Below are 262,155 nucleotides of genomic sequence, written 5' to 3' on the forward strand. Positions count from 1 at the left end.
GCCATGTAGGCCTGGATTTTGGGGCAGGGAGATTGCAGTTTTGAGGAGTCTGGCTTTGTTGCACTCAGGGAAACATGACTTCCTACCACCTACAGTTAATAGTTGGCTAACACTTGCAAAACAGCCCAACAGAAACCTGCTGCCTAAAGACCCCACCAAAATGGGCAACGATACAGTCTTTTGGTGTTTCTTGCATTCCCTGGGGACCCACCTAATCGTCCTTGTTGTCCGCCAGTTTTGCCTTGTCCTTGGGAATTTCATGTATAGGAAAGGCTACAGTTTCCAGAGGCAGTTCGGAGCACCTGCCCCAACCCAGCTGGTGGCTCTCAGGGTTTGCTGCAGTGCTGTGGGTGGCACGGGGGCACAGGAGCAGTTGCAGCCCTGCTCTGGGGCATGGAACACAGAAAAGGCAAATTCTCACCCCAGCAAATCTGGCAGAGTCCTGCCCCTCCTCGCCCTCTCGCCAGATGTTGCACGGATGTGTGCTGCCTCTTTGGGAGGTGATGAGAAGAGGGTGATGCACCGAAGTGACATGCTCAATTTCCCTCCAAGATGGTGCAGCCACAATAACATTTTTCCTGCTGATGGCGTCCATGTGTCTCTCCCCTTTCACTGGAGCTCTGTTACACGCCAGGATGTGGGATGAGTGTGTGTGCACCTTCTGTTCCCTGAGCCATCCCTGCCTTTCTGGGGAAGATGAGATGCCTGGCCTGCCGTGGTTAGTTTAAGAAAAACACTCTCCCAGTGATCAGTGCTGGTATGAAGTAGAAGTATGGTTTCAATTCTGTCCTTCAGCCATGGATCATTTAATGTTGTCAACACATATACATCCTTCTCAACCATCCCACTGAGAATTTCTGGGGACTGCAGACAGTTTAAAGCTAGCGTTACAGCAGCAGCTTCAGATTTGCTTTCAGATCCACGTGCATTTTTTAATACTAAAGCTTGCATAATTGCTGCTGAATTTCTAAGCAACTCCTTCAAAGGGGCAGAAGCACATTAGCTGTAGGAGCACTGGTGGTAGAGCAGGGACAAGGCTTGCTGTTGGCTCATGGTTTCCCAGCAGCGGCTCAGAGGTGGTTTTTGAGGAGCCCTGAAGAAGGGGCTGGGTTGGGACCTCCCAGCTCGGTATGTGTTTGAGCACATTTTCTTCCTGGTGTCTGCATGGAAAGCGTTTTAGCACTGCATGCATCTTGCCAGGGAAGCTTGCATTGACATCTCGACATCCTGCTTTGAAAAGTGGGATAGGGCACTGGTTTTTTTTGTTGTAGATGTTGGTATTGTTGTTGTTGTGAGGTCTGGATGTGCCTAGAAGTACAATGAGATGCTATGTGCAGTGAAGATGACCTGGCAGGTGAAATGTCCATCAGAGGGCTGATTGAGGGGAGATAAGGTGGTTCCTCGGTGTAAGAGCAGGATCTCCTGATCTTTTCCAGCTGGTGGAAATGGCGTTGCAGGTAGGTGGGGTGCTAGTACCTCTGGTTCTCAGTGTTACAGTCTCTCTGCAACCTTCCTCTGAGATGTAAGGTGTGCTGCAGTTCCATGGCAGTAGCACCAAGCTCTGGTTGGTGTGCCAGTCCCCACAGGGGTCAGTTTCCCCTGAATAAAGGGCAGTGACCTCACCAGGTAGAGGGTCACCCTTGTCTTTTTTAGCTGCCAGATGCTCTCTTGGGTGCTGGGAGAAGAGATTGCTGTGAGGTGGTGATGTGTGCTGGCTGGAGAGTGAGAACAGGAGGCTGTGAGTTTGCTGGAGAACCTGCAGCAGCTAATGGCTGCTGAGAGGCATGGATGAAGCTGGGCACCCAAAGGCTTCCTGTGCCTGTGGAAATGTAGAAGAGACATGATGGCTCCTTGGCTGTGAATTCATCAGCATGGCTCTGCTGCAGGCATAGGGGGCAGCTCCTTCCCTCCTGAGGAGGGGCATTTCTGGGGTGACACCAACCTGAGGCATCCCCCTGTCCTCAGGGAGTTGTCCCCTCTCCATCCCCCTGGCTGTCTCAGGGCCCTGTGCAGCGTCCCATCAAAATCACCTGGTCAGCCAAACTCCATTTACAGAGTCTGTGTATTTATTATATTGGAGCCCAGGGTAATTACTTTACAACTCTGAACATTAAATATAATTTGTCTTATTCCAGTAGGTCCAAATCTTTATTAATTTTATCTGATGCTTGCTCCCTTCAATTATCTACCATCAGAAAAAGTTTACAGTTGCTGCAAAAATATCAATTTGCCAGAGGATGCAATACATTTACTCTCCACCTCTGTAATTTACAAACTCACATTCTATGATTAGAAAGAAAAATGGCTAATGGGAGAAATATTCATGCAAAATCGATACTGAATAAGATGCTGCCACCTTTTGGCTTAACCTAATTCTACATCCAGGGCCAAATTCATCCCGGGTGTAACTGCTCTGCTGGAAGAGGAGCTGCAGCTGCCCTGGGGATGGAGTGAAAAGGGGAGATGAAACATGATCTGGGGGCCTCACCCCATGACCATAAACTGGACAGGGACAGCTGATGCTGTGGGGTTTGCAGGCTCTAGTAAGAGGAAATTTTCCATAGCTGAGCTTGTGCAACAGAAGTTTCTTCCTTCTTGCCCATCGAGAGCTGAAGTGGATGTTCCCAGCAGGTTTGTCTTCTCCTTCAACTGCTCCTGGAGGGAAGCTGCTCCTGGACACAGAGACCAGCACTGGGCTGTGGGCTTGTGTTTCTGCATGAAAGATGGGATCTGATGAGACTCAGCATGTGGCTGAAGATACATAACTGAGCTTTGAACCAGTTAGTTTATGTAAGCTTGTAGGCAACCTCCAACCAGCCTGTCTACAGTACAGTTAGACAATAAGGATCACAGTGGGACTTGCAACACTGTCATTCTTGGTAGCTACTGAATGTACTTATTCTTCAACTGCATGTTACTGCCATGGGCCATGGAGCCCAAATACTGCTGTGCTTTCAAAAGAAAACAAAAAAGCATTTAATTTTCCTAGTAAAGATATTCCAAAGTGCTAAGTGCTACAGCAGAGCAATCACAGTGCTGCTCTGTCTCCTTGCCCAATGACACAGGGTGTTTTTTTCCAGCTGAATACCAGCAAGCATGTGATTAAAAGCTCTTAGGAGTCTGCAGTTGTGGGATTTCCAGCAGAACTTGCTATTTTGCTGGTATCTTGCCCCTTTGTTTCCCTGAGTCCAGGGCAGAGTCTGAAATCGGTAATTGCCACCTTTACTGCCTTCCCAAGGAGCTTGTTTGAATAAATTGAATTGGCAAATGTATTGTTCAGCTGCAAAACGTTGTGTCAGGAATAATGTCAGTATTAGCAGGCTCTCTATTCCAGCACTGAGCACATTGCCAGGGACAGAGAGCCCAGGCAGCAGAGCTCCCTTTGAGCAGCTCCCTCTGTTTCCTCTTCAGAAAGAAATGCACCTTTTTTTTTTCTGGGCTGGTTGCTCCATGTTCTAAAGCAAAAGCAGAACGAGCTACTTGATGTGTGTGGAAACGCTGTTGGGGAATTTCCTGCTAATAGGTTCCTGTAGCTTGTACTTGTGTTTCCTTTGCCAGGTGAGACTTGGGTGCAGCAGGTACTTTGTTTTCCATGGTGGAGCATCTGAGCAGACAGTCAGTCCCACTGATGCCAATGTTAGGTCTGTGTTAGCAGAGCTCAGAGCAGGGTGGTAGGGACAGGCAGGTCCTGGGGTTGTACCCCCTGAGCAGAACAGGACATTCAACTGGAGGGTTTTGTTGAAGGACCTCGAGGACTGGGTTAGGCAGTGGAAACTCAGCAATCAGGAGCTCAGGAGCTTCACCAAGATACTAACTGGGTGTTGGGCAAGGTTTTTTTGGGGTTGGGGAATGTCACCCACTGCAATTTTCCCCTGCACTGTGGGGTCCAGGTAAGGTTATCCTCGAGGTCCTTTCTGTTGTTAGGGCTGCTATTGCAGGGTCCAAACTCCAAATGCTGGGTTGTAGGACAAGAGTTTTATTACAGAAAGACCATTTTGATCAAAACTCTTTCAAGCCCTTGCTGCTCATCTCTCAGGCTTTCTCAGTGTATTTGGGTGTTATCTCCATCTTTCTCACTTGGCATTCTTTACATCCACTGGTAACTTCCAGGTTTACTAGCCTGGTAGGTGAGTGCTGATCTGCCCAACTCCTGCCCCAAGCACAAACTGGCTGCTCTGAGCTGCCAGGCTGCAAGGATCTGTCTCTTTTGGCAGACAAGAGGCAGCTCCTCCATGTCCCCATCATCCTCACCAGATGGAGAAGAAGATCCTATCTCTTCCAACATGCTTTCAACAGTGTCTTACCCTGAGGTAGGATGCAAAGGTGAGAAAAAATTTAATATCCACTCCCATCTCCTGGTGAAAAGAAGGTGAGTGAGTGACAAGCATGGTACTGAGAAGGAGTTTGGGCTAATGAGCTGCTAGCTCAGTTCCTTCATGTGTTTGAAGGGACAGCCCTGAGTTGGGGCTGAAATCAGCCTGAAATCAGGACTTACAGGACATGTCCAAAAGTGGATCTGAGAATCATGCTCTGGAAAACTGCTCAGTTGCTCTTTCCTCCAGGATGCACTCAATGTCCCAAGATGGAGATGATCTGAATGTGCCAAGACATGAAGTTTAAAGTTCTCCAGGGATATAGGCTGACTTGAATCCTCCCTACCTTGACAGGATCAAGGTCTACAGGAGAAACCAGCTCTCCTCAGTGTAGATCCCTGGAGAGTGGGGCACAGTCACCACATGCCAGCAGGTCAGCACACACCAGCCAGGCACAGCCACCACCGTGATGCTGACACCTCTCCCAGTCCCAACAAACGATGGTGACAGCAGGGACAGGAGCTAAGGAGACCCTCAGGAGAGCTGTAACCAGTGGGAGATGTCACTGTGGCTCTGCAGACCTTGTGCCCTTGGCTGTGGGGTGACCAGGTTTCTGCAGGAGATGCAGAAGGCTCTCGTGGGTGAGTGGTCCCACTGGGCAAACCGTCCTCCTTCGGCTGGGTCTGCAGCTGCCCGGTTATGAAAAAAATCTCAGCGGGTGGATTTTAACGATAGGGCTTCTCGGAGGCCCGAGACCTGCCAGGTGGGCAGGGTCCTGCAGAAGCTCCTTGGCCGCAAGGTGACCCCGCTCTGCAGGTTAGCAGTGACATGGTGCCACCTCGTGGCACGCGGCTCCGAGTGTCACGCGTCCTTGTGGGATGGACATTCTCCCACGGGCAGCATCACCCTGTGGGTGGGTGCTCCACCACCTCCCAGGGTTGCCCGGTGCCTCCAAGGACATGACTGCACTGTGGGCTGGTAAAGACCACCGGTAAACGGGTGGTTGGGACCGGCGGGTGAGGGACTACTCCCTGGAAACAACAGGGAGTATTAGCTGAAACTGTTGTCCTAACCCAAGTCTGAGTAGCAGCTGCAAAGCAGGGTATGACCCAAACTCCTGCTGTCCAGCTCAGAGCCATCCCTTTTGGAGATGATTTCTTTAGGTCCATCTGCACATGATGGGATCTGTGCTTAAAGGGTCCTGCTCAGCTATTCCCTGCCCTGATCTATCCTCCTCTCCCTGGCTCCTAAGCTCTGCCAGGACTCCCCTGACCACCCTCCCTTGCTAACCTGCAGGAGACCTACTCATCTGCACCAGAAATAGGCTTGGTCTCATTCTGTACCTACAGCATAAACCAAACCTCACTTATGAGGGTGTAGATTTATTTCTTTGTACTGCAAAAGAAGATAGAGAGATAGCTCCATTTATCTACATTAAAAAAATTATGTATCTATATAAAAAGGCAATGCTGAGGTTTGGCACTGCTGTTAAATCACCAGCTGAAATACTTAAGCATAGATTCTCAGTTTTCAGTGAAATGCTTTAATTCAGAACCACCAATGCCATAAATAAAGAGAATTTGGGCTCTGACTTCCTTTGCTGATTGATGGCCTCATGGCCGTGCCCAGGAAATCTGGGGCTCAGTAGTTGTGGGTCCTGTTGTGCCATTTGCACTATGGTCAGTTGTTGTCCCAGGGCAGTCTGCCATGGAGACTCCCAGTCTGGTATTAGCAGCTGACAATATGAGACATCAGTGGTTGATGTGTGACCAGAAATCACCTGATAAAGGGTTTATTTTTACAGTACTACTAGAAAGGCTGTTGCAATGTTTCCCACCCTCTGAGACAGCCTCTTTGGAGCTACGTGCCCTCTGTACCTGTTCCCCTGCCAGCCTGGCTGCCATCTGTGCTCCTTCCTTTTGGGTTGGGGCATCCTTAAACAGCAAAGCAAATGGGTTGATTCTGCTGATTTGTTTTTTTTTTTTGTTCCTCCTGTACAATACACTGTGATATTGAAGGAGGAAAAGGCTCTTCTTTCTAAAAGAGTGATCCTTTTAGAGCATTCTGCCTGGATGCTCTACAAGGAGGTTGGAAATATAGTGGATATCAGAGGCGTGATGGGTTTTACCTCCAAAACACCAAACTTGAGGTTTCCCCTGAAGGGCTGAGAGGTGGGGATTAGGAGCACTTGGTCTCTTTAATTGAAGAAGTTCAATCAACAAAGCAAAGCTTGTTTTCTGGTGTTTTGCTTTTTTTTTTTAATAGGTATAACCCAAGGAAATAATTTAACATTCTTGTACAGGTACGTATCACCAAAAATCAACAGTCAGAGGAGGCTCTTCCCAGTTTACCTCATAATATAGGAAGGGGATTTGAAACAAGAGACTCTTCCACTGAAGCAGTGAGCTCCTGCTGGTCTAGCAGTGTCTGTGTAAATCCAGCAGCATAAGAGTGGCTGTGGTGATGAGCCCTTAGGCTCCTTGGCAAATCCTTGCTAAGTGCCTGAGGGCTGATACACCCTTGAAACTCAATGGGATTTAGGTGCCTAAATGCATTTGGCTGCTTGGAAAATCCCGGCCTTTGAAGTTAAAGTAGGCACTAACAAAAATGCCTAAAATTATTAAAAATCATAAAAGTCAGGCTAGTGCATCAGTCAGAGGGTGCATTGAGTTTTGTATCCCAAAGAATGCAGCAGGAGGTGGCTACTGAGGGCAACCAAGAGCCTCCACTAGCATGAGGGCTCCATCCCTGACATCTGCTGCTCCATCAGGAATTGCAGGATGGTCCCTCCAAACCATTTCCACTTCCAACAGGTATCTGCTTGTGTGGGAAGGATCCAGGGCATTTGGCTGGGGACATCTGTGTTGTGAGATCATATGAGGAAAGCAGTGAAAATGTCTTTTTGAGAAGAATCTTGAGACATTAAAAGTTGGAGAGCTCATCTTCATTATTTCTCTTTAAAGTTACTCATGAATTGAGAATGGCTCTGCTCATATTTCTCTTTTATTCTCCATCTCCCCAGGCTAAAGTGTTGTCTATTTATCTTACAGATTAGGTTACTTTTTATGGGGTTTCTGCTATTATATTTCACCTCTAACTTTGTTAGTTTGTGTTTGATATTAAATTATGTTGAATAAAATGGGCAGCTCAAGGACATTTTTCAGCTCCATCCTGAAACGAGGTTCTTAACCCTGTTTCTGGGTCTGCCCCTTTAGTCCAGGCCCTGGGAACAGGATGGGGTAGTAAGAAGGGCAGAAGAGGGATGTTTGTACCAACCATGGGCTTTGCAGGGTGAAGCTGCAGAAGAATTGTGCCTGTAAAACCAGTTGGTTCCTGTAAAGTGATTTTGGAGGCCTCTCTTTAGAAATGGGTTCTCCTAATACTGACATCATCACAAGATAAGATCCAGGACTAGTTAAATCACAACCTCACAACTCAGTGCTCCTTTGGGGATTAGAAGTCACTGGGCTGTCACTCTAAAGCTGATCATGGGCTCGTTTAACTATGTCATCCCATAAGACAGACCTTTCAATTATGTCAACCTGTCTGCTCTCCCTAGACTCTAATTTTAGAGCAGCAGTAGCTAATATTCCTGGAAAACTGATCTGCCTCCACAGATCTCTCCTCTCTGTCTGCTGCTGTTAACAGAGTATCCTGTGGGGAGATGGGACTGCTTGACTTTCCCTCCTGTAATAAACCTAATAAAAATAGGTACCGTTAGGTTCCTTTGTGTGTGGTCTCTTTAAGACACTTCTCTGAGCTCTGTAATGGAGATGTCATGTCTCCTCCACAAAGGGATCTGGCAGCACCACGGGGTCATTGTCATAAAAATAAAATTCAGTTTTAAAAGCCTGATACGAAATTATGAGCTGAACAGCAGGATGATGGGATTGGAGTTCAGAGACCTGGAAGAGGCCAATGGAGCTGGAGTCACCCAAATGTTAATGCTGCAGTGGTGGATCTGCAGCTGGAGCAGCAAGACCTTGCCCTGAGAGACAGGATGGAGGCAGCCACATCCCTGGTTCCCCATCCATGCCATCTCTATAGCTGGCAGTGATGCAGGACAGTTGTCCCCCTGCCATCCCATGAATATTCCCCTGCCCTCACAGGCTAGCAGCACAGAGTCCTTCTAGCTTTCTCAGAATAACAACTCTGTGAACAACTGTGAAGCTGAGGAAGGCTGTGATCCTCTTCAGAGGTGTTTTATTCCCACTTCAGGATGCAGTGTGTGGCCTAAGGCAGACCATGCTGGTGAGGTGGGGTGGATGGTGGCATTTAACCCCCTTCAGAGGCACCAAGAGGCAATCCCAGGTCCCATGGGAAAGGAAGGGAAGGACAAAGATTAGAACCACAGGACAAAGGAAAAAGCAATAGCCCTCTACCCTGAAAAACAAACAAACCACAACCAAAATGAAATGAAAACAAAAACAACCCAAAAAATAGAAAAGGAGTAGAAGGGATGAAGGGAAAAAAAGGAGGCAGAGAGACTGTGCAGAGACAAGGGAGGGAGGTGACTCCCACCCATGACAAGGGCCAGGCCTTCCCTTTGCAGAGCAGGTTGCACAAACCCTACATGCCAGGAAAGGTCACCTCCCCCATCCTCCAGCAAGTTAGTTACACGTGGCTTTCTTTCACAAATCCACGTTGGCTGCCCCTAATCAAATTCTGCTTCTGAAGCAATTTCCCTTGCTAATTCCTCCCGAATCAGTTCTAACCCACCTATCCCCCTTGTCGCTAAGCTAGCCAGCCTCTAATCACACACCACACTGTGTGATCCTTTCCCCAGTAAGACGGGGTTTGGCACTTTCCTCTGGTTCTCAGCAGCCTAACCTGTCAGGAGCAACCTTCTAAAAATACCACAAAAGACTTCAGCTAATTTCTAATCCTCATTTCTATGAAGACGGCTGCCTGTACTGTGCGGGTTTCTAGACTTGGGATTTACAGCCTTCCTTAAGAGTGTCTAATCTGTGCAGAGCCATTTCTGTTGTTATCCACAGGCAAACTCCTCCCTTCCCCACCATAAAACATGATCCTTTTGGCAGCAGGTCTCCAGTCTGCAGGGCAGCATCAACCGGCCTGTGAAGTCACCAGCTTCTTCTCCACCTAACTCACCCCGCTGGTTTTTGGCAAGCCTTGCTGGGGAGATCCCAGGGGTCCCAGTCCTGTCGAATGCTGGTGGGTGCTTTGTATGAGAAAAATCACCCTGTGGGCTCAGCGGGGTAAGTGATTTTCTTGGTACTTCCCAAAATCTTGAGTGTTGTGTAAACAGTATAAGGATCTGTAGATGCATAATGGAGCTGTGGGTTTGAATCATGGAATCATGGAATTGTCAGAGTTGGAAGAGACCTCTAGAGATCATTCTGTCCACCTCCCCTGCTAAAGCAGGACTGCCCAGAGCACATTACTCAGGCCTGCATCCAGCTGGGTCTCGAATGTCTCCAGAGAAGGGACTCTGCAGCCTCCCTGAGAACCGTTTGTATTTGGATTTTCTTTTGCTGTTTCCTCCTCCTTTTTAACCTTCCCTTATCCCTAATTGTCAACACCAACCAGGTCAGAAGAACAAAGTGGAGGGGAGTGCCATGTTCTGGTTGCCCCCCACTGCTCTGGTAGACACCAGTTACCTGGCTCAGCTCAGGCAAGGGAAATAATTTTAGTCATGTTGGTCAAATGAACCTGGTGGAAGATGCTGCATGACTATTGTCAACTGTCAGCACCTCTGTGTGAAAAAGAGCACTGACTACAAAGGCTCTCCCTGGGTTTGAGACCACCAGGGTTTGCATTGAATGTGACTCAAGAGGCAGGGTCTGCTGGTAGGGAGAAGGGCAGCCAAGGATGTGACCATCAGCAGAACAGCATGTGACATCTGGAAACATCTACCACCACTGCAGAATGCTCTTCTAGGACACAGCTGGACGATGATGGCTTCTGTGTTTAACAGAAGCTTGAACTGAAGGACCCAGAAGGTCTCTTCACAGGACTGTGCTGTTGGTGAGACTGTATCACTGGCATGACCAGCTGGAAGCTGGCATGCACAGCAGGAGTCCCAGGAATGCCATGTGGCTGGGTGACGTGGAAGATACGTGGCACATGCCATTCCCAGAGTTCGGCACCACAAACTGACCTTTGCAGCCAGTCACCCCTTGCCTTCCTGAAGCTCCTCCTCCATCTCCTAACTCCACTTTGCATCTGAGTCATGCACTACAGGAGGAAGTCAGGTGTTTTCTGGGGAGAGCAGAGGTAGAAAAACATGTTGTCATTTCTCAGTCCTGTAATAAATGCCATTAAATCAATAGCCCTCACCTCCTCCGTGCAGAGCCAACATTATTACACACTTTCAAAGATCAACATTTCTAAACTACATCTTGACATTGAAGTGTCTTGTTCAAGTGAGGTAAGCATTTAAAACCAGACCAACTGGGAAACTTTTTATACCCAACTGACTTGTGCAAGCCCACAGCTGCAGCTCATCCACCCAAACCAGTCAGCACAATCCACTCAAACCAGTTGTGGTCCACTGAGGCTGGTCCAACCCCAGCAGTTAGCCATGCTGAAGTCCTGAAGTGGGGCCCTGAGCATCAGCCTGCTGTGACCAGGACACCCTCTGTCACTGAGCTCTCTGGGTTTACTTAAAAGTTTGGAAGTGACATGAGTTAAGCATCACAATCCAGAGGGACAGTGCAACAGCCTGAGCCCTGATGAAAAAAATGAAATTAAAATGGAAGAGTCAAAGGGCTGAGACACTCCATTGTGCTCTGGAGCAAACCAATCTGACAAGGGCTTTTGAGGGACACTCTTCCACATGTCCCTACTTGAGGTCCCATAGCCAGGAGAGCCCTGCACTCTCATCCCTTTGAGTGCCTGTACAGCAGGGTGCTCACAGCAGCGGGACTGCATGTGGACATGATCCCCTGGGGAAGCTGGAGAGGCCCTTGTCGTCATCATCACCCCCTCTTTCACACCCACCCTGAACTCATCTCCACTCCCTTCCCCATGCCCTGTTGCCTTCCCATCCTGTTAACCCCTCCCAATGCCCATCCCCATCCCCATCCCTACCTCTATGTCCCTGCCCATTTCTATCTCCTCATCCATCCCCATCTCTATGTCCCTCGTCATCCCCATCCCATCCCAATCCCATCCCATCCCCATTCCCATCCCCATCCCATCCCCATCCCATCCCCATTCCCATCCCCATCCCATCCCCATCCCACCCTATCCCATCCCCATCCGAATCCCATCCCATCCCCATTCCCATCCCCATCCCATCCCCATTCCCATCCCCATCCCATCCCCATCCCCATCCCCATCCCCATCCCCATCCCCATCCCCATCCCCATCCCACCCTATTCCATCCCCATCCGAATCCCATCCCCATTCCCATCCCCATCCCCATCCCCATCCCCATCCCCATTCCCATCCCATCCCCATCCCCATCCCCATCCCCATTCCCATTCCCATCCCCATCCCCATCCCCATCCCCATCCCCATCCCCGCCCCACGCCGCTCCCCACCCCGCCCTGGCCCCGCCCCCTGCATTGACTCACGCCCCCCCCCTCCCTCCGATTGGCCGATCGCCTGGATTTCGCAGCACAGGGCGCGGCGGGGCGGGGTTCCCATTGGCTGGGCGCCCGTGACGTCATCGGCGGTGGCCGGGGCGGGAGCGTGACTCAGCACGTGGGCGTGCGCGGCGGGGGCGGCGGCGGCGCTGAAAGGGCGGCGGCTCCGGGGCCCGGTGTTCTGGGGGTCCGGTGTTCCGGCCGGCATGGAGCTCCCGGGGCTGGGCGAGCACTGCTCGGAGCGCACCTGCAAGCAGCTGGGTAAGGAGCGGCTGCGGTTCCCGGGGCGCGGCGGGGGGCTCGGTGCCGCCCGGAGAGAGCTGGGGAAGGGGTGGCCTCCCCCGGCCCCCCGAGCGGTTTGTGTCCTGGGGGCAGAGCCTGCACCCCGGGCTCCCGGGGGTGAGTCAGGCTCGGCACAGGGGGGCTCTGGGTGGCAGCAGGTGCCGCTGCGGCTTTGGTTGCTCCTGAGGTCAGTCTAGCGCAAGAGCAATAATTGAGCCCGGTGTGTTTTGGGATGTTTCTGAAGGAAGAAAACCACTGTGGAATCTGGGGTTTGCGTTTGTGTTTCCACTCCCAGCTCCTGATTAATTCCTTGCTAAATGTTCTGCATTCAGGGAGCTTCTGAGGTATTTATGGCTTGTGTTATCTAAGGCTGTGGCTGAGAAGAGGGAGAACTTAACACTCTTACTTTTAAAATTTTAATATTAATGAAGAATTACACACTTTCTCTAGAGAGACTTGAATTGTGAGTAGACAAACATTTGCTTTAGAATGTTTTTAGTCTTCTGCAAGTACTCTTAGAACTGTTAGCTCTGCTCCATGAGAGGCTGTTTTCTTTCTTTCTTCTTCTCCCAGACTTCCTTCCTCTGAGATGTGATGCGTGTGGGGAGGTCTTCTGTAAAGATCACATCCGTTATGATGACCACAGATGTAGCTCTGCCTACAAAAAGGTAAGTTCTTATGCCTGAGTCAGTACTTCATGCTGTAAAATTGCTTAGTCATGTGTAAAGGCTGCTCTGAAACTTGACCTGTGGTTTCAGTGAAAGCAGACAGAACCACAAGATGTAGGTTAATGGTACAGCTGAACTTCACGTTTATAGAAGTGTAACATTTCTGAGGTCAGTACTGAGAGGTTCTGGTTTATTTCGCTTACACCAGAGGGGGTATGTTATCTTTTAAGTTATGTATCGTGGCCTAAAACTTTGTGAAGCCCCAATTCTTTAAGTTGAAGGATGGCAAATGTGAAACTACAGAGGGAATAAATACAATAAGTGGGTCCAGACTTTGCACTCTGGCTTATTTGGCCTTTGAGGTGTTCAAAGGTTGTAATTCCAGAAAGCTTAGAAGCACATTGAAAGTCAACTAAACAAATATGGTGCTACAAATTGGTTTGGCAAAGTGTGCCTGACTGTTTTTCAGACAATGATTTGCAGTTACCTTTGTGGAGTGTATCTTTAAAAGCATTGGTAAACGAGTAGCACGTCAAAACTTTGGGAATACAGTTTCATCACCCGTGGGTAAGAGAAGAGGAAAGACAGAAAAATAATTGGGTGGCACCTGTGATCTGTGTTGTGTGTTCCCAGAATGTGCAGGTTCCAGTGTGTCCACTCTGTAATGCACCTATCCCAGTCCAGAAGGGGGAAATACCAGATATTGTGGTTGGAGCTCACATGGATAAGGACTGTAAATACAATCCAGCACAGCAAAAGCAGAGGGTAAGGAAGCTGCTGTTGGAATCTGAACTACCTGCCTGAATGCTTGTCTTCTGACAGAAGAATGTGTGGAGTGTGCTCTGCTGCATCCTCATGCTAAGAGCACCTAAGCATTCCTGCTTCAGCTTGGCTGTTACTTGGGAAGCTGATCACAGCAAGCAAGCATGGCCAGCTTTGTTTTCTGTTCTTTAGATCTTCACAAACAAATGCTTAAAGCCAGGCTGCAAGAGGAAAGAGATGATGAAGGTTGTGTGTGAACAGTGTGGAGGCAACTTCTGCATAAGGCACCGGCACCCCCTGGATCACGCCTGCGCAGGGAGCAGCCGCCCCACCTCCAAGGCAGGGTAAGCTCTAGTTATGGAATTTGAGCTCAAGCTGAAACTCGGAGCTACCACTGAGGATTGGTGTGGAGCTCAGACAAGTAGGGAATTATACAAACTACTGGTCATTTCAATAAATAGCTGCTATTTTTGTGTTCTGGGACTAATTTTTGGAAACCCGTGAGCCGAGGTAAAAGCTTCTTGTCTGTCTTCTTCCTAAAATTCTTCTAAACTCACCTATCTTGATAGCATGATTCCCAGTGTCCCCTAACTGTGAGGAAACACTGGCCATCTCAAGTATTCTTTGGGGTCTGGATCTAAATGCTAGAGTTCTAAAGTGTTTCTCAGCACTTTGAAGTTACAAAGAACAAAATCGATACCTTGCCAAGCAAAGTTTAACTTAGTTTTAATAAAAATGCCTGTTGCAGGCAGGTGTGCTTTTCTTATTCTGTGCAGTAGGACTGTGAAACTTGTGTGGCAGATCCAGGTAATTGAACTGGATGGAAGAATGAAACTACTGCCACTGTGTGTAAGAGATGCTGAGCCTGGTTGTGTATTTTGTAGCTATGCAGCTCTGATGAGAGCCTCTCAAACCGCCTTCAAGTCAACGGGAGCAATCGGAGTGCCATCTAATGGGAGTTTGCAGCACAGCAGGTATTGTCGGCTGTAGAGTTAGACAAATAACGTTGTTTCAAAGTAGTGGTGTGTCAACACGGTGAAGTGCCACCTCTGGCTGCTCTAGAGGTGGTAGTTGCCCTTTGGTTGGCATTGGGAATGTGGTAGAGGGGCTCTGACAGCACAAAAGTGGATCTTCTCTGTGCTGTGGTGATTAAAGCAGCTATATGGACACAAGCATTGTGTCAAGTTGTTGAAGCAGCAGGTTGGTCTGTCACCTGCTCAGCGTGAGGCTTGGTCAAGTTCTGGGACAATGGTGTCACCAGAATGCTGAGGGAAGTGTAGCAAACACCTGAATGACAGCAAATGGCCCAAGCCCTTCCCTGCCATGGTCCATCTCCTTGTGACTGAAAGCTGTGTAACTCTTACAGTACATTCTTGTGTCTTTCAGATGCAGATAGCAGAGGCTCATCGCATCTGGATCAAACCTCTGGCTACTTTAAAGTTAATCTTGTCTATAGCTCTCAACATTTTCTTTGCAGTTAACTTCTTTTTGTAGCAAATTTTTTTGTGCATTCAATAAACTGTCACCCTTTCCAAGCCAATTTTATTTGTTCCTGTATTTGGAATAAGAGCTGTAGTACTATGAAAAATAGTTGATGGAGGAATCTGGGGGATGGTGGTAGGAGGAAGACTAAAATGAGATTGAAACAGCCAGTTTTGCTTAGATAATGTAAGTCTCTGAGTTTCCTAAGATGAAAGTCTGAAATACAAGCTACTGTCATCTGTCTCAGTCCTTTTGGGAATTGTCTGGCACAGAGTGCAGCACTATGCTTGGCAAACAGCATCTATCAACATGAAGCCAGTTTTCTATAAGATGCCTCTTGGTTTCTGAATGTCACTGGAAGTACTTGATTTATAAAGCCATACCTAGTTTTTCTAGTCCCTTCCTAAGCACTTCCCTGAGGGCCAGTGCTCAGAGAGGCATGCACAGTGTAGTTCTCCACAATTTATTACCCCTTAGATAGAAACCTAGATTTGCATGGGTATTTTTTGCAACTGGGGTAAAAAAGAAGCCAGAGAAAGTAGCATGAACTGTTTGTGTCCCATGTGATGAAAATGAGGCCAAAATCCAGCAGTGTCCAGGGAGGCTACTCTTGCTGTTTCCCTGAAAAGCTAAAACAAGTGAAAATGTAACAGAGATGCTCCATCTATTATCTTGATCAGCTGTCTGGGCTCTTTAAAACTGTATCAATATCCAGCTGCTAAGCTTGGGGCCTGAAATATTGTAGGTTGATGGAATGGAAATGTGCTGTTAATGAACAATGCTAATTCCCCAGCTGGGCTCTAAGTAGACTTCTCATCCAACTAATTGTGAGACAAATGCCAAGGCTTACTGATGATGTCAGGGGGTCAAGACCTCAATTTCATGTGTCATTGGAGCTATTACTCTGCAGACTGTGGCTGGTGGGCTGGAGTGGTGGCTTAGGACTAACTGAAGGGTAATTGCAGTCCCCTGAATCACCTGCAGCTACGAGTGCCCAAAGCTGTTTTGCTGAGGTGGGAGGATGAGCAGCTTGCATAGCAGGGACTGTTGTGTTCTTTGACCTGAGAAAAATCATCTTTGATACTGTAAGAGATGAGATCATAAGTGCAGTTGATGCATATGCTTTATATAACCTTGAGGTGTACTGCAGTTGTGCAAAGACTTGGGTGCTTTGTGTTTTTCTTGGTGAGGCTTAATTCTTTGAGTACAAAAAAGAGGAAAAGTGGATTTATGATCCTGCACAGGGATGGCATGTAAGCAATCAACAACTCTGACTTGTAAGCCTTTTATGAGAAAGGGCAGAGATAATGTAATTTCTGATAAATGCACATACCAAAAAATGTGTGCCACCCCATATTCATGTTTGGCTCAGTATGATTTCTTGTTACCCAGGAGAAGGTTTTGGAGAATGATGAAAGGTATTTGGAAGGCTGTAGTTGGCCAAACTGAACGTCTGAAGCTGGGAGGCATGAGGTAGCACTGTTCATTCCATATGGATTAATTTTATGCTGTTGTGTGGTCAGAATTGTGATTTGACAGTCACTGTAATACTGTGTTTAACCACAGGATGTCACAATAGGATATGTAATAAACCAATTATTTTTAGGAAGTCTAAACATAGAAAACATGCTTTCCCTAGTCATGTTGGAACAAAAGTTTGAATTACAGCTCTAACTTCAGACACCACTACCTGCTGCTGGTCATCCTGGGTGCTCTAATGCCACGACTCAGCCCTGGTGTGTTGCTACAGCACGAGGACTTCTGTGATCTTGTACAATATGGGACCAGCCACAGGTTCCCACACAATGCTGTGCACCCCACTGGGGGCGTGGGAAGGATTTTCCAGTGGGGAGAGCAGAAGCAGGTGCTGACCATGGGGTAGGAGCACAGACCAGAACTGAGAGGCTCTGCCAGCCCAGCAGCAATGGGCGGGGGGCATGATGGGCACCCCACAGTGTGGGGAGGAGGTGGGAGGAGAGGAGCAGCAGAAGGTGTGACCCTGGTTTGGGCAGGAGAAGGAAGCAGAGGTGTGAAGGTTTTCCTGTTCCCGTCGGTGTATGTGACAGGGAGCTGTTGCCACCAGTGCCTGCTACGACAGCCGGCACCTCAGCTCTTCTCGGGCACCTCAGCTCTTCTCGGGCACCTCAGCTCTTCTCGGGCACCTCAGCTCTTACTGGGATCGAAGCAAAAGGAAATAAAACCTCCCGTTTCAGGTTGTCATGAAAAAAACGCTCCACCGACTGCTTGTTTTCAGTAAACGTTCTTGCCCTGAGATTGCCAAGGGGAAAGGAAATGCTTGTGCACAGGGTATCTGTGGAAAATGAAAACACGGAAACCAGTTTGTCCCCTGGAAACCTTCTCCCCGGAGCTGCTTTCCCGCCTCTCCCCCGCGCGCTCCCTCAGCCCCCAGCGCTGCAGCGGGTAACGACGCCCCGGGCGCGGAGCCTGGAGGATCCGCCGGCTACGAACGCTCCAGGGCCACGTTCTCGGGTGCGGGTCCGGGTCCCGGGCAGGGTGGGTGCGGGTTCCGGTCCCGGTCCCGTCCCGCAGCGCGGGAGGCGGGGCCTGAAGCCGCGGCGGGTCTCGGCGCGGAAAGGTGACGTCACTCGCGCGTGGAAGCCGCCACCCGCACCTCTCAGCACGCGTCTCCCAGGTGGGCCCTTTAAACCCCAGCTCGGCTTCCTATTGGTCACCCGAGAAGATTGGCATGTCATCAGCCAATCAGACGCCTGCCTTCTCTCCTTTTAGCCAGTGAGAGCGAAGGGGCGGGGCCGCGGCGCCCGCGTGGGGCTCAGTTCAAGCGCGGAGGAGGCGGGGCCGAGAGGTGCGTGCGGGGAGGGGGCGGGCGCGCGCCTGGCGCCCCCATCCCGCGGGATCCCCGGGGTCTCCCGGGGTCTCCGGGAGCTCCTGGGATCTCCCTTCCTCGCCGGGCCCGGCTGGGGCTGCGGGAGGGTGGGCGCGGGGGTGGGTTCCCCCCGCAGCGCAGCTCCCGCTGCCGGCCCTGGCCCCGCAGAGGGCGGGAGCTCGGGGTGCGCTGCCCGGCAGCTGGCGGGGGCCCCTGCAGGCGGGGCGGGGAGGCAGCTCTTCCCGGGGGGGGCCGTTCTGCTCCGGAGAGAGCCCCGCGCTCACGGTTGAACGCGGTTGGGTCGCGAGGCGTTGGCTCAGCCCCCAGTAAAGGAGAAAAAGCAGCCCCGGGGGGCCGGGGTGAGGCCAGGAGGGGCCTCCCCAGCGCTGCCCGCCCAGGTTGGTGCCTTCCTGGGCCCGTCCTGGCAGGGCTGTCCCTGCGGGGCCCGGCCCCGCTCCCGCCGCTCCGCGCGGTGCCGCGGGGGGTTCGTGTCCCTCGGGTTCAGCTGAGCCGGTGCCTGCCGAGCTGGGGCTGTGGGTTGTTTGTGCTTTGCTAGGATGTTTCCAGCTAAATATTTGTGCTTGAGTTCAACTGTTGCGTTTGTGTCGTGAAAGTGACGGTGTCGGGGCAGCTGCCGAAAGCCGCGAAGCCCGGGGGTTCTCTCTGAGAAATAACGTGCAGTTGCAATTAGAGCTGCTTGCAGAGCCAGGTTTCCTGCTGCCCCTGGTCGCTGTTGCCCTTCCCTCGGTGTAAAACGCAAGATAAGGCTTGTGAGATGTGATTCTTCGAGTATAGTTTTGCCACGTTCATCTCTGTGCAAACAAAGAAACCCCCGTGCAGTCTAAACAGAAGTGAGGGTTTGGAACTATCTGTGTAGTGATCAGCTGGGCTGGCTTTTTCTTGTGGGAATGCACGTGTGCACGGATGGGGCCGTTCGGAGGTGACTAACAGGCACATTCATGAGTTTTGAGAAGAAAGAGGTATAATTGGTGTTGTCTGAGGGAGGCAATTGATCAGTGTGGGGTGTTACGACCTGCAGAAAGCACAAGCATCAGCTGTGGGGAATTGCTGCCAGGTGGGTCAGTGAAGTATCTCCCACAACGGGGCCTGGGAGGACAGTAAACTTAGCTGTAATCATTCCTAAAGGGAACACGGTGAAAATTCTGCAAGATGGATCCAAGTTCTGTGCAGCCATATGTTTCATAGTGAAGTAGTCACACACAGTTCTGGTACCAATGTAATTATAGTTTCACTTTGGCCATATACAAACCTGACATTTAATATTCAAAGTTCTATTTAATATATATATATATTAAAAAAAAAGGTTCTAATTGCAGTTTGGTGGTTTCTATTACAGAATAGTTCTAATTGAGAATGCCGAAAATGAATGTGGAAAAAAAAGAAAAGAAGGCAGAAAAAAGGAAAAAGCTGAAGCCCCACGTGGCCCAGAAGGGAGAGCTGGAATCAGAAACTGAACCAAAGAAAAAAAAAGAAAATCTGCAGGTAGGTCCTCCAAGTTCTGACTTTAATTCAATAAAATGAAGATACATTATTACACGTGATGTGAGAGTTTTAGAGATTCAATACTGCATTGGAATGGGAGCCAGGAGGATGCTGAAGGGTCTGGATGATTTATGAGGAGCAGCTGAGGTCACTTGGATTATTCAGTTTGGAGAAGAGGAGGCTGAGGGATGACCTCATTGCAGTCTATGGCTTCCTCAGGAGGGGAAGAGATGGGGCAGGTCCTGATCTCTTCACTCCTGTGACCAATGACAGGACCTGGGGAAATGGCAGGAAGCTGAATCAGGGGAGGTTTAGGTTGGATATCAGGAGAAGGGGGGTTGAGCACTGGAACAAGCTCCCCAGGGCAGTGGTCACAACACCAAGCCTGTCTGAGTTCAGAAAGCATTTTGATGATGCTCTCAGGCACATGGTGTGATTCTTGTGGTGCCCTTCACGGGGACAGGAGTTGGACTTGTTGATCCTCATCAGTCCCTTCTAACTCAGCATATTCTATGTACAATTTGATTCAGTTGCAGTGATTCCTTGGATTTCATATAATTAGAGTGAAAGTTCAAAGGAGAAGATAAATTAAGCCAAATCTGGATATAATTGTGGCCGTTGGAGTACATCATGATCTCTGTGTGTTTTGGGTGCTTCTGTGAAAGACAGGGACTGAGTGAGAGAATGTGGGGGAAAGGCAAACCAAGTGGCTTTAGGCAACTGTCATATGGCAAAAGTAGGCATAGCTGAAGTCTTCATGTGATCCTGAGTGGCTGGAAAAACATGAGAGATGTTTTCTTAGAAATCCTCTTGATTTTTGAACAGAATGTCAAGTGGCCAGAAGGTGTCAGCAGCCTCTTTGTATTACTGAACATTTCATGAATTAATTTTATGAGAATGAGCAAGAAATGAGCCACATCAAGATGTTGTTTCAGTGGAAGTTTCGAGTTGTGAGTTTTTTGTGATGGATGTGATACATAAGCAGGGAAATTAAATTCTGCTGTTCTGAGGGGTTACTGTAGAACATGGATTAAAGAAATATGGAGAGGTTTGAAACTGTCGAGATATAGAGAAGGAAATGCAAAGATTTTATTTCCTCAGGAACTCTCAAGGTGATGTTAAGCCATGGTCTTAAAAACTCTTGTATGTTTCCTGGTTTAACATAAAATAGATGTGAAATCTGCTTGCTACTGAATTTCTAATGAGATTTGTAGCTAAAGGGAGATCATATAACTAAAAAGCAGTACTTCTTATTTTGTTATTGGACTTTAAGGTCATTGGCAAAAGCATTTTGGAGAGCTTTTGCATGCATAAGGATTTCTAGCTATTTCATTTAGAGTTTGTGAAACATGATGTAAGAAAACCCAACATATTGGCAGTAATTATGCAGAGATATGTAAATTCTTGCAGTTTTGAACTCAGGAGAAATATTCCTAAATAGGGAGAGTGTGCATCTTTCTCTATATCAAAGTAAAAATAGAAAATCTGATATTTATAGCTTAATTAGAGGGAATGTTTCTCCTTTCCTTTGTTGGTGTGTGTTACAGACTTGTAGATTCATGGTGCTTTAATTCAATTTGAGCAAAAATAATTTTCCAGGATAAAACTGTGAAATTGAAAAGTAAAAATTAAGTTTTTGTTGCCTGTGACATTCTGTGTAGTTTCATGTAAAAATGGAAAAAAACAGTCCCAAGTGGGCTTCAAACCCGCCTAACAAGCAGGGCCTTTTTGGATCATCTAATGTCAAGTCATAAGCTCTTTGAGCCCTGTAGTTCCTTTTTGCTGCCTGTGCAGACTGTGGGACTGTGAAAGAAAGAGCAAATATTAAATGGAAAGAGGAATCCATAAAACTTTTGGGGAACACCACTAGGCACAACGGTTCTTAAGGTTATAAAAGCTGGTGTCAGTGGGTGGCTTAACCATCTATGTAGTGTTAGTTTTGGGAGATACTCTCTAAGGTCTATGACAAGCCACCTTTGGCATCAGTTTTATAAACTATAACTGCTGATAGTTAGAAAGTGTAAGTTGCTAGATGATGTTTTTGATTGAAATGGCTGCTGAGGATGAAAAATGCTAAGCAGATCTTAAGCAATTGTACTTCAGAAATGCTGAGTGAAAGTGAAGCTGTTTGGCAGCTCGGGGTTGTTACTCAGCATGTGTGCTCCCAGCTTTGTGTGAAACACCAAGTCACAGTAGCAGCTGTGCTTCGAAATGCTTGTGCTCATCAAACCTTGTCAGCACGGAAGATGTAGTAGAAAACAAGGTGTGTACAGGAGGATGAGAAGAAAACTCCGAGGCTGCAGTGATGTACTCAGTTCAGCTGGATGATTCCAAACAAGACATTTCGATCAAAAATTAAGGCAACTCTTGAGAGTGTTTATTTTGCAGCCTTACTTTAATTTTATTTCTGTGACTTTAAAATTAACTAGAGGCCTTGATTGACCTGCAGAATTACCTGAAGTGTGACAGCTGGATTCTGATGAGCTGTGATTGACTTTTACAGCAGTAACTGAATCAAAGAATTTTTTAATTTTTGCATTTTTAAACTAAGGATAGGTAGACTCCAGTTTCTCCTAAGGAGTCTCCTATGTGATGGGAAGAAGCCAAAACACAGCTCTAGAACACATTGCTTGTGGTGGGAGAAAGTTTTGACTGGTTTATTAAATCACTTTACTCTCCTGTGACTTTTTTTTTTTTTTTATTCCATTCTAGTACAGCAATTTTAGTCTCCAAAGTGGAAAATGTAAATCTCTAATTGATTTTGCTGTAGAGCTGCAGGCAGGTTGAAATGTGTCTTAAATGAGTGGGTTTAGTACATGTTGATCATTCCTTCGTGACATTTGTTTCAAAAAATCTTGCCAACCTAAGACTAAAGCATTTTTCCTTGGAATAACTTGACCTTTCAGAGGAATATGGGTGTTTTATTGATTTTAATCTACTCAATTTCTTCTGTTTACATGAAATAGCAATAAGCAATTCAAGACCAATATAAGTGTTTTCATGAATGATCTTAGAACCACACAGCTCTAAGTGACACATCTGTAGTGGAGCTGAGCAATGCAAGTGTTTAAACTTAATTCAGCCTCGTGTATTTCCCAATAGATTTTCATGTTACTGTTTTATTTTACTACTTGGCAATAAAGCTGACATTTTTAACATTGATTATTTAATTTTTTTTAATGCCTGGACGTTGGTTTAACTTGTTTTTTAGTGATTTTTTGAGGTTTACTAACACGCTTGTGTGTTAAACCTTCCTGTAGTTGAAGGTTATTCCTTTAAGTTGTCACATAACATGAACATAAATAAACAGAGTTAAAATGTGGCATCTAGGCTGGTGGTCTGAAGTTAAAGGCTGGTTTTGTAAATAGAAATGTTCTAATGGCCCTTGTCCGGGAAAAAAGTAATTTTGTTTCAATTCTCTGAAAAAAAAATACAAATGAATTACAGTGTTGTTACTGTGTCATCTTGAAATACCAAACATTGGAAGCGCTTGTTTGCAGTCGCCCGTGTCTTGCTTCTGTTTGCAGATTTCTTCACCCTTCACAATTTCAGCTGCTTTAGTTGTCAGGAAGCTGATTGAAGCAGCAGTGCTGACACTTCCAGCACTTGTAGGTAGGGCACAACACGTTGTGGTTGCCTTGTTTATGAAGGCTGTTTGAGTTCCACCCAGAATGACCTTAAAGTATAAATGGAGCTTTTAACCTCGTCATTTAGGGTAGATCTTGTTTCTCCAGTGCTGCTTTCAGAGCTGCAGGTTTTCTGCAGAACAGTAAGAAATTCTTCCAGTGTTGAACCATCTATTAGATGATGACTCGAAATTCATAATCCATAGAAACCAATATTAATTTCATGTTCCTTCCCAATTTAGTCTAGCAAACATTGTAACTTGAAGGAAGGTTACAGTGACTAAGAGGCAATCAATATTATAAATCAAATCCTGTTGTTCATGGCTGAAGGGTATTTTAGGTAATTAATGCTCGTACAGTCAGTGGGTGTTTTCTTGTATGTTCCTTGTTATCTTCAGCATTGCAAATGGTTGAAGGAGGAGGAACCAACATTTTCCCTAGAAAAAGGCAAAATCAGTGGGAAAGGAATTTAATTTTTGAGATTCCATACAGATAGTACAAACAATGGCAAATAAACAAGTAGCTCTTGGTGTTTCTTCAATCAGAGGGCTTAGTGTGCAGGTGCCCAAACAGTAAGATCTGTTTACTAAATGGAAAATGGCAAAATTAGTAGGGAAAAGGGTTTTTCTGTTCATCTTTTTGGAGCTTATCATAAAGGCCAATATGGAGTTGTTAAGGTTTGCTTCAACACAGCAAACCACACACAAAAAAGAAAAGGATTCTTTAAAATAATTGTTTGCTTGTAGTAGTGAGAACACCATAAAATTATGTTTAAGGTGTGGAGAGAAACATTTTGGCATAAGCTTGGTAGAGTAGCTGGGAATGCTCCTTTCATATGATCTCTAATGCTATTGTGATCAGGTAATAGGAGCAGCAATTTGAGTTGTTTAGTGAATGCAAACCAGATATTTATTGTACAAAACCTATCAAGCAGATACTGTAAAGCTGTCATCAGAAAGTGTATTTTTTTAATGTGACAGCCCACTAATTCATACCAAAGCCTGTTGTGGAAATGGTGAGTTGTGGATGATGTGTAAACAAGCTCAATAATCCTTTATTGTTCCATTAATTTATTTAAAGTAATGGGATGTTTATCTTGTAACCATCAATGTAATTTGTTTTGTATTTTCCCATCCTCAAAAAAGCCATGAAGTTCCACCTTAGTGTGATGTTGCAGGACTTTCTTATGACTGCCAGGCTACCTGTTATAGCTGTATCTAATATACATTAAAAATATATATTTTGGAAAGTGCTAGCATTACAATTCCTTTACCAACTCTTCCTGTGTTTGTTTAGTTTTGCTTTATTGCCTTAATCCTCTGTTGTATGCATTAGTGTTAATTTTTGTTTAAGAAACACGAAGAAAACCAGTGTAAAATATTGAAGAAAGAAAAAAATAAAAAGGAAATTCCAAACCATTCACTTTTAGTGCAGCCTCCTAAAATATAAATCTTGTACTGGTTGGGTTGTTGGGTTTTTTTGGTAATTTAAAAAGTATCTGTAACATGCAAATAGACTTCTGCCCATGTTATGAAGATGACATAAGCTTTCACCCTGTCCCCACTCCTTCATCTCTCCCTACATCTTGATGTGTGGGTACATCAGCAGTTGGCAGTTTTCTGGTGACCAAGGGGGGGTGACACCTATTTCTCAAAATGCCCAAGTTAAATGTCAGTGTGGATATTAGTGCACCCTTGTTGGTCTGCTGCTTTTGGTCAGTTTGCAATTGAAATGTTTGGCCTGTTTCACTTTTCTTTGGGCTGCCTTTCAGGTGAATGTTTATTCTTGCATTATTTGTATTTTCTTTCATACTTGCATAAAAAGAGAAGCTTGCTGGCCCATTGGCTTCTGATTGCCTCTCTGTGGGATGGCATCCTGATAGGTGAGAAAAACTTACAAGTTATAAGCCCATTTGGCATTTATGACTTGGCCTGTGAAGTACTCCTTGGTTTGTCAGCTTTTTTTATCATCTATGCAGCACTTCTCACGTTAGGAAAAATAAAAGAATTAAAAATGCCCAAAATGTAAGGGCAGCTGCTTGTGCAACTGAAAGATTTGCTTCTTACTAACACTTTTGCATCAGAATATTGATACTGTTGCTTTAAATATTGAATTTTCTATACATTTATTTGGGTTTTTTTGAAAGAGGTAAATTTGATTGTCACACCATTTAGTATTTATAGAGAATTGTAGGCCTTTTGTAAAAAGACATCTCTAAGAAGGTACAAAATAGTGTCTGAAATACGGATATGCATAGATTAGGCTGAATAATTTTACATTCCTTTGAAAATTATTTTTGTAATGGTAGGAATAGATTTCCCAGGAAAGAGTATTCACAGCTGGGAAAACAGTTGCTACTTTGAAGATGGTTTTCCCAGGCGAAAGGCTCATATCCCCAACTGTGTTTGGTATAAACAAGATGTGGTGCATTTCTTACTTTTGTTTAAAGGAATTGTGTATTCTTCACTACGTATTAACCAGTGAGAGTTTCATGCTAATTCTGGGTATTTGCCTTAGTCTGTAGACATACAAAGCTAATTCCATACTTTTGTTAATGTAGGCATAGTATTAAATTGGTGGTGAGTTTGGTGGTAAAATACAACTGTTCCTTTCTTGGTATTAAGAGGGGAAATTCTTCTATCTCTTCTTGGAGTAGCACGTACTTGATGTTTCCTCTCGGTTCCCATTCTTAACTCAAGGGTGAGACCTTCCTTGACAGTTCTTGTTAGGTTTCCGGTATAAATCCTTGCTTTCATGACTTAGCTGCAAATATCTTCACAAAATTGAAATTCAGCACAGGATTTCCACTTGTGGGTTGAATTTGTTGAGTAACAATCTTGTAAAGAGCAGAGGTTAGGTTTGCTTGACTACATGTCAGCCAGCTCCAGTCCAGTGAGAATGCTGGTCTCTGTCCTTTGTCAAGTATGATTTTTTTTCTGGTTCTACATTAATGACTTCTCACTCATCATAGAGAGAAGCATCAGAAATGGAAATTGCTGGAAAGGGCCCAAATTTCTGAATAGACAAAAAAATTGGCACAAAACCTGAGAGTATGTACAACTTCAGTGAAAAAAAAAAAGTCGGAGTACACGTTTAAATTCACAAAACACATTCCACTTGGCAAGAAATTGTTGTAGACTTGAAAGGATAAATGTTTCCTACATTCTGATATAGGATAGAGAACAGAGAAATGGGCATTCAAAGGCAATAGTTCTTTTCATGGCTTGAAGCTTGAAAATGTGTACAGTGTAACATACTAATGCAAGCCTGGGTCTTGCGGGGTTATTACTTCCTGTTTATTGCTATTGATACTGTTTTGTTAATGTTAATTTGTTCAAAAAAACTAAAATGGCACAGGTTTGGGTATTATAATGTGTTTATTCTTAAAAGCAGCAGTTTTCTTTCTCCTTGACAGAATGCTGCTGCTTTTTTTAAACAACAAGGGAGTCTGGTATAAAGATTTTTATGAAGTACAATTCATTGTGTGTTGATGGATTAGATTTAAATATTGAAAAACAAGCAACAAAACCAACAAAACCCCCCAAACAAAACCACAATCAAAACAAAACCCCTAAAACAAAAAACCCACAATGTTTTGAAGCAGAGGAAAGGGGGAAGATGATTGCTTCCACAGTATGAGTAAGAAACTAGAATTATTTCACCAGAAGTTTCCTCCTCTAAAATACCTGCTGTGCTTAGATGAGATATTGTGAACCACATGAAAGATTAGTGTATATTTATGTATGTTAATTAATAAATTACAGCACAGATAACATGGCTCTTGGGTATTAGATCAAAGCCACACAGATTAACAAATACTTGTAAAGTGCTCGTCTGTTACATCCAACAGGTAATTAGAGCAGAAAATTAATCTTTTGACTGTTAGAAGCTGCTTGATACAACAAGGATACAAGCATGAAGGTATTTGACAGGGGAACCTCTTGCTTAAGCAGCCAGACTCCATCTTTGAATGCATTTACCTATTTCTAATTGAATCCCACAAGAGTTCTGTAGGACATCAAACAGAAGATCATCAACCAACGTTTTATTAAATTTCTCAGCATTATCTTAATAATTTGCATCTGTAAACCAGGCTTTTGCAAGCAGCATTTATACACAAGGGAAGACAAGCTCTGCTCCTGCCATCTTACACTTTGAAACATGTCAAAACTGCTCAGAGAATGTACCAAAGACTTGGAGCTGCATTGCTTAAAAAAGATCAGAGAGCTTGTATAAAAGAGAATAGCAAACCTTAAATATGTGGGGAAAAGACATGCTTTTAGTAACTGTCATTCTGTCATACCTTTACATTAAGTACTGAATCATAAATGGGAGTTACCTGTGTTTACTCACTTGTAAAATAACTAGGTGGTTACAGAACTGTTACACTGAACTGTAGTACAAAGCTCACTGAAACAGGTCATGGCCTTTCTGTGGACTCAGTAGAGTTTGGAACCTTCTTCTGCCTCATTGGATGGTTCTTATTTTTCTAGTTACTGTTAGAATAGACAAATTTTTCCTATTTTATTAAGAAAGTCCCATATTTCATGGCTGTTCTTATGTCAAAGTCTGTAGCTTTGTCATTTCCTAAAGGCATTTTAAATGAATTTGTGGGGTTTTTCTTTTTGTTTCCTAGTGAAAGTTTACCATGCTTTGTTAAAAACATGCTGTTGTCTTTACAAAGATCTGTCTAGATTAAGTCATGGTCTCCTTAGGGCTTAGGGTACGAGTGGCTGGCTTTTCTGATCCTGTATCTTTTTAATTTTAATTAAATTTTAATATTATTTAGAGTAGGTATATTTAAAAACGTAGGGTTTACTTTTTAGTAATGAACAGTTCAGTAAATTTAGTTCAGTTAATTTAGAAATTAAAAACTTCTGTATTTACCCATAGAAGACTGAACCATTTGAGAAAATAGGTTAGAAATATGTTTTTATCACCAGGGTTGGACAACTTCAAAAGCCTTTCTAAACACACAGGTTCCTTTGTGAGACTCGGACAATAATCTTGAAATTTTTTTAGTGGAATTCACTGAGTGTATGTCAAATAACTGAAGAAGCACGTAAAAGATTGAGTTGAAAGTAATGAGCTGCTCCTGCACTGCCTGAAGTCCTGAGGGGGCATTGCTTTTTTGTTGTCCTCTTGGGTGGCTGGCTCAGTGTGCAGCTGCTTTGTCTTAGCTCCTGCCTGTCTTGCTGACATGTGATGGAATGGAAGTCTAAAAGGAAGCCAAAAGCCAAGGGCTAAAAATTTGGTTTGTCATATGTCAATGTAGAATAAATAATTTGGACAATCCTGTTAAAGGAAAAACACCTAAATTATAAATCTGAAGAGAGGGGGCCCAGATTTTCAAGTCCAGAGTGTCTCTTTGAAACCTGGCTCAGGGCTTGTGCCACAACACACCACCCTGACAGAGCTGAAGAGCTGACAGAAAAGATGGACCTTGTGCATGTTTTAAAAATTACTTGTTTCCTGTCATCTCTTGCTGCAGATTGAACATTTAAAAAAATTTTAAAAAGGCAGTTCCAAGGTGGAAATGTTTTTTGGTGACATTTATTAATTAGAATGTAAAACCAGTAACAATTTCTTAACCTAAGCTGTCTCTGAAGGAGGAATGGCTACATCTAACTGTGCTGATGGCTGCTCTAGATGGAATTGGTAACCTAGGTGTAAACTTATGTTGTAAAGATATAATTCAGCCAATTGAATTAAAGATTAATTTGGCCCTATCCTCTTCTATGATGAAAGTTTTAAATATTTGCCTGATGGTCTGAATGGTTAAGGTAGGACTTCTGGAGTGAAAGGGAAGGATATTGTCCCGTAAGTTAAAATCAAACCCTTATCTTTGTTCATTTCAATCAGAAGAAAATTAATTCATTGCTTCACCTTCATGAGTAGCTATTAAAATTCAAACCTGCCTTCTTCAGACACTCGCTTGTTTTTCCTACTTATGCAGAAACAAGTTCAAAAGGAATTAAATGTTAATCAGTGTTGAACTTGACATGCTTTTACTTACTGTAAACCACGTTTTAACACATTTCTGATGTGACAATCCTAACCATTCAAAATTGTCCAGACATTCTTTTCCTTCTCCCAATCTTAATAAACAGCTGAGAGAATGCAGCAAAATCCTTACATGGGAAGAAATTCAGTTAGCTTTTAACATAACTTGATGGCTGGAAAAAGATTAGAGCCTACACTGTACAGCCAGTGAATTTTGTTTAAAACACAGATACTTAGCCTGAAATTCTAAAAGCATTTTCATGTTAAAACTTTGTGCTCAATTTCTTTTTTAAAAGCTTGCCTATTTGCAAGTTTAGGAGAGAGGATTTTATATGCCAGGTAGCTCGTTTGAAATTAATAATATAAATGTCAGATTACATTGGGGAAATATAAGATGAACTTGTATCTTTTTGCCTTGACAGAAACAATATTGAAGAAAGTAATTTTTTTACGACTTCTGAATTTTGCTTTACAAAAAATATTTTACAGTGTATGCTGTCTTTTAGGATAGGTGGGTTGACTATTCTTCATGCTAGTCTTCTGCTCTTCTGTGGGGAACAGGGGCTGGTGACTTTTCTTGCATCTTGCCTGCATGAAGTCAGTTTTCCACAGATTCTGGGATCGCCTGACTCATTCATTCAAATTCCCTGTCACATGTCCTCACATCATGGAATGCTTTTCATAAATCATTAAGCTTCATCTTGAGACTAACTGATCTTGGTTTTTTCTAAATGTGGGCTGCCTGCCCAGTGGGTATTCAGTGTATCTCCCAAAACTGTTAAAAGGATGCAAAGTTACAGCATCTCCTTAACATGTTTAAATGGGCTCAGACAACAATCTTTCTCATCTCTTTCTACACAGCTGAGGGAAGATTGTTGCTTTCAGTCACATCCAGTTCAGACTGGTGTTAGTTTGTGCTCTTTGGGTTAATTACTTTTGTAGACACTTAATAATACTCTGTGCATTCAAGACATTTTTGTGTTAAGGTATTCTTTCAAAAGCAGTGAACCACTTCAGGGATTCTTTGATTATTTTTTTATTGTATTTTCTTTTTTTCTTCTCCCTCTCCCCTCCCCCCCTTTATTTTTTTCTGTGTGCTTTGCCTAATACTAGACTTGTCTGGGGATTTGATACAGAATATTATAGCAAAGACTGTAAGCATCTGTGATAAACAGGTTTTTAAATCTTGTTATTGTCATCAGTCCAGCATTTTAGAAAGGCATACAGAATCATTTCCTTACATGAAACAATTTGTGAGAGACTAGAAAGAAAAGTTCAGTAGTTATATCAAAATTCTTACTTTGATTTACCATTTATCCTATACTTTAGAAAATGTTTTGTTTACTGATGATAATGCTCCTTAATTTGAAAGAAAACTACATACAGCACAGGAATTTTTGTTCATGGATAAGACATGGCAACAAGTTACTGCAAAAGGATGGGCTGCACAAAGCATGTGGTATATATAAATACATGAAAGTTGCATGGCTTTTCTGTAAATAATACTTGGCACACATTTAAAAAAAAAAAGTTTTGGGCTGAAGTGAGCTATTTTTTCACCTGGGAGAGGACTTTTCATTTATTTAAAGTAAGGTTCATGTTTAAATTTAGTAATTTCAGGCACCATTGAGAAACCTGTGCCAAATTGTCAACAGTAGGAAAGTCATCAGGTAGTTTAGACATATAATTTGTTTAAAATGTACAATTGACTGAATGCAATAATATAGAAACAAACTATTTTGTAGTGTGTATGAGCAGACAGTGGCTGCTATTGTCTGTTTATTACTCTAAGCTTCTGAGCAAAGGCACTTTCTAGATTTCTTATATCCAGTGGGGGTGGAAGGGCTTCTACCATAGCCTTGATCAAAAACCAGATTCTTATGTTTCTATAAAGCCAAACAAGCAGCCACTACAATAGGGAAAGTGTACTCCTGTAACCCAAAAAGATATTTATTCATGTAAAGTGTCAAGATGACACAAACCTAGTAGATCTGAAACTCAGAGGTGTCTTCCTTCATGGAATGGCACTGCCAAGAGAATTACCTGTTCCTTCAGTTCTGTGTGCTCTGAAATAGCCACCTTTCAAGGTACGATTCATGTGTATTGGCAGGCAACAGGACACGGGTCACAGGGCTAATTCCAAAAGTGAAAATCATGAGGAAAAAGGGCTATGTGTGATGTAGCACAAGGGTGGGAGATTTCGTGCTAACTATTGTTTAGCAACTCTTTTATGCACAGGAGGCAAGGCAGCACTTGCCTGTTTCTTGAGAGAAGATATATTTGGTGTTCTTCAGGGAAGATGTAACTAAATGACATTTTGCCTCAGACTGTGGTTAGCAGCTCCCTGCAAATAATCAGCAGTTGCCATAAACTCCACCCTGCAGTTCCTGTTTCTGTTGCAGGAATATCAAGCTATCTATTTCAAATTCAGCCATCATCTTGTGGCCTTTCTGTTTATAGGTCAGGTCTTTTGTGGCCAAAGCTTCCACTAGGAAACTCAAGTATTTCGTGAGAAATATGAGCAGAATCGTGTTCACTGTTTTCTTTATTGCTTAGTAATTTTAGTCATTGTTTTAAGTGTCTATGTTAAAAAATCCTTTAAAATCCATTCATGTACTGATTAATTCGTATATGACATTTGAAAATAGGACAAAGTAGCTTAGTCTGCAGAGTTCTGGTGCTGAAGTCAATGAGCACAGAGGTGAAATGAGTTTGTTCGCTTCTGAGATGCAGCAAGAGATGTTTTAATGATCTTGCACACTAATCTCTAGGAGTTTTATAGTTTCCTCTGAACAAGTTCAGCAGTAACGTGTGCTAAAACATCACTTAGTTAAAAAACCCAATTACATTCTAGCATAAATTAAAAACTATTGTTTTCAAGTATGTGGTGTCAAAGTTTGTTTTCTTAGTATAATTAATGTTCCACTGAACAAAGAAATCTTGAAAGGCCTGTGATTTCTGGAGGTGGGATGGATGGTGCACAAAGTGCAAATCCAATTATAGCAAATCGCCCTTCCCTTAAGTTTTTCCTTCCTAAAAACTGAGGCTTCTGTCATTTGCATAAGCAATTCTTAACTCCTTTGCAGAAAATGGCTTTTTTTTTTTTTTTTTTAAGGCCACAGCGTTTTGTCCTGGCTGTCAAAATAGGCCTGCTAAGTGTAAAGAGGTGTCATGCAACTGGCATTTAAACGTGAAGGCAGATGTGGATGCACACATGCAGACACTGGCATCTTTGACAAAAGGCCCAGTTATGTGTGTCCTGGGAAAGACTGTCTTGGACAATCCTTGACAGAACACAGCATTATGTTTTGCTTCTGTGAGGTTGTTTGAGATGAGCAATATAGTTAGAGATTATTTCAGTTTTGATGAAGTACTGGTGTAAACACTAGATTACATCTATGAGACGAAAACACCACTGGGCTAGATTATATCAAGATTTAAAAAAGCTACTCATGGAAGACATGCTAGAATACAGTGACGATAGTAGGATGTAGTTCTTCTAAACAAAGTCATTTATCTTAACATATTTGGATGAAAAAATCAATGCTTCTGCATCTCCACATCAATATGTTGTAATGATTTTTTCCCCCCTCTTATGGCAGCTTCATTATTTCAGTGGAAGTACCTCATATACACCAGCAAAGTAGCATCTCTGATAATCAGGTTACATGCAGAGTCTTCCGAACTTGATAACATTTCCTTCTATATTGTCATTCGTATAAGTATAATACAAAATAAAGCTCCTTCAGTGCTCGGCTTTTAATAATCCTGTTCTTAATTAAATATAAATCTGACTAGAACGTATTCTTCTACATTAAAGTCTTGTCATAAAAACATTTTGAATATAAACCTGCAGTGCTCAGTAGAGCGATACAATACATATACACACACAAAGACACTTTATTCTCTTAGTAGCAAGCGTTTTGTTCACTTCTTGCACAACTTCACAGTCATGTGTTTCATACAACCACTACTAAATCAGACCTCTGATTGCTCGTTGCTGTCAGGAATGACAGATGTTAAGGCAGCCTGACAGAAGCGATGTAACGTTGACATTTTTGTTTTCTGCTCAATGTACAGTCGCAGTTTGTCTCTGAAGGTTTCCCCTAGAAAACTGTAAATTAAGGGGTTCAAGCAGCTATTTGAGAAAGCTGCCAGATTCACGATGTGTCCTGTTAAAGGATAGTCATGTCTGAAGGATGGGCTGCTTGAAGAGACTGGCTCGCTCTTCTTTTGAAGAAGTTGAACACTAATGAAGACATTTTCAGGTAGCCAGCAGATAAAGAAGACCAAGACAACAACAAAAATCATTCGAAGAGCCTTTTGGCGCCGCAGACGGAGACTCCTGTGCTTATGTGCTCTTATAAGAACTCGAACAATTAACGAGTAACAAAGCCCAATGATCACAAAGGGGATAATAAACCCCAGGGTGATTTCTAGCCACTGGATTTCTTTTACATCTGCAAAACAAAAATAGACCTCTCCGGTGTGTTGTAAATGCACAGCTGTAAATGGAACTAGTGCTGCAGAAATAGATGCCATCCATATGAGCCCACAGCTTAATCTAGCGTGTTGCATAGTGCGAAATATGTTGGACCTCATTACTTTTGCAAGTGCCATGTATCTGTCAAAACTCATCCATGTCAGAAAGAAAATGCTGCTATACATGTTGATCTGAAGGAACAAAGACATAAAGGTACAAATAATAGTGATATCATAATACTTTTCATCAAGATTAAAAACCTCAATAAGAGAATCAGCAACTAAAATGAGATCAGCTACTGCAAGATTTATGAAGTAAAGATCTGGAATGGTCATTTTTTCACGAAAGCTTATGTTGACTACCAGGATCAGGATGTTTCCAACAAAGCCAATAGGAAAGAGAAATATTGTGTAAAGACATGATAAGAAAAGCCCAATAACATATTGTTGGTGTTCTGATTTATCAGCTAATCTGGAAGATAGGCTTTCATTACACAAATGTGATCCATTTAAATTAAAACTTGTGCTGTTACATATAACAGGTGATATTGAGGCAGAATAAGTTTCCATCGTTAAAATATCTGCAGAGAAATTAGTCCTCACAGTTTGGTGGCAATGCCAAAAAAATCAGGTTTCTTGTTGTTTTAAACTAAGTTCACAGTAAGCATTTTGATTGGCATGGAAAAAGATGTCCACGTTTGTAGAGGACATTAAAATTCTTTAGAAGTCAAATTAATTAGACTTGAAGCATAACAGTACAAATAGTAAATGTCTCAATTTTTTTTTTACAGGACACTAGATACATTGTAAATAAGAGAATTTGCAGTTCCCATGTGCCTTAAGCTTGTGTAGGAATCTTTTTACCATTATAGTACTTGCATCTCTATTAAAAGCTTTTCATCAACAGTGTTTCTTCTTGCAGGTTGGAAGGTAGTAGTATTTTAACTTCATTTGCTTTCTTTTAGTAATCGATGAGCATCCTTGGACCTGCAGTTTGCAAATGAAACATAATTAATCTGATACTTCAGCATTATACCATATGCTTCTGCTAATTTAACGTAGACAGATGAAGAGGAGGTAGATAAGTAGGAAACATGTTTTAATACATACACAAAGGTTCAGCTAAAACAATCTTAAATTTGTTCTAGATGATAATATGTTGTGAGGGCAGATCTGTTAAAATGCTGTGTACCCTTCAGGGATTCAATAACAGAAAATGTAGAAATATAGAAAATTAGTATTTCAGCTTGCTGACAGAGTTTGTTGTGGATTTGTTTTTTTTTTTACTATATAGATATATATTTAAAAAGAAATATCTCATCAGGAGCTTGTAAAGCTATTAAGTAGCAGAGTCTGTGACTGAGAAGGCAACGTAGATGAAAAGCAGTTGGTTTCTTCTACTTTCAGGGGGAAGGAAAGGCACATTTTAGAAATGGAGGTAACCACACAAGCAGCAGATTGATTCACACCAACATTATTATACTCAATCTGCTTTTCTTTGTGATTATTTATGTTACACTGACTTCCGGATAGGAATGGAAAATATCACTTAGCTGCTTTGTTTACTTACAAATGTTGAATGCTATGGACTTGAAGCATTGCTGGAAGTTTATTTAGAACAAAAAAAATAAACACAAACAAGCAAAGGACACCCCAACAAATAAAGCAGCAAGAAAATTATAAGCCAGGGTGTTTCATGTTTAATTTTAAATATTTTTAATGGTTTTAATTTTCATCTTAGTACCAAATCCTCAATTTTAATTACATTAAAACATGTAAAAAAAGTGAAATTGTGTACTAGTAAAATTAATGCGTATTTCCGTATTTGAATGACTTAAATCTTGCTGCTGTACAGTCTGGGAGAGAAAAAGGAGCAGACCACTAATGGAGTCAGAGTGGCAGAATATTTTCAGTCAGAAATACAGCTCTCAGTTTGCTTAAATATATTCAAGTTATCAGAAGTAGTTAACAGATACTTAAAGATACCGTTCCAAAGCTTTTGTTGCTTAGTGAAATAGGTGTAAGGACACAGCAGCTGTTGCTGTGTTTTGAATCATTTTCATAATGTAAATCTCTGCTAAAATGCCCAAATGAAATGACATTTCACAGAAGAAGGTTTGATGTTTGTTTCAAGCAGCTATGGAAGTCAGACATGAACTGTTGTCTTTTATGTAGCATCCTTTTATTGCTGAATAAGGCAGTAAAACTGCTTTAAATACAATAAAAGATAAGTTAACAGTCTAAGCAATTGATTTGAAAAGGTCAGTCTGTGGTCAGATTTTAATGACATCAGAAAGGCCACCAAAAGCCAAGCCATTACAAGCATTACAGGTAACCAGGTACTGGAAAACACTTTATTTTACCTTAATTCCATTTCTTTAGAGCTGATTTTCCTCCAGACAACAGAAGGCTGGTTCTTGCTCGGGTACACGCTTCATGGATGCATCAACTTCAGCTGCCCTGTCAGTAAAAACTTGTATTGAGGTGTGCAGAGCTGCAGTGAATGCCACTTGTTGATGATTCAGCAGTAAAACAAATCATATAAAAGTCAATTCTGTTTTAAAAGGTCCAAAATAATGGATAGTTTACAACAGCAAAATACAGATCTTGCTGCATGTCCTTGGCAATAAAACAAGCTTTATAGATTCCCAGGGTTGCTCTAATTTGTGTGCAGTTGAAGTGCTGCTGAACAGCCTTATAAGGCTAGAATTAACCCTGTTTCTGCTGGTTTCTTTTTTACTAGAGCTAGCCAAGCATATTTTCTTTCATAGCTGTCAGTTTTATTTTGCCTAATGTTCATTTCACCTTCTGTTCTGCCTCTAGCAATTTTTCAAATCATATAGTCCATCCCCAACCTACAGCTCAGCTGATCAGTAGTTAAGAGATTGCAAACTGTAACTGAGCATGTTTAACAGAGATGTATAGCAATAATTACTGTTAGATGTGATATTTTTTTAAAAGCCTCTGGACAATCTAAAGAGAAATGTTCTGTTGAGAGAAATCTGGCAGCTGAGAAAGGGTCATTTACTAAACTGACAATATACATTTAAGTTTTCCTACCTTCAAGTCGATCCCATTTTGCATGCTTGTATTTAAATGCTCAGGCATACATCATCATCCTCACAATTCTTAGAACTGTTGAGCTAAAAATCACAAGGATAAAACACACGTATTTTGCAGTGAATGTGGAGCCCTGGTCTTGCATAAAAGCACAAGTATTGCAGGTGGAGTTTTGCATTTCATCTGTAGAGGGGGAAAAACTACTTGACATTTCCAGAAACACTGCCTGCTGGTGGCTAGAATTCTTAGAACAAAAATAATATTAAACCTTTCTCTCTCATGAAAGAGATTTTACTTCTGTAAATAGCTTTTTATGATTGTATTGATCTGATAGCTGAGTGCTCAGTGCCATTAGTGGATGTGCTGTACACTAAGGCAACATTCTATTGCTACTGGAGTAAGATGAACTGGATCTCAGCATTTAGGATTTCAAGCAGACAATGATACAGTTTCAGAAGTAAGGAGCAAGCAAATAATATGTCGTGATAATGGATGTAGTACATCTATTACAGTGGTCAAATATTTTTAGATTACAAAAGAACTCATCTGTAGAAAAGTGAAGCAAAAGTTCTTCACACAAGTGGCTTTGGGAGTAGAAGCCACTTTGCCTTCTAGTGCAAATACATTACTTGCTGATTTTTCGTGACAAGTTGTGCATAGAACAGAGTATCTTGGCAGTGTTATTAATTTTAAGATGTTATTTCATGACTTGTTCTGCACACATAGTTTTGGATTAAGTTATTATTTGTTTGTGCAAATTAGTGGTGGTAAAGATTTTCTGAAGACTTACACTGTGTGTGAACTGGCTCTCTGGAGTGTCTTTCTGTGGGGTTATGAGGGCAGTGAGCCTGAAGTGTTTTGCTTTGAAAAGCGTACAAACATGATTGTTTTACAGGACTGGAATAACTGTCAAGTTAGAAAAATCTTGTGATACGAGCTTTGGAAGGTCTTAATTTTTTGCTGTCCTAAAGAACAGGATTATAAAGAGTCTGTATTGTGGTTTGTTGATCATATGGTTTTGCAGCACTTTGTTCTGTCCTTCAGAGCTTTCACTGATCTTGGAAGGGCAAGAAGGATTTTTTACTTTCCTTTATGCATGATGTTAGCTTCTGGGTGTTAGTTGTTTGTAATTATGTGGGCCTGGATTTGATAAACAGCTTGTCTGCCTGTCCTTGTTTTTCTAGCTGTGAATATCAGCTGATTTGCTATCAAAATGTAGAACTCTGAGTGCCAATTTTCTTATTTGAATTCATGATAAGAAATATGTTACTTTGTCATACTTCCAGAATCACTGGGAAATTCCCTTTTGAAAGACTCACAAACTACCTCTTTTTCCTGCTGGTAGAAGTATGAAGTGTAAGAGGCCAAATTTAGTATTTTTATATTGTGTCGTTATATTGTAATTAGTGAGTTTTGTCTTTCACTAAATATTTTATGAGATGATCATATGAATTCTCTGAATCCTGTCTCCCAAAACAGAGTACAACATCTTCAGGTTTTTGTTTAGGCAGTCAGATCATTGTTATTTATTAATCTATCTTAATCTCACTGTTAATCACCTTCATGTTCCATAAAATGCTTAAAACTAATTTTAGCAGCTGCTGAACACACTACCCTTTCTCTTTCCCTACCAGTTGATGATATTCCATGGGACTTTAAGGGGGTGCCTTCATGATCCATACTTAGTCACAGTTGTGACAGGACCAGGTATTACAGTTCTGCCTGTTGTAGTTTATCTTGATTGTTTCTGGGATTGTGTGTGAAAGCCACTGGTGCAGTGGCTTTCATATAAAGTCAGACCTCAATAATCCAGCATTTAAAGTTTTCCTAGTACTTTATGTTTAGATCTGAGGTAGTCAGCTTCTAAAGCACAGTACATATCTCAATAAACGTGTCTAACACTATTGAGTCTTTAAGGAATACTAGTGTAATTGTCTGTGACATACTTAGGTGCACCAAGAGGCTTAAAGTGAGATATGATAGAAGATACTCTGTGATTTAGCAGACTCCAACATCTGTGCCTGTTTACAGTGTTGCAATAGGGTGACAGCTGAAGAGGAAGAAAGGGGGAGGTGTGAGTATAGGAGAGACCAACTGTAAGAGCTCTGGTGTATCACAGCTCCTGAGGCAGCGCCCTGCAGCAGCCTCTCCAGCCGGATGATAAGCAGCAAAAGCCCTGTAGGATGTAAGAGCTGTTGGATTCTGTCAGAAGTGTGGAAGTCACAGCATCACAGAACCATTGGAGTTGGAGGTGCTTTGGGTGTGAAGCTGTTGAGTCCTGGCAAATTTAGATCAGGCTCAGGCTGTATGAATCTGAAATAAAGCAAAGTACTGATTAGTGGGGAAGGAAGATAAATTTAAAAAGGGTTGGAGTGCTTACTGTGTCATATAACCATATGCAGAAGAAGTAAGATTTGTAGAAGAATCTCTGCTGAAATAATCTCCAGAGGAAATACAGTTGCTGTTGAAATGTTCATGAAGTTTTGCAAATAGATAGATCTCCTCCTCCAAATTCTCTCTCAACTTTCTCTTGGAGTGGATGCTGACTCTGATCCTGTTCCAGAGCACCTGCAGACTTTAGCCTCAGTAACTTTCCCTTTCTTGCAAAGAATCAGACTTAGTTTGAGTTGGAATTGTGTTGTGTGCCTGTAGAAAACTTTGTATAGAGAGCGTGTCTTGTGTGTTTAGGCTTTTCTAAGTTGCCAGTAATTCTGAGAGTCTAGTTTTTTTACTATAAATAATTTTTTAAAGTTCAGCCTTTTTGTTTGCAGGGGCAACACCTGTACCATTCAAGTTAGTCTGTCCAAAACTTCTTTTTCCTTAAGTGTATTTTGTAAAATTCCTGGAGGATACTTAGACAATTTTTACAAAATCAGACCACAAAAAGTTCTCTACTGAAAAATGATTCACCACAGGACTTTAGGTTCTATCCAAATGTTCTTAAAAATGAGATTTACAAAGATTCAGTCGTTTTTACTTCAGTCTTTGAATCTGGCAGTCCTTTGTTGGACCCTTGTCCTGTGGAAATGAAACACATTCTTTCATTCTAGCAAATTAGTGAATCGATTTGTCATGCAACATACGTGGTGTAAACACTATATAGAGTACCTATATTGGCTCAATTGCTGGAGCTTTCACCCTACCCCAAATCTTCTGCAACTTCCTCAAAATCAAGATAAATAATGCTGTGGCCCTTTCAGGGTCTGCAAGTTTGAAATTAGAATGTAACTAAGGCCAGGCTTAGTAATACATGTAGGGGTGTAGCAGCTCAAGTTATGTGCAAATCCAGTCTCTCTTTAGCTCAGATATTTTAAAATAGGATCAAATCAAATTTGAGCCAGCTGGTTCAGCAAGGATGAGACCTTAGTCTCTTCATGGTCTTTTCCAAAACATGTTACAAACTGAGAAATTCATGCTTAAACTTCAGCAGCCTACACATTTCTACTGAGTGGAAGGCTTTTTCAAAAGCACATTAAAATTCTTAGAAAGGCAGAAATATTACCCGTAGAGAAGTAAAATATTCTTCTTTAATTTTTCCAGTATTTCCCTTTAGTTAATTTTGACAGCATGCCTATAAAAATATAAGCTCTATTTCTTCTGGAACATACTGTTCAGAACTAGGTGAAGCCTGGAACTAAGTGTTCAACAAAGCTGTTGCTGGTGTAGGGGAAAAAATACCTCTGAGCAGGAAAATTTTATTCAGTTCTTAAAAATACACTTAACATTATTAATAATGTCAAAATTATTATTTTTAATCTTAGCCAAAGCTTCTCTTTTCTCCCTCATAATAGACTATTTTAGAATACCTTTTGGGGACACTTTCTGTCCTTGCCCTGTGGCACGTCTGGGGGTTTGCCCTCATATTCTAGCTGGATCCAAGTAGATTTTCTCTAGGACTGCACGTTCATTGTCCTGAATTATAAAGTAAGCTTCCAGTAATTTTGTAAAGAATGATTTAACAAAACTTTTCTGCAGGGCTGTAAGTTATGTTCATCACCATCTGAATTATTGTTCAGCATTTTTCAACCTCTTCTTTCCTGTTTACCTTTCGTTTTGCCTGCCCAGTTACAAAGTCTTTTCATTGTACATAGAGATTTTTTTAATGATAACATCACCAGCCATCCAGAAGAGGGTCTTTTCCCACAACAGCAGCTGTGGACAAGGAAGAGACCACTTGAACCTCCCAGATGACAGCCAGAAGCTATACCCAGGAGTACTCACTGCTTTAGACATTGTAGTTAATCCTTGACAAGACATAGTGACTCCCAAATCCCAGTACTGAGAGTAGCTCCCTACAGGTTCTGTTTCTGTGAGACATTTGGTTATGGTTCTGCTTTGGCTGTGTACCTTGCTTAGGGGTTTGTGAACCATCCTTCCTCCCATGGTGAACCCTCAGGCTCCTTACTGGTGCATTGTTGTGATTCCCTCACCATTGGACCAGTTTCTAGGTCCCAGCCAATGTTAGGTAGACCCAACATTTTCTGACGAGGTTTTCTTTTAAGCATCTTTAACAGTAACTCAGGACTCTGAAACAATACAATATTTATTCTTTCACCCTCAAGTATAAAATATATGGAAGCAGTGAATAAAGTAGAATCCTTTATGCATAATTCCCATACTAGAAAATAACCTACTTATCCATGGCACAGCTGAAACTCTGATATTCTGTCTGAATTGGGACCAATAGCTTGCATCTTCTCACATACTCTTCCACTCTGTCAGTTTTTTTCACTAACAATACAGGTCTTACAACTCAGCTCTTCAAACTTATTTTTGCAGGCTTGTCTTCAGTCCATGTTGTTTAATGTCCCTCTTCTCAGGTGCAAAACAAAACCTCTGATGTCACCTGAGAAATCCTTTCACAAGTATGAAGCTGGCTTTTGTATTCAAAGAGATGATTCTTTCCTACATACGTCCTTCTGACCAGGTTCTAGAATGGTCTGTTTATATGTAGTGTTCTTTAATTATCCATCTGTTCATGCTGGCAGCAGAACAAAATTGAAGAGGATAACAAGTTGACACGATTCAATGCTGACATCTTACCAGCTGATTTTGACATCTTGCAGAAATGATGGTCCTTATGGTCTTAGTCAGTGAGACTAGGTATTGCTCTTTATTTGCATGTGGTACAGTCATGGTCCATACATTTCTGGACTTGGATGTCTAAGATTAGATCCATGTTTCTAGATACTAGATCCATATATACCGTATTATTGTTGCATAAATGTTCTTTATTATTCCATTTATGCACTTGGCTGTTGTTTTGCAGAAGATACTCCTCTTGATTGATCAGTGCTCACTTTTCTCGGTCTTAGGCAGCCCATGCTGATTTGCACCAGCTCTCCAGGCCTATCTGGACCTGTCAGGAAGACTTTCCAAAGCATACAACAGCAAACACATCTGTCAGTTCCTTTAGCATCTGGGTGTTATATAAAGGCACATATTTAAACATCAAAGTGGCTTTTTCCAGAACCCTTTGGGTCGCTTGAGCCTTCCTCATCACATCATTGTATTTTGTAGCTCTGCAAGCTAAGTCTACCTTAAGTCTAAGACCTAGTACCATTTTTTGCCTTCACTGTTTCCATTCTCTCCACCTCTATGAAATGAGAAGCTGAATCTGAAGCCAAATGTGTAAGGTGGCTCTTGACCAAAGTCAGTTACAGTAACAATGTGCTCAAAGCAAGTGTTTAGAACTTTGCACTTAAATCTCAGCCTGCACTGGCTGCTGATTCTGAACCCTTATACCTCAGCTGTTTTAGTCTCTGTTTCAGATTTTTTCGCTATTTTGCACCATATACCCATGAATTATCATTTAAATGTATATAATGCTCCTATTTTGTCTCCAGCAGAGCCCTGATTTCAGTTTGGAACCTGGGCTCTGCTTTTGTTTGCCTTTTAAAAAACACTCCTCAATTATACTGGGCTGGGCTGGCTTTTTTCTTTCTCTTTTTTTTTCATTTGTTTTGCTATTTTCTTTTTTTAAATGTATTATTGAACATAACTTTTCCAAAGAATGAGACTTCATCCTTCTGAATGAACAAATCAAGAATGGCTTAAATCAATAACTGCTGTAAGTCTTAAAGCCAAGTTGAAGCTGAGTATACATTAACAAAAAGCTTTCATTCTAGCACAAAGTTTTAATTAGCCATCCCGATCTTTCCAACTCAGTGTCTCACAAAGGACCCAAAGCTTTCCTTTATGGACCAGCATTTCCCTGAATTTTAATTTTTTTTTATTTTTTTGGCACAAGAATTCAGACAAAAACCTTAAGGAATGCAACAAAATACAGGAGAAGAAATGCTCAGTCTGTGTGTGTATAATATAAGCAAGTGTTAGAGTAGATTTATAATACCATAAACTATTTCAGGATCATTAGGCATCCTTAAGCCACACTTCAGTGCTGCTGGAATTTACCCAAATTATAAAAATAAGTAGCTTGTAGGGTAAGAAGTAAAAAGAAAATGCTGAGAAAATGCTTTGGCTGCAGATTATCTTTGTTCAAAATTGCTTTTTGCTGTATCTTTGCATCTTTGCTAGGGCATGGATATTATTACAAAAGGACACTTCCATGGCAACAGTACTTTTCTTTCTCCTTGGCTTTGAAGAAACACTTGCAGAAAATAGGCAATTTTTATATTTATATTTATATTTTTATATATATATGTAACCCCAAACCCTGCATATTTTCTTGCAGATCACTGCAAATACTAGAATTAAATATCTTTTTTCTTCCAGTACTGCTAGTTCTAAGATAGTCTGAGTTTGGGTTCCAAAGAAGGAACAATTATCCTGTCTTGAAGAAGCAAAAAACCCCAAACCAAAACCCAAACCAAAGCCCACAAACTAAAAAGTGAAATGAATTGACAGATCTTCAGGACAACAAATATTACTGAGACCCATTTTCTTGGGCTGTAGTTGTTCCTGGTATTTCAAGGTGATTGTTGGCAGCGTTTTCCCTTCGGCAGCTCCGTATGACTCGGAGTATTTCATCCTTGCATGGTTTGTGAAAACCAAGTACAAATACCAGGCTAGCACAGCTCTCACAGAACAACACTATTTCTGCAATATTCATCACAAGTTCATTCTTTGGAGTTCCAATGTTCTTCTGTAATTTCAGTGTTGTCCTGAAGAGAATCATAACATTATAAAACAGGCGGCATATAAATATTGTTGTGTTTATAATGTACACAGCAGGGTAAGCACGAAGGTGTTGTTGTAAGGCTGGAGCTTCAGCAGGTGCTTCTTTAGCAAAGAGAAGAGTAAAACAGAGTATCTGAAGAAATGAAGCGATTCCAAATCCAAAGGTGAATTTAATGATCTCATATTCAGGCCATGCAAATAACGGATCTAATTGGCAATCTGCTTCCAAGTGATAGTTATCTGTGCCAACCAGCACTGCCTCAGCCAGTGACAAGCAGAAGGCCCAGAGAAGTACAAATCCAATACACAATATGGGTCTCTGAGTTGCTTTGCTAAGAGCAGTCCTTGGTGGAAATCTCTTGAGTAATAGTATGAGAAGCATAAAAATCAAAATGTACTGAGAATTGAAATAACTGAAGTTGAAGAAAAATGACAGCACGTTACATACAAGGTGAGTTGCGTTTAAATAGTCTGGTCTGGTAATGACAGTAAATGACAAAAAAATTATTAAAATATTGCTGATGGTGAAGTGTAGAAGAAGTAGGTCTAAGTTTTCTATGACTTTGTACTTCAAATAATTCTTTATGAAAATGATCAAAATACATATGCCAGCTATTAATCCTGTTGGGACAAAAAAGGCCATGTAACAGTGCATGAGTCTGGAGATGATGTTTTGGGAAGCTATGAAGGCTTCAATTTCTTCTGGGGAGCTGAAAGCCAAGTTCTTGCTTGGGTAGCTGATCCATGTCATGTTGTGAGAAGTCATCTTTCAAGCTGAAATGGAAAAGGAAAGTGAAACAGATCTTAAAGTACAGTTTGCAATGTCTCTAAATTTTGTGTTAACTGTTACGTGTGGTCAGGAGTAGGAACCGTTTGTTCCAAGTAAATGCAGTGATTTTTTTTTGGGTGAAGATGATATTCTTATGTTAATTTCAAGCAAATTTGCATAACATCTTTAGCCAGAGAGATGGGCTCTCACCCCTACCCTCTCCCTTTTCCTCACTGGATGTAGATGGGACTTAGTTGAAAGTTGCTCAGCTTTGTAGGTGGCAGCCAGGAGGCAGCACACTCATGGTGCCTGGAGAGCCAGGGGTAGAGTCAGCCTTTTTGGGGTGAGGAGGTAGTTGGCTCTAGGGTGAGGTGGAGCTGCTTTTCCTCACCATCCTGCCAAAAAAGGCTAAGGTGCAGTACACAGGGCAACTCCAAGTGTGGGTTGCAGCTATAGCACAAAACAGCTTCACTGTTCTGTGGGGTGGGAATGTTGCATAATTTGAACCCAGTTGACAGTCTTGGAGCTCACATTGCATGCTGAGGGAAATGCAAAGATAATCACAGTGTGAGGCAAGAGTCACATTCCTTCCTTTGTTTTAATTCTGCTTCCTTTCTGTTATGAAAAAAGCCTTTTATAACTGCTGTCTGTACTGAGGAGCCCAAATAACATTAATGTGAATGTTATGAGCAAACTGCTTTGATACTAACACATCTTTATGCATTAATAATGCTGTCATTTTTTAGATGTAGCTGTTGCATAAAACTGCAAAAAATGCTGCTTTTTTGTGTGCTTGAATTTGATAAAATGATTGTTGGTGCATTGCAGACCTATTGATAAAGTTTTAGCAAGGAATATTTTGCAGAGCTGCCTTATAAATTCCTGAAAATGGAATTTTGAAGGTAACGTGGACAGGCTCTTAACTGTAATGACTGATATGGTGATGTTATAGCTCTGCTACCATAAAAATATGTGGAAGATCCTTTTTTAAGGCAGAAGGCTTTGTTAGGTGAACATAATATGTACTCAATAAAAACTGAGTGTAATAGAATATGGATATATACCTCCTTTAGACCACCTAAAAGCATAATTAACCCACTTTCTAAAAGAAAATTTCCATGCACGTTTTACTGGTTGATTCAGAAAATAAAATATTTTTTCTTTTAGTTACAAGTGATAAATATTTTTAAATTTATGGTAATGAACTAATTATTCTTAATGAGCTTTCAATGTCTGATTAAGCATGGCCCCTACTACTGAAAAAACTTGCAGGCATTTTTACGGTGTAAAATGTTGTTTTTGTAAAAAAAAAATCCCATCTTTATTCAGAAGGATCTAAGTTTTTATTCAGGTTAGCATTTAGTGTTTTGACTTTGTTGCACACAAAGCTGGTCTGTACAAGCAGTGCATGTAGACAATTCATCAGGCCAAGAGAGAACACTGGAATTCTGACAGAAGGTTCCATACAGTCATACTACAAGAGGGATAAACTAATTTGTACATAATGCTTTTTCCATAAAGGAATTCTACTGTTGTTAACTCTTAAAGTGAAAGTAACTTTAAATTGGTAAAAGTTCACAAAGATACATTAATGTTTTTAAGCAGTGCTCATTATAGATAAGTCAGTGTCTTAATACTGTTTGACAGTTCATTTATGGTTGTTACCTCTGACACTACTTTGTATTTCTAATATTTCTAATCTCCTCAAAATTGGAATTCTAATGCTGCTTTTAATTAGAAAAGTTGACTTATCAAAGTGGCTTTGATTAAGTGTCTATATAATCTTACAGAATTATAATTTCATTTATATAAAACTGTGGAGTAATGTTTTGATTCAGCAGTGTTCTTTGTCTCTTTTAAAATGCAGTTTCTTCCTTTCTAGAAAAGGTTCTTTTTGATGAGGTTTCTCTACAGGAAGGACTGACATACCCAGGCAAGTTTTGTGTTACAGGTTCACTTGCAGGAGAGGAGAAGTTGGCTGGTCACACTGGTTGTCTTCTAAGCTCTGAGCTGGAGTAAATCATGTAGGAAAGCACTGATGGGCAAAACTAGTCAAAGTGTCTGAAGCAACTTTAAGAGTCAAAGTGATTTTGAAGATTAAAAATAGATTGTTAAAATTAGAAAACTGAGTGAGAATCTTTACAAAGATAAGTGTTGGGAGGAGATGTTGTCTCATTAAATGAGGGAAGCTATCTTAAATGCTTGCAGTAGAGCTTTTGTTTCTGTTCAGCTGATTTTTAGTATGAACCACTAAAAGGGCTCAGGTTTGTAGTGAAGTGCTCAAACTGAAGAGCAAGAATAAGTAAAAAGAAAAACCTCAAACCACACACACAAACCCTCACAACTGCAGTCAACTGGTAGACCTTTTTTTCTTCTTCATGCCAGTAGTTTCCACCTTCTAGGTTTTAATTTCAATGTATTTCTCCTGAAATAGAGCTCGTCAGTCTGATTTCTAAATTATGTTCCATGCTGAACACTGAAGCATTGGGGGAGTGGAAAAATCCAGAAAATGTCTCATTAGTCATGTAGGGGCAAGGATCTCTGCTTCCCTTTGGCTCTATGGCTGAAAGTGATCTACTGTGCTGTTGAGCCAGCTGCAGCCATGGAGCTGCTTCTGACTTCCCTCAGCTGCTTTCATTTCTCTTTATTTCCTGCAAATCTAAAGACCATGAACTTCTAACTTTTACATTTAATCTCTTCTTAAATACTCAAGAGAATCTCAACAATTAAGGAAACAGCAAAAGTAAATTTTTGACCTTCTATTAGGAGAGATATTTGAAGCTTTATCTGGTGAAGGATCAGCATTTTTTGATGGTTAGAGAAAGAGAAGGGGAACTACTTGAGCATCTGCAGAAAGCTTGTTGTTATCATCCCATGCAGTAGGTTCAGGAGGTTAAGAAATATTTACATTTTGAGCTCTTCACCCAGTCTCCAGTGTTTCCTTCTAGTCCCATCAGGCCTTTTGCAGGGCTGAACTTTTGAATTTATTTCTGGCACTTTGATTATCTTACGGCTTTTACGCTATGGACCAAATAACTGTGCTTGCTGTCCTTGCAGAGAAGCTCAGAATAGCTGAGCAACATTCAGCTTTTATGGCAGCATAATTGCAAAGGAAATGGAAGACATATTTTGGGTTTCACAGGAAATCATACAGCCTTATAGCAAGTCACAGGAAAAACAAGAGGCCAAAACTTGGTTTAATTTGCCCAGGATCTGGCCTTGGTACTGACACAGAGTTCATTTTAGGCTACATCATGGTATTTTTATTTTATAGCTACTCTTTGGGGGTTGAAGACAAAGAGAGGAGCATTAGGCTTAATGCACCATATTCCAGTAATTGCAATTTATTGTGTAAGAAAGTGCATCAACTTGGTTTCCCTTTCTGTACCCACCAGTTTGCACATTGTGGTATTTTAATGATGGACCAGCACGGTATTATGGAGAGACCATCAATCTGTTCAAGCCTCATTTGTCAGAGGTGTCAAGATGAATGCCTGAAATAGGTTCAGCTGGGTTCCAACTCTCACAGCCACACACCTTTATTTATTATTGTTAAATACTAACAATTATGTCAATATTGCTCTTACTGTCCACCTAGACGTTGTTATTCTAACATAAGTGTGTGTCTTTTCACTCACCTCATCTGGGGAGGGATTTAAACTACATTTTAAAAATTAAACTAAACTTTAAACTAAACTTTAAACTAAAATATAAACTAAACCAGTGCAGCCTGGTCTAGTGTGAGGTGTCCCTGCTCATAGCAGGGAGGTTGGAACCAGATAACCTTTAAGGTCCCTTCCAACCTTGACCATTCTATTTTTCTAATCTATTCCACCTAGAATTAAAATACTTGAAGGGAAATAACAGCGCAACTGCATGTGTATAATTATAATCAGTGTAAGTATTAAAACTCTGACTTGAGGAAAAATTCTAGGTGTGCTGTTTCAAAGGGAACCAGGAAATCAGCTTAGAATTACCCGTGTAAACAAAATGTTACCGGAACAAGCTGGTTGCAGCTTTGCTGTGGTTAGTCAGGATGAGCATAATTCTTGCCTGAGTTCAAGAAAGTGTTCATCATGGAATAAAACCAGTATCTGCTAACAGTTTGTAGCTTATTCTGAAATGTTTTTCGTTTGGCAAATAAGGTTAAAGTTAACACTGTAGACATACATTTTTCCCCCTTAAATGATTGCTAGATGTTCTTATTCTGCTTTAAATAAATAAATCAGAATGATAATGTCAGACTATTTTCTTATTTGGCCCTGGTGTCTCACAAAGTATTTTAAAGAGAGAAAATGGCAATTTTTTGTTCATTGTGACAGGAAAAGGTGTGTGCAGGTGGCTGCAATCAAATATGCCTAATACTTTGTACAAGCTAATATGTGTACATCCTGGTCACACCTAGATATATATTTCTGACTTTACCTTATTCTACCCTTTTTTTTTTTTTCTTTTCAGTGTTTTGTCTCTTCATAACTATTTCACTGAAATCTGAGGGTATCTAGCACGTTAGAGCATGTATGGTTCATCACCTCTTGAAGTTGCTGCCTTATGGTTTTCTAGCGGAGATTATAAATTGGGCCCCATCAGAAAAGTCTGACTCCTCTGCAGCTGATTGATTGAATACAGGCACAGATGGCATAACCTCTATACATTTGTTTACATCAGAATGGAAACTTTAGGGAGCCTTATGACTGTAAAGTGCGCGTCTATCATCTAAAGCAACTATTAGAAAACGTAAGCCTTTGCAGTTTCATTATTTACCTAAAGTGTTCACTCCTTGCACCAAAGCAAACATATGCTTTGAATAATAACAGGCTGAAGGAGCTCACAAGTTTTGCTGCAGTCAGAGGAAGGTATTAGCAAATTTTTGTAGACTTTTGTAACACTAATTTAAAGTAAAAAGATAAGTTCCCTGGCAGCAGCAGAGCACTGGAGGGTGGTTTATTTCTCACATCTTTTATTTCAGAATCTCCATGCCAGCTACATTTTTTTTTTGGTCAAAGTGTTTTTGAATTTCCATACTAAAAAAGAAAAATAGGAGGAATTTATTATGTCATTTTCCTCAGCTGTGAGGAAAATCTGGTATTTCCTCACCTTGTGTCTGGTTCTTGGATTTATTGCAGGGACATATATTTTCTTTCAAAATGCTTGTAAAGTTTACACTCTGCTTGATGGGGGGCCTGAGTCCTTTACTCTTTCAGGGCAGTCTGTCAGCTTAGAGTGCAAACACCTCAAGACTTGAATGTTTTTTGGCTTGTTTTATTCCCTGTAACATACAAGTACATAAACTGACTTTGTTGTTTCTCTTTATTCGCTGGTAAAGGAGAGTAATATATAGTGTGGCAAAGCTCACTTGTACTCAAACTCTGGCAGAAGCTAGACCTGTTCCTGTTTCTCCTAAGATTAATTAATGAGGGAAATTTGCAGTATGCTGCTAGGATTATCTTTCCCTGTATTGTCACGCTCCAATATTTTGTCCCTTTACCTCTGCTCCTCCTCACTTTATTTTAATTCATCATCATTTGCACGTTGTAAATCTTCCCTTAGCTTCACGTGGCTTCACTGTTGTTGTTTTTTTTCCTGGCCCTGTTTCCCCACTATCACCCACTCTGCCCTTGGTGTCAGCAGTTAAAGCAAATATGTTTGATTCTTACTTTTGGAAGCACAGCAAATACCTTCTCCTTCGCTTCCAACAGATGGAGCTGGGCAAATGAGCAGAGTGTTCAGAAGGCAGTTTAAAAATAGCAAGTTGTGAAAAGACTACTTTCAGTACCAAGTGTGCTAGTCTCTAAGATGTCATTGTTTTTTGTCCCCTATCCCCACTTTGATGTTTAACTGTTCCAAACTGAGAGCTTCTTTTCAAGGAAACTCCTGTTTATTTAAAGTCTAGAAAGAAGAGTTCTTAAAACAGGGAGTTTCTCCCTGGCAGCCTCTTCCTCTATAAAAGGTTTGGCAGGACAGTCTTTCTGCATTCTGTCACCAGCCTTTGGAAGGAAAATATTTTTTCATCCAGTCATAAAGCAACATGCATAATATACCTTGTGAGACTTTGCTTTTGGTGGGTATGTCCTGCATCGATCCATGAAAACACGGCACATAATGTGGGGGTTAATGTATACATGAATTTGTCCTTCTGTCCTTACAAGGTCTGCCAAGTTAAAAGATGGGGCCAGGCTTCAGTATATTAATTTTTCTTCTAATGCCAAAATTCCTACACTTGGGCTAGTATGGGGTCATAGAGATTTAAGAAATCCTACCCTTAAATTGTGAAAAATTACCAGCTCTGAGCAACCAAAGCTTTTCTTTTTACTTTTCCAGCATATAAATGAATCAGCAGTAATTGAACATAATCTCCAAACAGTATTGCTGACGTGTTTCCTGGCCTAAACAATTCTTGCAGTGTGGTCAGGATTCTCAAACAATGTCCATCCTTTAAAAGACTGTTCTTAAGCAATGGTTGGAGTGTTCTGCCCAGACCACTGAACAGTATTTCATCATCTAGCTACCATCCGTTCAGCGATGAAGGTCTTACTGGAAAACAGTCTTCACATTTACTTTATTTAATGCTTAGTTTTATTATAAATTTCAGGCTTTTGAGAATGTTTTCCAGAGACAGCATTTTACCTTGTGTAGCTCAAACGTTGTTAAAGGAGGGAAAACTAAGAAGGTTAAATCGTACCTTTAGCTTAACAATTTGAGCCTCTTGTGATGACTAAAACATCGCATAGTGAAAATAATAGAAAGCACTTACCTTTTTAAGAAAATGCTTCACAGATAAAAAAGGCTGAGACTTTCACTGGGAACAGCCAGATGAAACAGAATTATTGTTTGGAGCTCATAGCCCTTGTTATTTATGCAGAAATCGGGGTGTATATATTACAGTAACTTCTTTAGCTGCCGTGCATCACCATGAAAAATCCAGACGCTTTCTGCCTACAAAAACATACAGTTCTGTAAAGGAAACAGGAACTTGGTTTAAGTCATTCAAACCATACACGTTGCATGTTTAGCAAACTTATGGTTTCATCATGTGACTTTAAAGTTCAAATTCTCCTCTGCAGTGAGATATTTTAGAACAGAAAAGTAGTGTTTGTCCCAGCCATTTCTAAGTGTGTGAGGCCATCCAGTGGATTTTGTTTTCCTGTTCATGAAGTAATCCTATGCTTATTGGCTGGCCTTTACATTTTTTTCTAGTGTGCTGTTTTAAGTGCTAGAGGTCTAGAAAAGGAAAAGCCTGTTGAATAAATACCAAGTAAGGCCCCTTGCTTAACAAGACAAAAACTTGACACAGAAGTAGCGCATGACAAAAATATTAAGAGCCCTGCTTAAAGTAGGGTGTATTTCTATTTTTCCATGGGTCCTGGCTCTTGGAACACTCCCAGTATTGTACACTTGCAATAAATTATTTTTCCAGATGCTTTGCAACGACCGTGAGGTGTTAAAAGACAGGATTTTCAGGCTGCAGTATGCTTTGGATCTGGTTCAACATCAGTCTTCTTAGTGACTATGTTAAACAGTGTTTTTAAAACCTCAGATAGAAATAAACAAGAAAGGGTTGGCTCATGGTTTTTTGTTGGTTTTTTATTGGTTTCTTTTAGTGCATGCAGTCTTTCTGTCTGGAATGCAGGGGTAGCATCATGTTTTCTCACACCAGCACATGGAGAAGAACATTTTTATTATATTTAGTAATCTGCAGTGGCTTTCGTAGATTGAGAAGCTAATTCAGGACCAGTGTTTGATCAGCACTCTGTTTTCATGGCATCTTGTTGCTCTTTAACAAGCTTTATTGAAAAACATACAGAAGGAGCCAAAACACTTTGAAGAAATTAAATAGAACAAATTTGTACAAGTCTAGATCTCAAAACTGGAGTTGTGGGATATCTAGAGAAAATATTTCAGCACTAGGTCTACATTGCACCTGACTGTCCACACTACGGCTCCAAATCCTTATTTGAAATCAGATGTGTGTGTTTGGGGTCTTAGGATGCTGCAGTGGTCCAGAGACATTGCAGCTCTCAGGTTGAATGTTCATGTTCTTTGTGAAATAGCTGTGCTCATAAACAGCTCTACAGTAGTTCAGTGGCTTTGTGAAAAGTGGTTCCCAATGAAATTACATGTTATTCAGAATATTCTAATTCCCATACTGACTGTGATTATCTTAGCATAGTAATTTGTTGGACTGGGTAGATTGTTCCCCTTTAATTTACAGTAGCTCCTCCAAATTGCTACTGAAAAACTTGGATAAAGCTGGTGGGATAATGTAGGTGGTTTATATAGAATGTATCTAGCATTTGCTTTTGAGGTGTAACCAAATCCAGGTTTATTTTGTCAGTATTCATTTCTCATAGTTAAGAATGGTAAGGAAAAATAAAGCGTTGTCATTGTGTGCTGAGCAGGAAACTTTATTTATTTATTTGTGTTGATTTTCCATGAAAGGTGCAAATTTGAAGGGTCACATTATTCTTTCTAGGACCTGGAGTCGTGCAGAGAGCACACCACACTGCAGAAGCATAGTCAAGACATTGTTTGAAATTGCAGTACAATCTCAGAAACTATTTGGTCCTCACCTGGTAGATACCAGCTTGACTTTTTAGCTTCTAGGTGGATCTCATGTGCACGTGAGGCAATGCCAAACAGCTATGGCATCAGTTTGTTGCTGTACTTCCCACTGGAGGGGTCTGAATAGGCACTGGATTGATAAGCACAGCTTTGCTGGGGGACAGGGAGGGAGAGAAATACTGGTTTTGGCTGAGGGCCACCAGCAGATGGCTGGGATTTGTATTTTTTTTTTCAAGTTGCATTAGGTGGATGTACACAAGGATATCTGACTGTGCAGTTTGTGATTATTGGTAAAATAAAGGCAGATGAATGGCTGCACCAAAAGTTTAAGGAATATTCAAACCATTCTTTGTAACAGGTTTAAACTGTTCTGAGTTAATTAGCGACCAGTGAGCAAGGAGTAACTCAAGTGAAGATAAGCTCTAACCCAGCAGTGTTAAGACTGCATTTCCTGTTATTTAGTAACTGCAAGGTGTAGTAAGGCAGAGCTCCAAGGGAGCTTGTCCTCTAATATGAAAAATTATGTAAATAGAACCAGAAAAGCAAAAAGAGAAAAGCAATTTCTTATGCCTCCCCTCTTTAAAAAGAAAAAATAATCTAAGAGAAAGCTCCCATCTTCAAAATTATGTTCAAATTTTAAAACAGTATTTCATACTTTGACTGAAGCCTGTGTTAAGTCTTACTATTCAGTGGTATTTGGAGGACAGGAACATTTATGATACTTTCAATCAGGAGCAGGTAGCACATTCCAGGTTCGGAATGTGTACATAGATTCAGAGAATCACATCAGAAGGCATCCCCATTTTACAGGATGACAAACTTGGCTGCTGTGAAATTTATTCCTCCAAGTTGATAGAATAAAGAGAAAGCCAGAAGAGACAGAGGTTGGACAGTCGAGGTTTCCCAGCTTTGTGTTCTTCGTTCTGCTTAGACCATGATGATTCTGATCTTTAAAGCTACAATTCTGGTTTGTCTCTGGAAATGGAAAAACCTTCATCTGAGGTATCTGAACAGCTCTATGGTGTGGTTTTGGCAGCAGGTCACTGTGCTGTTATTGTCACAGTTAATGCATTACTAAAAGAAAAGCAAACTATTGCTGTTGTGTGACCAGCTGTGTCTTTCCTTACACGATAAAACAGTTTATTTAATTTGCTTAAAGGATCACAGGGTGCAAGTCATGTGAGAACAGTGGCAGACAGATTTGTGTTTGGTTGTATAAATGTTTCATAAAACTGCAAAAAATGGTGGTTAACTGACTGTTTGGAATGATGCATGATCCAACTTTTATTATTGATTAGGAATTTCTTGTTGATTAGTATGTATTGATATACATGGTCTCAAAAGAAACAGTTGATGTATGATAATGATGTTCTAGATAGGGTGGAGGCAGGAAGGGTAGAGTGCAGAAGTAAAACAATTGTGAGATGCTGTGAAAATATTTAAGGACTGTCTGATAACACCTCCCATACCACAAGCCACCTACAGTGTGCTGCCACCAGCAAAACTCTTTATTTTTTTAACACATCTTCTTGTTCCAATGGCAAAATAAAGATATGCAGTACAGAGCGATAGAGGTTATTATGAAGAAAGCAGATGTGAGCCACTTTTCTTTCAACCAAATCCAACAGTTTCTCTTAATTGACCCATATTACTGATGTGTGTGGCAGAGTGCAGATCCAGGACAGTAGGTTTAATTTAAAGTGAGGTCCCTTTCTCTCATACACGTGTGCCAGATGAGAGAAGCTTCTCTGTCTTTCCTAGCAAATGGTGTTCAATGCTTGTGGCTTGTGAGAGGCTGAAACCATGGAGATTTCAGTCTTTTTATTCTCTGGCTTAATGCAGATCCATCCTGTAAAGTATTACGGAGATGGTGATGCCCTCTTGCTCACCTTCCTTAGGAATCATGGTGATCGGTTGCTCAGCAGAGTGGCAATAGTCAGTTGAGCAGTGGAGCTCTTGTTTGCTTGGTGCAGCATCAAATAGCCACAGTCATCAAGGACAGAGAGCAAAGGCTGCTGTGAGCTCCAGTTCACCTAAGGATTGGACTGGATTGCTTCAGGGTAATGGTTATTGTTAGGGAGCTAATCCTGCAAGGGAAGCCTGAAGACTGTTTTTAGACTAACCTGTTGTCTTCTGCTCTTGATTAATACATCTTTTCTTGCCCTTTTGAGGTCATCTTATTAAGAAAACTGTCCCTGTGTAGTATGATAGTATTGTTTTGGAATATTAAATGGCTGTTACTACCTATTCTCCAGTGTATTATGATGAAAAACAATTGCTGTAATACTGAAATTTTGAATTGTGAAATAATCTACAATGATTTTTTTTTCAAATATATTTTTCATAAGCTACCACATGTTTCCATTTTAATTTTTCCTCTGCTGTTGTTATGTAACAAAATAAAAATAAAAATAACTTGAGTGTAGGTTATTAGTCAAAGACTGCTTTTACTCTAACCAAGGGCTGACCTCATATATTAGAAGGTTTTTTGGTGTATTTTAGCACCTTAAGGCTACTTGTATTAATGCAATAACTCAAGATTCCTGGAAAAAAATAAAATTGAGGAGAGCATCTATTCTTTGTTTTTTCTTATACCGATGCACAGTTGCCAGTCACTCTAAAATTGTTCTTGTGAAAGGCCTTGCTTTTAATTTTATGCATGTAAAGTCTTTTTTTACCTGATAGCAAGTAAAAGCCAAAACAGAACAGGGAAGTTGTACACAAAATCAAAAGCTGCAAGCTTGAAGAATGTTAAAAGAATTTTGGTTACGGATAAAATTTAGAATAAAAACTTTTCATGTCTTTATTGTGTTATATTCCCTGCATGTTTGATTTGGGGATTATTTTTTTTTTAACTTTTAAATTGAATTCAGATGCTTGTGCTGTTTTCTAAGATACATGGAGCCACTTGAATTTGTAAAAATGGATAATTTTACTGCCTCTGCTTGGAACTTTCTTCTTGGATAGGGTTAAAAAGAGTTTGAGGTGTGTATACATCAGCACTGGTATTCATAATTACCTGTGCCTGGAAGGCTGCTTGTAAATCAACATTTCTTCCTTTTGTTCTAGAAGAGCCCTGCTTGTGTGATTGCTGCCTTCACATCTCAGAGTTGTTTGCCCATGATTCAGTGTTAGTGGTTCTGTATTGGCTTATTTGGGCATTCTTTGTAATGTAAGTTGTTTTATAAACAGTATTTTATTATTATGACTGTGCAGTAATGTTTCTATCAATCACAAAATAAATTCCTCACTATGAGTAGATCATCTATGTAACTCAGCTGTGAGAGCTCAAAAATTGCTTGTATTTCCAGATAATAATCTGCTTCTATTAAAGGGTGAAAAAAAGCTTTTTCTAATGGCAGGTTTTACGAGAGAGCTGGTCTCTGCCTAGCACTGCAGGTGCTAGAATGGTTATTTAATGGAACATAGTCTGATCTGAAAAATGTCCCAAACTTCTATGTTAATTATCTATGAAATCGATTTCATTGTGAACTGGTGAAACCATAACTTAATTAGAAGGAATTACAATGCTCTGGAGCTGAATGGGAATGACACTTCCTTTGATCTTTGAGCATCTTGTCAACCACAATGACTAGTACCAGATGTTTCAGAAAACAATAAAAGAAACAAATGCTTTTTTTTATAAATATTTCCTGTGAATAATCAGACCTACTAGCCCAGTTAAATATCCTTCTGTTAGGTTCAAGCCCAAAGTTATTGGTGAGATTTGCTTCTTGCAACAGGATTTTCTCTTACCTGCCTCATCCTCACAGCAGCAGTTTGTTGTAGAAGTTATGGTTGTGTTTCTTCTTAGAAATACTTGGAGCAATCCCCTTGGAACTTGCAGCAAGGGCCAGCTAGTACAGACCTGTGTTTAACCAGAAACTGGGACTTCTTCCTAATTATTAACTTAAACCCTTTAACTAATTTTACTGATCTTACTGCTTTTGGGAATTGTGAGAGAGTTTTGCTAGTGACCACCAGATGGAGTTTCTAAAACGGTTTTGATTAAGCTAATACCAGAATTAATTTGAAATTTTTTTTAAAGGTTTTGGAGATTAATTAAGAAACAGTTGTGGAAATTCAACCAGCTTCAAGATAAAATTTAGCTTAAATTTGCAAACACTTGCTAAAATGAGACACTTCATTTTGCAATTGGTAATGCATAGAAAAACAAGTGTTGTGCTCAACAGCTTCCTATCAGTAAAAACACTTTAGGAGATTAATTCTGTGGTTTGAGGGTTAACTTTACCCAGAGTTGAGCACTTTCTCTACATTTTTATAGCAGAAGTATTCCTCCTGTTGGGCAGTAAATTTCCAGGTACAGTTCCTGAAAGATGTCTCTAATTGTTGCTCTGTTTCTCTTATTAGTCCTCTCTCCTGGTCTCTGAGTTGGGAACATCTATGCTGCTGCTTATTTATCTTTCCATATAATGTATCATCAAGTACTTTTAATGAGATGAGCTGGATTATCTTCCTTTCAAAATGTTTTAAAGCACTTTAGGTAGGAAGTGGCTTTTTAAAAATGTATTTGTATGTTTCATTCAGAAATCCTCTAATAAGAATCTGGTGTTTTAAAAACCTTTTACTGTCGTGATTTGTAGTAATATAAGAATCTTGCCTGCTGTAGATGGGATAATTTTTTTATTATTCTTGTGAATGTAATGAAAGGTGCCAGTTCTTTAGATGTAAGGAATATAAGGAAATCACATGGACTTGCAAAGCAAGGAAAGGACTTAGTGGGAAGAAAGTGGAATGACAAGGTAGATAATAAATCCTCTTGTTGTGATGGGAAAAGAATGTATTCATCCTACCTCAAAGTGTTTAGATATATAATGAAAGGCTAAAGGAAATACAACAGAGGAAACATTTCACACTTCACATTTGTTGCCATGGCAATCTGCACAGCTGGTTTTGTACATTTCGATTGCTTTCACTTGTAAGAAGTATTGCATGAGGTTAGTTAAGAGATACACAAGGTTTCACTTACTAAGAAACTGCAAAAAATAATCTTGGAGCACATGTTTCAGATTCATCAGGGGGTTGAGCACTTTACAACTGCAGAATCTTAGGCAAAACTCAGTACTTGTTGAAGCCCTCAGCTAACAGCAGAACTGAGAGCAGCACTTGGCAGCTTCTGCTTTTGTTTTCTCTTACCAGTTCTGTGCTGCTGCTGTGAAGCTCATGAGAAGGTCTCCAGCCTGAGCATTGCACTGCTTTCCTCTTTAATAAGCAATGATAAATAGGGTTCTAGCTGTGTGCTTACAGAGCACAAAACTGATTCAATTGGAAAAAGAAGTGTTACTTCCCCTTGAGTTTTCTGGTAGAGGTGTCATAGCAACCTGGTTGTTCTTGGCAATTTGGGGCCTGTTTTCCTATTATGTGATAGTTCAATGCGTATTGTCTGCAACTGCTCCAAAACATGGTTGTTTTCAGTGACATATCTATCTATTGACAGACAAGGGCAGATTCTGATGCCACATTGGCCTGGTTTGTACTAGTGTAAACCTGCTGATTTGGTCCTACCTGATCAACGCTTTGTACTGGCATTTCTGTAGAAGTTCACCCTTCACACCCTGTAGGCTTGTTAGCTTGTTTCTTATTAACTAGCTCTGTTCTCATTTAAGCTCCTTCAAGTCTGTGTTGTATGAAAGAAGTTTCACTAATCCAGATGAGAACCACAGCCTTTTAGGTATAGAGGTTATTATATTTTAACACTCTGAGGAACAAAGCATCAGAAAGTCACTACTCTGTGTTTGTTTAGAGATGCTGGCTTTCCAGTTAGAGTAACAGAAAATGCTCCTAACCATTGTAAGGGCATCTTGTCAGATACCAGGCTTTGGCTAACCTATGTAATCTTACAACTTCCATTTTCATGGTTGCCATTTTCATTTATTTCTCGCTGAGATTCTAACACTCAGAAGTGCCTTGGAATAAGTTTTGTTTTTCTTCCTCTAAGTAATTTCCCCATAGCCATTTGAAATAGTTTGCTTGTAGTTGCTGTCTTCCTACACTTCACAGAAAATTTAAAGGGTACAAGATAATAATTTTGAAAGTATAGCCAGGAAAATCTTTTCATAGATTAGGGGTAAACTAACCGTTCCATAGTGATTGATCTTCTGGTTATACGCAGCGATTACTGCAATCAATGTATTACAAGGTATTTTACATTCCTAAAGCTCAATTTTGAGATGCCAAGTGTATGGATATTTATGTTATGTTGTTCTGAAAATCAAGAGAATTTCTGCAGGGAGCTGATTTCCAAGATCTCATTTGTGGCAGCACAAAGGAGAGCAAGTGACAAGGACATGGCTGGTGCATGCGTTAATCACCAGCTTTGTATTTCTGTGGTGCAATGTTACTCTGTCCCATTAGTTGCAGAATCCTTTCTGCTGAAAAGAGCTGGGGGTGTGTTCCTTTTTGTTTCCATTTCCAGTGAACTCCAAGCTGATGAATGAGTTTTTAATGATGTTGAAATTATGGTCTGGAAAATCTGATAACGTGTCTGATTCGACATCCAAGTCATGCAAGTTGTTAGGTTTTGATTTGGTGAAGCAACATGGGTTTAACCTTGTCTATAACAGGTGTTTATCAAGAAGGCAAAATAAAAAATCACACAACTTACTGACCAGATACACTTTCAACACTTTTTATTGAGAATTTATTTTGAGTCAATAGTTCCTTTGTGAGACTTTGCAGAATAATATTGAAGGCCACATCTCTTCATTTTAATAGAACCAAAAATTTTCTAGGGGATGATCAATTTCTTTCATTAACTGAAGTTATATCTTCAGAGACCAACTCAGTTTGAACTCAAATGAAACCTTCTGAAACTGGAACCTCTACCAGGCTAGTCAACAAGGACCTGTCTGGAGCTAGCTATGTTAATAATTGAAGCAGAGAGCAACATTTTTTTGTTAGTTCATTGATTTGACTTAATTGACAGTTCAGCAAGAGGGCTCTAAACCATAGACCAACTCAAATATTTAATTTTGTGAGATAATAACACTGTTAATAATGGCACTTAACTAGTGCTTACTTTCTAGTATACAGTATATACATACAGAAACATACACTGCATCTTCCTGTTGGGAGATTTGCATTTAAATGAAACACTTCAAGAAATAATTTAATAAATTCTTTGCACATTCTTTTTTACATCAGTAGGCTGATTTTTATCTTGCATATATACAGTATTTTACTAATATTTAAAGGTGAAATAGATAAGCCCCTATTTACAGTCATTAGAAACCTTCAGGTATGTGAAATGGAAAGGCCCCATTCTTGAGAACTTTGTATATGAAACATTTGTCCATAAAACTTCTTCCATATCTATTATACCATGTATTTTCTTAAGTATTTTACTGCACTTTCTCATCTACTGTTTATTTAATAAATATTGCAAAGTTCTTGCATTTTGGGATACTGCTTTTTAAAAGATACCATGTGAGGGTGCTGCAGTTAAGTTCAGAACTTCCTTAAGAGAAAAGCAGTCAGGCATCTCCATGGCAGTTTCTTTGAGGCAAATAATATATCAAATTAGCTCTTAAAAAAAAATAATTGAGCACGTATCAGTCTTGTTCATTAAATTATGAAAGCTGTTTCTATGATTGCCATCACCTTTAGTATATTATCAAGGATATACACAAACATACTTAACTCTGTTGCAATAAAAAAAGATTAGGAAAAAAAACCCCAATCAAAATCGACCTTTCAAGGGTAAATGATATAAAAAAAAGTCTCAATATCTTAAATAGCAGCTTCCATTTACTACATAAATCAACTTGTAATGTCAAATAATTTGAGTAAGATTTGGGTGATTGCAAAGGGGTCAATCTAAGGAAGTGTGAGTTAGCACCAAGAGTACAAGACCAAGCATGGATGGAAACAGAGCAGCAAATTGAAAGCTATGTAAGTAACACAGAAGTGAAAAAGGCAAGAGAAAAAGATAAAGAGAAGTTATAAGAGACATGATCTGAAACTGAGAATTTAACACAGAAAGGAACAGAAATAAATGCAACATTCTTGTTAGTGACAGTACAAAATGTTTTAGGAGAAGGGGGAAACAGAAGTAAGGAAGCAGCATGGAAGTTAAAATTGTACTTAGTGCTGGCTGCTCAGCCACACAGCCCTGGCTGTGTCCCAGTTCTGGAAGCCTCCATTCACACCAGATAAGCCAGTTCCTCCCTGCTGAGATTTTTCCTGCCTAATGGCACAGAATTTCTTTAACAGGTTTTACATAAGAAATTTAATGTGGTGTATGAGGAAACCTCATTTTCCTTGGATGGGAAGAAGAGGAGACTATTTGCTTGACAGTTGGAGGGAAAGATTTCTTTCTTAAGCACTTTTCTGTGGAAGCGAGCTTGAATGTTCAAGATATGTAGAAAACCTCTCAAGTGAAGGGAGGAAAATTCCAATCAATTAAATGGTTTACCAAAGCAGCCAGTATCATGTCAGCACAGAGGCACTATAAATCAGCCCATGAATCAGACACAATGATAAAGAAAAGCTTCATTCCTTGACACGGTTTTGATTAAGAGGCTAAAACTATGAGTGAATTGATGTAGTTTTGCTGGATAATTTTTGAGTGGGGAAAATACCATCGAAATAGATTATTTACTGAGTGAGGTTTTAGGGTTAAAAAAAATTAATAAAACATGAAAATCTATTTTTAAAAAGTAAAGATTAGTGGAGTTTTCTACCAGGTTTTTGATAACTTAGAGATCCTTGTATTTGAGGAAGATAAGCAAAGATGGCTATAACAAGAAATGACTTGAATAATGATGAAGAGAATGGAGAAGATAGGAAAAGGCTGCTTCTCACCTGCTTCCCACTTAGAATTTGTGTCTCTAGGCTGACAAATCAGGACCAAGTAGCAGCTAAGTTTGTGCTATAAACAATGGAAGAAGTTAAATTCTGGGTTTGCTCCATGTTTTTTCTATACCAGAGGCTTGAAAAGCCACATTTTTTTGAATGAAGTCATGTGGAATTTCAGTTGTGGCAGATGAAGCAACAAAATGATTCTGCTGTGTTGTAGGGTGAGCGACAAAGATGTCCCAAAATCAGTGAGAGAATAAGTTTAACATCTCCCCCTTCTCTGTCATTAATGCAACAGCAGTAGAGGAACATGTAGTTCTTGGGTCAACATTTCAGTTTGTTGCTGTGGTTAATGCTGAATTTGCTTCCGGCACCATGTTTGTGTTTCTTAGGTATTTCATATACTCAGTAAAATCTGGCAATCTGGATTGGATTTCCTCATCCCCACTGTGAAATACAGAAATTATACTTTTACTGTGTATTCAAGAATCACATTGGGAGGCACTCCATTTCTGAGAGGTCTGGAAAAAGCTGATGCTGCCTGGGATCCCTATATCTTACTCCCATTTGAAAATCTTGCATCTACTGAGGGATTTTATATGGTTTTCAAACCTCCAGTGATGCCCTAGATTTAAAAGATTTTAATTTATTTGTTGCAAATATATCCCTTAAAAATACAAAATGTTAATCATTAACATATTTATTTTTAAGATAATTATTCTTGTTACATGAACATATGTGGACCATAACACTTAGCCAGACATTCTTTACTAGTTAAATTTTGATTTAACTTTGTAAACCAGTGTGTCCTTCATTTTAATATGTGGAACAAACATCTCTCAGTTCCCTTAGAATTAGTCAATAAATATTTCAGAATTATTGAAATGTTTTAGGATGCAAACAAAGCACTGGAAAAATAAAACACATTTTTGTTAATTGTTATATCTAGAAAAAAAAAATCAATTTACCATAAGTGTTAAAAAACTTTAGTTTGTGTGAGAAAATAATTTCTGAAGATGGTAAATTAAGATTCTTTTAGAGGGAATTCAGTGACAGAGAAAGACATTAAATAATTTAATTTATAATTAACATTTACTACTTGGACATGTGTAATTGGATATGATCTTTAGGAAAGATCATCTATATCATCTTCATTGAAAAATGCTATTTACTTCATCAAGGATAGCACTGTTACTTCTTTGTACAGAAAAAAAGGTAATACCTCTTTCTGTACAAGATACAAGGTGCTGTGTCTTCAGTCAAGACTTCAGTAAACTGCCTAGGGATTTCTTCAAACAGGAATATTCAAATGATGAAGACAGAGTTTATGCCTTGTAACCAATTCAGTGCACTGGAAGTATCAGCTCTCACAGGTATTACAGCACACAGGCCGGAGTCTTACAAGCTGTCAGCAAACAATTAGCTATTTGAAAATGAACACAGTTTCATTTAACTGTAAGGGAGAGCTCCTTCTAACCTCTTGGTTTGGACTCTCTCTTTAAAGACTCCAAGTGCCAACGCAGCAGTATCACAGTCCCAGTACTGGCAGGCCAAGTACTGCAGGGACACAGAGCACCAGAGGGTTTTGTCACACCTACGTCATCACTTGCTGTACTACTGTGCGCTCGTGAGAACACCCCTGATTCCCACAGTGTATCTTCTTAAGCAAACGTCGTAATTTGTTGGGGAAGTTTTTGTTAATGTATCTGTAGAGCAGAGGCATCACAAAACTGCTTGAGAAAGCCAGGAACTTTGCTACAATCTTGGTAAAATGTAGTATTCGGCTGTAATTTTCATCTGCGATTCTTCCTTGAGCGTTAGTAAATGTGTTTACCAAGAGAGTAACATAATAGGGGGTCCACAATGTGAACTGTGTGCAGACTGTGGCGATCAGAAGCCTGTGCACTGATGGATCTAATCGCCCAGTGTCTTGATCCAGTGGTGTTGTCTCTTTGCGTATTCGCAAGATCAGTATCAGTGCATAGAGTACAGCGACAGCTGGGACAACATACCCAATGAAGACCATGATGGCATCTGCTGCTTCTTTGTTCTGCATCTTGGAACATTCAATGATTTTAGTTGAGACGTGATTGCAGACGTAGAACAGGAGAGATGAAAAACTTGTAAGCATGGCACCCCCCCATATGAATCCACAAACGTGTTTGGTGTTGTACACGCTGGACATGTAAGTTCTAGGTAGAGCACGTTCAATGTAGTAGTCCAGACTGAGCAATGTAGTAGAGTACATGGTAACTAAAGACGAGACGTTGAATAAAATAAGTAAGGTGATATAAACTTCATTGTTAGAACTCCAGATGGCCCATTTTGTGTTGGCAAGACCTAGAAGGTACATTGGTGCCAGAGCGTTGATGATGAGACCAGCAATGGCGATGTTGACAAAGTAAACATCTGGCATAGTCATAGTAGCTTTGTTGTACAGATTGACTAGGACCAGCAAGCCATTGTAACAAAGGCCAATTGGGAAACATATGATGAGGTAGAGTAGGGAAAAGATGGAAAGCACAAGGTGGAAGTAATGGCAGAGATGCTGGTCCTCACTGTTTTCAGTACTGTTGTTTAAGGTTTCACAGCTCCACATAGTGATTTTAACTTTGGAGTCTTCTCTGCTGGTTACCAGCTTTTCTGTAGAGAGAGAAACAGTTGGAAGTATTGTTGAAATATTGTATTATAGATTAAATGCAAGGTAGGATTGAGAAACATTGTAGAGATTATGTGCTTCACAAACTGATCAGCTTCAGGTCAGTGACTGAAATGCCTTTTGATCTCATTAGTCTAGAAGAAAGTAATATGTGATTCAAAATTTGATGAGAGGAGTAAATGTTCTGAAGTTTTAATTTACATGAAAGGAGTGGCAAATGAGTTGATACGGGACGCTCAAAAAAAGTAAATCATAAACTGTGTATCTTTAAAATAAGTACCCATGTAATATACATGAAGATTAGTACAATGTTGTGGAGAACGGCCCATGTTTTGTTTTGGTTTTTGTTGTTGTTGTTTTTTTTTTTAATAATGAAATACTACTACCCTTTATATAGCTAAAAATACATAAGGGTGGTTGCTGAAGCATTGAAAGATACAAGCTGAAGCATAAATCTTAGCAATAAGATGGAGAATAGAGTTCTCTAAGGTGTTATATCAGCTTTCTCTTGAGAAGATAGTTTCTTAGGAGGCATATCCAAGGCAGTATGGTGGATTTATACTGGACCTCTGATAAAACTGACAAAGACTAGAGGAAACTGGGAAATGAGGTGAATGTTTGGGTTTCTTTAATAGGTCAATTTGTATTCAGACTTCCAACCTATAACCATGTAGTTCTGAAAAAAACAATGGGCCTCTGTAGTCTAGGGAACCTAATATCAGGGCAGCCTGACTTTCCAAAAAGGCAAGAATTAGCTATCATTTCCTCTCAAAATAGCTTGAATTCTTTAAAAAGTATGCTGGTATCAGCTGTTGTTGCCCAGCTATCTTTGCTTTATTGTCAATGAAGAGATACATTTTAACTTTTATGGGAACTTCAAAGCAGTCATGAAAAATCTCTTTCCGAAATGCAGAAATAAGAAATCTAAAAAGTCTTAAGTACAACTCAAAACACCCACAGTCTTAAAATCGTGGCTATTACTCCTGTCAGCCCCTTTCGGGGACAGCGTAGAATTTGTGCAGCAGGTGGTTTCCCATGCTCAGATACTGTCAGAGACTCCGCGCTCTGATACACTTCCCGTTTAGCACGTGTACGAAAGTCTAAGTACACATATCTGCATTCTTTCCAGAGAACAAGATTTAATCAGGTCCACAAGAAACATTGCACAATTCAAATGAATGTTACCAGCCAACATGCTACACTCCATGAACGCTAAATTATAGGGCAAGGCTTTTACGAGCATATGAGGATACGTTGTTGCATCTCTCCCGTGCTAATCCTTTGACCCTTCAGCCACACTACCTGATCTCTACCAGAATCCTGCCAACTTCCACTTTTTATTTCCCACTGTAGTTGTTTTGTGTGCCTTTTTTTTTTTTTTTTTTTTTTTTTTTTTTCCCTTTCTGAAATAGGCAGTGCCAGATATCAGGTTAAAAATACAGCAATTTTAGCTGGGCAAACAACTTTTTATCCCACTGTTGTATGTTTCCTCAGACAAGTGACTGCTGTGACTGTAACACAGATGCTATTCTGTTGTTTTCAAAGCTTTCTTTCGCCTTTGTGTAACAACTTCTTGTTTGTTTTCTCAGATCAGTTCTTTAGCAGTAATGTTGCAAATCAGCAGAAAGTATATATTTAAGTTGTCTTTCAATCCTTACAATGTTGCGAGCACTGAAACCAACCCAGTTTATTTTCAAGAAGCATCTGTTGTTTTGAGTTTTTAGGATAGTTGTTTTGTTTGGGTATTTGGTGTTTATTTTGTTTTGCTTTTTTCCAAAAGAAAAGCTGTTTTGCTCAGTTGAAGGCAACCAGAATCACATCTCACTGAACTGTTTTGACTTGATTCAACCAAAGCAGCAGACTGAAACTAGATATTGCAAATATATGCATTACAGTGAGTGCAAGGGTGACTAAGCACAGGCATGGATACAATCATGTAATTCCATTAGGTAGGTTTATCCTTAAGCATGTAGCTTTGATTACTCCAGACTGAATTACATCAGCCACAGAATACTGGCCTGGATATTGTTTCGGAATATTTACATTTTATAGAGCGGGGGGATGTCTGATTTCACAAGTGCTTTCAGTAATCACCCCTTTTTTCTTTAAGTCCTCTAACTGCGGTTAAATAAGACAATTGTATTTTAATGACATAAATGACAGGCAATTCATCGTGTTAGTTACCGTATGAACCTACAAAACTTACTTCCAAAACGAGCAAAAATAAAATCCAAAAATAAAAACATTTTCTGGAGATATTTTGTTGATAGCTTCTAAAAGCCCAGATGAGGGATTTTTGCCACTCATGTAGAAATCGCCCCTTTGTAATTGTCACTTACCTGGGAAGGCGCTGAACCTGTTTGCTGTGCTGTACAGGCCCAGCTCAGCATTTCTCACCCAGCCGTGTCTTTTGTCATTTTAAAGGCACTTTTGTCCTCTCGCACCGCGGCTGGGCACGTCCTGCCGATGCCTGGGATGCAGCAGTTTCTACTCGCTCAATCTAAACTAACCCCTTCGCCAGCCCCAAGTAGTTTTGCAGTCCCAGGTGGGCTCTGTTGCATAAGTGCCTGCTGCAGTCCTCCTGTCAGCCTTCCCGCTGCCTCCCCGGCTCCGGCTGCTGCTGCCCTTCTCTCGCACTCAGCAGTAAGGTCAGAGCCGAGCAGAGGGGAGGCAGGAGCGCCCTGCCCGCCGCTGCTCCCCGGCCGGCCCTTCCCGCAGCCTCTTACCTTCCCTTCGCTTCCTACATCCCCCCGCACCGCCGGACCCGCGCTCCGGGGGCCCGCAGCGCTGCGGCGGCGGGAGGGCGGCTGCGGAGCCCCGGCTCCTTCCCCTTGGCAAACATGGTGCTGGCCTCCCGGCAGCGTGCTCCGCTGCCTGCGCTGCACTTGTTTTTCCTCTCGAAGTTCCTCGCAAGTTTCTGCTTGGCTTGGCAGGCGGCAGGCCCCTCCCTTTCCCTGTTTACAGCCAGTTTCAAGAAGTGAGAGGCTGCGCTCGGAGGGGAGCGGGCTGTGAGAGGCAGCTCCGTGTTAGTCTCTGGGTTTCAGATTTGCTCCTTAAAATATACGGGCTGCTGGAGCGCGCAGGTTTGGTATGGTATTGTCATCTGCGCTGGGGTTCTCCGGGGACACTGGAGAGGCTGTTCCATTCCCTGCAAGTGCAATCAGCAGCTCTGGTTCGAGAGCGTGGGTTTTATTTTTAACCTGGGATGAGAGGATGTGACTTTGAGGCTTCGTTTCTACAGGCCATACATCCTGAACAATCGGTATTTAACAATTGCTGTATTAGGAAGCCCACAGGTGCTTGTGCTGCTGGGGAAGGTGAGCTGGCTTGGAGTGCAGGCTCGGAAAACAAGTTTCTGAGCATTGATTTTTGAGTTGGTGGTTGTTTTGGTGGAGTGAAAAGGCACTGCGACCTGAGCCTCATTTTGTGATGGTCTTACGGTGCCAGGCAGCTTCCTGCTTGGAAAAGTTGGGAGGACAGTTGTTCCCAACGCTATTTGCGTGTCACTTGCAATTAGCAGATGTGTGTATATTCTCTGCACCTTTAAAAGGGAACATTTCTTGAAAGAGTTTTTGAACTGTGGGTTGGTAATTTATCATGCTGAATTTCTGTTGGTTATAGGGAAAACTCCTCAGACTAATGAACTACATTTATTACCTTTGAAGTATGTTTTTAACTGATGTTGTCAGCCAAAACCAGAAGCTGTGTTACTTTTTAGAAAGAATTTGTTTTACATTTAGAGATTCTTAGGGTTTATTCTATAACAAATTAACACCGATTAAAAAGAATCCCTTAATTAAATATTGAGCGGGTGTTCATGGAATAAGTACCAGAGAAATGGTAAAAATGGTTACTCAGTTTGGGTTGAGTTACTCTATCTGACTGCAACTTGCTTTTTTTTTAAAGCAAAGTCTGTGCTTCTTGGTTTGTATTTAACAGTTCATTATGAATATTGTAAAACCACTGCAACTCCCAAATGGCAGAAAATTCCTATGTTCCTATTTGTTATATAGTCCACGGATGGAATTGTGTATGTGCTGTGGATAACTGTGTTGGAAACTGTGGCATCAAGTGTTTACTGGCTCAAAACTTTAGAAGGACTTTAGTCACCAGAAGTCCACTGGGGAAACAGCAGATGAGGAAAGGTATCAGTGCAGAAGTACTTCCAGAGTTCTGATACTTGGCCAAAGCCTGTTTTCTTACATGTCATAAAAATGGAATGTATTTTTATTTAGATAAAAATGTTCATGAGGTATTTACAAAAAAAAACCTTCTTACAACGCTTCACAAAAAGTGAGGAGCACTTGGTGGCAAGCATTAGTTTAGCAAAGATGCATTAAATGAGTTTTAATTAATGAGAAAAAGTGCAGTGCTACTTAGTTGTACTACAGAGTCCATAGCAGCAATCAGGTTTTTTTTTCTGACATTTTCATTCATAACGCAGCACAAAGTTGCAGAGCAGGTTGGTTAACTGTTTCAAGCATGACCATTCCACGCTCCACTTATTTTGACTTAAAAAACCCCAAACCTTTTCAGCTTTGGCACTCTCTCTTGCTCTGCAGATTTTTTTGTTTAGACAATAAATTATTTGTCTACTTGCTCTTTTATCATCTGTGTGTGAAATAGCTCTTATCTAGATTATCTTAACTTCTGAGCAAGTGTTTTCACAAGCTGTAATATCATTACAAACCATACATTGCTAGTAAAGCTGTTGCCAAGAAGCTAAGTCTCTAAATAGGTGTAAGACTCCTACCTTCATCAGGTCTTCTAGAGTTCCTGCAGGATTTCTTAATTCCTACAGGGACTGAATCCCCAAGGGTGCTGCAGAGGGGAGGGCTGTGCAGAGCTTTGCTGGATGGCACATTCTTTGCTTCAGACCAAGAATGAGAAAATAGAAAAGCTTGGCCAGAAGTGTTGCATATATGCATGAACCATGACTTAGATTATCAGCTACTCATCAGTTTGTAAGGTGTTTTTTGAAAGTGAAATGCTCGTTATTATTTATGGATGAATTCTTAACATTTTAAGTAGAGGATGATGGGTATTTCTTGGAAGATAGCATATCTGCAATTAGTTGTACCTCAAGGGGGACACACTCTGAACTCTCAAGTGTGAGAGAATGAAGTGTCACACTGTTGCTACTTCTCAGTCTGGGTAACATGACAATTTTTAATCTTACTAGCTTATATACATACCATAGGGATTAACAAAAGGATTGTTGGCTGGATACACAGAAAAGTAAAACTAGATTGTCCAGCTTAGATGTGAGGGTAAAAAAAATGCAGCAGTGCAGGCAAGTAGGTTTCAGAATATACTTTCCTTGTACAGTTGCTGAGTTGCTTTGTTTATAATATAATGATACAGCTCGGATAAAATGCTTTTACTATTAGTGGAGAAGAAAATCTTGCTTGCTACTGGGTGCAGGGCTGAAGAACAGGCCCCTTCCAACCCTATCATTTACGTCTTTGTGGTGCAATCATTGACCAGTTTGGCAGGTGGGATGTTTATAATTTATATTGATTGCATTTTATAATGCGGTTAATTCAGTGCAGTGTCATGTGAAAGAAGCCGTGACTAAGTAAGAAGTATTATTGATATGAATTAGTACCATTGAATATCACCCTGTCTTGGATGTTGAAAAAAGTATAAATTAAAAAGCAAGAGCAGGTCAGCTGGGAGAGGGGTGGTTTCCCTTTCTACAGTAGCACTGTCTGTCCCTGGTCTGGCCAGAGGAGCACAGGGTGAGGAGTTTGCCACCCTGGCAAGTGAAGAAGAGCATGGGAAGAACAGGCACCCAGCCTCTTGGTCATACTCATTTCACCCTTGTCATTAGGCTGTGTTTTTTGTTTTCTAAATCCATTCCTTTTGCAGTATGAATTTGATTGAGTAGCAGCATAACAATAATTAAAAAAAAAAAAAGATTTACATCTTTGACTCCTACTGTCCAACTGTTGCCTACTCCTGCTTAATTCTGCACAATCTGAGTGCTGTGTGCCCATTACCAGCTTTCTAGCTTATTGCCAGCCCTTGGTCTAGTGTTACTCCTTAAGCCTTCCTTCTGTCCAGACACAAATGTTTATGCATATTTCCCCGTTTTTTTAAAACTTGTTTTTCACATTTGCTTGGCCTGGGCTTTCCTCTTTATCTCTCCCTCACAAATCAGTAATCATCAACAAATGAGTTCAGATGCTCCTTAGATTTGGAAGAAAGAGGGGAAAACTTTGGTTTAGATTGTGGCAACTGTTTTCAAGATGCTTGTCTTCAGTATATTAAATGAGACATGAAGAACTTTTTTTTTTTTTACTTCAGAGTTCATAGAAGATTGCTTAAACTAATGTGTGTATCTATCTGAAACAGGTATTTGCTTTCTTTTTCCCCCCTCCTTTTTTTTTAGAGCAACATAAAGCTTATGAGATCAGATAATAGACAAAAAAATCAACTCCTCAGGAAGCCATAATAAAAACTGCCAAAGAGTGTTTTTAAGAGACCATTCTATTTTAGAGAGTGGCAGTGTGGTAGTGGTCTGGAAGGTTTCAATAACAAAGTACTACAGGGTAGAAGAGACAAAAAAGGTGGAGGCTTAAGTTCTGTGGAGAGGAGATAGTCCAACATGAAGGCCCCTAAAGATTTGTCTGGAAGGAGTCCCATGCTCAGGCACAGATGCTATCTGCCAGACACATCTGTCACTCCAGATAAATCCTACTTTTCTGTGCTGTTTATTTCTTTGTAATCGAGCCTCTGCAGGAGTGAGGTTGCCGAGGGCTGTGCCCTCCTTGCAGCTGCTCAGGAACAGCTGCACTGGGGGCTCTGCAGGGGTTAACTCTATAAACTCAATCCTGTTTTGTTAACTTCTCTCAGTGTCAGATGAGTGTGACTGGTCTCCTGCTCCACCTCTTCCTGACTTAACTTTATCACTGAATTCCGAAAGAGCCTCTATATGGAAAACCTGACATATCTTTTCTTTTTTTGTTCAACATAGAGTGAACAGTGCAGCTTTAAATACATCACAGAGGTGTGGTGACTTCAGATTTCATTACTACAAAAAGTGAAATATCTTATTTCTGTGCAGTTCTAAAGATAGGATATTCCATGAGGCAGAATTAATTTACGCAGGGGTTACCTGTATTCATCAACAAGCCTTTGCTGCCTGGGCTTCTGAAATGAGATACAATTTTGGGATGCCCAAATATCCACTAGGTAATACTTTTCTTAAAAACCGAGTTATATGCAAACCAAAACTCCTGTAATCTTCCTAGCAGTCATATTCACTTCCAGTAACTTATGGTGCATTAAATAACAGTAATAACTAGAATGAGTGTAGTATTAGAAAATAGGCATCATACGATATTTTGAGCTCTGGATTTTATAAAGTTGACTCATTGGAATAGAAGTGACAGCTTTTAAGTGACATCAGCAGAGCAGACAGTGCCATTCAGGGTATTGAATACAAACAGCCAGTCAGCACTACTGCAGTCCTTGGCCCATGATCCCAGAGCACGTGGAATATGATTTGGATGCAGCTCTCCTACTTTAAAAGTGACAACAAACTGAAATACACTTCAGTATCAAGATGATTGAAAGCTGCTATATATATTCAGTTTCTTGACTGGTTCGTGAAAAACTATTTTAAAAAATTTAACCTGTGGCAGAATTTCTACTGTGCTTATAACTGGTGAGCCACAGAAACCAAAAGTCTTAATTAAAACATACAATTTCCATTTCTTGGAGAGCACACAAGCCCATTAACTGCAGCAAATATTTTCATTCAATTTAAAAATGGATGTAAGTTGCAGTTTCTTTGCATGTGAAGTACTTCAACTCAATGGACTTAACAAGGATTACATGCACCTTCAGGAAGCATTTTTACCATCACAATGTTAATGTTCAGAGTAGCTGGGATTTAGTAGATTTACATAGTAGATAAATTTAGTCCCACTGTTTTTACTTAAAGCATTTTAGTTCATTTTTTCTGACTTAAGGAATGGAATACATTAATTGTGTGATTTCATTAAAGGATCTTTCTTACATGGTAATCATCTATGTTTGACTATAGGGGTTTCCCCTCGACCCCAGTATCTACAGACACTTAAGCTGTAGAACAAAAAGTCAGTTAAGACAGTTTGGGGGAAAAATATTTCTGAAACATGTTCCTTTTTCTTTGTTAAGATCATCAGATCAGGCAGATCTGAGGAGTTACATTTTTCTGCTTTTTTACTATTAGAGAAATATGAAATTGCAAAATTACAAGACAATTTTATGGTGTCTTTGTTTAGCTAATTTCTGAGTTTAGGTTATAGGTGCAAACAGATCATTTGCACCTCTTACAAGATAGCATGTGGCTGGATCTCTGCATTTCCATCATTTTGGAGTTGCTCAGGTTCCAGGTAAGGAATGTAAATGACCTGAAATTTGTGCTTCTGGTCCACATGAACCAGCATCACCCCAGTAAAGATGACCCATTTTTGCCAGTCAAAATTATCCCCCTTCTAGATGTTGCAGACTGAATTTATGCAAGGACGGAGCGTTGCAGGCGCACCAGCTCGGCTGGAATTACTCTGGCAACGAGTTGGCTGGTCGGGCTGGCAGGGTGGAAACAGCAGCTCTTATCTTAACCCCCTGTTTGCTTCATCCATGCCTGGCTTGTGACAGGGAGCACTGCTGAAATTTGGCAGTGTGAAAACATTCCCCACTGATATTTTGCTGCCAGTTGCAAAGACTGACAGGCGGCACAGATGGTGGTTTTCCTGGAAACCAGAACAGAATGCCATTTCCTAATAGAAGCATCAGTGAAAGCTGACCCGGTGACTTATCAACAAGACATCACTTTGGCCCTGTAGGAAACTCTTGTGAAACAGACTCAAGACTGCAGGGACCAGGTTTCCAGTAAATGCAAAAATATTGACGTAGTTGTTTCTCAGATAACATTTCTGAGTATAAAACTGGTTTGTGTTTGGAATTTGCAGGGGAAAATCGGCTCTCAGCAGAGCTGCACTAAAACTGAAATTACTTATAAATTTGTCATGTCCTTTGGAGATAAACAGATATCTTTCTTATAATTGTCAGCAGATGTCTGAGACATCTTGTTCTTGATGCTCCTGTGGCTTTTACTTTCAGGTGCGTGGTGAAAGAAAACCCATGTTCTAGCTGCCTCTAAGATGAACTTGTATGTTTACTGATTGCATCTTACTATTCCATTTATAATGTCTAAATAAATATTTTACTTCAACATTTTAGGAGGGCTAGAATATTATTAATGCTGGTCTAAGGGGCGGCTGTTATTAGACTGTAAGATTAGACTGTAAGATTTCTAGGAGGATTTTTCATTTACGAGGGGCTTGAAATTAATTAAGAGACATTGTACTGACATGAATGGGTTCCAATTAGTCTATCTACTGCTTGTCATGTGCCACTCCCCGCTCTGCTCTGTCAGTGACAGGGTATTTTACCCCTTATTCATCAACATCTTCTACCAATAATCTTAATATCTTATAAGGCTCCCCACTGCCTTATGCCTTCACTGTATCAAATGACCCTTCCATCAAGCTTTAAAAAGCCAGTAATAACCTTTTAACCTTTCTGTTCTGTGATGCTTGCAAAGGGTTTGGCAGGTTTGAGTAGTTGATTATTTGATCTGAGTCCTTGGCTGTGTTTCACAGGTGTGTGGATGGAGATGCTTCCTTAGTTATTCTTAACAGATGTCATTTTTTTCCAACCCAGCATTCCAAGGGCAGAAAACTGAAGTAATTTTGGGGGAAGAAAAGGGCAAAGGAGTACGGGACCTCTGTAAACCAAGACTTTCTAACCATTGCAAAAACCTCTGAAGTTACACCTTGAGTATACTGTGTGCAGCCACCTGTTAGCCACATTCTGTCCAATCCATGGTGTTCTGGGAAGCCATGGTTAAGGATTTATAGAAATTCCTGGGACTACAGCCAAATAAATGACATTGAAATAAATGCTAGTGCTCACTAATTGCAGTGTAGCCATTCACATGCCGTTCAGCAATTACTGTGGGTTTTTTCCTAATATGAACAGATTTTTTTTTTTAATAAAAAGATTTCTTAGTGTCCTCAATAGGTACACACACATTTAAAAATCTTGCACACCACAGGAAGAAAGCACAACATCTGTAGCAGATTTTGTTACTGCATGAGCTGCACAGAGCCTTGATATATGAAATAAATTTATAATCTGCTTCCTTCTGTGCTAATGAGTGGAAGCTTAAGTAGTAATTAGCTTGTCATAGAGCCAGTTTCTTAGTAATGATTGATAAATAGTTGTTTTTACATAGCCCACACAGACACAGGGTGCATACCAACAGTAAACCACAGTTAGTAGGGAGGTCACTGGAGCCTAATAGCCTGTCTTCACTTAAATGAGCCTTACATGTTTTAGCTGTTGTGGAAAATATGCAGAATATTCTGATAAACTCTTATCTGATGTTCAGATCCTGCATGCAGAAGTTCAAACGCATCATTTTGATGTGCAGATCACAAACAGATGTTCACATGAATCATTTTGTCCAGACATTTGATCAACTTTTTTTCATTACTGCAGAATCAGCCCAGCTTCTGTTAAAAATCATGGGAGGCTGCTTGGACTTAAATGGTGGGTCCAATCAAGTAGATGAAGGACGTAATGCTGGCAGGAGAAACAGGGTGCTGCCTTTTTATGCTGCTTTAGCATTTGTATAAGGACATGAAGTTCAGCTGACAGAGCCCTAAGGAAAAGTAGGTCTTCTGCTAAGTACAGTAGAAAACAGATTTGCAAATATCATGGTGATTAGCATAGTTAAAAATGCTTATGGAGGCTAAAAAGGACAGCAGTCATTCTGCTTATTTAAAGCTTCTGCTGAAAGCAGTTAGGAAATTTTCAGTGCTTTGAAGTTTGCCTTTGGCTTACCTTCTTTTATAATATAAATGAAAATGCTGCTTAATTGTGATTAATTAGTTAATTAGTTACTGCTGTGTCTTTTAGCTGCTTTGCAGTAATATTTCACAGGATGGTTTGCTGTATATTTTATTATTATTCTATGAGCAGAAGATCCATCACTATCTCACCTTCATTAAGAACTTCTTTGCTGTATTAAAAATTAATAGATTAACTTTTGGTCCATTTCTCTGCTATACTTCTGCTATACTGATACATCTGGGTTTAATATACAGAGAAACTGAGATCTTGTATATTCAGAGCGATTAATTAAAAAACTCAAGTGCACATAGTACATAAAGAAACAGTAAATGAGAAATCCAGGATATACATAAGAAAAGCCTACTGTAACTTTCTTTTGGACAACAAGGTAAGATCAGGAGCATGACAAATTTTAACAATTATATTTTTCCTAAAGAACTGTTCCCTAGGAACTGTCTAACGATGGCACTATTCATTTTCACTGAGCCAAGGTTTATATGCACCAATGCCAATTGTTCCTAGGCTCTTAAAAACTCAAAGCAATCTAAAAGGTGAACTTAAAATCTCACCTGGTAGGCACTGCCTTGTTGTTCCTTGCGGGCCGGCAGAAACATTTTGCCCATCAAGTCAGACCCTTTCCCAAGTGAGCTCTGCAGAAACGCCAGTGTCTCATTTCTCTAGGAGGGATAAACAATGGGAGAGCCTAGGAGAAGTCTGCTGCCACCACTGCTGTGCCCTGGCGGTGGCACCGGGCGCTGGGTGTCCGTGTGACTTCCCCGCCACATCCATACACCTAATCCCTTTAAGCTCCAGCTGCACGCTCGGCCTGGCGCAGGGGGCTGCTGCACAGACCAGGGGGCCCGAGCCTGCCACAAGGACTGCTCTGCCTCCGGTGTTCCTAAGAGGGAAAAGGGGGTTTTAGGGCTCATTTTGTGGAAGGGACAAACTGAAAGGACATCTCTGTGGCTGGAGAACAGCTCAGCCTTCGGTGTCATTACGTAACGGGAGACAAGTAGCGGCGGCATCGAGCCCAGAGAGCTTTTTTGGTCTAAGAATAGAGGTTTTGCCATAAGAGTAGCTGTTCTGCTAAGCTGTGCATGTTAACGGAGTAATGAACCTGGAGCTAAATAAGCCAAACCGGCAAAAACATTGTTAGTATGTTTTGATTTTCTTTAGAGCTACTCGTCACAGCTGCATGTGTTGGGAGTCATGTCCCTTCCCGCCTTTGAACAACAATGTTGTTTAGCAAAAGCCTGTAACATCCCCTTGGCTTCTGGAGAGTTTAGACAGTAACCACCATTAAATCTGAAAACCAGCCAATGTACGCTTTAAAAAATACTTTAGTGTAAACCTCAGAATTCTTTTAAGCATTCAAAAAGAACATTTTAATTAAAGGGGGGGGGAAAAGGCAAGGAAAATGCTACTGGTGTATCATCTTACTTTAATGAGATGGTAGGTAAATGTAAATTCTTGCCATTTGCATAAAAAGCATGTAATAGCATGATTCTGTCTACTTAGCTGGAATACAAATAGTCAAATAATTTGCCTTTAAACCTGTAATGAAGAATTAATTTATTTGTTTTCCTTCTTCCCCAAAGCAGTAAAGTATAACGCAATCTTTTATGTGTCAACAAAAGGAGTTGACCCCTAAAATGAATGAGGAATTTGTCATTCATGTTAGGCATGTATGTAGTTATTTATTTTCTTTAACGTATGTAACGTGTGTTTTCTTGTTTTATACCATCAGTAGCTCTTTTTTGTTCTTACATCATCTTATAAGCTGAGACTTCACAAGAAGACTCTTAAGACAGACTCTTAAGGTTAACACCTGAAAACTTTTTTGACAGTCAGTATTTACGATCTAAGTATTTGCCTAGTTCAGTTAATTTTTTGTTCCTTTTGGCTAAGCTTTTATTGTTTATATTAAAATCAAAAAACCCCAAGTCTCTACTTATGATCTTTATAACATAGTGGCTCTGTTTGTAGGTCCCATGTTAATATTTTCCATTAAATGCTCTATTGTTGGAGACCGGTCAAATTGTTAAGTAAACAAGCCCTTCTTTAATCTCAGAAGTAATATTTCTATGAGGTGACAATTGGGGCAGCCCAGGATTATGCTTTTCCCCTTTTTTTTAATGATGGGTAATATTTCATGCTTATCACTTCTTTGGTTAAGCCATTACGTATGGTTTGTGTTTTGAAACACAGAGTAAAACCCCCAAACTGTTGATTTACATCTGATAAAATACCAGTGACAGCTTAGCATAGAGTTTAAGGTGAAGTGTGCTTTCCTTCTGAAATTCAGACCTCATAAACTTTAGCATATAGGCTTTTTGCAGGAGAAAAATGCAGAGATTGGGCAATGGAAAAGTACTCCTTTGGTCTCTAGGGAGAGCAGAAGGTAATAACATGGCTCCTTTGAGTCTGCTGCTCTCTTGGTTTTATAGAGGTGACTACTTGTTCTTATAGGCCCCCCAGTCCATCACTGAGCTCAGTCTTCAGTGCCCATAGTCTAATTTTTACAGTGTCCTGGTCAGGTTTGTCTAGCACTCTTCCTTTGATGCTTGGTTGAATGTAAAGGTCCATAATCCCCAACACATTTATGCTGTGTAACTATCACTTGCCACTGGTCATCTGGAGTAACTTGGGGTTGTTTTGGGGTAGAGGAGACTGTTGTGCTTTGACCAAAATGGTCCAGATTTTACCAATATCTGTACTTCTAGAATTTGCCCAGGTATTTCTTGTGAGAAACTCATGGGGCTTTGTGCTCAGACTTGGTCCTGGCCTGACAGCAAGGGGACCAAGTGAAATGGTGAACAAGAGTGTCTGAAGTTTACTTTAGAGACTTATTTTTTAACTCTGCCTCATTGCAAAGTGAGCAAGTGCCAGTGAAGGTGGAGCCTCTTCTGTGACCTGCCAGGCAAATTAGCCCATACTTAAAACACATTTAAACACAACACAGGTATTTTTCCTGTGCCCATGGTAGAAGTTCAGCTGGATAGGAGTCTAGTATGAATGTGAAACACACATAACCTAATGTACTTTTTTTTTTACAGACCCTAAGCAGTGGGGATCACAGAAGCCTTGGGGTTCTCCTCACATGCTTAATTTTCAGATGCAGTATATTGTTGCTATTGACTTGAGCAATATGCTGAATTAAAGATGGCAGTTTCCTGTCTATCCTCCCCCAAATACAGTTCTCATTGCTGATGGTTCTGTCAAGTTAATGCAGAGTCCTAACGGTCACAATTACAAGTAACTTGGTTACTATGGAAGTTGTACTTGAGCAGTGAATGTTTTTGTTTGCAGAATACTTTGTAGTGGTTCAGATGATGAAATCACCACGTGTTTGAAGTGCTGATATTTCTGACACTCTGCTACATCTAGTCTGAACTGATAGAGAATTCTGATAGTATTTTTTACTTACAGGAGCTAACTAAGACAAAACCTAAGAAGTTCAGTTCAATTTTGTTCAGCAAATTTTGTTCAGATGCTTAGAAGTGCATCTTATAGGAGTGCTCTATGCAGTAACTTAGACTTAGGTAGAGTTAGTGATTAAAATGGATTAAACGAATCACAAGGTTAAAGTGAAAGTAGTTATTTAGGACTGTGGTTGCCAGAATATTATTTTTATGAGCTGAAGTGGTTTTGCTGAAGCATCATTATGACATTAGTGAATTAGTGAGTGTACATGTGGGCCCTTCATATTCATGTGTAAATTGTCTATAAAGAATAGTTGTTAATACAAAAGGATTATCAGAAATATCCCTCAGTATACTTTTATCTTAAACTGAAATGATGGTACCCTCAGATGAGTGCCAGCAGTTGGTGGTACAGGATAGATGTGGTGTGGGCAACCACTGGCTTCTTACTTTTCAGTACTGTTGTTTTAAGTGTGTAAGTAAGATGTAATATTAATGGGATTCATTCAGGACTGTTCATTTGTGTTTTATCTTAGTGTGAGTGTTCACCAAGATCATATTTGGTCATAACCTGCCTGAAAATACTTTTTAAAAAATTGAAATTGAACACAAATCAGCTGAAGTAAACAAAACCTATTTGCAAAATTGAGATTAGTTGCTTTAGAACTGCCTGCTAGATGAGCACAACTCTTTAATCCCCTTCCTTTTTTCATCTACAATATTTTGGGTTGTAAGAACATCGATGGAAAACTTGCTAAAGGCGACCACATATGTACCAGTGCTGCAACCCCATTAATCATACATTCATTCTTCAGAACCAGTGTCTCTAGTTTGAGAAATTCAACCAGCTTCCCCTAAGGGCCGTTGGCAAACGAGCTCTGGTGAAACTTGCTGCGGTGGCTGGATGTGCCGCGGCCCCAACGGGCCCTCTTCTGCTGAGCCTTCCCAGCCTTGCAGCAGCCTCAGCAGAGGGACATGTCTGGCTGCCCTCTCCCAGCTTGATTTCCAAAAGGGACCTCAAAGCTCCACCCTTTTAAGGAGCACTTCAGTACACTCAAGCTGCTGAGGCAGGTGCGGGAATAGTATTTTCCTTGTGCTGGCTCCATCAACTACAGGAGTGAGAACCTCCAGTGGGTCAGTGACGAACAGGCTGGGAGAGGAGCAGTAGCATCTGGATCCATTGCAGTTCCTTCCTCTGCTGACATGACTCAGGATCCTCATGTGGTTTTACTTAAAATCCCTCAGACCTGCTAACCCCGCTAATTCAGAGCAGCTTTCCAAAAATATTCCGAGCTTGTGATTGACTCCAGTAGCATGCCTTTTATTTATTTATTTTGAAAAGACCATGATTTTGTTTCAAAAACATGGTTCTATGCTAAAAACATAGGACAAAACCTAATAATTGCATGCAAAAGGGAGTCATAAAAATGGGCGAAGCAGGAGTTATTTGTATCTCTTCTATTCAATAGTGTGGGTTTTTTTTTTTTAACTTGGGCTCCTTTATATTTGACCTCCAATTTGAAAGGCCAAACTGCTGAAATTGGCAGTTAGGTCATTGCTTGTGTAGGTGTATCAGAGATGTATTATGGTGCATCTGTGTGCATCTTTTGTCTCTGCATGCTTTGGATAATTTTATCCGCTATTGTTTGAAGATGTCATTAGAAATTAGATCAGTTTATTTAGCTATTGTGGACTAATCCAAATATAGAGAGTATAATACACTGCTCCTGACCTTTTCCTGTTACCAGGTTCTTTCCTTTGCAGACCTCAGGTGGTGGGGCTGGGTGAAGGGCTTTAACCCTCTGGGTGTATTTTGTGAAGGCTGCAGGACAGACTGAAGGCCCTACAGCTCACTTTGCAGCACAGGAGAAGCAGGAAAAAAAATAAATACCAAAAAAATATACAAAATCTCTTTTTAAAAAAAGCTACAAAGCAGCAAGATTGCATGCTCAAGACTGTGGCTCCTAACTAGCAGGATTTCATAGCCATCTGACCATGAAGTGCTGCTAGCTTCTAAAATCTGCTTGATTTGAACATTACTTCTTGAAACCTCTCAGATTTTGGTGACACTTCTTGCACAAAATTCTGTTAAGATGAGGTTGAAGAACTACTTATAACGGCTGTGGAGAATGGAAATGGAGTTAAAACATTTATTTCCTCTAGGTGCCCATGTTACTATTGCCACTTTGATGTCTGTTAATTCGAAAATAAGATTTATTAATAAAGCTCCACCTCAACAGATATTTTGATAGCATAAATCTATTCTATTTGTTGTTAATAGCAAATTTTAAAGGGAAGAAAAAATCAGAGGAAGAATGCAACAAAAATGTTGACCTCAATGAATAAAAATTGGACTATTTGTACTATAAGAAAATGAGATAATGATGGCAATAAAATCCTGTGCTCAAAGAATGAAAATAAACAACATACATGCTATGTGGAAATGGGAAAGAGCCATTGCACTAGGACAGATTCACTGAAATATTTTCTCCATAATACTTCTTAATAATGTGGGGATATTATTTTAGTTAAGAACTAAAACTGTTCTGGAGAGTGCTCCTGGAGTTTGGCAGCTGTGCAAGGGGATGGTTTACAAACATTCCACACCAGGAAAATATTTGGAAACCAGTACTGTGGCTCTTGGCCACTAGTATTATAAGCAGCATTAGATGCATTTTTGGTTGCAGTGCAGCCATCTGGTAGGTAAGTGGTCCATTTGTCTGTTAACAAACAAAGATTTTCTAGGCAGTCTACTTTGCAATTATTCCATATAAAATTTAATTTTAGGCTTACTCATCTTTTGGGTAAAAAAAAAGGGGGGGGTGGGGGTGTTTAAAAAAAAACAAAAGGCATGTCAGAACAAAGGGTTAAACCTTCAGTTAAATACTGCACAGTAACACTGCAAAGTGGTTAGAGCCATTGTGGACTTTGACTCTTTGTTTCTAGATTTAAGAATGATTTTTTTCCTGCAAGTGATAGCTAAATGTTTTCCTTAGATTGTTCCTGTGTTACACAAACCATATCAGATCAGCCTGTAAAGTTCAGCATTTTCTGCAGTGTCTGAAATTCTACTACAAAGAGTAATTGCGTCTTAGAGCCTGACAACAAGCAGAAATAAAAGGCTGAAGTAGTAACAGCACTTACTTGCATTAATTAATTGTATATTTCTGTACTTAAGCTTGATGGGTGGAAAGTATTGCTTTAAAGACTACCTACAAAAGTGGTGAATGAGCAGCCACTTAGGGTGCCACTTCAAAGAAAAGCGCTCAAAAGAGCAACAGAAGGGAAGCTGCTTTTGAATTCTCTCTGTTCCTCCTGGCAGCCCAGAGCTTGCAAAGGAAAGCAACCTAGAAATGGTTATTTTCTTTTGTGTTAGTTACATAAGCAGCTCCCAGCAAAGAAAGCTGGAGGTGGAGCAGCCATGCATGCAAAGGGCCTCTTAATAACCTGTATCTACCACAGCTGCTAAAAGAGTCTTACCTGACTTTGTTCTTTCCTGGCTAAAGTAAATTCCTCACACTATCTCCAGCCCAAAATCCTGATAAAATTCGAGCTGGTTGTAGCTCTCAGTTGCACTAGTGCACATCTGGAGATTCAAGCCTTCATGGTTACTCCAGATTTATATGTTATTGTTGAAGCAAACAGATCTTGGTTTCTACCATTTTTTATTTTTCAGACTTCTCTTTTTGCAATATTGCTGTACTTAATACTAAGGTATCTGAAAATGGAAACCTGGTTTTTAGAAGAGTGCCCAGTCTTTCCTTTAGGATCAGTTGAAGCTCCAAGAATTCTGCTTTCATGCTCATCATCCTATGCTCATTTTAAACTTTGCCTTTGCGGTCATGCTGTAGCTTCCATTAACCATCACCTGAGAGGCTGGTACTTTTTTCCTGTAGGTGACATCTCCAGCTGGTCAGCAACCTTTGTTTTGCCACTTGTGATCTTTGCCTCCCTGTCCATGTCAGCCACCCCCCCAGCTACCTGCTGCACACCATTGACCTGGTGTGCAGGTCACCATTGACAGCTGCAGGTTGCTGTCTCCATCTCCCTCATTATTTTCTTCCCACAGCTCTACTAATGGCCTTGTCTTGGCTTTGGGACTTCAGTTTGTCATTTACTAGGTATGAAATTCTGGAATGACATGTGTGTTCTTTCATTGTCTTCAGGTGCCAGCTCTAACACCACTGCAGAGATGTTAGTGTTTAATGCCATCACTTAAAAGGTGATTAGGAGACCAGGTTGAGGGTAACTATTTCTGATGATATGACAGGTAAAAGGGTTTGAGACCATTTATGCATTTGGCAGTTCAAGCCATTTTTTTACCCTTATTTTATGTGAAATTAGACCTGGAAAGTTGGAACTTACAAGAAGTATGAAATTTAAAAATGTCACCCATGCCCAACTTCTGCAAACTTTATTATCATTACCTCCGTAAGAATTAACAGTCAGTTCATGTAGTCCAGTGCAGCAAATATTGTCAGACAATGTGTAATGGAAATTTTTAAGAGCCAATATTTAACATCTAGAAATGAGAAGCATCCAGGATAATTTTTGAAATAACTTCACTTGAATTCAGTATATATTACAACAAAATACGAAGGTAAATATTAAGGTATTTTTCATCAGATGGCTTTAAATTAATCTTTGGGTTTCCTTTTAAAAAAAGGAAATAAAGAACCTTTCAGTAATGGAGAAACAGGGTACTCTTCATATTGCTATCACTCTAAAGTATGACACTGAGAGAAAAATTACTCAGAAATAATTCCATTTCCATCTTTAGAGCCCTGGTTATTGGAGTTCAGAATGCTTTTAAATCATTGGGTTTAGGCCTCAATACTGCAAATTGACTTTGGATAGTTAGATGTATATAGAGAGGCAGAAGAAAACCCCACTGAATAGTAAGTCTGGTGTGGCCTGGGGTTCTGTCCTGTAGGGCTGTTTGCAGTGCTTTTATTTATTTGTGAAGTGTTTTGGAATGCAGTTTCCAACTAAACAGATCATGTTCCATGTATGAGTAGGACCAAGCTTTAAACCATCTGACAAAGTAGCTTCCCTTTGCTTTGTTTAGGAAGATCTCTTTGATTCTGCTTGTATTTAAGGTGTGCTGTTGGGTAATTGTGGAACATGTATCTGTTTAAACCAAATTCAAAGAGTATCACAAACTGACACCTGCTTAAGGCTTTAATTAAAAGTGGCTTAATCTCTAACAATCTCCACATACATAAGCAGAAAGTATCTGTGTTTAATGTGTACTTTGAACTGCCATTCATTTAGAAATCAAAGATTTGTAAATTAAACACAATATGCTAGACATGATGATGTTTGACTGGAATCCCTTCTTGTTGGCATAGCCTAGTTTTCCTGATGTTGTTAGCCCTGGGAATAAATTATTATTAAAAAATATGTATAGAAGGAAAATATAAAAATGCTATCTTTAAAAAAGTTGAATCTTTCCTCTTTAAGCTTCAAACCATTGCCTCGTGTCCTTTCACTACACCCCCATGTAAAAAGCCCTACCCCAGCTTTCTTGTAGGCTCCCTTCAGATATTGGAAAGTCACTATTAGGTCACCATGGAGCCTCTTCTTCTCAAGGCTGAACCCCAACTTCCTCAGCCTGTCTTTATAGGGGAGGTGCTTCAGCCCTCTGATCATCTTCGTGGCCCTCCTCTGGACATGCTTGAGGAGTTCTGTGTCCTTCTTATGTTGGGTTATGGTAAAAAATGATAAATATTCCCTTATATGTTCAGAGCCATACATTTTTCAACTTACAGCAATTCTCTTTTTTCATCCCATCATGCATCATTGTAAAGAGCCTCAATCAGTCTTCTCAAAAAGTTTCTTGTAGGTGCAGCAGAAAGGTTGTTGGGTCCACCCAAAACCTTCTCTTCTCCAGCCTGAACAAGCCTGGTGCCCTTGGCTTCTCATCACAGGGTTTGTGTTCCTGCCCACTGGCTATCTTGGTGTTCAACTTGCTCCAGTTTATTGAAAGCTTTCTTGTGCTGGGCGACCCAAAACCATACAGAGAAGTGCCAGGTTGGTCTTTGTGCAAGAAAGACCTTTTTATAATTCTGTTACATGGAGGCCTGTGGAGTTTTTAATATGTTTTGTATCTGGCCAATGTGATCCAACTTTTTTTAGTTGAGTCTTGCAGGTGTGTACCTAAGGAGTCTTTTCTAGGCCAACTCTTAAGTTTGGGGATAATGGAGCTTGTCTTACTATAGCTGATACCCTACTCTAGATACCCTTTCTGTCTTTAAACATAGACTTTAAGATTAGTGTGGTTGAGTATATTGAAAGTAATAGAAAACAGGCACAGAAAAATTGTTGCATGCTCAAAAAATAATAAAATGGAAGAGGAAGTGCATCATTTATTATAACACCATGTAGACTAATGAAAAACATACTGCAGGCTGGAAATTTGTTAAAAGCTGAGCTCAAAAAGTTTCCATTCCCAAAAAATGCCTTGGGGCCTCCAGCTGTAAGCTTGTAGCTAAAGAGGCCCTATGGTAAATTGACATAAAAAATAACTACTCCATAAACGTTCAGCTCCTGTTTCACAATAGTTGGAAATAAGCTTTTAAAAAGTGTTACCTATTGATACTGACTGTACTTTATCAAAGTAAAAAGGAGGCAGTGCATTTATGACTAGAATATAACATTGGGGATTAAACACAAGAGACATGGGCACAGGGCACAAAAATGTTATGTTCACTGTACACAGAAGAACATGAAAAAGATGAAATGACTTATTGAGAGCAACAGGACAGCACTTGGTACTGGCACAGCTGATATTAACATTAAATGATTTCTGGGCTAGTCCTTTGCTCATTAACTGGCCTGGGATGAACAACTGACCTGCTCCCCAGGCCTCTGGGCAGGTGCCAACCCTTGCACTTGAGCATGTTCTTCAGGCTGCCTGCAAATAACAGCCACTGAGTATTGATGGCATGTGCACCATCAGTGCTCAGATGACTGGCATTGGCCACTTAGAGAAGACTGAGTTTTGAGTCTCTTTTCATCTGTTTTGATTTCTTCTGATCTGCAGAGCTAGCCCAAGCTGACTGACTAGGTGTTGGCTTTGCCTTTCTCCCTCTCCTTGATCAGCCCACGTCTGTATGAAAACCACTCCTGTGGCCTCTGAGTGTTCAGGCAGTTTGAACTGTCATGATGCCCAGTGGCAGAGGTGGCAGGGAGAGCATTGCAGCCTCCATTCCTTCTTCACATGGATGGGCTGTTTGTGCAGCTTGCAGACCTTCTGAGTGCTGACATTCCTCTACTCTGTTTCTGCAGCTCCCCTGAACAACAGAGGTTCCCCTGCCTAGCAAGGAGCCCTGCAGTGCCTCAAGGTCATGGGGCACCTCCATGCAGTCCAGATTCACAAACCTATAAAGATGTAGTAAAGTGGGTGTATCTTTTAATGAGACTACTTAGGTGGCTGGTTTGTGATCTCTGAGAACGAGGACAATCTGGGAGTAAATACTGCTTGCCTTAGCTAACTCTTCAGTGAGGACACAGTAAAATTTTCCAGTAGCTTTTCACAGAAGTAAATAGCAGGTCTAGAACTCCAGTTTTGGTAAATATTTTTGCTGTAGTACATTGGTGAAATAAACATGTGCAATAATAATCACACTGTAGTGTTCTAGCTGTACTTACACGAGGTGCAGCCCAGGAGAATGTCAGTCTGAGATTGAGCCACTGGGAGGAAAAAAGAAAAGAAAGAAAAGGTGAAACAGTTGTTTACAAGTGACTGAAAGAGTAAATTTAATAATTTCTGATAAATACAGATCACTTTCATTTTTTTTTGTCTTACATCTTACTATACCATGCTCTGTGTAGCATTCACAATATGTTTTCATCCGGTGATTGCAAAATCTACAGCATAATTGTCATGTTTGGTGTTGAACTGCTGCCTGTACTGACTTGACTGTAGCTGAAAAGTTGATAGAATTAATTTATCCCAGGGGTGTTGATGGTTTTGTTTACATTTGTGAGGTGAATTGAGGATCTTGAACACAAGCTGTCAATTGATCTAAAAATAGAAGCATAACTTCCTTCTCCTCATTGAAAATGTCATGCTTGTTGGATTAAAACTGACATGTAACAGTTCTGATTTGGAATATTTCTCATGTAATATAATAGTGTGATAAGTGTTGGTTTGGTTTGTTATTGTAAAAAATAATGGGTTTGACATACTGTGTTATGCTAATTTACTTTGGTTACTGAGTACCAGTTTGCTCTTTTGCACACACTGGGGTGAAAAATATGGAGAACAAGTATATTTTATTAAATTATAAGCAGCAAAGTAGAATATACTTGACTATTCAAAAATCTGTAACCAGTAGTTCAATTTGCAGATGTAACTTATCTAAAGGAGAAGAAAAATGGAAAACACTAATTTCCCTATGTCTCAAAGTAAAAAACCAAAACAAAACATATAGAGCCATATATAAGTATTAGAGAGGTGTGTTTTAGCTTAGATAAATGATTGAACAGTAACATGTAGAGAGCAAGATAACTTTTAAGATTAGATGAGTTTTCCCTTAAGGAGAAAGATGAACTAGTTAAAGAGTACATAATTATGACTGAATTTTGAGGTAAACAAAATACTTTATTTGGGAAAAAAGTGGTTTAAGACAGCAGCCAGGGTCACCTCATTCTGTGGTTACCCAGCAGCCACCAAAGAGAAGCTTTGCTACTGCTGACCTCCTCAAGATTCAGAAGGGTAACGTGTATCTTGTTGCCTTCCTCCTTAATGACTCAGTAGCTCTTCTGGATTGATTTGATTTTCTTGCTTTCTGATCCTTGTTGTTGAGGTACCATTTCTTTCATGTAGTAAACCATGTTTCAGGAATGATTAAATCACAAAATGATTCATCACTGAAATGCTGAGCTATACACACTGGCTCTCTGTGTCTCTAATCCTGTGGTGATAACAAGTTTTGCAGTGACAGCCTTAGAGTGGGTTTGCAGTTTTGTTGGGAGCTGAACCCACTGGTTTTGGTCTTTTAATGTAAGCAACTTGAGGGGAATAGAAAGGTGGCCAATCAGTTTGAAATGAAGTTGTAGCATGGGCAGAATGAGTGTAGTATTTCTAGATAACTGAAAGAATGGAGCGTGTTTTCAAACGTCTAACATATCGTTGTATTCATCAGGCCCTTGTTTTAGCTTCTAACAAATACAAATCATGTATTAATAAAATATAATTCTGAATCCCAACAGAAATGATTGCAGGGTTATATTTAAGAAAAAGAGATAAGGAGTGGCAGCTCTATAGCTGATGAAGGAGTTAATGGCAACCTGTGTTTTAGATCATTAAGTGCTATGAAGCAAGAGGCTTTGTGTTGCCAGCACAAACCAGAGGAAGGCAGTTCACCACCACTCCCTTCCCCAGACCAGCATCACAGGGGATGCCGTAGAGCTCAGGCTTCACTAAAATTGATTCATTAGTTCAGGCAGCAGCGTGCACTAGGAATGTGGAAGAAGATATAAATCATCACTGCAGATAGTCTTTTAGGAAGGAAAATCTCTTGGATTCCTCACTTGAATATAAATTCTTCTCTATGAAAATGTGTTTATCTTTTCAGGCTGGAATACGTTTCATTAACTTGTTTAACAGGTTGAAAGCCAAGAGTTCAGGTCTTTTTTTCTGTCTGTTAAGACTCTCCAGAGGCTGAGATCTGCAGGCCATCCAATACAACATTGTTCACATTGAATTTTTTGTTTTTAACAAGTCTGAAAAGTTTTCCTTGTGTGGTTTCGCAACCCAATTTTTTTTTCCCCCGAACAGCATGAGTCCTATCACTAGATCAAATTTAGAATTCACTGCTTCCAACAATTGTCTAATGGATCCACATGTTTACACAGCATGACATTGGCATCCAGAGAGTGTTGTCAAAGACTCCAATCAGTACTGCTGTTTCATGCTTCCTCCCTACTTTTTTTTTTTTTTTAAAAAAAAAAGCTCCAGGCGCAGTTGTTCTGGTGTTCAGGGAAGCAGTGAGTGGTCCCTCTGCTTCAGCCACCAGAACTGTCTCACAACATTTAGAAAACAAACTTTTTTCATCTGTTAGAAATGAAAATGTCAGCTCTCAGGTACTTTATCAATGCTTATTATATCACTAAATAAATCTCAAAATGCTATTCAATGGGAGACTGGAAAAGAACATTTTCAGACCTTTCCTGTCCTGAGTTTCCCAGGCTGAATGAAAAGTTTTACCTGCCTATCCCCCTACTACCAGCATGACCCCTGCTGCCTTGCTAAAGCTCCAGCTACGTCTCCCTGCCACTGCATCTGTCTCTGTGTTGATAGAAGCGTTTGTGTAGCCTTATGGTGAATCAACTTACCAAACTGATGTGCCTAAAAACTAACCTACCCAGCAGCAGGCTCAGTCACTGGGCATTTGCGTAGCATAGGAAAACCTTTTGTAATGAACTTGCCCATGTAATTTTGTGAAGTGTTTAATTCCTGTTCTCTGTGATTGGATGCAAATAAATCAGTAGCAGTAACTTGGCAGCAACCTTCCACAGTCGTTTGCTCTGAAGAAACCTAGCCCCTGGTAGCAGCAAGTGAAGGAAGGGGGGGTTTGGCTAGGACACCAAAACCTTTCTTTTTCTTTAATGCTCTCATGGGATCTTTCACTTCCACACAACCAACTGCCTGAACTGGCCAAGTAGTCTTGATTTAACACTGCTTTATGAACATTGCTTGTCCCAGCTGCAGGATGTCATAACCTCGATTTCCTTAGCTTAGATTTGAAATCTGGAGCCATATGATTCAGATGAACCACAACTGCCCTTGCTTTATCTTGATGTATTTGTTTTGAAAATACTGTTGTTCGCTCCAGGTTTTAGCTCCCAAGCAAATTAAGCTGATTTGCAATTTGGAAAAATTGGGAGTATTTACCAGCTTGATTAAAAAAGAACAAAAAACCTGCAAAGAAAGCTGAAGTAATATTGAACTGATGAGTGCCAATCAAAATACTTCATTAACATAAACTTAAAAACACAAAGGTTTTTGTTAAATAAAAAAAATGATAGGTTGTACCTAAGCTAAGTTTAGCTCTGCAAAAATGATTTCTTACAAAAACACTTTCTTACAAAAATAATTGCACGTTGTGTAGTATTTCAGTGAAGGACAGTGAACTCCTAAAAAACTGTTGCTGCAGACAGGTTCCAGACAGGAGGATGATGAGCAGAACTGGACTGGCTTTGCATTCAAAATTTGATTTTATGTGAGCTCCTGTCCTTGTGCAGCATAGAAACAAGCTTTTGGATTTGAAGTGAAGCCAACTGGATTTGTAAAGATGCTTATCTTATGCTCTGGCCTTGTTCAAATCACCAGAAAATATTAGGGCTGACAAGCCTAACTTGATATGCTTCTCAGTTAATATTTTTATGCTAGATTACAGTAAATATAGATATGCACAAATGTGAGACTTGTAGTCACCCAGGCGGTATTTGGAAGTGGCAGATGCTGCCTTTGTGACTGTTGTAGCCATGAATATCTACTCTCCACAGATAAAGTCACAGCAAATATTACTGTCAGAGTTTAGTGCCTTTGCATGTAACTTGTTGTGTTACAGAGGTCTTAATTTCTCTGACAAGCCAACTTTTAAACGGCACTAAACTTTTCAGTTTAGTACATACAATGTTTGTCAGCTTTCCCCAACTACCTGTTCTTGTTGGCATTGTCTCCCAAATAAATTTGTGTGCTTACCAGTTGAGCAGAGAATGATTTGTTTGTTTTGTAACTATTTTTTTCAGAGTCACTTAATCCAGAATAAGTAGGCAGAATAAATGCTGTGCCACATTCTTTCTGAAGATATTTGATGGCATGCTTTAAAAATGTAAAATTAAAGAACAAACCCCACAACATGAAAAAGTCTTTGCCATGTCTGTAGGTTTTTTATTAAGGAAAAAAACCCTTTTTATTAAAACAATTGAGACATAGCAGAAAAAGTTAAGAATTACCCAAGAGTGTCTGCATGTTTACATCCCTGAAGGTCAGTCCAAATGGCCAGGATGTCCTATGGGCTGTTGGTCATTACTTGTTACATAAATGAAGATGTATTTGCAAGCACTACTTTGTAGAAAACTTTTGCAATTAATCTTATAAACTTCATAATCCAATTATGTTCTTTACTTTCTCTTTTTATATCTGCCAGTTTGTAGTGGCATTCTGTAAATTTTCTGATTTGTTTATTGTTAAATGTCCAGAGAGGTTAAACTGAAAGTTTGAGGGCTGGGAAACTTTCCCAAATATATTTTAGAGCTGTTGGTCAATCAGTGAACTGTCTCTGCAGTCTAAAATACAAGCAGCCCCAGCAGCACCTGCCAGTACAGCGTGTACAGGATGCTAAGTTTGGCAAATCAAGATTTTTATTCAGATAACATGCAGAGGGATCAGTCCTACGGCTTCTTCAAAGTTGCTTCTAATTGCTGGGCGTGTCTTACGGAGTGGAAAAGTATTGAGGAAATTGCATTCAAATACTGACAATGGCCTTACAATTAAGATGCAATTTTACTTGATGGCGTTAGGCAATTCTGCTTGCTGCTAAACTGCATGGACTGAATGACGTTTTCTTCCTCCTTCTGCTTCCCCTCTCTCCCAGGGTAATGCTGGATACTGGATCTGAGTTTGGTGCAGCTATTCCAGATTTAAAAGCTTGTTTTTCTGTCTGAAGGCAATGCTGTGGCCCAGGGACATTAGCTGAATTCCTTAGCAGTGGTTACATGACCAGCTGGAGCAATTTCTTCCACTTCACCATCCATTCTTTTTTACCATGGTTGCTGTAAAATTATGCACCATCCCATTTAATATTTTGTGCAGTGTCCCAGCCTTGTAGGCTGACTTGATTTTATTTATATTCACACCCCTGTGCCCACCCAAAGCTTGTATTTCTCACTTTTCTCTAAGCTGACAGCTCGAGGAGAGCGTTCTCTCACCTCCTGGCAGCTGAGAGGCAGCCAGTCCTGTTGGGCCCAGTGGCACCATTGCTGGCCAGGCAGCTCCCCAGAAGGGAACGTGTCTCCTGGCTCACTGGCTGGGTTGAACCTGAGCATTTTCTTGCCATACAGTTGGCCCATCTGAATGTGACCACCTCCTGACAAGCTGCAGCTGGGATGTCTGTACTGCTTTGCTTTCTGCTATGTGCCTGATGGCGTGTGGTTATGTCTCCTAACCTGCTGCATCAGTCAACAGAAGACAGCTTTGTGTCTCCTGTTAGTAACCAGCATTACTAGAGGTAGGGGTTGTAGGAGGGAGGCAGGAGAAAGGATGGTGAGTGCTATAGTGCTTATGAATGGAGGAGCTGGAGATGGGTCAAATGTGTTGTTATCATAAAAAAGAGGAATAGGATTTTGCAAGGAGGAGGCAGTGGTGTGGTTGATATTGCTACATCACAGTTCTCAGTGACCCACCCATTTGTTTTGACATAAATACCTACTCTCAAGCTACGTGGAGCCATGGAGATTAGATGCATACCTTCACACTTGTGGTCTTCAGGGTTTGTTATGACTCTTTGAAGCTTGAGCTTGATGTTTTAATAATTTATTTGGAGACTTAAACATTTAGATTTATAATTCTGCCCTTCTAGCCATTTCCTTACTACTACACCTGCAGAGTAAGCATGCTGTCATTTCATTTTCCAGACCTCCTTTTCCTTTCCTTTGCTGTTGGCCTAATTTTGAGATATGGTATTCAAGTCAGAGGTAAGTAACTCTTTGGGAGCAAAAGAAAAAAACAAAACAGCTAAAGGTTTGAGTGAGCTATTTTCTCTGTTTAGAAGCAGCAGCCTATTTTTCAGTATTCTGCAAGTCCTCAAACACGGGTCCTGCCAAAGGCACCGACTTTAACAGCCACAGTGCTTAGAACATGCTCAGGTTTTCTGGCACTGCTTACAAGCTGCTTAGGAAAAACAGGCATACTGCTTGTAGCCAGTGCCCCACAGTTTGGAAGGCATTGCTTAGGACAAATTTATCAAGAATTTCTTTCTGTGGTTATAGTTCTCCATTTTAATTTAATCCAGACTGGGCCCTGTTTCCTTAGTGTTTGGTATCTAGGATCTTACATCAAATCTGTAATTAATACAGCTGTAATTAATACAGTTTAGAGCCCAAGACATTTGCAGTGTCTTAGCAATAATTCACTGTGTTGCACAGTGTGGAACTCAGCATGTTTGAAACATTCCCCACTTGTATATGTACAGATTTTTATAGTTGAATTAAGAATTTATAACATGGTGGGTCTCATATTCCAGGTCTGTTTGTTTCTAAAGGTATACACAGAACTTGGACTAAGTCATAAATTTCTGCAGATGAGATGAAGGCTGATTAGAATTTTAATATTAAGGAAGGAAATGGCCTTGGGTAGTGCACTGTGGAGCAGAACAGGCCTTCTGTTAATGCATAAGAGTATTACTGTTTTCTTGACCTTTGCCTTCCAATCCAATTACCACTTGTGCCTAGAAATCATAACTCTGATGCCCTCCCATTTGTTAGTGCTGAATGTTATCCTTGTCCAAGTTTATATCATTTCCAGTGGTAAAAATGATCTTGATCATAAAGCTGCTAGCTAATATACTTTTAAAATTGAATTATGGGCTGTAGTGTGTGGGTTTTGTTGATAAACAAAGCAGAGCCGTGATGGGATGTCAAACCGGCTGGTTCTGTCTCTTTTTAAATTAAATGAAATCAAGAGGTTTTTCTTGAGACATGATTTTCTTGTGATAACGTATTGTGTATTGCAGTCTTAGTGATATGAATGAACACAAAGCTTTTGGTGTACATTTTCTCTTTTTCAAGTCAAGTGAAAGAACAGGAATCGCTGGTGTGGGCTTTCATTGTGAGCACTTCAGCGATAGCATCGTGCTCACAGTGTGGAATGAGCTCGTACAAGGAGCAGTTGAACCAGCTCCTTTATCAGCCTAGGCCATAGTAGCCCAGTGTGTGTCCTGCTGTGTCCTCCTCCCCTACCCTGCCTGGTCACTGGGTTGGACCTGATGGTGCATAACTCTCTGGATCTGTGTTACTGAGCCTTCCCTGCACACACCTTGGTTGCACGTTTACAGCGGAACGTTATTGCCAAAGTGTGGAATCACATTCTGGTGTTATTACATGAAAATGGATTCTGATTCCTTGGTATTTCAGGGTATATTATTAGCGTGGTACAACTAATCATTTTCTTACAAGGGGAATGAAAATCAGAGCCTTGTTTAGATGCTGAGTGGGTATTTATAGGATCATGATGCCCAAATATGGTGGCTAAACTTGGCTGCTTCCCCTGCTGGTTTCTCTGGTTTTGTTTATTGTCCAGAAAAAGTGACAACATTCTCAACACTGTAGCATCCATCACCAGGATTTATGTGATGTCCACTTTTGGCAGGAAAATAAAGATATATATTTATTTATTTGGTCCTTTAAATGTTATAGCAGACCTCATAGATTATTATCCATCTTTAAGAAGTTTTGTTTATAGCTCTCACACCATTAAAGCATCACATTAGTGGCACAGCCTGAAACATACTTATCCCACTCAAAAGGCTCAATGGTTTATGCACAGTCTGTTATGCTAGTAGCTTTACTTCAGATGTCTTCCCTTTTTTCTTTGATTACTTGTGCAGTGTGTTTGAAATGTATGCCTGATGTTGATCCCTCTTTGTGTTCCATTGGGTGCATTTGATTTTGCAGCTAAAAGGACTGAATACTAAATGAGGTTTTTTGAATGTATATGTACATGTAACAGCATTTTAGTTTTCTCCTCTCAGGCAGAGCAAGGGAATTTCTAGGATTTAAGGCCTGATAAAACAATAAAAAAATAGAGCAAAACTGAAAAGACCAAAATAGAAATTTATTTCTGTAATTTTGGGGGGGTTGTACTCTGTAAATCAGAGCAGAAGGAACAAACTGTATCAGAGATAATGAAAAAAATTCCAATTACTGCATGAGGTAATCCACATTGTAAGAACAGTACAGATAAATTCTGACTTTCTTTGTGCGTTTTCTTTCCTCTATATTAACCCACCAGCATTTCAGTAACAAGGAATATATGGGTTTATATTGACTTGGCACAGCGAATCTGGTGCTGAGAAGAGTTGTATTCAAAGTTTTTTGTTTTCCTTTTCTTTCTTGAAGTAGAAAAATGCTCATGTTTCCTCTCCTTTTGAAACTTCCAGACTGGAACAGTATTTGATAAGCTGGCTCCCAGGGTAAGAGTGCCCTTCAGAGATCCTCTTTGTAGAGCATATCAATTCTTTTGTTTTGTTTGTTGCAGTTTTTAGGCACAGCAGAGCAAATTTAGTTGAGTTTTGGTATCTGCATTAGGCACAGCATCTTGGTAATGTTCCTGTGGAAGGGCTCTGCAGTGATTCAGTGCTAAACGTGCAGTGAGCCTATAGCTCTGGAGAGACTCATTTCTTTCTGGTCCCACATGTTATCTTTAATCAGGGAGCATGGAGGAAACCATTTGAACTGAGATGCCTTCAGATATAATATGAGCAAATAAAGAAGTTGAGTCCTTACTAGACAGTTTTATGAACTGCAAGGGAGGATCCAATTGTGGTTTTGCCTACAAACATTTTTATGTGTTGAGTTACAGTTTTTAATTGCTCACAACTGTAAGTGATTTTATGTCAGCCATGTGAGCTGTGTGAGCATTCAAAACTGAATTATCATTACAAGTTTTCCCTGTATTTTTACTTCTTCCTCCTCAATTGATTTCACTCAAAAGCTGAGAAGAAAGGAGTGAGTTAAGGGATCTCTGTTCAGTAGACAAAAATGGAGAATCTAAGCCAGTGATCTGGCTGACATCTCCTACCAGAAACTTCCTAGATGATCCAACTGCTAGCATCAAACCAGCCAGGATTGTTGCTGCCCAGTGCCACCAAAACCAGACAGTACTGCTCTTATTCAGAGGCACCAAGCAGCCCTATGCTACATCATGTATCAAGTGCAGTGTTCCTGGCCTTAACCTTGGAGAACTTACCAACCTTAATGGTACCTGCCTGGCTGGACATGGGCATGAAACAACCAACCAGCTGCAGAACCAACCAGGCACACGTGTGTAGACCAGAGTGCCCCCACAAGCATTGAAAGAATATTTGCAGCTTTGTCAAAGGTGTGTCCATCTAAAAGTCTACAGAAGAAGTGGGAGTGCAGCTTACACCCTCACCCATCGTTTCTTCCTGAAGGATGATGCTAAGTAGTCCAACGTTGGTTCTGGCAAAGCCATTTTAGTCCTATTGTAATAATATCTCATAACTTACTTCTGCAAGGGCATTGCCTGAGAGTCACCACAAGCCAAATACTCTCTGAACAATTATCCCAAGAAGTTGTTAATGACTGTGGAGCCACTCCAGCTTTTCAAAATGTTTTGCCTGTACTGATACCATAGATCCACTTTCCTCTTCTCTTATTATGAAGCCCTTTGCATTCTGGACTCTGTGTTAATGAAGGTCCTGAAGAGCTGCCATGGCTTATTCCTCATGCTGCTGTCATGTACAGATGAGCACATGAGATGGAGGCACATTCCAAATGACTCTGCTGACAAGGAAGTTAGGTATTTCATGGTCTAGTTTTCTTAAAATTCTGATGATCAGTCTGGAAGAAGAGCCATGAAAATGCTCCAAAACTTTTGGTCTTTGTAGTGGATTTTGCAACTTCCTATTGACAACATTTGTTGCCTGTACATTTTTGCACTTTGGCCAAAACAAGACTGTTTTTATGACTTCCAAATGTGTTGAAAGCATTTGTTGCCCTATTATTTATTGCACAGCACTTAAATAACTTTATATACTCAACATGTCCTAACACAGAGTACACAAATGGCTTCTCCCTCAATGTAACTTTGGAAGTACAGTTGGTGTCCTGTTGTAACTCTGTAATTTTGTAAGGAAGAACAACTATTAATAAGTTTCTGGACAGAATTATGAAATGTGTTAATATTTTAAATTGCCACAGGACCAGGAACATAAACCCTAATGTGATTGAGATCCAAATACAAACCTTATTCTAAAAAGCTAAAAAGAAAGTAGTGAAAGTTTGAAGGTTTTTATTATGGGTGAAGGACTTCAGAGGCCTTTAGAGATCTGTGTGCTCTTTTATATGGGTTATGTTTCTGACACCTCTCAATGTGGGATTTAAAGCAGATTTTTTTTCATTTCAAAGGAAAGATAAACTGTTTGGCAGTAAATCTACTCTTTGGATAGATAAAAATGCTTAAAAAAACTTGACAATTGCTTGTAAGAGGAACTGTATTAGAAAGTTATTTTTCTGCTTTAATTTCTAGTAAATTTATAGCTTGAATAGTTTAGGAAGCATTCCTGGTCAATTACTCATTTGCAAATAACAACTCTTTTTCAGTCTTTTGATCATACTTCCAGTTTTAAACTGAAGATAAGCCTTGAGATGATTATGCTTTTCATTTTGTTAGACTCTGTCTTTTTCAGCCTGTCATAAATTTTGCACAGACTTTAATCTGAATGTTTCTACTATCAAATGTTCCTTTCACTTAAATGGCAGTGTGATGTATTCCACTGAAGTAAGGATAGATGTTCTCTAGTTCAAAATTCAGCCAGCAGTGGCATATACCTGCACTTTAAGAAAGCTTTTGGAGTACCTGAGTGGCCTGTTATTATTCATAGCATTATTTTTTTTAGTAGAAACAGTACAGATTTTTGCTTAAAGCATTTACGTGTTGAGTATATTTATTTAAATATTATGGATTAAAAAAATCCAGTAGAATAGTATTGTAGCGACTGATGTATAATTCCTTTTCTGCTTTGGATGTCCCTGCAAGGAGGTCACCAAGAAGCTGGAGTCAGGCTCCTTGCTGAGGAGACACAGTGGGAGGATGTAAGAAATGGTCCTAAAGTGAAACAGGGCATTATAGCTGAATATAAGGAAAACAATTTTAATTGTAACCAAGCACCAGAGCACACTGCGCAGGGAGGATCAGGACTCTGCTCTGGGAGGCTTTCTACACCCAGCTGGAGAAAGCCCCAAGTCACCTTGCCTGCAGCCAGCAGGACCAGGAGTGGGGACCAGATCCTGTTCTACATGCCTCTTGCTTGCTCACATTCCCCAGGCACTGTCCCACCTTCATCCAGCTGTTACTGAAACTGTCTCTAATGAAGTCTCGCTGTCAAAGTTGGTCTCAAGACTTGGTCTGAGACCAAATTTAATATGTTGTTCTTCAGATACTGAACTTCTTTACCCTGACATGAGGGGGAAGAGATCAGCAGCACAAGTGGAGACAACCTGAAATGTGTGTAAAAATAGCATAGATGTGTTGGGAGGGAACGGCAAGGAAGATAGAGGCTGAGCCTTTAAGCAAAAGAACAGATTTTACTGGTGGACATGACTGGAGGAGACATCATGATTCCTCCAGATGCTACTTTTACAGCAGAAATGATAATGAAAACCAGCTCGTACTTAATACCTAATTCAAAGGTAAAACTAGTAACTAAAATAAGGGTAAAAGTAGTCGTTTAAGCTCATTTAAGTAGTAGCTTAAGAATGTTTTGCCATACCAGTTCTTACAGCATACCTATTCTTGCCTGTTAAAACATTCCTATTCCTGAAGCATTTCCCACTAGTGCCCATGCAGCAATAATCTGTTACAAAGGGTCCAATTTGAGACCAGGTAAATAAAAAAAATCTTAAAATCTTGTGAGCTCAATTTAAATTTTATGTGGTGGTGACCAAAGGGGAAAAGTCCTTTTAAATAAATTTGTCCTTTTTCTAAATAGATAACCAGCCAAATGCATTTCAAATATTTGTTTGAGTGTTCAAATATTGGTTTAGGTTTAGAAAACAAATTAACCTAATGTTTGAAGAATTAGACATTTTGTACCTGAACACTTTTCTGTGTCATTACTTCTGCACCAATGATCCCAAGTACTTTGGTCAAACTAAAAGACCCTTCTGATGAAAATTAGTATCATATACCTGCATGTAACATTTAGATGAGAACACAGAGTTGCAAGATGGAGCACTTTTACAGCACAGTTGAACAAAATTACTAAGATAGCTTGTTTAATGATTTTCCATTATTTTTTAAAGACAACTGAACTATGGAAGTTCTTATGTATTTCCTTTTACCCTTTTGCTTATGCGAAAGCTGTGCCAGTGTGTCAAATTTATGTCTTCTGCTGTAGATACACTGATTCACTGGGTTAGTTCTATATTAGCTACATCTTTTTGGCAAAAAGGTAACTTGATAGCTGACCATCAATTTGATTCTGAGATAAAGACATTTGGAAGTGGGTGGATTCAGAAGTCAGAGCAGTCTTCTGTCCTGACACTAAATAAAAATAGTCCCAGATGGAAAATCTCCATTTATTTTTTTGAGGGGTGTTTGGTTCAGATGTCTGATTATCTTCTTTCTCAATGGCTGGGTCTCAAGATCCTGGGAGTATTTAAACCTTTAGTATTAGAGCTAATATTATTGAAGTAAAAGCTGTGAACTCCTTTTTTATGCTGTTGGTGTGAGATTTTCTACAAAGTGATGAATAACATGAGTGTATGCAGAGACACACAGCCATGTAAAATACATTTTTCCTTGCCTTTTCTGACTAAAAGTTTTAAGTAGACCAAATAAAATTTTTTGCAGTAAGATTTCAAATTCTCAGCTCGTACTTATGAGTGCTGTGCTCTGTTCTCTGGTTTTGTAGTGCATCACAGTGAGTATCCACTGTGAGTTTGCAAACTTCAGGGACTATTGGATGTTCTGTTTACATAATCATGAGCCTTTATAAAAGGTTGCTAGAGTTTAACTTTCAACAGGGTCCTGCCACTTGCCTCATGTAATTGCTGAACTGAATGATGTCCTCAGGCATGGTGCAAAGGGTAGGACAGAGGATGGCAATGCATCTTGTTCTCCTCTCTCTGCAAATGCTCACCTTCTGCATAGAAGGAAAATGGTTTCTTGGATTCCCAGTAGACTGATTCTTGCCTGACACTTTTTTTAATAATACAGATGTGAAGCACACGTTATTGGTAATCTTGGGTTAGATCACAAATTGGAATTAATACATTTTAAAATTCCACTTTGTTGTTTGCTTTCTGGATGGCTTAACTTTGAGAAACAGTGATTGCCTTCTGGGTGATGTCAGCGTCTGTACTCAACATTCAGCATCCATGTCTGAGCAAAGGGCAGGGAGAGGTGCCTCTGCTCCCTTTGGAGGTGTCTCTCTTTACCTGCTCTGTCCTGTGCTTTGTTTGGGGAGATGCCATTTTTACTCTTGAGCATCTCTCTAAACACAGAACAGCTCTTCCAGTCATATTACTAATGTGCTCAAAGGTTTTATGTCCTCCTCTTTTCTCAGGTGTTTACTTTTGCCTTTGGTTCCCTTTCTTCTAGTGCACTCTCCCCTGATGCTGTTTCATGTCATATGGTTTACATCAACCTTTCTCTGCTCCTTGTGTTACCCCATCTGTTCCACAGGGTCCCCATTCTTGCTTTTCAGTGTCCTCCTTTGAACTCACCAGATACTCCTGCTCTTTGTACTTTCAGTTCTCCTGTTCCCTCCAGCATATAAACATTAATTCTTCTGACTCCCTTCAGTTTCTTGTTCCTTTTTACTCAAACATTTCCTACTCCCTGCTGTCTCCTTTGTCTAGTTTTTTGCAGCCTCTGACTGAGGTCATTGGAAGTGTTCTCCCTGGTCTTGATAAAAGAATCAGGCTCTTGGTGACTGATATGCCCTTGTACTTCATGGGAACAGCCTGAGTTCAGGCCCTTGAAAGCAAAAATCATATTTTCTGCCTTTCCTAGTCCTCTTCTGTCATTTTGAAATTAGGGAGAAATAAACTGAAAGCCCCAAACTGTGCAGCTCCTAAAAAACAGTAAATACCAGAGCATCTATGATAATTTGAGAACTGAGAAGCTGAAGTTCATAATTCCCATTCCTAAAAGGTAGGATCCATACAGCAACATTACATGTTTTACACTTACATTTATTACATTACACATTTTACACATCTTTATTTTCAGGAACGGTGTCTTCAGCTGGAGGCTGCAAAGAATGGGATCCCACGAGCTGCACAGCCACTTGCTTCCACCTTGCTCTCACCTCTTTTTTGCTGGCAGAAATATTTGCAGTGAATCCAATTAAGGGAGTGATTTGGTTTTGAAGTAAGCTTTGGAGGGGGATGGAGAGGTAATTTTAACCCAGATGAGTTTGCAAGACTGCAGAAACACTTGTGCCAACCCAAGGAAGAGGTGGGAGAAAGAAGGGGTGTCTTTTGGCAGCAGTACTAACTTATGCAGATTTAAAATGTTCCTGAGGTTCTCTTATTCAGAAGTATTTGGTTGTGTAATCTTCCCCTGTAAGCAAAATATATTACATCTAATTTATAAGCATATTGCTTGTATTGCTGCAGTCACTCTGTGACTATATTTCTTCCAGTAAATGAGTAATTTCTATTATATATAATGTGGATATTCTAACAGAATGTGGGAAAGGAAGAAATCAGAGTTCTGTGTAATGACATTAAGCTTTAGGTCTACAGACAGCTTAAAGGGACTCACAGCTGCTTAACATGTGCCCTCTGCCTGAACTCATTTTATCACTTGGTATCTACTTCTCTCAACGTATAAAAAGTTGCTGTGATTGATAGTTGGTAACACAATATTTGTCAGGGTGATCTGAATCATTATGTGTATAGATTCAAGAATATAGAAAAAGCTGAAAGAACAGCAACTAAAAATCGTGACATTTTTTCCATTCATTAAGCTTACTTAAAACATCTCCTTTTGTTTGCTGGAGTTAGTGGTTGCTGGTTTTTCTAAGCAACAATTGCTGAGTGATTTAGAGCACATCTCTGCTCTTTTGTTTGGATTTCATTTGTGAAACCATTTAGAGTTATAAAACTGTCAATTTAACATTCTATATATTTTACCAGTGAGGGCCTCGTGTATGCAGAGTTTATATTTTTCTCTCCATTTTGTATGGTGTTTGGGTTCTCCAGTATGTATTGTTACTCTTCTTTGGACTGATCATTAGAATAAGCCCCATGGCCTGTAGAGCAGCAGGAATTTTCGAAGTGATTATGAAATTGCATCTCAGCTTAGTCATCAGATAAATTAATGTATAAGACCTACTAACCATTCTGTTTTGCCCATGGCCCAGCATAGCCCAGCTGTGTAGTAATAGAAGGCTCTGCTGATGTTTAAAAACCCATGAAATTTAGAATTGCAACTAGAATTGAATCACACATCTAAACATTAGAAAGCATAGACCAAAACTGTTATGTTAATTACAGTAGTTAAAACACAGTCTGGTACCTTTCTGAACCCTCAGATTCCCTAAAGTAACTACCAGTTGGGAGCTGAAAAATGTTATGGAAACTATTACCTACTATTTGGAGTTTTGCTTGATGTGTTTCTCTCCTGTTGAATTTCTCTGGCAGCTAAGCTCAGCTTTACTTTGGGTGGAAGTTGCAGGGCCCAGGTCTATCATCATTCTCTCATGACAGAAAACTCTTGAATATTGTCCAAGTGATTTCAATAATTTATTTCATATTTTCTATTCCTTCAGTTCATAAGGTATAGTGGATTTAAGATATCAAGTACTTCCTGCATTTAAAAATTGATGTGACAAATGTAGAACAAGAGAGGAGCTGTATCACCTTTGGGGACTGAACAGCATCATGGCTAACTCTTTAAGTTCCTTTGGGTTTATTTTTGTATTATTATTATTATTTTTCTCTATCTCTGAGCAAATTCCCACCTTGTTGGATGATTCTGTCATGTATGTTTTGCCAAGCACAGCAGAACTTTAGGGTTTGTTGTCATGTTTCCTGAGCCAAGGGCTCCCTGAAAGAGTCAGGGAGTGCAGAAGGCCCTGGGTGGGATGTAGGAAGCAATGGCTCTCAGCTCTGGTTGCCTCACTGGGCCATGCTCATTGCAGCTAAATAGGGCAGGCACAAATCTGCAGAAGAGCTAACGTGCAAAACAAATTAGTTTGGGAATGTTTATCCAGTTGCAGGCTTTAGGAGCTATAGCCATTTTTTATTTTATGTGTGTAGACATGAATACGTACTATATGCAAGGAGAAAAAGTAGTTCTGGGATATATTGGGCTGAACACGTGCCTGAATGTTTGGAATTTTTAAGCAGAGAAATTTCACAATTGGTTTAAATTTATGTTACTCTGGGCAAGTTGCAAAGTTTGCCTTAAAGCTGCCAACATCAGCTACACTTCCTGTCATGGAAGCTGTCAAGAGTGTTTGATGAATCAGATTATTATCTTTCATTTCCAGTTGTATCCCATGTCTAATCATAGCAAGATCTGGGTGCAGAGGTACAAAAAAAAAAAAAAAGTATGAATCATGCTCCTGTTTACAACTTGAAAGTTGGAATTGATGGTAAATTTGTACCTCTTCTTGTTACTGGATGCCAGGTTGGTCAGGTACAGTGGGAGATAAGTCAGTGCTTTGAAACTGCTTTGGATTTTTTTTGAGGCAATTAATTGGAGTTTTTAAGGGTCATTGACAGACCTTATGAAAGCATTAAAGAAATGAAGAGTTCATCCAGAGAATCTGGAAGAATCCTGTGCAGGAAGTATAATGCCTCATCTTTGCTATGTTGAAAGAAATCAGGGGGTTGACTTTCCTGGCTTCTCTGACCTTTTCAGTGTTTCCTGTTCTCCTTCACATTTCAGTAACCATGTTGCCTGTGTCACTGGCAGGAGGGCATCTCTCCATCTCTACCTTAAGACCTTCCAGTAGAATTCTAGCTGCCAGTATTCCAAGGGAAAGTACTCTTTTCTAAAGCAATTTTGGAAAAGGAAGCAATCAGAAGTTCTCTTTGTCAGACTTTATTTTATTGGTTTTCTTTTGGAGACTGCAGTTTTATTTGAAGAGTTTTAGGAACCATCTTGACTTTTAATCTTCGACAGAAGTATGAGATCTACTTTCTCATTTCACATAATACTGGAATCCCTCGTGTTAAGGTAGAATATTTTAATTTTGAATTGAATTTTTTCTGTTTTAAATGACACTATTGTTTTGCAAGTTAAAAGAAATATGAAGGTTTTCTGTTGCCATTCAAAAGATAATTCTGGCATCTTGGCTTTTTTCCAGAATAGTTGAATTTTTTACAAAATCTCTTGAACATCAGAATTTCCCTGGAGATGAACCTTCCATTTGCTATTAATCTCTCTTTTCCTTTGCTCTCTTTTTCTTCTGCCAAGCATAAACTACTTCACTTTCAAAGCTCTGCAGTCTCTTTCCACTCTAGCCATTATCCCATAACATTTCCATAGAAATGCTGACTCTTTTTTCCTTATCAATTCATTTACCTTTGACAGTCTGCATGTCTAATGTCCATCTCCAGTGCATTTTGCTTTGCTACCCTGTTGAAGCAGTTCCTTGCTCTTCCTACCCTAAAGCTTTTATTTCTTTTGATCCCTGCAAAAATGCATAATAGAACAAGTATGTGATAACCTGAATCCTCCTGTTAGTGGGTTGCTCCATCCTTTCTTGTATTTCACATATTATTCCACCTGTAATTAGCCACCCCATTTCATACTTAAATTTAAAATTATGTGTATAATTGCTGTGTTTATACTTGGTTCATCAAAGATGTAAAATGTAACTTCTTCATGTAAAGCTTGACTTTGAAACTAACACGAGTTGTACATTCAATCCACATAAATGCTACTAGTTATTTTACAAATATGTATAAGCTATTTAGTATTTAAATATAGATTCATATGATTTTATTTTGGGATCATTTGTTAGGTGCCTTCATTCCAAAACAAGGGAACACCAGCACCTTGTTTTGTGCTGGTTTTATAAGGATATTCTTCAGTGTGGTCTGTTGAAATACAAACAGGTTTTATTCTTACTAAACAGACGACAGGTTTTAATATAGGGTCTTAAATCATAATTGTTTTTAAATTTTCTGCTCTGCCTCACAAAAGCATAATGAGGGCCCACCTGATGCTATAAAAACCAGATGTCCTTTTAGTGTTCCAGGACTGTGTGATGAATTAGGAGAGCTTAAGATTTAGTATCATAGGTAGACAGTTATCAGGGAGCTCACAAGAACTGAAAGGATGTAACGTGCTGCTAAATAAATAGAATTTACGAATGGACTTTAGTTTCAGTGACTTTCAAAATGCTGAAACTATGATGGAATTTTTTAAAAGAACTTTCAGGAAATCATGTCAAACTGACACAGAATATATTCAGATTCTGCCTGCCAGTCAAGTTCAGTGAGGCAGCACTACATGCACTTGATCATTGTCATTGGAAGAGCAGCAAGCAGACTAGGAGGAAAGCTAGATTGTGTAATTCATGGCAATTCTTAGAACCATTATTCTCTTACCTTTCTCCTTCAGACAAAATTTCTGGGAACAGGTTGTTTGCTGGGAACTGAACTGTGCATGAGATACAAGTGGGGCTTTATAGTACTTGTTTCTTTAAACAGGTTCAGATTCTGCATGCAGGTGTTCAGAGGTCTATTCATGGCAAGTATAAATATTGACAAGAATAATCACTTCCCAGGACATAACTGTCTTAGTCACCCATATCTGGTTATCCCAGGGCATAAAGCCAAATGCAAAAATCTGCAATGTCCATAATATCAATTCCTGAGTTTGTGTTAAGCTTTTTTTTCATAACCAAACCTAGGGTCCAAATCTCTGTTTCCCAAACAATTTATCCTATTGTAAAGCAAATCAAGTGGCAAGATGTGAGTAGAGGTTATTGATACCCTTAGGCTCAGCTGTCATGTTGAATTTGCAGGGCAGTTGAAGGGCTGCTGGTTTTGTGTTGCTCTGAGTGTCTATTTTAAGGGTTATTGAATCATGAAATGAACACATTCTGCTAAAGAAATGAATCCTGCCCACTCCTTTTTCTTGAGTGTCTCCCTTTGGGTCTTGTTCATCACAAATTGAAAATTGTATGTTCCTATGTATGTGTGCATGTGCAGTTGAATATTCAAAGTTGGTATTTAAATAGATGTATGTATGAAATACATTCTGGAATATTTAACTTTTTTAAAAAAAAAAAGATCTTAGCAAAGTATAGTGATACCAGTTTCTTTAAAATAAGGAATTAATGAATAGGATTTTTTTGAGATAGTATCTTTTCCTTTTAATTGAATGGAAGAACACAGAGTTTCAAAGTAGAGGATATGTACCAGGATGTTAGTTCACATCCTGTTGAACTCGAGCTGAAGCTAATGACAACTTACTGGTAAAAAGGAATTAGGTTTTTGAGGGGTTTTAATAGCTTTTTGTGTTTTTAACAAGTGATTTCTTAAGTAAAGTATAAGGATTCCTGTTTGAATGGTAAGGGATTGATAAGCCTTTATTTTTCATTTAATTAGTCTTCTGCTTCACTGGTCTTTCTCACAGATGGGGGAAACTGTACCTTCTCCAGCTGTATGTTTAATTTTGTTCCATTTTTGAGCCAAAATGGGTACATTACTGAGAATCCGTCAGTTTGAAACTAAGCAAACTAAATATACTCAGCTGAATGAATTCAGTACTGTGAACATGAACCCCTGGAATAAATAAGAAAGGAGGCACTTTGAAGCTTTGCAGTATTCAAGAAGTGTCAGACCATGTTCATTTGAAAGGGGTGGCCACACTCTTTCCACCAGTGCAGACAAAAGCATTACGTTTCACCCCAGATGGCTATCCAGGTGTTTAGCAGATTCTGATATTTGCCAATTTATTGTTAAATTTCAACCTTTTTTGAATAGCCATTCAACTTATTTTGTAAAATTCCAGCTCTTTACCTTCATAAAGACATATTTGTCCTTCCACCTTTAAGAGTGTTTAATTTACTTTGCCAACTGTTACAAAACTTTATATACTGTTTTCCAAAAGCTCTCTTACCAACATATATTGCTGTAAGGGCAATTGGCATGAACTGTTAGGAACCCTTGACTGTGGTGAAGGTGAGATTTGTTGTTGATGACAAAGTACTCCTGATGATATGAGACTAAAAAGACTAGTAGAAATGTGAAGGATTAGTTTTATTTTGCTATATCCAACTCAGCAATGTGGGATTCTTCCAGATCTCCCCACTCTAAAGGAAGAGTCTGAAGGACTAGGTCTCTGTTTGGGGAATCTGCTTTAATAATAAAGTTGGCATCACTGAAAAACTTTGACAAGTCTTGCCTCGTGGTAGGACTGCTAAAATATCAGTATTTGGTCAAGATGTCTTCTGAATAAGAAAACACTGGATACTTTTTTTTGTCTTTGGTGTGTTTGAAAAAGAACACATTCCATTACCAGTATATGCTGTAGAAACTTATACCACTTAGCTTCTGAAAAATGCATCACCATGAACAAAAATGCTGTGCTTTAAAGATACTATTTTCTGCTAAGAGAGTAATGAGCAGGAACATCACCTGAGCTTGAGAATGTCAGTACAAGTGATATACACCTGTGTCAGAATGTCAGTGCAAGAGGTGCAAGTCTAATTCTCATCTAAGCTTTCCTTCTTGTAAATTTGAAGTAAAGACTTCAATGAGTTCCTTTGCATCAGGATAAATCTAGCTCCAAAAGCAGTGCAAAGCAGACTTGTTGGTTGGTGTGGGAGTGATTGCTGTGATTCCCAAACTATGCAGGTGCTGTCATTTCTGCAAACAACCTGTGCAGAGGGGAGGCAAAATATGGGGCAGATTTTGAAAACTGTGGAAAGTGAGGTGAATTTTGGGTCTTGTAGATACGTCCAAAAACTCATATGGGACCATCTTTCTATTATGAATCACAACTTTGCTGTCTTAAAATTGTAAATTATTGTTCTTTAATTACATCTTTGGCTATAATTTTGCAGCTGTTCTGTATGAAGAGTTCAAAACTAGACTGATAAAACTGGCATAAAAAACTTGTTACTGTTTAAATATAGCCTCAGTTATTTTCATAGCCTGATCAGAACAGTTCATGCTTTAAAAATGCTGAAACCTATATTCAAAAATAACTGTCCCTTTTGGTCATGGGGGTGTTCTCCAGGTCACTCTGTAAGTGGGTGGGTCATTTCCATTTCCGTATGATGAGAAAAAAATTAAAATCACTCTTAAAAAGCTGCATTTTCCAAAGAAAGAGCAACATTTGCACCTGCAGAAATAGATACGCACTTGCTGTACTGAATTCTTGCCCTCTGCCTGGTGGCAATGAAATGGAGGAGACGCTGGGAAGTCTCTTCTCTCTACCATCAGTCACATGGACTGTGTTTGCACCCTACAGGTTTGGGAGAATGAGGTGCTGAAAGATCCCCTTGGGATCTTTCTGAGTGGAACTGGAAGCGTTCAGTCCCTCCCCAGCTCTCTCTGGCATGGATCTTGTGTTGCTCTCAACATCTAATGATGGCCAGCACAGAAGGGGCAAGCGTGGTTGCTCTTGCTCCGTAGGCACCCATATATTGTCTGTCCCAGTGAATCCCTGCTGTTGCTGGAGAAGAGGTACAGCTACAATCACTTTTGCTTGCCTTGCAAAAGGCAGGCTTTGATTTCACCCTTGGTGCCTCACTGAAGCCTAGATAAATCATCTGAAGTTGGCCAAAATCCTGAGAAGGGTGTTGTGATCTACAGCTGTGCTCTGTCTCTTTCCCATTTTTATGGGGCTATCTTTAGAAAAACTGCATGCATTAGGGTAATGGCAGGATAGATGTGTGCTGGGCAAACCTGTCAGTCATTCCTCAGCAACATGCCAGAACCCCCCTTGGCTGTATTAACAAGTCATTGCAAAGCTCTTTTTGACAAAACAGTCGGATCAACCCCCGTGCAGGGGAGTTGCTGCAGTTTGTGGTGCAGATCAGCACATGGAACTCAGTGCAAGTATGTACTGTATGTGGCTGCTATGGTGATTAAAATACATAAATAAAATAGATAAATATGGATCATATTAGAAATTCATTACTGGCACTCTCTCAGATCACAGTCTGCTCCAGCGTGTGGTGTCAGTGGTGTTTTCTTACTCCGAGCCGGCCCTCCTGGAGCAGGAACTCTTTTTGGAGGGGCTGGAGTTACACAATGGTCCCGTCCTACCTTGTCAACCAGCAAATTCAGTGCAAAAAATGATAAACAAAGGGCTTTTGTGCATGTTTTATAGTTCCGTGAGGATTAGTGGCCCAACACCACTTTCAGACAGGACAAGCTCAGTGTGAACTCGCCTGAGGTTAACGCGGGCAGACACGGGGCAGCCTACGGAGGCAGAAGGTTTCAGATGCAGTGCAGAGAATTGTTAAAAGCTGTTTCTCCTTACCTGGGTCGGGGCGTCGGTCACGTGTTCCCTAACGTTTCAGCCACTTTAGGATGCGGATGGTGCTGATCTCAGGCTCTTGCTTGCAGTCCTTCCCACAGCTTCAGAGGTCCCCTCCGCTGGGGTGGACATCCTAGCCTGTACGTGGGCTCTGGCTGAATCAGATTCCTGCTTTTCTTTCCCCTCTCACCTTTTAGCATTCTCTGACCGTAAAATCCATCCCTTTCCTGGAACGCGGAACGATGCACTTGTCCGATGAAGTTTTTTCCAGGCAGGATTCAAATTCCAAACAAGCCTTTCATTTCCTCCACGCTGGGGGGAGAAGGAAGGCAGGGAGGCGAAGGCAAACGCTCGCTTCCTTTAAATCCCCACCAGCCTCTTCCCTGCACTGGAACTGAAGTAGCTTGTCATGGTGATCTTCAGAGTTTAACTTTAGAGGGGGAGGGAGAAAGTGGGAAAGCAAACTGAATGCTGTAGTGGAGATTTCTCTCTTCCCCCACTGGGCCCCTTGCCGACTGTTTTTATTGATTTCAATCACTGGAGGCTAGCTGGCTCGCAGAAGAAACACTGTGTAATGTGTTCTTTCCTGGCTTTCATTAAAGAAACTCAATGCAGTGCGGTCACGCTGCCGAGCTCGCCTGGCAACCTGCCTACACCCTGTGGTACCTCTTTCATTGGAGGAGATCGAGCTCGTGGTTTGGGGTTGTGTGGTGTTGGGCTTTTTCTTTTTTCTTTTTTTTTTTTTTTTCTCTCTTTAATTCTTCAGCAAGGATCTCAAAACAGCCTGTGCTTTGCTTCTACCTCCTCTCGCAGCCCAAAGCCCTTTTAGGCTTGGGAAGGGGTTGTCAGCACCCCTAAAGAGGTTGACTTTGGTGGGGATGAAAACACCGAGTGCTGCGACAGTCTCCTTCTCCTTCTATTAAAATTCCTCTCTGTGTGTTTTTGGGGAGGGGTTAAAAGGGCTTGTGTGTAAGCCACAGGGATGTGGATACAAATGATTTCCGAGGGGTTTCCTTTTTCTTCTTTTTTTAAATTCCATCTTCTCCTGATTGGCTGACACAGTTTAATTAAGGGTAAGAGAGTAAGCAAAATCCTTCAGCAAATACGTGAACGTTCCTGGCAGTGCTGTAGTTGCAAATGAAGCAAAACTGCATTTCCCAAGCCTGCAGTCGTGGTGGTGGCTTAAAGATTTCAGTTGTATTCAGGACTGTGATACTGGTGGAGAAAAAGGAGACACAAAATATGGTACTAATTTATGCCTTAAAACTTAATCTGCTACAGTATGTATTTTATAGGATAAAACAATCTATAAAGTGGAATTCAACAAGCTAGGTTCTGTAAATCATGTTTTCTATTTTCCTATAAATGCATTCATTTAATTTAGTAAATTGTTCAACTTCTTCTTATTCAGCAGTTCCTAATGATAACACTTGAAGTGCTCTTCAGTACTGGATGTAAATCTATGAAACATATAAAGATCACATAGTTGTAAATTAAGCCCAGTTTCCAGCCGATAAAGGTGCATCTATTCTAAATTACAGCTGCAAATTTAGATTGTTACTTGATGACTTGTGCTTGTGAGGTACTATAGCTGTGTACATAAGGACACTTTGTTTTTTAAAAAAAGCCAAACATTTACATGACCACTAAAAGAATCCTTTCCTGGAACAGAAAGATAAAAAGCTTGTTCTTATTTAAATCTGGCTTCCTGCAGAACTTGTTTGAGGCTTTTCTGCCTGGGTTGCATCTATAGAAACCTTTCCAAATCAATTTAAGTTATTCCCAGTGTTTTTGTTGTGTGGAGTTGAGATGCTAGAAACACCTAGCTTTTTTGAACACTTATTTTTTCTTTCAGCAATGTATACTTTAAAGGAAAATCTTCCTCTGCAAGTGCTACAGACATGATGTAAGGAGGTGTACTTCTACAAATGCTACTTTTCATTCAAAATTTGCTTTCTGCGTGGTAAGGAAATATCATATGCCCTGTCTGGTCATACTTCTTTTCATAAGGTGCTAAATGACTGAAAATAGTTATTTAAATTCAATACGGCCATGAACTATTTTATTCAAATTCTATAGCTGTAGTTGGGGCACAGTTCTTTGGCAAGCCTCGGACAGTAAATCATTCGTCAGTCTTTTATGGACCTTGCATCTAAGGATTTGCCAGTCTTTCTTCTTTGTAGGTTTTGAACTGTGTTTATAGATTCTGCTTTTTGTTTTTAAGCTGGCAGATGGCCAGTTATTTATCTGGGTTCATATGTATTGTGTAAGACAGAAACAGAACATTTTGCATGCTGATATCATGCATGGAGCATTTCTGGGGCAAAAGGCTGCTTGTGAGCAGAAGCTGTGACATGACAGGTCGGTCGCTCCTCGTCAGTTCTTGGTCAGTGAACAAAGTCCCCTTTGACATTTCTCTGTATTAAAAGTTATGAAATAACATGAGCTTAATGAACAAACAAGACAATACAATGCTCCTACTATGAAGCAAGCTGTATCATCCATTTCCCCATCCTTCTCTTCAGGTTTCAAAAATCTGACACCCTCTTTATGCATTTGTCGCTGTTTGTCAAATTATCATCTCTTCCTCTGAATCTCTGGTGTTACTTGCTTTGCTGTTGTTCAGATTTGTGTTGCTCTGGTAGTAGAAAAGGTTAAAAGTCTATTGGCTTTTGGAGGAGCTGGATCCACTGGCACTAATAAATAGTAAAATTGGAGCTGTGGCTTGGACTGTGGTTACTGCTATAGGTTTGGCAGCAAAGCTGAACCCCTGAACAGGCGGAAAGTTCAGACCTACACAAGCAAATCCCAAAGGCAAATTTGTAATAAATGAGTATTGGGCTCATTGTGGCAACTCTTCAGAGCTTATGACTCTTTGTCAACCTTATTCTATCCTGGCAACAGACAACTGGGGATGCAAATGTGTCTTTGAAACAGTGATGAGTGAGGAGGAGGAACAGAATCTTTAGAAGGTGTCTTCAATTCTGCTCAAGCATGAGGCAGTCAAGAACCTTTGGTTAACTAAATCTGGAAGCAAATTAAAAAATGTACTTACTGCTCTGCTGAAACACAATACAATTAGTTTGCTGCTAATACTGCCTTGGTTCTGGCTGCACAGCTGTTATTGTTCACAGTCCTCTAGCAGTGCAAGTTTTTATGCAGATGCAATCTCTGAAAAACTAAACCTGTTAGGTTTTGCCACTCTTGCTGCAGAAAAAAGGGTCAGGTACCTTCAAGAAATCCTGCCTCTCTACATCTTTCTGCCCTTTCCAGTTTCTCTTGCAGTTATAGTTATTTTTCTCTGTTCTAAATTGCTTAGCAACACTGCTTTAATAGATGCTTTACTTTAGTTTGAGATGGCTCCCCTTTTATGATTTCCAAAGACTTACAAAAGGTTTTAAAGTTGTGCAATACTCCCAGATTACAAAGAATAATGGAAAACTTTCAGTGGTACCTAAAGCTGCTGCAGCCAAACCCTCCAGATATTTTGAATGAGATGCTTCAGACCACTTACAGTATATTACTGTGTTTACACACAATTCAGGAACACAGTACAGCTGAAAGGTGCTGTATTGGCAGTCACAGATTTTGCAAGCAGATAGACACACTACAGTGTGACCTTTGCTTGAAGATGTCTGAGCTCACATCTCCGTGCCCTTGCCGGGATGAGATGGATTTTTATGAGTGTGTTAAAGATTTGGGGGTCTGTCTTTTATTCAAAATATGGCATCCAGTGGCAATATCCCTTTTAGCACCTTTTCAGGCCTTCTGGAAAGTTTCCAAGTGGAAGACTCCCACCTCCTTAATCATGAGAAGCCACTGGCTCTGCTCTGAATGTCATTCATTCAAGTGTACTGACCTAGCCTGACCTTGTTTAGATTGAGATCTAATGAGCCCACGATCCAAGGTGGTGTGGTAGCTCTCAGCAGGCTTTGCAAATAAGCAAGTGTTGTGTTTTCCTGTATGCATGTGGTTTAAATTTATCACATCAATAAACAAGTGTCTGACATGCTCAAATGTGGACTTTACAATGTTGTAGTTAAGACTAAATTGTAGCACTACAAATTGTGATGTCACTTTATAAATATAGAAGGAGACAACGTGGAATATTTATGACCTCCAAACAATGAAGTTCTGTTGGTTGGGTTTTTAAAATTTAAGTAGTGACATAATACTAAAACTCTTAATTCAAATGGCTCACAAACTTTGGACATATCTTTCAGAAACAATGGTCACATTAATGGTTCAGGGGAAAAGAAATGAAAAATAAAGTTGTTGATTTAAAGGAAGAAGAGATCTATCAGTAGAGCATCATAGCAGATCATCTGAGTTAAAATAAATACAGCTAGGCTTTAAATTCCAGTGAAAGGTTTGGGTTTGTTTTCTTTTGAGTCCCAGGTTTTGGGGAAGGTTGGTTTTGATTGTGTTGGGGTTTTTTTTGTTGTGTTTTTTTTGTGTGTGTGTGTGTTTTTTTTTCTGAAATTTCAATAAAACTGCCCTCAGCTTCAGTGAAGAATACCCACCAAATGTAGGTATTTTATGAAACAAACAAAACCTGAGGTTTTCAACTGAATAAACCACTCGCAGACAGGTTGTGGTACTACAACTAGATTAATGAAGTTGATATGGATGGATAAAAGTAGAGTTGCAACTAGAAAAGTAGTTTGAGCTGTAAAGTTGCGAGCGCTTTTGCAGCACGTGTCCTGGGCATCCCAAACAGAAGCCTGATGGATCTGATTTTCCTTGGATGATGCTGTGGGCCAGCAGAAGGTACCTCCAGCTGTAAATCCTGAGTCTTTCACTCCCAGAACAGCAGCAGCCCTGCAGGAAGAACAGAGCCCTTGTTTCAGGTTGCCCACGGTGCATCAGTTGTGATGCTGGAAACAAATGTTGTTAGGGCTTGGTATTTCCATGGGGACCCACAAGGAGGGAGCAACTTGTTTTGTTTTTAATGGAGCCGTCAAGGAGAGGGATAAAAAGCTTTTTGATAATGCAAGGAATGTGGGGGGAAGGGAAGGTACAGAGATATGCATTTACTGTAAGTATGAAGAAGCAGAGGCCTCTTTATCAGGCGGGCTCTAATGATGTGCCACAGTCACTTTATTTGAAAGCTTCATGGCTCACAGAAAAGTAAACAAATTCATTACATTATTTTTAAAAGAAGATTAACTGTAGTGTGTCGTCTGTTGGACAGCTGCTGTAGTGATCTTTTACAAACACTTTATAAATGACCACCCTCAGTGTTTTCCTGGGCTTTGTGTGGCTGGATTGTTATTTTAGTAAGTACCAGGGTGGCTTTTTCAAATGAAAACGTTGTTTCCTGTAGAATGATTACGTACCTACCTTCACCCTAAATATTATTTTATTCTCAGCATGTGTTATAAAACATCTTCTATACAAATGCAACATATGCTGCTTTTTTGCGTGTGTTTGCATATGAATGCTGGCTTTTCCATAAAAACAGCTTAAAAGTATTTTAAACAAACAAAAAACCCCAAGCATATCCTCTTTACTGCTTCACTCCCATTTATTTTAATTTCTGCTTTCTTGCCCCTTTTTGGTCTTTGTAAATAGAAGAAAATATGAATCAGAGTAAACTTAGATGAAACATGATTTGACACTGAACAAATGTTTAGTCCTCAGTAGGTGTCTTTGGCAATTAAGATTGTGTTCAGGTATTGCCTTGTTTAGCCATCCTTTGCTTGAATTGCCAGCAAGAATGATGGAAATTAGCACCATGTCTGGATGATAGTAGGGACGTAGGACAGCACAGCAAATGGGCTAAAAACCCTGAGCTCATCATAAGAGCTAATACTTCTAGTATTTTTGCTACTGGATTTCTTAGCTTGGAAGAGGTGGTGATATTGAAATGGTCCTTGTGCATAACTTTGGCCTGCATTTTATCCCAGTGCCTGACCTGTGGAAGTGGCTAAGCAGCACCAATTCCTTACACTGTGATGAGTGTATCCAAGTTCTGTTTGGGACAGTGTGAGATCTGTAGCTATCATATAAGCTAAGAATTAGCACCACCCCTTCACTCCTGGACTTGGAAATATCTAAAAACAAGACCAATACTGTGTAAGAGTCTTGTTTGCAGAATTTCATACTTTCTTCATTGCTCAGTTTTAACTGGGAAGTTGCACAGCAGAAATGGCTTCATAGTGTTCAAAGCCTTCCTCTATCCCAAAGTACGCAGGGGTTTGGATGCCCTTTGTGAGCTGTATGTGTAAATGTTGATTGCAAATCATGCAAATGTTTACTTGAGATTGCTAAAAGATTTCCAAGAGGTCTTGGATGAAAGTCTTTGGATGAAAATCTTCTCCTTTTGCATAATGGAAAAGAAGCTGCTGTGCAGCAGACAGGTTTTCTCAGTCCAAGGAAGTGTGAGGTTATAGAACTAACAGTCCTCAGAATTAAGGATCTTAAGGCAATCCTCCTTCTCCCATTAAATGTGCATATGCTAAAAAAATAATAAAATTAAAAAAAAAAAAATCCATACCTTTTCTCCACTATAAAACAGCCTCTGCTGTTCACATTTTCCCCTCTGGTTTGAGTATAGGAGAACAAACAGCACAATAAATTTTAGATACGATGCTCACTACCCAGCTAGAAGGTGCTCAGGTTACTGCTGAGAAGGGTATTATCAACTAGAGAGGGCAGTTCTGCAGATGACTGCAAGTGCAGTATTTACAGCTCTGTGAATTGACTAGAGAGGTGATTGAAATATAGTCAACAATAAAATTGTGAAGCTTAAAACTTCTGGTCTTAAATTTTACCTGTGCCCTTCAATTGCGTTTTTGCATATTTTGTTCACTTTTCTCCAGAAATATAAACACTTTACTAAATGTTCATTGTTTCAGTCTACAGAAGAAGAGGAAGAACTTACTGCAGAAGAAAGGAGGAAACTGGAAAGAAAATTGAAAAAAGAACGTAAGAAGAAGGAAAAACAGCTGATGAGGGAAGCTGGGATCTCTATTAAAAAGGTGGAACCTAAAAAGCCATCAGGATCTGAGCTGGCTCTGGCCTATTTAACCAGGTAAGCATCATAAAACCACTGCAGGTGCTGCCTACAGAAGTGAGCTGTAAACTGTGCCAGAAATCCAGAACAAGCTGAACCAGGTAATAACACACAAAGGGAAATTGCTGTAGTTAAGTACTAAGTTAATGTTTCATCTCCGTAGACGCCCTAGTATAGAGTTGGTCACCCTGTTGTGCTCATATCACAGGAACAACTGAGAGATGCTAAGTAGGTGCAAACATTTATAGAAACACAGCTCCTGTCCTGAAGTCCTTATAGTTGGCATATAAATACCCTGGGTTAGCTGCACTTGCAAAGATGAAAGACACATTGCATTAAAGATTGCATTGAGGAAATTGCATTTGTTTCGTTTCTTGAGTGCACTTTCTAGGCAAAGGAATTGTTCTCTTGATATGAGCAAATTGCATGAAGAGGTTAAGCTTTCTGGGGGCTGGATTTAACTGCCTGCATGATGTTTGGATATTTGTAAATTAAGATAGGGTCATGCCACTGTTTTAAAGTTAATAGTGTACAAAGCTTTATTTTTGCATACCAAAGTACGCAGCCAGTATAGTGGCTAATTTCATTTTGGAAACAATTACTTCATCTAGGCAGCACACTTATTTAGAATACTTAAAATTCCAACATAAAGTAAAGCCTATGGTTAAACTAAAGATCTACAGCAAGGCATTCACAGTACCCTACAGACAGTAAGAGGTCATGTATAAACAGGATGATAATGTTTATTTATTTTTTTTTCCAAACTGCAACGTATACCCTCTCTGTAAGACCTCCAGAAACTGTTACAAATAGTGGGTTACCACATGGTTGCATCTCTGGCCGTGCTCAAAACTGAAGCATCCAGACTGTCTGAATTGTTAGTTACCACTCTCAGTGGGGAGGGAGGAAATTAGTTGCATTCCAGGCAGAGGGACATGTGCATTTTTGTTACATAACCCTCAGCACGCAGCGATAGCAAAATGACAATCATATTTTTGATCTGGAAAACAGCTGGAGGAGTTCACCACTGATTTGAACTGCAAACAGATTGACAGTTAGCTTTGAACCATCTGCTCAGACTGTACTCTGGTATGTGTGCTAGTAAGTGGTGGATCTCTAGATAATGGGTTTCAGATTTGGAAAAGCCAAGGAACAAGCTGTGGGTTTTTGCTTGATATTCAACTGTTATCTGTATGGATTTTTGCCTTCTTATGTGAGAGAATACAAAACTGTATTTGAACTAATATTTGAACAAGTTTGACTAATGCCTCACTTAGCCTGTACCAAACTACCTTGAAATAGTAAACCTGCCATGTCATTTGGTCTTGTAGTACAGAGTCCAAGGGCTGTAGGTGCAGCAGTAGGTTGTGAGGGCTTATTTGAGCAACAGACAATAATAATTTTGTAGACTTAGCAGGGATAGTTCTAAGATGATGAACTGCCAAGTAAACATAACCATGGACTCCCTTCTAACCCCAAATGGGCTGGGACCATCTTGCACCCTTGAAAATTACAGAAAACCAGCTTAGTCCTCTGACACCTCAGATGTTTTTCCAACCCAGCAAGACTGGAAAAAGAAATAACTGGATTGAAATTAATTAGAGAAGTAATATATTAGCTGGGGGATGGAAACTAAAATCTAAGCTCTGGAAGTCCATTGCAAAACCCCCAGCAACTTCAGGGGGTCAGGATTTCAGCCTGTGTGTTTTTTTTCTAGGGCTACAGGTATGAATAATATGTGGGAGGAGAAGCTAATCTTATCTATACAAGAGATTAACATAATTGGAAGTCAACAAAAAGGTGCTGTGGATGTGTTGCCCCACCTACAACAAAAAGCCTTACACGACATAAGGGTTCCTAAGTGAGGTGGCATCTGAATTCCCTGATGACTTGTGAATCTCCTGTAGGACAGGTGGAACTTGAAGTACCATAGGATAACTAAAACTCTTGGTCTTATTTATTAAGAAACTATTCACAGGATGAGAGCACAACTGGCTGAGGCTTTAGCCTTGGACAGGAAAATATCGAACTTGTTTTAGTGAAATTTTGTTTGATAACTTTAAAAGTAAAATGTTAACATTCAGTGAAAGATTTTTTTTGTTGGGTATTTTTCACATGCAAGGGAAAATCTGACTGATTTTGTAGGACATACGTATTTTAAGAGGCAGTAGTTCCCTCAGAGTGCAGAATCATCTTTTCTGTACATGGAATTCTTCACCAGGCGAACACATTTCTGTTTCAGGCAATAAGGTCACAGAAAAATAGCAAAATTGTACTTGGAGGAATTAAATATAGTTAGTAACAGTTCCTCTGTGGTTGGGGTGTCCTGTGCCTGGGAATCCCTGCTTCTGCTATAGCCTTGTATGTGCCATGGGAAAAACCAAATGGAAGTGGCAGGCAGCCCACGGGCAGCTCTCCTCTCTTTGCTGAGGCACGAGGTGACTTTCACAGAGATGTGCCTCATCCTTTAAGTCAGAACAGGATAATGAAGAGAGCACTGATGAGGAGGCAGAAAGGGGCAGGGGGAGGGGGGCAGGACAGCTAATTGCTGCTGCCTGTCCTGGCACCCCTGGCTCTGCTCAGGGGACTTGGTACAGAGAGCTGTGGAGGCTTTGAAAGCTCTGCTGATGGGTGTCCCTGCTGCTGGGGACTGCTGGGGACTTTGTGACCTTCCCCACTGCTGGGTGCAGCGTGCTGCAAGCTGACCAGTTCTTCTGCTTTTCTGGGTTTGTTAGTTGAGTCTGAACACAAATCATCCTTGATGCTTTGGCAGTCCCCAGAGAGGTCAAATTATCATTGTGTTGGAGGACTGTCCTAGCAATTGAGAGGCTTTTTTTGCCCACAAAGACACTGGCACAGGTTGCCCAGGAAGCCCCCTCCCTGGAAGTGTTCGAGGCCTGGTTGGGTGGGGCTTCTGCCCCTGGTCTAGTTGGTGGTGTTCTGCCCATGTGGGAAGGCTGAACTAGATGATCTTTAAGGTCCCTTCCAACCCAAACCAGTCTGTGATTTTACGATTCTATGCATGTGAGGTGGCCACATGGAACAGCAGCTGATGCCAACTAGCAAACTGCAGCCTTCAGCTGGACCTCAGGGTGCTGAAGGGATTCCCCTGTGAGCTGGGTGACATTGGCAGCCCAGGCATTCCAGCTGTTTCCTCATTTGAGTGAGACCAGGACAGGCACCACATTTTGCACTCTCGACAGAGAAGAAACCAAATGGTTCCTGTTTTTTTTTTCCTCTCTCTGTTGGCCTGTGGGAAAAGGAAAGGGGGAAAACTAAAATGTCTTTGCTTCACCAGTTTTTATCTCACCTTTTCCCATGCTGAGATAAGCTCAGGCAGTTCCCCAGTGCAGTTCTGTCTAGCACAGCAACCACAGCATGTCTGTGGAAACAGGGAAGTCTCTTGCTGTCAGATCCTCCCACTTGCTGGGGCAGCAGAGAGGAAGGTCTGAAGATATAGAGAAGATCGAAACCACATAGCTAAAGTAAAAAGGGAAGCAAAAAGGTTATAAAACTATGAGAAGGAAAACAAGAAATTGTGGAATAATGAAAAAACACAGCAGAGGGATACTGATCAAAAGAGAAAACAACCCTGTAAAATTACTGCAGAGGAGTAGGGAAAAGCAGGAGTGAGGAAGTATTAGTGTTGGGTAAACTGCACAAATCTCTTCCTTCTGATGATGCCTTTTTTCTTTCTGATGGTAAGTGATGATTCATGTTTAAAGCCAAGATTAGAATGTCTCATTACTTTGATTTTTGGAGAATATAAAATAAAAATCCATCCTTTTCTCTGAGCATTAAAGCGCCTTCAGATGAAAAGATGTTGCAATTCATGAAAATGGTAATTAGATTTAATTATAATCTAACTGACCTTCTGTGGTGTTAAAATGTTGGCAGAACTTGTTTGTCTTGGCAAGCTACTCTCCCATAGAAACATTTCTGTTCTTGTGTTTGGCTTGGAAAGTTCATTGCTATATGGATCTGCACATAGGGTTTCCTCCATCCCCCATCAAAGGAACAGACAGATCTGAAAAGTTGTCCCTAAAAGTCTGTGGAATTCCAAGACTGATGTCATCTTAGGTAGAAGTAATAGAGAATATTGTTGTCTGGTTATTGCTGTGAATTACCTAAGCCTTGCAATATTATTTATCACATGTTAAAATTTAAGAAATAAGCTGCTGGAGAACATTTAATTTCTTTCTGTAATGATTTATGTTATTCTAGTAATACATGTCACCAGAATGTCCCCCAAGGTATTGTCTTTTCAGTTTTCTCTATAGATCTTACTTTCCTCATCTCTAATTTAAATGTAGGTGAGTTTCAGAGATTTCTTTAAAAGATGCCTACAAGAATAAAACAAATCAAGGGCACATTACAGAAACACAAAAGTGAGAGAGAGTCAGAATTTCACAGTCTGACTGTGCAGAACACAAGGTGGTTTTTGCTGAGCACAGTGGCAGTGCACAACCCAGGGCAGTTGTTTATCTGCTGTGTTTGCAGAATGAAAACAGAGCCCAGGCCTGGGTCAAACTTTATTACAAACAGTGCCAAGCATTGATTTTAAAGCTGAAACATTGTTCTTCCTGTTGAAGAATACAGAAATCTGAGGGGTGTTGCTGTAAGCATATATTTTGATATTTTAAAATTGTATTATACAGATATATATATCATACAGATATATATATTATAAATAAAAATAGTGTGTATAAATTATATGGAGTTTCTACTCCTACTGGAGTGGAGACCAGCTGGAGAAAGGCATTAATAGGTAGCTTAGTGTTCATTCAGGGTTAGCATTTAGTAGTTTTCTGGTTTTTGAAGGAACCACTGGAAGCTTCTCCTGAGCTGTAAAGAAGGCAGCAACATTTGAGATTTGTGGCCCAACAGCTGAGATGAAGTTGACCCTTCAGGAAACTACAAAAACATTGATCCTACTGCACGTGCCACCAGGTGACAATATTGAGAGAGCTTCTGCACAAACACAGCCACACTCAACTGATGTTGAAAAAGAGCTTCTAAATTTAATGTACATTGAGTGTGCTTGTGTCAGATTTAGTTTGCTTCATTGATCCCTAACATTTTTAAGCCATTTTTCCTCTCATAGTTTAAATATTTTTTGTAGCCACGGTCAGTGATGACTCCTAATGTTTGATTCTGAACTTTAAGTAATTCTCATTGCTGCTGGCCTTAATCTTTATTAATTTCAAACTTGGCACTGGTGTTGATGTTTCACCATCAGTGGCTTAAGCTTTTAGATATTAAGAGTAACTGATGCACTAGAAATGTAAACACACAGATTATTTTTCTCTCTCCAGAAACCATCTCCATGGATTTAATAGCCACAAGCATTAGCATTTAGTGTCATTTCTCCTTCCTCCATCCTCCAGGGTGGAGAATGAGTTTCCTTCCTGATAGGGAGGTGTAGCATATATAAGAGCTCATCAGTTGTCTTGAATTTCATGAACTGTCAGAGAACTGCTCAAGTAATGAATCTCAATCAGTCAGTAGCAAAAATGGTGTGTGAACTCAAGAGAAACTATTGTAATTAGACACAGCAATGTTGCTAATTTCCGTTCAACAACCGGGACTTGAAGGTGTCTTGAAAGAGCAGCTTTTCCTCAAAGACTAGGAGAATAGTGATGGAAGTTTGTTTTGCTTTAATAACCATATGACTATTTCTAAGTGGTTCTGGGAAGAGCATTAACTATGGATGTAATTAATCTATTCATACGTGCTTTTAGTAATTTTGTTGCATTCACTAGTTCCGTAAGAAGCCTCACGAATCCAGAGAGTCAGATACAGGATAAATTTACATTTGGCATTGCTCTGCAGCTGTATTTTATGTGAATGACATTGGGCAGGCACTGGCTACTATCTGATATCAAAGGCTTGCACTTTTCCTAGTACTCTAGAGATCAGTGAATTTGTTTTAGCACTTCTCCAACTTTCTGTATTGCTTGACTTGTAATTTCTGCCAGGGCCTGACCTGTGTCTAAGTGGGATTCCTCTCCTTGACCTAAATCAGCATGTCTGTAAAACCAAACGCTTTCTAATGGATGTTAATAGTTGGACAGATGTTCCCCATTCTAAAGGCAGCCACTGTCTCTGATTGGGGCAGAGAGAAGTAGTCTCGTCTTACGAAGAGTGAGTTACTTTATCATTATCCTACACACCCTTGGATAACTTCAGCACCCCATGGTATGTGATGAAGCCACGTCGGTTTGTTTGCAGTTCCCTAGCAGCCCCAGCATTACTCAGAAGCTCTACAAAGCTCTCTGTTGCAATGCCCACACCTTTCCTATTTTTAGGGTGCTTGTATGCCAGCAGTTATTCCTGTTGGGGGTAGCTGGAGAGGACATACTCCCTCGACAGATTTGGTGCTGCTTAGGGCTATTCTGTAAACTTAAGCATATTATAGTCTGTAGAAGGCAAGGTTTGCTCTTAGGATATACGAAGCAGAAAAATTCTTCTACTGTGTTGGACCTGTTATTGAGCAAGGTTTTCTAAACCATTGTATTGCCCCACATGTTGTAAATAACTTCTCCCTGTCCTGGTGTTTAGATCCTTCACGTAGCTGGATGGGTTTTCTCAATCACGTTGCTGCTTCAGTGAAGTGGTACCTCCATAATCCTCCATCTTTCCAAGTCCTTCCGGACACTGATCTGCTCTATTGCTCTTCTTTGAACTTCTGCATCTGTGATCATTCTGGAAATGCAAGACCTGGCAGCAAACACACTGATTTGCTGGAGCTGCCTTCCAGCTTCACTCAGAAGAGACGCAGAGGCTGCGATTCCTTCCTGCTCCTTGTCGCTCTGGCTTTGGTTTATTGGCAACAACATTGGATTAATCTTTGAATCCATCTCAAACCACATTGAGATTTCACATTTAGTTTGCTGCACAGTAAAAATTGTTCTGTTTTAATGAGAGTGTTGGCATGAGTATGCCAACTATTGAATTTCTTCACTGAAAGGCTTATCAAGCATTGGAACAGACTGCCCAGGGCAGTGGTGGAGTCAGAATCCCTGGAGGTATTTAAGAGTCATATAGACCTAGTACTGAGTGCTGTGGTTTAGTTAAGGACTTGTCAGTGTCAGGTTAACGGTTGAACTCCATGATCTTGAAGGTCTTTTCTAACCAAGATGCTTCTGTGATTCTGTACCTATAATAACTTTTTCACTGACTGTGGAAGGGACAGTGCTTCTCATCCTGCTTCAGCCTGGCTGCAGCAAGTCAGATACCCTACAGTGTCAGAGTCAGCTTTATGATACACATTTCCAGATGTTAGTGTTCTCATTATCATCTGATTATTCAAACTATGCATTTAGGATTCTGGGCATGTCACGTTACACTCTGGGTAATAGCACCATGCAGCTTTTGCCTGTTTGATCAAGATGTCTGACAGCAGCCCAGCTTGGTGATTTCCAGTCCCTATGATACACTCATTGACTTCTGGATTCACTTTGCTGTATCGTGGTGGCAAGTGATATGTAGAACTGTGTTGGAACCATGCCAGTGTTTTTCTAACCCCCACATGACATCCACAGGATGCCATATTGGGCAGGAACTGCTTTTAAACAATTTTTAACTTCTTGGTGGATTAGCTGCTTTTGATGGTTCTAATACAACAATTTCACTGCTCTGCAAGAAGAACATTAACATCTTAATTTTAATTTAGTGAGTTTATGCAGATTACTGTTCCTTACTTGTATCTTGCCTCTTTTTTTCCCACCTATAAATATTACAGTTATCCTGACTGAGTGACCCAGGCTTTGCCTGACAAAGGCTCACAAAAAAAACCCACCAGGAAGGCATGAATTTTGGTCTGCAGCTCTTCCATGCAAGTCCAGCTTTGCAATCCAGGTGGTTAAAGAGATGTCTGTGTGCTGAACACAGGAAGGTGTTTCAGGTCTGGAAGCTGAATAACCGGGTTAACACCCAGGTGAGCCTGAATGAAGAGGTCATGGCTCTGGGCAAATCAGCTTAGGCACTGCATGGAGCTAATTTAGAAGTTATACCACTTCCAGTGCTAGAGCAGGCACTGAGGCTTCTTTAGCTGTTACTGGAGGCAAACTTGTCAGTTAAGCTAATGCTGACAAATAATAGTACTATTTACTACATGATTCTAAAAACAGCAACCAAAAAGTAAGAACAACTTTAAGTAGCTTGGAGTCAATCTTTGCTATTTTTACCAAGAGTTTCTGGGAAGAAAATGAGCTGTAGGAATATGTTCTGGGTATCTGCAATACTACCCTGGAAATGCTCCAGATGGACAGAACTACTTTTTAAAAATAATTTTGGTCATCTCTAGCAAGTCCTCTCCATGCTGGTGTATCAAGTTGTGAAGATCTTAGGTACTTCAGGATAAGTTTTGATGCCTTTTGTAATTCCTAGCCTGCTGTGTAAGCAATTCCAGTTTCTAGAAGCAAAGCAGGTGATTGCTTTGAAAATGCTGAAGTGTTGGGCTCTGAAACTATTAAGCTTAGTTTTATGTAGAAGTTCTCAGAGGCTGCAGATATTTCAGTGGTATTTTCAGCTCATTCAGAAATAAGTTTTAGAAACAATCAACAATTGCATGATTTTCCAGCTGAATTAGTAGATGCTTCTGAGGCAACTCATTCAACTGAGCTTTGGAAAAGCAGCCAGACAGACACTTCCTTCCCAGAACCAAAGCTCTTATGGTTTAGTTATTAATATCATTCTGGATAAAATCCTTTCTATAGGGAATGGTTTTGGAGTAGCTTTCTTACCCCTTTGCTTAGGGCTAATGTATGGCTTAAGAGGAGAAAGCAAGGCAAGCTCATGTCCATGCTACATTTTTCTGTTCTGTCTTTTCAAATCTGCTCATTGTCCTATTTAGTTTATAGCAGAGGGAAGAGATTTCTTCTAGAAATTTCCATAACCATAAATGGTCACTAAATTTAAACAAAAAGGGAGAAATTGATTAGGAAACTCTAATCCTACTTGATGGCTCCAAATCAAATAACTCATCTTTCTAAATCTTTGAGTTAATTTTATAGAAGGTCACAAGTACTCATCTCAAAGTGTATTTCAGTGAAAGCTGCAGATGATTTAGTTTGAAACCTTCTGTCTCTTTTTGCTTCTGCTATTTTTTCAGTGTGAAACAAAGCTGTCAAAATATTTACTTGGGCATTTAGTTCAAACATTCTCATAGGGAAATGCTGTATTTAATAGCATCATTAACATGAATTCACAAATCCTTTCATCTGACATCTATCATTTACAGGATCAGCTGGAAAAGATGTTATTGACTAACCAGCCCCGTATTTAAAAGGGGTTTTATTTTTGTTTTGTAAAAAATATTTTCTCTATCTTCTCTCTGTCATAATAATGGTAATTTGCTTTTCCATCATACCTTTCCTGATAGCATATCATGGCTGTATTTTGACAAAATAAATGAAAAATAGTTTGACACAAATTTATTCATTCTTGTTTTGACAGCTTTTGAGAAATTGTTATATTACCCCATTTTTCAGATGGATAAATTAAACAGTGACAAAGTTTGTGACTCATCAAAGTCCTTGTGCTATCCAAAGGTCTCCTTTAAAGCAAGTGAGATGAGGAGAGCTAGTTATAATTTTCTTCTCATCTGAACACAGGCTTTGTTTTCTTTGGCCCTCTGCCAACCTCTGGTCCCAACAGACCTGTAGGATTCTTCTCAATTCCTTATTTCACAAGAGGAGTTTGCATGGATTTTTTTTTTTTCCATGGTGGCATCTCAAGACATTCCTAAAGGCCACTGGCAACTATACTGATCTCTGGGTGGGGATGGAATGTATGGATTAGTATTCCAAACCCTTCCAAACCCTTCTAGCCACTTAGGGAGAGGTTCCTGCCTTCCATGGCTGGGCTTTCCTTGCAGTTGTGTAGTATTCTGTAGTATTGCTGCAAATGATCAGAGCAGCTTCATTCAGCTGAATTGCTGTTGGGAAAACTAGGGATGAAAATTCCTGAGTTAGCCAGCTGGAAATTCTGGACAGCACTTTCATTCTCAATCACATAGATAAGATTTTTCTCCTGCATATTATCTTGTATTTTTAAGATTCCTCATCCATTTTTCACATACATGTTGTTACAGCTAGAAATTGTATTAGCAGTAATTAACCATTGTGCTGTGAAGTGCTTCCTCAGATCAGGAAAACAATATTACATGTGTTAAGTCCATAAATATTGGGGTAACAATAGTTAAGGTTTCTTTGCCTGATTCTCTTTCCTGTAAAATAGTGTCTTTATTTCCAAACCTAGTTAAGAATATTTAATGCATCCTTTCTTAATGACTCTCATTTCCAGTAAAATAAAATTTAGTATTAAATGAATTTTCTTAACAGTTTATTAAATGCAGCCATTAGATATTTCTTATTGAGATCCAGCTTTCATCTATCCAAAGTATTATACAAAAGAAGTTGCATCTAATTGAATAAATAAGCAGCTTTGATATATAATATCATCTGAAATGACTTTCAGAAGCCATGTGAGAGAGATGGGGGAGATTCAGAAGCAGAACTCTGTGATAACAGCCCAGTCTGCTTCAGGACTGTATCTTGACAGTAACTACACACCTTCATTGCTCAGTGAAGTTGAGAATGCTCAACACCTCACACAGTCACTGTGACCTTTTCCATTTGCCTTGAAGAAGACTTGTGCACTATCCAGGTCACATAAAACCAGAATAATTACACATAAAAGTGCCACAACAACTTACCTCTCAATATTTTCAAACTACAAGCAGGGATTATTTCCTTTATTTCCATAAAAAGTCATTTGCAGTCAGGCTTTGTTGAAGGAGTATGAGGCAGAGCTTTTTCCTCCCAGGCTCTGGAGTCTGCTCTCCCCCAGCTCTCCAAACTCCTTCCCTAGTGCCTGGCTCTGATCCCAGGCATCCCATCCTTAACCCATCTTCTGAATTTGTGAAAAGGCGTTTTGTACTCACCCATCTTCTTCCATTCAGACTGCGTTCCTGACATGGCAGAAATGCAAAAGGAAGGGTTTATGTTTTCTCTGTCATAAAATTTAGATCCGGGAGAAATAACAGTGCTGTTCACTTCCTCAGATATGCTCAAACTATTCATCCAGTGCCCAAATACTCTAAGTAGTGGTGAGTAGTTTCATAGCTCTAGGAAATAATTTAGTCTAGTCAGCCAAAGCCAAAATTAAAATTTAAAATGCAGTTGGCAATGATTATTAATCAATTAGCTCCAGGGAGCTTTCAAAGCTTCCTAGCCAGAGATAGAATAACAAGCAGTATTTTTGAAATAATAAAACTGGATCCTTAATAAAACTTGTCTCCTGCTTCACATGTTTATTAATCTGATGATGCCCAAAAAGGTATCAGTGATTACTTTTATATGAATCAAATTGAATTGGAATGAGAGCCATCTGCAGGAAGCAGTAATTGACAGATCAGTTTCTTTAAGCATAGATTACTTAAAATCTTAGTAGTGCAATGCACATCACAGGATATGAAGAGTGGGGAATCTGATGCTGTCCTGAATTCTGTAGTGCAGTGGCAGATTTTATTGTGCAGTGAGAGATAGCTGAACATGTCAGCAAAGTCAGAAAAATGTGAGTGGGCTGTCAACTGCTGTACACTTTTAGGTTGATCTTCATATTTTCATTGGCTTGTCCCTTTTTAGAACTCTCCTGCAAAAAGAAGAGTGAATAATTCTGTAAGGCTGCAACTCAGGAGATGCAAAAGGCTGGGGGTCTGCAACACTCTTTCTCCTCCTGCCTCTGCCATCCTTCCTAATGAGTGCATCTGTGGGATGTCTAAATTGGGATGTAAAAAAAAAAATGACAAGGATGGTTGGTGTGTAATTTTTATTATTTTTTTATAAAGATTCTATAAATGTTCGTGTTGGTCCAGAGTAACCCCCAATGTGGTGTCCTCTCAGCTGCACTGTGAAAGCCATCTGTGTGGGGGGTTATTTGAAGAGGGCTGCATGGGGCTTCCTGTAACAGAGGTGAGCTGTGTCTAATTAGCCAGCAATAAAAGTACTTGGATTTCATTAATAATAATTTAAAAAGCCAGCAAATGTAATTTCTGCAGCAGTGCATGTAGGGCTGGCATCCAAATTAGTAACTACCTGTTCTCCAGTACTGTCCTAAGAGAACTAAGGGTCTAGGTAACAATTTGACACTGCAGGATGTTTTCTGTGAGCCTACAGAACGTTGGCACCAGACCAGGGCAGCACTGTAGAAGAAGTGTGGGCCAGTCCTACAGCACAGGCTCAAGATTCAGGTTCCCTTTGAGGAAATGGTTTCTCCTTTCCTGGACACTTCAGCTAGAGCCCCCAGGCACCACAATGGATGGGACTGATTTGAGGGCAGCTCTTTCCCAACGTGAGCACCTCTGCTTGTCAAGCAAGAAGAGGGCACAGGAGCTACTTCTAAGAGAGAGAACCTTTACAAGTTTTCAAAGCTGCTTTAAAATAAAATAAAAACAAAAACCCAATTAAAATTAGCTACTGGTTGCAGCTCAGCTTGAATCTGTGCCTTGGCAGGAGTGTTCTGTACCACAGCTGGGTGTCATGTGGTGTAATGGTAAGGCAGAGGAGAAGTGACCATATTTGTTTTTTCTGGGTCTGGTAGCATATCCTTCATCTGATCATCAGAAAGCATTTATACAAATGGATTGCTGCCAACTTTTGAAAATTGTTTTACTTGCAGCTGGCTCCTGACATGATTTTCATACTGTGACTACGGGGCCCTGTTTGTCTCCTCGTACCCCCCAGGATGTTCTTCATGGGAGGGAGGCATAACAGTTGTTTTCATTTTCTCTTTCCCCTATTTCTGGTCTGGGCATCAGTGTGACCAGAATTAAGTGCAAGAAAAGTTAAACATCTGGAGAGGAGATGGGACTTAAGCACAGCATTGGGATAGCACTTAGTAGCATATCCCTTGCAGGAGCAGAATAGATTGGCTGTGAAGGGCTCCATTTCTAGTTTTTATTTTTCTTCTGTGATAATTCAACTCCTGCCTTGTCATCTTTTCATGAATGTATGTAAAATGAAAAGTACATTTAGCTTAATAATATAGTTATATTATCTGTGGCCTTTCAAAGCAACTGGTAACCTTTTTGTTATTACTGAAAACAACAGAAGTTTCTCAGCATATTATTACTGCTATATCTATTTTTTCAGATCAAAATGCAGACAGGCTAATACAGATACCAGCCACTAAATAGCTGTACTAGAAAAAAACTTTTTTAAAAAATTGTAGTGTTTTTTCTTCCACTGGAATGCTCTTGGCATTTGCAGGTTGGTTGGTGCCTATGAAAAGTCAACAAGTTGAATCACAGTAAGATACCCTACCTGTATCGTACCATATGTGAGGGAGAGGAGCTCTACTGGTGACCTGCTGTGCAATCTTGAGGCATTGTTCCACTTTTCTGGGTCAGCTTTCCTTTCCACTTATCATCTGTCTCATCTGTTTATACTTGAAGCTCTTCAAGGGAATGTCTCATGTTGCATTTGAGCAGTGCCTGTGGTGGGGGAGGAAGGGGATTTCTAGCTTGGCTGAAGCTTCAGGATGCAAACATGATGTAGAATGTTCCAAATAATGGCAAATGATAAAAGTACATATGATAAAAGATACACTGTGATAAACATTTAATGGAGATTTAATCAAAGCTTGTTTTAAGGCACAAAGGTCCTTTCCTTTTGCTTTAGATATGCTTTCTAAGAAAATTCTGTCACCTAAGTGGTTTGCAGTGCAGATACAATCAGATAAAATCTGTCCTTGTATTGGACAGCAGGAAAAAACAGGGACACTGAAAAGCACATTTATTTCTTTCTGCCATGTGTGATTCTTAAATGTAAAAAAAAAAAACACAAGAAGCTTCCTCTCCTTGCCTTTTCACAAGTCTTTAGTCATTATGCTGCTTCTAAACCAGATGGAAGAATATATTAAAAATTGCTTTTAAACCACAGATTGAGAAATGGTGCCAGAATTTTAAACAAAAAATGTGGCAGTGATTCTAAAATCTGTTGACAATTTTAGAAAGTTCTCTTCTGGCTCCATTTGTGCCTCTTCTTTTTCAGGAAAATAAAGAAAACTTTTCTCTGAGTCATAACTTAATTAGCTTCCAAACTGGATTTGACAATATCAGTATAAATATAGTAACTTTCTCCAGGAATTGGAGTTGGGAGATAAATAGAATCATCCATAAAGTGAGAAAAACACAGTTAAAAGCAAAGGCTTTGCCTTTCCCTTATATCTGTATCTTGAGTCCTGCCACAGATTAGTGTGTCTAAGGTTTTAACTAAAGCCATTCTGGTCATGTCCTTGAAAAACTATTTAGGATTGAAGTTTGGGGTATTTTTTTACAAATGTGGGAAATCAGCGTCTCGTGCACTTGAAAGGGAAGGTTTCCTCTTACCTTGCATTGAGCACTGAAGAGCACCACAAGGCAGCTTTCTGGGTATGCAAGTGTTGACAAAGAGACATTTAAAAATATCTTTTTCAAAGTAAATTCATTTTTAATGCCCCTGAGAGAAACAGAACTAGTTCTGAATACCCCCCAATAGAAATAAACACTTTTACATTTCTCTTTAAATTATAGTATGTTGTTATAACTGGACAAAAAATTATTATTCCTACATCACTATATGCACTACAGGGCATATATAAAACTTCCATTCACATCCATATATATTTTTATATATCCTATATAACCTCCATCCACAGAATGAGTCTTCTCCCACAAGAACAAACGTATGCCAAAGTTCTGCTCCCTCCATGCTGCTTCCAGCAGTTCCAGGGAGCCTCTTTGAGGAGCTGGGTTCCCATCCTCACCTGTTGCCCATATGTGCTGTTCCACTTCCCCCTCCCCTGCCTTGCCAAGAGTGTTCAGAGTTTCCAGACTAGAGCCTTATTAGGGCAGTGAGTTTGCCTTAAACAAAAGTGCCCAGGGTTTTAGAGTCACTGCTCTTGTGTGAATTGCATTGTGAAGTATTACAGCAGACCACTGGAGTGCCAGGTGGTTCAGCAAGCCTTGAAATATCTTAAAGGGAATTTTTTTAGAGTACTTTTGTTCTTTATTGAGGAAGCACCTGTTACCCACGTTTTATGGATAGGGTAGTGAGCACAGAAATGGTAACTTTTGCACTGTTTTCAGAGAGCTTGGGGAATAAAGTGCTTAACTTTATTCCTGCAAGCCTTAATCACAAGCCATAACTTCTGTTCAGCCTTTCTTGTGGGGCACATAGAGGAACACAGGTAATCCCTCAAGACAGGTTTCAGGGTGGTGAGTAACTGAGTGTATCAAACCAGAAAAGAACTCAGATAAATGAGGTGGGAAGAATGTGACAATTTTTTGTACAGTGCTGGAGTTTGCTGCTTTAAACATTTTCAATAGATCTTGGAATGTGGTGTGATAGACCAGACCTGATGCTCTGTCACTTCTTTGAGATTCAGTGAAGCTTCAGAGAGTAAGACATGAGTGTCCTCATGGGTAAATGGCAGCAGAGCAAGAGGGGGCTGCAGTCTGACCTGGTCCTCAGGGCCAGAAAAACCTTTCAGATTAATTCCCTGATGCTAAACCTGGGCTGTATGCTGGAAAAATCTAAATTTGGTGGCAGTCTGCTTTACTTTGGGTAGATATCCAGGCTGGAAGGTGTATCCAAGGTGGGCTGGGCCATCAACAGCACAAAACTGGAGCAGTAGATGTCGATGAATGTGGGTGTCCTTGCTTTTGGCATGCAGCAGAGCTCCTGTCTTCTGGAAGGTTATCAGCAGTCACGTGTCTGTCTTTCTGGTTTCCCAAGGCTTGTCTCCAACCCAATAATCTTTCCAAGTTGAATGAGTAAAACAGTTGGTTCTCAGCACAGTGCTTTTCTACACATAGGAGATTATTTAATACTTGTAACAACTTTGTGGCATTTTGTCCTGGCCAGCAGTCTGAGCAGATGCACTGTGTTCTCTTCCTGATTCCAGTTTGTAAAAATAGTGTTTTTCTCTTACTGTGTTTCTGGAACCAATTTGATGACTTTCCCTTCTCTTTTGACTAGGACATCCCAGAGGGTGCTCTGCCCTGCACGCTACCACTTGTCTTCTGTTTGCCTACTTATGCTGCCCAAATCCCCCAGTTTTGGGAATAAATTTGTGTGAGATTACTTTAATGTAGAGACTAAAAGTCGTTCGTGAGCTAGACCAGTGAGAATCTTGGGCAGCTTTTCTACATAAGACTCTCATGCTGAAAACCAAAAGCCCAAATGTGAAATTCCCTAAGCTGCTTGATTCATTTGATTAATTTCCTCTGTATCTTCAATTTCAAAGCCATTTAGGAAGATCATTTGCACAAACATAACATTCCTCTTTAACTAAAGTAAACAAATGTGTTTTTCCAATGAGCTAGAGCTCATAAGAAAGATTCCAACATTAACTGTGTAAAGAAGGCAATTAGTGTTTGTACAATATATTGAAAATTAGCTTGAGGCACACTGGAAAAATGCACATTTTATACATGGAGATTTTCCATCCAGTTCCATAGTTTATGTTAAATCTGTACCTAGATACTTCTGAAGGCTACCAAATTAATCCAAACTGTAAAAGAGGTTGTGATTATCTATAAAAAGGTTTCTTTAAACTAGAATGTACTTTGTCTTACTCTGTGTATTTAATCACTAAAGGAAAAGCCTTTTCTACTGCTGTAGTATGTCAAGGAAGCTTATCTGCATATAAACAGCAAAATGAGACCTCTCTCATTTACAGCATTTTAAAAAGCTTTAACTTTGGTAGTTTAAAAGGTGAACATTTCTAAAAATGCACCAATTATGTCATTCTGATAAAAGGGGATACCCCTCTCACTTTGTCACGGGGTGATACTTTCCATAGGTCTTAATGCTGTCATAGGAAAAAAGCTGTCATAGGAAGCAGTGGAAAATTTGTATTTTATTAACTGTTTGGGGGGTCCAGAACATGTTTGCCATGTTCTCTGTCTTAAAGATTGTGCATCCATTATCATGAGTGTTTTGCCCATATTCTTTGATAGGAATCAAAGTCAAGAGAGGGATCATGGATAGAGAACCAGTTAAAAACTTGGGAGCATTTTCTGAAAATATGAGAACACCCATAATCTTTTAAGGAAAACACTACTGTTTTTACCATTCTCATTTAGCATTTGATTCTAATAGGACAGAGAGCAAACCAAAAGAAACAGTTTTTGAGGCTCTGTTGCTATAATGAACACAAATGTGCTTTCTGTGGTTGATTATGTTAAAATATTTGTTGTTTATCTGAATAATTATCTTGTATATAGAGCAGAACCTTTCAGGAAGTTTAGCTGAAACTTTTGTTTGTTTCTGCAAGAGAATTGACTAGAGTGAAAGTTGGTGTGGGATTGTAGATACAGGAGCATAAAGGCTTTTCTTAAGGTGCAGAAGAGAGCATATGGTTTTGGTAATAGACTAATAAGAGCAATTAACCTTATAGTGCACTCATTTGTTGCTCTCAATTGTTTATAAACTAAGCAATAAAGATATTTTAACATCCTATAGCTTTATAGATCAGTGAAATCAGGCTGGATTTTTAAAGTCAATGCCCAACCATACTCAGGTGATAGCCCAAGTGATAGAAACAAAACTAGCAGTGAGTAAAATATTCTGAGTACTGTGTCATGTGTCTGAGCAAGGAATATAATCACAATTGTATAAATGCATAGTACACTTCATAGAAGTAGCAACATGGTGAAGGTTTTCATTAGAAGAGGGACTGTTTTCACAGGACACAGTCACAGATCTGTCATTCAGCTTGTTCTTGTCACCTTGCAAAGGTTATATTGGAACTGCTTCCAGGCTTATTTCATGGTAAAAAGAATTCTAAATCTACTCTCTTCTTTGTGCTGTGCAAACAGACAGCATTTCATATGGCAGCTTCCATGTAATTGTTCAGAAGGATGAACCCCATAAAAGAGTGGGTTTCTTTTAACAGCAAGCACCATTGTTGTTGTCTTTGGGTCCTTTTAAGGATTTCCAGAAGTTAAGTCACTTCCTGCAGAATTTCTAGTTTCTCAGTTAGGAGTTACTGTGTTTGCCTGGCACACAGAGAGATTGTGTGCAAATGGGCAAGTACCTTGCTCCACAAACTGCACCCACCAGAAAAGCCCTTTTTCTTTCATTCTCTGTCAGCTCCTTGCACTCCAGGTAGTGTAATTGTGACAGTCCTTAGTGTCCAGTTGGGCACCTTCCTGCAAAGGGAAGTGACACAAAGAGTAGAATGATCATTATCGTGCAAATACTTTGGTTTCTAGGTTGGTGGTGATGGGAGGATGGTTGTCCCATGATAATATATTTTAATCTGATTCTCTAACTTTTGGCAGTCACCTTTTGGGCTCCTGATATTTGTTTTGCCAGCTTTTGCCTATTTATTGACGATATCTCCACCAAAACCTCTACATCAGTTCATTTGTGGATTTAATTTGAGCAAGTAAAGCACAACATATTGTGGTTATTAGTGTTTGGTCTGTCCTTCCTGGCTTGCTGTTATTTGTCTGATTTTTACCTTACATGTTGGTTTTCTTGAATTTACCTAGTGATAACCCTGAGGAGTTAGAGCTGCTTGTTCTTTATCATGAATTTGGAAGCCAAGGTGAAACCCTTCCGTACAAATTTGTGGTCTTGGATTTTCTTTTTCCCCTCTTTCATTGAATTGACTGAACAATGGATCTGCTGGTGCAGCATTCATTGAATATGAGGACTCCCTTGCTTTATTAGACTTGACAGTGTTTAAACGATACTGATTCTTATACCCAGCTGGCTTTTCAATTGATTTCTGTGCTCCCTGTTTCTCTGTAAAATAAGCTGGAACATTAAAGACATCTTGCATTCTACCCTCTGGAGACTTGTTTTTCTTTAGAGAAAAATCAAATCAGTGTAAAATTTACTTTTTACTTCTTTTTCTGCATATATTTTCTTTTGGATCTTTAAATGATATTTCAGTGTACTGACAAATTTTGTACCTGTTAAGATGCTAATTTTCCATGACAGATTTTTAAAAAGCAGTCTTCATTTTATAGTGAGATTTACTAGTTCACTGATTTTAGAGAAGTAAATGACTCTTTATCTAACCCAGAATATCCCAGCTTTACAATCATGTTCAAGATGAACGTAAATGTGCTGTTTTAACCCAGCTAAAATTTTGTATATTTAAAACGTGTTTGCTGAACAGTCAAAGAACATTTGCAGATGTTCAACCTGTGTTTTACCTGCTCACTTTTACCAGTATTGAAGCAGCCTGAAGTTTTTGGAATATTGGAATCAGAATTCCTCGGGAGGGCTAGACTTGAGAAGCATTTTTCTATCCTGTAAACATAGATACTTGAGCCCCACCTTTAGACAAATCCAAGCCTTAAAACATGCTTCTGAAAAATTAATCCTCTCTGCTCTAGAACAATTGCCTGTGATGGGCTTGAGCCATTGCTGAGGGGACTGGTGTAGCACCAAGCTCTCCTTCCAGTCCTTCAGAGGCTGCTTAGTTTCATATGAATTTCAGTTTGTTGTGAAATACCAGCTTTCCAAACCCCAAACCTGATTCCTCATCCGCTCCACCCCAAATACACAGGTAACCCTGCAGCTGGGGTAGGGATTTGGGATGCTCGGTTCTCATGGGTCTAATGAGAGCAGTGACCTCTGGGAAAGGACTGGTCAAAGCTGGGGAGTGGGACTCGATTTTTAACTTCAAGGAATCAGTTCTTGCTGATGACAATCTGTAACATTCTTGGCCATAATGTCTTCCTATAATCTTTTTGCATGAAAGCCAGGTAGCTGTCCCTTGTCTTTTATTTTTTTTTTGCCACCCATACAAAATGTGTGCTCATCTCTCTGTCACAGGATGTCATGAAACTCCAGGTGGTGCATACAAAGTCACTTGGAGACATTATAGGAAATAATGTACGAATAATGAATGTTTTGATTACACAGGATTTCATGTGACCCATTTTTTAAAAATTTGCTACAGGTGGTCTGAAAACCCAGAAGAGTGGAAGTTTCAAAAGACAAGACAAACCTGGCTTCTCCTGCACATGTATGATAAAGAGAAGGTTTGTATTGATGTTGCTTTTCCATAGAACAAATATGTTAAAATGTTTTATACATCAGTTGTAGCTATTCTTTATTAACCAAAAATTGCTAGTACTAGCTATGCACTTTTCTAATAGCTTTTAATAATTAATAAATCAATTACTTTGTTTATAACAAAAATGCAGAAGCTAGGCTTGCATCATTACTGAAATCCATTCATTTCATAACTTAAAAACCAACATAGATTGCATTTCCAGTAAGTCTCTGACCATCGTGGTATTGAATGGAGTTTTCAGGTCATTTATTTGTTGTGTAATAGAACAAACATGGAGCTGTTTGCACAGTGCCTGACTTGCTGGTTCCTTTAGTTGACATTCAGTTAGTTTTTGCTGATTTTTTTGTGTGCACTTCAACATTTAAGCACACCAACCTTCCTGGCCCAAATTACTCAGCAGCTCTTAAGCTTAGCACCTGACATGGGGTGCTGCCTCTATGGTTAAAAATACTTTTAGAGAATCAGATAATTAAAAGCAGAGTTTCATAAAGGGAAAAATGTTCATACAGTGATTAGCTGATTAGCTGCAGAATACAAAATTGATTGTAGGTATCTAGTAGGTGTCCAGTTGTTCGCACTGTCTTCTATTTTTTTAGCTTCTCCTTTAAAAGTCTTTATCAACCTTTCTGATTCAATGGATGCTCTTCAAAGCTACCTAGAAGTTCTTTTACAGGCAGAATGATGTTTTTACTTTTTTACCTGTTTACTTTGGGTTTGTGTTGAAATATACTGGGAAATTACTACCTCTAAGTAGCATTTGTTTTATGTATCAAAACACAGCTTAGCTCCTTATTTCTCAAGGAAACTTCCTTTCTATTAAAAAAAACCAAACAAAACAAACTGATGGAAGTGCTGTGATTTATTTAAATTCACAGATTTTTTAGTTTAATAAACAGAAATGCATTGAATATGAACTTTAGATAATTATTAGCATCTGTGTCCAAATTCAGTAGTTAGTAGAACTGCTGAAGTGCTTATAATTAAGCATATGATGAAGTGTCTGTCTCTCTAAGGACTGTAGGGAGGCCAGACCAGCTTCTTTCGAAAATTTTTTTACACCCAAATTCAGCTTCCTGTCCATTACAGAATAGAATCTGTTGGATATCCTAGCATGACTACAATACAAAAGGAGACATGAGTTTCCTTCCTTCCTGAGCCACATCTTTGATCTCGTGGTGTCACTTGGATGCCTATTGAAAAGCCACACAAAGGAGTGAATTGAGTTTCCTGTTCTGATAAGCCTCTTTCTGTAGGAAATAAGTGGAAGTTTTCAAGTCCTTTAGAACATGAGGGGGTTTCTTAAGTCCCTTTAAAATCCATCTGGTGGTTGGCTGACAGCTTCCAAGCCAAGCCTGTATACCTGCAGTGTATATACTACTTCAGGGCCCCAAATGAAATAAGCAGGAGATCATTTGTTGGTCTTTGTCACCTGGCTCTGCATTTGTAGACCATAACTATATCAGCTGTCTTCAGCTTCTGGACTCTGAGGCCCTGGAGTGGTTTCTAAAGCTTCCTCAGAAGGTCGCTGAGAAAAGCAAACTTGGCAGCAGCAAGCTGAAGTTCTCTGTGCAGATATCTGTATTTGCTTTGCAAAATATGTGGGCATCTGCACGTCTAAAAGGTCTGAAAACTCTGGAGTTAAAAGTGATAACTGGTCTTTCCCTGCTGCTGTTTTGTAGTGGATCCCCCTTTTCCTGAGAATGGTCATTATTTCACTTTGGGCTCTTTCCATATTAATGAGCTCCAGTGCATATTAGCTACTTAGAACATAGGCAGAGTTAGTGTGTGAGAGAAAAAGGAACAAGAAAAAGGTCAAACAGTGTAACAAAAGAATAATAAAAAATCCCCATAACCATCACTTCCACTTGCCAGAGCTGTGGTAGGAGATCTTGATATCCAATTTCAAACCAGGCTGATCTTAGAAGAAGGTTTGTGTTCTTTCTTGTAAAACCTTGCCAGGAGCTCCTGAAATTTCAGCTCCTGTACTGCTGTATTTGAAGAATTAAAATTTGGATTTCATTAACTTTTTGCTGGCACTTTCTACGTTCCAGTCCTTGCTATGGCTCTATTGTATAAGTTGGGAGGAAATAGGATATTGTCTTGCCTACTTGGTACTATATTGTAAAGTCTTGCTGAAACAAACCTATTAGCTGTGTTAAAGCAAAAGAACCAGACCTTTATGAAAACTGGGGCACTTATCTTTAGGGCCAAATGCTTAATGTTTTCTAGGCTTCAGGCAGCCACATGTCTCTGTACATTTAGTATCTCTAAGTTTCAAGTAGGCTTTTAATTGCCCCTTCAAGTACTTCTTAAATGATACAATAATAACTGTAATTCCACAGAGTATGAACGTTCCATGAGGAGTGAGAAGCAGAGGTGTAAATTACTTAGGTAATTTGACTTAGGTTTGAAACAGAAATGCTGCTGAGCTTTACAAAACATGGTACCGAGCATCTGCATGAAAGGAGCATTTCCATGCTGGAATTGTTTGTGTCCGGGTGTTTTTCCCTGTCATTGGTACCAGTTGACTGTGAGTAAAAAGCTTTTAAAAATACAGATATTTTTCAGTATGTTTAAATATGTTTGATTTGTATATTATAGCAATACTTCTTGTATCATTCCCTTCAGTGTCAGTGACTGTAAAATTAAATTTTAAAAAATCTGTGTTGTTTCTTTAACACACAAGTGTTTGTGTGAAGAATTAGAAGGTTTCCCATAGCCTGTAAGTTATGAGGCTGAACACAGACTTTAGCTTTGATTTATTACTTTGTAATATCCCTGATTGATGAAGGCAGTGTTGGAATATTCTTTCTTCCTCTTCTTTTGGAGTGACAGAAGTTTCAGTGATCAAAGTTAGGCTGCCAAATGTTGATGGAGAATAAAGTTGTAAATTAAGTATCTGTTGAAGCTCTGTCTTCTCTGAGATGTTGATACTTTGCAGAATTGAAACAGCCCTCAAATAATTAGTCTCCAATCCTTTAAATACTTACGTATGTGTTTAACTTGACTCATGTCAAGTATGACTTTTAAAGTTCTATGTGTAAAGTTAAACATGGAGGAAAGTATTTGCAGGATTAGGTCATTTTAACATCTCCTGACTCACAGCAAAAATATTCTCTTATTGGCCAAAACCTGCTCCACAGATACACAGCATAAAGATGCACTTCAACATGGATCTGTTCACCTGATGCTTTTGAAAATACATTGGTTTGAAATACTGAATAAGTAGTTTGAAAGCCTTTGCTAGGTTATTAACAAGATTTTTTAATATAATGATCATTTAAATTGTATGTTGTAGCAGGTAAGCTAAAATTTAACCTATGACTAGTTAATTACAAAGGGAGTGAGACGAGGGTAGTGCAACTATAGATGACTAAACTGCTTTTAATGTCAGACATGTTAGTAGAGCCTATCAGTTTTAGTCAGCATGATTTAAAAATTATTTTCATATGTCTGAATTCAGTTTGTTTTTCAAATTAAATTCTGCTCCTTTGTGTAACCATTCTGTCCAAGTGCTGGGTGGTGGGTGGTATCTCATCTTAGCAAACAAATAATTTTGGATAATTCCAGCAGAATTCTTGCCTCAGACATGTGCATGAAATTCTCTCTGAATTTAGTAAGGTTTGCATCCATGTTTCCAAAAGTAGGATTTGGCTAGTGTTTCATTTTGGTTTTTTTTTCTTCCAAAAACCCTCACAGCCTTGAGTTCACTGTCAGGGAGTGTTTGCATTTGCTGATCAGCATTTCCACATCTGCTTAGAATTTCCTCTCAGATGCTTTGCCCGTCTGAGCACATGACGGTCCTCTCACCACGTCCACCCTTCCCAGCAGCTTGAACCTTGCCAAGAAACACTTTCACTCAGAGGTGGGCACTGGCAAATGCAAAAGCCCATGTGGTTCTTCTAGTTATCTTTCAGATGATGGTTTGTCAGGACTGTGAATGAGCTTTGAGATGGAAGAAAATAAAGCAGGGTCTTTTTTCTTCCCTGTTTGTTTGGGTTTTTTTTCTTTAAAGGTTCCGGACAAGTATTTCACCATTTTACTGGATTATCTGCAAGGGCTTCAAGGCAGTGCACGAGACCTAACTGTGCAAAAAGCTGAAGCTTTCATGAAGGAGTTTGATGGTTCTGATGCAGAAGACCCAAACCTGTTGGAGAAGTGTGAGCGCATACGACAAGTTCTGCAGCTTCTGTCCTGAGAGTATTTTTGTGTCTTAATGGTTGTCGGCTGGAGAGAAGGGCAGGATGACATTTACAGAGACTACACATTCGTTGTTATTTTCTAATTAGAATCCTAATACTGAATTTTCAGAATTTGTATTCTGCTTTTTTTTGTTTGTTTGTTTCCAATTGCAAATATTTATCATGTTTTGAGGTAATGAAATAAAAATAACATATTTGGTCCATGGATGTGCTGTTAAAAATATTCTTACTACGTATCTTTAGAAAAATAAACCCCTCTTTCTTGTTAGTTTTTTTCTCCACCTCCCCTTGTAATTACTGTTAAATAAGAGGAGCTTTGCAGTTCTTAAGAAGAAGAGCAAAGGAACCAACAAAAAGCCTGGAGGGTCTTTTACAATGGCAGCTTTTAAACTGAGCATGGACTACAGTGCTTGCTCAGCCAGCTGTCATCTATCACTTTCAGCTTCAGAAGTATGTCATTTGGATTTGGGAAAGATCATTTTCAGTCTGTTGAACACGGGTTGCATAACACAGTTGCTTATTAGTACTTCACACGGTGATCTGGAGATACCATCAGCTTTGTTAGTTTTCCTTTTCTATTTTCAAATTTTCACATGCATGATGGTGATTGTTTAGATTTTCAGATAATGCACAGATGGGGACAGATCAAATCCTTTGACTATATGTAGGGAAATCATCTGGTTGTACCTAAACTTACCCTAGGATGAGAAGTGCTGTGCTGCAACATTTGGTACCCAGCCTGCCAACACTGCATTTACATCTTTCTCTTGTAATTGGCATCCAAAAGCATTAATTTGTGTTCATTTGCTTTGGTTTGGGACATTTGTCTCCTAAGAACATGCTTTCAGATAAAAACCAAGGGTGTTAATTACTCAGAAGTTGGATGATTGGCCTATTTAATAACACATGTATTCAGACAGTGTTCCTGACCTGATTGTCTAACGTTTTTGCAAACATTACTTTATTAATAACAACTATATGATTTGTGTAGTGTTTTGGAAGAGTGGCTGTCTGGGAATTACAGCTTTAATTTAGACAGGTGAAGAAGAGAAGCATCTATGGATATTCAATTTTTCAATAAGAAGCATTTGAGTGGATTTGACAGCCCTCACAGGCACGGATTACCATAAATCTATGGAGGTACGAAATATATTACTAGTAACAAATAACTTAGGCTTTCTGACTTCTTGAAGATGGTGTTTTCAAGCAAAAAAGACTAGAGGCCAGCATGCCCTGCTCTAACACAGTAACTGTGATGGAGTTTAACACAACAGTGAGCAGAGTTCCCCAGCAGTGTCCAGCCTCTCCGTTGGGCTCCTCCCATGGCTCAGCAGCAGCTCAGGTGCTGTTCCTGCACCACAGGCCAACAGCTGGATGGGGCTGCAGAGGGTCCATGCACTGTCAAAGTCTTGCTGAGGTCCAAAGCTATATAAAATCAATCTTCCAGTGTAAAAGTTGGTGAAAAGGGTCTGCAATAAAAAGAAGTGATACGGACATTTAGTGAGCTCGTAAAAGATCATTGGATCCTGTGGTTTGTGTCTGAGGATATGCAGCTGGGAAAGACTACAAGCAGAAGCTGCTCATTTTTTTCTTTCCATCATGAAAAAGAGGAATTTCTCAGGGATTAACTTTTCCAAGTGTCTTTTTGTGACTTTGTGATTGCATTATAGGTGTCACAGAAGAATTTCTGTTCTCTGTCAAGATATTTAAAAATTGCCACTTTTGGTTCCTCTGTTGCACAAAAATGTGGCCCTCATTGTGCACTTAATATACCTTGTAGCTTTAAAGGAAAGCACTGTATTCTGGAAGAGACTTGCAACAAGATGTTAAAGGTAAGGTCCAGGCAAATAGTTGTGAACCTTTTGTGATTTTGACAGATTTGTCAAGATTAGCCTTTCTTGGACCTTGGTTCTGACCATGTGCCAATGTTGACAAATTTGTGAGAAGAGAGGCTTTGTAGATCAAGAATGTCATATTTATTTTTATCTTAATTAATATTAAAAGCACATAAGGCTTGCCAATCTGGAGTCCACGTGAACAATAACATTTGGAAAAGAACAGTTAGAGGCTCTCACCAGTGCAGTATTAGAGCTCTATGAGTGAAGTCCTGCTCTGCTCTCCTCTTCCTCAGCTGCAGTTCCAGCTTTCCCTTCAGTGCTGCTGGTTACTGGTGAAGGACATGGTCTTCAGCCTCTGCTTCTTGCAGTTATGGAAAATTCAGAAGCTAAAAACTAAGGTAATTGTTGCTATGGTTGTGTTTGGTAGAGTATGATGTTTTCTGCCACGTGTCTCTTGGTGTATGGCACTGGTCAGTGGTCAGTGGTGCTGGGAAATTGGGTAAAATGCTTTTAAGATTTCTGCATTGTACTGTCACTGTCTGTGTCTTGGGTTTCAAAGATCAATATGAAATATTTTAAGTGTTGCCTTATAGGTGATATTGTCTTGCAAGTAGGAAAGGACACTTAATTGCATTTCCCTTTTTTATTTTGTCCCTTTTCTTATAGCATCTTCAACTGGTTGGCAAACAAGTCATCTTTAAAACACCCATGAAACATTTAAAAAAAGTGCATTTTTGAGAGGCATGTGTTGCTAGGCTTATTTTAAAGACAAGCTTGTGAGGTCCCAGACAGCTTACCCAACACAGAGTGCAAATGCAATAACATCTCTGGCAATCAAATTTTGTCTTTTCCACATGCCAGGGCAGCTTCTGCTTCCTGCTCAGCTTGGCATTTTAATCTAGGGATTTATATTGTGTGTTGAATAAGTATAGTGAGATTTCCTCCATCGTGGATTTTAAGTGATGTATTTTAAATTATTTTGTGTATCATCACTTATTGAATTCCTGTAGCTGGTCAAAGCTGTGCAGGAAGGTATAATCTGGCACTTCATTCACTTTGTTTTGTCCTTTGGTCACGTAGAACTTTCAAATCTCTACATTGCTTGTAGCTTAGGCAATCATATGGGTAGAGATGGGACAAAATCCCATCTCTGCCTCCATTTAAATCCATCTACTCCGTTAATAAAAATATCCAAGGCTAGAAGTAGCAGTGTGTACAAACTGACAAATTACATCTTCATCTGTCTCCTCTAATTGTCTTCTAGTTGAATTAACCTGTATTGTGTAGCTCTGGCTGGAAGGATTTGTATCCTAAGAGAATGCTGAAGTCAGGACTTCTAGGCAAAATAAAGGAACATTAATTACTTAGAATTGCTTAAAGTTGGAGCTGTGCCTCTAATGGAAGCACTAATTACTCAAAATTTGACAATGTAAAAAGTTCCCTTTAATTTGGCTGATCCTTGCTATGGATTGTGTATCTTCTTGGTTCTCTGATGTCTGCCCTCAATTTTAATTTGTTATCACCATTGTAAAGTTGCTGGGTAAATGAATCTTCTGTTCTTATTTGGAAAGAGTGGGTTGTAGCTGTTGAATGTGTGGTTTATTTCCTTATTTCCTCTCACTGGAGAACAGCTCTGCTGTGTTGCTGTGGATTTTAAAGCAGGGTGTCTCTTGAGTCATCTCCCATCATTTCCAACAGCTTACAAATGCAGGTCTTTGGTTTGAGCTTGAGTTTTGTTTGTTTTAAACTTTGCCACTGAGTAAGGCAAAATAATGAGTGTTCCTCACATTTCTGCAAATCAGTGTCAGAAAAAAAACAATCATAAGAGAGATTTAAGTTGCAAAGTCAAGCACTCAGACAATTAGAAAGCATAAGAAGGGAAATTATCTAATTTTAATTTTGCTCCTTCACGTGTATGTGTGATGCAACCTCTAATCATGTCATCGGGGTATATTTTTCCTTGTGTAGAACCAAAAGGTCATGTATTCAGTTTTTTCCTTCCAGTTCTGATGTTATTCTTGTTTTCAAAATGTAGGTCTACAAAGTAGCTCTGGAGCTAGAGAAATAACTTTGCTGTTTGGATTTGATTCTTCACAGGAAAATTAAGCAGGAACTTTCCTGTTCATTTGGCATAGGAACTAGTCATAGATGTTTCATCACAAATCTTCCCTTTAAAACATGTTTTAATGTTCTGATTCATTTAGAGTCAGAATACTGAACTGATTACTTAATTTAAATCCCGTTTTGTTGACATAAAAACTTTCCAGTGGCTTATTCTGGTTCAGCCTTTGGTTTCCTTTTATGTCTTCCTTTCTGTACAGCAGAATGAGCTTGTTATTTCTGTCCCTGCAAATAGGAATATTAGTTGTTTATAGTGATTCCAGTCCTACAAGGACACAACTAAATGTCCTTGCCTTTGCAGGACAAGCTCGTTTTAGCAGTGATTTATAATTACATTCTATTTTAAATTCTTCAGAAGAACATACACAGTCAACAACTTAATACGGTAAAAAATAATTATTTGTTTAAATATGTGGGGTTTTTTCCCTACAAGGAGCAGGGAATACCAAGCTAAAGACAAGTAATGAGTAAATGGTGGGGGAAGGGTAAAGCAAAGCAGTGTTTTATCTTTCTTTGTCAAAACAAAGCTGAATAAGAAGCTTGTGCTACTAAGAAACTTTGGTGTTACAGACGCAGAGGGAGGGCCCTTCAGTTAAAAACAGAACAGTCATACAGTTGATCCCATTGATATTTTTTTCCCCCCACTACATGAAGAACATTTTTGGCATTCCCCAACAAAACCCACGAAAACACCTACGTCAAAAAGTTAAATAGGTTTCAGAATCAAATACTTAAAGGTCAAGAAATGCCACATGTATATAAATGGTCAGAAGAATTCAGATTCTACCTCTCTGGGCCTCCAGTCTGGAGACTGAAGGAAGGGGGATTGTGTTAGATGCAAACAGGCAAAAACCCCTAAATTGTGTGAGCACAGAGTTAAAGATTACCAGTTACCCTCCTCTTCACAGGAAGGTGGAGTTGCTTTTCCTGTTAGCTTTAGTTATTCAGATTTTTTTTTAAGGAGGTTTGCTGCTAATTGAAATATCATGTAGCTGTGTGCTGTGACAACTTACATCTATTCTCCTCATGCTCCCACGTGTGTTGTATAAAATTGTAAGCCCTGGGACACAGGATCTGTCACTCCCATTTGCTTATAAATAGCCAGACCTTGCCACAGCACCGTGAAAATCACCATTGGCTGTCGAGCTTCTTTGGACCCAAAGAAAGATGTTGTCACTGTGTTTCCCTGTACTGGTCTAGAGGTACAACAGGCAGTGGCAGCAGCCTTTGGGCTTTCTTAAGCTCCATGAAATCGCATGAATCCAGCACAGTAATGCTGCCTGTGGAATTTGCCAAGGGAGCAGTGGTGTCCATGAAGCACTTTGAGACGTGAGGCTGCAGGATTTTGGCTGCTCAGGGTGCCTGGCCCACAGCTTAATGTCTTCCTTGGCCTTGCTGCCTGTTTTCAGTTTGGGGCTGCTGGGAGTTGCAACCATTTTATTTGTCTACTTTCTGTGGGCTTCATGGGACTAAACAAAGTGTTTTAAAGGTATTCTGGCATTTTGAAAGCTTAAGCTGCACTGATAGTGTTTCTATGGTAGCATAGATACGTGTAAATAGACATTACGGATTTCACAAAGACAGTACCCTTTATTAGAAACAGAAGCGCTTGCAGGATCCTGAAAATGACTGATCAGCACCCTGATTTACCTTGTTAAATGAGACTGGTATTTCTGTGAGCTGTCACAAATATCTGCTAGCAGATAGACACCATGACAGACAGCCAAGAAGCCATGTATGGGCATCAAATATACTAGAGGGCAGGGATGACAGTCAGGAATGTAGCCTCCTGAAGTTGCCTGGTTGAGGCAAAATGCCACCTGGCACAAATCCTGGCTGCCATAAGGTTAAAAAAAAACAAATATTATCCCTATTACATAAGGAAATCTTTTGTTCTTGTTCAATGGGGCACCATGATATGCCAGAAAGAATAAATATGGACCTTCTCTGAACCGTTACTGGTTAGTGCTTAGGGCCAAAACAGCTGAAAATATTTGGGGTGATTGCAAGCAGGGCCTTGTGTACAAACTGGGTGATTTGAATGTCTGAGCATGCTCACCAGCAGCATTAAACCAGCTCACTGCTCTGGTGACATCTCAGCCCTGGGAAAGATGTCTAGTCCCTTTTTGTGATGTGTGTTACTATAACATAAGTACAGGGTATCTCTGTACTCAAAGCAGCCTGTAACTCTGGGTGGCTGCAGTCCATTGCCCCCTTCTGCTGCTTCTTGCAATAAAGCAGAGGATGGAGAAGCTGTTGTAGTTACTGTGGATGAACTTGAAGCTCATCCCAGAAATGTGACCTGTTTTCACCCCCCTCACCTGCCTGACTGTCACTTCCAGTCCAACAGAAAAAACACCTGCTTTGGTTTCAGTTAAAGAATGAATCTGAAATGGTAGTAATGCTCAAATTTTCCTTTGAGTCCTACTGTCTTCTCCTTCTGGTCACACTCAACGTGAGATGCTGTCTGTGATGAATCTGCAGCGTGTGTCCAAGCTATGTCCTCCTGTTCCAGTGGCAGCTCTGAAAACTGTCAAAGGCAGCACTTACTTCCAGTTTGGCTGCACAGCTCTGCCTGTTCTCAGCATCTCTTTGTAGATGATGATGCCTTTCAGGTCAGTACAGCTGTCACTTGGTAACCCTTACCAAATTTTTTTGAAAGCTTCCAGTGCCTGTTGTAAGCAGGAGCATTCATCAGCAGATGCTCTTCATGCTTCTAGGGCCTCAACTCTGTTCATATAATCTCTGTGCACCCAATTATGTGCCTCCAGTATCCATATTTTTAAGAAAAAGTGCTTTCTAGTGTTTGCTACTTCAACTAGGGTAGCAGAAGTCATTGGGGGAGGTTGAGAGGTCTTGTTATATCATAGTCATAAGAACAGAGTTATCCTAAAAAATTCACCCCAAATTCCTCCAAGATGGCTCTGTATTTCCACCTCCAACTCCATCAGCTCTACCCTGGGGAGATGTCCCATCAAGGAAATTCAGACCTTGCCTCTGGACACGTAGCATGCTTTTGCTTGGAAGAGATTATGCCAGTCTGAGCCTCATCCCAGACTGCATGTGACTTGCAGAAATTGGGGAAGATGATAGAGATTATTTAAGCACTTTTAAAGCTGCCTTGGATGATTAAAATTAAACCTTCAAACAAAAGGTCACCAGTGCTTTGATAATGCCTGTGAGCTTCTGCCTCTTGCTTGGTAGTGAAACGTGTCGGTGCTTTCCAGCATTCAGTCCGTGCATTTACCTCCTTGCTCCTTGTTTCAGGTTTGCAGACAGTATCACCTTCAGGACTGCTCTCTGGGCTGTCTCCTCATATAAATGAACACTTATTGGCCAAATTACTGAGTTGCTGATGAGACCACCCCACCCCTTGCACAGCTGGCTGCAGTGGTTTGATGGATGCACACGGGGAAGGTGCAGTCCCAGCGGGACAACTGGGACAGTTTGCATGGGGCACACACCTCAGTCAGAACTGTCCATTGGCAGATGTTTTTCTTCTCAAAAAGAAGAAAACCCTTTAGGTAATTTTAATTTCCAGTGCTTCTAATATGCTCTTTAATCTTGGAGATGGAAATTCTGCTGTGAGTGGATGGCTGCATTATGAATATTTCACCAGCATCCTTCTTCTTGCCTGTACAAGCTCCTGAGCAGATTATCACTCACTTTATCTGATAGACAGAAAAAAGTTCTGCTGACTGAATTAGCAAAGAAGACGAGGAGGAAAACAGCTCATCAAAATTAGGAAATGCAGAGGTTTTATTTCAAAACAGGCCCAGTATAACTATCTGGATTATGAGTCTGTGATATTTAAATAAAACTCATTCAAAAATGATCACCTTAGCAGCAATATGGCATCCAATAGCTCTGCACTTTATTATTTTATTTTATTTTGAACAGCCAAGACTGCCAACTGTAGAACACAGTGAGGGGAAGGAAAACTACAGTGAACTTGACAATTATTTCCAGAGCTTGGTTCAGTCCTAGAATGAATATATTCGTTGGCTCTCTAAAAAAATCCAGGGATTCCCTCTTTGTTGTCTGAATCCTTCTTTTATTATTTCAGCTGTCTTTGGACAAAGTGAGGGGGAGGGAAGTGACCGCAGAGAGATCAAGAGTACATCCTTGACATTGTTTAATGAGAAAATACTGACTCTTGTTGAATGCCCCGTTGACGCAGAGCAGACAGAGTCTCCGTTCATTTTTGTTTGGGTTTGGCCCATGAGAGGGCCCCAATAGAAGATGAAAGCATGGCAGGTGAGTCTTGGTTTATGCTGTTCCCTACACAAGTGTTACAGATGGCTGCTGCTCCCAGAGAAGAACGAAGGGAATGTGATGGATGCTGTCCTGCAAACAGTATGACTCTTCTGCTCTCCTGGTGCTGATGTTCCCCTCCCTTGTTACCAGAACAGTGTTCCAGCCAGCAGAACCTATCCATCAACCTTTATTTGCATCGTTGCTGTGGCTGTGGGTCTTGTATACCTCATAAATTTGTTTTAATGGGCAAATGAAACTTTTGACCTGCTAGAGAGCTGCAAGCCACTGGTGTTTTGAATTGTCTACAGGAATGCTTTGGAGGATGCTCTGTGGAGCTCAGCATTGGTCCTGGCAAAGGGCAACCGACCACAGGTGATGGAGAACATGAGCTCCAGACGTGGCAGACAGGAAGCAAGTTTCTCTGTAATGTCCAACTGTGTGAATGATGGTTGAATGTGGCAACTACAGCATGCATGCCTTGCCATCAGGTGCCATGTAAGTTGCTGATACTTGTAATTGAATTTTTTTAATTTATTTTTTTCTTAAGATCTGAAATGTGTTTCCAGTTCAGCCAGTTACAATTTATTGGTCCCACAAAACTTTTGCTGCAGAGAGAGATTTGAAAACAACAAAATATTGTGTCCTGCTACTGCAGCCCCACAGATTAAAATGTGCTGTAGCATTTCAGAGTGGGTTGTTTTTTTTTTTAATATTTGGAAATGGTAAAATAATTGTCTTGGAGAAAGGGAGACAGATGTCTCAGCTGGCCTATCTAGAAAATCCATCCGTTTCTTCCAGACATGACCTTTCCCTAGGTCATCTTTCTTGCAGTTCAACCCGATCACTGTGATGGGCACAGGCTTGATATACCCTTGAAATGGATTCAAAATCTGACCCAAGCTGTTTTGTGGATAAAAGAAAATAAAATAGTCCTGTTCTGATTGTCAGAATGCTAAGGCTATAATTCAAGTCATTAGGCTTAGTATATAAAGCCCTTCGTAATCCAAGTCTTAAGAATCTGAAAGGTCACTTGTGGTCCAATAATCCTGAATAGTAAATGTGATGAACTGGTGGTGACTGTCTTGATCCTAAAGCACCTCTTAAAATAAACGCTGGTGTCTGCCCCCAAAAGCATATGCACGTTCTTTCAGCATGATCCAGGAGGCCACACAAAGAATAAGCAGCTTGACTCTTGCAGCAGTCAAGTCAACATCGTGCAACACTGATTTGTGTTGTGTGGTTTTTTAATTAATAACTGGACTGGAGAAATAGACAGGAGGATGCTCAAGGTTTTAGAGACGCACCCTCCTGTGGCTGCAGTGGCCCAGTGGAGAGATCTCTGCTGCAGGCTGCTCCTCACCAGGATCCCCCCAAATCCTCCCCAAATTCTGCCAGAGCAGCTGCTCATAGAAATAAAATGGGCAAAGGTGGCGGAGATGACAGCAACAGCAGGGCTTTGCTCAGCCCCTGGTCCTGACAGCAGTGCCAAGGATTGCTCACACAAGAGCATCCACACGAGTGATGGGGACAGTGGGTGTGAGGAGCGGGTAACATCTGGCCAGAGGTGCAGCAGTTGGCATGAAGCGGGCAGATGCCAGAGGGGTAAAGAAATAGAGGATTGTGAACCTGGCACTCCTTTTCATCCATGTTTTTGTACTGAAAGCAATTAGATGCCAGCTGGGAGGAGGGCTGGATGACTTTGTTTTTCCTCTTTAATATCTCCTTGCCTTTCAATTTGTTCGGTATTTGGAGCGATTTCGTCTTGATATTGAATTTATTCAGCAGTGCCCTGGATATGGTTATTTTTGTGCCCTGAAGGGCCTGCTTTCCTATTCCATGTAGTATAGGTCCATGCATGTTGCATACATAAAGGGGCACTGAATAGCTAAACTACTTAAATACCTGTGACCTCTTGGCTTTTCAATATGGAATGATTATTAATACTTCGTCCTTGCTGTGTTTCATCAGAGGATGCTGCCACACCAGGCATAGCTGGGGAGGTCTGAGCATCCCTTTATTACAGAAGGGAAAAGCAGAGGGAAAGAGATTAAAAGATTTGCCAGCAACACAGAGCAATCAGTGGCTGTGCTGAAAATAGAAACTAGGCTCCTGGTTTCCATTCCCCAAATCTGGCCTCTAGACAAGGCAACTATATTAAAAATGTAAATGCAAATATAGAAAATATTTCCTTTTTCAAACCTTCCCTGCTAACACTTTGTGTCCTTTTGACTCTGTGCTTCACAGAATGAGCTGGTAGCACTTGGATCAAAGACTTGACAACCAGATGGAACCAGCAAAGGAAACTGGACTGAACCACCAAAACCTCAGAGTGACCAAAAATCTCATGGAAGAAGGTGGGAGGAGGTTTGTGTCTATTTTGAGACAGAAAAATATTCAGTAGCTGGAATCTACTGTCCAAAATGCTTTGATTACTGTATTTAAGGAAGCCAAAAGTGATACTGTTGTGACAGTCAGTCCCTCAGCCTTTGTATTCTAGAAAATATTCTGTCTTACAACGTACCACAGATATGAAGCTGGCAGCTTTAGGACGTGCAGGCATTTTAACTAGTTGGTGTTCATTTGCAGATGATGGATAAATCAAATGCAACTGAGGTTTGAAATACACAACCAAAAGGGAGCAGTGAAGCGAGAGTCACTGAGGTACTGCACAGCTGCAGGGCCTCTTGCTCTTCAAGCCAGAGATGCTGGCAATACCATTACTGGTTTCATTCCTTTGGGTTTATCCCAACTTTATTTCTGTTTCCATATTGTTCCTCTACACTGTAAACAGGCTTGATGATCAAAACCGTAAAAATAGCACGTGGATGCAACCCAACCAAACAGCCAGTGTAAACTTCATGGGAGAAACTGGATTTAGAAATGCAGCCCTGAGTCATGCCAAGGAGAGTCCATGTTAAAGGCTTTTTTAAGAAGCAATTAGAAAGCAGTCTCCTTTTAAAGTCACTTCCCTGTGCTCTTTACAGGGTCATAGTGCTTCAAATGAGGGCTAAATTCTGCCAGTCTCACTTTTGTGCATGTTTTAGTATGATTAGGGCAGGAGATGTAGCTGCACTTGTTTGGAAATACCCCACAGAGCTGGCTGCAGCAGCAGCACACATAAGTGTGCTTAGGAGAGCTAAAGTTTCACTGATGAAGACTGAACCTGACTCAATTTTCAATGTTCAGCCCAGCAGCTTCTGAAATACATCCACATTTTGTGAGGTTAATAACATTGTACCCACCAATGTTGAATTTTTTTACTGGTTCAGGACCATATGTCTCTGACCTAATTAGACTTTTACTGGCTAATGATTTATGAGGCAAGCCTCAAAGGATATTTTTGCCTGGTTCCTGAGGAATCACTATCAAGAGGAAAATGAAGCTGGCTGGTGCTGAAATCCTTCTTGAAAATGGGCAAGTGCTTCATTCACTTACTGCAGGTCAATAACTGTCTGTGCTGTTAACCTGGTCAGATAATGCTGCTACATTTTAACTTGAAATTGCTGATTGGATTAAATATTAATCTGTAACCTCAAGAAGAGCAGGGTGCCCTTTTGGCTGGAGATGCAGTGCAGTGACATGTTAGCACTTCCAGACCCCACAATCTGCAAATCCCTAAAATGCTTCCAGAGGAGGTCTGGGTTCCTTGAAAACAGCTCTGGAATGGAGATGTTTCTCAGTATTGCCACCACAAGTTCAAAGCCACAGGCTGGATTTTGCTACTGCAAGTCGTGTTTCAAGTGCTCCATGGCTGATAAAATATCTGAACTGTGATAGATTGAGTTACTTTATTATCTGCTGGGGGCACGTTTACTGTGTGGCTCTTCTTGGTATGACTCTGATTCTGCTCATGTTTCTGTTGCTGTCTCATGTGGCCTTTAATCTTTTCCCTTTTCCATCTGGATTTTACTTCTATGAACCAGGGATAATGGCATTTCTTTAGCTGGAGTGCACTTCACATTCAAGTGAAGGGTGAAGTGCTGCCTCTGTAGCACAGCCAGTGAAATGAGTGATGGACCCCAGGAACTGAGAAGTATGATGAGGCTTTTTAAAAGACAATCCACACAGGACTGTAGAAGCTTGTATCCCACTTAATACCCTTTAAGCACTTCAACCTTACTCTGACAAACACCTGGCCTGCAGCTCTGAACAGAAACCCCCAAACCTCTCCAAACACAGTAAGAGCCAGTGCCCCCCAGCTCTGTTATGAGACACAAGTTCACAGTAGGCAGCTCCAGCCTGGGTGACAAAGCTTGTGCATGGATTGATGACTTACAGCACTTGCAGGTTTGGGGTTCAACAACATTTTGGCTGTGCAGGACATGGTGGGGTTTGGGCAGTGGGGTTTGGGCCAGAGCTTGCTTGGGGCTGCCCCAGCTTCACTGCACCAGGCTGTCATGGCTGTCAGCACGTGTTAATTAGCTGAAAAGAAAGGTCCAAGGCAGCTCGTGCTGCTTCAAAAGGCCCTTCAGGGTAGCATTTAAAACACAGCTTGCAAGAAAAATAAATGGAGAAGGGCTTAGTTTTTTCCTGTGGCAGCCTGTGAGCTGTGGCTGCAGGGCAGAGAAAGTGCTGCCGAGGCCACCCAGGCAGGAGGGCTGCTGGCTCCTTCCAGCTGATCCACCCTTGGTGTGTGTCCTGCAGGCTCCCGTGGGTCTCACTGGCTTCCTGGGGCACAGCTCCCCACCTCAGCACTCTCCTCTTTGCTTAGGGGGGCTGTGTGGAGATGGGGATGGGAAGGAAAAGCCCACGGGTAGAGAGAGGGAATGGTGTTTTCAAGGTTGCAACCTGAAAAACCCAGCCTGGAGACCTGACTTGTCTTGGTGAGGTTGGCTTCTGTTTGGGGTGTAGCAATGTGGGACTGTGGAGGTGGGAGGCTTTGCCTGCCCCGAGTTCCTGTTTGCTTTGGAAGGAGGGCCAGACTCAGACTCTGCTGATGCCAGGAAAGCAGCCATGGTGTGAGGATGTTTCCCAGGCTGGCAGGAGGTGGTGTGAGCAGCATGGGTGGCTGTTCCCACAGCTCTGAGGACAGCAACGTGGCTTTGCCCAGGCACAGGTTCAGGTGTGCAGAGCTCTCTGTGCAGGTAAACACCGTGCAGGGAGGGCAGGGCTGCCCATGGGTACTGCCAGGGCAAGAAGCAAGTTATTTTCAGAGAGGAAAGGGAAGGGGAGAAGGTGAAATCTTCATGCACAAGTAGAGGATTGAAAAAATATCTTAAATATGTTGTGTTTGTGCATAATTAAGCACCAGCTAAAACCTGGGATTGAAGCTTGAAGCATCAGGGATGGGGCAGATGGGATGGGAATGCCAGGGAAGAACTTAAAAAGCATGGAAAATCCTGCTTTAAAATTTGCTGCAGCTGGTTTTGCCAGTGGTGCTGGGAAGGAGTCCAGTGTGATGATGAAGAGCAAACCCTGAAGCCTCAGAAAAGAGCAAAGGTGTGAGAGCAGAGTGGCTGCCAGGCTGGCCCTCAGAGGCACTGAAAGTGCAATGTTGGTCGGGTAAAGCAGCCCCAGATGAGCTGCCAAGTGTGCTCTGGGAGGGAACAGAGCATTAGCCTCTGCTGTGACTTCATTTCACTGTAATCAGCTTGAAAAATATTCTAGGATAAAAGAATTGGGTAACCTGCTTTGGGACTGAGGCCTTTTCTCCAGAGCAGAAATTAAATCCATTCCCCTTTGTTGCACAAAGCCACCAAATGACCAGAAGGGACATTAATTTGTCAGAGCTGCCCACCTACAGGAGGGGCTGGGGACGCAGGTGCCTGTGACGGGGACTTTGCTGCAGGGCTGGAGGGCACATCCCAGAGTACTCGGTGTGCAGCTGCTGTACGTGCTGGTGAATAACATGGTGCTTCTCAAAACTGCCAGATGATGCTTTGGGGGACAGATTTATCCCCCTGATAAATGTAGTCCTGAATACTGCAGTGCAAGATTTTGCAGGCTGTCTCTCCTGGTCTGCTCCTGAGGCCCCTTGCTGGGCAAAGTTACAGTAGGATAAAGTAGGACACATCCAGATATTGAGATGATCATCCCACCTGCCCCTTGCTGCCTCCCAAGGCAGATGCAGGGAAGGAGACCCCCGGTTTCTGCTCTCTAGTTCTCTCTCTCTCTCTGCCCAAGACTGGCTGACCCAGAAGGGCTTGACCTCCAAATAATTACATGCAGCCCAGGGAATAACTTCCTTTCCCAACTACAAATCCATGGGTGGTTGGGTCCCAGAGCACTCTGTGTAAGGGCTTTTCTTTCTGTGCTCCCTTTTCTATAATTTCTCCTGTGACTTGTGACATGACCCTGTCCTCACTGGGCAGGTTTGTGTTTTTTTTTTCCAAGTGATCATTTACTCCTAGATAAAGATTAATTTATGTTTTAATTTTTAACTTCAGTCTCTTTGGTGCAAATGTTTTTGGAGGCCATCTCAGATGCTGTTATCTTTACCCGGCTTTGTCTCTTTCATGGGTTGCTTCACCCTGGGGGTAATGAGTAACCTCTCCCCCCAGGGAGGTTGAAGAGGGGCCAAGGGGGTGGAGAGGCTGGCTGATTGCTTCCTCACTCCCTTCTCTTTGAGAATCACAAGAACATTTTTAGTGTCAGAGTGACATCTCTCTGCCTCTTGCTTTTGGTAGTTCTCATGGCGTGAGATGATGCTGTTCCTAGATCATGTCCCTCCTTTCTACATGGAGCCCAAAAGACCCTCCCAAAATGACTACAGGGCTCTGGGCACAAGGGCTGCATTCATAGCCCAGCCCTGACAGGCTCCAGGGCTGTCCCAGGGCAGAGCCCTGCCCTGCACTGCCCAAAGCCACAGGCAAGTCATTGTCCAGGCAAGGATGCAAACACATATATCCAGACTCCTGGTCTCCTGCTCTTACCACAGATGCTGTTGTTTGTGACACAAGTGGGTTTGGGGTAGATGGAGGGTTCCCAGGCAGTGCCAGGTTTGAGGGAGAATGGGGTATGAGCTGAAATCACATCCTTTCCAGCCTGTCTGTGGCCTGCCTGAGGTGGATGGAGAGTCCAGGTCTGAATGAGTGCTGTGTCCAGTGTAAGTGTGAGCCTTGCTGAACCTTGGAACAGTCCCAAAGCATCCTCAAGGCTGACACCATCTCACAGCACAGCATGGAGCAGTACAAAATCCTTGTGATCTTAAAGGGCTCAAAAAAAGAGATGTCAAATTTTCTTTTCCCACCTACAGGGCCATTGCATCATTTGTGGGATTGAGATAATTTTACACAAGTGATGTGTGTTTCCACTAATGTCCCTGACAGGTCTCACTGTCAGATGCTGCCAGGAACCAGTGGGAAGAGCAGATCTATTGCAAAGCCTTCCACATTCATATTGATTCAATAATCCAGCTCTTCAAGACATGATTGTTTTATATCCCTTTTGTTGTGTATAGAGTGAAAGTGGTACCAGTTGACACTAGATGGGGAACAGGAAGAAATGCCCCTCATGGAAAGACCCACCCATAAAAGATGGAGGCATGAGACTTAATTATGACTTTGGAGTTTGCAGCAGGGCATTAGTTTTTCATCAGGCTCTGATGGGGAAAAAAACAAGAGGAGGTTCAGGAATTTTGCTGAGCTTTCTTTAATGTAGCTCACAGTAAGGGAGAGTGAGGACTGTGAAAGTGCCTTGTTAGGTGTTTTACACAGGGCTGGTGAATCATTCAAGCCAAGTGATGGGGCTACCCTGGCGTAAGGAGGAGTAGCTTTCTGTCTGCTCACCATGTAGGTCTGCAGGACAGCCCAGATTCAAAGTGTCAATAAACAGGATGAGAGCAGAGATAAGCAAGAGAGCTCCCAATCTTCAGAGGCAACAAATGAGCCCTGAGTTGGGTTTGTTGCATGTGAAGATTGCCCGGTTGTGTTTCCCTTCACTGGGAGAAAATGCTTCACTGCAAGGGCACGAGAAAGTGGAAGAGGGGAGAAGCTGTGCTGCAGCTGTCCTCCCAGCTTCACACATCTCCTGGAGCAAGACTCTACCTGCAGGACCTGCTTCTCCTTCACTCTGTTTACCCTGAGGGATTAATTCGGGATCAGCCTTTGTCAGGAAAAGAGCTAGAAGGCACAACACAGCAGTCTGGGTTCGAAGAAGACGTTAGATACAGACAATGGAAGAGAAGGATGAAGAGGAAATCTTAAGAGAAATTTCATGACCGATGTCTAATAATAAAGCAGGTATGGGGCTCCTAGGTGATGGAAGATGATTGCAGGCAGAAGAACCTGAGCTAGGCTTTAAAAAATGAAGCAAACCTGCCCTGCTGCACTCAGTGGGGAACCTGCAAACCTGCACCTGCATGAGTTGTGCTTGGACTTTGTCTTTTGCAAACAAAAATTCCAATTTTTGAGGAGAGCTGGAGTGGAGGGGTAGATTGTGTGAAGTGCAGCAAAACCCCTGACATCGTTTACTCTGAATAAACACAAGGTGCTAATGTGAGCATTCTAAAGAAAGTGTCTCAGTGGCTTTCCAGAAAGGCAAGCCAAAATATGTCTGCCTTCATGCTGCTCTTCACCTGCGGGGTGTGCACGTTGCTTTTATCAGCTGCACTCCATGTTTGAAAAGTTTTTCAGCAATCAGCTTTAAACTTGCCTCCTGGTCTGTTTCCTCTTCAGAGAGTTGGCAGCCTTCATTTGCTGGACCTCAGAAGACAAGTCACTAATGAAGGTAAGAACAAGCGCTCTTTGTTTCTAGGGTGTTGGATGTCCGCATGTATCTATTTAAAATTCTCCTCCTGGTGACAGTTTGGACATGATTTTTAGTGTCAAATGTGGTCTTAAGAAACTGTCATGTTTTAAAGGTTTCAGAATGACCAAGAAAGCTGTTAAATCCCAATTCTGGTGATGTTAAATATGAGCAGTATTTACATGAGAACTACTCACACGTTGAAAACTAGAAGTGTCTGCAGCAGTTCAGACTGAGGGACCTGAATTTTGGCATCTTCCTTGTGTTGTGAAATACTTTAAAATATTTGAGTGTCCTGATAGCCAAATGGAAAGATGGATGTTTTATTGTGCTTGCCAAAATAGCCTGTATTTCTTACGGTGCCAGTTTTTCATGAGAATGGGAATTAATATAGCACAGCCTGAAGAAAAAATGTGGGAGAAATAATCTGAAACAGTGAATTACTTGGACTGACAGTTGTCTTCTGGAAAATAAAGGGGAAATTTCTATGTATTTAGTCTCTCACAGCCAAAATTAGGCTCAGCAGGCATTCCACATGTCAGGACAGGGGGTGTGAATACCCTGCACCTTACACCAAGCCTTTTAACGTCAGGTTGCCAGCAGCCCTCTGACTGGCTAGTACTCTGTAGGGAAGAGGAGATGGCTGTGGAGTTAAACAGACTAGTGTTTGTTTTCTTTGATTCCTCTTTTCTTTAAGTGTCACAGAGCTTTATCTCTGGCATCCCTCCATCCCTTCTGGCCACAGAAGGAGGAAGGAAGACAACTCTTCAGCCACCCCAGCAGGACATGCTGCTGCCACTGATGAATTCCACACTCTGATTTTTCTCCTCTTCTAGATTTCAGGGAAATATGGTCCCACGTTCACTGCCCATTTGGGGTTTCAGATGTGGTGGTGCTGACTGGCTACAAGGATGCCCTTGTGAACATGGTGCATGTGTTTGATGACAGACCAGCCATACCCATATTTTCTCACATCCAACATGGGACTGGTACTGGCAGGTTGAAAAGATAAGGATGTGCTTGCTGTGCTGTTTCTCAAGTGTGTTGTTTCAATTGCAGCAATATTTAGGAGCCTGGAGCAGTGTCCTTATCACTGAGGGCAACATTCTGTGGGGCTTGAGGGTGGTTGCTTGTTTTCCTGAGAAAAATACTTCTGGGGATCTTCTTAATTGCCTTATCAATTTTTTGCTTTCAGTGGCACTTGAGTCACATTTCAAGGGTGATTTTTTTATTATTTTTTTTTTTTTCAGCACAGAGGGAAGGAATTTATTTTTCATAATGTGAAGGCTGAGGTCCTTATGCAATCTCTTTTCTACAGTTACTGGGAGTTCAGACAAAGCGTGGATCACACATGACTCATGACAAAACCTCCAAGAACTGGCTGGAGTGCAACAGCACGGGCTGTTTGTACCTCAAACAGTTACTTCTGTAAACAGCCTTTTGGCAGGTTTCTGAGTTGCATGTGAAAACCTAATACATTGCCCAAGACTAGACATTGAAAAACAATGAAGGGAATAATCCAGGGCTGAAAGGAAAAGATCTGATGACCTAACATGTATATAATGCATACAGTGTGGGCCTTTTTTTCATCTTGTTTCTAAGAGTGAGGCCCCATGTGAGGAAGGGTATGTTCTGCTGCTTTCCCAGCTACTGTATGAAGATGGAGGCTGTGATCAGCCCTGGAAGCCCTCCTGGGAAGGTAAGACCTAAGGGTGTACCTAAATACCCCTGTGCCCTCTTGGCTGAGCACTTTGTTTGGCTGATGGGTGAGCTGGCTGGGGGACATTCTCTGCCTGTAAGCAAAGGTGCTGCCTGACACTATTCCTTGTCCCCCTGCACAGTGTATGGTTCATCCTCTGAACCACAAGTGGTTCAGCACAATCATTTGTCCTGTTCATGACAGGGACAAAGTGGTGTCATCTGCTCCTAGCCCTGCAGTCTGAAACAGCTGGATCATTTTTCAACAGAAAAACAAGTCAGCCTGAGACAAATACCATGCACAGAGCTTTTTCCTGAGTATGGCTGCAGAGAGACAAGGCTCTGCAAGCCAAACAGGCCAAACCCAGAGCTTTGACTGTTTAAAGTATTGCCTCCTGTCCTCCTGAACCCACCTGATGCTGTGCTTTCTACTGAAGTTAAGAGAGTAGTAGTACAAAGTACAGAGTTGTGCACGTTATATACGGACCTCTCATAGCTCCTATTGTGGCATTAAATCAATACCTGCTCAATGGGACTGCATAAAAAGTGTTCCAACTCACCTGATCCAGGAGCTCTTGTTAAACTTAATCCTCCATGACAAGCAATAGAGTATCAGTTACTTAAGGTAATATTGAACCATCCATCCAAAAAGCTGTTAAAGAAATAGATGCTGATGAATTTATTACCTGAACGAGAACTCTTTACAATAGTACAACATCCCTTTTCTTTTAATCTCTATGGCAGGTTTAGTTGTTGCAGAAAACAGCAAGAATTGTAACCTGCCGGGAAGAGCAAGGCATTTATACATCTGATTCTGCAGCCAGTTTATTTATAACACTGAGAAACAGTGTAAGTAACTCCCTTGCACATGAAATGCAATGGATTATTGTGCTGAGAACTGAGTGTAATTGATTTATAATTCATGTGAAAGTCAAAAGTGATGATCTAACAACTTTAAAACATAAGTATTTTGGCTTGCTAAACATCTGGAGTTTTCTTTGCGTAATGTTTTATCTTTTTGCTTTATTACCTCTTTGACAATGTAATTTCATTGTTTCTTGAGTTTACTATCACTTTCCCTTAATTGTATTTTTTAATTTGTGTTTATAGACTCTGTCTAGACAAGCCTGATAGGCTCCATTCATTTCTGTAGAGAATTTTTAATAAGAGGAGGCATTTTTATACATAAAAATGTTTTAGTTACCAAAAAAGAGACTCCAATCACATCATTTTGTTCCTCACATAAATGATTTCTCTGTAGTGATACTTGAGTTTTACAAGGTAATGGATGAATTTATTTTTTTCTGTGATTTTTCTCTTTAGTTATTTAATTTCTGCTGGTTCCTTGGATTTCTCCTCAAACCTCACTGAAAAAAGTAAAAAAGTGCATCAAGAAAATTTTGAAGGGAAGAATTAATAAAACACAACCTGATGAGCTACATTGCTGCACTGGTTTTCAAACAACAGGTATTTAAACAATGTGATGATTTCTAGTGTTGTTTCTTATACAGAGATGCTCTGTGTTGCTTGTCTAATTAACACTATGGTTTGTATGAAAATATGTAAATCTTGGGTGAACAACCTCCTATTTTAATATGTTTAATACTGCATGCTGAAAGAAAAGCAAGAAATAATTAACCAGACTGTATGGCATGAATGTCTAAAACTTGTCCTCAGGAACCAGCTACAGTTCCTTCCTCTTCCCATGCTAATGGCAGTGATTTATTTTCTTTTTATTTCCCCACAGGAGCAAAAAAAGCAACACACTTTTTCATGATGCAAATGGATTGGCCTCTGCACCCAACCTGCTCATGATTGGCACTATGACATTGCAATGGGCCATCCTGCTGCAGCTGAAGAACCCTGAGGTTCAAAGTAAGGCACTTTTATGGATTTGCCTTTCTTACATAGAGTATTGAAGTTCTCAGTAATGACTTTGAATGTGATGCTCACCTGTAAAAGCTTCGTAGCCTCTTATGCATCCAAAATCTGAGCACCTGGAACCTGCCCGCCTCTGTCCAAGCACTGTATGCTGCTATTCATGACCAAAGTACCTGAGGGCTTGTTCTCTCTCTGCTCTCAGGGGCTGGGCAACCTCCTGCTCTGAGATAGTCCAACCAACAGTCAGCACGAGTTGGGATTTACAGGTGCTTTACAACTGAGGGAAACCCACTTCATGCCTTTCCTTTGCCCACAGGAAAGGTGCACACAGAAATTGAATTCCTGGCCCTGGCTGCTCTTGTACCTTTGAGGACCAGAAAAACATGCCATTTACCAATGCAATGATCCATGAGGTGCAGAGATTTGTCTCCCTCCCGCCACAAGTTCCACAGGGCACCTCTCTTGACACCCACTTTAAAGGCTAGTTCATCCCCAAGGTACCTGCTGGTCTCCAGGTGAAGATGGGGTGCAGCACAGCAGTGACACACGAAGTGTCACAAGACGTGGGGGAGCTTGGAGGCAGAGCTTTTGGTGGGGAAGAGACAGTTCCCTAATCCTCTGTCTCCTCCATGCCCAGACTGATGGCAGTGTGACTTCAGGGTTATGCAGACAACTTCCCATTTCCCATAACTCAGTTTTCATAATCTGGAGTCATTTCCTGTTCTTGTTCTCTGTTGCCTTCATTCCCAGTGGAGCACCTCTGCCTCTGGAGTGCCACCACATTGTCTCCTTGCCTGCTTGAGGCAAGCAGAGAGCAGCTGGGCAGGAAGGAAGCCTGGACCACCTCTTCCTTCTGCTTCATCACTCAGGAACAGCCAACAACCACTGCTGTTCAGTGACAGATTGGTCAGTCATTCCCAGTGAACCTGGTATCCATGCTAGTGAAGGGTCACTTGGTCATGTGCAAGCCCAGAAATTAGTTCTTCAGAAAGGGAAGTTTGCTTGCAGACATGGACCAAAGGGAGGCATGGTGCCGTGGTGCAATGGGCAAAGCCAGAAGTTGCTGCATCCAGACGTGCTAAAGCAGAGCATGGTTGTGGTGCAGAGGACAACAGTGACTCCTCTGCTCACCTCCCTGCTGCTCAATAAAACACAGTGGGAGACACTGGATGAATTCAGCCCCAACCATTTTCTTTATGTGGATGGGAACTTCATAAAGAAGAAAGTGTTCCTGCCCTTCTCCAGAGGTCAAAAAGTGTTTGACCCTGCACGGGGCACCCCGTTCCCAGTGCCTCTCAGGAGATGTCAGCCCAGCGGCAGGAGGGGGTGCAGAAGGCCCCAGGGGGCAGCTCTGCCCCCCTCCCAGAGCCCAGCGGGGGCTGCCGGGGCTGGGGGCTGCCGGGGCTGGGGGCTGCCGGGGCTGGGGGCTGGGGGCTGCCGGGGCTGGGGGCTGCCGGGGCTGGGGGCCGCGGGCAGCGCTGCCCGGCACTCGCAGGGATCGCGGCGCCACCTGGTGGCCAAGGGAATCGCGCACAGCCCGCTCGCTCCGGCCCGCGGGGCTGCAGCTGCAGGGCAGCTCCGCAGACCTGCGCGGTTGCTGCAATCCTGGCACCTGATCCTTGCCCTTCCGAGCACGGAAGCCCCTGGACGCAGCATCGGGCATCAGGGAGATGGCCGGGACGTGATTCCCGGGCAGCTGCGTGTGGCAGGAGCCAGCGGCACAGCGTGAGGTGGAGCCGCTCAGCTCTTCCCTTAAACCAGGCAGCTTGTCCTGCCCCGAGATGTTTGCCTTCAATTCAGGTCAGTGTGTTGCAAGGTACAAACACGTTTTGTGGCTAGAGGGAAGATCCTCAGGGCTACTGAGGAATGTGGAAATAGTGTTTCCACCCCAGAGCCAACATTTTCTGCTAGATAAATATGTAGATGAGTCACAATCAATGTTCTGTCATCGTTTGGCTGAACAAATAAATGGGAGGCAAGCAGACACTTTCTTTTGCATAGATACATTCAGCTGGGGAGTGATCACTTTTCAAAGGAGTCAAAGAAGCTTGTTTCCCATGGATGTCTGCACTGGCAGCTCCTGGCTCTTGTTGTGACAGGGATATTGTGCAGGCTGCTGGGGCCCTGTGCCCAGCTCTGCCTGCCTGGCACTGCCACTGCAGAAAGGTGATGGCCAAAGAGAGCAGGCTCTGAAGGCTGCTATGCTGTGTAGGAGGGGATTCATCTCTCTTTTTCAAAGCCAGGACCCTGGGAGCCTGTGGCAGGGGGTTAGGGCTCAGGTCCCACCATTGCATTTGTGCAGATTTGAACCCAGCCCAGTTTTCTTGGCCAGAGTACCAGACTGTTGCCATATCTGTCTTTTGAGTTCATGTTCCTTTTGGAGGGGGCTAAAGCAGGAACAGCCCTGGCCTCTCTGAAGCCAAAGACCAGTCTTCTTTTTATTTCAGCAAGGCCAAGGCTCCCTTCACTGAGTCGATACGTGGCTTGCTTCTCTGCTGCTTCACCTGTCTCTCCCCACCTTCCCTGAAAACGACCACATCCTGCTGCCACCACTCCTCAAGAGTGACATGGCCAGCAGGTGGTGCCTGGAGAGGCCAGAGGTGAGAGATCCAAAGCACTAAACAGAGTGAGGGACAGCACCAGCATCAGGCAAGCTGTGGTGGCAACCCTTCGTTCAGCCTCTGCAACCAAGTGACATAAGTAAAACTTACAATGTTTGTTGCCACTCTGGGCTCAGGATCAACCTTTCATGGCATTTGCATTTCTGTGCAATGCAAAGTTGGGTAGCAGGTATATGAAATTGAAGACATGGGATTAAAACTTTATTTGGTTCCCATGAAGGGGGAAACAAACAATATGATAAAGCACATGATAAGACAATGCATATGGAGTAGGGGCAACTCACAGGCAGATAAATGGATGAAAAATTGCCTGAGCTCTACATCAACTGGAATAAGATTGCGGAATATGATGGCAGATAAGAGTGTTACAGCCAGGGAAAACAGCCAGACAAAGCTAAAGAGGAAAGGAAAACAACCCAAACCAGGTCTCATCTAATCCCTGATCCCAGTTCTCCTTGCCTGTGTGTGTGTGCAATACAAGCACCGTGAAATTAGACCCCATTTGCAAGGGAATTGCATGGCTGGTTCTGATGGCCAGACCATCCCAGGTACCAGACTGATGGCTCTCAACATCACCCAGGAGGTCTGAAGAGAGGAACAGTGGTTGCTCCTGTTTAACAGGGTCAAGAAAGAGAGAGATCCATAAAACTAGAAATGGGTCAGTGTCATTAGCCTTTTATGATCTCACGCAGGTTTATGATTTAGAACAAACTTAGAAATGTAGATCTTCTTTCATTCAGACTGTGAAGTGTGTTGAACTTGGTAGTAACAGCACTAACATATCTAAATGGGTTTGCAGACTCTGGGGCATCTTTCAGGACACTGTTCCAAGGCAGAAACAACTTTGTCCTCAAATCACATGAATTTATCTGTTTTTTCACTCTGTGTTTTGCTTTGCTGCCTGGGATCCTGGTAGGATTTTGCTAGAAGCTATGGATAATTAGGGAGCTTGGAAAAGTTCAGGAGGTACCTACAGATGGTTCAAGTGTGTGACCCACAGTGTATATCTGTGTCTTTAGCAAACAGTGGTGTGTCTTTCCTTGGGATTTCAGGCAGCTCTGTGTGACACTATGAACCTCACACCTCCTACTCATGGTCCACATCCCCTTCACCAGACCACCTCCTTGGTCCCTCCATTGGCTCCATGTACAGTTTGTCTTGAGAAGTGTGTGTTTGTCAACCACGATCATGGTTTTTAGCTGATCACATGCACCCCTCACCACAGAGGAGCAAAGAGGGGGTCAGCACCATATGGGGTAGTGGTGGAGACCAGTGGAGTGAGAATGGATGGGGACAGTGAGAAGGGGACGTGGAAGAGGGTGATGTGGCAGGATGGGGGATGGCAATTCCTCACATAGCTAAGTTGGATCTAAGCAGCTTCCCCACTTGGTTGGGTTGCTCTTTAGCAAGGCTGTGGTTATTCACGCAGGACAGCACAGGTTGCCTGAGGCTGAGGCCTCAATGTGAAAGTCGTTTGGGGGACAGTAAGGTCCAAGTCAGACTCTGAAACTCCTGGCTGGGGTTGAAAAGTAAATGTCTGCAGCAACCCTACAAAGAAGACAAACAGCTCCATCTTGGCGAGGCTTTCTCCAATGCAGTTCCTTCTCCCTGCAGATGAAAGCAGAGTGTTGTGCATTCAGTTGCCAAATTGCTTTTTGACTGAGTTAAAGGCAGTACTTAGCCATGGTCTGAGCTCTGTGCAGATCAGCCCCATAGTTACCTGTGGAGAAGGGCAGGAAAGCCTCTCTCTTGACAAAATTCCCTTCAGCATCAAGGAAGTGGTTGGGGTTGAACTGATGTGGTGTTTCCCATTGTGTCTTGTCCAGCAGCACTGAGGTGAGCGATGGGATTACAATTATTCCCTGGAAGAAAAGTACATGGAGGCACAAAATCTAGCAGAAGTGCTCTGTTTTGGTTCATTTTGTGACACACACTGTGGTGTCCCAGGAGATTTGCTCCACCTGGGGTAGGTGGAGACCTGGAGGGTTTTATCCCATTAGCCAGCAGAGAGAAGTCAGTGAGGTTTTCCCAGCAGTGCCAAGGATGGAGGCCAAAGCCCATGAGGTGCTGTGAAAACCTCAAGCAGATTGTCGGATCCTGTGAATTCCCTGGCAGATACTTCACTGTGCAGATGGCATCAAGGAGGTAAACCAGGGTCACTCATGGAGTGAGGAAGTCCTGAGCATGAGAGGGACTGAACAAAGTCCTAAAATACCAGCCTCTCTTGACTCAACGTAGTCACTGGAGAGGAAGAAGCTCTTCTGGGGGTAATTTTGGATGCTTACTTTGGGCTTCAGTCCTATAGTTCTGTCTAAAGAAACCAGTCTTTAATGGCACGAGCAAAAGTGAGGAGGGTGGTGTGTTCCTGGATGGAGTAGTTACCTACCTTGGGAAGGAAGTAGCCTCTGAAGTGGGTGTCGACAGCAGTGCAGCGGGGAACGTGGGGCAGGAGGGTGATAAACCTCTGCACCTCATGCAGCACCGCGTTTGTAAAGGGCATGTTCTTCCGATCCTCGTAGGTGGCCCAGCTCCCAGCTTTGACCGTTCTCCCAATCTCCTCCTGCACCTTTTCTGGAAGGAACAAACAAAGGGGATGTGCCCCAGCAAGGAAGCCAACTGCCTACTCAGATTTGGTTTGGGGAAAAAATATATTTTTCCAAGGTCTGGAGGGAAAGGATTCTTAAAAAAGCCAGCCTGGGTTTCCCTGCTCTATTTCTAGTTCAGGAATGTAGATGACTTTTTCCCCCCGGATCATATTTTGAGCTCCACTCATCCTCTCTTCCAGTAAGGCACAGGGACTATTTTATTGTGACTTCACTCAGCATCTAATTACAGCACAAGTTTATAATAATGAAGAGATGGGATTCAGCTCTGAAGGCAGAAGAGCTTCTGTGGATCTGCAGTCAGGCCTCTCCCCTCCCCACATCTTCCATGCCATGGATGGGGTGTAGGTGACAGGAGCTCACTTTGAATCTCCGGGTATTTCATCATCAGCAGGATGGCCCACTGGAGTGTTGTGGCTATGGTCTCTGTTCCTGCCATGACCAGGTCAAGTATGGATGCCATTAAGTTGTCATCATGGAAGAGGCTGTCTTTCTTGTTTTTCTCCTTGAAAAACACAAGTGGTAAGAAAGGTCTTAAAACCATCAGTCTTAGTGTTCAGCAGGCTTGGAAATACTGCATAGCCTATGGCACTGTGGGCTGTGACCTTGTGTTTGTGAGCTGGAGGGTAAAGTAGAATGTGCAGCATTCACCAAAGATGGAAGGTTTGGAGTGGAGTTTTGATTCAGCGTCCATCCCCACCCACATGAAGGCTGAAGCCCAGGCCAAGATGCCGTTCACAGACTCAGCCTCACAGGTTTGGGAAGAGCCCAGTCTCTCCTCTATACAGAAGGAGTTTCAGCTAATCCTAGCTCTGGTGGACTTCTCTTGCCCAAGGGCAGGATTGAATCCCAAACAATGTTCAAAATGAGCTTTCAGGCCATTTCTGCTGGGCTTTAGGACTGTGCTGACCCTTCCTCCATATTGGAGCAGAAGCCTTGGTGCCTAGGTTGGCCTAGAAGAAGAAAAAACTCAGAACCCAAGTATTTTGTGTTGACAATTGATACCTGAAACTGCCAAGTCCCTTCTGAAGTAAGATGCAGGGCAGGGCTAGGACTTGTGCTGATGATTTATCATTCAAGTACTTTAAGTGCATAGTTTATCTTGGAGCAACAGTATCAATGGTCAATTGACTTCTTGTCATGCAAAGAAAGGCAGAGTCAGTTTGCATATGAATTCATGCATCTTCTACTGGGAACAAAGAGTTGGATCTGGCATGATTACCTCTGCTACTTCAGGACTGGACTGAGACTGTGGCTTTCATATCTTACTTTTGATAGAAAAATCTCTGCAGTAAATGACACCAAATGTAGAAGACTGGCATCTGGTTTCAATACCACTGGAATAACAGCCTAGGTTTATGTGACACGACTGAAATCAAGACTCAGCAAGTGTTTTAGCTCAGAAATCTAAAGGAAACATTGCAAGCAGCCAACAGAGCTAAGCAGTCAAATACCTCTTGTTGCTTGAATATCAGTGCATCAATGTAGCTCCTCACGCTGTTCTCATTGATATCCTCCCTGCTTGCCTTCATATATTGCCTTAAAATGACACGCACATCTTCTATTTTGGCAAGCATAATCTTGTGGGTTTTGAAAAGAAATCCAAGGAATGGGTAGTAATTGAAATACTAATAAGGAATTAAAAAAGAGAAGCAGGAGTTAAAAAGGTCTGCAGAAACATTAGCATGATAAACAACTTCTTCTTAAGGCATGACGTATCTGTTGAGTTTTGTCTTATAGTAGTCGTAGCTTAGCACCCCAAGGACTTCCTGGGAAGACTTCCAAACTGGAGGACTTTGTGACCTTTGAGCCTTTATTTAGTACTACCTGATTTTCAGCACTTCTGCTGTTCTGCAGGAGCAGACCCTTTACAAGAAACAGCCTGGTCAGCCTCTCAACAAAGCTGGGGCTCCAGCATGCCAGGCCACCAGTCAGTTTAGATCAGTATGAGACTGGTTAGTGTTTCCAACATCAGTTATGAAGGATGGGGTATGATAGTTTGAAGAGAAGCAGAGTTTTCTTGGTACTCTCCAAAGACACATGTTTTATGGAGTTTGTGAAATCTCACTCACCTGGACATCAGCCTTCTTAGAAAATGCAGCAAAGACAAAGAAAGCCTGGATGGTGCAATGAGGTTGAAGAGACAAAAAAAAAAAATAATCTGCAGAGCTAAAATACCCATAGTTCAGTTCTCATTTTAGCTCCATGGAGATGTGCAGAATGGTTGAAAAGGAGAGTAGCAAAGGGGAATCTGGCTGCACACTTCTAGTGACCAAGGGGTACAACAGACTGTCATGTTTTAGTTGTAGTGGCTGGTTCTGAATATTTGAAAACTTCTGAACCAACTTCTATGGTTTGTGTGGCTCTTAAATGTAATGTGCCAGTGTTAAAAAAAAGCAACAACTTAATCTGTGGGACAGGCTACTCACGTTCAAATACGGAGATCCAAGAAGAATCATAACTTCATCTATGAGTCTTAAGAGAGTGAGAAATGTTGGGTCCTTATAGTCAAACCTGTCCCCAAACAGCATGACAAAGGTGACGTTGATTGGAGCACAGTTGAAGGTCGGCAGGCTGAAAGGTTCCCCTGCAATGGGAGGAGGATGGAAACGTTAGGGAGATGTTGCAGCAGCAGGGACACATATGAGGCTGTACAGCACCGTGATGGCCTCCAGCTCACCTTTGAAGGATTTGATCATCTCAATAAGGAAGTGAAGCTCCTCAAAAATTCTCCCTTCTATCATTTTCTTCCCCATGCCGAGGTTGCGCATGCTGGATACAGTGAACCTCCGGGTTGTCCTCCACAGCTCCCCAATAGAGAAGAACAAGCCTGGAGGGGCCGTGAGACGTCACTGCTGGGCTCCAGCATGGAGGAGCCCCACCACACAGAGCAAAATACAGGTCTGGGTGAGGAGGAATCCTTACATGTGTTCCCTTCTGCCCAGTTTCCCATAGATGTGGGAACTAAGGGTCTCCCATTTCTGTGTGCCCCATCCCTGTGTCCCCTCAGCCGTATTCTCCCAGTCTCACTGAGTCTCTAGTTTGGGGAAAACCGGCTCCCACCCAACCCAGTCTGCCCCAGCCCTCTCCTGAGTGCAAGATGAGCAGGTTTGGCTTTCAGACCAGGACTGGTTGGCTGCAGAGCTGGGAGAGAGGTTGTTCTAAGTCAATCACACAACCTTTCTGCCCCTGTTTGGTTGGAAGTCTAGAGCCTCAAGCAACATCCTGTAGAAGCTTCACTGTAGAACAACCTTTGAAGCTTCTCCCTTTGTCCTGTTCCAGTCATGAAGATATTTTATTTATGTGAGATGGAATAATCCAGTCTCCTCAACCCTGGCCAGTGCTGACTGTTTTATGGAGATTCTCAGCAACACTGTATTTTCAGCAGTGGCCAAAAATACTACCGCTCTGTAGAGGTGACTGAGCTCATGCCTTGATGATCACTAGCCACCAAGTAGGGATGGGTATTTCATCCCATCAGAGTGTTAGAAATAGTGAAAGAAAAAACTCATGCCAATCCGAAGTCTATCTCAGATTATGTCCGTTCAAAAACTGGATTCCAGCCCTTCACGTCTTCATCTTAGCTGCAAAGTTTTCAAAAGTGTTTTTTTTTTCTAGACTAAACACTATTTTGGAGCTGTGTAGTTTTTAGCTTGGAAAGCAAAACTTCTTTCTCTAAAATTGTCAAAGCAAATTTCTAAACTTTATTTTTCATTTGGCTTTAATCCAGGCACTTTCATCTGGATAATTCGTTTTCTGCAAACAGCTTTCTGAAGATAAAAAGACCCGTTTCATTGGAAAATTTGTGACCATTGTTACTTAACAGCCCCTGTCACCTCTAAGTGCCTCAGACTTGGGCTGAGAAGGTAAGTGCAAAAGGACTTATGGTGCAATACTGACAGTCTCCCACTGGGATATTTTACAAGTAAATTAGCTCTGAAAAATGCTTTTCTCCCCATCGATTCCTTTTCCTTATGTAGCGATAAATTCATCTGTTGATATTATGGCTGGGTAATTTAATTTCTAATTGCAATCCCAACTTCAGCCTGTGACCAGCATTTAAAGCTGCCTTTTGGATGCTCAAAGCTAAAGTCTTGGCAGAAGCAGAAGATGAAAAAACAAGGCAAAAAGTCCTTGAAAAAAACACGAGGTTATTTGTGGGGGCAAATTTTCAACCTCAGCCTATTGTTTCTGCCTGAACCTGTTTTATGTGGTCCACCCAAGAACTTTTGAGGGGGGCAAGACACAGGGGACTGATGATATCCGGAATTGTGGCACCTGGCAGTAGGAGAAAGGGAAAAACCCTACAGCTCTGAACAGCCAAACCAGTTAGTCCAAAGCCTCCTGAAACCCTGGGGAAGGTTTGTAAATGTGGTGGTGGTAGAGAGCCACTCTCATTGATGTCTTATGGAAATTAACCCCAGAATTCCCACAGTGCCTTTAAAAATCCCACTTCTCACCGTTGAACGTTTAGGATATGGATCAGCCGCAAGAGCATTGGCAAGAATGATGGTAGTGAAAAGCCAGCAGGCATGGCATGAAAGCCAGGAAAGCCAAGGATTTTCTGTTGGCTTGGCTTCAGAAAGGTCCAAGGGGGATGTTTAAAAGCCAGGCTCTGGGGAAGCACAGTTAGTCTGGCAGTAAGAGGTGGTGTCATCCCTCCCGCCCACCCCCCTCATTTCTCTAGTACCGTTTCCATTCTGAATTTGGTCAAATATTGGGATGGATGGTCTGTCTACAAACTCCTCTGTGTAGTTCACAAGTGCCTCCCGCACAACTTCGTACCCGGTCAGGACCACAACTTTCTGGAACCCAAAGTGGAGGGTGAAGATGGGGCCGTATTTTTCTGCAAGCTGAAAAAGAGACGAGCTGTGACGGGAGGGGAGGGAGGGAATGTGCAAAGGGCAAGTGCCCATTGCCTTCTCAAAGGACATATTACATCCTGGTGCCCTGCTGGGAATGCCTGTGGAGCCACTATCTGCAGAAGGGCATCTGTGAGCTGTAGCTCATCATAGTCAAACATGAGGCATTTTCTATGGATGCCTGGCTGGCATCCATATGGATTTTAGACTTACTGCCATGAAAGAACCCTCATCCCCACCAGTGCTTTATTAATCTGGTTTTGCTGTTAAGGAGAAAGTAAATGAAAAACAAAAAAACCCACCTAGAGTTAAAGACTGGACCTCAAATGGCAACACAAGTTGGCAAACCGGAGAAAGATGAAAACAGAGAAGACATTTCAGTGTAAGTAATGATGCTGTTACACAGGAAAGCTTTGGTGTGATGCTTCTCTTATACCAGAGCACTCCTGTGTGCCTGCTTCTAGACCAGAGGGGCCGTTTGCCCCAAGCCAGGTGTTTACTTTGCCCTGGATGCCCAAAAATGGCAGATCTGTGGCCCTCTGCATGGACCTGGCTTTGGTACCTATAGCTCAGTTGTGCATAGCAGGGAAACCCATGGCAGAAGAAGGCTACCTGAACCCCTGCCTGTCCCTTTGCTTGTATAGAAAGTGATGCTCCTTTTTCACCAAGAAGGCTCTGACCCAGAGAGGCTATTTTGCTGTCACAAAGCCCAGAGCAAATTCTCCTCAGCTCCCTGCCAAAGCTGTGACTTGCCAGGTGGTTACAAAGACAACATGGTGCCTTGGGGGGCTGAAAATCCCTCCAGGACCATGTGGCATGTCTTGTGTGTGCCCCAGGGCCAGCTGTGCAATGATCCCTGCTCCTCTCTGCCAAGGAGAGGGGTCTGGGACAAGGCCCTGTGGACCTTGGCAGCTGACAGGGATGCATCCACTGCACCAGGGTCCATGGAAGGCTGAATGCTCTTGCCTACATCCACCCTGGTGCTGCAGCTGCATCTTGCTCCCTAGCAGCTTGAAAAGAGCAGCTGGGGACAGCTAAGAGGAGTTTGGGTTGGGTTGGAGCAAGGTGGTGGGAAGGCATGGCTCAAATCTGCTGCCTAAGCAAACCCACGGTGCGCGCCGGGGCCAACGGCAGCTTCTGTAGGGTGAGGGGGACCCATTGGGGTGCCCAGCCAGAAAACACTGGTGCCTGCTGCTCGATGCAATTGCTATTTTTTGCTCTCTGTGGGGCAGAGATGGAGGGATAACCCCTCTGGAGTAATCACAAAGTAAAGGCAAACATCAGCAATACCCAATACAGCCTAGGAGGTGATGAAAGCATGCGGAGGTAATTCCAAAGCACCCTGCAGAAGCTGCAGCAACGTCTGCCCAGCCCCTTTGGGTAAACTGACCCCAGCCCTGACACTGCTTTGCCAACCCCAGGTGCTGGGAGCCTCACCCCATGGCAGGCAGCACCAACCCACCCCCAGGCTGCTCCTGCAGAGCCGCCCGTGTCCGCCGAGCCCCGGCGCTAAACTGAGCCCAGAGCTCCTTCTCAGCTGCTGACTCTTGGCTCCTTCTTTGCTCCCTCTCTCCCCTGCAGAGGTCGGTCCCCAAAGGTGCTGGTGAGCAGGGAGCTCAGCAGCCCAACAGAACCCCCCCCGGGCTCTGCCAGCTTCTTCTTGCACTGCAGAACAGTTAACCACCATAAGTGGGGTAAGTTGTCTTAATTACGGGTTAACAGAAGAGTTTACAGGCTATTTATTCTGAGTCCTGAGTGCAGTGTTCCCATCCCTCTTGTCCTGCTGTCTAGGTTTTAAGGCATACCAAATTCATCCAGAGGGAAGTGGATTTTGCAACAGGGCATCTGGATTTTGGCCCTCTCCAAAGCAGTTTGAGGGGCATTGCATCACGGAATTCCCTTTGCCAGTTCCCCAAAGCTCAGAAGGGAGGTAAGCAATTTAATTTCATGTTAGTTAGGTCCTAATGCTTTAAAATATTCCTGGGTATCCAGGCTTTCAAATTAACATTTCAAATCCCACAAGCATTATATACTTCATGTACATCATCAGAATTACATGAAGAATTCCCATATTATCCAGAGGTCTTTTTTTAATGGTTGATCACTCATAAATGACATCGCATCAACACAGACATTGGCTACAAGAAGCCCAGAAAAATATTATCAAGCAATTTTCACACCTTTACAATTTAGTTTGAATTAAAAAAAGACAAAAAGTTCTTACTAATATATCCCGGGCAGCTTTAAAATCTAGGAGGGTCTGGGTTTGGGGGTTTTTGTCCTACCTTCATTAGTGATTTATCTTGCCTTCTAAGATCCACCAAGTGCAGGTTACCAATGATCGGAAGAGGAGTTGGACCAGGAGGTAATTTGAAAGCTGAATTTTTATAGCCAGTTGAAAAACAGAGTACAGCTAACAATACTGCTGCACACAGCAGGCAAATGAATAGAGGATCAGAGATAAATGAAATTAAAAAAGACATTTTTTTTTTTTTTAGTAATAAATCTGTTTTTGGGAGGTTAGAAGCAATAAAAATGCAGTGGCACTGTTCAGTTTCTGCCAGCTGGCTTTCTGTTTGCTCTCTGCGATTGCTACAAGCACTCAATTCTTATTAAGGTTTGTAGAGTACCTAAATAAATACTGCATACTCCACCCTCTTTAAACACCTCAGAGAATGTGGTCTAAGCAGTTTGCAAAGCCTGTCCAGAAGTAAAGAGAGTTTCAAATTACAAACCCATGCATGTGTGTGCAAGAACATATACATGGGAAAAGGTGCTTGGCATTCCTCTATAACCTCCTCCTCCCCTGAGACCTCGAGGTCCTTTATTAGCAGTACTATGACCTGCCAAACACTCTGCTGACACTAGGAAATAAAAAAGGTTTCTCTGAATCCTGTTAGAAACCCCCAGGTTCAGGTTTGGGTAGAGTTGGAGATCTCCATGTTACTAGAGAGACAAATAGTATCATTATAGGACACCCACGCTTTCTTAGTGTCAAGTGGAGATCAAAGGTCATTAGTAATGGTAAAGCCCATGTGTCCTGGGGGTTGTAGACCATAAACTTCTTCATAAAGTCGGCTCTGAACTGCCCAAAGGGATGTGATTTCAGACTTTGTGTCTGAAGTGGAGGACATGTAATAGCTAGCCATGGAAAATTAGCTTGGATCAAGTGATCATGACTGGATTCATGAGTGGAATGGAAAGACAAAATTAGGTTTGAAACTTCTGGGAGGATTCTTTGTTTTGCAAGGGCAGCTTCTAAGAGATAGAGGGAAGAAGTTAGTGAAGTTAATGAAGCCAGGTGACCTGGCAGGCTTCAGAAGAGAAGCAAGACAGGAGAATGGGATTATTTTAAGTCAAAGATATGAAACACCTAGAACTTGCATCTCTCATAAAGGTTTAAATCCTGTCTAGAGGAAATTGAGATCTACCTGGTTGAACAGTGGTTTTCAGGAGAATACTGGGAATAAACAGCGAATAGAATAAGATTGTTCAGGGAAGAAAGAGCGATCTTACATGATGGGGAGGCACAAGGCTAAAGGTACATTTATCCAAAGGTTAGATTATAAAAAGGCCATTACTCAGCAAATATGGGTCCTCTCAGCCTTGCAAATGCAAAGGAGGTCGGGAAGGAAGTGGACCTAATGTGAAGGGTGGCATAGCTATGGTTAGCACAGTCCCAAAGCCAGCAGCTGCTTGGTTGCACACTGGAGCTGACTGCATGATGTGGAGGTGTCACAGCAAACAGCTGCCCAGAAGCAGAAACAGCAAAGTGTGTTGCAACATTTCTGTGATTATTATATTTTTTTAAATTAGTTTCCAAGAAATGGGGGTGGAGGCAACGGTTTCCCCCACAGCATGCCTAGGGTGACTCAGCCCTGCCTGCTCAAGTGAGCAAAGAGGCAGAGGAGCTGTAAAGACAGGCAAGAGGGAGGAAGGCTGGCACAGGGTGCAGAACGTGGGCACTGGGATGAGAACTCACGATGGCACATGCTCTGTGCCCTGTGCAGAGCCTGTGTTCCTGCAGGGTTTTGTTGGACTGACAGCACTCTGCAGTGCAGAAGTTACCTGTTGCTGCCCCTCTCCTGGTATTTCATCCTTGCTCCAGGAGCTGCTGAAATCATTAAAAGGCCTTTCAGAAAGAGACTGAAATGATCTCTGAAAAGCCAAGGGAGGGAGTGTATTGGGTTGTTGTGGTTTTTGTGTTGTTTTTTTTAAACCAGGCTCTGAGTGCGATGCATTAAAATGACAAAGGTAAGTAAAGCTCTTGCGATGACAAGAAATTCCTGTCTCAGTGATGAGTCTGGTAGGTGTTTCTCTCTGGAGCTGCGCTGCTACGTGCTCCCCCGGCTCAGCACACAGAGCAGAGCACAAAGCACCTGCCAGGCGCTGACACTGCTCCGGGTGCATTCCTGGGGCAGCCAGGCCCCTCAGGGTGTTTGTGGCTGGGTTGTCCTCCATCCTTCTCCCCACAGAGCCATCAATCCCCTGCCACAGCATGTGAACCAGGTGGTGCTGGTGAGGACATGGAGCATGGGCATCATCAACCCACCTTCAAGTGCAGCCACTGTGCTGCCAGTTAGTCCGCCTGGGGAGAGCCTGCCAGCAAAGCACCAGCCCTGCATCCTTTAAATTAACTTAACCCCCCCCAAATCTCTCTACCTTCTCATCAGTCCCACTCTTGACCAGCAGTGCAGCCAGGACTGCAGCCTCAGGTAACTCCAGCTGGCTTTTACCATGACGAGGTCCTTTTAAGCAAGGGTGGGAGCCACAGGAATCGCAGCAAGAGGCCCCATCAGAGAGGTGTCCAGAGCCTTGTCCTGCCTCAGGCAGCAACTGTGGTTTTCTGGAGTTAGAAATTAATTTTTTTCCTTTGAGCTGTTTGTGGCTCTGAGAATCACTCACTCTTTGCATTGCTAAACATGTTCTGGCTGAATGTTGTCCAGGGATCCCTGTGCTAACCTCTCTCATGTGGGTGTATTAAAAGGTGGTGCAGCCCAACTTTTTCTTTCGACCCAAAATCAGTTTCATCCTGTGACACCAGATAGAATAAGAGAGTAAAATATTTATTTATTAAGTAGGAGATAAGGTCAGGCTTGTAGTAATTAGATTGCAAATAGAGCAACAGTAGAGCAACAGCAAAACAAACATAAGCAAATGTAGCAGCAAAGGATTTCTTGTCACGTAGCTTGTTAAGCAGAGTCCTCGAGATGTTCCCGGAAGCTGGAGCTGGCCCCATGGGGCAATGTGTGTACAAGGGCAATGCCAGTACAAGGTACAGAGCAACTACCAGAGGGCTGCCTTTGCTTCTGTGAACTGAAGCTAGTGTGAAGAAGCAGTGTCTTGGTGAATCAAAGCCTTGCCATCCCTTCATACTCTCTTCTTGGTTTCTTTCCTTCTGTTTGCAGCACAGATAAGCTTTAGGTGACAACAGTTTTGGGTTTATGTTATAGATTTACCATAACCACTCCCTCAGTTTCTGTAACTTTCTGTTTCTCCCTTTTTTCTTTTCATCCTAACCTGTCTTTCCTGCCTCAAAGACAAAAGCATCCTCAGTCTCTAACCCACCTGTGGATTCCTGCCTGTTCCACAGCACATGAAGGACCCTCCTCTCTGGTACCTGCACCACCGTTTGGCTTTCCCACACGTATCAGGCTTCCCTCAGTGAGTGTAGCCTTGTGGGTACAGCTAGTTGTTCCTGCTGCTAATGGCTGCTGCTTGAAATAAATCATTCATTGTAGCAATCAAACAGCTGCTCTAGGACAGCCACAGTCCTTGGGGTGTCACCAGCTTTCTACAGAGATGCCCAAATGAGAAGTTAACAGTCCAGGTGAGCTACTTGCTATCAAGGTCTAACCTGCTTCTCCTTCCAGACTCTATTACCAGTTTTACATCTGTTTTTGCAGTGACTACATAAAACATCCTATTAGTCCTGACAATGATGGAGGATCTCTGCTGGCAGAATGTGAGCATTATCAGTGCTGAATTTGTAACTTCAGTTCCTACCTAAGTGGCCAAAGCACTTCTGCAAGCCCCAGAAATGCTTCACTTTCTGTGGCTGGTCTTTTTCTGCCAGTTTAGGGATCTAAGATGGCTCACTAAGGGATGGGGCAAGTGCCAGAGCAAGCACGAAGCCAGGAGGGAGTGGTAGAAATGCCTTTCTTAGCAGAAGCAGAAAGCTGCCAGATTTGCCCCATCATAAATAGTCTCTTCAGCATAAAGTGCCTGTGTGAGTTGGAAGGCACCCGCTTCCCAAACCACTCAGATGTTTTCTGATAACTGTCCTCTGGCTCTTGGCATCAGCCCATGTTACACCCTCGGGTCTGGGACTCTGTAATAAAGATAAGGCAGGTTGTATGGCACAATGGAAGCTCAGCCTGAGGCTCAGCTGAACAATTGTCCTGGGGAGATTTCTAGATCCAGTAAGTGTCTGTTGTCTCCAGCTGGGACATCGATAATCACCTCTGCTATAGAGCTTGGACTTTGGGTGGAGAAATTCCCCATGGAGGCTCTCCGGAGAGAGCCCCTGATGGGTTACATCTATAGAGGAAACTTGAAGCCATTTCATTCTTTCAAACAGCCTGATGTGCTGTTCCAGGAATGAATCACACTGTTTGTGAGAGCAGTGCTCAGGGGTGCCCGGAGGCTTTGCTTTATACGGACACACCACCAGAGCTGTTGGAAAGAATAGCATGAGAGAAAACCAGCAGTGCCCAGTGCTTTGCTCTGTAACTAGACTTGCTTTCAAGCTGGAAGTGTTCACTACTCTAACCCCACGTTGTTTGATCATTCACAGGGCACAGCACAAACCAGGTGAGGCATGGGGGTCAAGGTGAAGCCAACATCAGCAGTGAGATCTAGGTCTGACTTATCCACTCCCGGAGCGGGCTGGAAAACAAATTTGCGGAGCAAGCCTGCAAAGAAGAGGAACAGCTCCATTTTGGCCAGTCCTTCTCCAAGGCAAGCCCTTCGTCCTGAAAACAAGCAGGAGAGAAGTAAATGATCAGCACCATAACTGCTAGTGTTGATGTCTGAGACCTTCTAAAATGGATGTGTGGTCTGTCAGAGCAAGCTGCTGAGGTAGGAGATTTTTCCTTCCTTCTCTCTGTACATTAGAGATGCTACTGACTTGTCTCAAACCACACAGATGCCTTTAGGTATGTGAGACCACTCATTAAATTGGTGTCTCCCAGATCTTCCAGTGAAGAGGTGGTTACATGCAGCAATGATGGACAGGACAAATGACCATAAATCTCTTATCCTATGGTCTTTCCTGGAATCAGTGGGAACTGCACCATTATCATAGCCCGAGCTGGTGCCCATCCTACCCATCTCACCTACGGAGAATGGAATAAATGCCTCTCTCCTAATGAAGTTCCCATCGGCATCCAGGAAGTGGGAAGGGTTGAACTGATCTGGGGTTTTCCAGTATAACTTGTCATTCAGAGCAGAGGTCAGCAGTGGAATAATCTCTGTACCCTGAAAGAGATCAAAGAAACTCACAGTAGCTGTTTAGAGCAGATCACTTTCCTTGTCAAGCCAGGGTGCTCTCTTTTTTTTCTAATGTGAAGAGGGAAACAAGACTGAGCCATGGCAAACAGAACTGGGGGATGCTTCCCTGTCCTGCCGTGGCTCTGCCTGTCATCAGTAGCTGCTACTCTCTTTTTGGACCACAAAACATTCCCTTCTCACACAGCCAGGTCTTTCAAGAAAGATGCTGAAGTAGAGGTTCCACATTTGGCATAAGAGATTCAAACCATTGTGGTTTAATTAATCACTGTTTTTTCTGGATTCAAACAGCTGTAACAGACCACAGCCAAGTGCATGTTTATAGCAGCTACCCTGGGTCCAAGACAAAGAATCATATAATCAATTAAACCATACATCATGGTGTCTTTAGCTTTTTATGTTTTTCTTCTTGTCTGCTTTAAACAGAAGTGTAAGGAACTTGTGCAGTGGAAGCTGCAAACCTCAAAGCTCACCTTAGGAATCACATAGCCTTGGAAATTCACATCGGTAGGAGTGGATCGTGATACACCCATTGGGACAATATTGGCAAACCTCTGTATTTCATGTATCACTGCATCTGTATAAGGCATTTTTTTCCGGTCCTCCAACTTAGGCAGCTCTCCTGGTTCAATAACTTGGTTCATTTCTTCCTGAATCTTTCCTTGGAGGGAGGAAAAGATTAAGAAGCTGATAACCCTCTTATCTTGCACCTGGAATGGCCTCCAGCTTGGCCAAGACATAGAAAAGGGGAAACTTTGAGGGGTATTTGGGAAGAGCAGAAGTGGGTGAGTAAGGGCATGGTGTGGTTCTTTGGGGTTTGTTGTTGAGCCAAGGGAGCTTGAATGGAGTCACTCCAGTATACCCCATGCCTGATTCTGCTCACACACCTTTGCTGCCCCATACCCTTCAACAGAAACCAAATCAGAGTCAGCTTCTGAGGAGCCCTGTAGTGATGTAAGCCCATTGCCTGCAGGAGAATAAGGCTGGGAGAGCTTTACTGTAACTGTAGACTGACCCTTAGCCTCTCCCACTTGGCGGGGCTGGATTATTGAAAACCAGCTGAATAAAATTCCTTTGCAGTCAGTGGTTGTTATCTCCCTCAGAGTACTGGGAATAATTACTCTAGACAACACTGAATGAGTCCTACTCCCTGCCACAGCCAAAGCCTTAAGCATGCAAGTATAAGTATATTGTACAGAACTTCTCAGCCTTACTCTGAATTTCAGGGTACTTCATCATCAGAAGCAGCCCCCAGCGCACAGTGGTAGAAGTAGTCTCAGTCCCAGCAGCAAAGAGGTCTAGGGTGGAAAACATCAGGTTTCCGTTGCTGAACGTAGTGTGGGGTTTCTTTGACTCCTTCAAAATACACAGATGACAGCCATCAGTTCCACAGCAACTCTTACCAATATGTGACCGTGTTGCCACTATTTCTATCTGCATTTTAGCTTTTTGTGACTTTACATGCTGTGAGAAACTGAATTATTAGTATTTTAGCATTAGGAACTCTGCTGTATGGAATTTGTCTGGTCCCAAGCATATGTGCAATCCCCAGGTGCAGATACTAGGTTAGTAGGGATTTAGTTACTGCAATGAAGTTCATCACGGTACCATTCTTGCAGGAAGGTTTGGCATGATCTCCTCCTTACATGTGCTGAAGCAGTAACTTATTTCAGCCACGTGGGACATCTTGACAACTAGATCCTTTAATCCAGCAGTTCCAGAGGAGCATTGGTGCAGCTCACTGTGAGTATATATTTTTATATATTCTTTGATACACTCTGCTCGCTGCAGTTCTTCTGTTTCCCCTCACTCCCAGACCCTGAGAGCTGGTCAGTCCTAAGAATAAGAGCTAAGAGAATAGAAAGACTCTTGAGATTTAGCTTTAAAGTACCTGTTGTTGCTTCATCAGAAAGGCATCAACAAAGCCGGTTAAGTTATTTTCACTAAGCTCTTCCTTGTGTTCCTGGAAGAGCTTCTGGAGAAAAGCATTCAGCTCCCTGATATTTTGAAGCACAGTCTTGGAAGCTCCAGAGAGAAATCCAAGGGTTGGGTAGAAATTATATAACTGTGGAGCAAGATAAGTCTTACTGTTAATTGGCATATTGAACACATACTGGGATCTCACATCACACTGCTGGTCCCTTGTCCCATGCCCTGACATTCCAGGCTGTAATTCACCCATGTTTGCTTGTACAGTCCAAGCAGCTATGAATTGCTGCAGAAATTGTGTTCTGTCTCTTATACCTCTGCCTGAATCTTTGTCATGACTTTTGGGAGACTCATCAGCTTAATCTTCTTTCAGGGCTTCCAGCAGTGTAGGTGGTGGGACAGAGGGTCTTAGAGGTGAAAGATGGGAATGAAAGCATTGTACTTATTCCAGGGAAAACCCTCCGGTGCATCACATCCTATGGCAGCAGATAGGACTTGAACTGTCCACCTTCCCAGACAGACAATGTTGCCATGTCTACATGGTGCTTTCCAAGCCAATTAGCTTAGGCACAGCACCAAGATAAGCCAACCACATTGCTCCTAGAAGCTGGACTGGGCGTGGCATTGCAGTATGTCAGATGGACAAACATGCTGTCAGAAGAAAGGAGGGGTCTCACCCCTCTCCTCCCAGGAGAGGTATGCGCATCTTCAAGGAGGCCACTAGCTGCCTTGCCAGACAATTAAACACCTGAGATTAGCTGTTAGCTAGTGCCTCATCTGGGAAGAGTGTCTGTACACAGTGTGTGACTGATTTGTGCTCGGGTGATGAATTTTTGGGCTTAGCTAGTCTGGAGTCACAGCCAGCCACAGACCCCAGTGCAGCGCAGAAAGACAACTCCACCAACGTTCAAAGCAGAAGCTTTGTGTCAGGAAAGAACAGGCTTATATCACCTGTTAGTTTGTTAAGGTTGAGTTTCAGTGGCCAAAAAAACAACCATAAAAAAAGTTTCTCAAATCTGGTTCTAGGGGAGGCAGAACTAAGCCAGTTACTGAAGGTGTAATACAAGGGAATAGATTTGAGATGGCATTTCAGAGCCAGTCTCTGATATGAGAGAAGTATTGTGTTTCTGCTCTTCCTTTTGTGAAGACTTTGGTATTTTTCTTTTACTAATAAGATTCATGGGCTAAGCACAGGGGCCTGGGAATCTGTGCTCTGTGGATACAGGACACAGATGTGTTCTGTACAGGCTGTCTGGCTGATGATGTTCTTGTTCTCAAGAAGCAAGATGTGGGAGGCAACTGAATTTCCCCCAAAAAACTAAAAGCTAAAACATAAAATCAAGCTCTTACCAGCACCATAGGGGAGCCCAACAGCTTGGTATTTTCATTTATCAGCTTCAGCAAAGTTAGAAATACAGGATCATCATATTCAAACCTCTCTCCAAACAAGATAGAGCAGATGACATTGGATACAGCATTGTTGAGTATCATCTTTGTATCAAATGGTTTCCCTATATTTCAAGCAATGATAACAAATGACAACGTGATTATGCTTTTTTCAGTCTGGCTTCCTATGGAAACATAGTCCTGAGCTCCTAAAGAAAAAACTTTTTCAGCACCTAGAATGCAAAGCAGGGAACTCACTTTCAACTTTTTAAGGCCTCAGCACATGCTGAACTTTAACCATGAGATACCATTTGCTCAGCGTTAAACTTTCATTAACCTTTATTTTTCTGCTAGACAAGTTTTCTGTCTCCAGATGAAAATCTTGGCACTCACCATGATAGGATTCAAAATATTTTATAAGGGAATTTACTTCCTCCAGGATTCGGATCTCAATGGTTCTCTTTCCCATTCCAAAATCTCGCAGTGTGGACAAGGTGAATCTTCTTATAGTTTTCCATTGCTCTCCGTGGCTGAATGCTATGCCTAAAAAAAGGTGTAACACCCTTATGTTACTCCTGGTCAGTAGATGTTTGTAAGGCCTTCTTACACACTGTACCAAAGCTGCTGTTATATATACAATGTTATATATTTGCTGCTGTTACAGCTACAATTATATAAACAAAAAACAATCTGTAAGAGGATGATACTCTCTGCTGTAAGAATATACTGAACACAAACTACAAAAACTAACCAACGAAAAGATCACTTGCCATTTCCTTGTGTAATTTTCCTAAATATGGGTATATCTGCTCTCTCTCCAAAGTCTTCAGCGTGATTATAAAGGGCATCCTTGATGGTTTCATATCCAGCCAGCACCACCACTTTCCTGGGTCCAAAATGCACAGTGAAGACATTGCCATGTATCTTGGAGAGCTGTCAAGGCAAATTAAATATGTTCATTCAAAACCAGATCTGGACCCAAACACTAGCACTACCCACCCGTGGTGGTTTCTAGCCCGAAAAGAGCCTCCCAGCCCTCCCTGAAGTCTCCAGGTGCTGCTGTAATGCAACTAATGAGCAAGAGGTATCAAGTGCCAGCATCTCTGCTTGCACCCTGTTTGCACAACAAGGTGTCTGCTATCGCTGCTCCTATCAGAGGAGTCAATAAAATGCCACTGCATTCCTGTGGTGTTCTGCAGCAACAGGCCAGCGTGGGGATGCCACTCTTAGGAGGCTGGTTAGAAAATGCTGTAGCAGGCAGGCCTGTTTATTTTAATGCTGTTGACCTGAGGCAAGCGGGTGTGCACGTATCTTGGAGGCTGAAGCCACAAACATTACAAAAACAAAGCTAGACAATAAGTCTTTCTTTCAGGACAGCACTTGTCTCTAATTATGGCAAGGTGGGTAGTGTTGCAGTCATCGCAAAATTATTTGCTGGCCACCAGAAACTTGAATCCGACTAGGAAGCATGTTCTTGTAGATAATGTCACAGCAGCTTTAGGCTTTTATGGCAAATTAAATATGAATCATCTGTTACACAGAAGGGTGGCTTTGACAATCTAATAATTCACTCAGTGTTTTAGACTTCATTTCAACACCCTGCAAACCTCAGCTCCAAATGTCGTCCTGTTTCCGATGTGCCTAGGTTACCATTTGCTATGCATTAGATACATTCTGAAAATTGAATTTCAGACTAGAAGCAGCTCCTGTTATTACACCAGACAAATTGAATTTGTTTTCATCAAACCGTGGTTTGACAGCTTGGGAGATAACATTAACACTGGTTCTTTCATCCCCAGCAGCTCTCAGAGCGTGTGGCAGAGCCAGGGAATCACAGCCGCCTCCCAGCCTGCCTTTGGTCATTTCTTTGCGTTAGAACTTCTTGGCATCAACCCTGTTGTTTCTCAGCAGCACAAGCCTTGAATGTGGCAAACCTGAAAGCCTAAAGAAAGATGCTTGGCAGATTACAGGAAATGAGTCTGGTGTCTTTGTTTGACATTGGGTGTCATAAAATCCCCCAGTACCGCCAAAAATATTTGCTCTCACACACTGGCACCCTCCAACACAGCAATGATCAGATGGGAGTGACCAGAAGCCCTTCAAAACCATGCTCTGCACGGTCCTCTGCACCATAAATCAAGACCACCATGTGACTGCTATAGCAATTCTGTACTTTTGCAGCCCAGGATGCCCCTTCTTCTATGACTGGCTGGTGAATTTCCATGTCTGCACTGCGGCCCTTTGGGTGGGCTGAAGGAGCTCACTGGGGACTGGCTTTCCTCTGTCACAGCATCCAGAAAGCACACACAGGGTATGTGACAGGTCACTCAGGGCACCTCAACTGTCTCAACAGCAACCAGAGAAATCTGAATTCTCATTGACTTTTCCCCACCTCCCTATGGAAACAGAGCAGACAGTTTCTGAAACAAACATTGCACCTGGCTTTATAATCACAGAATAATATTTAAGTCTTTTATTTATTTATTTATTTTCTTTTTTAGAAATAAAAGTATCCATGGAGCTGCATAAGAAAAAGCAATTTGTTTACCTAGGAACACAAAAGCCACACATCAAGTATTAAGTAACCCTGGCCTGAGTGTGTGTGCAGGGGAAGGGATGGGCAGGCAGAGTCGAGATTTGCATTGCAGGGATATAATGAGCTTTGGAAATAAATGTGCATATGACCCCATTTCCTCTGCTGGGGGGATGATACCCTTTCTTCCTCCCTTTTTTTCCTTTTCACCTGCTTTTAGGAGGAGAGGTCTGTCTGCAGTGAGACATCTCTTGATGGCAGAAAGTCCTGATCTGTCAGCAGACTGGCCCAACTCCAGTCTTCTACCTGCAGCCTCTGAGAAGGTCAAAGTACCAACAATACGGAGCTGATTGCAAGGAGTGAAGGTCTAGGTCTGTGTATGTATAATGGCAGCAATATTTATATCTATAAATACTTGTATGTATATACCTCTGAAGATAAAGTCACTCCACCAGCCTGTCTATGCCCCAGATATCTCATTTCTGCCCTCCACACAGCACAAATACAACCACATCTCCATTTCTCTCATTGCATTCCTTGCTTCAGGAATTGCACCTTTTCCTCCTGCTTGCTCACTCCCACCCTACCTCTGTCAGCGACTGGAATGGCTTTTTCAGGTCCACCACATTCAAGTTTCCAATCAGAGGAAGAGGTCGTGGCCCAGGAGGCAAATTGCAGACCGACTTCTTCAAGCTGGTAAGAAGGTAAAGGAGGGCGACCAGCCCTGCTGCCAAACAGAGTAGTGAGCTGGTGCCCACGTTCTGCAGCAAGCTCTGCATGGCCATATCTAAATCAAAGTGTGGGTGTGAGCATCTTGGGGTCCCTTTATAGTCCTTCTGTCCTTGGTGAACACACCTTCTGGGCAAGAGGCTTTACACAGAGAAAAGGACTCTGAGATCTTGTTTACTTTCGTACTGATGACCTGATGTACTTTTTTTCCATGCCAAATAAAGCACACTGTTTTATTCTGAAGCATGGATTATCTTAATCCAGAGCTCTTATTTCATCTAGAACACTGGGGCAAGGTGTTTGTTTTCCAGTGAAAATCTGTGTTTTGGGCGTGTTGTGGTCTATGTGATTTCATGGGCAGAATCAAGGGACAAGACCCATGCTGGATTGCTGTGGTGGTGCCAGATTGCTGGACTCAGCTGGACCACTGGTGATGCAACAAGTGAAGCAGGACACAGGAGGGAAAGCCCACACTCATGCATGGCCCAGGGTGCAGCTGGCAAGGAAATCCTCAGGGAAAACAAGGCTGACCAAGGAGGAGCTGGAATGGTGGTGGCATGAAGATGTGCTAATTCAGGGTCGCAGCTGGGAGCAGATCTGCCTACAGGTGACAGCTCTGATTCTTTTTACTTTCCTGCCACCCCAGTAAAATCACCTCCTTGAGCAACACAGTGCTTTCATTGCTGACACTGTTATTGACATTTGTCCCAAAAAATCCTCTACTGGCAATCTCCAAATGCCCCTAAAACCACTTCAGTCACCATTTTGCAGTTTGCTGTTCACTGTGTGCTTGGATGTCCATCTCTGTGTCTGAGTTGGGTGATGACTCTTGCCTGGCTGTCCTGCCTGTTTATGAGAAGATGCATCCCATCCTCTAAGAGAAACCGTCCCCTCCAGGCAATATTTCTGCCTAGGTTGGGAAAGAGATCCTGGATCGTTGTAACCTGGAAGGAGCCAGGATCAGGCTCTGCAGCTGGCCAGGCAGAGGCTGGATGCTGCCTGGGCAGCTGCTGCAGGGGGTGCCAGCCAGGAGGACACAGTTTGGCACTCAGGTGCACTGAGTCACACACCAGGGCAAGGTCCTGCAAGGGCCCACGTGCCTGGGCAACTGCTCCCCAACAGCCACCTGCACCCTTTGCAGCCTTGGGCATGGCAACAAAGCAGAAGTGATTGTGAATGGGAGGCCACAGTGGTAAATGGTGGCTTTGGGGAAAGCAGCCAATTTGATGCTCTGTCCCATATTCTCAGGCAGGGATATTTTGCTCCCCATTGCAGATTCCATCAGATTACTGGGCTGTGGCTGCTGTTTAACCCTTCAGAAATCTTTAGTTTCAATAATACTTTTGCTAGAATCCTCCAAGGCTCCTGGGTGCAGGCTCCACTGGTGGAAAAATGATGATTACTTATTATTAATAATAAAAGTACATTAGCTGAAGGCAAAGAGAATCAATAAACTCTAACTAGATTGACAGAAAAAAGGTGCCTGCACGTCTGCGTGTTCTCCAAGGCTTGTTACCAGGAGTGGAGTTTTTCACAAGGGACAATTACCCTGTGCAGAAGAGGACTAGGCAGGGTGGGCAAAGAAAGGAGGGAAACAGATGGTCATGTCCATCTCAAGATTTGCTGTACAGCTATGAGGTTTTGGTCTGCACCCTCTTCTCCCAGACATTTCCAAGAATGTCCTGGTCTGCCAGATTCTGAGCAAATGTTGTGACCACTGGGACTTTTGAAACTTCGTAAGATATGGTAAGAGTGAGGAAAAAAAACCCTGCATGGGCCTAGTTGGTACCCATGGAGGAAATGTGTGGGTTTTGTTTACATGTAGCCACCACAGCTCTGTTGGAGTCGAGCCGGCTACTGCCATAGCAAGCCAGAGCACTTTCTCAAGGGCTTTTAGGCTGTTTAAAGCTTCAGGTTGCACCTCGTGATAATATGGGGTGAAATCCTTTCTCAAGTAATGAGCCCATGGAATTGCAACCTGCAATTCAGGCAGGTGCATGCACTGTGGGAAACGGTGGGTGAGCTCTCCAGTGGGAGGATATCATTGCAGTTTTAAAGTACAACTGATGTGATGTCCTCACCTCCGTTTCCTCCTCACATACCTTGGTTTCCAGTATGCAAACCTGAACACAGCCTACAACTGAGTTGTTGACTTGCAGGTGAGGCATCCCACACAGGACTGGGGAGAAACCATTGCTCCCTGTTCAGGTTTTTGTCCTTCTGCCAGCCCAAGCCAGAACTGATACCATCTTCAGGTAAGAGGACTTTGTGGGCAGAGCTGAGGAAACTAATCATCAGTTCCTCCTAGAAAATGAGCCTGTACACTAAACAGCCACAGGATCATCAAACTTCTGTGTGCTCATCTGGAGGAGGATATACAACCTCCTAATGGGACACAGGTTAATAATGCTACAGTAACAGCAGGATAATGCAAAGAAAGAGCTGTTATAAGGCCATAATTCAGTCAATGAGTTCTGATAGCATAATAAACCAGGAGAGTGAACACCAAGTGCTTGTGTGCCTTGTGAGGCTCTGCAACTGATTTACAACCTCGAGATGCCTATCAGCCCATGGATTGTTATCAGGGGTATATAAAGCATGAGCACACCCTATTAAACATTAACATTTTTAAAGACTCAGATGTGTTAAAACTCAGGCTGCTCCTTGCTAATGGATTTTGCTCCCCTTGACAAATGCCAATGCAAAAAGAAATCAAAAGCTTTCCCACTTTGAGCCCTTTCCATTTTTCATAATTATTGCATTGTTTGATTGGATTACACTCACTGTTTCCTATCCTGCAAACTGTTTTTTTCTACAAGATCACTACAGGGTAGTGATCAGGATCTCAAGTGTTCACTAGGCTCATTTTTATACAAATAACTTGTACTGAATTGTTCTTAATTTATCTTTCAAATCTGTGTGTTGCACATCTGCTTGGGGAAGAAAGACTCCTGCAAAATGCTTTTAAAAATCATTCTTTTACTGCAAATTTTCAATGAAAGATTCTTGGGGTTTGTTGTTGTTTGTTTTTTGCATTCTCAGAGCTGAAGGATTGTATGTGATGGGTCTGGTCACTGAAGAAGAAAATTTAAAAATCTTATGCATGGGATTAGGGCATTGTCTCTGTGCAGAGCCTAAGGTGACACTCATGTTAAGCATTTACCCATTTTAGGAACACACCATTCTCAGGAACTTTGTTCCTTTCAAAAGCCGTGTTCTTTGACCAAAGAGATGTCATTTCTTCATGAGTCTCCCTCAGTGACAAAATACGTGGGGAGATCCTGGGATCTGGTGCTGATAATGTACTTTATAATAGGCATATCTATAAAAAATATTTGCAGTAAAATCCATGAGCCAGAAGAAGGAACTTCCAGACCCTGTGCTTAGGCCAAGGCAGCCTGACTTGGGAAGGTGGTATTGAGGAGCTCAGGTTATAAAGAATTTATTTTCAAAATACAACTGAACAGATCAAATGCCTCGATGTAGCTCCAAGGATCTTCCTGTTCTGGGTCTCTAGGATCAGTCTATCTCAACAAGAATATTGCAGAAATTACATGAATCCAAGGACAATTTGGGGGACATCACAAAGGATAATTATTTGGCAGGTATCTACAGAGCCAGGGTCCCAGCATCTTATTTTTGCCCCACCCCATCCTGATGCAGGTAGAGATATGGATTTAAATATACCAGAATTGCAACTAGCAATGTTAAAAAAAAATAAAATAGCTTGCTTTGGCTTTCAGCACAGTGTTACTATTTCTTCCCCTCTAACCTGATGAGGCTTTGGCTCAGTCATACCAGAAAATGAACTATCATTCTTTACATCTTTCCAGAGCACATAATATATTAAGGCCCTGACCTTCCTGGCATGAAACCATGATTTCCCTTTAAGTGCAAAACAATAATATTCCATTAATCATCCACAACAGAAATCCCCATTCCCCAGACTTTTCTGGCAATATTCTGCATTTTTGCTTGTCTGGGACCTTGAATTGAAAGGGAGAAAAATGGTTTACAACAGCCTGTGGCAAGTGATGTAGCAAGAGGCCTTATGTAAGAGCTGGCGGGTGCTGGCACGGGGGTGAGGCCAGGAATGAGTGATCCTGGAAGGATGTTTCTCTGAGGTGTGTTCTGTGCCTGGGCTGGGAACTGCAGTCTCAAGGGCACAAATTCCAGCGTCTGAATGTGCTTGGTCTTGTTGGACTCATTAATTTCTTACAACTATCCCAAGTCAAGCTACGAAATCCCCGTGTACTTTGCTAAAAGCCTTTCATGGTTTGTCGATAAATTATCTTCAAATTAACTACCTGATAATTTGAACCTGTAAGCTCTTAAAAGATGCAAAACGGTGAGAGAGAGAAAATAATGAAAGTCCTGGACTTTGCTCTGCCCATAAAAAAGGAATATAGGTTCTGCTCTGGTGTGTTATTCCATCTGGTGCTTCTAAAAGTAATGCCAAGTGTGTAAGAACTGCTTCAGAAGGTACCTGTGTACAACTGACAGATAAGCACCAACAGTGGAATGAGTTTTCAATGTGATCTGACAACATTGTAAAAGAGCAAATATTTTTAACTGTTACTTTATTCCATAATTAATGACTTTTTAGTCCAGACTTAATGACTAACAGCCCTGATTCAAGCAAAGGATTGTTTTTTTACCTATCAGGTTGTATAACTTGAAATGGGAAGATCCAAGATTTTTTCCTAGTTTGGGAAGCCTCCTAATTTTTGGAAAGGGCTCAGGACTCCAGACTAGGGATACTGTAAAACACTAGATGCTTTACAAATGATCTTTCTTGTACAATGGGCACGTTTTTATGGGTACCTTTTTACTGACAGCTATTTCAGATTTCCCTGGTGCCGTGAATGTCTCTTGCTTCTTTGAAAGATAATACGTGAAAAGCATTTCATTCTCTGTTCATGGCACTGTTTTTATTGCATTCTTTTGGAACTGCTTGGCTTAATCTGCAAATGAGGTTGTGTTTTGTTTGGTTTTTTCACAGTGGTTATCTAATGGGGGGTTCACTTGATCTCCTTGGGAAAAATACACACTAAAGTGCTAAAGGACATGTATGAGGTTCTCAGACAAACTGTAAAGGAAACTCTACAAGATGCAACTGATATTACCAATAAAAACATTAAGTAAGCATAACCAAACACCTGCTACTATACCTGACCTGAATTTGGGTAACTACAAAATTTAAGACTCCAGAGAAAGACATGCAGTTGATTAATACATAATCAGACTATTGGGATTGAAAATGACAGAGCAAGTTGACAAAGCCTTTGCACAGGATTGTTGCTGACTGGGAATAACGCCAGATCCCTGCGTGGGATCCCTGCGTATCTTTTTCTGTTGATTCCTTCCTTTATCCCACAGGGAATCAGCGAGTCAACAGCTGTGCCAGAAATGAACCATAATGTGGGCAATTTGCTGAAATCCAGTCCTTTAACACTTCAGTTAAACTTGCCCAGATAAACCAAAGCTGCTTCTCTGCTGCTCAGTCCTTGGAGATCTGGGAGACAGTTTGCTGAGTGTATTTATGAAAGAGAAGTGTCTCCCTTTTGCTGTTAAGTGTTGTAACAAAGTCAAGTGGAAAAGTGCTATTTACTGTCTAATAACAAACATCTATTGTTCATAGCCCTGAAAACATGATAATAAATAAAACCTTGTATTTCAGGCTGTGTAAACCAGTTGCTTATGTAATAGGACATGGTGTCATTTTTCATTTACAATTTCAATACTGTAATATGAAAGCGATCAAAGCATAAACAAAACACACTTTAAATGGGGCTGCAGGTAATATTTCTATAATGGCTGATTTGTTTTGTTTTGTTTTTTCCCCAGCTTCAAATTCTACTTATCACAGTCATTTAATTAAAAGAAAATCAACTTAAAACAGATGAAAGACCATCTTAAACCAATTGCAGCTATGGGCAAAGAAGAAAAAAAGACTATTAGCTGCCTAATCCATGGCTAACACTCGAGTGGGTTAAATTAACACCATTTCTCATCCTTCTCTCAGGAGATCTGAGGAGAGCTGCTGAAAACCTGCAGGCAAAAGGGCTGTTAGCCTCAGTTATCTGTCTTGAGCATCTGGAAGTTCATCACTGGCCAAGCATCTGGTGATGACTGCTTGTTTTCACTGGCCTCATCAGTGTCCATGCCGTGCAGGTGGTAGAAGAAGAGGACTTATTGAAGAGTTTGGGTTGCAAAGGACTACAAGATCATTTAGTTTCAACCATCCTGCCATGGGCAGGGACACCTTCCAGTAGACCAGGTTGCTCCAAGCCTCATCCAGCCTTGAACACCTCCAGAGATGAGGCATGCACAGCTTCTCTGGGCATCCAGGGCCTCAGCCCTCTTACAGTGAAGACCCAGTGCTCAACAGTTACACGTGAGGGACTTGGTCTTCACAGAGAAGAGAAGAAGCCTCAGCCCAGACCCTGACCAGCCTGATCCTGAGCCCTGACTGCTGGTTCCCGGGCAGACGCTGGAGACTGGGGCGAGGCTGGATTCTGTGTAAATCTGCTGACACCGAGTTTTGCTTGTTGTCCTGTGGAGGGCAACAAAGATGACTGGGGGACTGGAACATCTCTCTTAGGAGGCAAGGCTAAGAGAGCTGGGACTCTTTAGCCTGGAGAAGAACAGGCTGAGAGGAGACCTTATTCATGTGTAATTCTCTAAGGGGTGGGAGCCAGACTCTTTTCAGTAGTTCCCAGTGACAGGAGCAGGGGCAACAGGCACACGCTGGAACACGGGAAGTTCCATTTCAATACGAGGACAATCTTCTTCCCTCTGAGGGTGGCCGAGCCCTGGGGCAGGCGGTGAAGCCCCTTCTCTGCAGAGGAGCAGGGGGGTCGGACTGGACGCTCTGCAGAGCTCCCTTCTAACTTCCACAATCCTGTGGCTGCCAAGCAAACACGAGGACGAAGACACTGCTCCCTGCCCCTCAGCAGGGGCCTGGAGGTGACTCGGCAAAGGACCCGAGCAGCACTTTGGGCGGCTCAGCCCGCTCCTCCCTCCCCGGGCCCGGCCCGCCCTGGGCGGGCGGCGGCGTCACCGCGCGGCGGCGCGAGCGCCCGGTGACGCCCGTGGCGCAGGCGCGCGGGCCGGGGCTGCCGGCGCCGCGGGTTCGGGTCCCGCCATGTCCACCGCCATGAACTTCGGCAGCAAGAGCTTCAAGCCGCGGCCGCCGGAGAAAGGCGCCTTCCCGCTGGATCACTTGGGTGCGGTACCGCCCGGCCTCCCGCCCCGCCTCCCCGCGCCGGGCCTGCCCCGCTCCCCTCCGCGGGGACGCGGGCCCGGGGCTGCCGGCTCGGCCCGGCCCGGCCCGGCCCGGTGGTAGCGCGGGCCTCGCTGTGTGTTGCAGGGGAGTGCAGCGCCTTCAAGGAGCGGTTCATGGAGTGTCTCCGCGGCAGCGGCTACGAGAGCGGGGCCTGCCGGCAGCGCGCCATGGCCTACCTGGAGTGCCGCATGGAGAGGCGAGTGCGGCCCGGGGGGCGGCCCGGGAGGGAGAGCCCCGTGTGGGGAGCGGTGCGGGTGTGCGGGGCAGGGGTCCTGCCGGCCTGTGCTGCCTCGGCAGGCCCCTTGGCTCGCGTCTCGCCGCGCTGTAGGTGCCCGGCCCCCCAAAAAAAAGCAGGCTACAGGGAGCTGGGTTTTGGGGTGGTTAAAGGCGAGGATTCGCAGGTGTGATCCTGAGGCAGGGCGTGCGGTACTGCTGCCCGCTAAACCGTTTGGGATAGCCAGGAACAATTAGTGCCCTTTATTAGTGGGCTGGAGGACCTGCCGTATGAGGAAAGGGTGAGAGAACTGGGTTTGTTCAGCCTTGAGAAGACAAGGTGCAGGGGAGACCTCCTTGCCATGTACCGGTGCATAAAGGGTGGCTGCCAAGAAGATGGAGATGCCCCTTTGAGATGAGGGGTAATGGGCACAAGTTGCTCCTGGGGAGAGTCCAGTTGGACTCCCGAAGAAAATATTTCACCATGAGAACAGTTAGATATTGAAATAATCTCCTAAGGGGAAGTTGGATTCAGCTGCAGTGGACAGTTTAGGACTCAACCTGGCAGGGTGCTGGGCCATCTCTTTTAAACTATATTATTACATAGAAATGTTGGACCAGATGATCTTTGAGGTCCCTTCCAACCTGGCATTCTCTGTACTATAACTGCAACAACTGGCCAGCTTCCACTGTGCACAACCACCTTTCTCACCGTTAAGTTAAGCCTTGAACTTGTTCCTCAGTTCACGTGAAAAAAGAAGTGTTGGTGATTGGTTTTCTGGGGATGTTTCTGTTCTTGCATTCCTTTGCATTGCTTTCTGTTCAAGTGGTGAGTTGAGGAGCTCATTGGCTGTTACTTAAGTGCACTTCAGTACAAGGACACTGGCACACACTTCATGGGCTGGTGCTGAGGGAAGCTGCAAATCCAAACCAGTTTGAAAATCACTACAGTGAAATATAGTGGCAGCACAAAAGCTGTTCTACACCTCAGTTCACTTAAAAATCTGGTAAGTGGCACAGGTAGAATTTTGGGAAGCTCTTACTCAGTCTGTTAATTTGAAGATAACCAAGAATCGGGTCAGATTCTGAGCAAATTTTTACTCGGTGTCTAATATCAGGAAACTACACATTTAACTGGAAAACTACTGTTAGGAAAAAAAAATCCTGAATATTGTTTTCTCAAAATTGAAGTTTCTGAGGCTCTGCCAGCTGGTTGTCACTCTGTATGGATGTCTTGGATTTAGGGTAGATTTATTTAGAATAAATTTTAGAATACATCACATTAAATGAACTAGAAAATGCTGCTCTTCTCTTGGTTGTAGTCTGTATTCTGCCTAATGTTTTTGTTGTTTTGTTGTTTTAACTTAGGCAACTTATGGCTAACGAACCTCTGGAAAAATTGGGATTTAAAGATCTGATAGATGAGAAGTCAGAAGCAAAACCTGAAAAGATGTAATGAAGAGAGACAACTTTGCTCCTCATGTGTGGGCAGCATGACTCTTACGTAGTACATATTGTACGTTCTGTTCATGCTGCAATGGGAAGTGTTTCCTGAAGGAACCTTTTTTCAAAGTTTAATTTTCCTGCAATAAGATTTTTGAAGTGAGCAAAAATACTGCCTGTATCTGCTTTCCTCAGGTATTTACTTTTTTCTTTTGATTTCTCTAGCCTGTTTTGAAAGATCCATAAGAATGTTTTGCCTGGGAGGAATCAATTGTTGCCTCTAGTGTTCTCCATGTCTTTGCAAGAACCTTGAAGTCTTCTTTTAGAAGAGAAAAAAACCCCAACCCTTTTTTCTGTAGATCTTAAGCTATAGGTTAATCACATGTGGCCGTTGCTAATATGGTTACAGCAATTACTTGTTGAGGAAATAAAGCTATTGTGGCACTTGCAAATTGCTTTCTAGTAAATACTGGTATTAATCCCCGTCTTTGGGGTGATCTTTTCTCATGCTGCTATAGGAAGCACTTGGATACTAGGGTGGGGATTTTTTCAGTCTTTGAAACTTCATGAAAATGGGCAGATTATTTCTAGTTCCAGACACCATCAGCCAGGTAGTGATTGTACTTTTATTTATCATGCCAGCCATGTTCATCTGTCTTTCTTTAACCATTTAACTGGGAATGTTTCATTCTGGATCTATTCACTTATCTGAGTGAAGCTTCCATATTTTTTTTTTTAATATCTTCATGATGATGCTGGTGTGGAGACAGGAGTGGTATTTATTCGTGTTCTAAGTATCTGTGAACTGCATATATAAACATGTCTCAAGAATTTTATTTTAAAAACAAATGGTTTATGTTATAAAACATGGTAGATGAGGAGTTAGCTATTTAAGAAATACATTCCCAAACAGGTAGCTGCAGCCCATAAGTGGAGAAGGTGCTGCAGCAGCTGTACAGATGTGCAGTCTGGTCTGAACATGTCTTTTAAGATCCCTGACATGTTTCTTTAACAGTAGTTTAATATATAACTTACCATCAATTATCAAAGCCAGTGGTATTTCTCTTGCACATACTAATTAATAGAGTTCAAGCCAAAGTCATTTGTGCCATTAGTCCCCTAGAAGTGTGTTTCATGCAGACAAATTTGTAAATCCTCTGGATGTGTTTTCCACTGTATTTCCTGCCCTGTCCCCTTCTTCATGTTTATTTTTGCATTTTTGTTTGTTTGGGATTTGTTGTTTTTTATTTTTGGGGTTGGTGTTTTGTTTCCTTTTTTAAACCCAGTGAGTCACTTCCCTGTGCACCTGCCTATCAAATGGCAAGCTCTAGGGGCAGGGCCTGCAGAGAGCAACACACGCTTTTTGCCAAGGCAGTTTTGCACTTTCTCCTTCACTTGATGTGCTCTGTTCGATACATCTCCCCTTTCCTGCTGTCTGCTATCAATTATTTTGCTTCTGGTTGTCTCTGCCATGCACCTGTTCACACAGAGATCCAGGAAAGGGTAAAAGAATGTTTTTTGCTCTTGATATTGATGGTTGAAGCTGGGATTTAAATTGTTGCAGGGGTTTAATCTGATTGAACAGACTGCAGATAGTTTGGACTGGGTCCCTGTTTGAAAGGAATGTTTTCTTGCTGCTGCATATTTAATCATATTTCATTCTACTATTTAAATTATATGCTTTGGTGAAATTAGTACATCTATTGAAGAGAAAGCAGGGATTTTATTGCTGAAACAGATATTAAAAGACTTTATATTAAATCCCTGAACAAGAGCTTTCTTTCAGTGATAGCAAGTAAGAATTATTAAAAATAATCTCCATCATCTTCAGAAGAAAGAAATCAAATTTCATGCTTCTGTGCTCCCAGAATATTATAAGGTGAAGTGAATCCCTGGTAGGTATGAAAGAACCCACTGGTGGTGGTGGAGTAATCCAGGCTGTTCTTCATGGGAGCTCCATCTTTGGGATGTTGTGTTGTGCTGTGCTGCCATTTGGCCAAACAGTTACTTCATGACTTGGATGCAGATTTTCTCCTGAAACGATACCAACTGTGTCCTCTGGATTACTGTAGAGGAAAAGAGGTGAAGTTTCTGGAAGTCTGGAGTGGTTGAATTTTGACTTCTGAGCTGGGGAGATGCTTACTGTTCAACTGAACTGCCTGACGTTACACGCTGAAGGAGAGGCCACTGGGGACTCATGTTTATAGTGATCAAGGCCCAAATTTTAGACCTGCTGCAAGAGGGATGGTGGAGAAAGAAGCAGTTTTAAAAAATTGAGTGGCACTGAGATGTGAGCAGTGCTCTGTGCTACATGTAGGCTTGGGGTCCTCCTGGGGTGTTCACAGCAAGGTAGCCAACAGAACAGACTATGCTGCTGAGCCACCAGTAACTTCTCTAAGTAACTGCAGAAACAGTGATTGCCATTCTAGGAGGGAACGCTGGGGGGAGAGGTTTGTAGCTTTTACCAGCCTGAAGAAGATGCAGCCTCATCATCCTAGATCCACGGGAGCGTTTCATCCTGCCTCCCAGCGTGGTGAGTCAACTTCACAACGCTGTCCCCTTCCTGCCAGGACAAGAAAAGGGCTGTGAGGAGATGGTTGAAAACTTGGGGAATTGACAGAGGCATGTATTTCCTGGCTGTGAGGCATTAGCTGGAGGAAATAATGCTGAGTGGAGCTGCCAGGTGAGCTCAGAGCTATGTGGGCCATCTGTTGATCTTGATTGAGATCTTCTAATGCAGCTGAGTGGTGGAAAAACAAGCCATTAATTAGTGCTGAGCCTGGGGTCAAACAATCTTCCCAACTTGCTTTATGGGACAAGTCCCTGCAGCACCGGAGTCATCTAGGAGAAGTCCCAGAATTCTCTTGGAATTTATTCCTGCCAATATAGAGATTGTTAAGTCTTTCTGTATAAACCTCTTTATTCTAGCCTTGCCTGGGGGATGCTTCAAATGACAGCAGTGTGTAAGGCAAAGGAAAAGCCTTAAGTTTGTAGTTCCCTTTCCTGTTCCCATACCAAGGAGGAACCTCTCCAGAAGCCTGACACCAGGTTGGGAAAATCTGCGTGCTGGAAAGGCCGAGTTGAGGCTTGTGTGCTGTGGAGGAGGTCGTTTGTCAGGGGCACCAACATCTTGATGGAGCTATTTGGAGCTGGGGAGCTGCTGTGTGGCATCAGGAGCGAGGTGAGTCCCAGGCAAGTGTGTTCATCTTCCTGCCAGGAGCCTGCCCACCTGCTGCCCTGGAGCAGCACCTGCCAGCAGCCCCTGCCAGCTGGGGAAGTGCAAACAGCTGTGAAACAAGGTTCAGCAGGGTTGGATGTGCAGCCTGGCAGCCTGGCTGGAGCCATCCGGGTGTGGAGGGGGGAGCCTGAAGCAGAAGGAAGTGTTGACTCTGTTGGAGTGAAGATCTATGTGAGCTGTTAACACAGTAATAGAAATCGATCAGTGAGGGGGCTGTAATTGTCTTTCCTGTAGCTTTTCTTCAGCAAAGCCTCATTCACACCATAACTGTAGCCATCCTCCTGCTTGGGATCCTGCCCAGGAAGTCCCTGGAGGGCTCCAGGTTAGCAGAGCACGTTGGCACTTAGGAGAGCCTTGCCCACACATTCCCTCTTTCTTTGCTCGGATTAGAATCAATTCAACCGCAAAGAACTTAACCTTGATCACTGCAGTTATTTACAGAAAGAACATTGCTGCAAGCCAACCTCGTTATGTCTTCCTGGGAGACCTTGAGCTCTAGGTGTATCTCTCCAGACAACTGCAATGACCTGCAGAACAAGGAAGAAAGGGTTTAATAAGTGTTTCTAAGGCTCTACGCGTTCCTTCGTAGAAAAGCCTGTAGAAAGTGAGCCTCCTGTGCTTGAGCTGGAAGCGGGCCATGGTCCAAAGTCCTTTGTAGGAGCACAGTGAGCCTGTGCCTCTGTGCTAAGGGAGGGTTGTTGCTGCATCTGCCACCTGGGAGTGGGATACCTGGTGCAGCAGAAGGGTTGTGTCTGTAGGCACCTTTGAAGTGGGTGTTTGGGGCTGTGAGTATAGCTACACACAGGCAAAGGGTGTAGCCAGGTGACCTTCATGCTTGATCCTCCTCTGAATCCTCTTCCAGGCGTTCTCCCCAGTTTGTCCTTCCTGCTTCAAGGCCACAGTTGTTCTTGCGCCTGGACATCACACGGGGAGTAGTCACCCATTTGGTTTCCCTTGGAAACCATGGAGTTGTTGGCCTTTGCTGGTGATTAATTACCCCTTGCAGCAGAAAACAAAATCACTTTTCCTTACTGCTGCTGTTGTAGGTTTGGCTTAACCAGCACTAGCACTGGGAGAGAACTAGGTCGGTTAGAGGTCCTCTTGAATTCCACCTTGTTATTAGCTCACTCCAAGCAGGCCTGGAGAGTCACTGGGAGGCAATGTTGCTTCCACCAAGCTGCTGGAGTGTTGCACTGGTGCAGTTAAGGCTCAGGAAATACTGTAGTCAGGCTGGGAGAGAAGGAGCAGCCTGCTCCCTGTGCAGAAAGCCTGCAGCATCACTCATTGCTGTTGGCTCTGAAAAGTCCCTTTTATGCTCTGGTTCCACTGGAGAGCAGTGTGTTCCTACATTTCTGATCTGTGATTCCAGGGAAGGGAATGATGCTTCTGCTAGTGTGCAAGAGTACAGCCCTTTCTGGTGACGTATCCAGTGGCCCCAGTGGACTTTAGTTACTTCTCTGCCTGCAATAGATCCCTTCTGGAAAAGATCCTCCTGCTAAATTGTGTATGTGACGTATTGTGTCAGGTTGCACATAAAAACCAAAGCCTTAATCCAGATTCATTAAAAATAAAGACTTTGGAAAGGGACATGCAAGGGTCCATTTCCCCTTCCAGGGTGTTCCAATGGAAATCAGACGTCTGATTAATCTTACCCTGTTTCTCTTTTTTTCATTTAATGGTTCTGCTCCTGTGAAAAGCTGGCAATGCTGCATTTCCATCAGGATGCAGATTTTCTAGCTTACAGATTTCAAGACGAAATGCCTGCCTTCTGGAATGGAGGTGCCATATGGCTTGAAATGCATAATTGATCACTGCTCAAAATAGGAGCTTCATAGAAAGTCACCTAGAAATCCAGTGTGTGTGTGCAGAGGACTTGATAGACCTTGATGCAGTTTTTGTTTCTGGGCACTGATGATGATACAGGGACAGGTTTTCATTGCTCTTTCTAGAGGTTTGGATGCTTGTGCTCTCTGTAGCACTGTGCAGACTGTTTCACCACTGGATTGTTTATTCTCATTTTTCCAGGAGATCTTGGGACTTAGCATGTGCATCAGTCTTGTGCTTGCTGATTCCTGCTGGGCTTAGCTGGATGAATAACACCCCGTATGAGCCTGGCATTCACCATACAGCCCAGCAAAGGCCACAGTTCTCTCTTGGGAGGGTAAAGCAGTTTGATTGCATCCAATCTGGTCGGTTGAATGCGGCCCTCACTGCCCCATGCCTCCCCACCTCTGGTGGGACATGTAGCTGTCTGCATGAGCAAACTTTCCCAGCTCCCACACAGAGTGAGGCAGGTGCCTGCTGATGTGGGAGGGATGTTGGGATCCCTCTGGCTGTGTGTCCTGCTGCCTGATAACGAGCAATATCTTAACCCACTCAGTACTGTAGGTGCTTTGGTGTTCAGGTCCTTAGGACTTATGGCAAACTCTGTAGGAGCAGTGGTAGCACTGCAAAAAGACAGCAGAAGGTGAAGAAATCAAGCCTACCCAGGATGGCCCAGGCTTCTAACTTCATCTTGATGATTTTAAAAAGCAGGCAGGGGATCTGCTTTTGCAGCCCCTTTGGGAAACTGAGTCCTTTGGCTATTTTAGTAACCTTCTAGGAGTTGGCAGCTCTGATTTCTGGAGGATTTCTGGCTAGGAAGCCCAGTTCAGCAAGAACCTGCTCACATGGCTGGTTCTGATGCTTGGAAAGCTGCTGCTGAAGGACAGCATGTGGGAAGGCAGTCGCATGGGAGGAGATGCTCTGCAAGGGAGTCAGCTCCAGTTTTATCTGAGCAGTTTGCATTTCTCTGTTACAAAACTGTGTTCTGGATTTCAGCAGGGTTTAGGGGCAACAAATCTCTCCTTGGTGGACAAGGCAGGAGAAAGGTTGCACTGCAAAATCTGGGGCACCAGGACTGCCCTGAGGATTTGATGTGGTGCTGCAGACTGCTTAGAGGTGTAGTCTGCTGGCATCTACAGAGGGCTTTTCCCCCTGGGTTGCTCTGACAGTTCCATGGTAGCGTGGCTTTCTGGATGGTCAAAAAGATTTCACCACATGGAAGAAACCAGTTTTTGGGCAGGCAGATCCAAATAGGGAAAAGAATTCCCACTGCCTCTCAGGAACTGCACAGAAGCTGCGGATCAGATCGCTGCTGAGAGAATTGCTGGTAACTCAGGGTGCTCAACTAAACGGGAGAAAACCCCCTGTTGATAAATAAGCCTTCACATCCCCACCAACAAGTATCAAATAGGAAATCCCAGGGGTGTAATGAGGCTGGTTGCTTCCATGGCTGTGGCTGCCTCCCTAGTTTTGCTCTTTAGCCTGGGTGTGGCAAGTATGTTGTGCTGACTTTAACCCGTGGATTTAGCTGGTTGCCTTTTAATCCTTCATCCTCACCATCCATCACTGTGACCCAGCCCTTGCAGAGCACAGGCTCTGGGCTGTGCCTATTGTTTGGCACATCTCTGGTGTGTGTGCGTGCTCAGAGTGGTTGCTAAGGCAGCCTGAGTCTGTCCCACTCTGCACATTCAAATTTGTTTGATCTGGAGGTGTATGTGTGCTGGGTCCATGCAGCCCAGTCCCAGCCCACTGTGGTTATGGGAGAGCACAGGTGATGCTGTGGATCAGGTGTTCACAGTCTGTGCACAAACACTGGGGCCAGCAAAGTGGGTTTCAGTTCAGTTCCCCCCCTCCCCAAACTGTGCTGCAGAGTCCAGTGGAAAAGGGGGACTGTCCACTGCCATCTACTAGGATACAACACAGAGGTGAACGTCCCTGGCAGGAGATGTGTCCTGGCCTCCTACTGCAGGGAGGTGCTCCATGTGTGTGTGTGCAGCACAGAGGTGTGACCAGACCCAAGTCACTGCAGGGCTTTTGGTGACAAGAGATGTGTGAGTTCTGGTCAGAGGGACAGAAACGCTGAGTTCAGTGGCTGCCGAAAAAGAACCAGGTGGGTGAAAAATGAGAGCATGCCTGGGACATCTACCTCCATCCTTTCTGCCTGCACAGCAGGAGACTTGCAGGTGTGGTGGTGCCAGCAAGAGAGACTCATTTGAGCAGAGAGATGTCTGGATTGATGGCTTTATTTCAGCTTATTTTAGCAAGTAATAAGCGGGGGGGTGATGTTTATCACTGAAACTGGAGCTGGCTCGTACTTTAGATCACAGCTCTAATCGGTTAGACTGACTTAGACAGTAAATCACTTTAGCAGCACTAATAACACAGAGTGGTGGGTATAGTAAACCTTCTATTGCAGCAATAACCTGCTGATTTTTTGACTCAGGTTGGTGCTTCTGCTCTGGTTTGTTTATTACAGCTCCTCCACAAAAGTCACCTGGGTGGCTGTTTGGACTCAGCCATCGAAATGTCTGTTCCCCTGCTATTCCCCAACCTGGCGTGGGCTCTTTTTATAGCCTGTGATAAAATTGTTCATATTTGCACCTGTTTATAAAGGCTTTTTGACCACAGGGGTCTCATGATGTTGTTTTCATGGCTTCTGGGGCAGGGCTGCTCTGTTGTTGCTAGAAATAATTGCTGTTAATTAATTCTTTGCTGATTTTTCTTTGGCAAAGCATATTGAAACAAATAAGGGAGCAGCTTGCTCTGTATCTCGATGTTGTGGGAGCTCTTAGGAGGCATGCAGTGACATCCAAACAACCCCCTCAGCAGCTAGAGGAAGGGTAAGTCATGGTCCTCACCTTTCTGTGGACAAAATTAATTGGGGGGAGGCTCGGTTACCATCTCCAGCAATTCAGCAGCTTCAAGCCGTCATTTCTCATCTCTTTCTAGAGAAAAACCACAGCTTTGCTTCATCTAATGCTTTATTCAAATCACAGCTGAGCAATGTTACAGAAAGTGTTGTGGTCTCAGATGTCTGAGGCCGACTGGCAGCTAAAGGCAGCAGTCCGTGCTACCAAAGCCACAGCTGGGACCTATGATTACACTATTTTCTCTTCTTCTCTGTGCTCTTTTAAAATGGCTTGTCTTCTTTCTGAGGTACTTGGGCTCTGCTGCAGGGACTTCCAGACCAGAAATGATGTGCTGGGCTTCAGCCCCTCCATCCTATGGTCCTGGCTACAGCATCTCCACCATCCCCTTGGCACTGGGTCCCTGGCAGGAGCAGCCACCGGTTCCCAGGTTCCCTAGAGCAGGCAGCAGTTGGCTGCTCCATTTCTGTCTCCACCTTGCAATGGGACATCATACCATGCAGTCTCCAAGTGCTTGAATGTCTTCAAGCAGTTCCTGGAAGGATGAGCCATTTAAGCCAGGAAGAAATTAAGTTATTGGAATTGAACAAAAGCAATTTCCATGATAAGTGCTTGCCCTGCAGTTTGCACGTTGAACCTGTCCTGCTGCTGTCTCTGACTCAGGCTGGATTGATGATGGCCCACTCTGAATCATCACTTTGACTTTTCTTGGAGGAGCTGATAACCTGATGTGTGGGTCTCTTCACACATACATTGGCTTTGTCCTTAGGCTAGGCCTAAGTCTTTTAATTAGTGTAAATCAGGAATAATGCTAAAAGCAGTTCTCTACCACTGGTGCAGGTGAATTATTGACTTCATTGGTCGAATTTCATCTTCTCAGAGCAGAATAGAGCCCATCATTAAGCTGTAGAAATCAGCAGAGTTCCGGTTGGGTACGTGGAGGCTGCCATGGAGCCAGTTCCCCCAGCTGTCCCCTCCACATCATGTTTTATATCATATTAAATACGTTTGGTACAACAGCAACAGGACTGTTGCAGGGCATTTTTTCTTCCTTTTAAATGTCCCTGTGTACTGCAGAGCAAATGTACAAATAGCCAACATCCTCAAGCCATCAATTACGACCTCCCCCCCCCCCCCCCCAGGTTGTCTCTCGGCTCCCAGCCACGTGTCAGAGTGACTGAACAGCCCCTGTGACCATGCACTGACTCCCAAACCAGGCTGGCCAGAACGTGTGGGGAGAAGAAGCAGAAAGGATGTCCTGAGCACATGGTGGGCAGGCTTAGAGAAGTGGTAGAATCTACTTTCCTTTTTGTTGTGGTGTGGCCATGAGAGAGCAGGTCTCAGGTCCAGGGTGTTGCGGAAGCCTGGAAAGTGGTGTTGAAGTCAATCAGCAGAGAGATTTTGCTCTGCACTCCTTTCTTTCCTCACTCTCCCTGTTTCCACTCCCTTGCAGAGGATCTCTGGTCTGGTGTACGTGATGTCACCTGCACAGCTATGAATTGAAGGGAGTAAAGGAGTCCCCTTTTGTCACACTGGTGACACTGGGCATGCCAATGGAGTTAACCACTATGCAAGTGTAATGAAACTCTGATCTGCAAATTACTCTGCAGTGAGGCACTTTTTTAGAGATGCACAACACTTTTTCTTCTTGGAGGGCTGGTGCAGGTGCAGAGCAGCTCTGCAGGCATGGGACCTCGCTCTGTTATTTCTGTACCCTTACATCATCTTCTCTTACATCCTCCTCTTTAACCTGACCATGCAGATGCAGCCAGAGTGCTTTCCCCCCTCCTACAGCAGAAAATCCCACCAGGTCCATAAAGCATTTTGCTCAAAATTGGAGAAAGTTGGCATAGTATCAGTTTTTCAGTTTTCAGCCCTGGTCTGAGCTCTCTGCTCTGTAGCATTCCTCCCTCAGCTCTACCCACTCTTGATTTAACTGGATAACCCAGAAAATAAGTTGGGTTTTTGTTTGGGTTTTTGGTTGGTTGGTTTAGGTTTTTTATTTATTTTAAAGAAAAATCTAGGATTTCAGTTTCTTTTTTTTCTTTTTTTTTTGATTTGTTGGGTTTTTTTCTGAACAGGAAACCCTACTGCAACGGAAACTGGCTGCTTTAGCCTGGGTGTGGGTGGCCAGTTCTCCTTCACACAAACCTCCAGCTGCAAGAGCTGCCTCTCCTATAGTGTTGAGGAAGCCTAAGGGATCCAACCTGGCCTATCTGCTACTTCAAAGAGTTTTGCTGGAATGCTGTTGCAGTGGTATGAATTATTGATATTTCTGTTAGGGTTTGCTGCTCATGCAGGAATTTGTAATGCCTCCCTATGTTACACTGTGAATATGCTCCTGGGTCACACCAAGGATTGACTTTAGCACCCTTTTACTTGCATGGTTGTGACATTGATTCAGCCTTTTCAGAGCTAGGGCTACAAAATTAACTAAATGCAATGCAAACAGCTCTTTCCTAACAAAACGAGGCAGTCTGGGGTGCAAGGAGCTAAGATGGAGGGGCAAGGAGAAGGTAAAACTATGTGCATCTGAGCATCCTTTGTCCTGACGTCCTAGTCTGGCATTTCCAGAGCCTGCACTTGCCACTGAGCTTAGCACCTCAGGAGATGGCCTTAATAACATCTGTTTCTAAGGCAACAACCTTGTGATTTAGAAAAGCCTGAGTTAAAAGTGTGAGCATTTACAAACAAACACATTTTACACATAAGTATTTATATACAAATGTATATAAATGTGTACCAGACTGAACAAGTCACTTAGCAGTGGAGAGACAGAAAGCATCTGCCTGAGGGTGATGTGCTGGCAGTGACAATTGGTCTCTGCAGAGTTTGGCTGGAGATTTTGGAAGAAGTAGGAGCAAATTCAAGCATACCTGAGCAGGTTGTACCCACAGGCAATGTGGGGAAAAGCTCAGATGAGGTGTTGGCTCCTGTGGGCACAGGCAGGAGGGAACAGTCTGGTGTGGATGCCTGCCAGCCCTGCCAGGGCAACCTTTGCCCTTTGTCCTGTGTAGGATGGTGAGCACTGAACCTCTCCCTGCTTTGCACCAGGAATCACAATCCTTAGGAGCCAGTGTCCATCAGGAGAGGCTCACTGCCCACCCTGGATCAACACTGTGCTGACAGACACTGGAGAAATATCCAACCTCTTAAACTTGGGTAAACCAGGAGTAAATCTACAGAGACAACCTTGTATGCATGAGATTGAATCAAGCCCTTAATTTGAACCAAAGTTTATCTTCAAGTCTAGCTGAATTAGTTCCAACTTTTCTCCCTCTTTCTCCATGTCCCGTCTGCCCACATGGGCTGTTGCTTTCATGGTGTGAAGTCTGGAGTATTTATTGTGATGGGACTGGAATGCTGAAGATGGCTGCTGGTGGGGCCTTGCTGGCCCTGTTCTGCCTGTCCTATATGAAATGCTCCTCTCTCATCGCTGACAACAGGCTCTATTATATTTGATTTTATTACAAGATACAAATTTCTGTCTGCAGCCCTGGCTTCCAGCACACAGAGGAGTGAGAGGGATTGCCTGGCAACCAGGAGACCAAAAAATTAAGACAATCAATAAGTCTTAATGGAAAGCTAAACAGAGACTTCAAAACCAATCCCCTCCTTCCTCCTAGCCCCTGCCCTGGCAAGTTCATGGTGATGTGTAGCATCCTGGCTACTACATGAAGAATTCACAACTGCATGTGCTGGGAATGCCAGAGGACTGGGGCTGTGCTGTGATTGAAGTGCAAATGAAAACCCAACCTGACTTGAACTTAGGTAAAGCTCTGATCCTGTAAGAATCCTGACAAGCTTGAATATAGCAGGAGTTTGGAGGATTAGGGCTAAGATACAGTGCTGGAGCTGGGTTTGCTCAGTGGATGGTAGAAATCGTAGCTTTGCTCCAGGTTAGTAAAAGTGAACTGGGGGCTGAAGCAGGTGAGGATTTGGATGCAGCAGCTCAGACTATGGGATTATACATTTCATTAGCATGGGAACGAGTTTCCAGACATCAGCCCACACCTGTAGGACCAGTAAACCCCAGCATGATGTGTAACACTGGGTAGGGGCAGCAAGGAACAGTAGGACAGCAGCTTAAAGCAGTCAAAAATCATCTTGGTTGCAGTCGCTTGTCTGACAGCACAAATGCAAAGGTCATTTAGGGCAGCCCAGACAAGGGCAGCATTGTAAATTTACCAAGCCATGCTCTCGCCCATCCATATTTAAGGGTGTTTGCTATTTTTTCCCTCCAAAGTGTTCCCTGCAACACCCTGCTCACGTCCATGCACATTTGCAGGACCAAATGCCATGATTTGGTTGTGGATGTTTTCCAGGGGCTACTTGCACCCTCCTCCTGCTCGTGCACACCCTGAGCCTCGTGGGGAGTGTGTGTGGCATGAGCTGAGCTTTGCAGGAGGGTGTCTTGCTGTGTTGGAGGAAGCAGAGATGAGCAATTTGAATAGGGGACTTGTTTTGCAAAGCCCAAACCGTGTCTATAAGCAGAGCTGTATGAACCACAAATAAGCCATAGCAGCATTGCAGGTGCCTGTGACCCACACCTGAGAGGAAGGGCTCAGTGGTTAGGGTAGCAGTCTAGGAGGCACAGCTCAGTCAAAGGCTTCCCACGTCACCCCCCGAGTCACTCCCTGGTCAGGGGCTGGTTATACAAGCACAGGAGCATTGCCCTGCAGGTGACATGAGATGCACAAGGGGCTGCAGCCCTCAGCCCCAGCAGCACAGCCGTGGTCACACAGGGAGGCCATGACCCTGCCCCTGAGTTACCTTCTCTCCGATACTCCCTCAACACCATGGATGGGTATGAAAAGCATGGGAAGATGCTGGGAGGACAGTCCTGCCAAGAGGCAAATTTGGAAGGTGGTGGCAACATGTGCTTGGAAGGACAGTGGTGAAGCAGGGCTGTTTTGGAGTGCCAGTGGGTACCAGTGAAAGGTTTATGAGTATCCCCAAAGATGCTAATGTAAAGGAGCAGCCCCAAAAGCACTGCTTGTGAACCCACCAAGGTGCTCGAGTGTCGAGGCCCTCTCCAGTGAGAGCTGGGGTGCTGTGAGCTGCAGCCTCCCCCAGGAGAAGATCCTCGCCCCCCTCTCTCTTCACACCAGCTCCCACCCCGGGGCCGGGAGCATCTCCCGCCCTGCAGTGAGGCCAGGGCGCCTCAAATTACACCTGGGAAAGGACCGCTGGAGGGCTGGGACACCCGGGGGGGTATGGGATGCCCTGATGGCCGGGGACCCCCCACGGGGACGGGGCTCCCCAGCGACGAGCGGCCGCTGGAGGTCGCGGGCGAGCGGCTCCGGGAGCCGCCAGCCCCCCGGGCCCGGCGGAAGGCGGAACCGGCGCCGTGCCCGGGCGGGCGGCTCCGGCTCCAGCTCCTGCATCAACGGGCGGGGGGCGAGGAGGCTTCCAGGGTAGAAGCCGCCCCGGCTCGTCCCCTCCCGGAGGCGTTCACCCTGCGTGGGGCGAGCGGGGCCGCATGGAGCAGCCCGGTGTCACCTCCCGCCCCTCGCCATGAAGCTGGATTAGCCGCGGCGGAGCCCCGCACCGCCCCGCACCGCCCGCCGCCCCCATGGCGAAGGAGAGGAGCAAGAAGGCGCTGGTGGAGCTGCTACAGCGGCCGGGCAACGCGGTGTGCGCAGACTGCGCGGCCCCGGGTAAGGGCAGGGGGACCCGGGGGGCGCGGGGCGGTGGCCGCACCTGCCGCACGGCTCGGCACGGCTGGGCACGGCTCGGCACGGCGGCAGCGGGGGGCTCTGCCCAGCCGGGAGCAGCGGGGGCTGCGCCCCGCCGAGGGGCTGCCCGACCCCCCCCCCCCCCGCGCCCCTGACCCCCGGGAGGATGCAGCGGGGATGCTGCGGGGCAGGGTGGAGGGATGGGGATGCGGGGATGCGCTGTGGCGGTACCAGCCCCCGCCGAGGTGTGCCCCCCTCCCGGCTGTGGCAGCGCTGATGTCATCCCCGGCGGGTCCCCGCGCTCTGCAGTGCAGCCCCGGGGCCGGACCCGGCAGCCAGCGGGTGGTCGGGGGCTCTGCCCGCCCGCCGTGCCCCGTGCTGCCGGGGCTGGCTTGTCCTGCCCGTCCCCTCGCCGACAGGCTGGCTTTTGTCGCTGTCCCTGCCCTACCGGTGAGAGAACGGAGCGGGGGAAGCAGAGACACTGCCGTGGGCATCCTGCCCACCAACCTTTGGCCACCGGTGGGTGCCTGCCGGGCGTTGCTCAGCGCCGGGCAGAGGACGGGGCCGAAATGTCCGTGGAGCTGTTAGTGCACAGAGGGGAGGAAGGCTGAGCTAGGGGCATCTTCCTCGCCCTTTGGATGGTGAATTGTTGGGGTGTGAGCGTGGGAAAGCGTTTGCTCCTGCTGGGCAGGGTCTGCATTGTGTGGTGGGACCAGCCTTTGAGGAGAATCTTAGAAAATTGTGTAGCAAGTAACTTTTCCTTTTAAAAATAAACAAAATAATAATAATAAAAGTCATCATATAGAAACACCTACGTTTGCATTAGCTTGGGCAGGATGACTCTGAAGAGGTGCAGAGAAAGGATGTCCTTTTCAGCCTCTGCTATTCTGTAGGTTAAAGAAAACCCAACACTTCAGCTGAACCTTGTTTTTTAAGCTATTGAGCCATTTAGGATTTCAGGATCTATTGGATTCCACTAACGGTTTTATGTCCCTAATTTACATCTCAGGACACTGCAGTTCACTTTCTGCTGCTTTATGTCCCCTGGTATCTGCCTGGAAAGGGCAAAGAACTTTCTGCATAGTGTGAACTGCTTTGCAGGGTTGGGCTGCTCTGCCTGCTCCCACCCATCTGCTGCCCCTCATCGCTGTGGAATTGTATCTTCCCAGCACTGAGCTATCTTGCTGACCACAGCTTAGGCTCACTGCTTAGGTGTCTGTCTAAATTATTCCTTCCTGGAGAAGGCTTTACGAGCTTGGGCCATTCAGGCCAATGGGGTAATTCTCTCTTGCCCTGGGTGTAGGTTAAAGCCCCTCTGCAAAATGGGAAGTTTCTCAGCATCAGGAGGATGGGGATGATACTGTGGGCCGCGTGGAGTAGCTTATGTCAGGAAGAGGGTTGTTGTTAAAGGCTTCAAACGAGCTTGTAAAACAACAAAACTGTATTTTGCTTTTGGTGACATTTGCATGCAAAGATGCCTTTGTGAATCTGAAACTCGGAGAGGAGAATTTGGGCCAGTGTCTTTTGTAACACAAGGTGTGCTATATTCGTACCATTCAGCTTCTCTGCCAAACTGTCATGGCATTGCTTCCCTGGGACTGGATCTGTTCATCAACCCAATTTCTTTAGTGATCACTTTGCTTCAGTTTTTTTTCAGCAAACAAGAGCTATTCATGGTACTGTAATGCACTCATCCAGCCAGGGGTGACAATAAACTGAGATGCCCCGGGCTACTTAACGTAAGATATATAACTTGTGTCTGTAGATAATCTATGAAATATTCAGACTGAATCCTCTTGCTCATCCTGGGCAGGTGGGGCAGACCAGGACTTTCTGGGTGTGAGACAACATAGGTGTCCAGAATGAGGTGAAGTATGTCCTCTGCTGAGAAGTGGGGTGCACAGAAAATGAAAAGTGAGAGCTGGAACTGGGTGGCCAGCTAGACACAGGAAAAGTACCAAAGCAGAGAAAGTAAAGTGCAAATGGAAGAAGAGGGAGGGTGGGGAACGAGCAGCTGAGGGAATCGGGGCATAATTGTGCTTTCCCACATGTGTATATCATCATACTGCTGATCTGTTACAGCTGGGGGGAAGCAAAAGGTCAAGCTCCCTGATCTATTATTACTGCTTCTCAGGTGGGTGTATTTCTTTCCCTGAAATCCCCAGTTAATTCAGGATCCTTGATAAGAGGTAGCCATTTGGCTCAGGAATACTGGTAACAAAGACTAGGATAGGTCAGAGATAGAATGGAAAAATTCTCTGTTAGTCACTTTAATCTGTGTACTTGGAAGCCAGCTGGGTTTTCTTTTGCTCTTGGAAATATTTGTTTCAGAGATCAACCAGGTAGTAAAAGTCTGGAGGTTTTTTTGTTCCCTGCTGCCAAAAAAGATTGGTTTTTTTGTTACTGTCTTGGGTGAGGCTCAGTAGCCATAGCCCTGGAGTAACAGCTTGTCCCAGGTATTATTTTTTATTTATTATGCTCATGTAACAAAAGCCCCTGTTCTTGATGCAAAAGAGCTCACAGCTTGGCATTGTTGTGGCTGAGCTGTGACCATGCAAAAAATCAACTCTCAGGGTGGACAGGGAGCACGGGGGATGCAGTGCTTTTCCTCCTCAGCTTTGTGACTTCATCCCATGCAGGGTGGTCACATCTCCTTGGGAAGATCTAGGCAAACCTGCTGCTTGCCTGAGTCTGGGCCAGGATTTGCCATTTCATTGTGATTGAGAATTATTTAAGGGGACAAGTCCCACAAGCAAAGCTGCTGTTTTCAAGATGTGTGTTCCCCTGGTTTGTGCACTTGAAGCTGGGTAGAACATGGCATTGAATGAGATGCTCTGGAAAGTCAGATCTGTGTTTTCCCAAGCCCAGAGTGCATGTCTGGCAGCAAAGTCTCTCATGCAAAAGCAGAGCTTCCAAAAAAATCCTCTCCAATTTTGAGGGTATGTCTCAGGTAGAGAGAACAGGCTTATGGTGGCTCCAGCCAAGACAGCTGGGAATGCAGAAAGGATATATAAGTAGAAACTAAAAATCAGAGTGGAAAAAAACCTGAGAGGTTACATTTTTCATTTGGAAGGTGTTTTGTTGTTTTTTAATGTTTCTAGATAGGTTTTTATCAATTGTGTCTTTACAAAACCTTACTTTTCAATGAGAGGTTGTTTAGAATAAAAAATGTTTTAGTTGCAAAAACATCCCTCACACTCACCTGTGATGAATAATGAGATTGCATCCACTCCATCTTTGAGGCTGCATTGTGGGGTAAGAGCTGCTGTGATAGAGTCATTAGCTGGGGCACTGGTTCTCCTGTCACTACACACTTCTGTGCTAGAGTGAGGGACCTAGATCTTGGTTTGCAGTGTGCTTGTTTTGGGGGGTTTAAAGATGTGTTTCCACAGGGAAGGCAGCATGGTAAATGCAGCATTAAGTGGAGACTGAGCAATCCTGCTGAATTGCTGGTGTGTAATGCCTCTCCATGTATTAGAATAATCTTTTTTTCTTGAAGACTAATGTGGCAGTTCAGCTTTTTTTTTTTTCCCCACCCTAAATGATTCTTTGTCTCAGACAATCTTTCCTCACATCATGAGATGGATGGTTATCTCAGGGCATAACAAGACCTCGAGTATTTCTCTTTTTACTCCATTTTTCTATGACTTAGGCTTGTGTTTCCAATGGAGCAAGAATAATTTTAGATTGTAAGGAGGACAGTGAGGCTCTGAAGGCAGAAGTGGAAATCCCATCTAAGTGATCCTGCAGTTTAAACCCTCTGGCAGCAGCTTACGTGGCTTGTTTTTATTGTTTCCCTCTTGTTTGGGAGGGATGACTGGGACGTGGACCCTGGGTAACATCAGCCTCTGTGCCCAAGGTCAGAGGGGATGTGGGATGGAGGGGAGTCTGGAATGGGAGCTTTGTGCTGCAAAGCTGAGCAGATTTGGTATTTTGGTGTAACAGTGTCTATAAAAGCCTGAGGGTGGGTGGTGTGTGGCTGAAATGGTTGTAAACACCCATTCTGCAGGCCCAGCATCTTCTTATTTCTAAAGCAAATGAAGCTTTTCCATTCCCTTGATTTCATGAAGCGAGGGTGGTAATTAGAGGGAAACACACGAGTGCCAGGGATTGCTTGATTTACTCAGGATTAAGGAGACCACTGAAAGGATTTGATCTCAACCCTCTCCTTCCCCTCTCCAATTGCTGGTCCTGCTCACTGAGTCACCAGGTCCTGCCTCGTGCTGTCATCCCACTGACATCTCCCCATCCTCTGTGGAGCCACGGGGCTCTGCCTTGCAGCTACTTCTCTCTCTTGCCCCCACTACCTCCTACTGGAAAGCTGTTCCAGAGCTTCCCTGCTCTAATGGCGTGAAACCGGCTTTTCATTTTCATGCTAAAAGAGGAAACTTGTTCCCGCACCTCCATTGTCCTCTCTCATTTATTTTTTTTCCACCAGGAACTTGCCAAGCCCTTCTCTCTGGGCATAAGCAGACTGAAGGGGGAAGAAGGGGAAAAAAAACAATAATCCCATAGCAGTTGCCATCCCATAGCATGATGCCACTTTCTGCAGGGGAAAAGACTTTTGGAAACAAAGGAGGTTTAATGTGATGGTGTTTTCTGTCCGTGCCTGGGTTGCAGCAGAGCCGTGGGCTGCAGGCAGCAAGCAGAGGGGGCTGCTGAGACCAGCCAGCCGAATGAAAAGACCTTGGCAAGTTTAATGCCTTCACCGAAAAATTTTCCAACTCAGAGAGGAGTGTTGGTGGGAGGCTGTTTGGCTTCAGTTTTAATGGCTTTTATTGTTGTTTTTAAAATGCATGGTCAGGGGCTGTTTATTAACCTTCTAATCTCAATAAATAAACAGCTACAGAGCTTCAGTGCTGCACACGAGGTTCTCCTGGCTGGGGTATTCAGGAAAGCAGCAGCAGCTGAGCAGCAAGCAGAAGAGGCTTTCTTCTGTGTTGACAGCCCTTAAATCCCTGTGATCGTATCCTAGGGCACAAGTTAGCTTTCTAATGCAGGGTAAAAAAAGGTCTTGCCTACCTGGAGAGGTCCTCTTCTCCCCTCTAATTCATCTTTTACCACCTCAAACTGGAGAGAGAGATCAGAAAAATCTGTTGAATATCCATCCCAACAAAACCCTGGCCCCCACCCAGCTGGTGTAGCAGGGATGCAGCCAGACATAATTAAGGCTCAGGCCATCATTAGGGTGCTGGAGGATGCGTTAATGGGGCATTGCTGGGCTCTGCCCATCTTCTTGCAGGTGTTTGTCTTGGTCAGCAACATAATGTACTAGATATAGTGAGAACTGTGGTTTAAGGCAAAAGGTGGAGTGGGGGCATTGGGTAAGTTTTGGGACTCTGAGTCCTTGTTCTTGTCTCGTGGCTGCTTGGAGCCTGCTACTGCTTCATGTGATTTCACCTGCTTGCTGCCATCTAGGGATTGTCAAACTGCAGCTGTATGTTTATAGTCTGGATACAGGAAATATTGATTATGTACTTAAAATAAAATGTCCATTGCCATTCCACCTCCAGTCCTCTTTTGGTTTGTGTGAATTGCCCTGTGTCTTCCATTGATTCTTCTTGTTAATGATTTTTCTGGGCCCAGCCTTTTTGTTTTTCCCTCCATGGGCTGTTCTTACCCTCAGTAACGACGGGTTCAAGCTGGAAAATTCATTGTTCTCTGCACTGGGTTTTCCTGGGGCTTGTGGTGGTAAAAGGGGCTGGGTGGGGAAGTTAATTTCTGAATTTAGCTGTATTGCCCAAGTGTTTAGTTTTGTTTTGGATGCTTCTCTAATCTCTGGTTGTGTCTTCCCTTTCGAATGAACAAGATGGGAAAATACCACCCCAATGCCCTTTCTCTGGGTTTAGTTTAGCTTTGTTTAATTGTTTAATTTTTAAAATGGAATCACATCAAGATTTTATTTTGAAAGTCATTATAATCTGTTGATAAGTTACTAGAAATCTCTGCCATGTTGGGCAGTGAAAGTCTTCTAGGGCTGCCATTGGTTGGTCTGGAGCAATGTTGCTGAATGATAAAAGAATTTCTGCACTTACATCAAGGAATCTGTTTTAATATTCCACTTTATCCTAGTTAATCTTTAATCCTTTTGGCTTGACATAATGGAATAAAGTAATTTTTGTGGAGCTTGGGCATGCTGGAGCATTTTCATTAGGCTTCACTGCTGTTTGTTTGAAACTCTGGAGGCTTAGAAAAAATTAATCTTTTTTGAGCAGTGACCAATAAAGGCCAAGATTATGATATATTGCCATTTTGATGCACTTGTTTTGGGCCTTGCCTAGATAAAATGGCCTAAGTAAAATTACTCAGCTCCCCAGATATCCAAAGCAGAGAATGTGCTCCAGCTGTTGAAGTGTCTAGCAGCAAGGTGGCCTTCACCTAGCTGTGGAGATCTCAGCTTGCCAGCCATACAGCCTGGGGACACTGGTTCACTAAACTTTGGTGCTGCCCCAAAACTCACTTGCCTCATGTGAAGATGCTTATGTGAATTTATTCACATGCTTGATAAGATGTTGTCTTATCTGGAGGCAGCAGTGCAGTAATTCAGAGGGGGTCAGAGATTGCTGGAGTTGTCTGACATGTTCCTGAACTGAGAATTTTTCATATTATTGGTTCTCAAGAGCAGAAAGGAAGGGAGAGGGACTGTGATGTGCTCGGGTGCTCCACAGCCACCAACAGCCCCAAGCCTTACAAGGGGCTTTGGAAATGCATCCCTGGAAAAGCGGGTGCTTGCCCTGGCCAGCAGCCATCTGCCTGGGGATCTGCCACCCCTGCCTGCAGCAGATGTGTGGGTGTAGAGGTCCTATAGTTAGGTTTCCTCGAAAATGGTGTCACAAGTGCAGGGAGGGAGTGAGAAGGGGAAGCAGTGTTGGCAGAGCCCTGCAGCAGATGGAGTCAGGGAATCTCCACCCTCCTGCTTCCTGTCTGCGGGCAGAAGGGTGGCATGGAAGGTCACAGGGATGCACCAGCCCTGAGGCTCACATGAGTCTGTAACTGGGTGGCTTGTTCAGATGGTGCTTAGACTTTCCACTTTCAAATAAAGTCCCAGGCTGGCTTGCTTTCTCTTTCAGTTAGATGGCTTCAGCCAGGAGAGCAAGAGCTTCTCCTGAGCTATTGTCGTCAGTCTCACGTGAGTGTGGGAGATCACATGAAACAGAAAAACCCACCTTTATCTGTGGCTGCTGGTCCCAGCCCTGTGCCAAAGAAGAGGGGCTGATGGGAACTGCATCAAAAACCTGGGAAATTTGGTTCCTTCCCCTGAGTGGGCACCTAGCCACATCTGATGAAGCTGCTCATTTTGCTGATCTGAACACAACCATCTCTGAGGAGCCAAGTTCATCTTGCCTAGGGTGTGCTGGGGAGGCTGGTGGCCGTCCCTGCGGGCAGGGTCTGGCAGCAGATCTCAGTGCCCCGTGCAGGGGAGCTGTGTGTCCCCAGGGCCGCCTGCACTGCCACAGCCAGGCCATTACATGTGGAGGAGAAAGCACGTTCCTTTGCTTTTGATAAATAATTGCTATACTGTGAGGAGCGGGTGTCGAGCGTAATTACTGCAGGGGAAGAAACAAATTACGACAGTTTGTGAGAAGGGAAGACCTGCCCTTCCCCCTCGACAGCCTGATGTTGTGGGGCAGCCAGGGGCTGCTGCCTAGGGGTGGGGGGAGTTGGGGCAGAATGGAGTGAGGGGACCTCTTTTGGGGGCAGGCAGGGATTTCGTGGCTGACTCGGTGGCTTTGCAAGGACACTCTTCCTGCTGGAGCGCGGCTGGAATCGCAGGCACTGACATTTGCCAGTGGGAGTGCAAACAAAGATCCCTGTATTGGCTCTACCAGTGAGGCAGGGCCAGGGACAGTGCTGGATGTGTCCTGCCCTGGCCTCTGCCCTCCTCCAGTTCCTCTCCGTACTTCAGGCAGTGCCTCTGCCAAGGAGGAATTTGAAGGCAAGGGACTTGTGTTTGAAGTGCTTTGTGTGAGACATCAGTGCGTGGTTCTGCTCAGAGAAAGCACAGAGCAGGCACTGGCAGCGTTTTTCCATCAAGGCAAGGGCTGGAAACCTCCTGGCACAGAGGGCTGGGCTGCTGGGCTGCTGTAGCTGAGGGAGGAAAGTCTCTCTGTGGAGCACTCCCATTGTAAATAAAATATAAAATAAAACAAGGCAAGGGAAGAGCACAACAGTTCCCCTGAGCTGTTTGTTTTAATTGTGTGATTTCTGTTCCACCCAGTGCTTGGGTGGGATTTGCTGATGAGAGGTGGACATTCACCTCGGTGTGTGAGCATGGAGTACATTTTGGAGGGGTAGGGCAAATGCAGTTTTCTGCATATTGGGTTCTAATGAATAACTGCTGCACTTGAGATTGAAAACCTGTTAATTGTTGGTGTAACTGGTGTAACTATGAACACTCGTGTATTTTGCTTGTGTGTGTATTTGGTGCCTTCAAAATCAGGGAACTTGGACCTGGTGACTCCTGAACTCCCCAGACTTGCCCTGTCCTGCCTCATCTCTCCTTTCCCCTGCACAGAATCCAATCGACCGGTCAAGTGCAATATTCTCTTTCCTTCTTGTTTGCAGACCCAGACTGGGCATCCCACAGCCTTGGGATCTTCATCTGCTTGAATTGTTCAGGAATCCACCGCAACATCCCACAAGTCAGCAAAGTGAAGTCTGTCCGTCTGGATGACTGGGATGATGCTCAAGTGGAGGTACGTGTGCCTGGTTTCACCAGCAAAGCTGCAAAAGAGGGTCCTTTCTGAAGATGCCACAACAAGCATGGTCTCAGAAAGCATGTCTAGATAATTCCTGAATGTGGGAATGAGGTCCATGATGCTGATGGCAAAATGAATTAGCCTTTCATGAGGAAGTTGTGAGAGTTTCCCCTGATTAAATAGAGTGTAGAAATTACTAATTTGGTATGATTTGTCTTTCTTATGTTAGACTTAGCCTAGACTAGACAGTAGGTGAGACCTCTAGTCTCCCACCCTGCCCATCCCCACTGCTCCTGTCTTTGTTCCACTTAGCATTGAAGACCCTTAAACTCACTTCTTGAAGAACTGAACCCTCACAGTGTAAATTCTATTTATGCAACCCACCTGCCTGGATTGGGTGATGTTGCTGAAGCCAAGCCCTCCCAGGAAACCTGTGTGCTTTGACTCTTGGTGTCTTTAAAGCCATGAAGAACACTGCCAGTCATCCATCTTTACCCTGTATGTTGTAGATTTGAGGATTTTCTGAAAGCCACAGCTCATGGAGTCATGTGTTTTACGAAGAAAATAGGCCTTTGTGCATGGCTTTTCCCTTTTCTGGTTTTTTGTTTTATTTTGGTTTTGTTTGGGGTTTTTTTAGTGGATTGAATATGTAAACTTGAGAAGCTCAAAAAACTCAAAAAATAACGAGGAGAAAATATCTTAGGGAAAAAAAACCAAAAGAAGCTTAGCTGCTTGTGATGCTTGTGTGCTTGGCATTTGATACAAGACAAAGCATGGTTAGCGTGGCTGCCTGGGGTAGGGTGGGGATTTTACACAGTGATTTTCATGATATAAATTGATAAATAGGGAAATATGTGGTTTTGTTTGCAGTGTTCTCAACTTGCCTATTTTTTTTACCAGATTAGAAGGGAAGGAGGGCTGTCAAAGCAAATAGAATTAATTCATTTATTAAGTTTTAACACTTCAAGCTCCTTTTTGAGGCTGCTGGCGTGGCTTTTAGTTTAGATAAAAGTAGCTTTTTGGAACAAGCCACGTGCTCCAAAGCAAAGGGCATTTTGCTGGGGGCTGTGACCTTGTTGGAGCCCTAACACATGGAGACTTACAGTTGGTGTCAAGGTTTTGCCTTCTGGTTGCCTAATTTCTGTGCTGGATTCCCTGGGAGCCATCTCATTCCCATGCCTGGGAGGGAGAAATGCCACCACGTGCTGCCTTCTGCTCCCGTGGGGACCAGTAGGGATCGTGCACATGTGACTGGGACACAGACCTGTCCTCAGTGTCATATGAAGCTGTGGCAGCCCTGGCAATAATGATCAATATTAATTTCTGCACCCTGGTTTGCAGGCACAGCCTTTGCAGCATCCCCTCTGTGCACAGTCCTGGGGAAAACTCCCTAAGTGCAGAGAGGCCCCATCCCAATAGATTTATTACTTTCTAGAAACAAGAGAGGACAAGGAAAAATACAGTTAACATTTTTTAATGCTTTCTGCCCTTTCTCTTCTCTTCACAGTTTATGGCCTCAAATGGAAACAATGTAGCAAAAGCAAAATATGAATCTAAAATGCCACCGTTTTATTACAAGCCAACATTTCTTGACTGTCAGTAAGTAAATACCTTTGCTGGTAAACACCATTTATTTGTTTGTGCAGCTGCAGCCTCTGTAATATTTTCGTTTCAGCATGATACTTATTTTTTTTTAGCCACAAAGGAGGTTTCATTTATAAAAAGCTCTGAAAATCTTTGTTCTTCTGCACGCATATGGTAGAGTTTATACTGCGTGTGGGATCTCATTTAATAAGTACAGTTGAGATGATGCAGGAAAGTCAATAGTTTGTCTGTTCCCCAGACTCTTCCAAGTTTCTAAAGCTACAAAAATGCCAATTTCTACCCATTGATTTCCTCTACCTTTTCAGATAGTCCTTCTGCTTCAAAACAGAACTGCTTATCTGCTGTGTGAGATGTTAAGTTACTCCTAACACAAAAATACTGGGGTTTCATGCCAAAGTGGGAGATTTTCTTTTACTGCCTGAGTGACAAATAATATCCTCTGTGAAGAGGAGTGAAAAGGTATTGTCTCCTGCATAGTGTAGAGTAAACCTTCCTGGTAGGCTGGGGTAGACTTTGTAGACCAAGAGGGCTGAGCAGCCAGAATGTGCTGTGCCATCCAGGAAGCAAGATGCACTGAAATTGGTTTTTAGGGTCCAGCCCTTCCAGAGTTTTGTATCTTTGTAAAACCAGTCTTCACAGAGGGTCTGGAGGGCACCATTTCCAGACCCAGTGCCTTAGTATTAGCAAGCTGGTCAGTACTGGTCTCTGAGCCCCGTCCTGTTGCTGCTTGAACTGGTGTCAGTGGCTGAAGTGGGAGATGTGGTTTGGTGTTGTGAAAACAGCATATGAGGCTCTGAGCAGCTGGATGGTGTGTTCACGTGCTGTAAGAGGTGCCCAAAACAGAAGCACTGGAAGGGTCTGTAGGGCTCCTAAGACGAAGAAGGGCACCACAGGCTCCCCACCCTCTCTGGGTGGCAGGAGGAGTTGCTGGCTGTGCCAGCAGCTGGGAGGTGGATGTTGTTCTTGGGGAACAGACAGCTCTCCTGAACTGTTGGGGTCCTGAGAGGATCCACCACCAACATCTATATTGCTGAGCAACAAGATCTCAGCAGTCGGTGGTGCCGTTTTGAGACTTGTGTGTACTGATAGGATGGTGAAGCAAGACTTTCACCTAGTTGTCATTGGCAGGAGAAACACAGTTCTGGGGTATATTTATTGTGTTTAATCTTAAGTGTCAATAAGATGTTGCAGTCCAGCCTTAGCTATTCTTTTGTCCTTACAAGCAGGGGGCTATTTGATATCCAAGACGTTTACATCTTTTCCAGGAGCAGACTTCTGGTTCCTTCCTGAGCCCCATCCCTGCCTGCAGGGGTGCAGAGCTTGTGCTGGGGCAGCCTGTCTGGAAGTGGGGCAGGACCCTCTACAACTTGGGGTTCCCTGAGATCTGGCTGCAAATCGCACCCAGCTCTCCTCACCTCAAACTGAGAGGTGGCAAAAGCTCACCTTGCACCTCAGCCAGCTTGAAGACCACAGGGCTTTTAATTTCTTCTGCTGTCGGGCTGGCAGAAATGCCTGTGGCTCATTCTGAGCTCAGCTGGTTTGGCTTCCTTTGATAAAGCAGCTCAACTTTGTTGCTGTGATATTTTTCCACCTCCACCCTGTGGTGCAGCTGCACTTGGGGGAGCAAGGCTGAGGGGTGGCTGGGCTGCCAGAGCCATCTGTGAGCACGAGAGACCCTGTGGCTGCTCCATCCACAGCCCTTCCCTGTGCCCAATGGAGAGGCACATGGCTGGGCTTATAACCCAAGAGAAACGGGACCTGGAGGGTTTAGGGGTTTTTTGTTGTTGTTGTGATTTCTTTTTTGGTTATTTATTTATGGTTTGGGAGGACGAGGCAAGGCTTGTCTTCCTGCAAGTGGCTGGAAGACTAATTTCTGGTCCTTTTGTGCTGCCAACTAGTGCCTGTTTTGCAGTGAGACAGTTTTCAGCCTGGATGCCTTGATTTCTGAGTTGGGTCCATAGGTGCTGGCCCTGCTGGGGCTCTGCCACGGCAGCAGGATGTGTTGGGATTGATGCCATGGATCTCCTGAGGCTGCTGCAGTATAAACAGCTGTGGGTACATCGTGTGTTGGGAAGGTCTTGAGGACAAGCTGCCAGGTTGTATTTTACTTTTTTTTTTTTCTCTAGTTTGAGGCTCTCTGTGCCTTTCAACAAGACAAATGCTAAACAAGAGCAGGGGAGTTCTGCTTTTTAAGGGGGTGTATGTTTAGCTTTCTCCCCACCTCGCTGCAGACCAGCCACTGCAATGGGTGACACCCCCAGTCACTGCTGGCACCCCCAGTCACTGCTGGCACCACGCTGTTGTGTGCCAACCCACATTCTGCAGCAACAAGATGTTTTGATGCTTTTAAGGATGGCAAGCAGTGCTGGCCAGCTGCATGTTTTATGGGAGGTGCCCTCAGCCTGGGAGCTGCAGGATGCTCATGTACGAGTTGTAGTAAGGACAGGCTGTTTGTTCATTTGAAACTTCTTCATTTGATAATGCTCCTTCTGGAATCCCTCTGCTTTGGTTGCTTGAAGAATTGCAAGGTTCAGGGCAAGAGGGAAGAAATGCTCCAGCACCAGCTTGGTATTTTTTTTCTTGCCTATGATATTGTGTTTGATTGGGAAATACTGGTGTTTGCCCGCTGCATCTGGCTTCTGCATCCTCCAGAAACCCTGTTGTGGCTTCCTGGCTCTGTCAGACACTTGGCAAAGGTTAGAGGAGTTGGATGGGTGCTCTGGAATTGCCCAGGGAAAATTTACCAGCTGTGCATAGGCAAAAAAACCCAAAACACCCAACCAAAAAAAAAGAAAGAAAATCCCCTTCTGTCCTCTCCCCTCTTATTCTCTCTGCCAGCAACTTGGCCCATGCATCAGGAGCAGGGAGCAGAGCAGCAGCTTCTGTACCACTGGGGAGTCCCTGAAATAAATCCTGGAGTCTGGGATGTTCCCACACCACTGCAGCATTGGCCCAAGGAGCCTTGGCTGAGGAACTTAAACCACAGAAACCCTCTTTGGATGGTCACAAGTGGCCACTGCCCAGCTTTGTCCACCACGGCAGCAGGCTGAGAGCTGTAAAATGGCCTTTTCTGGGGCAGGTACAAGCAAACACAGGGTTGAGTTTGGAGTCACCAGTGAGCAATGGGTAGCACTGCTTTTGAGTAAAAACAAAGGAAAAGGCTTTGTTCAGCTGTATGCTTGGCTGAAAACTGGTAGAAGATGGAGCCCAGCTCTTACTGGGCTTGTGCAGAACTATTTTTGCATCCATACCCCTGACCAGTACTTCATGTCATTTTCTGTTGCCTTTTACTTGATTCAGGAACACAGAGCATCGTTCTGTGGAATGGGGTCTGAGCTGCAGGGCGTTGCTGTGCTCCTCTCTCCATGCTTGGACAAGTGGGAGCTGCATCTGCTCCTTATGGAGAGCACTGAACTGTACTGATTGCCAGTACATTTGAGTACCTTGGTAGGAAAAATGGGGCAGAATGAAATGGCATGCATTGTGCTGGGTGGGTATCTTATCTGGAATGAGATGAGACATCAGTCAGAGAGGATGTGGTCCCAGTGAGGCTCCCATCATGAGAAGTCATCTATATAGTCATCTGAAGAACAGTTATTAGCAGAAGTGGCTTGTTGTGTTATGGTGCTATTAAAATGTGCAGAGAGAAAATTGCCAAGTAAATCCCTGGCATTTTTTTCCCTTGCTTTGTCCTTTAAAGTTCAGCTCATTTGGTAGAGGAGCTACTGAGCCCACCACCTCAGTCTGGTATCTGAAGGTACATCTGGCCCCTCCCCGCCCATGCATGGCACACAATGATGGTCAAGGATGCAAGCTTCTCACCTGGTCTCTTCCTCTGGCTTCTCATTTTGCTGGTCCTTTATACAGAAACTTTTTTAATGCTTATTGTTCAGAGGGGCAAATTGTGCTTTGCTCCAGCTTTTATTAATAAGAGTCTTTAGATTTTACATCCATGTCTTTGAAAAATGCCTCATGTCTTGGTTGTAAATCTTGAGGTGCCACAGCATGACCTCTTGGAGTGGCTGCTCATCACTTCTCAAGTGCTGGAGCCTCCTGTGGTGGCTCAAACTGGGCACTCAGCCTTGGCAAGTCTCTGCCTGAGCATCCCTCTGCCCTCAGCTGAGTGCCTGAGATCTTTCTGCTCCTTCAGTCCCGACCAGCCACGGGGGCTTCTCTGCCTGTCCTTCATTTTCTCTTTGTTATTCGCTTGTAAGCCTCTTAATTCATATTGATTCCTCTAAATTCCAAAAGAAATTGCTACAAGGTTAAGACAGTACTGACACAGGCTTTTTCTTACGTGCCTTTAATGAGTGTTTAACCACTCTGAAAAATAGTGTTGTGGTGAACTGGACTGTGCATGTAAAACAACCCAACAAAAAAGGAACTCGTTAGGGCTTTAATTGAGCGTGTTACGATTCTGTGTACTCAGAGTCAGCTTTAACATCTTCAGATCCATAATGCAACATTTTTATGCCTTGACAGCCAAAACCCCTGTCTTTTTGCTCATCTCCAGAAGCTTGCTGTTGGCCACTGCTCTGGGAGGGGTGGATGGCACATTGCTCCCAGGGCTCTGCAAGCTGGGGTGATGCCCAGAGCACCTGGAAGAAGTCTTCAGCTGTCTCATGCCTCCACAAAGCCACTTAAAAAGAAGTCCTTACAATGAGGACCTGCCAGATAGGGAAAGATGTGGAGGCAGAGTGTGATGCTAGATGGGTTTTTAGTCCACTCTGCAGTGGCTCTCCTTGCAGTCTGAGCAAAAATTTGGGCTCAGACTTAAATTTTCATTAAAACTGTTGTTTGACAGAAACTTGGCAGAGCTGCATCCACAGAGCTGCCTGTGGAAAGCAGACTGTTGGGTTTTGTTTTGTTTTTTCTGGAAAAAACCTCTGATATGTTCCAGAAGCTGCAAATTTAGGTTTTGAAAATGGCATTCCTGGATGACATTCATTTCTTTTGTCTTTGTTGGACTCGATGGTGGCTCACAAGGATGCGATCAGGGGGCGGTGGCAGTTGGTGTTTGATGTCTGTGGGGCCACTTTCACTTCTGGCTGGGGCTTCTTGGCTGTTGTGTGTCTCCAAAAAAAGCTGTAGCAGCCAAGCAGTGTCTGTGGTGTGTGCACTGCAGAGCGTCCTAGTCTTGGGTAACAATCAGTTGGAGCTTATGCTGGGCTGGCCAGCACCCTCCACAGAACATGATGACCTGCTCAGCCACACTTTGATATGAAACTGCTTGAGCAGCTATTCTCATGGTGTTTATTGCTGCCAGAAAAGGGCTTTTTTGTACGTGGGACCAAGATGAAACTGCTCCACTGGCTCCTCCTGAAGCCTTCCTGGCTGCCCCTTTGACAGAAATCACTTGTTTTGCTGTGGGTGGCCAGGCAAGCAAACAAGTACCTAAAATGAGATTTGGAGCTCGTGGTGTTGGCAGTGCTTTGTCAGCCTCTGGACCTGCCTCCTCCCCAGTGCAGCCCAGTCCTGCTCCATTTGGGGGATAAATTTTCCCTTATTCTTTTGGAAATGTGGTTTCTCTCTGGAGCTTTGGAGTTCGGTGATATGGGGGTTTTTGTTGTTTTGGGTTTTTTTACTTTGCTCCCAGGTTTTTATCTTGATAATTACAAAGACCTTTCTGTTCTAATTGCCAAAATATGACACATTCCCTGTAAGCAGCAGCCTGCCAGACTTTAGGTGGGCTGTTAAAGCCCTTGGAGCTGATCTTGAAAGCTGTGATCTCTGCAGTTTGGGAATGATGCAGTTATATTTTTTGAACAAACACAAATGGTGTATTTGCCACATTATCCCATCAGCAGAAATGCACTAAAATGCCATGAGGCTGTTGCTACAGCCCTTGCTAGGCACAAATCTCCTGTCAAAATCAGAGAGGGGTTTGGATGGAGGATCCTGTATTCAGCATGTAGTGTCCACCTCAGGTTATTTACATACGTGTTCACTTCAGAAAAAACATTTCAATTGGTTTTCAACAAAGCAACAGATGTTCAGAAGGCCCCTGAAGGCAAACTTAAAATGAAATGGAGATCAGGTCTGCAGTCCCCTGAAAAGGGTGGAGAAGGCTGTATGGCTTGGGGGGCCTCTGGATGGTCCCTGCCCTCCAATTGCTGCCATATCCCAGACCTTGACAAGTTCCTGCTCCTGTCTAAACTCATCCAAGCTGTGCCAGTGGAAATGAGATTTAATGCCAGACTCAAAATCAGCTTTTTATGGCAGGATTGTCTCCAGTCCAGGAGAGTGAGCATGGTCAAGTCCATGCTCAACTTCTCAGTTGCATTGAAGGGAGATGCTGGACTCCTTGCCATCCTCCTTGGGTTTTTGTTTCAGTTTCTTTTGCTGGAGTTGTTCTGCTTTCTATAAATAAAAACTGGAGCAGAAGTGGCAGCTATGGGCCTTGCTCTGAGTTGTCCCAGCAGTGGGCTGCTCTTGGTGTAAATTGTTTTTTTGGGAAATTAGTGCTGAAAGAACCTGGGTTTGTGATGAAGAGGAAAGGGAAGGAACTTGTGAGCTGTCAGAAAGTGCTTGCTGTGAGCTGGGAAAGTGGCACGGCTGGAGTCCTGTCTGCCCTGGGAGCTGCCATAGGAGCCACCTGTGGTCTGGTCCAGATGCTGAGAGAGGTTATTGAGAGCTTTTTGCAGCTTCTCTGGATCCCATTTTGGTGCCTTGTGGCTGCCCGGTTTGTGCTCTCTTGCACAGAAGCTGTGCAGATACTGAACCACTGCAGCTGACAGTGTCATGGGAAACAAGTCCCTGCAGAGCCATGTTCCCTGTGGTGCCAGCCCAGCAGAGTGTGTCTGTTGTGGGATTTGTGGCTATTTGCATTATACAGCAAGAGTGTTTTCCCACTGCTGCACATGAACCTTCATTTATTCTGTATTTAACCACTGGTTCTGGCAGCCTGGCTTGCAGAGACTTGGAGCAGCTGCAGCTCCTGCTGAATCCACTGAAGTCAGCTGGAGCCCAGGGGGTGTGAATTTGCTTCTTTCTAGTTAAATGCCCAGTCATCTTGTTGAAAAGGTCCAAGTTTGGCTATGGTGATAAGATGTCTGCAGCAGCTGGGCTGGAAAAATGGCAAGAAGGGTAACAAATTCAAGTTTTTGTGTTGATTTTTATGACAGAATTCTTGTAGCTTTTGCTGATGAGCAGCAGAAAAGTAAAGAACTTTGTAGTAGGTGTTTCCTACCATGCATCATGGATTTCTTTCATAGATGTAGCAGTACAAGCTAGGAGTTTGGCAGAGTTCTGCCAGGTGGGTTCTCACCACTCTCCAGTGTTTGGGTTCCATACTCCTCAAGGCTCAGCCCTCCTGTCCAGACCCAGCCATTTTCTTCTGGCCTTTTGGAGCCTTTTTCACTTTTCACAGCCCAGTTGTTCCGTGAGATTGGCTGAGGCCTGGGATAGGACTGTCCTAGTCCTTTTCATTTTGAAGAAGCCACCTCTTGCATTCCTGTCATTCCTGGTTGGGGAAGTGTGTGACACCCTGCAGCAAGCTGTGTGTTCAGAGTCCCAAGTGTCACCCATCCTTGGGCTGGGCTTCCCATCATTGTCACAGGTAGAACTTTAACCTGACACATCAACATTGTTTTGAAAAGCTGTCCAGGCCTGACAAGGACACAATATCTCTGCAGCTTTGCCTCCTGAAAGGCCATCATGTCCATGCCTCACACAAGGCACACCCAGTCTCTGCATTTAGAACAACAGCTTCAGGGCAAACATTTGTCTTTTGCGTGCAGTTTGTTGGGTATTTTGCATTTACTGATCCTATTTACTGAAGAATCTAATGTGAGGAAATTAGGTTTAAAATCGTTCGTAAACTGAGGGAATTGTATCCAGAGGCTGATGGGGTGGGTGGGAAGGGGCTATTCTGCTAAATCTGTAAATGTTAGTTCATGTTTTGAATAAAATTGCATGTACAAGCAACCAATTTGTGTTGTGCAACAGTACATAGAAGAAATCCTGGACTCCAGACTATACAGTGCAATTTTTGGAAGGCTTTTAAATCACACTTGTATTTTGATTGAATTAATGACTCTGGCTTCTTCCCTAGCCTAAGTTGGACTCTATCTCCTTTTCTGTGTATTTTTTTTTCCAGGCTGCTGCGGGAACAGTGGATCAGAGCCAAATATGAACGAAAAGAGTTCATTCACAGTGAGAAGCAGGAGCCTTATTCTGCAGGTAGAGAAAGACACTTTTGGCAGATAAGTTCTTTGTTGTTCAGCACCTTCCATTTCTTTTGTCTCTGCTTATATTTTTTTTGTGTTGATTATTGCTCATATGTCGCTAAGGAAGCGTGGTCTTTTGGGAAAGATTCCTCCTGCTATTCCCTGGATTTGTTTTGGAATATTGGGAATTCTAATACCTGATAGAAATAAATCAGATTGAGAGTCTCTCTGTTGACCTCCATGGGCTGTTCACCAACAGCAGGTCAGATAAAGTACCAGTGGGCTGGTTTCTGGTAGCAGGAGGCATGAAGCTGGATTGAAATGGAGGTAAGGGTGTTTGTCTCATCCAGGTGACTTTTGCTTTGGAAGGATGAAGTATGATTCTGAACATGGTTTTGTTACTGGTAGATAAGTCTTCCAGGTCCCCCACTTTCCCCAAATCTCTGTTACTGCCTGTCCATAATACTTCAAGTGTCAGCAGTGGGACGTGGTCTCCTTGTAGTAAAATAAATGCCCAGTGATTTGAAATCACAAAGACCCAGCACATGGTGGCCTTACAGAAGTTTGGTTTAGTGGAGCAGTGAGTAGGTCAGACACTTGTCTTGCAGAGGAGACACAGGACTCAACCATCTTGTTGTGTGGCTGCACCAGCCTAAGAACCGGTGAGAAAATGCATCAAATTAGCAGGGGATTTCTTTGCTGTACATAAGTGGCATTTAATTTATTGTGCATATTAAGTAGTTGACACCAGCTATGTGCTTGGGTGACTCTGGGATAATTTTATTAGCAAAGACCATGTTGCAGATGAAAGGTTAAAATATTATTTTCATGCTGCTTTTCAAGACTAATGATCAGCGAGTGGCTGCAGCATTTTGCTATTATTAAAACCACAATTAAAATCTGATCTCATGTATTCTCAATCTAGGTTTAGACCATTTCTGCTTTGCTATTTTGTGTACATGAGGTATTCACGTGGTGGGTGGGGAGTATCCATGTTCATATATAATACATTGTGCACATTTTTATTTTAGATTTTTCAGAGCAGTCTGCTGGAGTTGGACATGTTCTATTAAAAAGAAATGGTTTGATTTCTTAGATAGTTTTACAATATATCTGCCAACGTGTGCATAATGTTCACCCAGGAACAATGATTCCAATTTATATTGTGCAACTCCTAGATATAAAAGCCTAGGTTCAACTTCAGGCAAATGCATAATTTTAAGTACATGGTTAGTCCTTTGGCTTCAAGAAGAGTGTGCCCCTGGTTAAAGTGAAGTAGGTGCTTCAGTGCTGTGTGGGAAGGAGTTTAGTGTGTTCTGAGCTCCCTGAATAACGTTCTAGGAAGGGTTCAAATGGGAGTTTATTTTAGCAGTGTGTTTTGTAGGTGTTCTTTAGCAATGTGGCTGCATAATATTGCAGGGTGAAGTGATAGGGTTTTCTCCCCTTCTCTTTGAAGGTCAAAAGCCTTTAAATGCACAACAGAAGAGGAGGAGGTAAGCCATTTTAAATGAAGAGCACCCTCAGAAGGAGAAAGGGAAGGGAGGGCAGGCTGGTGGGTATCTTGTAGGTTGTGTATGAGTGGGTTTAGGTTGTATATTGTCTTTGAGAATTGTGCCATCATGAAAATCTGGCATTGGAGCCGTATAAATGACCCATGCAACCAGGATGTCATTTGTTGAGGCTTCTGGGCAGTAAATTCAAAGGTGATCTTTGGCCAGGAGTTTCCCTGTTAGGATGGCTGGGTTGGTGTTAAAATGAAACACAGCTGGGGACACACACCAAACTTCCAGTGCCACCTTCTCCCTTCTGGGTGTGGTTGCACAGCTGTACTTCACCTCTACCAAAGGGTGCTCCTTCTTCTGGACTGCACGATGTAACTTGGTTGATGATGCTGTTTTCAGCTCTTGGGCTGTTACACTGGGAGTTGTTTGTTTCCCAGGTTGTGGCTTGAGAAGGGAGCCCAGGGAAAATCCTGTGTCCTGTAGGAATCATAGAACTATTCAGGTTGGAAAAGACCCTTGGGATCACCGAGTCCAACCATCATCCCTACTCTACAAAGTTCTCCCCTAAACCATCTCCACCAACACCACATCCAAATGACCCTTAAGCATATGCAGGGATGGTGACAACACCACCTCCCTGGGCAGCCTGTTCCAGCGTCTAACCACTCTTTCTGTGATTATTTTTTTCCTGCTGTCCAGTCTAAACCTCCCCTGTTGCAGCTTGAAGCCATTCCCTCTGGTTCTGTCACTAATGACCTGTGAGAAGAGACCAGCACCAACCTCTCTACAGTGACCTCTCAGGAAAGCAGTGTGCTGGGCACCACAGAATTATAGAATCATTTAGGTTGGAAAAGACCCTTAAGATTATCGAGTCCAGCTGTTAACCTAACACTGCCAAGTCCACCACTAAGCCATGTCCTTAGCAGAGGTGTTCCCAAGTGCATTTCAGCACAGCAGGGAACCCCAGAGGATCTGGGCCATTGATTCCCACTTCCCGAACTGCCTGTGAACACCCTGAGGTGGGACTGACACAAGGATGCCCTCCTGCCCACCCCACACCCAGTTTGTGTCTCACTTGGATGTGTGTATCTCTCTTTTTCTAATGCTTAGACCATTTTTTGTCACCATACTGAACTCCCTGGAGGGGTGTTAGATTACCAGTCTCTAGGCATGAGACATTTTGTTGCAAATAGAGACGTCGGTATCCATTTTCTCATGTTTGTTGGAAGATTTAATTCCATTTTCCAGTCCCAGGGGCAATTTTGCATTCTGATATTTGTTCAATAATTGCATCTAAAAAAAAAAAAAAAAAAAAGGCAAGCTATCTTTGAGTAGTTTTGAGCAACATCCTTTTCCAGGCAGCCTGACAAAACCCTGGTCAGAAATTCAAAGTCTTTCAGAAAATCCTTTGGGGAGAGACTGTCTGGAGCCTGCAGATGCCAAGCAGAAGCTATAGCAGCCCAGCTGACAGGAGAAATGAGTCTCGGGACAGGATGTCAGATGTGCAGGTCAGAGCTGAGATACTTGTCCAGGGAAGCCTGGAGGAGGGTGCAGCAAACCCTTCAGCTGCTGGTGAAGGGTATAAGTAAGGGGCAGTGTGGGATGCAAAGGCAATAGCTGCCCCAAAAGGTTTTGCACAGCCCCCAAAACGGTGGGAAATGTCCATCCCAGGAGATACAGAGCAATGCAGGGTAGCAGAACCAGAACAGGGAAACCAAGAGGCTTTGCAGGTGCAGAAATCCCAATGCTGGGCATTGCAGCCAGCTCCCAAGCCTCACCCCAGAGAGGAGCTGTGGCTGTAGATCCGTGGTCCTGCTTCAGTCCCCACAGCAGATGTCCCCTCTCAGCAACACGCTGTTCTGGTGCAGTCATGGCCTTTCACCCTCGGTAGAAGATTGCAATGGAAGTTCCCACGAGGGAGTTTTTGGAGAGTTTCTTGCTCTCCCAGGGAGCCGCAGAGCACAAGCCCCTGTGCTATTCACAGCCTTCAGCTCCTCTGCCCCCAGCTGGTTTTTCAGACTCTGATGGTTTCATTCCTCCAAAAGAGCCATTGTTAATGAGTGTATTAGCACCATTGATTTTAGTGTGAGGAGTCAGTCTGAGTTCAGATAGTGCAGGGAGATTAGTAAAACAGTGATTAAATGCTTCGGTGATCCACTATCGATTCTTGGACATACCCTTTTATACATTTGAGCTCTTAATTCAGCTAAATAATTTGTTTCTCCCAGCCAGACTTTATGTTGCAAAACATTATTTACACCCCAACAATCCTGATTAACACTGTGCTCCACATCCCTTCTGCTGGTGATACGTTTGTAGCACAACCGCACAGAATAATAGCAGTCTTAAGACCCTCACATTATCGTATTTCAGGTTGAGTTTATCCCTTCTGATAAAAGAATTGCCTAAATTACTGTCAGTCTCCTGCTAATTATTCCTTTTGGTGGAGTTTAATGGGGCACAGAAGCTGAGTTCCCTTAGAAATGGTGGATGGCAGTAACTGCTGTTGGAGTCCAGGTCTGGATTTCAGGGCAATTGCAAGGTTTGATAATTTTAAAAAATATTTTCATCAGTTTTAAAAAGCTTGAACATTTTCCCCCTCTGTTGATAGGCAGCAGCTACAGCAACTTTTCTCAAAAATCCTGCTGAAAGTTAATTCATCTGGGTGCTTTTGATTCTTCTCAATCAAATGGATTTCTTTTAACCAAGGGAAGCATGGAGGAAGCTAAAGGGAGCAGCATTTGCATGGCTGGAGCATTGTAATAGTATAAACTGGACAAGGTGAAGCTGCTCTAATGCATGTCAGGCCACAGATGAGAGAATGGGATGTGCATGTGGCCCAGAGAGGGCAAAGAGGGGTTGTTGTTTGCTGCTTGAATTTGGTTTTGGCTGCTGGCAGTGCCTGGAGGAACTGGTGCCCGGGGCAAGCTGAAGCCCAGCCTGGGAGGGGTTGTGGACAGGGATAACACAGCTTTGGGGCTTTGCTTCAACATTAGCAAATTAAATGGGAGAGCTCATAACACCAGGTGTTTAATCACTTAATGCTTGTCAGGAAAAATGGCTTAACTTCACTGTGAGGAGCATGAAAGCACCTGTCCCTGGGATGGACATGGCTGGTGCAGTCAGAGGGGGCTGGGGGGTTCCTCCAGCAACAGGCACAGATGCCAGGATGTGCAAAAGCAGTTGCCACCCTGTCCATGAAAGCATTGCTTGAGGTAGTTCACAATGATTTATAGGTTCTTAGACCAGGGTGTAGGTGCTTTGCAGTGAGGCACAGGATAAACTGGGCTCAAGCATCAGCTTCAGCAAGTGCAGCTTTCTGCAATGTTGCTGCCAATGCTGCCTTGCTGTGCTTCTATAAACAGGCCAGTAAATCCTATTGCTGGTAATTTATCAGATGATGGAGGAGCAGTCAGGAAGAGGAGAAGACTCACAGTAGGGTACAGCTGATGAAAGGTGCTGCCACCACCCCTGCACCCCAGTACCATTCCCTTGCAGTAGGACTGGGACACAAGGATTTTCCCTCACTCATGGCAGAGGATGTTGCACATCTTTCATGGTGGGACATTTGGTTCCCAAAGGCATTCAGGATGGGAAAGCATCATTTGCAAGGCAGAAGGATGATAAATGCCAACAAGCATCACTGCTTTCATTCTTTAGTCACGGGAGGCTGGAGCTCCATGGCTCCATGGCTGATGGAAATTGACAAAGGTCCCATAAAAGTGGTGGAGGAATTCAAATCTACATCAGCTAAAGATCTGAACCTTATCCTTTGGAGTGGAATTTGGAGGAGACCCTGATTGATTGGTGGTTGTCTAGCTGGGTGGGCTGACTTGTTGGACTGCAGAGTGAGATCATACAGTGTTACTGCAAGCTGAGAGCTTCCCCTGGAGCAACAGAGAGTGTTAGAAAATATAGGCAAACTTTTGGGAATATTAGCAAAGTCAAAGAGGATTGGGGCTTTATATTGGTTTATATTCCTGTTTTGATAGCACCAACTACATCTTATCATCATTCTTCAGGTCAGAGAAGGGGGAACTCAAGGTTTACCCGGGTAACTACAAAGGGTGGCATTTGTCTGGATGTGCCTGTTTGCTTGTACCATCTTCTGTCAAACACCATGAAGATTACTTGGCTTATGTGTTATTTTGTATTTTTCTGCAAATGTGATGGCAAAATAAATTATGAGGAATGAAAGAATACCCTCAAACTGCAAAATCTGTTAATATGCACTTTCCATTCCATGTGGCTCTTGCATAATTTGGGCAGCAGTCTGAATTAATTTTCCCTTGCGCTTGCACAGTTGGAAGGAGTTCTGACTGCAAAGGACTAGAGAAAATGCAGGAGACATGAATATACTCCTTCTGAGCATGAGGAAGAATCCCTTCTTCATTGAGTCTGACCTGCAGTGATGTAATGCAGTTTATTTTGGGCCTGATCAGACAAAGCGGTGAGCAGTGCTGCAGTTAAAGACCAATTATTTTAACTGACAGACCTCATCCTCTGCTGTCTCTTCCCCCATTTCAGCTGGCTAGTGGGGAGCTACAAGTGTCAGAGTTTTTTTTACAACCTCAGAAGCCAAGCTCCTCTCTCCTGCTGTGCCTACTGCTGAATTGCAGGGCTGAGCAGCACCCGGAGAACAAACCGGCACTAACGGGCAGCCTGAAAGGGCACAGGTTTTATTGCACATCAGACAGCCCGTAGCACCCGGGGGGGTGGTAGTCTGCCAGGCAGCCAGAGCAAAGAAATAAAGCTTGAGGGCTCCTGCTGTCATCTGCTGAGACCTTTATGCATGTGGCCTTTAAGGAGATGCTCTTTGCAGAACAGAGTGTGGAGCCCTTTGCTTCACAAGCACCCGACGGTGGACGTGGCACGGGGGGAAAGGAGGAGCAATTGCGTGATGTTGGTGGGGTGATGGGTGGCTGGGGACAGGCTGGTGTCTTCTGACTTGTGGGTGTTTGCAAAAAGAGAGGATGAGAGTGCAGAGGGAAGGAAGGAAGGAGTTGGGAGACCTCAGGACTGCAGCAAGGGAGAGGTGATCGGGAATTTCCCCGTGAAAATGCTTTTTTGTCCCTTTTTCATCAGAAATTTTTGCAGGAAATGGCCAACCTCTGTGAATTTACAACTCCAAAATGCAATTAGACAATTAACAAAGTTATTCACCTGCTTTTCATTTGTGGGCGAGGAAAAAAGTGCATAGATAATTTTGGAAGGTCAAATGACTGATACAAGAAGTGTCCGGTGTAATGGTTTTGTTATGAATCATGGTATGTTGAGAGTTTCTGAGAGGTTGTTTTATTTCTTTTATACTCTTTAATCTCTCAGAAAAACACTCCTTCTGGCCAGTAGCACTCCCTCCTCCCAGTTATTAGCAGAGCAGAGCCTGAGGGTCTGGGGAGGAGAGAAGGCTGTGTCCTAGGAGATGGGCATGGACACAGGGTTCACCTGTGCTACAGCCTGCTCTGATGGTAGGTGGGGCTGAGGACACCTTGTGCCCGTCAGTCAGGACCAGAGGAAGTGAGATCTGACTCCAAGCCTGTGATGTTGGGAGGGTTGGTCTTGGGAATGACAGGAAGCACATCTCCCGTTGCTGACCTTGGGGATGATCCTCTCTGCCTTAGGAAAGCTAGGACTTTCACCCCCTGCAGTTGGTGTTACAGCTGTTCGGGGCAGCCTAAAAGAGCCTGTGGAGCAATCACCAGTTAAATGCTGTGCCTCGGGGCTGGCAGAGCCTGCTGTGTGGCTGGTGTGGGATTGTGTCCCCTGACCCTGCAAGAGGAGGGGGGTCCTTGCTGGGATCTGCAGGCTCAGGGGAACAGGGCATTTTCTGTGCAGTCAGCAAGATTGTTATGCTGCAAACTGTTGGGGATAAAGGAGTGGAAGAGAGTGTGCTGCTCACAGGAGAGGCGTTTTCTCCAGCGTCCTTCCACATACCCACACTTGTCTGTGCCAATAAATCACTGTCCTGCAATAGAGTCTTCTTCTTGGGCTTGGCTGCAGCTCCCTCGAGGGAGGGATGGCTGAAGCAAAACAGAAATTGATGCTGGTGAAAAGAATTAAAGAAAGAGACATCTGCTAAGTCTCAGCTCAGGGCCCTGTAGTGGCATCAAGGTCCTGGTGTCAGGTTGTTCCCGGATTTGGGCTTTTGTGAGAGGTGGAGGAGAGGCAAGGGTAGGGTTTTTTCCCCTGCCCTAACTCTGCCTTGTCTGGTGGGAATCTGCCTTGCGCCATTGCCACTTGTGCTGGTTTATTCTGTTTGAAAGCCTTGAGGCAAGAGGCTGCTCCCTCCTGTTGGACCTGCTCCATGGTCAGAGCACCTCGCTGTGGGTGGTGAGGTGTCCTTCTCCTGGGAGCCCCGGCAGTGTCTGATGGAACGGTGCTGCAGGACTGACTCAGTCCAGGTGACAAAGCTGCTGTGAGAAACCATCTCCTTGCAAGCAGGGAGAAGTGCCAGAGGTGCTTGCTGTAGCATCCTTTTAGTGCTGATGAGACAAGCCCGTTATGTAAGACAGTCGAATCAAACCCCTATTCTTCCAAAGGTGTTATCAGCTGAATCCAGAGCTGCTTTTAGCAGTGAGGGTGGCTTGAGCCAGCTAACGTGTGTGGTCAGGACAGCAGCCAGCTGCCATCTCAGCTTCTCTCATGCAGACCAGCATGAAGATTATTTCATTGTCTTTTGTTCCCCAAATGCAACCCACATCCTTGGCTGATGTTCCTGTTTATATTTCCACCAACTCCAGGGAAGTTCTCCTGGCTTTTCCCAGGTGAAGATCTGTGGGTGGTTGATGTGATGCTGTGCTAAGCACTGTAGAAATGCAGAGCAGGATGGCAGCACAGTTGAGTGTAAGAGCAGGCAGAAAAAAAGAGGCAGCACCCTGCTACAGGGATGGTTCTGCAAAAAGCAGGATGAGGCTGACTTTTAAGAGTGTAAATTACCCCATTGCTTTATAAGTAAGAAGGAGTGGAGTGTTTAGCAGATATGGGGAGCTGCATCTGACTGAAATTGTCCAAGATGCTGAAATGCCGGAGCAGGAGATGGATGGATGATGTTCATATTAGGTTTGGTTCCTTAGGAAACCAAGCTCACAAGAGCAGTGAGAGAAACCACGTGGTAAAGCCACAATTTCTAGGCTTAGAGAAAATTTCTGTCAGCAGGAACTCACCAGGCTTTGCCCAGCTGCTGGTGCATGCTGCAAGAGAGCATGGTGGTGCAGAGCAAGGTCCCCTGCCCAGCTCAACCCTGGGCAGTGGTGGTGTGTGAGGCAGAGGGAGTCCCAGTGTGTGCAGGAGCATCCCACCACCTTTGGGGCTTTGGCTGGTTTGGGTTTGGTGTGTGTCTGAAATAACCTGCCACCATTTCCACGCTGTGCCTGGACACTGGCACGGTTGCCTCTGTGAGGGCAGCTAAGTCTGGCTGTGGGGCAATGTGCTGCCTCTTTTATATGACCTAACAAGGGATAGAAATACTTTAGCATGATCTATTTTTTTTTTCCCCGTCTCCCAGTCTCCTACATGCTTACAACATCTCCTCGTGGTAAAAATAGCCTTTGGTGTCAACGTGAGGCTGAGCGGAGCTGCCGTGACTCTGCCTGTCCCTCGAGGGGCTGCAGGACAAACCCGAGGGCAGCTCCCACGAGGGCTCCATCCAAGGGCAGATCTGCTGACTAACGGGACTGGCTTTGCAATGGCATCCTGGGGTGGTTTGTGACTGGGCCATGAGCACTTTGATAAGAAAAATCAGTTTCTAATCTCTCCTCCCTGATCGGTGTTTTCAGCAGCAGAGAAATCCTGGTGATGGTTTGTACTAATGTACCCAAAGTCTTCCCCCCAAAACCTAGTGATGACCATGGAGGCATTTCTGGTGACAGCACTGAGATTAGAAATCATTATAAACATTAAGTTACATTAGACTCTGAATACCAGGATAAAAGTTTCAGAGCCACATAATGCTGCAAAAGTATAAGTTGCCTTTAAAGCGCAGCCTGCATTATGTGTCTGTGCAGTGAATAGTGCCACACAGATAAAGAGTTTATTTTCCTCTCATTCTGTTTGCATTTGCTGGCAGGTTTCCCATAATGCCAGTGACTTGCCTCTTGATTTACACCAAATATAGAAATTTAGAAAAAGCCTAATTATAACTGACTCTTCTGACGTTTTTTGGAGTTTAACTTCTGAGAACACTGGCCACGTCTGTAATCTTGATCCAAAGATCTGAGTTTCCAAGGAGTTTCTGTGAGTGTAAATCTCTATTTAACCTCTATGCACATGTGGCTGAGGGGCAAGAGAGCTGTCAAAAGCAGCAGGCCTTGATCTCTGTCAGTAGAGAGAAATTTTCAATACAAAGAAATCAGTTAATTTATTTCTACTTTTTAGCCTCAAAGAGGAGTTACAGCTTTGCTCCGACTGCTTTTAATGTCACTGTTATCTGATGCTAGTTGTAAAATGGGTTAAATCCTCTTCTGATGCTTGAAAGGCTTAAGGATTAGAGCTGGGCTTTGAGAGAAGCTCCAGCATTTTCTGCTGCTGTCCCTCTTTGATGGGAAGTGCTTGTTTTTGTGATGCAGGGCTGCAGTGTGACTCAGGGAGATGCGGCTGGTGTGAGATCTGTGGAGCATCCCTGGCTATGAGGTGCTTTTTGGTACCACCATCTTAACTCCTCTCTGCCACCCCTGTAAGCAGACCCCTCATAGATGGAAATGATAAAAAAAATAACAGTAGTGCAGGTAAAAAGCAGCAACAGTCAGGGTAGCTTGGTGTTTTGTTGTAAATTCATGTAGACTTTTGCAAAGCAGAGATTTGGACATGAACGAGGAGATGTTTTGTGGTAGGAAGTCATGACACCAGTTCCCTGCAGTGTGTGCTGGTGTGTGTGCTAGGATTGCATCACTGGTGCCTTCTGCTAAAACACTGTTTCCAGTCAATTCCCAGCAGCCTGTTCCGGTATTAGCTGAACCAAAGCATCAGGTTTGACTCTTACTGGATTTCAGCAAAATTGTGTTAGAAATCTCTGTGCTTGATCCTGACCTTGTCTGTAAGACCTTGGCTGATCAGTCCCAAAGTCTGGCTGTGTTTTCACTCTCCTCAGATGAAACCATGAGCCCTTGCAATTTGTGCGGCACACAGGGGGATCTGGAGATGAGGACTGGCCTCAGAAGGTAGCTGGGCTTGTGTCTGAAGGAGGATCCCAGGGCACAAGGGATGCTGCACCTCTTAAGCATGGACCTCTGCCCCATCTCAATATCCCAGAGTATAAAATGATTTGGCACTGCAGCCTGTGGCACGCGGGGACCACACCAGGGAATTTGGCTTCTTGCATGAGTTTTACAGCCATGAGCTTGGTGCTGTGCAAGCTCTAGTGATGCATCTCTCATGGTTGTTGGAACAGCAGGGAGAGTGGCAGAGAAGGATGCAGGGGGGCAGGACAAGTAGAAGCAAGGCTCTAGCCCTCTCCAGCAAGGGTGCTCACCTCCTCGCTGTTGGCATTTCAGGGGAGCGTAAGAGCATTTTTGCATTCCAAAGGTGCACAGGAGCATTATGCACTGATTGCATCCAGTGCTCTGGGTGCTGTACAGAGGCACTGAAAAAGTAATCCTGGTTGGGAGAGGTTGTAATCAAGGAGCAGTTGCCAGAGGTGGGTATGGGAGTGTCCAGATGGAAACTGCAGACCCTGCAGTTCCCCCAACCCAGTATCAAGGTTACTGGAGGCTGATGTGCTGTTGTCAGCAGGGGTTTAAATCATGAGCATCCCTCCAGCTAGCAACCTTGCTGGGCACAGAAACCTCCTTCTCATGCAGCTGGAGCCACAGAGAGGGCTTCTGTTCTCCAGGCACTGACATCAGCCTTGTTGGGACGTGAGCCTCGCTGGGAGCCAGGCTCAGCGGGCGCTGCCTCCTGCTCCCCTGGGCGGGCAGGAAAGAGCTGCTAGACATCTTGCTGAGCATGGGGACAGTGCCTTTTCTGCACATGTGCTCCTGAGTTGAACATTGCTCAGCGGGTCTGAGCCCCCGTGGCTCTGTCCTCACCCACACTAGGCTTGGCACGTGTTGGATACAGTGTTTGCAGCCTGGGAGCAGGGCAGAGTACGATGCCCCATCAGGGGTGCAAGGTCAGGCATCTGCACCCATGTGCTGGTGCTTGAGCCATGGGTTTTGGGTCTGGAAAAGAGGGACTAAGGGCTAAGGTTCTTCCTCCCCCTCATTTTTTGTTGAAACTGAAAAACTATGGAAAAAAATTGAAATGGAGGAAGGAGAAAACTCTACAGAAAAGTGTGTCCAGCTGAAGCAGACGGGACACCATTTGCTGATGCTCAGTCTCCTTTTTACATCTTCCCAGTATGATCCTGCATTTGACTTTACAAAACTGTCAGGATTTGCTCCAAGAAACCATTCCCCATTCTCTCCTTAGAGGTGTGAGAGAAATGTAGTCATTGCTTTAAAACAAACAACTGCTTCTTCCTCAGTGTGCCCTGACACTGCTCCCACGGGACGCAGATGGGGGTGATGCTGCACAGGTTCACCCCTCCTGCTCTTTGCAGCTTGGCTTGGAGCAGGGTAAAAACTCAGATAACAGCCTGTCTCCAGGGTGAATAAATTGAGCCAAATTGCCTTGGAAGGAAAGGGATCCTTTTGAAAAAAACCCACTCAAGAAACAGCAGCAGGTATAATCCCCAGCTGGATTGATGGCATCTGCTGCAGCATCAGCCGTGAGCCCAGGCAAGGCTGGGGCGAGCAGGTCCTCCTGGGGTGCTGCTGAGGGGTCCCACTCAGCCCTCATTCCCTCGAGCACCTTTACAGTACAAATGGATTAAACATCCAACACAGACCTTGCTGCAGTAAGGACAAGGTGCATCAAAGAGCAGTTTAATGAACTAAATGAGGGAGGAGGATGCAAGGGGAGGTCGCATTTTATCTTCTGTTATTTTTCCTCCTGCAAGGGGAGCAGGGCTGTGACAGGGACCCACATATGGCATTGTTCCTGTGCCAGGATGTGCTGAGTTTCAGCAGGGCAAGCATCATATGACCAGGACCCAGAGCAGCTTTTCAGTGCCTTCCAGTAGCCTTTGGAAGTGCTGATTCAGACTCGGTGCAGCCCCTCCGAAGGAGTAAAGCCACCTCCTGAGGCTCCCCTAAAATCACAGGAAGATCCTGTGCCGTTTCCCAACCTTGCTGAGGAGACACTGCAGAAAGTCACCATCAGAAGACAAAGGAAAAGGCTCCAAATGCCCAAGCTTTTCTTTTAGGTACACTTTTATTTTTTTTCTCCCTTTCTGGGGTGTGGCGAGAGGCCAGCAATTCTGTTACACTCTCCAGGAAATTTGTGAACGTTGCAATAGCCCAGTGATGGGCTGGAGAGAAATCAATATTCCTCTTGCAGATAGCTGCTGTAGGAAGAAAAACACCTAGCAGAGAGAAATACACTGATGTCTTCAGCTCTGCTAAAGCAGAAGAGCCTTTAGGCAGCCAAAAATGATGGGCAAGGACCTGTGGGTCCGAGCTGGAATGGTGGAGGAGCAATCAGCCAAGCAAGGTGTTAGCAGCTGGCTCTGGGAAGGGGGTAACACCACTGTGAGCTAGAGCTGGATGTTCACAGCTAGTTTAGGATCCAGCTGTAATTTTAACAGCTGGTTCTGTCAAGCTGCCTTCAGCATAGCTCTGATCCAAGCTTCTATAATTAGCCAAGGAGCAGTGGCTCTCGTGTGAAACATAAAGTGGCAGCACTGCTTGTTGCAGGGGGAGCAGAGTGACATGGGAGTGAGCCCTGCTGAAAGGGGCATGTGCTGCCCATGCAACTTTAAATAGCTGGGGGTTGATCTTTTTTTTTTTTTTTTTGTCTCCATCGAAGCAGTTTGTGCAAAATGTTTGGTTAGGTGTTTTTTTCCCCCCTCAAAATAGCACACCTAAGTTTCATTTTGTATCATCCGTAACAGAAATATTTACATTTCTCAACTCAAATCAAAAGCATTTCAGTTGTGGTCCAGTCGTATTTGCTGAACTCGTACAGTTTCTCACAGGTAAGGTAGTCTGAGACCCTCCTGCCCCTGGATTCCTTTGGTGGCTGAGTGCACTGCCTGTGTTTTGGGATTTGCTCTGGATGCTCCCTGGAGGTGCCCTGAGCTGTTGTGCTCCCTGGGAGAGTCAGTCCACCCGGTGAGTAAAGGCTGTAAGATCAGCAAGTGTGTGAAATGCCCCAATTGTAATTAGCATAGTCACTCCTGTCCTTGAGCTTTCCCTATTTGAGGTCAACTAACTTGAAATACTGTAGTTTGATATTGCTCAGGCTGCCTGTTCTGTAACCTTGGGTTTTTACAATCAATAAATAGATCTATACTAATTGGAGAGAGTTAAAGAGAAGTATCAGGCTGGTCCTCCATGTTTTTGATAAGACACATTTAGATAAAGACTAAGGGAACCATCCTTTTCTGTTTCTGGTGGTTTATGAAGGTAGTTCTTGGGTGTCCCAGTGTTTCTTGGTGGTTTTATACTGTGCACGTTTGTGCTCCCTGTGTGGTGACACAGGATCAAAAGACTGGTGTATCTTTCTTCTGCTAATGAGAAAAGAGAGACTAGGAAGCAATATGAAAATGAAGTACACGGAAAAGGCTGATTTCATGGCAACTTGTCCTAACTTAATTACATTTCTATTAAAGAAAAATCCTTTTTACGTTGGAGACCTGTGCAGGGCCAGGCAGTTTCTGTCTCTCCCCAGATAAAGAACATTTTTCCAGAGTGAGCTCATGTCTTTTTCTGGAATTTGCCAAAGATGTCGTTGAGTCTTAGATCGACCTTAACTGAGAAGCATGAGCAGTGGCTGATGTTTCCTTCTGATGGACACCAGCCCATCTCCATTTGAGTTTCTCCCCTGTTGTGAGCTCGCCTGAGCTTTTCACCTTGAAATCTCTGATGCAGCAGTGGACATGTCCACACCCCACCTCTTGGATGCCCACAGTGAAATTGGGCTGGGAGGTGCCTTCCCACCTGGCTAGATAGGACTGGTTTTAAAAACATGGCTGCTGTGGAGGTGCAGACACAGCAGCTCCCTTAATGAGTGAGGTCCATTTTCATAACCAGGGAAGCAGTTACATGGCATGTCAGTAACAGTTTATCCCCCAAATACCTAAAACACAAGGAGGCTGCTCAGCTGAGAATGAACTTCAAACTTCCGTACATTGCAGAGGCTGGAAGAAGAAATGTTAGCATAGCAAAGTCAGTGGGAGTTTTGGTCAATGATTTATTCAGACCAGAGTTTAGCCTTGATTTATATTTTTACAGGAGTCCCCAAAATGGGGTCATGTTGCTCCAGAGGACGGGGAGTGATATTTTTAGAAAAACCAAGGTGTGCAAATGTCCTTGTGCAACCTGGAGGTTGTGGCTCTGCTGCTGGATGCCCATGCCTGGATACTGCAGCTGCCAGAACATCCTAAGTGAGCTCATTTCTGGGACAGCTGTAAAACCAGCAGTCAGGGAAGGAACGAGTCCTAAATTAAAAAATTCTCCATTCCTGTTGTAAAGCACTAGCTGTGACTGTAAATGTGTGGAGCACCCAATAATAGACGATCAGGAGCTGTTAGCACCACAGCAGATGTGCTCGAAGCCATTTGGATTTCTCTTCAAAGCAAACAAAGAGGGACTATGTGTGTGTGAGGATGGGTGTCTGTGGTTTACAGCTGTGCAGCAGTGCTGCCTACGTGTGGGGCATGATTTATGTTGGGATGCCCTGGAGAGAGGGTCCTAAACCCATATGAAGTCAGTGGTGAACTTCTCTGCTGGCTTCTGTAAAGCTCTACTGGGCAAATAAATTAATCTCATCCTTGCTTGCAATGATCCATGTGAGCAGCTGCCCAGGCTGAGATTTTATTTACTGGTATGGGTAAGAAACCCATCTAAAACTATGCAGAGCTTGGAGGATATTTCAGCCTGATCCCATTGTTGTGGCTGAGGCTCTGAAGGATGCCTATATGAAATCCAGGCCTTCAGGTAGCTCCTGGTGCTTTGGGGTTGTTTTGAGGTGAAGCCCCAGCAGCCTGCAGGGTGGCATAGCCCATCTGCAGTGTGTGTTGAGGGTGGGAAGTCTTTTGGTGTCCCACCTCTTTGCTTTCTGTATAAAAATCTTCGTGGTTGCATGCGAGGCTGTAGGTGGGTTCTCCCTCACCTGCAGTGGTCCAGGCAGGACCAGCTCAGCATATGAGCAGGGAGAGATGGATGTATGAGGGTGGCAGCAGTTCCTCCAGGTGCCAAGCAAGAACTCTGCAGTACATCTTCCCCTGCAGCTTATGTAGTGTAACTTGCAGTGGCTGCAGAAGGAAATTTTTGGGCTGTGTTACTTGCCCAAGGAGGATCCTGGTCTCTGGTTTGGGACTGGTTTTGCTCTCAAACTTCAGCTTCTGGCAGCACACTGCTGTACAGATATTATTCTACCTTAGAACTGCACACCAGTCCTTAAATGTTTTCTTGCCCTGCTTTCCAGCTGTACCAGTGTGAGTGTCTTCAGTGCTGGGAAATGGGTTGGGCATCGCCCTGGGAACCTCTCAGCTTTCATCTGCCTCTTTATAATAAAAGGCTGGCTTCAAAAGATGAGAACCTGAAGGTTATTTACCTGTAACTGGGTATTTTTTTCTCTGAGCAGCCAGCAGCTCCCAGACGGGCATGTGGGGATGCAAGAGGAAGCATTTGATTTCCAAGTAAAATTAGATTCCACATTCAATTCTCAGTAATGTAAGCACAAGATTTCCAGTAAAGACATTTTCTATAGCAAGTTTCAGCATCTCCCAGCAGATAGAATGGAGTTGCTCTGCAGCAGCCACCTATTGTCTTATCTTAAATAAGTGAACATTTGCTCAAATAATTGGATCACCATGGAAGTTGTACTGTATTGATGGTCAATTATAAGATACACTGATAGAAGGGAGGATGTAGCTGTGTTCTCTACCGTGCTCACCAAACCTGATATGCCCTCAGCAAACAGGTGAAGACTTGGGAACTGTACATTCTGGTATTTCCTCCTGATATTCCTTCCCATGCAGTGTTTTCATGGGAGCTGAGTGCTCACTGGGAGATTAAGAATCACTCTTTTATCAGGAATTATTTTCTCTGGCAAGTGTCCCTTGCTCCCTTACCTTGCAGTTGCTTGCCCAGGGGTTGTCACCTTGATTTCCATCTTCCATCCTGCTGCCAGCTTCCCTGTGCTCCACTGAGGCACCTCCTGTATCTCCTTTCTGCTGTTGGCACAAGGGGCAACGTGATCCCATCTGAGATACTTTCTGGGAGTATGAATGACTGTGCTAATGTCTTTGTCACCTGAGAGCTGCTCCGAAGGGAATCATAACATGTGATTACAGAAACCAGTTAAAAACAGATTAGGAAGCTGGATTAGGTACATGATCTCTTATTATGGCTCCTTTTAGCTGACAATCTAGTGAAAGAAGGGGGGCTCTGGATTAGAAGGGGAAACATCAGACCTGATGGGAGTGTTTTCTGGCTGTTAGGCTTAGTGGTGTCATGTACAATTTTAATCAGATTTAAATAGTGTCAAACATCACAGGCTTAATGGATTTTGGCTTTATTATTGAGGCTTTGCTTAGAAGCAATTTGGATTTTCAGCTGTGAGCCAAAGATCCAAGTGTATTCACGGTGACATTAAAAGGGACTGGAAACCCAGGGACCATCCTTGCATTTAAATACCACATGGCTATATGTGGGGACAGACCTTGTCTTCTTTCCATCAACCTCAGGACCTTGATGTGCTGTGAAGTTTGGCTCCATGTTTTTTCCACAGAGATTATGTCTTTGGCTCCGTTTCATGTATTGATCCCAGCATCTGGGTAGGTGAACCAATCACTTTTTTCATTTCAAAGGCTTTGTGTCTCAAGATGAAGCAAGATGAGAGCAGTTTTTTGCAGTGATCTGGAGAGTTTGTTTTCCATGCTTAGCTTCAACCTTGAAATTCTCCTACGTATGATCTAAAATGGTCTCTGTCCTCCATTTTAGGGGGCATGGGTTGCTCTCCTTCCCATGGTGAGGCTTTGTGTTGGCTGTGCCAGTTTTGGATGAATTGGCTAGAGGGAAGATAGTCATTGAGGATGCTGCCACCCATGTTTCTGCAGAGCCATGGTACTGCCTCCAAATCCAATCTCTTTGGGTTACTTTTTTACATTGTGGGAGAAGTTGCCTTGCAAGGCATCAGTACTGAAGATGGTTTTGTAAAATATGTTTGACTTTGCTCAGAGAACTGGTAATGGGAGACAACCTTGTACGTCCAGCACTCTGGGATTGACTGTCTAGAGCTGTCGGGGACACAAATTACCATTTCGTGCCAGTTGGTCATTGAGGTCTGTTTGACTGGTTGGTGCCCCTAGTCCTGCAAGAGCCAGAAGAGGGGAAAAGGGGAACATCGATGCTTTTCAAGTTCCCCTTAGGGGACCTGTGGCTTGTTCCTTTTATCAGTGAAGGGAAATGTATGTGTTCCTGCACCTGGTGTGTTTTCTGTGCCACATAAAACCACCGACCTAAGGTCTCAGGTACTGGAACCTTAGAAGGCCAAGGAGATGTCTGTAAGGTGTTTCTTCAATCAGCTCTAAATCCTGGCTTTCTGTGGAGGTAGCCTTTCAAGAGCTAATTGCCTTTGATTAAGTCAATCATTTGCAGAGTGAGTGGGTTAATTGGGTATTGTGGAAGCAATCAGTGTAATCAGCTGCTTGCATCCATAGCTGAGGAGCTACAATGCAGCAGGACAATAATTGTTTTATGAGTTCCTGGAAGGCAGTAGAGACAGACTGGATGGCAACAGGAAACCCTTCTCTGCAAAATGGCCTTTAGGAAAGGTAATTTGCATGTTAAGTGCTCATTAAGAGAGGACTGATTGATTAAGAGCTCAGAAATCCTTGCCTATAAAGTGCGTATGCATGAGAAAATGTTTGGTGTGGGTGTTGGTGTCTGGGATGGGCATGTGGGAGGTCTTGGGCTCCTTTGCCTGTCTAGGTGAGATGTGATGAGGATGTGTTGTCTTACAGGGGGATAAAGAGTTAAGGGAAATAAAGGGAGAGCACTCCCTTCTCATGCCTGTGAGAATGAGACACGCCAGCCACCCATCCTTCCATAGGTGCACCAAGAGCTTACCTCCCAGCTGTCCTTCTAGGGGCAAGGAGACTGGTTTGCAGGATCACTAAACACATTCTCCTTCACTCCTTGCTGAGGCTTTAATTTCCAAAGCACTGTGCTTGAGCAGTAGCAGCTCTGGGTGGTTCCTCACCTGGTCTGTGCAAGAGAACACCAGGGGGAAAGGATCCAATGCTCCAGGGTCCCATCTGCCTCTGCACGGGTGGGTGCTGACATATCCAATACACCTGTACCTGCACTGCTGAACATGGAACCAGCAGGAAGTGAATTTATCTGGAGATGACTGCAGAATTATTTTCAGGGAAGTTATAAGCTCCTCAGCACAGCTGCAGAGAGGAGGAAAAAAGAAAGGAAAAGCTGGTGATGCTGTGCAGGGGGAGTGGTTGCAGCCTTGACTGGAAGCTCTAGGTTGTCAGACTAAGCTGGACTGCTTGCAGGGGGACAACCTTATGTGTGGGAAGATGAGTTTGTATATGGACAGTGGTGTTTTCACTCAGTGAGAAAAGTTAGTATTCCTTTTTTTTTTTTTTTACAACATTTTATTGGAATGCAAGTGCTTAAGAAATACAAATTGAAGTCATTGAAATGTCTTGCTTTGGTGGTGGCTGAAGGCTACAGGAGGAGGTATTACAACTTACAGCATTCAAGCCTAACAATTTACACTGAGACAGAGATGTGCAGTTCTTTTTGCAACACTATTCAAAGTCCAGCCTGTAGGGAAAGCTCAGAATGTGCTTCCTTCTCTATCCAGCCCTGTGACTATGGAAGGCATTTTTTATTTCAGAAGAAAAATCTCTCAGATCCTTCGTTTCAAAGGGAGGTTGTGACTTGGGTGTCAGTGGTGATGTGGGATGTCAGGGATTCAACACTCAGCTGCTCCAGGTAATTATGCAATTCCTTAACCTCGCAGGAAAAGCAGGCACATCATCTCCAGTAAGTGCCCATCTACTGCTCTGCTTTAATTAACATCTTACAACGATAGTACAGCAGCCTACTTGCTGCTGACACACAGAGAGGGGATGATATATACCCTGCAATTTTAGCAGCAAAGGGAGGTGACTGTATTGAAATCTTCTCCAAGGTTCTGAATTGGAGTCAAAGCACTTTGTCTGCTCAGAGGAAGGAAAATCTACTTCATCAGGTGGAGGTGCCCTGCCCTAACTCTAGGAAAATGTGATTGCCCTTGGGTTACACACACAAGTGCATTTTTCCTCCTGTTTCAGCCTCTTATGCTTTGTCTTGCAGTGAGACCAGAAGGCAAGAAACAACACAGTGATGGATTTGGCTCGGGTACTGGCTCTGGTGCTATGCTTGATTTTGGATATACTAACTTGTTTCTCCTGAAAGCCTTGGACCAGACCTGGCTTTACCACAGCCCTAGAAATGTCATGAGAGCGAGCAGTTCCAAAGCCTCTGCTACCAGATGAAACTGCAGAGTAAAGCAGCAAAGAAACTCAAGGGCAGAAGTGGTTTAATTCCAACTTTATAAAGCTTTACTTAAGATGAAGGAAAAAAAATTCCATGCACGTATTTATTTATTTTTCTTTGAGCCAGTTGATCTGATTATGCTTCTTGCCAGAGGTTTTTTGTCTTATCTGAGAATCAAAGGCTAAAACTAAGAGTAATTTTGGGTACTTCCTATAGTCCACATTCTCAGAGACCACAAAACCCATCATTTACTAAGCACCGTAACAGCTTTCTGAGGTGGGGAAGTAGCAATGGCCCTCTTCTTTAAAAATGGGGAACTCGAGAAACTCACTGGCAGAAGTTGGGTGGAAAGATGGTGTCTACATCAGATTGTCTTGTTAGAAAATCCTTTCCCTTGCTTCCTCTGCGGCCTCCTGGACAACGAGAAAGCTGGGCTAGACTTAAGCACCTAGTGGGTGCTGCCATTTTTAGATGCCTGGCTTGGAAGAGCTCTAGCCCTCAACTCCACAGAGCTGACAGAAGGCCATGCAATGTCATCTTTTTGGTCAACCAATGTGGTGACCCTCATTTCTTACCCTCGCAGAGTTTTAGCTGCAGTGATGAAGTGAGTATGGAAGTGACAGTTCCCCCTTTTACCTTAGACACCACGTCGCGGGTCAAAACCACCTGTTCTGACTGTGATTTCAGGTTATGTTACGTGCTGTTCATTACCTAACTTTGTCATAACTGCTTGGTGTTTTTTTCATAAGTGTCACAGGTTTGTGCCAGAACTCACTACAAAAGCAAGTGACTTTATTTTTCTTCTTGGCAAGCAACAGAAAACTTGAGGACCAAACAGCAGGGGTGTTAGCAATGCAAGGGTCATGTTTGTCAAGTGTGCCAGTAGTTGCTCTCCAGCAGGTCTTTACCAGGTAGTCCATCTTGCAGCCATGGTTGGGTGCTTGTGGGATGACAACAAGTGTCTGCAGCCCTTATTCTGTGCCTTGAGAGGGGAAGCAAATATGTTGGCAACATGATGCTGCATGGTCCAACGCCAGCAGTCAGCAAGTAGTGCGGGCTCGTGGTCATCCTGGTTCTATGTAAGCAGAACAGCCCCACTGAAGGTCTGAATTTGGCCAGATATCTCTAAACATGGAGCTGTTGCTAAGGTGGTGCCACCCACAGAGACAAGGAAGAGATGTTTCAGTTCTCTGACTCAGATGCCCTCCAGTGTGAGACCTGCTTCCCTGCTCAGCCTCCTGCAGTTTTGCTTCTCAACCCCATCTCTGGCTCTTTTCACCATCCTTTAGATCAGAACATTGAGGACACATCTTGCTGACATACTGTTTGCCTGGGGAACCTGGACGAGTTCATGTTGGGTTCAAGTCCAGTTCATGGTGTTTGGCACTGATGGGTGTTGACAGGGGGACAGGCAGCAGGTTTGGGCAGAGGAACAGCTCCCAGCCCTAGAGGAAAGAAGAAACAAAGAAAGAAAAAGCAGCAAGCAAAGGATTTACAAAAATCTGTACCAATGTGCAGTGAAATCAGCTGCTGGCTCTGTCAGATCAGCCAGGTGCTCTTTTGCAGAGGCAATTGTTCTGGGAAAAGCTGGCATGTGAACTATGGAAGAGGGTAACTACTTGGTGTTGGGTATTTTTAATTCTTTCTTGGAGTGGAATTTGATTTCTGTGCTTTGCCACAAAAGGTTGGAAAGAGAAGACCAAAATGACAAAATGTCCCTATGTAAGAGGGCAGGGAAAGCTGGATTTCCAGCCTGATTGTGAGACTGGCATACAGTGTTGTCCTGGGCAGCTCAGCAAACCTCTCTGGGCTTCCTTCTCTTCGTGTGTAACCATTACAGTGCCCATCTGCCAGGGGTAAGTTCTGGGTAGACTTCAGAGATTTGCAATTATTCGAGATCCTCTTTAGGGAAATGCAGAATAATTTTATTCTTCATCCCTTATGTGTTCAGAAAAATCACAAAGAATGTCTTGTGGAAGGGAAATCTTTAATGAATTAATTTAATGAGTGAATGGATGACACCCACAGCCAGAACTCATGGAGCTGAGCTGCTCTGAGGTGGATCTGCTGGGAGCTGAGCTCTGTGTGCCCAGTGCGCTGTTGCACTGAGCAAACCCCAGGTGGGGATCTCTGAAGGAAAAGATCATCTTTCCTTCTGCATCACCCAATGTTTGCATTTGGAGATAGCCTTGTCCTCCATGCATTGTCTCTCCTCTCTCTCAGCTGCCACCCATGTCCTTCCCCCCAAACCCAGCTCTGTCCAGCCCCCTGCAAGATGTTGCTGTTCCCCAAATGTCAGGCATGGAGAGGCAGCTGAAAGGCTCTGAAATACTCTCTGCCATTCAGTGGAGTGAGTAGAAGTGGCTCTTGAAGCACTCTTTGGTTGCTCCAGCTGGCTTGGTGTTAAAACCCAGCACCCTTAGGAAACCAGAAACTGCCTGTCCTTGGTGTCTGCATGGCACCCGTTGGAGCAAACTGCTCAATGTTTTGCCATTCCTGAGAGCAGGCAGCACACCCAGCCAGGAGTGCCCTGCCTGCATCTCTGCCTCACGTTAAGCAAATCTTGCATTTCATTAATGTATCAGCCGAGCATCGGCTGCTGCCTGCCTGCCTCCTGTCACAGAGATCTTGTTCCTGCTGAGCTCCGTTGGGTGCAGCCTGCAGCAGCTCATGGAGCAGGTCTGCTGACACCAGCCTGGCAGGTAGCAGCATCCCACCTGAATAAGTCAGAGATTTTGTTCCCCAGCAATAAATTCCTACCATTGGGGCAATATGAGTGCACCAGCCTTTCCCAGGCTGCTGTGGGATGTGCTGCCCTTGGCTGGGTTTTGGTTGCTTTCTTGGCTGCTTCCTCTTGCTCAGACTTTGAATAATCCTGCTGCTCATGAGCTTTTCTCTTTCTGACACTGCAAGTGCCCTCCAGTGGGTTGGCTGCATCTTTGTGCTAGAAAAAATATGTAGCAAGCCCACAGTTGGGATAGGATGGAATTGATGGACTGAATCTTTAGGGAAGCTTCTTCTAAGCTGGATGAGTGGATGTGTGCGCCAGAGGAAGAGGTTCAGACCTCTAATTAATTCCTTTGATATATCTGGTGTTGGTCCTCTGGGTTACAGGGCTGGTGTAGATGAGTACAGCTGCCAGTGCACATGGGTGACAGTGCTCAGCATGGGTGCCTGTCCTGTGATGGAGGGATGGGGAGGGCTTGGAGGCAGAGGATGAGGTGGACAGTGGTGTGGCATCACCATCTTGCCACCATGGCTGTGGGATAATTGAGGGTTTGGGCTGTCCAGTCTGCATCTCTGGGCAGTGAGGTGGACTTGGTTGCTGCTGGGTCTACCTGGCCCAGGGGATGGGCAGATCTGTGGAAGCATGGGCAGCTTCTTTTGAATGATTAAATGTGTGTCTGTGCGCATTTTTTGTGTGTGTCCTTTAGATTTTTGTGGCACAGGCTGCCTGCTGATTCCAGAGCCTTTTCACATATTTAAAAAGTTCAGTTACTTAACTGAAAGTTGTTGTAAACCGGATTCTTTTTAACTTCAAAATCTTAGCTCCTTGAGAGCCAGTAACAGGCACTGAGCAACTTGATCCAGTGGAAAGTGTCCCTGCCAATGCAGGGGGTTGTATCTAGATGATCTTTAAGGTCCCTTCCAACCCAAACCATTCTATGATTCTGTGAAGTCAGAAGGAGAGAGCCTGTTTTGTTCATGTCTCGGGCAATCCAGCCACACACTTGGGTCTGCTTGGTTTTGAAGTCGAAGCTCTTCTCCTTTTCTTCACCCTCTCTCTTTTTAAAAACTGCATCATCTTATCCCTGGCTCTCAGCACCTGCTCTCTACTGCAGGGTACCGAGAAGGGTTTCTGTGGAAGAGAGGACGTGACAACGGGCAATTCTTAAGCCGGAAGTTCGTGTTATCGGAGCGGGAAGGTGCACTGAAGTACTTCAACAAAAATGATGTGAGTACCTGGGGCTGCTACATGCAACTCTGAGAGCACCTTCCAACAATTCTAGACCACCATTTTACTTACTTTTTTACAGTTTTCGTGAGCACTGTGTCCCTGATTGCTCCAGGTACTGCTTAGCAGTGTTTTCAGTGGGGTTTGCTCTTGGTCCAGCACCACTGTCACAGTGAGACACCCCAAATGGCTGTTTTGCACATTCCTGCCCTCTCGAGTCAATAAGGTTATTCTTAAACTGCCAACAAAGGAGTTTTTCTGAGCTCTGGCTCTGCATCATCCTGCTGATGTGGGTGATTTGTGGCTGGCTTGTGATGAAGGTATCACCATCTGACAGTGGTCACTGGGGTCTGAAGTCTCCTTTGCAACCCAGAGGAAAAGCCCTGGGTTGTCTCTGCCAGTGTCAAGTGGTGGAAACGTTTGTCTTTTTCCCCAGAGCACATTTAATTTATTGTAAGTGAGAAATGGAGCTATTACCATGAAAACTGCATTTGTGATGGATGGATGGATGGATGAATAGATGCTCTACTGTTCTGCACCGCATAACGGAGGAGCCAAGGTGCTTTCTCTGACGTTTGAGTCTCCCCTGAACTTTGCAGCTGAGAGTAGCCCAGGCTGAGCCACCAGCAGGTTTCTCAAGTAGTTGATGCAATTGTGGTGTCATGATGTGCAGGGGAGGGACAGGAACATCCTGCCACATTTCTCCATGCCTGGCAGCTGGCTTTGGCAGTGCTGCCTTCTCCTTCAGCTTCTCCTTCAGTGGTGCAACTGCATCTCGTGGACAGGAGAGAGCCAGTCATTGCTGAGGGAGAAGTGAAAGTCCCAGCAGCCCCCCATTCAGTTGCTTTTGACTGCTTTGCTTTGTTGTTGGCTATAGCTGTGGTGGGACAGTGCTGTCTAGACATGTCCCCTTGGCTGGGATTTCCCTGCCGTGGTCACCCTCAGCCACTGTGTGTCCAGGGCAAGTCCCCAAGTTCCCAAAGCAGCATTTGCATCTGCACCAGCTGTGGGACTTCCACATGGTGCTAGGGACCACGGCACCACTGCATGACCTTCTGCTGGTCCCTGGCTGTGCCCTAAAACTGGTCTTACGAAGATCCTAATCTTTATTTTTTGGGATATTTTATTCACACTTGCTACTTTCCCTCCTGGTGTGGTCCTGAAAGGATGGTAAACTTCTGGAGATGTTTTGTAGGAAGACAAACCCCTCTACAAAGTTCAGGTGACCTGCCACAGAAGGTGCAGGTGGGATTGGTGCCTGTGAGGGCCTGATCCAGGCTCTCCTTTGGGCTAACCCACCCAAGAGATGGGCTGGAAGGTATATATTTGCTCTTCTGGAGAGAAAGTTGCCAGTTTGGAGGGCAAACAGAGTGGAGTGAGAAGCCAATGGCTCCTGTGAGCGGATGGAGACATGGACATGGTGCTCCTTGCCAGCCTAGCACCCTGGTCTGATGTTGGCAAGGGGGATAATCCTCCCTCTTCTTATCATGAGGTAAAGAGGCTGATCTAGGGGCCAGGAGGCAGTGGAACAGAGGCTGGGCCAGGAAGCATGGTGAAAATGCTTGTCTTCATATCACGACATCCTATTGTGAGACCTGGCCTGTCCCTCTTGCTTCTGGGCTGCCACCTTTCTCCCCTTGAGCCTTGCTGAACTTTGCAGGAGGGCAGAGAATTCTCCCAGGCTGGCAGAAATCTCTCCTGGCTGCCAGTCTCTGGCATCTCATCTCCGGGCAGTTTTGTGGGCTGGGAGTCTTTCTTTTTCTTTTTTCTTCCAGCTAATGGCCTCCATCAGGAGTTTTTTTCTGACCAAGTGAGCTGCTTTATGGCTTGAAAGCCAATTCTCAGGTGTTTGCTCACTCAGCTGTGTCTTCCAGGCAAAAGAACCCAAAGCAATTATGAAGATTGAACATCTAAACGCGACTTTCCAGCCTGCAAAAATCGGGAACCCACACGGACTGCAGATCACTTACTTGAAGGACAATAGCACAAGGAACATCTTTGTCTATCATGAAGATGGCAAGGTGAGAGCATGGAGGTTAAAAGAAGGGTTGGGTTATGGTCCTGGGGGGTTGATGCTGCTCAGAGCCAGCCTGTGGTCAGAGCCAGCCACCAGGCTCTGACTGAGCTGGGAATTGCTGGGGAGATGTGGAAGGTGTGGGGACATGGGATGCACAATCAGCTTTGAGGGTGTTTGTCGTGTCCTTCCAAGCAGGAAGGCTGCAGGCCGTGTCTTCTAAATAATGAGATGCAAATGGAAGCAGTTGCTGTTACTCTGCAACTAGACAATAGGGGCAGAGGCATTTTTAAGGCAGGCTCCTCGGTGCCTGGAGAAGAAAATGAGGCAATTGGAGTGATGAAAGGTGAGTGGACTCACAAAAGGGGAGTGAACAGCATTGTAGGAGAACTGGGGGAACTGGTGATTTCCTTATAAAATGTAAATCTGCTGGTGCACGTTGCACAGTGCCTCGGTGGCCTCGTGCCTCCCAAGGGAGGTGTGAAGAAGGCAGCTCATGCATCTGGCCTGGGTGTTTGCACAATGAGGACAGTGGGATGTGGAGGCCAGGGCAGTGAGGGGAGTCCCGGCCCTCCTGGAGGGGGCAGAGGGGTCCCAGCCTGGGGGGCCATTGCAAGGAACAGCCACAGTCCCTGTGCTGCCCCATGGGTCTGTCCTTGCAGAGAGCAGACCCAGGGGAGCTTGCACTGAGCACCTTCTCACAGCTGGGACAGCCCCAGCACTTGCCCCAGAGGTGATGCTTCCCCCTAGGCCGAAGTGGTCCAGCCTGATTTAGGCTCCTGTCTCATATTTCTGGGATTTGATCCCTCCCCACCTAATCCTGTCACCAGTATGGTGACAGCAGGACAGACTTTGGGGTTTTTGTCTGCTGAGGAGCTCAGCAGTAATCAAGAGCATCACAGGCTGCTCTCCACTTGGCTCTTCTGCTGCAATACCCCAGCAGAAAGTGGGCTCAGCTCTTGGATGGGATAATCCCACATGTGCCTATTCAATCCCTAAAAAAATTTCAGCCTCCCAGCTGGGAAAGCCCTGCCATTCCAACACCTTTTTCTGAGGTAAGGCACCCAAAGGGATTAAAGATGGATGGACAAAGCAAGTCACCATGTTGCTGCCCCAGAGCTCCCCAGGATGGGACAGCATCATGCAGCTTGACTGGAGATGTCGGTTCTGCGTGACCTCAACCTGGTCCCTTCTTGAGCTCCTTGGTGTGTCCTGAAGGCAAGTGAGAGACTGAAACCAGCCCCAGCACCTTGCACAAAGTGGTCACATCTGGCTGCTTTCGTGGTGCGGGTACAACCCAACAGCAGCAGGTGCCTGGAGGGGCGGGGTGAGGTGCTGTTGGCTCTGACCGTTTTGAAGGGTGTTGTTGTGGTCCCTTCTTAGCACTTTCCCACCCAGATGTACTGAGTCAGCTGAGGTGAAGCCAGAGCACCTGTTGGAGCTGGAGACCCATCCTCTGTGTGGGGTGGTTGCTCCTTGCTGCCTGCCCTGTGTCCTGGAGACACCTGAGCTGGGGCTTCTCGCCCGGGCTGTTCCTCCCACGGCCGCGGGGCTGGGGCCAGGCTTCACCTGCCTCTAAGTCACCATCTGGGCGTGGGAGGTCGGAAAGCTGCAGCAGTGGGTTTCCCACCGCTCTGAGCTTCTCTCCGAGGCTGAAGCTCCCTCTGCAGGACTTCATCTGGAAGCCACGGCAGCAGGAGCAGCTCGGAAAGCCACGGTGTGCTGCTGCCCTGTCACCATCGCCCTAAGGATGCTCAGAGGTGAGCTGAGCTCCAGCAAATGTCACCCTTTAGAGTACAAACCAATATCTTTGGATCCTCTCTGGACAAATTAGCAAAAAGCTCTTCCCCAATGCTCCTTCTTTCCTGAGCCACACCAGGAGCTTTCAGGATGGGCAGAGGTGGCATGAGGAACTGATCAGCAGCAGCAGAATGGTTCATTGCTTGGGCTGCAGGGATGGAGGAGCAGGAGGTATGGTGAGAAGTTGCATTTTTTATCTGGGGCTGTCACTCTGAGTCTGCCATGGCAGTGTGGGTGGCTGTGGTTCAGAATGGAACCTGGAGAGACACAGAGGTGGCATGTGGAGGGGGAGGCTGTGGTGGCACTGCAAGCAGACCAGGAGGAAGTTGGCAGCCTGGAGAAGCCATTTGCAAAGGTGCAGGGAGCAGCTCATTTTCTCTGCTTGCTTTGAGACATAAACCAGCAAAAGAAGCTGATGAGATGACACCTCCCCATCTGAAAGCACTGAGCAGGTTACAGTTGGCTTAACACTTTGGATAGAACCTCCTCCCTCTCTCTCTGTGCATTGTTTGTAATTATACACAGAAAATGTTTAGCACCTGAGCCCTTCTGGCTTTGCACAGGTACAGGTTTGTGTAAGGAAGGGTGATGGTGCCCCTGCCAGTGGATGATCAGTACTCCAAGAAGCAATTGCCTGTTGGAAGGTAGTGAAGGTTTCACCCTCAACTTTTCTGCAGGATGAAACCCTGTCTCACATCCCTATCAAGGAGGAGCCCTACATATATAGCCATCTGGCTGGTGATGGTATGAAATATCAATCTTTTAATAGTACAATTTATTTTCCACTATTTCCAGCCTAGTTTGGTCATTGTTACCTTCAGGAGCCAGTTCCTCATGCTGATCCTCTTTGTGCTGCTATCTGGGGGCTGCTTAGCTGCTTAGCATAGGAAAGCAAGTGATAAGCAAATAAAACCTCAGACAAGTAGGTCAGAGTTTTCCAAAACATTGTTTGTAGATGTCCTGTTGCGTGGGCTTTTCCCCCCTTTCATCTTGAAGTAGATTCAGATGCCAAAGAAAAAGTCTGGATTTTTAGAGTGTGGCTGTTTGGCACATTAGACCAGCTTTGAGATACCTTGAACATGACTCCTTGAAACTGAGATCTCCAAAATGACACATCAGAGCTTCCCCTCCCCCTCCAATTGTTTTTAAAGCATAAAAAAGTTGAAATCTTACCGAAGGCCAACTGCTACATTGCTGTGGCCATTCCTACACTACAACCTCACCTGCAAGGGTGACAGTGTTTCTTTTAAGATCAAGTCTGGCTCATTGAACCTGTCCTTGCTGTGTGAAGCTCCATGTGCATTATTGACAGCTGGGTAGTTCTGCATCTGTCCCCTTGCAGCTCAGAGTCCTGGTGCTGGCAGCCCTTCCATCTCCCTTCCAAAATACCTCTCCTTTGCTCATACCTTTACACTGCAAGGCAGTTACTTGAGAGCTCCCTGTGTGGATCACTTAAAATTAACATGGTGTTTCTCAGTGAAACCTGCAAAAAGGCATCGAGTGCAGCACAAGCTCTGTGGGTCTCACCACAGACAGATGAGTAGGTGAAGTTAAAAGCATCAGCTATTTCAGAGGGGAAAAATCCCACCAAAAAAACAGAGAGAGATTTCTGCCAAGGAAAGGTAGAAGTGCCAGAGCATCTGAGAATGGAGCTGGGACTTCGATATCACTGTGCTCGTTCCTAGAGGACCTGATAGACTGGAGTACAACTCTGAAGAGATACTTGGCTACTCTTGTAGCAAAACACTAAAATACGTTGCTAAAGCCTCGCAGTTTGGGTGGGATCCAGGCGTTCTTTGCACATCCTGCCTGCAGTCAGCTTGTGGTTGCTAGAGGGATGGGACAGAGAGGTCAGGGCTGGTGGACAGGCTGCAGAACTGTTGGGCTGCCTTTGCAGCCAGCCAGCACCAGGCGAGCAGTGTTTGTAGGGTCAAACTGAACGCTGGGCTTGATATCTCCATCACTGATTTGATGCTGGTGTGGCCAGTTCAGAGACGTGCTTAAATCCCTCCTCTTCAGCAAACCCCTTGGTGCTCACGGGGGCTGCAGAGCTCCGTGCAGCCTGGGACAGTGGTTGATGTTCCCCACCCCCACCCATTTCCTGCTCTCTTTGATGTCTGTAGTTCAGTCTTTTTTTGTGACTGCTGCTAAACTGCCCTTTGTCACTTTGGACAAAGTGATGGGAGAGATGAAACGCAGCAGGATCACAGTATTTTATCTGCAGCCTCCACCACTTACTGTGCTTTTCTTTCTCATTGCCAGGAAATAGTGGATTGGTTCAATGCCATCCGGGCAGCCCGCTTTCATTACTTACAAGTGGCATTCCCTGGAGCCAGCGACGTTGATGTGAGTTTTCCTGCACTTCTATTTTGTTTTCCCTCTTGCTCATTTTTAGCATCTTTTTGACAAGCTGGAAGGCTTGGAGAGTGCTCCATCCTTCTGAGCATCGGGCTGAAATTCTTGTGGCGGGCTGTGGAGCCCACGGGCAGCACCTGTTACCAACACCCAGCCTTGGAAACATGTGCCTGGTGTCTGTGTGTGTGTCTGTGTCTGTGCACACACATTCACACTTAAAATGTGAGTCGTGCATCTGAGCAACTCCAGGGCTGTCATGTGTACCGAAGCCACAAGCATCTTGCTCAATGTTTGTTGCTATATTAAAAGCTGGAACAAAGGCTGGAAGGTAGAAAAGATGAAAGCAAGAGTGTGGGTGCTGAACCCAACCCTCTGAGAAGAATATTTGTGTGCAGGTCAATGCTGCCTGTCTTATGAATCTCTGTCTTGTGTTTTCCGGGAGCTGGAACTGCTAATTGCATTTTCTGTTGCTAATATAATACTGGAGGCTGCATTAGCTCAGGTTGATGGAAAGAGCCTTGTGCTGCAGTTGTGCTGCAACTGGTGTGTCACGTCACTGGTTGGTGATGGTGGTTACTCTCTGTTACCTCCTTGACTTTGTAGATGTTGAAATCTAATTGCATTGCCTGCCTTCTATTAATTACCTGGGAGGTGGTCCGGGTCTGGCTCTGTCCCATGGCTGTGCATCCCAAGGACCCCAGGAGCCAAAGCCTTCCCATCAGATTGACATTAGCTGCCCCAAATCATCCTAATCCCCAGAGAGAAAGAGGGGAGGAGAAGGAAGTAAGTTCCCATGGCTGGTGAACCCTGGCATGAGTGACCTGGAGAGACCTCTGTGGAGACTAGGTTTTGTCTTCAAGGTAGCTTCATCCTGGGTGTTGCCACCATTTGCATCTCATTTATATTTCCTTCACCCTGTCAGAGAGATTAAAAGACACTAAATTAAAACAGGAGCCAGCTTGAATGCAGTAGAAAGGTGTAAATTGCTCAAACCACCCTAAGGATGCCCAGGCTGCCTCTGCAGCTCCTGGGGAGTGAGGATCTCCAAAGGATGCTTTATGGACCCATCTGCAGAGTGGAGGAGCCTCTGTGAGCCAAGGGTGATGAGCTTCTTGCTTAGCACAGTGACCTCCTCAGTCCAGTCCCAGGAGCCAGACTCTGGGGCTATGAACACTGCAGGGCCCTTGGCTGCCCGTGACCAAGTGTCCCAAGTGAAGATGCTCCCAGCTGCTATGAAGCAGTTGTGTGATTCTTTGGGCCATTATACTTTGGGGCTGTCGTTGCCCCACGAGCAGACACCTGCTCGACCAGAGCTGCTGTTGGGCAGCTCTGGTGTTTGGCAAACAGAGCTGTCAATAACTTGTTTAAATGAAAGACAGGAGCAGTGTGTGGCCAGATTTATCAGCCCCACTTTTGGTGAGACTCATCATCTTTCAAGAGCATTTCAGAGGCATCTGAGCAAGGCAGCTACTGCCTTGTCTTCAGTAAGCAGCATTAAAAATATCCCTGGTGCTGGTAGCTGTTGTCAGCAATCTCTGCAGGAAGTGGGGTGAGCTGGCAGCCTGGGATCATGGGGTTTGAGAGACAAATTGTACTCTGGGGCTTGTGTGAGGAGCTCCTGCATCTGATGGGGGAGGTGCACTGCCAGGGCTGATGGGGTCTAGTGGAGTTTGTCCCCGGGGCTGCTCCTGACTTTGCTGGTGAAGTGCTCAAAGGTTCTTTGTGTTTCTGCACCTGCCTCTTCTGAGTGCACTGGAGAGGTGGGACCGAAGCCAGAGCCATTGGGTGGTCTTAGGGCTGGGGGTGAGCCCAGCGTGGGCTTTCCTTCTGATGACCCTCCAGCCTGCCCTGCATGCCCAGTGACCCTCCTCCTGCTCTCTTTTTTCCAGCTGGTGCCAAAGCTTTCTAGAAACTACCTGAAGGAAGGGTACATGGAGAAAACGGGGCCAAAGGTAGGATATGACATGTTTCTGCAATCCCTCTAACACGAGTCTGGCTCTGTACGGGGCTGAGAAGGGGCTGCTGGTGGGACAAACCTGCCCTTGCTGGAGAGGCAAAGCTTTAATGCCATGAACCCTTTAATGCTCTCCCAGCCCCTGCCTGTGGTGGCTCACGGTGGCCTGGAAACCACGTGTGCCCAGCTCCCCCAGACCATAGGGCTCCTCTGAGTGCCTTGATATCCCCGGGTCGTTCCCAGTAAGCAAGGAGCTGTGCTGCTTTGGTGTCTAATCTGACATTTTTTGACTTTTCAGCAAACAGAGGGATTCAAGAAGCGATGGTTCACCATGGATGACCGACGGCTCATGTATTTCAAGGATCCTCTGGTAAGATGAAGGTGCCTGGGCTGTCTGTTGGGGATTACCTGTAGCAATAGTAATAATCTGCAGTGAAGCTCAGGCAGGTGGGAGAGCCAAGGGGGCAGTGAGTCATCACTTCTACATGGATTTGCCTGGTGTCAGCATGCTGTAGCCCTCTAGATGCTTTAGAAATCCTACAGACCAGCTGCATCTGGATTTTGGATCCCTGGTGTTACCACAGAATCACGGAGTGGTTTGTGTTGGAATTGACCTTGTGTTGGAATTGATCATCTAGATCCAACCCCCCTGTCAATAGGCAGAGACGCCTTCCACTAGACCAGGTTGCTCCAAGCCCCATCCAGCCTCATCTTGAACACTTCCAGGAATGGGGCATCCACAGCTTCCATGGGCAACCTGTGCCAGTGTCTCACCACCCTCACAGTGAAGAATCTCTTCCTAATGCCTAACCTAAATCTCCCCTCTTCCAGTTTAAAATCATGACCTCTTATCCTATTGCTACATACCCTTATAAAAAGTCCCTCCCCATGGAGAGTCCTGTATTGTGGGTGCTCCTGGACTGAGCTGGAGCAGGGATTTGTGGGGTGGGTGCTGCTTTGGGGGTTGGCTGCTGCATTTTGCTGGTGGGGCTTCCAGATGGTGTGTGGTAAGCTGTGTCCTGGCTGCCTGGGATGTAGAATTCCCCTTGGCAATCACACCTGCCTGACCATTCCACTGTCTCCTAGGATGCCTTTGCTAGAGGGGAAGTCTTTATTGGGAGCAAGGAAAACAGCTACAAGGTCCTGGAAGGGCTCCCACCATCCACACAGGGAAACCACTGGCAGCACGGGATAACCATTGTCACCCCGGATCGGAAATTCCTCTTTGCCTGTGAGACAGAGGACGACCAGCTGGAGTGGATTACAACTTTTCAGAAAGTTATAAGCCGCCCGATGCTGCCTCAGGAATATGCAGGTGTGTTTGCTGGACACCAGCCTTGGCCCCTTTCCCATGGTCAGGATGGATGGAGGGGGATCAGGGATGCAGCCACATCGCTCCCTCGCGTGCAGGGAGATGCTAAGTCTGTCCAAGCAGAGAGGGACCCGCAGTGGGAGGAGGAGGATGGTATCCATCCCTCTTCATCACCTCTGGTGTCATGTCCATGCTGATTGGTCACCCAGTCACAAGGATCATTGGAGCCAAGGAGCACTGGGAAGACAAGGACCATCCGCAGGGTGGGCTTGTGTGGTGCTGTTGCCTCCTTCCAGGCCTTGTCTGGTTTTAACTTTCTATTCTCTGTTGTTTTTTTTCTTTCAGTGGAAGCCCATTTCAAACATAAACCTTAGCTGGGACTGGCTGGGCAGACCTGAGGAATGAGCTTCTGTTTACAACACAACATGGTTTTATTTGAAATGTTAAAAATAATGAATAATAATAATAACAGTAATAATAACAATACTTCCCTTTCCCCTCATAATTCACTTGATCATGTTGGAAACCAAGAAGGAAGGTGGTGAAATGTCAAAGAAGATGCTGATCCAACGTGAAACCCTGTGGCTGCTCCATGGGATGTGCTGCTGGGACAAGTGATCCCCAGGACCTCATCACCCCCCACCTGCTGACAGGGGTGTCCCACCCCACTTTGGGGAGATGGCGAGGACTGTCAGCCCTTCCCCTGGGTACCTGCAAGTCCCTGAGCAGTGACATCCTGGTGGGACACGAGAAACCAACTTGAGAGACCTGTGAAAAAGCTGATCCTGCCAATGGCATCAGAGTGAACGATAAGTAACTGACCTCCGGTGGTGGTGGTGGTGGTGGTGTACCCTGTCTAACAGGATTTAGAAATAAGAGAAATCAGCGTCATTGGACTCAGTATCTGCTTGATGAAGGGCACAGAGGAGGGTGCCCAGTGTGGGCAGAGCAGGAAGAGGAACACTGAGCCATGAGGTGATGCCTGGGGAGCAAAGCTTCTGGTGTTGGGCCCTGCACCCCCATCTCTGCCCCGCTGCACTTGTGCTCCACTGGTTCCTGTGTCATGGCTTGAGGGGGTTCACCCCATTTCAGGAGCCCAGTGTGGGTTGAGGGGGTTCAGCTTCAGGTGCCATTTTGCTGACAGACACTGTAAAAGCCCGTCCCAGTCCCCTCAAAGCTGACAACACGTTGCTTCTCCAGGCTGATGGTTGCACTTTTGTTTTTTTTCCAATAATTCTCTTAGGGTTGTTTGGTTTTTGTTGATTTATTTTTTTTCCCCCTCCCCCTGCCAAAAAAATAAGAAAAAAAAAAAAAGCTGCTTGAAGTGAGGTTTCAGCGCTGTGTTGAGCACTGTAATTCCCGCGGGCGGGCCGGGCTGGGACCTGCAACACCACGGGCTGGATTTTTTTTACCCAGAAATGAAATTCCCGGTGTCCGCTGAAGTCCCAGCCCCAAACACCGACCCGCCCGCCGCGCTCCTCCCGTGGGTGTGTGTACATGAGCATCTCATCGGCTGCGCCATTTGTTCTGTCACTGGTAAGACAACTGTGGTACTAAATGTCATTCAAACCAATAAATGCTGATGTCAGAGCCGTGGCTGTGTCGTGCTGGGGTGGGGAGGAGGTGGGGCTCAAGACCAAGACCAGGTAGGTGGTGGTGGCAGAGCCCTGGGGGGGGGGTGGGACACCCACAAAACTATCTGCCCCCCCTCCTGGGGCTGCTCGGTGTGGGGCTGGGGGACAGAGCAGCTGCACAGACACACAGGTGTGCACCAGGTAAGTGTATTTCCTGTAAACCACACACACATATTTATATGTGTATTATATATTGTATGTGTGTATGATATATACTGTATATACTCTGTAATACCTATATCTAAATATGCACACATATACACAAAATCTGTTAAGAAAAGGGAGGGGGGGGAAGTGTAAAAGTTGTTGAATAGTAACAGACACAACTATAAACTGTGCATAGTAGATCCAGCATAGGACACAACACACTTTTCTGTGCATGTATGAGAATATAGTTCATCTGAACACTGCATGTATCTATGTGGAGCCATCATTAGACACGTATTGAAGTTACAAATATATAAACTCAGTGTGTATCACACACATCTGTATATGTATACATTCTTTAATACTGCAAAATTATAAAACAATTATATAGTATACATATACACATGGTCATGCTTTTTATATTGGGATAAAGTATATATTATAAATTTAAGAGGAAATATATTGCATATAAATGTGTATGTGCAACTATAGATATTTAATTTCCATTAAAAGTATTTATACATATATTTTACACACACTCACACTTAAAACCCCAGGCACGTCAGAAGCAGAGACAGGACTGGCTGGGCTAATTGTTTGTAGTTATAGCCAAACACTTGTTTGTGTGTATAATTAAGAATAATAATATTAATATTAGAAATTACATGCCATTATATAATTTAATGATAAATTAAATTATACACAGAAGGCTGTTTATGTGTGTATATATAATTTTTTAAAATATATATTTTACACACATATATTCTGTCTATACTGTGGTAATTACTATGTGTTTTGTACCCCCATGCCTGGCAGCAGAGGCACAGGCTCACCAGCCCTGGGTGCTGCCCTGCCAGCAGGGGTCTGGGGTCACAGTGGTG

At 43.1% G+C, this 262,155-nt stretch overlaps 7 protein-coding genes across 45 annotated transcripts; 4 read left to right on the top strand and 3 right to left on the bottom strand.

The window, feature by feature from the left end:
* Nucleotides 1-11,981: 11,981 nt before the first annotated feature.
* On the top strand, nt 11,982-15,118 carry ZFAND2A (zinc finger AN1-type containing 2A). Of its 2 annotated transcripts, XM_051632619.1 has the most exons (6): nt 11,983-12,127; nt 12,722-12,816; nt 13,450-13,581; nt 13,771-13,922; nt 14,463-14,552; nt 14,965-15,118. In XM_051632619.1, the coding sequence occupies exons 1-6, from the start codon at nt 12,073-12,075 to the stop codon at nt 14,972-14,974; spliced, it is 534 nt and encodes a 177-aa protein (XP_051488579.1). In that variant the 5' UTR covers nt 11,983-12,072; the 3' UTR covers nt 14,975-15,118. The 2 variants fall into 2 exon arrangements, with proteins under 2 accessions (XP_051488580.1, XP_051488579.1); XM_051632620.1 differs by lacking the exons at nt 14,463-14,552; nt 14,965-15,118 and having other exon boundaries at nt 11,982-12,127; nt 13,771-13,926.
* A 2,727-nt stretch (nt 15,119-17,845) lies between these two features.
* Nucleotides 17,846-140,594, top strand: C14H7orf50 (chromosome 14 C7orf50 homolog). 6 transcript variants are annotated; one of them, XM_051632649.1, is made up of 5 exons: nt 17,846-17,884; nt 19,263-19,408; nt 115,940-116,115; nt 136,069-136,150; nt 138,528-140,192. In XM_051632649.1, exons 2-5 carry the CDS (start codon nt 19,280-19,282, stop codon nt 138,543-138,545), a joined length of 405 nt encoding a protein of 134 aa, XP_051488609.1. In that variant the 5' UTR covers nt 17,846-17,884; nt 19,263-19,279; the 3' UTR covers nt 138,546-140,192. The 6 variants fall into 6 exon arrangements, with proteins under 6 accessions (XP_051488609.1, XP_051488603.1, XP_051488604.1 ...); XM_051632643.1 differs by lacking the exon at nt 138,528-140,192 and adding an exon at nt 140,201-140,594 and having other exon boundaries at nt 17,852-17,884; XM_051632644.1 differs by lacking the exons at nt 17,846-17,884; nt 138,528-140,192 and adding exons at nt 18,183-18,303; nt 140,201-140,594.
* Nucleotides 59,684-109,654, bottom strand: GPR146 (G protein-coupled receptor 146). Of its 6 annotated transcripts, XM_051632640.1 has the most exons (4): nt 109,083-109,632; nt 86,513-86,554; nt 76,007-76,114; nt 59,684-64,510 (listed from the first exon to the last, which is right to left on the bottom strand). In XM_051632640.1, the coding sequence occupies exon 4, from the start codon at nt 64,464-64,466 to the stop codon at nt 63,462-63,464; it is 1,005 nt and encodes a 334-aa protein (XP_051488600.1). In that variant the 5' UTR covers nt 64,467-64,510; nt 76,007-76,114; nt 86,513-86,554; nt 109,083-109,632; the 3' UTR covers nt 59,684-63,461. The 6 variants fall into 6 exon arrangements, 4 of the variants coding, with proteins under 4 accessions (XP_051488600.1, XP_051488599.1, XP_051488601.1 ...); XM_051632639.1 differs by lacking the exon at nt 76,007-76,114; XR_007890941.1 differs by lacking the exons at nt 59,684-64,510; nt 76,007-76,114 and adding an exon at nt 67,386-67,726 and having other exon boundaries at nt 109,083-109,654.
* Nucleotides 140,595-156,379: 15,785 nt separating the features above from the next.
* On the top strand, nt 156,380-194,435 carry LOC127390731 (cytochrome c oxidase assembly protein COX19). Of its 22 annotated transcripts, none has more exons than XR_007890925.1 (13): nt 156,380-156,783; nt 157,219-157,270; nt 158,125-158,987; nt 159,731-159,835; nt 160,310-160,453; nt 160,734-160,861; nt 169,822-169,957; nt 171,225-171,335; nt 172,535-172,647; nt 172,745-172,883; nt 177,750-178,033; nt 180,082-180,205; nt 183,580-185,282. XR_007890925.1 is itself a non-coding variant. In XM_051632630.1 (4 exons), exons 2-4 carry the CDS (start codon nt 192,187-192,189, stop codon nt 193,994-193,996), a joined length of 282 nt encoding a protein of 93 aa, XP_051488590.1. In that variant the 5' UTR covers nt 186,687-187,294; nt 190,887-192,186; the 3' UTR covers nt 193,997-194,435. The 22 variants fall into 22 exon arrangements, 1 of the variants encoding a protein (XP_051488590.1); XR_007890933.1 differs by having other exon boundaries at nt 158,891-158,987; XR_007890920.1 differs by having other exon boundaries at nt 157,219-158,987.
* On the bottom strand, nt 164,906-173,436 carry LOC127390732 (cytochrome P450 2W1-like). Its single transcript, XM_051632632.1, has 9 exons — nt 173,239-173,436; nt 170,782-170,944; nt 168,772-168,921; nt 168,521-168,678; nt 167,546-167,719; nt 166,455-166,596; nt 165,875-166,059; nt 165,209-165,350; nt 164,906-165,096 (listed from the first exon to the last, which is right to left on the bottom strand). The coding sequence occupies exons 1-9, from the start codon at nt 173,434-173,436 to the stop codon at nt 164,906-164,908; spliced, it is 1,503 nt and encodes a 500-aa protein (XP_051488592.1).
* On the bottom strand, nt 177,740-185,095 carry LOC127390728 (cytochrome P450 2K4-like). Its single transcript, XM_051632623.1, has 9 exons — nt 184,898-185,095; nt 182,548-182,710; nt 182,171-182,320; nt 181,742-181,902; nt 180,354-180,527; nt 179,677-179,818; nt 178,936-179,123; nt 178,291-178,432; nt 177,740-177,927 (listed from the first exon to the last, which is right to left on the bottom strand). Exons 1-9 carry the CDS (start codon nt 185,093-185,095, stop codon nt 177,740-177,742), a joined length of 1,506 nt encoding a protein of 501 aa, XP_051488583.1.
* A 1,391-nt stretch (nt 194,436-195,826) lies between the features above and the next one.
* ADAP1 (ArfGAP with dual PH domains 1) lies at nt 195,827-261,083 on the top strand. Of its 7 annotated transcripts, none has more exons than XM_051632629.1 (11): nt 197,077-197,164; nt 216,156-216,286; nt 217,797-217,888; nt 225,993-226,075; nt 249,946-250,058; nt 251,933-252,079; nt 256,135-256,218; nt 258,117-258,179; nt 258,480-258,551; nt 259,268-259,496; nt 259,839-261,083. In XM_051632629.1, exons 3-11 carry the CDS (start codon nt 217,800-217,802, stop codon nt 259,865-259,867), a joined length of 909 nt encoding a protein of 302 aa, XP_051488589.1. In that variant the 5' UTR covers nt 197,077-197,164; nt 216,156-216,286; nt 217,797-217,799; the 3' UTR covers nt 259,868-261,083. The 7 variants fall into 7 exon arrangements, 6 of the variants coding, with proteins under 6 accessions (XP_051488586.1, XP_051488587.1, XP_051488588.1 ...); XM_051632624.1 differs by lacking the exon at nt 197,077-197,164 and adding an exon at nt 204,012-204,168; XM_051632625.1 differs by lacking the exon at nt 197,077-197,164 and adding an exon at nt 207,249-207,572.
* Nucleotides 261,084-262,155: the final 1,072 nt, after the last annotated feature.

The sequence above is a fragment of the Apus apus genome, chromosome 14, assembly GCF_020740795.1.
Source record: "Apus apus isolate bApuApu2 chromosome 14, bApuApu2.pri.cur, whole genome shotgun sequence".
NCBI lineage: Eukaryota > Metazoa > Chordata > Aves > Apodiformes > Apodidae > Apus > Apus apus.

What these genes read in the sequence shown, in the direction of transcription:
- ADAP1 (XM_051632625.1), top strand. Translation starts at nt 207,488, where the DNA reads ATGGCGAAGGAGAGGAGCAAGAAGGCGCTGGTGGAGCTGCTACAGCGG. An exon ending in GCAGGAGCCTTATTCTGCAG is followed by an intron (nt 226,076 to 249,945) that starts GTAGAGAAAGAC and finishes TCTCTACTGCAG; the next exon opens with GGTACCGAGAAGGGTTTCTG. An exon ending in GCTGCCTCAGGAATATGCAG is followed by an intron (nt 259,497 to 259,838) that starts GTGTGTTTGCTG and finishes TTTTTCTTTCAG; the next exon opens with TGGAAGCCCATTTCAAACAT.
- GPR146 (XM_051632639.1), bottom strand. Translation starts at nt 64,466, where the DNA reads ATGTGGAGCTGTGAAACCTTAAACAACAGTACTGAAAACAGTGAGGAC.
- ZFAND2A (XM_051632619.1), top strand. Translation starts at nt 12,073, where the DNA reads ATGGAGCTCCCGGGGCTGGGCGAGCACTGCTCGGAGCGCACCTGCAAG. An exon ending in GTAGCTCTGCCTACAAAAAG is followed by an intron (nt 12,817 to 13,449) that starts GTAAGTTCTTAT and finishes GTGTGTTCCCAG; the next exon opens with AATGTGCAGGTTCCAGTGTG. An exon ending in CAGCACAGCAAAAGCAGAGG is followed by an intron (nt 13,582 to 13,770) that starts GTAAGGAAGCTG and finishes TCTGTTCTTTAG; the next exon opens with ATCTTCACAAACAAATGCTT.
- LOC127390732 (XM_051632632.1), bottom strand. Translation starts at nt 173,436, where the DNA reads ATGTCTTTTTTAATTTCATTTATCTCTGATCCTCTATTCATTTGCCTG. An exon ending in TTGGATCTCCGTATTTGAAC is followed by an intron (nt 167,720 to 168,520) that starts GTGAGTAGCCTG and finishes ATTCCTTATTAG; the next exon opens with TATTTCAATTACTACCCATT. An exon ending in TGATATTCAAGCAACAAGAG is followed by an intron (nt 166,597 to 167,545) that starts GTATTTGACTGC and finishes GTGTTTTTCAAG; the next exon opens with GAGAAAAACAAGAAAGACAG.
- LOC127390731 (XM_051632630.1), top strand. Translation starts at nt 192,187, where the DNA reads ATGTCCACCGCCATGAACTTCGGCAGCAAGAGCTTCAAGCCGCGGCCG. An exon ending in CTTCCCGCTGGATCACTTGG is followed by an intron (nt 192,269 to 192,411) that starts GTGCGGTACCGC and finishes TGTGTGTTGCAG; the next exon opens with GGGAGTGCAGCGCCTTCAAG. An exon ending in CTGGAGTGCCGCATGGAGAG is followed by an intron (nt 192,524 to 193,908) that starts GCGAGTGCGGCC and finishes GTTTTAACTTAG; the next exon opens with GCAACTTATGGCTAACGAAC.
- LOC127390728 (XM_051632623.1), bottom strand. Translation starts at nt 185,095, where the DNA reads ATGGCCATGCAGAGCTTGCTGCAGAACGTGGGCACCAGCTCACTACTC. An exon ending in ATATTTTGAATCCTATCATG is followed by an intron (nt 181,903 to 182,170) that starts GTGAGTGCCAAG and finishes CTTGAAATATAG; the next exon opens with GGAAACCATTTGATACAAAG. An exon ending in GAAGTACCCTGAAATTCAGA is followed by an intron (nt 179,124 to 179,676) that starts GTAAGGCTGAGA and finishes CCTCCCTCCAAG; the next exon opens with GAAAGATTCAGGAAGAAATG.
- C14H7orf50 (XM_051632643.1), top strand. Translation starts at nt 19,280, where the DNA reads ATGCCGAAAATGAATGTGGAAAAAAAAGAAAAGAAGGCAGAAAAAAGG. An exon ending in AAAAAAAAGAAAATCTGCAG is followed by an intron (nt 19,409 to 115,939) that starts GTAGGTCCTCCA and finishes TCATTGTTTCAG; the next exon opens with TCTACAGAAGAAGAGGAAGA. An exon ending in ACATGTATGATAAAGAGAAG is followed by an intron (nt 136,151 to 140,200) that starts GTTTGTATTGAT and finishes TTTTCTTTAAAG; the next exon opens with GTTCCGGACAAGTATTTCAC.